The sequence below is a fragment of the Cryptomeria japonica genome, chromosome 2 (assembly GCF_030272615.1).
Source record: "Cryptomeria japonica chromosome 2, Sugi_1.0, whole genome shotgun sequence".
In the NCBI taxonomy this organism is placed as follows: domain Eukaryota; kingdom Viridiplantae; phylum Streptophyta; class Pinopsida; order Cupressales; family Cupressaceae; genus Cryptomeria; species Cryptomeria japonica.
In genome coordinates, this window is record NC_081406.1 from 565,423,295 (window position 1) to 565,711,652 (window position 288,358).

At 38.0% G+C, this 288,358-nt stretch overlaps 3 protein-coding genes across 3 annotated transcripts; 1 reads left to right on the forward strand and 2 right to left on the reverse strand.

Moving 5' to 3' along the window:
* Positions 1-35,240: 35,240 nt before the first annotated feature.
* LOC131041533 (ultraviolet-B receptor UVR8) lies at positions 35,241-227,142 on the forward strand. Its single transcript, XM_057974660.2, has 11 exons — positions 35,241-35,499; positions 35,569-35,725; positions 35,795-35,917; positions 36,020-36,080; positions 36,169-36,287; positions 121,925-122,010; positions 122,210-122,411; positions 177,292-177,345; positions 226,254-226,364; positions 226,563-226,619; positions 226,759-227,142. The coding sequence occupies exons 1-11, from the start codon at positions 35,471-35,473 to the stop codon at positions 226,954-226,956; spliced, it is 1,197 nt and encodes a 398-aa protein (XP_057830643.1). The 5' UTR covers positions 35,241-35,470; the 3' UTR covers positions 226,957-227,142.
* Positions 216,408-217,636, reverse strand: LOC131873662 (uncharacterized). Its single transcript, XM_059216727.1, has 2 exons — positions 216,638-217,636; positions 216,408-216,537 (listed from the first exon to the last, which is right to left on the reverse strand). The coding sequence occupies exon 1, from the start codon at positions 217,619-217,621 to the stop codon at positions 216,986-216,988; it is 636 nt and encodes a 211-aa protein (XP_059072710.1). The 5' UTR covers positions 217,622-217,636; the 3' UTR covers positions 216,408-216,537; positions 216,638-216,985.
* Positions 227,143-246,593: 19,451 nt separating the features above from the next.
* On the reverse strand, positions 246,594-279,114 carry LOC131041537 (sec-independent protein translocase protein TATA, chloroplastic). Its single transcript, XM_057974667.2, has 3 exons — positions 278,868-279,114; positions 278,543-278,784; positions 246,594-246,998 (listed from the first exon to the last, which is right to left on the reverse strand). The coding sequence occupies exons 1-3, from the start codon at positions 278,941-278,943 to the stop codon at positions 246,876-246,878; spliced, it is 441 nt and encodes a 146-aa protein (XP_057830650.1). The 5' UTR covers positions 278,944-279,114; the 3' UTR covers positions 246,594-246,875.
* Positions 279,115-288,358: the final 9,244 nt, after the last annotated feature.

A 288,358-nucleotide genomic window follows, 5' to 3' on the forward strand; every position in this document is an offset into this window, starting at 1 on the left:
ATCTGCAAGTTTCAAATTTTGTCGTTACAAATTTCACTTCTTAGCTTAGGATATGGGGGTAAAAGTACAAAGTTGTGTCACATTTTTATAAAAGAAATGGTCAATACTAATTCAAATTTATAAAGTAAATCAATAGAAACTAAAATATATGTTTTAAATTTTGAAATGATGTAAACTAATAAAATTTATATTCTTTTCTCTATTTTATGTTTGTAATTTTAACAAAATTTTGAAAAATTATTTGAATGTAGTTTTTTATAAAGTAAACACTATAATTTAGTTGTTGATTGTAGTGTCATAAATTGTACACCCTTGATAGGGTGGTATAATTTCACACTTAGGTTAGCAACTTAGGTTAGCACCTGCCTTAGTGTGTCTTACATCTTGCATTTCTAATTTCCCTTTAAGAATTTAATTAATTAAATCTAAGGTCATGTTTCATCACTTTACACATTATTAAGTTGGGCCCTTTACCCTAAGCGTGCCCCTTTTTATCTTATTCCTCCAATGAATCATTTAATCATAAACCCTAATTATGTCTTATTTTGACCGTTTAGGCCCAATTTCACATATCAAAACATCTCGAAATCAGTTGTGACTTTGGGATGCGCTCTAATGTCATCATATCTAACGGCCTTGAAAATTTGTTGAAAAGTTGGTCGGACTATGGCGGAAATGCACATGGTCCTCGACTTTTTCCCGAAAGTTTTGGGAGCATAATCCTATGATATAATAATGCTAAACCTCAAAACATCAACGAGAAATTCAAATCCTAGGTTGGCCTAAACATGAAATTAAGATCTAGGGTTTCATACTTAAGATCTCTCTTTCTTCATTTGAAGGGGTCTTCTTCTAAGAATCTAAGAGCAAGTTTTTGGAGCATTAGAGCCTTCTTTGCAGCAAAAGAGTAGATATTTGAAGTCTTCAACAACATTCGACATTCATCCATCAAAAATTCATTAAGCATCATTTTATCAATTGGGGGCTTTGAAGATATAGAAGAACAATAGGAGATCACCGACTGATGATTGACTTGTACCTCTCCCTTGGGATTGGATTTGGTTTCATGTTGTTTTCATGTCCTTTCATAAGCTTCATTTTGATTCATATTCATGATTTAGATCACTTTGTAGTGTGGATTTAGAGAATTTACTTTGTCAATTATAAGCAATTAGGGTTTACTCTTTAGGATTGCTCTAGATTGTTTGATTTCATTTTAGGATCTTGCACACACACACGAGGTTCTTGCACACACATTTTCAGTACATTATCGACTATTTGTGGAGGTGGAAATCACCAACATGGGTTTTTTACTAAGGCAAAACCCTATATAGCCACCCCAAACCCTATTTTTTAGCTTCAGGTACAGGTTCGAATCTGAGTGTCGTTGGAAGTTTCGAGACTGGAAGAGCACACAAGGACAATTTCGGGTTGCAGATCTCAGCAAAACCCCCAAAAACAAGGGTGTGACACCCTATTCCTATCGAGGATAGTGGCATGGCACCATGGTTCTGCCCTTTGTCAGTAGGATTTGGCAGAACAGTGCCTTGCAAGCTCCATAATCCATCTTGTTAGTTGCAACTCCAGAAGTGCAAAATCGGGACAGTGGCGTGGCACCCTAGTCCCAGACATTTCTGCTTAGATTTCAGACACAGGTGCACCTCTGATTTTGCCTTCTGATCTATACTTTTTAGTAGTATATAAGTTGTCCTTTGATCTACATTCTCAAATTAGGATTTGCTTGCTTACTTGCATTCTAGGTTAGATTGCATTTTTGCATCATTCTTCTCTCTCATTTACAACAAAGGAATATAAAACCTAATAATTAATCCATGACTCTCTCTTCCTTGTAAGAAGTAGTTGAAGTGCATTACCTCCCTAGGCTCTTTCGTATTCCATGAGTGTGTATGAGAGTGGGATTATGGTTTCCATACTTAGTCTCACTTTTTCCCCTACACATCTTTGGTGAACCCGACGTGAATCCAATTTCATTTTCATTGCATTGCATTGTTAGATCTAGGTCTAGTTTATTTTATTTTCTTTCAAAACATTGAAAAAAGAGAGATAGATTTATTTCATTTTCCTTGCATTGTGTGTTTAAGTTTCATGCAATTTTCATTTCAAAATGTCAGATTTTTATTTGCAAGATGTTCATGCTTTTGATGATGTATGCAATTTTGTTAATTATGAGTTTAGTAAGGATGATTTAGATGAAGCTCTAGATGATTTTTTTTACCCTGAGCCTTCTAAACCCTCATTTTTCCCAAAACTAATCAACCTTGTTACTATGCCATTTCATGGTGATGAGAAGGATAAGTTGAATGATTCCTCTCATGGGTACATTCCTATCAACTCCTCCACTAGATCTAGCAACATGGTTGATTCCCATGATTCCCTCGATGATGTTATGTCTCCTTTTGAGTCAAAATATAAGCCTTTCAATCACTATGATCATGTTTTATTGGATGATGCCCTTGATGACTTTATGTATTTGCCTAAACTTTCAAACAAGAATAATGCATCTAAAAGGTTAATCAATATGATCAATGTGAATGAACATAGAAAACCACTTTTTGTTGTCCAAGGTGCTTTTCCTTATCCAACTTCACCTCTTCCTAATCAACCTCTTTTCACGGTTCAAGGTGGATATAGTCATGATTCCTTTATAACTCCAAACAAACCTATCATTACTGTTTAAGGAAGGAATCCCACTAAGAGTCCTTATAGCTATTTTAGACAACTAACTAAGGAGATTTATAATGCAGTTGCCCATACTTATAACATGAGAAACAATAGGCAACCTAACCCTCCTTGGTTGTTCTGACTCCTCTACCTGATCCTCAACCCATTCTTCCTCAAGCACCTCGTATTTCACAAACCCTTGGTAAGGAATATGATCTTGTTGAACAACTTAAAGCTACTTTTGCCAAGATTTCCCTTTGGGGTTTGATTCAAACCTCCTTGACTCATCATGGAATGCTACAAGATGCCTTGAAAATATTGAATGTCCCATCCGCAGTGACATCCAATAATATGGTTTCCTTGATTAACTCTATTACATCACCTAAGGCTCAGATTGTGTTTACACAAGATGAGCTTCCCTCTAGTGAAATTCAACAACAATATGATCCCTTAATGATTGTAGTTATTATAAATGATAGTGCGATAAGATAAAAACTAGTGGAAAATGGTTATGGCATTAATGTTTGTAGCATTAACTTGTTGCATAGGATCACTGTGGATACATCTCTTATTAAGCCTGATTCTCTCATCATCTGTGACTTCGATAATGTTTCTAAAGCTTCATTGGGTATCATCACCTTGCCTGCTAAGGTAGGTCCTGTTACTTTACCCACACCTATCCATGTCATGTTTGGAGAGTTGACATACAACTTGTTGCTAGGGAGACCTTGGATTCATAGCATGCAAGTTGTTCCCTCTACATTGCATAGACAAATTAAGTTTATTTACAAAAATATGACATATACCTTGTTAGGTGACACAATATTCTAAGCTTGTTGACAAACATCAAGTTCTAAATTCTCTTCAACCAATTCTTCCCCAACTATTTTAGATAATTCTTCTAAAGCTTCTACTCCGATTAGTGTGACCACTTCATCAAACCTATCTCTCATATCTGAATTGATTCCCAATACTTCCTCAAGTGGACCTAAGGTTCTTGAGGAAGAGTATTCTCAGTCTAACTCTATGATTGAGAACACTTTCTCTCCTGAAAAGATTCTTGCAAAAGATGATTGGGGATCCCTTGATTTCAATCCTAATTTCGTAGGGGAATACAAAATCCCCCCTAGAGAACCTAAGGTCGAAAAGAAGAAAGAAGAAGAAGAACCTAAAAAATAATCTACTTTGTCTGGGCCATTGAGTAATAACTTTGTGGTGGCTTCTAAGACTTCATGTCCCTTAGTTTCTCATCTAGAGGTTTTTGATTCTTTTCTTTTTGAAAATCCTCCTTCTTCTTCAGAAATGACTAACCTTTATGGTCCTGGTTTTCACATCCTAGCTAAGTGTGGATATAATGGAAATGGATGCGGTGCTCAATAACAAGGGATTAAGGTTCCCTTGGAAAACAACTTTCATGTTATGACATTTGGGCTTGGTTATGATCCTTTCAAACGTACTAAAGCATCTAAGAGACCATCTATTAGTGTTAATGTCATTTCTTCTTCTCTCTCACTAAAATATCCAAATATATTGACTGTGACCCTTCTTGTGTCTTTTCTTTGGATGTTTTTTCTACCGATGATTCGTTAGCTGAATTCTTGGGAGCTTATGACAACCTTCCTCATTATCATCATAACCGTAGTTTTCCCTATTGTCTAAATGTGAAACCTTACTTTGGGAAAGAAAGAAATAACGATGAGATAGTTAAAGAATTTCCTCAATTAAAAGATGCTCCTCAATAAACAAATCTCCTAATAAATGATGCCATTGATATAAAGATGGATCCTTGTTTTGAAGATAAAATCATCAAGATAGGGAGATGTCTTGGTGAAGAAGAGCAAAAACAGTATGTCGAGTTGTTACATGAATTCCCTGAGATCTTTGCTTGGATATATTCTGACATGCCTAGCGTAGATCCTAAGATTGTCACTCATAACATTATCCTAATTCTCGATGCTAAACCTATGAAGAAAAAGATTCCAAAGATTCACCCTAAAGTGGCATTACTTGTTAAAGATGAGATTGAAAAACTGTTGGATGCTGGATTTATTCATCCTATCGATTATTCCCCATGGATTTCAAAAATTGTAGTTGTGGCTAAAGTTGAAAACAAGATTAGGATGTGTGCAGATTTTTTGTGATTTAAACAAGGTCTTTTTAAATGATGACTTTCCTCTCTCGAATGTTGATATGATAGTGGATTCAGTAGCAGGGCATGCTTTATTATCCTTTATGGATGATTTCTTAGGATATAATCAAATCTTCATTAATCCTCAAGATCAAGATAAAACTACTTTTACCACCTCTTGGGGGTGCGTTTTGTTGGATTGCGATATCATTTTGGATTGAAAAATGTAGGCACAACCTATCAGCGTGCTATGACTCTCATCTTCCATGACTATATGCATAAAACCTTAGAAGATTACCTTGATGATATCTTAGCCAAATCCATTCTTCATACAGATCATGTTAAGATCCTTCGTCAAATATTTGAGAGAATTCGTAAGTATAACATACGTTTGAATCCCCAAAAATGTGTTTTTGGTGTGGATAGTGGAAAACTATTAGGATTCATAGTTTCACATTGTGGCGTTGAGGTGGATACAAAGAAGATAGATTCTATTGTTAACATGCCACCTCCTAAGAATGTCTCCCAACTAAAAAGTTTGCAAGGAAAGATCCAAGTTATTCGTAGGTTCATTTCTCAACTTGCAGATTGTACCTTTCCCTTCACATAATTGCTTAAAAATAGTATCACTTTCCAATGGAATGAGGATTGTCATCAAGCATTTGAAGACCTAAAAACCTATTTGGCCAATCCTCCTATTCTTTAACCTGTTGATCCTACTAAGCCTTTCCTTGTACACTGTTGCTGCCCCTCAAACTCTTGCAACCTTATTGGCACAATGTGATAAGGATGGTAGAGAATGTCTGGTTTATTACATAAGCCGCACTCTACTCAATTACGAAGTTCGATATTCTACAATAGAAACACAGTGCCTTGCTTTAGTCTTTGCAACCCAAAAGTTGAGGCATTATCTCTTGAATACTGAGATCCGTGTTATCATTAAATTCGATCCTCTTAAACTTCTTTTCTCCAAAACTGACCTTTTTGGATGCTTAGCTAAGTGGGTTATGATGTTGACCGAGTTTGACCTTAAGTTTGCCTCACAAAAGGCAATAAATGGTCAAGCATTGACTAACCACTTAGCTGATGCTCCTTCACCCTTCTCCCTACCTAATCCAAAGTCTTTTCCTGATGAATAAATTTTTTTCAATGAGGTTGATGAGACTTGGGAATTATACTTTGATGGCTCTAAGTGTCGTACAGGATCGGGGGTAGGGGTGGTTTTAATCTCTCCTAAAAAGAAGCCTATTCCTTTATCATATCGTCTCAATTTCTTATATACCAACAACATTGTTGAATACGAGGCTCTCATAGTTGGAATGAAAGAAGACTTGGCATTGAATGTGAAACATCTACATATTTATGGAGATTCTCAACTAATCATAAGACAAGTGACGGGAGTTTATCAAGCTAAGCAAGATAAATTATCACAATATAGAGATTTAGCTATATCCTTGTTGTGAAAATTTGATTCTTATACCATGGAACCCGTTCCTCAAAAAGATAATCAACATGTTGATGCGATGGTATGTGTTTCCTCTCTTGTGTCTCTAGAGGACCCCTGGGTAGATCTTAAATTTACTATTCACAACCTCACTACCCCGACTATTGTTGATAATCCTAGTGATGTAGCATATTGTTGCATTATAGATTCTAATGAATGGTACTCACATATCATGAGATATTTGAGTGATGGTAGCTTTCCTGACTTTGCGAATAAGAATAGTAGGGCTAGGATTCACAAATTGGTTGCTAGATACATTATCCTTTCTAATGTTCCTTATATGATGGGTTATAATGGTCTTCTCCTTCGATGCCTAAACAAGGCTAAAATCACTATTGCTCTTGAGGAAGCACATTTAGGTGCGTGTGGGGGGAATTTTGGGGGTAGATCTTTAGTTTAGAGATTGCTCTGAATGGGATATTATTGGAAAACCATGAAAAAATATTCCTTTGCGTTTGTTAAAAGATGTTATCAGTGTCAGCAACATAACGATTTGGTCCATGTCCCTACCCAAGAACTTCGATCTCAAGTGGTGTCTTAGCCTTTTTCTACATGGGGTTTTGATCTCATTTGTAAAATATTTCCTCCCTCGTCTCAAGGACATACCTTCATCATAACTGCCACTGATTACTTTACAAAGTGGGTGGAAGTCATTCCACTTCGATCCACTGTTGCTGAAGTAATTTGTCAATTCATTTTGGAAAACATTATTTCTCGATTTGGGATACCTTTCGCCTTAGTTTTAGATAATGGAATGTCATTCAAAATAAGGATGTGAAGAAGTTTCTCAAGAAATATCATATTCAACATAAATTTTCTACACCTTATTATCCTCAATCAAATGCTCACGTTGAGTCTTCTAATAGGATAATTGAACAAATTGTTCGAAATATTATAAACAAGCATGGTAAGGATTGGCATACTCAATTAACCTATGCTCTGGGGGATTATCGCACTAGTGTACATGTTGATATGGGTTGTACTCCTTATAATATTGTTTATGGTGTTGATGCCATTATGCCTTTGGAGTTAGAAATTCCTTCTCTGAGAGTTTCTCTTAGGGGTATAGTGGATGATGATTCCTATACAGAGCAAAGAATTCAACAACTCGAGATGCTCAATGAATGACATATAAATTCCCTTGAACATATTCAATCATATCATAAAACTTTGCAACAAAGCTACAATGATAAAGTTATTCAACGTTCTGTCTCAGTAGGTGATTTAGTCCTTTACGAGAATCAGTGCAACGTGAATGCCTTACTTGAGGAGAAAGGAAAATTCAGCCTTAATTCGCTTGGACCATACATTATTGTCGAAGTCTATGGATCAGGTGCTTGCAGGATATGTGGAAGGCACGCCTCTCAAGGAACCCATAAATGCTATGCACCTTCATAGATACTATGCCTAGTTCTCTCTCTCTCTCTCTCTCTCTCTCTAGTCTACTTGTTGTTCTTGTTGGCATTTTGAGTTTGTTGGCTTTTTGCATAGAGATTGCATTAATGATATGTTGTGATTGATGTCAATTAAACCAGTAATGGTATTCATGTTATTGTTGATATTGTTGTTTTTTATATTGGCTAGTAACCAGTAAAAAGAGCTTTGTGGAAGATGTTGTAAACCAGTATGTAAAGTTTGTGAGTTTAACCGGTGAACCAATGTAAAGGTTTAAAACCTTTCTATGCAATGTAACCGGTAAACCCTGTCAGTTGTTAATCCCTAACTGATCAAGTTTGTTGGTTTATTATCTAATAAGCGGTAATGATGGAGACACGTGTGATCATTGTATGAGGATAAGTTCAAATTGTTTTGGCGCATTTGTTTATTGTCTAGGGAAGGAGCAAAGTGGATTGCATCTAATGCACAACGCGCAATGAGTTACAAAGTCTGATGAAGCGGTTGGAATTTTCTTGGAGAATGTGAAGAGATTGTCATGATTTATAACGGTCAAGATTGTACCGAATTGTTTGTAATCTCAATGATGAGAATTAGGTTTTTGTTGTGTTACCGACCTAATTGATTTGTATTTAAGGTCAATGAAGTTGTTTGTAAAGGTTGTTGGCAAGATTGATAGAAACCTGTTGAGTGTGTAGTTGCCAAACCAGTGAATGGATCTGCACTTTGAGTAAGGCAGATTGCAGCTTAAGAAGGATCTGATCAGGCAAAAATAGTGCTATTCAGACAAATCAAGAAAACCTGTTGTTTTATAATAATTACAGCAGAAGTGAAATCCCTTAACCGGGTAAGCTCTAACAAGCTTGGTTACTCATTAAATCCTCTAACAAGGTGGTCCATTAGCTTGGATTCTTAAATCCTCTAGCGAGGTTACTCCTAACAGGGTATTGTGCTTTTCATCAAGGAATATTTGTAAATCCCTTAACTGGGTGATTCCTAATCGGAATTAGTTCTTAACAAGACTTATTGTAAAGCTTTAGCAGGCTTGGCTCCTAATAGAGCAAACTTCATAAGAGTTCAAATAGCTATCCTTGTGAGTCTCATCTCATCGTGGTTTTTACCTTTTTGGGTTTTCCATGTATAAACATTTGTGTCAAGTGGTGAATGCTTTTGTGGTTATGATCTTATCTGTTGATTTGGTTAACTTATGATAAGGCATGATAAGTAGAAGCATTGAGAGATGAATATGTTGAGTTATGATTAAGCATTGTTGATGTTTACAAGATTGAAGTTGTTTGTTGTTAAGTTGTCATAATAGTTAAACCGGTTGATGTCAAGTATTCTTATGCATATTGATCTTGACTGAGATATGTTTATTTTGTTTGATTGAATATGAGTTTGGGAATTTTGTATCATTTTTTCAATATATTGATTCGCCCCCCCCCTCTTGGTATTCTACCGGATACTTATTCTTTCATCATACCATCAGTTCTCTCTCTATATCTTTTTCTTCAAAATTGGGTAATATGTTAGCATGTCTTCATTAAAGTATGTAGGATTAAATGATGTTATATTGTTTGTTCTACATTACTTCATTCTTGACAAGTGTGTTCTATCACTTTATTGTTTGTCTTGGATTATTTTATGTAAATTGTAATAGATTTACATTTCATATGTGCTAACATGTTATACAATTTCTTATGTATTAAGTAGAATTATATCATGTTGTGTTTAATTAGAGTTAATTAAATCATAGTAGTCATATAGTTCTTAGAATTAATACGTTCTTATTTTACATCATCAAAGTAGCATTCAATTAAATACTTAGTTATTTAATTAAATTACACATGTATCAATTTAATCACAAAGCATTGAGAAATCAATCACATGGAAATTAAAACTAGACATACATGTTCATAACTCAATATGTTACTTCTAATCTAAGAAATGCACATATTTTTTAAGCATTAAAATAACATATCCATGAGTATCATAATATATACATCTATACATCAAGATCATCTCCTATCCCTAGGACTAGTAGCTGGAGGATGGTGGCTAGATGCCCCCTCCTGAACTGGCCATGGGGGTGGCCCCATGGGGGTGTATCACGATATGGACCGTGAGTGACTCTGCGAGGAGCTCTTGGGATCCCTCTTCATCATAATCCCATGGTATATGGCTGCCTCTGTTTGTGACGTAGCTAGGTCACACTATGTCTATCGTAATCTCTCTCGTAGGACCTCCATCTTTGTTTGAATAGGGGAGAAAATATCCTCATGTCATCTTGCACTCCTTTGGGATCTGTGTCATATCTGTGAGGAACTAGGAATGTGCATAGTCATGATGAGGTTTGTCACTGCATTTTGAATAAGAGAACGACACTCCTGGATGATAGCTGGAAGAAAGAGAATTTTTTATCACTAACATTCTATATCATCAAATCTAAAACAAGTAGGATACATAAGTTAATAAAATAGCATGACACCTTACTTGGATCTCCCTCTCACCGGTAGGGATCATGGAAAGCGACCGCTTGAGACTGGGACCCACCAGGCTCTTCGCGCTCGTACTGTCTCTGTACTATGGGTGTGGGTCGATGGGGACTAGGATCTTCACTTATAATGGGAGACTCAGTGGATCTAGGGCTATGGTATCCTCCCTAGAGTGATGAGGAACTGCATCTGAATCTTCCTCCTTCTTCGCGTCCTCCTCGTCGTCCTCCTCATCATCTCCATCCTGATCTCCCTCTCTGGTGTTAGGATCATCTTCGTCTCTACCTGCCTCCTACTCTCCTGTGTCATCAACCTGATCATTTGAGCCCTCCTTGGATGTATCGGATCCCTCTCTGTCGCCTAATTGTCACCATGGTCCAGGGTTCTCGCCAGGGAAGTCTGCTGGTAAGATGGCTCTGGGGTGTGTCCTCCCCTAGCATGTGATGTACCGTTGGTGCACAACCAAATCATCTCTGTAGTCTGTCGCAATGTCCTGATCTGACCTATCCAAATATGTGATGTCGATCTCATCCCTAGTATGCCTAGGAATGGCTCCTATCCTCAATATCATGCGTGAGTGTCAGATGTACATAGGCACATTAGTAGGAACACACTGCTCGAACCTGAACTACAGCTGGACTCAGTCAAAGTAGAAGGGAATGACTATGTGGTTGTACCACCTCTCTAGTAGACAATTCCTCTGCATGTTGAACATCTGCCTGTGTATCCCTGCCCATATGTGCATCGTGAGGTAGGGTCTCCATATGACTCTGCCCGTTGTCAATCTGTCTAAGATCAACCTCCAATGCAAGAGATCATTGAATCACCACTCATAGGTTTTAGGATAAGCAAATACCCTATGTTTTTCTGGGACTAAGTCTATAGGGGCTCCAGTAGGCCTCGTCCAGGTAATATGCTTGAACATCCACACCTGTAGTAGTGTGCATGTCATCAGGTTGCATCCCTATCCAAACATATACTCCCCAAGGTCATGATAGAGATGTGCAAGCATGCTCCAACCCCAAGAGTATACCCTCCTATGTCTCTCCATCACTTGGATACTGTAGATGAGTCCTCCATGCATATGTGTGATGCACCCATTAGGGCACATGAGTAATGCAAGGGTCATAATCATGAGTCACCTCACTAACGGAGCCTCGTCAGTAGGGTTTAGGAGCTAGCTGACCATGATACAACCTCTCGTCTCACCGAGCATCACTCTCCCCACATCATACACTTGCTCTCTCCTATAATCCTCCTTTGTCGGGTCAGACCAATATCTCATGGTCTCCCCCCTAATGGGAAGGTGTAGAATGCGGTATACATCCTCAAGGGTGACCATCATCTCCCCCATAGGTAACAAGAATGTCAAGGTGTCTGCATCCCACCTCTCCATCAATACCATCGACATCGTAGAATGGAATTTGATGGCCGACATAATCATCACATCCCACAAGCCCATTGCATGCAGCAACTCCCTATCCCCCGTTGTCAGCCTTGGGATTTGCTTCCGAAGGCTCCGGAAGGTGAGCCCGACAGTATGCTTGTAGATGTATGGCAGTGTCTGCAAAATGCAAAGCATCCTATCATCAGTAATTGATCATCATTATTATCATCTAATTAATGCAATCATTCTATTTATTCTAACATTCAATCATCTGATCTAGTGTTACCATTGGTCGCCTCGAACATGGACTAGGGCGCCCTATTGGGACTAGGGCACCCAGGTGGGACCAAGGTGCCCTATGACCCCTAGGTGCTTGAAGAGGGGGCCCATACCTAGTCTTATCGATGACATCATCATTCCTAAAACCCCAAAATCATGAAAAAGTCAAATGGAGTTAACAGAAGGTCAACTCACCTCGTCGAGTCGTCGGTCGACAAGTACGGATTGGCGCAAGATCTCCATCCGCGTAGGTTGCTCATGTCGGTGTCAAGGCATGATGGCTAATATGTGGGCTTCTCTATAGCGAATAGGGCCAAAAAGTGAGAAAGTGACAAATTAAGGTGTCACTTTCATATTTATGTGTTATGACCTTTTTCACTTTATGTTTTTAAGTTAAAACCATATTTTTTTGCACTTTTCTTCAGTCTATCATATCTTGAGCTAGGAAGCTATGATTCTTGCACCGTTGGTGGCGATGGAATCACTAGTTTTCCCTCTCGCTCCGCATTAGTTCCATAACGTGCTTGAATGAGTAATCAAGCCTTGTTGTGAAGTTGCTTCGTACAAATCTTTATCAGAATTCATTGTGGTAAACATGATACCCTGTTTCACCTCACTAATAAGCAAGTCAAAACAGAGGGGGGCATATATCTACCCGTGAATTTCATCACCTTACTTACTAAGCATTAGGTGATTTTGTGATATAACATGTGGTTTTGTAGGGTGTGCTTCCTAATTGTGTGCTGCAAATACTGTTGGGGGCTTTGTCCGACAACTTATGGCTTATCCTTTTTCAAAACATGTTTACTTTTTTGAACTTTAGCTTGCATATGCACTTAGTGTCATATGACCGCTAAAGTGGGGGCTAAATTTAGTTTCGTAAATTGTACACCCTTGCTAGCGTGGTACAATTTTACACTTAGGTTAGCACCCGCCTTAGTATGTCTTGCATCTTGCATTTCTAATTCCCCTTATAGCATTTAATTAATTAATTAAATTAAATCTAAGGTCATGTTTCATCACTTTACATATTATAAAGTTGGGTCCTTTACCCTAAGCGCGCCCCTTTTCATCTTATTCCTCCAATGAATCATTTAATCATAAACCCTAATTATGTCTTGTTTTGACCGTTTAGGCCCAATTTTGCATATCAAAACATCTTGAAATTAGTTGTAACTTTGGGATGCACTCTAATATCATCATATCTAACAGCCCCGAAAATTTGGTCGAACCGTGGCGGGAATGCACATGGTCCTCGACTTTTTCCCCAAAATTTTAGGAACATAATCCTATGATATAATAATGCTTAACCCCAAAATATCAGTGGAAAATTCAAATCCTAGGTCATCCTAAATATGAAATCAAGATCTAGGGTTTCATAGTTAAGAGCTCTCTTTCTTCATTTGAAGGGGTCTTCTTCTAAGAATCTAAGAGCACATTTTTGGAGCATTAGAGCCTTCTTTGCAGAGAAAGAGTAGATCTTTGATGTCTTCAACGACATTCGACATTCATCCATCAAACATTCATGAAGCATCATTTTATCAATTGAGGGATTTTGAAGATGTATAAGAACAATGGGAGATCACCGACTGACGATTGGATTGTACCTCTCCCTTAGGGCTGGGTATGGTTTCATGTTATTTTCATGTCCTTGCATAAGCTTCATTTTAATTCATATTTATGCTTTAGATCACTTTGTATTGTGGATTTAGAACATTTACTTTGTCAATTATAAGCAATTAGGGTTTACTCTTTAGGGTTGCTCTAGATTGTTTGCTTTCATTTTAGGATCTTGCACACACATTTTGAGTACATTATCGACTATTTGTGGTGGTGGAAATCATCAACACAGGGTTTTGACTAAGGCAAAACCCTATATAGCCACCCCAAACCTTGTTTTTCCACTTCAGGTACAGGTTCGGATTCGGGTGTCGCTAGAAGTTTCAGGACTGGAAGAGCACACAAGGATAATTCTGGGTTGTAGATCTCAGCAAAAACCCTAAGGATGGGGGCGCGGCACCCTGGTCCTACCCAGGACAGTGGCGTGGTGCCATGGTCCTACCCTCTGCCAGCAGAATTTGGCAGAATAGTGCCTTGCAAGCTCCAGAATTCATCTTGTCAGTTGCAACTCTAGAAGTGCAGAATCAGGACAGTGGCGTGGCACCTTGGCCCAAAAAATTTCTGCTCAGATTTCAGACAGAGGTGCACCTCTAATTTTGCCTTCTGATCTATAGTTTTCAGCAGTATATCATTTGTCTTTTGATTTGAATTCTCAGATTAGGGTTTGCTTGCTTACTTGCATTCTAGATTAGATTGCATTTTTGCATCATTCCTCTCTCTCATTTAGAACAAAGGAATACAAAACCTAATAATTAATCCATGACTCTCTCTTCTTCATAAGAAGTAGCCGAAGTGTGTTACCTCCCTAGGGTCTTTCGTATTCCATGAGTGTGTATGAGAGTGTGATTAGGGTTTTCATACTTGGTCTCCCTTTTGCCCCTACACACTGATAAAATGTTGAAATTGAAGTTACACAAGCCACCACACTCAATTGGTAAATTTAACTTTTTTTTCATCAATTTTTTGTGTATATTGATAATAGGAAACTTTAGTGCATGGATATATTTTTTACTATTTTTTATAAATATATATTTTTCAATAAATTTGAAAAATTGTGTGTGTTGAAATATAACTCTTTCCAATTCCCACCGGATTTTTTCTTAATTATTTATCCAAATTAGAAAATAATTATATCATCTTGATATAGATTCCTTTCTCTACTGTATCATATTTGTTTTAAAAAAAAAATTCAATTTTTTTGTATTTTTCCTTGACAAGATAATCAACCTTATATTTTAGTGTTGATAACCTACTTTCAATAAAAATAAAATATAAAATATAAAACACTAATTAAAATATTAAAAGATATATTTTGGAAAATTTACTTATAGATCTATAAAAGGGTATTTTTTTACATTTAAAAAAAAATTATTTATAAGAGTAGGAGTTGTTGAAAGATCGAGGTTTTTTTTGGCAATTAGACCCAAAGTGGTATAAAATATATATTTAGTAGACACTTCCAATTGGAAAAGTTGTGTTCCATGTATAACTTAGCTATAATGAATCTATATAGACCATATGTTTGACTAAAATTAATTTTTAGTTAGAATTAATTAAATTCATTCGTGCTGATAAGTTAGCTTGAAATGTGACACAGTTTTGTTAGTAAAAAAAAAAGTTCAAATGATCAGTATGTTAGTCTCAACCAAAAACCAAAACAAAAGAACTCAAAACCTTCACATACATATCAAAAGAGATTAAAAACCACACAAATGAAAGAAAAAGAAAAGAAGAAAGAATGGACTCCCTAAGATGCTCCCATTGTGCTCTTGTTGCCTCTCCCTTGTTCTTCTCTTCTCCAAGATCCAAAAAGCTTGTTTGAGTGTAGCCCTTAGTTTTTAGCATGAAGCCATTGATGCCAAACGAAGGATTGAATATGACTGAGAATGAAATCCTATTGCTATGCAAATGCACAGACTAGAATTGCTATGAGAAAGCTAAGTGTGAATTCTCATGTAACTATAGTAACAATGCTCAAAATGCTTCCTCTCCTTTTGCTTGAGGATGAGGGTTATTTTTATAGGTAAAATGGTTGATTGAATGGTCAAGATTGATCTGGTTTAGCAATGGTTAGGATTGTATGATCATCAATCCATGTTTACAACTTCCACCAATGCAATGGTGACAAGTGGCATCATGAGAGGGTTTGAGAGGAGAAGGAAGAAGCATTAAATGCTTGAGAGGACATGGGGGTAACCTCATGTGGTTGGGTTATTGGATAAAGCTACTATCCAATGGGTAAACTCTTGTGCAAGGTTTACCCATGGTTAGGCCTTGACCAAAGGGACAAGACCCATGTGGGTTAGTGTGTTGAAGAAGGGAAGCATTTAAGACTCTGTAAGAGTTTTAAATGAGTGAGATGATGGGTTGGGGGTTAACTTAGGTTTAAGATTATGCAAGTGATTATAAGGGGGTTTAGGCTAATTTAGAAGGGCTTAGAAGAATCTAGAAGAAGGTTAGTGAGCAAGTGGGCTTTGTAGGAGAATGCAAGTGGGTGAGGATTTTAGGATTTTTAAATAAATAATTATTTATTTAAAATAGTTGGTGCAACTTACATTTTTAGGAGAATGCAAGTGGATGAGAGGATTTTTAAATAAATGTAGATTTATTTAAACAAGGATTTGTTTTAGGGATTTTAAATAAATGTTAATTTATTTAAATGAGAGGAAAGGGGAATTAAATTAATTTATTAATTATTTAATATTTAGACTATAGTTAGTAATTTTAATTTAAATCAATTTATGAAATTTATTTAATTAAAATAGAAGAATAGGTTTAAAATGAATTAATTAAATGTAAATTTAATTAATAGAATAATATAAGTGCATTAAATAAATATTAAATATTTATTTAATTTAGTGGACAAATTTATGTCTACAAATATCATTGATAATGTTTTGATGTTAATGTGGATGTGGTACTTTAAGTTTAAAAAAATAATAATCCACCCCCCTCTTAGTGTGTATGTCCAACAATTGGTATCAAACCCAAGTTCCTTGGTGAAGTTTAATAGCTTGAGGTACATCTTTTCTTGCACACATGGTGGGACAAGAATGTCTTTTAGCAACCACTATTTAAGGGATCTAACTATGTCTTCTAGAGTATTAGAATGAAAAATTACTTGATGTAATTGGGATTTTATGTTTGGCAATCTATTGTAGATGGTTACATGATTCATAAAAATCCTCCAATAGATCAAGTTGGAAATGCAACAAGTGAAAACAATGCAAGAGATAAGAATGCTATCTTACGATGCCTATTAAACTCTAAGTTTGTCAAGATAATGCATGCAAGGTCACAAATAAGATTTGGGATAATATTCATAACATCTATGAAGGTTATGGCAAGGTCAAGCAAGAAAAGCTCCAAATCCACAGAGGAAAATTTGAAAATATTACGACGAAGAAAAAAAGAAAAAATCACTGCATACCTTCTTTATGTAGATGGAATTTTTAATACCATTAGAGGACTTGGTGAAGAATTGAAAAAATCAATGATTGTGGAAAAGATACTTAGATCCCTTCGCCTAAGGTTTGATTCAAAATTTTATGCAATTGAAGAAGCTTAAGATCTGAATACTCTTATAATGGATGAATTGCAAGGTATACTTACTGCATATGAGATGAGGAATGTGAATGATAAGACTTCAAAAAGAGAGAGAGAGAGAGAGAGAGAGAGAGAGAGAGAGAGAGAGAGAGAGAGAGAGAGAGAGAGAGAGAGAGAGAGAGAGAGAGAGAGAGAGAGAGAGAGAGAGAGAGAGACATTAAAGAAGGATGAATATTATGATCCTAATAATGAATCAAAAGTTGAAGCTAATATAAAGGCTACAAAAAAGTATGAAGGTAAGTAGCCTCTCAAATATTTTAATTGTGATAAAATAGGTCACTATGCTTTTAAATGTCCTTCCAAAGAAAGTGAAAATAATGATGAAGAAAAAGGGTATTAATCCTCTCAACCTATGAAAAGTTACAAGAGTCAAAACATAAAAAGAAGAAGTATCAAAGTGTAAGAAAAGCCTCTACTCTAATGAGGAAAATAATTCATTTGATGAACGAGATTAATGCATGCCTAAAAGTGAAAGAGAAGAAACTCTATTTATGGCAATGAAGATCCTAGACGATGAAGTAGAAAATGTGAACTCCGAAGAGGAAGAAGGAGTTGATCTAGAAGGTGAACTCATCTCTCCCCAAGATGATTTGAAGATGTTAAGCAAAAAATTGAGAAACAAAAATTGAAGCTTAAAGAATCCGAATAAATGATCTTAGGTTAGAAAGTTCAGATAGAAGAGTCAAAGATAATAGAAGAAGTAGTGTAAACTTAATTGAAATAAAAATAAAAGGATTAGGAAAGTCTTCAGGTTGAAATTTGTATCCTTGAGAAAGGATTTAAAGAAAGTTAATGGGCAACTAGACAAAAACTTGAAGTTTTAAAATAGTACTCAAATTCTAGATGAGATAATAAACAATCAAAGGTCACCCGTCATCAAGGCAGGTCTTTCATTTTAAGGTCATAATACAAAGGCTATTGAGTCTCAAATGTAGACACCTGCAAATAAATTTAATGAGAGTGTCTCTAAAATTTTAAAGATTGATGAACTCAAGATGGTTGAAGAAAACAAGAAGAGGATACCTTCACTCAAGTCAACATGCAAAATGAGATATTTAGGAGAGAAAATGTGACAAGACAAGTGCAATATACTAGGCTCAATAATTTCTCTTCTAGTTATTATTTTTCCTACAATCAATTTGGCCATGAGGTAGTTTAATGTAGAATGATTACTTCAAGGAGTAACTTTGCAAGTAGAATTCCTTTTGTACCTATACTTGATTTCAATGTCATATGCTATAAGTGCAATAATCTTGGACATACAATGAGAATCTGTATAAGTAGTTTTATAAATCCTCCTAAGCAAGACAAAAAAGTAGACATTTATATTGATTAGAAGAAAAAATATAAGAAAATGTGAAAAATGAAATAAAAAAATCAATCATTACACATACTGTTTTTCATGCACAAAGTGAAAGACATTTATGTATCATTAACAATGGATGTTTTAGCCACATGAATAATGACAAGAAAAAGTTTTTCAATATGAAGAAATGGAATGGCAGTTTAGTTAAGCTTGGTGAAAATTTTGTTGCTAAGATATCAAGAAGGGGCACTTAAAGTCTTGATAATGGGAAAACTAAGACACATGATGTTTTGCATGTTGAAGGTCTAAAGCATAACTTACTGAGTGTAAGTCAGACATGTGACAAAGGCTACAACCTCTCATTCAATGTGCAAGGATGTGAAATTAGAGAAGAAAGCATTGAAAAGTTTGTTGTTGAAATAAGTAAGACATAAAGAAATGTGTATAACCTTAGTAAGATCAAAGGAAAGAAAAGTCTCTTGGGACAAAGTGATGAAATTTGATTAGGGCACAAAAGAATAGGTGACAAATTTTAACAATCTTGTGAAGATAAATTCTAAATAAGTAGTGAGGGACATGCCTAAAATTACAAAGAGCTCGAGTAATCTTTGCAAGGAATGTCAGAAAGAAAAAAAACCAAGTTCAAGATTCAAAATAAAGGAGTTTTATATTACAAAGCCCCTAGAGTTGGTTCATAAATACTTACGTGAACCAATGAAAAAAAATATCTTGCAAGGTGAAAAGTTCTTTATGTTACTCATTGATGATTTTTTTAGAAAGACATGCATTACTTTCTTAAGAGATAAATTTGAAGCATTTGAGAAGTTCAAGATATTTAAATATATGGTTGAAAATGAGTCTGGTTTTGAAACTAAATGCCTAAGGTCTAATAGAGACGAGGAGTTTAATTCTAACAAGTTTGAAGAGTTCTATGAGGATCATAGAATTAAGAGTCAGTACTTTACCACAAGGACCCAACAAAATGGAGCGGTTGAAAGAGAAAACATAATAGTTCAAGATATGGTTAGGAAAATGTTGAATCAAGACAAGTTGCTTGATATATTCAAGTGAGAAGTTGTTCATATGGTAATCTACATTTCAAGTAGAGGATAAATAAGAGTGAATAACACCAAGACACCATATGAATTATGGAAAGGTAGACTGAAATTAATCAAATATTATAAAATATTTTGAAGAAAATGCTACATCGAAAGAGATGAAGATAACTTGGGTAAGTTTGACTCAAGATCTGATGAAGGTACATTTCTTGGTTATTCAACAAAATGTAGCGCATATGGATGTTACAACGAAAGATTGAAGAATATTATTCAGGTGCCAAAGTGAAAGTTTATGAGGCACCACATTATGAGCTAACATGAGATGAAGAAGATAGTGATTCAAATGGATCAAATTGCATCAATGAAGAATTTCCTAAAAGTGAACCTGAAAGAACAAATATAAGAACTCTAACAAGGTATGTTCATAGAGATAATTTTGAGAGTTAGATTCTTAGACATAAAGATAGTGGAGTTGTAAATAGAAGAAGGTTATCCATGATGAATGGATAAGTACACTTTGCTTTTAAATCCAGAATTGAGCCTAAAGATTTTGCAAAAGATAACACATATGAAATTATGATAGATGTAATAGAAGAAGAATTGAATCAAACTGAAAATAATGAGACTTGGGAACTTGTTTCGAGACGTAATGAGAAGAATGTAATTGAAAGAAAATAGGTTTTCATAAATGAATTGAATAAAGATGGAAATGTAATTAAAAATAAGGGAAGACTAGTTTGCAAGGGTTATGCTCAGGTGGAATGCATTGATTTTGAAGAAACATTTTCAGTAGTAGCCAAACTAGAAGCAATCAAGATGTTCTTGGGATTTTCAACATTTAATAATTTCAAAGTATATCATATGGATGTCAAGTTGGAATTTATAAATGGTGATGTCAAGTTAGAATTTCTAAATGGTAATTTTGAAGAAGAATTATAAATTGATCAAGGTCCAAAAGTATTTTACTTGTCTAAGAATTAGGATTTTGTCTATAAATTGAAGAAAGCACTATATAAACTCAAGAAGGCCTCGAGGGCTTAGTATTCAATATTTGATAACTATTTGTGCCAATAAGGATTCAAGAAAGGTATTGTTGACAACAATATATATATCAAAACTAAATGTGATCATTAGTTGATTTTTTTTTTGTCTATGTTGATATCATTTTTTGATGAAGTAGTGACAAAATGTGTGAGGAATTTTCTAAAGAGATGCAAAAAAGAGTTTGAGATGTCTATGCTTGGTGATTTATCATTTTTAACTAATTACAAAATTCTTAGCCAGATAAAGCTATAAATTCATATCACAAACCAAGTATGTCAAGGAGATGTTGAAGAAATTCAAGATGGAGGATTGCAAACTGGTTAGTACACCTATGGTTACTGGGTTTAAGTTAAGCAAGGATAATGAATATTTTGAAGTAAATAAAACTTTGTATAGATTAATGATTGGAAGCCTTTTGTATGCGACTACATCTAGACCTAATGTCATGCAAGTGGTTTGTATGGTTGCAAGATTTCAATATATACCTAAGGAAACACATGTAAAACTTTTAATTTTTTCTTTTGACATTTCAATTCTACTATAGACTATGGTCTATGATATCCTAAAAGTAAGAATTTTAATTCGACAACTTTCACAAATGCAAATTGAGTTGGAAGTGTTGATGAAAGAAAGAGTAGTAGTGGTTTTGCCTTCTTTCTTGGAGATAGTCTTGTGCCATGTTTGAGAAAGAAGCAAGACTTTGTGTAATTATCTGTTACAAAAGCATAATACATTACAACAATGTCATGTTACACACAAGTGATTTGGATGAACTAGACCTTGAAAGATATTAAAATTGAATATGATGATATTATTTCAATTCTTTGTGATAATACAAGTGTAATCAATATTTGAAAGAATCTTGTAATGTATTCAAGGACAAAGCATATATCTATCAAGTATCATTTTTTGAGAGAAAAGGTTGCAGGTTAAGAAGTCAAACTAAAGTATGTTGATACAAAAGCGAAGATCGTGGATATCTATACTAAGCCTCTTCTAGAGGAAACATTTGAGTATTACAGGTAGAAGTTGGGAATGATATTCATCTCGTGTTATCTATAAGTTCTAAAGAGGAAGTGGGTGATCCCACAATAACGAGTTACACTTTTTGGCAAAACTTGACATTGAAATCAATATTTTGCACCAGACCTTCACACTAAAAATTTGAAGATGAACCAAAATAGTAATCTATGAGATTTTTCATGTAGGTTATAAAAATATATATAAAAAAGGAATAAATTGTGCACACTGTTGCAAGGTGTGCGCCCTTGGTCTCCTTATGTTGTGCAACACAATACTTGGGTTTGTTACATGGCTTAACCGCCTCCTGTGGATTCTATAAGTCTAGTGGTTGTATCGGGCATTAACAGGTCGATCTTTTGGTGCAACAATAATTGCAGTTGTAACAAGTGGTAACAAAGCTTGGACACGGGTTCAAACCCCTCACTTGCATTGGGGGGGGGGGGGGGGGGGATTGTTGCAAGGTATATGCCCTTGGTCTCCTTGTGTTGTGCAACGTAACGCTCGGGTTTGTGACATGGCTTAACCACCTCATGTGGATTCTATAAGTCTAGTGGTTGTATCGTGCATTAACAGGTCGATCTTTTGGTGCAACGACAACTGCACTTGTAACACATACTTTTAAGTAACTTTTAACATCTAAATTTTTATAGTAATCAACATTTTTCAGAAGTGATATTCATTATGCCATGCATAACATTTTTTATATAAAAGAATAAAATTCTATTTTTTAAAATATAGATTTGTCACACAAATATCTAATGTATAGATATTTTTTCATAATGTTTTGTTGCTTGTATTTGTTTTAGCTAATTTTTTAAGTCAGAGTAAATGTAATTTGGATAGAGGTCTATTATGTCATGCATAATTTTTTTTGCATGCATTTGGATTAACTTCTTCTTTTTGTGTTGAAATGAGGATATCAATACCTAGGAAAAAAATATTTTTAATAAAAAAATTTTCTCTATTTTTCCATGTGTGAAACAAAGACCTTAATATTCAATGAAAAACTTATATTCATAAGAAATAAAAATAGATATGTTAATAAAATTAAATATATTCAAAATTATAATTTTTGGAAACCTTATAGTAAGGACTAGATTATTGAAAACAAAACTTCTAAATGAATTTATTTTACCCCCAAAAAGCTAATGTAAAAGTGGTTTTTTGTCAACATTTTGATAGTGTTAATGTGAAAGTGGTTTTTTGTGAACATTTTGATAGTGCAAAGGAGACTCCATTGCAGGTATGATTTAAGATTGGACAAGTTCTATCCAAGGGGGTTTTATCTAAGAGGATTTTATCTAACCATCTTTAAATACTTGTTTCAAATGGGACCTCTCAAGGCTTAAATCATTATATTTTCCAAAAATTATGCGATTTTAGCAAAATATAGGATGTGCCAAGGTTTGTAATCCACTATTGTAGGATCACCCAAGTATAAGTTTAAGGGGAGCTAGTCAAAGCATTATTCTTGCATCCCTAAAACACTACATATGAAGAAAATGGTAAATTCATCTGAATATTTGGATATGATGTAAAGGAGTATCTTTGACTCCCTGGCATGAACCTAGTCTAAGTCTTGCAGAGAAATGTGGTAAGCTACAATAAGAAGAGTTGTTAAACATAAGTTGTGCATCCCTTTGCTATTGATGTCAAATGGAGAGAAAAATATACAAAGGGGATAGAATATTCCAAATAATGAATTGGGGAGTACTATTTTCTAAAGATATGAAGGTAGGGGGAGAGATAGAGACAAGGGGAGCATTTTCGTTGTCACTCTACAAGGTTGAGGTTGTCAATAATAAAGTTATGTAAGGCAAGGATATATAAGGTTGCCATCAATGAATAAGGGGGAGATTGTTGGAAGTATTATCATTGATGTCAAAGAAGAATTTCAAAGCTATAACTCATTGTAGAGGAAGAATTCAAAGCAATGAGATATCATCATTGATGTCAAAATCATTCAGGAGTTTTTTGATAATATATTAGTCATATATTGGTTTTTTTGATGTCAAGATAGAATGTCACAATTGTAGATGTTGTCACTGTTATGAAAATATTGTCATCCAATATTGCATATGACACACAAATAGAGTTTTAGAAACTAATGCTACATAAGCCATGGAAAAATTATTTTGCTAAGATCTTTTGATTCATTATTCCTACAAGTGCGGAGAGGTTCATTGAACTTAGCTGATTTTGAATGTTCACTAAGATTGTTAAAGCATGGAAGAGTCTACATTAGATTTTTGATGTTTTTTGCTCAGATGCAGTATTAGTATCCTATTGTACTATCATTGTTTTTGATACCACATTCTACTACATATCATTATTTTTTCTTGTGGTTTGGTGGATAAATTAAACTAGTTAGAAAGTATGTTGGTTTCAAGTTCTATAAGATTTGAGTTTCAAGAGAAGCATCTAGAAGCAATAGAGTAAAGACTATGTTTGTTGGATGATTGTGAAATATGTTTGGATGGTTGCAACTGTCAAAGTAAACGTGTGCTATATAGAGTAATAATGTGTAAGTGAATTAGGACTAGTTAATTTTATGATATGAAGCACACATATCATTTCTTCACTTTCATTTTACTGCATTTGATTTGATGTTAGTCAACTACATGTTACATATTATTTTAAATAAAATATCAACCTATGGTTAATAGAATGAGTTGTGAATGGTGCTAAATAGTTCTATGCTGACAGTGGGATGTTTGTAAAATAATAAGATCCTTATATATAGTCAATAATTCATGCAATGTGGTGAGAAGTGTGGAGTATGTGAATGGTTGAACAAAATGTAATATCTAGATTGCATTGTAATATTATGTATATATTTGTCTGTATAAGCATATTGATTCATGTTCTTAGTTGCAGAATAGAAGTATTGAGAAGTGGATTATTCTATGAAGTATCCACTAATTGATTTAGACAAAATTGGATGTATACAAAATGAAATTATGAAATTTCACATGATAAATTCTATATCACTCATTTTGTAAATTGGGATTGGTGCTTCTTAGCACTAGTCGGTGCTTAGTGACCGAGTTGAAGCTTAGTTTGTGGGGAATGGTGTCTCCTATAGGTTGGTGCTTACAAATCAAATTGTAAAGGGGATTGGTGTCTCTTCTGGGTTGGTGCCTACAAATCAAATTATGAGGGGATTGATGTCAACTTTCTAGGTTGTTATTCATGTGGGTTGGTGCCTACAAAATTATTGTAAGTTCAATATTGTTTTTGTGTGGTTGGATTTGGGTAGTAGATCCAAGCAACTATTTTCACTATGTTTTTTCCCTTTCGAATTTCCATGTAAATATGGTGTTCTCTTGTGTGGATTTGTTCATTTCTTGCATAGTAATTTTTGATATCATTGGTAATATTTTGATGTTAATGTGTCAGACGTGTGAATATTGTTTTTGTTGTCATTGATGTCAAACCAGTTATTCGGTTTGGTTTGGTTTGGTATTGTTGGGATATGATGCAAAACGACATAAATGATCTACTGGAGTCATTTCCAGAAGATCCTCACCTCCGAAATCCTAAGTTATGCTTATTTTGGTCCCGGTATCAGTTGTATCTTTCATGTTTTATGGTCTGGTATCTATGGTATGTGTGGTATGTATATTTTGGAGTTCGGAGTTGTTGTGCTTATGAGTTCATATCTATGGGTCCAATTAACCCATGTTCTATTCCGATAATCAAGGAATGTGCATCGGTGAATGAATTGTGTAAAGGAAGCAAGTAAAGATCTTACGAAGGCCGACTTGGTTAACATGTTTGTGATTAAGGCTTTATTGGATAATGTGTTGATTCAAGCAACATATTACTTGTGCTTGGTCAATATATATATCTCGGTGTGTAAAGATTTCCAATATATATAGGTGTGTGGATATGTATGTGAAGCGATGAGTGAGAGGTAACAAATAAGTGTGTAGTGTGTGGAGTGAGAGTTGTGGATAACGAAGTAGTTGGATCAGAGTCAAAGTGCGGACAACATTGTAGTCATCCTTTATCGAATTTGTTGCAGGTCTTTGATTTGATATAGCAGTGTTGTAGTAATCCTTCACCGGATCTATTGCAGGTGTTTGGTTTGGTAGAGCAGTGTTGTAGTAATCCTTCACTGGATTTTCTGCAATGGATAGCGGTACAAAGATCTTTTAACGGATCTGCTATAAGTTTTGTGAGTTGTGATTTGAGCTTAATGTGGAACTGATTTCATGCATTTGAAGATGCAACTTTCCTCAGTTCATTTTTATCAATTGCGGTGAGCTTTCTGGTAGTAAGTCATCTTTGTAATCTGGTAGTGAGCCATTTGACAGTGAGCCACCCATTTTGTAAACACCATATAACTAGTTATATTATCTCGAGATCTAATACTCTATGTGGTTTTTCCCATTTGGGTTTTCCATTGATAAAATTCAGTGTTCCATTTGTGGCTGTGTTTTCATGTTTATTCTGCATTTTCTATTTCATGTTGATGTGCTTAATTGATAAATCTGATATATATGTAAAACGTTAAGAAGTTGTGAGATTTTTAGAATCTCTAGAAATACTGATTCACACCCCCCTCCTCTCAGTATTTCGATCCTTTCAACCAATCCAACATAATGTGGATGCACTAGTTTAAATGAAAAATATTAAATTATTGATTCACCCCCCCTCTTAGTATTTGTGTGCCCAACACTATTCTTTTTGCGGAGGATATAAAAGAGTTTAATTTTTATTCTATATGGACGTCTACACTTAATCAAGTTCCTTTCAAAATCCATTTTGAACACATGTTTTAGTTGGTAGATTTGAGCATGAAAATTCATAGATCTATTAAAGATCAAATGATGAAATTCCTAGGATTTTAAAGGTTAGAGATATCCCCATTCTGGCTAGAGGATTATTTCTCTTGGAGGTCCCATTTAAGTTGAGCTACATTGTTTGTGGATTCAAATGCATTGTATTGGTATTGCTTATTATTATTTTTGGGTATGCCCATGGTAGTTGTTGCTATTATATTGATTGAAGTTATAGTTTATTTTGTATACATTTTTATATTCTACTTTAATAAGGAAAGGATCACGAGTTACACTAATTATTTTTTATTCCTTATAATATGAAGATTTGGAGTTATTTCTAATATTTTGTATTTATAATACAATGACATCATTGATGCACATACACCAATTTTAATTTGAGTTTTCTAAGATCTAAGTGAATGTCAGGACTAACCTTGTTTCTATTTAAATAACAAATGTTTGTGGAAGGTCAATAGTTAAATTTGTATTATTTCTTTGGGTAGGGAAATTACACTTCAAATCCATTCTCTTGAAATTGTTTCTCCTTAACTATCTCCATCCCATCTTGTTAAGACTTATTTTGTACATTGGCCTTTTTCCTTTTATTTTGTAGATTCTTGCTTATGATTGTGTTTTACTTCTTTTTTTTATTTAACAAATTCTTTTGGATATTTCTCATGTTTATTTCAAATTTTCTAGCATTGTATTTGCCTTTGAAGATTTCAGTATTGTTCCATAAGATATCCATATTCATGGTATCTTCAACATTTGAATGAAAGGCTCTCATAGTCCAAAGCTTGGGTGCACTCTACCTTGCATGCTTTCACAATGACATTGTTTAGAAGTAGAATGATGAGATCTAGCTCCACACAATTTTTTTAAAAGACCCTTGCACTAGCACTTGCAACAAAAGGATGCATTGATTATGCTGATAATAAAATATACGTTAAATAATATATTGGAGGGTACACATCGAAGAATGCAAAATTAAATTTAATAGTGATAACAATTGATCATGGTAGTGCCAACTAGGAAACCTTTTGCAAAACTAATTTCTATTAAGACGCGTTATAAAGTACACTTGCTTGTACAAGGGTGAAATTATCAATATTTCTCATAATTGCTTCCCAAAAATCCATTTAATTTAATTTTTTTTGTTATTGATGGATATGAAAAATTGATGTCAATCTTCATTTCACTTGGCTTGGTACGATGCTTTCTAAAGCAACAAATAAATTAGTGTCAAATTTGTATTCATTGGATAGGTGCAAAAACATTTTTTCATATTAATAATCTAGATTTACCTTAATTCATCCACAAATGTCAAAAATCAATTAGCAAATGTCATTCAAGTTATTCTTGACATTTGCTTAAGGGGAATACTCTAGAATACCGGGAATATGACACAATAATTGAAATCATACATTTTTATTCATTAGCTAAATTGATCTTCATAAGCCATTGTATCGATATACTGAACTTAAATTTTTTAAAAAGTCATTATATAAAAAAGTTGTTAGAGAACTTAACAATAGTAGGCTACAATAATGTAAGATTTAGTTAAAAATTATAGAAGATGTCTAGATATTTACAAATTTTGGGATCAACTCTATAAATTGTTTATATTTTACCTTACATATTAAATATTTATATTGTGGTCACATAGATTATTTAGGAATTTTGGGATCAAATGCATGGATTGTTTAGATTTTACCTTACATATTAAATAAACACATAGTTAGTTGCTCAATCAATATAGAAATAACTAAAAATCTAGAAATGATGGGCTAAAAAATTGCTACATTCTCTTTCTAATGTAAACTTCTTAGTAAGAGAATGTCTATATTTTATGTGAAGTGAAAGATGACTATGTAAAAACTAAACAATAAATTGCAAGACTCAAAATAAACCCCCCAAATCATATGACACATGTATCCTATTAGTCTATTAATTGAGCTACAAAGCAAGATGTAATGGAAGCTAACATTATTCTTGTAAATTGAAAAAGTAGAATCATAATAATAGACATATGAAGGGAAAAAGTTAATGCAAGAAAATACTATTCACCAAAACCAAATCCAACTACAAAATAATATAGTTTCAACTAGAGATAAGTTTCATGCAAAATATTGAATAAGAACACAATATTACTCATCATTACATATGTGGGAGAAACTATCCCTGAATAAAAACAACCCTTCTGGTAGTGACTGATCTTTTATCTTTTACTTACAACACATACTTCATATTGGGTTCCCAGCTGTGTTTCTTGCATCACAATGAAATGCTCCAAAAATCCACTCTAGACCAAGAAGTAAAAATTCAAAGTTTCTATCTCTCAAGGAAACATGTAGAGAGCACGATAATAATTGTATTCTAATTATGAAAGTGGGCATAATTTTGTGAATAAAAACAACAACCTTTTCAAACATTTAACCAACTTTACAAAGCATAATCAAAAGACACTATACTTAACTTCAACGATACAAGGAGTAAATTAACTATTTAAACCATAAATTACATCCATATATATAGAATGCAGGGTAAAACAACACATTGTAACTTAGGGAAAGAAAGTCCTACATGTCACTTTCTCGTTAAAATATTATGGCATGCATAAATGTTGGTAGGCACAAAATCTCCTTGTTAGACATTCAAGCTCATCAATACTTCACATATTTGCATGCACCTTAGAATGGATATTAGATGATCTTAAATGACATTCTTATTTATTAAACTACATAAAAATGATGAAATTGTGGCTTTTTGTGAAATGAATATATTGGTAAGTGTTGTATTGACACCTTTCAATTATTAACAACGTAATTTTTTTAGAAGTTTATGACCGCGTGATAGTAGCAACCAACACAAACCCATGCCGTGTAATGAAAAGATCTCCGGCTAAGTAGTCTAGCTATCCATAAAAAAAATCTTAAAACCACACTCTTCTACAATAGTAAACTAATCACACACACATACATATTCACAAGATTAATAGGTTATATGTGAATACAAATATTAAAAAATTCCCACATCATTTATAGGATAAATATACACATTTAAAGAGAATTTCTACACTAGATGAGACTTTAACAAAACTTGTAAGCTTCCATCCCATAATATATAATACACGGATGTTTCTAGCATATATAGTTAGAATGTTGTCTAGAAGAACCTAAAACAAGTTCAAAATATAAAATTACAAAAACATTGGTCTTTCATGTAAGCTTAACATGAAAGAGTACAAAGAGTCCAAAAAAGGACTTTAGAAAATAAATCTAAATCTTCATTTATAAAGTACTTTGCATGAAAAAGTGCAAGATGTATTCAAGATAAGATGATTATTTTCATTATATGCAACACATTCTCTCCAATCATCAACAAGGGCAAGCGCTGACCACGAAAAAATAGATTAACATAAACAAGAAAAAGGTAGAAGACATTTTTAGAAAAATACACTATTGGATTAATGGATACATAATCCCAAGCATTTTATTGAAGAAGAAAGCAAAATTTAAAATTTCCTCAAATCTAAAAAAACTACCTACATTTTATATAAACTTTGCAAAAAATATGATGATTAGTAATGATTTGAAGAGCTAGACAAAATGTTTTAAAATACGTAATAAACTCTTCCCTAATGTTATTAAACCCACTTCCCAAACAAAATCGCACCTAAAGTAAGATGATACCGAGTTTTCATTGACAATGACATTGGTTGTGAGATTCTTTTAACCTTAATATGTGGAAAAATCTCAGATCTCACAAAATTTTAGTTGCATTTTTATGGGGAAAAAAATGGGTACACAAATTTGTTGGTAAATCGTTTACAAAGATCACATAATTCAATCATTACATCCAAAAGAGAAACACAATTGCAAACAAATCCGTGCAGGCACTATGAAAAAACCCTAAAATAGCATTTCGTTACATACATGAAGCAACTACTTTCATTACATCAACAAAGAGAAAGATTATTGGTGCTTACCAATTACTGAAAGAAGCATAAATTTTCTCATACATTCCACTGCAATCGACTAAGGAAAAAGGTAGTCTTCTTTGTCAATCTCATGCTTGTATGAAACCATATAGACAAGTGCAGTCAAATAGCCAAACTATTAACTATTCACCATTCTACAATCGAAATCTTTTAATCTTCTATTTCTTGCCAAAATACTTCTTTTAGTCTTAACTTAATATTTTGAATTCCATAGATGAATTTATATATGAAAATAGTCATAGATAAAACCATGCCATTTACTTAATAGATAACAACAAAATTATTTTAGGATGAAATGAAACATAATTAAAATAATCACACTGCTAACATATTCCTCCCCAAAAATCACGAACGCTACCTAAGCATAAATTTTACAAAGATGAACCAAATAATCTAGCCGCACACAGACTGCGCCCCCCCCCCCCCCCCCCCCCAAAAAAAAAAAAAAAAAAAAAGATCACTAAAATCGTGGCGAGTTACTTACCACAAGATTCAACACAAATAGTCTTATGTTGTCAATGATTTTGTTGAGAAAATTAGGCAGAGTTCACAAAAAAATTAAGAAATCCTACCAAAGTAGTTGCTACTTTAATACATTCAGAAATTGGGGAATTAAAGCTCCTAGATTCTTGAGGTCGAGATACGATTTTTGCAGCCTTTTAAACAAAAATATTAATTGAGAGAATTGTTTAACAACAAAATTGTTTTAGAATGAAATGAAACATAACAAAAAAATGATCTGGCTGCATAATACTTAGTGAAACCAATGCAAGTGACTTACCTCAAGATTCTACATAAATTATGGTATGCTATCAATGATGTCGATGATAAAAAATGGGCACAATTTAAATTTTTTTCTTTTACAAACCATATCCATATACAATTTCTTTTGAATGAAACAAACCAAAACCATCTTCCTACAATTGCTAACGAAAGATTCATTTGAAAATATCAAGATGTTAGCTTATTGAAATCTAATTTGATTTGGAGATTGACAACTAATGGAAACTATAATTTGCACAAAATTGTTTTCAGGCATGAGGAAAGCAATTGCTCAAACTTTTTTAGGTGTGAGAAACTTCAGACATGATAATATTGAATTTCAATGAGTGATGCCCACCATGTATAGCCTATTGACTAAATATAAAGGCCTTGATATATAGATAGCTATATTTGGATATATAGCAATAAGTTTAAAGACATACATGGAGCAAAACTCTTGAGGCAAGGGATACATGTGATCCATACTTGAGTTGTAGTGGGCATTTCCTCAAAGGGTTTGAATCCTATATATTAGTGCTTCATAAAGAGCCCAACATTTTGAAAGAAATAGAGACCTCCCCTAGAGACCATATCTCTATCAAAAACCATTAACAAATATTACAATAAAATAATCTTTGGCACAACTTGCAACTCATAATCTTTAGACATTTCCTAAATCTTGCGAGCCTACACACATAAGGGCTTGAGAGATAACTACATGTCAATGAATCTATAGATCAAAATTCCACCTTGTAGGGTAGAAACATTCCTCTAAAATTCTTGTATGTCAATGTTGATGATTTGAGAATACTCCTTAGCAAGCATGCATTGGTTCCATCAATTTTGTGTTTGTCGTTAGCAACAAGCATACCACTATGCTGGGTAGAAACATTGATCTCTTTTTCACAAATTAAAAATCCTATTTCTATAAGCACATTTCTAAATGATGTGTGGAAATGAGGGGCAAGTAGGACCCCCTATTTAGATCTATAAGAGAAAAATAAAATAAAGATAAAAACATGAACCAAAAGCACTGCAAATAAGAAAATTTAATTTTTTTTTTAACAAAATTCATTTTTAAATTCCCTTCTAAAACATTATCATAAATAAATATTGCACCCATATATAATTTAATTCTTAATTACTTATTTAATTTAAACTATAATTTAAAATCAAATTATTACATGCTATATGATTGTTTATTTTTCCCATAAATACACATTATTGGTTTATCATTTCAAAATAGACATCATATACCCATTTATATATTTTTTAAAAGCGCATTTTTAAAAACTTTGATTTCATTCTATATAATTTAAAAGGATTGTATTTTTTATATTTAAAATAAATATATTTTCTTAGGATTTTGAATTCTATTTATATATTTAAAAATGATTGTATTTTTTATTTTGAATTTGGAGTAATTTTTGGACACTTTAGACAATTTTAACATCTATGAGGCTAAACATAGCTATGGGACAACTTGCCTAATCAACGATTTCTGCAGATCGAACCTTTTCCCATGCAAGTTGATGAGAACATTCCCAACTTCTCAATTTACTCCTCACAAAATAAATTATAGCAGGGGTTAGCTATTAGTATATTAACAAACCTATCTCTACTATCTTTCAAGGCATCACACTTTGAAATTAAATGCTTTTCTGTTTCCATTTTCCCAAAAGTGTAAAAAATATATGCTCTTTCTTCCCAAACTTTTGCCTTTTCCAACGCCCAATTTTATAACAGAGTTGATGAGACTTAGTTCTAAGCTGAGCAATAAGAATACTAGCTCTCAATGAGATATTGACCCTTATGTAAACATTTTTAAGTTGATCACACACAGGATTGAACTTATTGATATAATATTTTTCTTCTTCCTAGTCCTCTACTTCAAATACTCTTATAGGACTTATTCATAATGAAAAACTTTAATCTTATTTGTGGAGCATGTATTTGAATAAATATTCCATTTACTCATCCATTTGATGTTTTGCTGTATCACAAGTCGTCTTTCTTTTGCGCAATGACTTTGAAGACAACCTTAGGCCATCTACCTTTTTCCATTTGCTCAATTTTTTTAAAGTAATTTATAAGACACACCATAGCAATTGCTTTGATAAGAAAAACTCCCATGTGAACATGATATCATAAGAAACCTTACTTTTAATTTTTGAATTTTCTCAATTTACTTCTATTCCGACTAAAGTAATGTTGGTTTATAATGATCAATCCTTTGTTTGCTAAGTTATTTGGCAGCATGATAGAAAATAGAATTAGCAAATGGGCAGAAGAAAATCATAAACGTGCAAAAGGCCGAGCCGGTTTCAGACCTAAACATTCCACAGTTGATCATGGTATTACTTTGAGACACATCATCGAAAAAACCTGGGAGAAAAAGGAAGATGTCTTCTGTTGCTTTGTTGATTTCAAAAAAGCTTTTGACACAGTCCCACGTGACAAACTGTGGCACAAAATGGAAGAGCTTGGTATCCCAGCTCATCTTAGGGCTGTTGTTCATAGGCTTTATGAGGAGGTTAAAGTGAAAATCAGAACTCCTAATGGCATTTCAACTAGTTTTAGGAGTGAAATTGGTGTCAAACAAGGGTGTCCTCTTTCCCCTACCTTGTTTGGCTTATACATTGACAAACTTGAAGAATGGTTAAACATGCAGAATGGTGATGGTATTCAATTGGGTGAATTTGTGATAATGCTGCTCCTTTATGCTGATGACCTCATTTTGCTTGCTAATTCCGCCCTTGGTTTGCAAGAGCACTTATTTGCCCTTGAGCGCTTTTGCAATATTGTGGGAATGCAAGTTAATATCAACAAGACGAAAATCATGGTTTTCTCAAGTAGAAGGAAACAAGAGCAACATAAGTTTTACTTTGAAGGTAGCATTCTTGAAGAAGTTGCAGATTACAAATACCTTGGAATTGATTTCAACAAGAGTCTTAGTTGGGAAGGTTGCAGGAAGAAGAGAACTCTAGGCGGCTGGAAAGCACTCTATGCACTTCAAAATAGAGGCAGAGACGCTGAGCTTTGGGATTGGAAAACCATCCAAACACTTTTTAGGCTTTTGGTGTTGCTGGTTATTCTATATGGTTGTGAAGTTTGGGCCAGCAGTACCTTAGATTCTCAATGGAAGCAAATTGAGAGAATTCAAAAATGTTTGATCACAAGTAAGTTCAAAATTAAAAGCACGGTCCCATATGATATCATGTTAAATGAAACGGGTGCTGCCCCTATTGAGACAGTTGCTATGGTACGTCTCATTAGCTATTTAAAAAGAACCGAGCAAATGGGAGAAGATAGATGGCCTAAGGTTGTTGTCAACGACACTTTGTGCAAAAGGAAGAAGATGTGGATGAAACAAAACATCAAGTGGTTGAAAAAATGGGATATTTATTTGAACTCATGCCCCACAAACAACAAGGAGATAAAGGTCTTCGTTATAGAAAAGTTTTACAAGAAAAATTGGAGTATTGGGTTAGGAAGGAAGAAACAATACTATATTAATGAGTTCAACCCCAATTATGATCATCTTCAAAAAGTCTATATAGGGGCTAATATATCATGGAAGGCTAAAATTCTAATCGCACAGCTTAGAACCAACTCTCACCAACTTCGGTGTGAGACCGGGCGGTGGAAAAGGCTAAAAGAGATTTGGGAAGAAAGAGTTTGCCCGTTTTGCGTCAGCGGGAGTGTGGAAACTGAAAAACATTTTATCTTGGAGTGTGAAGCACTTAAAGTCAGCCGGGAGAAGTTTGCCAATTTCCTAACTGCCAGCACATGGTATAACCTGTTCAGCGAGGAGCATATTGTGAAGATGGGTGCTCTCATCATCAGCCTGAATAAGCAGAGATCAGACCTTAAAAAACTGATTCAGCTTGATCAGATTGTCCCATAGGCTATTCTTAGCTTCGTAGACGTTAAAATTCTTTCTTCTTCTTCTAAAGAACAAGAAAGAACAAGGAATATGCGTGGCTGCCATTTGGTATTATTTCATTTGTAAGTGCGCTTCTTTAGAAGGCCATTAAAATTCTCGGAGTTGGAATATGCGTAGCGATAGAGTGGTTGGCCACCACTGCAGACGCCGGGATAGACAGAAAAGGAAAAGGAAAAGAAAAAAATATTACAAAACAGATCAGAACTGAACGCCGCAATGGATAAAATAACAATCAATTCTTTGATCGAGGGCGTAAAGGTACACATAGTAAGCTACCAATATCAAGTTGGAAGGTGGGGCAGCAGACCCAAAAAGAAAGAAAAAGAACGAGGATTTTGTAAAATATCGAGTGCTCCGCAGAATCCTTCACAAATTTGGAGCATTCAAGCAGGTTTAGCTGACAGAGTGAGCTGGGTAGGCGAAGTAGCGGAGCGACGTGGGCAAGAAGATGGAATCAAATACAATAGTTTTAGCTTGGTAATGTAGTAAGCTTTTCTCCTTAGCAAAAGGTGGGGTGAAGTTTTAATGGTGATGGTGGTGGTGCAGGGGAGCAGGGGAGGACGGGCAGCTGGGAGTGGGGAATACGGAGGACAGGGATACCGTGTGCCGGATTCAAATTCCGGAAGTCGAAGATGTGGGGCAGCGTGTGATCTCCGTGGTGGCGGGCAGCCGGAACTCTCTCGCAATTTCCCAAGAAGGACAGGTGGGTAATGTGCGTAATAAATGTTTGTGAGGATTGATTTATATGATTTTAACGAGATTGTGGTGACAGCTGTTTACGTGGGGATGGAACCAACGGGGCACCCTCGGGACCAAGACCAAGACCGAGACTGACACCGAGAGCACTCCTACTCCCACTCAGGTCAAGGCTCTTGCACATGTCAAAATAGTTCAGGTGAGGAAGCGGATTACACTTAAAGCATGCCGGTTTTGAGTGTTTTAGTGTTTGTTTTTATGATGGGTGGTTAATGTTGAGGATTGATGAAATTGGGCGCAGGCTGCCATAGGGGGTTGGCACTGCCTGGCGGTGGATGACCAAGGGCGTGCCTATGCTTGGGGTATTTGACACCTTTCCGTGTTTTTTTTTCTCTCTCTTTTATTGTTATTATGAATTTATGAGTATAATGATGAGGTCGAGTAGTACAGGTGGAAATGAATACGGGCAGTGCGGAGAGGAAGCAGAGAGAAAGGAGGACAACAGCAAAGTGATAAGACGGGATATATCCATCCCCCAGCGCTGTGCTCCTCAGCTCACTGTCCGTCAGGTACTTTATTTTCCTTGAAATTAACGTTGTGGCTGTACAATTTTTTGTTTTTTTCACGTATTATTGGGATTCAATTTCATAGTTTTAATATTATCATCTACTAGTGTTTCATAAGAACTCATCATGGAGTTTTGAATATTTTTATTGCTTCAGAAGAACTCATCATGTCAGGATTATAAATAGTTTATTTAGCTCTCATTATGCTTAGGTGATGCTCATGTAGATGAATGTATTCTTTAATTTTTCAATTAACACGTGTTTATTTGGTGATTTTTTTCCTGTTGGATGATTTATCAAGACTGAGATGTTTATTTTTTAATCTATCTTTATTGATTCATATTTCACGAGTAGTGGTTCATAAGAACTTATCTTTCATGACCATTGATTCATATTTCACAAGTAGTGGTTCATAAGAACTTATCTTTCATGACCATTGATTCATATTTCACCAGTAGTGGTTCATAAGAACTTATTTTTCATGACCATGAATGACTAACTTAACGCTCATAATATATCTAGGTAATGCTCAGAGGAATGATATATTTTTTTTTATTTTACAATGAGCTTTACATTCATGACATCCTAATTTATAGCAAATTGCTATTCAAGTCCAGAAAGCCATCTGATAATGCAAAATTGTGTTTTTCGGTAACCCACTTATCCGTTTACTGATAAGTCCATTGCTTTAAAGCCCTCCCTTTGATATAAGTCCATTGCTTTAAAGCCCTCCCTTTGATAATTTATTATCTATTTATGGCACATTCGTTGTAAAAATTTTCATTCTTATTTATCAACACATCACTGAATTTGGAGACGAACAAGTTTTTCTTCCTTTTAGTTTAGCCACAGCCTAATGACCATCATCAGCCACATGGTCGTCCAAAAACATGTAATCCAACTTCCACATGGAACTCTAGCCACAGGGTTGTTACCAGATAAACTGTAGGGAGACCCAAAGCGGAGTCATCTAAGTGCTATTTCATTGTGATTAGAAGTTAAATGACACTATGTTAAGAATCAAGATAACTAGTTTGAGGTTGCATGCCCTTGGTAATCTAACAACTTCCTATTTGTTGTAGAGTTATTCCCCTGACATTCCTTTGATATAATTTGTTGCTGTCAAAACATCAAAATGCAAGATTCAAAATAAGTCTCACTTCATAGAACTTGGGGTCCAATTACATTGCTTGCAACCTACAAGTAGCATACAACTGTCAATTGCTTGTATTACCTTCACTAGTGTCCCATTATAATCTTTGATCACTCTCTTCATTGTAGTAGTCACTATTACCTAGAGATCGGATGCTAAACCCATTGAAAAGAGATCGGATACCCTTATTTAACTTTTAAAAGATACCAATCAATTAAGATTGAAAAGCTTATCTGTGTGCCTTGATGAAGAGTCAACTTGATGTAAATCTACAATGAGTGTTAGCACATATGCATAAACAATACAGAGCATATGACAATAAAGAAGTGACTAAAGGTGATTTTATGAAGTAGGAGAACTCCTACCAAACAAGGTAAGTGGGTTGCTTTCTTGTTACATAACGAGGGCAAACCTTTTCAAAATGATACCTGCAGCAACAAGTGGAAATGCCACTTACAGCACGAAGTACTTGACTTCAAAAGCAGAAATGATATAGATATGAATGAATTTATTATTTGAGCAGTGGGAATGAAGGCCTTACTAACACTCACTCACAGTACTGAAATAAAAGGTAAGGACAACATTTGGCCCCTTACTTTACCTAAAGATAAGTTATGGACAACATGTATGGTAGGAGTTGAATGTGTTGGTTGCCACTAAAAGCTAAAGTATTAGATTCAGATGTCATAAAGAAGGTGCATGGTGATGTGTCTATATGAATAATGAAGAATAAGCGTTAATTGGATGGTGGGACTAAGGGAAGTGTAATGCATAGAACAATTTTATTTTCCTCGGAATAAGTTGGCACACCAGAATACAAAGATTTTTCAATTTATCAGAATTAATACGGGAACCCAAAAAACACAGAAAAAAAGAAGAAGATAAATAATTAATGTTATTTATATTTGAAGCTATCCTGATTGCATACAGAGTGAGAGGCCAAAAGAAAACAAGAGTGTATGCCATGAATTTATTTAAAGACCCAGGCCCAGTAAACTTTTGAAATAGACGTAATCACTCCCACAGTACCGTTTTGGGAGGGCAAAAATAAAATGCCAAAGTTCTAAAACATTCGATCTTTATTTCAATCGACTCCCCTTTAAGGTTTTGGAGAATTTTGATATACTGTTCAGGTTTTCAGGTTTTGATGGGACGATAGAAACACTTTTTTTTTCTTGCACTTTGCAATACAAATGCCCTTTAATTGGACCCAACTTCGAGGCATTTCCCTGCGTTTGTAGGCACAATGAAGATGATTTCCACTTTAACTTGGTTTTAAATATTCATTGTTTGCTAAGCTTGGGTTAGGGTTTTTATCGACCTCTTGAGACACGAAAAGGTGCTTTATCTTTTATTTTAACATGCCATGAGCTTTATTTTGTTCACTTTATCTTAACTTTGGGCCTTTTCAGGATTTTGCTCAGTATTTGAAGGCACGAAAAGGCATTGTGAAGGCATTTAATTGTTTAGAACCTACGAACTTCTTTCTTTTTAAAGACCGACTCCTTTTTGGTTATTTTATTAATACCTCAGTGACTTAGGAAGTTTCGGTATTTTATTTGGTACCTTGGGTCCTTATTTTGACGCCTAAACCCATTTCCTGCTTTCACTTGCTAGAGGCTCTTTTTCGGTATATTTTTTTGGGTTTACAAGGCGTTTTGAAAACAATTTTACCTTTTATGCCTAGGTCCATTTTGCGCACATCTTGCCTGGACCTTTAGTTTTGATGCTAAACACCCATAGGCTCAATACTTTTATTGGTGAATGAAGACTTTTATTTCATTTAGACGTTCAAGTTCACCTTATAAATTTTGGCTCATTTTGTCTGGCGAGTTCGATATTTACAGGGCAAAAATAACAAAAGCTCCTCATTTTAAAATGCCACTTGCCTTAGCTTATGCGTTTGGGATTTGCACTATCCCTCTCTTAACATTTAGTTCCTTGCAAGGCTTAGTTCGAGATTTTGCTGGCAATATCCAGACTCTCATGGGACGTGTAAAGGTTCAAACTTGCACTATTTTGCCTTGAATGGCCCAAACTTGCTTCAATGGACCTCTTGTTTCTCTTTAAGCATTTGTCATCCCAGTGCAGTCCTGAACTCTGCAAACCTTTGACATCATACCCTGGAGATCGCTTCTCAAGCCCCATGGGGTGATGGCTTGGTGATCTCTCTGATTTTCTAAAGGCTTCTCTCTCTTTGATGACACTCCAACTCCTAAATTGACTCTATAGGCCTGCTCAAGACTAGCTTCTCATTGCATTTTGGGGACCATCTCTCTCTCTCTCTCTCTTTGCTTCTTACTCTACCAATCCTAACAAAATCCTACTCAAGACGTCGACGAGGCAAAACCAAGAAAGGGGGTCCTTGTCAGCGACAGGGAGTGTGTGCAAGGCACAATAAACTCCACAAACAAACTTGCATTGTTTGTTAAATGATAATCCCATACAGCCATCTTTGGAAGATAATGTGAGTTCTGCTGCACTAAATCACAAGAATCATAGTTGTAGCAACACAAGTATGATCAAATGTAACAATAAATGAAGGTGATGGAATATCAACATGTTAAACACATAGATATACTGAGAATGGGGGTGAATTATTATACGGTAATTCCAAATTAATTCAACACTAATTATCATTAATAACTTCTCCAAGCATCACAACTAACCTCAAACCCAAATCATCATTAGTAGCATTTACTAGTCTTTTCTTAATTATGAAGCAACTTATCAAGTGAAGAACATAAACACACATCCACACAAATGAATACTATATTTACATGGAAATTCGGAAGGGGAAAACCACAGTGAGAATAACTGCTTGGATCTATTGCCCAAATCTAGCCTCACAAAAAATATAATAAAGAAACTACATGTAGGCACCAACCTACAAGAGACACCAATCCCCAATTACATTTGTAGGCACCAACCTATAGGAGACACCAATCCCCAATTACATTTGTAGGCACCAACCTACTAGAGACACCAATCCACTCATCCAAGATCTGAGCACCAACTCAACATGTTAGACACCAATCTCAAATAGAATATAAGAAATATTTAATATGGACCTTCAAGTCTGAATACATGACTCCCTCTTGATTTGATCAACTTTAGAACATTCTCATACTGTGCATAAGATCTTCAAATGAAACCACTCACAATGAGTAGACAGTTTGCACAAGTTGTCACTGTTATCATGCTACTCATTCAACATCATCACCCACATACTCGCACATCAACAACCACACTTTGCACTTCCTCTCATCATCTTGAAAAGAATTTGATCATCAATATATGTGTATTCAAGTTGTGAATATCATTCCAACATATTTAAAGTCTTTTCACAAGTCGGCCACATAAAACCATCAATCAAATGTGTAGTTGGCTAGGTCCTAAAGCCCACACATTACTCAAGGAGCAAGGACACACTATGCATAATCCAACTCATACTCAGTTGGCCCCAATGAACATATACACACTTCATACAATTGGCACGCAATGCAAATCTCTTATGTATGCATCTCGAATATAATTATAGATTGTGAACTGCCACAGAGATCATCCAGTTACTTCTATCTTCTTGTAGGGTGAAGCTTAGCTTGTACAACTTTGGAATCTGACACACCATCCTTAGCTCATTTTTACTTCCAATCCACAAGCCATAAAACATTATTGCGGTAGAATGCGATATAGAACACGTTGTCTGTGTATACATGGTGTTCGAGTAACATACTTTAGTTTTATACCGTAAACACTTTCAGATCACCTTCAATAATTGGAATAGATGTATGATGATATTACAACATTCTGCAAGAGAGCTATCATTGTCCTTTGAGAACTCAAATGCTTAGACATGTCATGTCAGACATAACTAAAATTGTTGTAGTTATCGAACACTTGGAATCAAGTACAATTACATTTAATTCTAACTGCCTCCTTTCACATCAATGACAACACATTGTTCAACACAACACATGTTTTTAGAACATTAGAAGATGAAAGAACTCCAAGATTCAAATGACCATAGTGGATCTCCTCAAATGTGTCCAAATTAGATGCCATAGTGTGTACAGTAGCTGAAGGAACAATAAGTGGGAAATGTGAGAAGGTGCAGACTTGAGAATGGTGATCAACCTCCCCAATTTTAATAATATCTTTGCTATGCAAATCTTGAATGATGACAAAATCTAGTGTGAACTCGACACTCTTTCTTGCTCCACCATGAGTGATTTGATAGATAAAAAGGATATTGGTTGACAATAAGGCACATGAAGAACATCATTGAATACTCTGTCGTCCATGTCGATAGATCCCTTTCCACAAACATGCATATATGTGTTGTTAGCCATTAGGATATGTGGTGATGAACAAGAATCAAATGAAGAGTACATACTTAGTGGTGAGGCCATATGATGCGAGGCTCCAAAATCAAGTATCTATTTATTTGACTTAGAATTTGCAACTGCAACAAGCTCTTGCCCCTCATGTCTCTCTAACTTCGATGAAGAAGGAGATGAACCCACTGACATTGTTGAAGGCAAACTAGTTTGATCTTCTGAAGAAGCTTCAATTCATCAATTTGTTTTGAATAACATTGATTTTCATTATGCCCTGATTTCTTGCAATATGCACACTTAGGCTTTCCTTCTTAGATGATTCCTCATGAGAGAGAGGATCTAGATTCTTTGTGTAGCTTGTTCTTTTTCTTCCTTTTTTTTTTTTGCTCGGTAAATTTATCATTCTATTAATTTCAAAAACAAATTACATACTTCGAGAGAGTTCAAAAGTAGATACGAGAGATGTCCAGACAAAATTAAAGGACCATCTATAGTCATAACACAACTTAATCTACTAGCCACCCCCATAACCAAGTTTACTGAAATTACAAACAAAAAACATGAAACCCAATTCAACTTGCAAGAACAATATCCTTGCCTTTCGTCGAGCCTCCTTGTAGAGTCTTCAATGGGTCTTCGTCCTCAGCCGGGTCGTCATCTTCTTTTGGTGGAAAGCCAATCCAAATAGTTCATTTTGGCTTGCAGCATCTTGACCCTCTTGGTCGACCACGTTTCTTCTTTGCAGAAGATGAGGAGCTGCCCTCCAAAGCTGCCGTCCCAAAGGATCCCCATTTTGCCACTTCTCTGTTCACGTCTTCCCTCTCCCTAGCTTCCAGAAGTCTACAATCGTGCATAGACCCACCTGCGCTGTCGCCTTGTGAACCTCCTTGCTACATGTCGCACTCCACACCAAATAAGGACGGAGGGGAGGACAAAACTCACTAACATGGAGCCAAGCTCCATCCGGGCATACAAAGCCTTCTCCATCCCTCGACATCCGAATGAAACTATCTAAGTTTTCCCTTCATTCTTCCTTCACACAACACTCCACCGCCCACCTCACCCTTTCCTTCTTAAGCAACTCAAAACAACCATGCGGCAAATAAGGAAGCAATGTCCGCATTGGTCCTGTATTTGTATTGAGCATGGAGGTATTCATCTCCTAGGACCAGTTTGACACTGCCAATGAAGTCTGGTTCCTCAAAACAGAAGACATTTGAAAGTCTCTTGTCCCAAACTTTCCCCCAAAATGCAACCATTGCCTTAGACACTTGCAAAGAAAAATTAGGTTCCATCATTGCCAACGCACCTCAACACTGCTATGGCTCCCAAAGAAAAGCACCACCTCGGCAAAGCTTGTATCACAACTTCCAATCTTGCTGAGAAAGTAGTGTAAACTCCACACTACGATCAAAGTAGGCATAAATGGACCCGGCTGAGGCAAGGTTGGCAACATGTGTGGCGAGTATCAACACCATTAATTCTCATACGGCAAACAACTCGCCACCTTGTATTTGCAACGTTCAATACCGCCGCCGCCTCCAACGAAGATGGCACAATCTATCGGTTGGAGAGAATTGACCTACCATATCTTGGAAAGCCTGCCACTCATTAATAGTGAAAAGCTCGATGTCCTCAACCATCAATGCAAATGTCAACCCAAAAAAACCAAGCTTAGTTTGAAAAAACCGATTGAGAATTGACTGTTTGGAGGGAAGCTTCCAAACAAATATCACCAATTTGAAGTGTTAAAGCTTCATTTGCACATCTATTTGCTTCATAATTTCCTTCTTGCAAGATATGTGAAATCTTATAATTCTGGAAGGAAGAAAGAAGACCTTTGATGAGTTGGATTTCCCTATCTAGCCTCCAGTTTTGGGAAACACCTTTAATAATGGCATGAACAATGATCTGAGAGTCTCCTTCGAGGTGAAGATTTGAAATGCCCAACTTCTGCGCTATATGAATTGCTAGAAGTGCCACCTGAGGCTCAACTTCATTATTTGTGCCCGAAACTAAATGTTGCTTGCCTTTAGCAATGATTTTGCCTTCACTGCCCTTAGCAACATAGCCAGCCCTCGAAGGGCCTGGAGTGCCTCGAGCCGCCCCATCGAAATTCACCTTAATCCAACCATGTTCCGGGGGTTGCCAAGCTTTTCGATTCTCCATCTCTAGGGGGGTAAAAGGATCAACCCTGACAAACCCATTAACGGGTTTAAACTTAATGAGTGGCCAATGAGATTGGATATTGCTGTCCAAGCAGCTCTAGGGGACCTACTAATGTTAATAGAACTTGAAGCTGAGCTAACTAACTCCGAAATAGACCTTTCAGTTCTACTCCATAACTGCATCATCCTTTCTTCTTTGCCTTGAAAGATACGTCTATTATGTTCTTTCCAGATCTCCCAGATCAACGCTTATGGAGAGATGATTCAAATACTGGAAAAAACCAATTTTGTTTCTCTTCCACCAACTAAGAAGTCATGATTTTAGATCCGAGTTGAGTGGAGTGGACCATCCCAGTTTACCCAATAGAGTTCCCCAACATTCTTGAGTGATAGAACAATGAAGGAGGAGGTGATCTACCGTTTCTTCTTCCTCTTTGCAAAGAGCACACCTGAAAGGGCCAATGAAACTCAATTTATGTAGCCGATTGCCAGTTAGGATTCTGCCTCTCATAGCTAACCAAGTGAACCAACCTTCTTTTGGGAGACACTTCGAATTCCAACATAGATTTGTTAGCCAATTTTCCTCTGATAAATCTGTGTCAAGAAGGGTATACCCTATCTTCACTGAATAATTCCCACTCTTCGCTCCGCTCCAAATCAGCTCGTCTTCCACATCAGAAACTTTGATTGGTCTAGTATCAAACAGTTCCTTCAAACGATTTTCCTAGTCAGCAGGTAGATCAAGATCCTTCGGATCCCGCCAAGACCAAAGTTCGAAACCATTGGACACCTTCCTCACCACATAGTTGGACACCTTATATCCCCATGTATTTTCCGCCCTCCTTCTAATCTCTTGCCATGAATCGTCATCACCTCGAGCTTTATACCCATCCCAAGAGTCTGACTAGAAATTTGCCTTAGATCCATTGCCAACTTTCCACGTTAAATGATTAGAGATGATTTGCCTGCAGTATAAGAGGAAATTCCAAATTGCCGATCCCCTACATCGATTTCGAATGGTGAGAATTCTGTCCACGTTCTGACAATCCAAGTATTTATGGGATAAGATTTGGACCCATCTTTGATTTGGTTTGCAGTACATCTGCCAAATGAGTTTGGCTCCCATAGCAAGGTTTAAAAGATTCCATTTCCTAATACCAGCTCCACCAGCCAACTTGGATTTGCAAACTTTGTTCCACGCCAATAAAGGAATCTTGTCCTTCTCCTCCGAGCCATTCCAGAAGAATTTCCTCATGCCTTTCTCTAAAATTTTAAGGATCTTGGATGGAATTTTCATACATTGCATTGAGTATAGTGGAATAGCCAAGATAATTGATTTTAACATAATGATTCTCCCGGTTGAGGAAAGCCACTTCCCCTTCCAGCTTTCCATCCCGCTCTTGTATCTCTCCACAAGTTTACTCCAAAATAATGGTTTATTCAGACCTTTAAAAAGGGGAATACCAAGGAATCCGCTAGGAAGTTTGCCTAAACTAATGCCCAAGACTCTAGAAATGTCTCTTTGAGTTTCCTGTGGGGTGTAGAAGCAGTACATCTCAGATTTGGACCAATTAACAACTTGACCTGATAGCCTGCAATACTTATCGAGAACCATTCTGATGGTCTTAGCTTCTCTCGTTGTAGCTTCCCCCATCAATAGAGTATCATCAGCAAACTGGGTATGGGTGACCGCATCAGTACCTCTCGCGATACAAATACCTCTCCAACGACCTTCACCTTTGACTTTATTTGTCATTCTACCCAGAGCCTCTGCCATGATAATGAATAGAAAGGGCGATAGAGGGTCGCCTTGCCTGATACCTCTAGAGGTCAGGAAGAAACCTTGAGGAGAGCCATTAACCAACACAGAACCCCGGGGAGTAGAGATGCAACTTCTTACCCATTCAATCCAATCACCATGAAAACCTTAAGCAGGAAAGATTGATTAACGTGGTCATACGCTTTCTTCACATCAATTTTGATTAGCATTCTATTCGTCTTGGCTTTCCTTACCGAGTGTATCGCCTCATGAGCAATGATAATGCCTTCCACAATGGATCTATTAGGAGTGAATCCACTTTGTTCCTTAGAGATGATCGCTAGGAGGAGTGATTTTAGACTGTTTGCCATGACTTTTGCTATTATTTTGTAAGTAGTATTGCACAGAGATATTGGGTGCAGATCATCAAAGGATTGAACCTTCTCCTTCTTTGGGATGAGAGTGATAAAGGTATTACCAAGGTTTTTAGACATGTACCTTTTCACTCTAGATTCTTTAACCATTGCCACCACATCATCTTTAACTATTTCCCATAATTTTTGGAAAAAATAGAGAGGGAAAGCCGTGTGGACCTGGAGCTTTGTCACCCTCCATTGAGAAAGGAGCCGCCTTGATTTCGTCGGGAGCAATCCTTCGCATCAACCATTCATTATGGGAGTTTGTTATGATCTTCAGAATGAAACCCAATTCTTCCTCAATCTGATCCGTGTAGTTCCTTTCCCCTTCATTAAGCAAGTTTGAGAAATAAGAAACTGTCGCCTTATTAATGTCCTCATTCTCCTCTAAAACAATATCTCGGCTATCCTCGATCTGAGAAATCCGATTAAGTCACCTTCTAACTCTCACAGATCGATGAAAAAAACTGGTATTTCGATCTCCTTCTTTGAGTCAACATTCCTAGTATTTCTGTCTCTAGAATGTTTCTTCTTTGGCCAAAGTCTCAAATAACCTCTGATGAAGGGCTTTCTCTTGGTGATAATCAGAGCATGTCATACCCTTTTCCATCACTAATTTATTGAGACTTTCTAACTCTGATTCAATTTTTAATTTTTCTGCAAAAATATTACCAAAGTGGCATCTATTCCATTCTTTTAGTTTTTCTTTGATGTACTGGAGCTTCCTCACCATTAGGTCTGCCTTTGTAACTCTGGGAAGAGAGATTTTTGACCACCATTGTTCCACGAGATCAAACAGCTTATCCTCACGAAGCCACATTTTCTCGAACTTAAAAGGACATCTCAAAGGAGCCGAGTCTTCTTGCAAATTTAGAGTGATAGGGAAGTGATTTGACCCTGATACTGGGAGGATAGAATCTTCCCAGCAAATCTGTGATCCACTCCAATTATCCGACAAAAGGAAATAATCAAGCTTTTGGGAGATACACCCTTCACCCCTCTATCGGTTAGTCCATGTGAAACAACCATTTTTGAAATTAACATCGATAAAATTGTTATTGTGAAATGAAATTATCAAAGGCCGTCTGGGCTCTATTGAAACCTCCATCACCCCCCATCTTTTCCATAGGGTTTCTAATTGCATGTAAGTCGCCACCAAATACTACAAAATCTGTAGATAAAGAGCTACAAAAGGAGGAAATTTGAGACCATACCTCAATCTTCTCATTCCATTTGGTTGGTCCTGTTGACGTGTATTTTGTACACAATCATACACAGAATAAAATACCCATGGGTACCTTATCCTCTCTTGAATAAAGTCTTTGATTGCTGAAGATGTCGCAAAAAAAGGATCAATCAGGGTGACTCCAATGTTCTTTTATGTAGGGTCTCTACATGTGGATAAGCACCAGTGGTCGTTGTGAATGCTGTTTCATCAAGGGGCCTTACGTCCTCTAAGCTGTAGGAACAAGATTTCTCTAAACTAATAAGTTCTTAAAAAAGATCAAAGGGTAGAGTTTGCAAGGGATAAATTCTAATCTAATCCTATGAATGACCTAATGTAGGCTAGACTTGGCAAGATTCTACCAATTTCAATATTGCCATGAAGTAACAACCCAACTGAAATTGATGCGATCTTCTAAGGTAACAAATGATTTTTTCAATTCATCAAGGATCATGGACACTACCACAAAGACACATATCCAAAGCTCAATGACGATTGAAGGTTTAAACAATTCAAGTCTCTCCAGTTGACCACACAAGGCGTTCCTACAATCAGTAAGAAGCTAGTGGTTTGGAACGTGAATCTCACCAAAATCAAGCCCAACACTTAGTCCTTCAAATTTAAATACTACTTCGACTGAGAATGATCCAAGAAAGAAAACAACCATGAAGATAGCCACAAGAATTGCAATAAAACATCATAACTTCAATATTTTATTGATCTCAAAGCCAAAATAGGCAACAATTGTTTGAAATTCTTTCTTCAAACTCAATCTTGCTACAAAATAACTTTCTTCTCTCCAAAAAGCTCTAATCTTCTAACTATTTCTTATTGCTCTATTTCTAATTACAAATGAAAATGAATGAGGGTATATATAGCATCCTCAAATACAATGAACGGCCCAGATCAAAAGAAGATCAACGGCTGAGATTCTGAGACCTAAACCCTAATTAGGGTTTTATTACAAAAGTTCCCTTTTTACTGCACAATATTAAATGCATAGCCAAATATTTAATTTGGCACAAAAATCAAGGAAACATAGACCAATGATAATTAAGGTGCCATGTCATCTATAACAACCTCTCTTCTAGAATCTTATTCCCTTTCTAATGCTCCTTTTTAGCATATGCAATGAATCTGGACACGATTCCTTCGATCTCAGCAATAGGAATCTCGGGAAGATTCCTCATTCGTTCCTCCAAGTGAATAATCTGATCAAAGGCCTTGAGAAGAGCCGCGTCCCATTCAGGTTCGAGTTCCTTGATTTTCTCAATCAGGAGCACAGTAGCAAACATTTGATCTCTTTGTTCATCTGTAATAACATTCTCATCTTTGCAAAAGATGACTTTGACCCTTTCTTCCAACTCTTGAAGATCCACATCTGTTTCAACCTCGATCCTTCTGCCCAGAATAGTACATAAAACCCCAAACACCTTGTCCTGGATTGGATGGATGACCTCCTCCACTTGATTGCATTTGGTGCTGGTATCCTCAAAAAGAACTTCCTTCATCTGGAGTAAAGTAGACCACTGGAGTAAATTATGAGCTCCTCCATCCATTATCTTTTCTTGTGCTAAAGTCTTCCTTGGTGTTTGCCTAATTACTTGAAGAACAGGAATGATAACATCTTTAGTATGAGCAAAGGCGGCTACTGTTATCATTAGGTTGTGGATGATCTCAAGGACCTGGATAGCCCGATGAATGGTCTGCATCATTCTTGTTGCAAACCCAACGGCAACTGTATGAGATTTGTCAATCTAAGAGCTCATAAGCTGGACCAAGCTCTTAACTCTCTCTGCCTCACCAACTGATTCAAGGGGAAGTGCTTGCACAGGAGATACTGCTGGGTCCTGCCGTCCCAAAGGCTGACTGAGGTGGCTAAAGTAGCCTCTCCAAGCACCGACCTCTCTCTCAAGTTTTCTATTCTTTTCCGTTTCTCCTCTAAGCTTGTCTTTAAGTGCCTCAAATGAATTAGTTGCCTCATCCAAGGCCTGCTCGGTGGTGAGTGGACCAAGCTCAACGGTTTCTACATCATATTCCTCTGCAAGGATTTCACCCTCGTACTTGTCCACTGCTGGTGTAGCTATCTGCAACTTCCTGGACCCTGTCTCATCTTTGATCATCTTGGACATTTTGGTGGCCTTCTTCTTTTCTGTTACTCCCTGAGGATTTCCGACAAGGCTATCTAAATCAATCACATTATCTTCGTCTTCGATCACAATCACCCTTGTTAGTCTCTCCTTCAACCAATTTGGAATGGCGGACCTTGTCTCTCTAACTTGTATTTCTTTAGGTAGTGGTTCTTCTTTCCGGAGAGGAGATGTTGCTTCATCGTCATTCTGGTCTTCATGTAGCTCATTGACCCAGGGAGATTGACTTGATGAACGTTGAGATGCCTGTCCTCCTTCATGTTTATCATTCTGAACCATTGATTCCATAGATTTCTCCACTTCAAGTGTCCTCTTCTCCTGTCGAGAAGATGTGCCGGATGAGCGATCTCGATTGGCTTCCTGTTTCTTCTTGGAAGATTCTCTTTTCTCAGGTCTTTCCTTCCTCTTCGCACCTCTAGGATGGGGATTGCCTTCACTTACGCTTCTGGGGTGAGGATTGCCTTCGCCTGTGCATCTAGGATGAGGATTGCCTTCACTTGCGCTTGCTCCTCCTTCTGTCGTCCTTTCCTCCAAAGTAAAAGTCATAGATATGTTTTGCTCTCTCAACTTTTGATGTTGCACATCAACCCATCTGCGAGTACAGGACAAAACTGGGGCCATCAAAGCCTTTAAGTCCACAATCTCAGGTTCATTCCAATCTATCTTTACTGCCTTGTATCATATGATGCCTGGAGGTGCCTGCCACTGTCCTGAGCTTGATCGGCCACTCTGTAAACTTTGCATTTCCTGATGAAATCCAAAGGCAATTTGGAATGCATCTTTCTTTTCACTTCTAAATCATCTGAGAGATTCATCCAAAAGTCCTCTAGCTGACATTCATGCTTGTATTTTCTACCAACTGTCTCTTCTATATATCCATAAGGATCAAAATTCTCCCTCAATGAAAAGAATGAAAATGAATATAAGGCCAATTCCCTTTCTGCATCATCTAAAGCTGGAACATTAGGACATACCTCAACTGAATTCCCTAGTATGATAGGTACAGGAATCCCATTTCCGTGCCTGTGTCTGAATGCCTTTGCATAAGCTGCCAACTGCCTAGTCACCTCAAGTAGTATTATCCTGTCTGTCGGATATCTTGGCAACATATATGGAGGTGAAGGACACCCATGAACTCTGATATATGTAAACTTCTGGAATTGGATAAACCAAGCACCATACCTCTTTACAAGTTCTTGTGCCTCCTAAGATAGCTGATTATGAATCCCGCCTTGCAGCGTCCTGGTGATGTTCATTGTGAAGGTATCATTGACTAACTTGTAGTTACTTCCCGGTGGATGATGCAAATGAACATAAGAGTCACAAACTCTGACCTCCCCAGGTGCTCTTCCAATCGCTCCTCTGTGAGGTAGTCCTGCATACTCAAAACTCCTGATTAAGGCATATATGATGTATGAGCTCATGTGGAATGACTTGGTAGCCTTCAGTCTTCTCAACTGCATGTCCAAGCAATGGCTAATAATTCTAGCCCAATGAATTGTTCCTTTTCCTTGAACTATCACTTGGATGAAGAAGAACATCCACTTCTCAAAATAGAAAGCTTGAGGAGCCCCTGTAACTCGATTGAGTAAGGTTATCAAATCTCTGTACTCCTCTTGGAAGTCGATCCTATGTGGTGTGTTGGGAATCTTGCTCAGGCGAGGACGACTTTTGAGTAACCAATTCTTGTTGATGATGCTCAAGCAAGTGTCTGGATCATCTTCGTACATGGATCTTGCTCCTTCCAAGCTTTTGTAAATCATGTCTTTATGTTCTGGCAGATGGAGAGCTTCACTGATAGCCTCATCTGAAAGATAAGCCAAAGTATTTCCTTCCTTGGACACGATCGATCTTGACTGTGGGTCGTAATGGCGGGCACACTCGATCATCAGCTCATGGCACTGGATTGCTGGAGGGAAGCCGGCTGCCTTGATAATGCCACTTTCAATTATCCTCCTTGCGACAGGTGACGGCTTTCCAATGTAAGGGACCTCTCGAAACTTCTTCACACTGAAGTTTCCCAAGTTGGTATCTCCAATGTTGCTCCACTTTGACACAATCTTGGTCTCCATTTCTTCATTCCTTTGATCTTCCTTCCTGAGGGCTGGACGACTGGTGGACGCTGCTGCCTTTGGGGTCGCCATCTTGACACCTACACAACATTTCATAATGAGCAATATACCTTGGAACGTAAAAAAATATAGATTGGACTTTAAGTTTTGAATTTAGGAAACTTCATGATAAATCTTTGAATTATCATTTCCTAAATACGAATATGCAATTGGAAATTCAAAATTTCAAAAATTTGAACAAGGGAGATCTTGCCATACCTCTCTTTGAGAACTAACTCTAAAAAGCGATGCAAAAATTAAGAAATTCGCTAGGCAAAATGAAGATCGAAGTCTTCTAGCAAAGGCGCCTCTTTCATCAACTTCACCACCTTGGGTCTTCAACGCCTTGAAGGAAACTCGCTCCACCTCTAACAAAGTTCGCACTCCTTCTTGGATTGAAATTCGCACCTCCCCTTGGATCAAAATTCGCACCTTCTATTGCTTCTCCAAATCGCATGTAAACAATGATTAAATGATGGATTAAAATGCTTCAAAGTACCTCCCATATATAGGCGCTTATGCTTTGCAATTGCCCATAGGCCGACTTAGAAAATAGACGAAAATAAACAAAAAATAAATAAAAAGGAGGCCGACCTTTATAAAATATTTAAAATAAAACCCCAAGCGCTCTCTTTTTTATTTAATTTAATAATTAATTAATTAAATGCCTTTGCAATTAAATTTCGATTTTTTAAAAGGCTAAATTAATTATTAAATGCCTTATGCGAACTCATTAAATGCCCATTTTAATTAAAAATATTTCACGTTTTTAGTAAATTTGGCATTTAATGCAATTCAAAAATGTTGGCGCCTAAACATGGGAGGAATAAGGGACATCTTATCAACATCGCTCTGGTCCCTGGGAGAGGGACAGGAGTGCTCCTTCATTTTAGTCTTCCATCTTTCATTTTTTACATTTGAAACTTCATCCTTGATGTTCGAAATGGCATTTTTGCTTGGAATCTTGGGTTTGATTCATGTGATCTTTGGAAGGGGCGGACCTTGGAACATTTTCGCCCTGGTCCCTTGGAGAGGGACAGGAGCGATTTTCACATTTAGCCTTGGTTCTTGTCTTTTCCAATCGCCAATTCATGTTGGAGGGCAATCGATGATCTTCCTTGTTTGCTTTATGCATGCCAAACTCGTTTCTTCAATACCAAATGAGCTCTTCCAAGGATATTCGCCCTGGTCCTTCAGTGAAGGACAGGAGCGATTTTTGCTTTTGAGCTTAAAATTGTTGACTTTTGACGTCAACTCCTTATTCATCGTCTTCCTAAAGACATTTTGGACCTTGCATGACTTCGCCTTGACGTGGTTTTGGAAGGCAATGATTGATTCTATAGAAATCGCCCTGGTCCTCCAGTGAAGGACAGGAGCGATCTTTAATCCATGGCACAAATCCTTAATAATATAAATATCAAATCATCCTCAAGGCGTAAAATGTTGTTCCTTAATCCATCTCGAGTCCTGCAAACGAAAGTAGCACTCCAAAATGTTAGGCAATAAGGCAAATTTGAAGATTTCGCTTTGGTCCCTGGGTGAGGGACAGGAGCGCCTTAGCCAATTCCATCAAGTTCTCGTGGTCTTTGCAACTTTGTTCCTTTTTGAAGTATTCCCGATATCATCTCCATCATGTGCCTTGGCTTGGATTCGACCAAACTTGGAAGGGAAGTCTTGATAATACTTTTTTCGCCCTGGTCCCTCAGTGAAGGACAGGAGGGCCTTGGCCAAAATAGGCTCCACTTGTGTTTTGCAATCTCCCAAAATTATCTTCAATGGAGCGATTACACCTTCCTTTACTCATCCCAAACATAAAACTTGCTTCACTTTTGCCAAAAACTTGTCTTGAGGGAAAATCGCTCTGGTCCCTGGGTGAGGGACAGGAGCGCCTTGGCCAAAATCGCTCTGGTCCTTGGGTGAGGGACAGGAGCGCCTAGTGCAACTTGGGTTGATTTTTTTCATTGTGGTCCATTCGAGTTATATTCAACGAATAAAACACACTTTCCTTGTCCTTCTCAAATCGCGAAATCATTTAAATCTTGCAAGCATAAGGCAAATTTGGAATTCAAGCTCCGGTTCTTCAGTGAGGGACAGGAGCGATTTTGTCATTTTAGCATATTTCCTTGTTAGTTGGTTGCTCAAATTATATTCAATGGACAAAACATGCCCTCCTTGATCACTTCCAATCAAAAAATTGTCTTGGTCCTGCGAGGACAGTGCAACTTTGAAAAACAAGCTCCGGTCCTTAAGTGAGGGACAGGAGCGAACTTGTCTTGCTAGGCCAGAAGTTCAATCTTTCATTGCCAACGACCAAGTCTGGATACTCCTTTATGCTTGTTTCATCCTTCATTGCGTCCTTATTCTGTCTGTTCGATCAAATGAGGCCCAAAACGATCTAGATGAGCCATTTCGCCTTGGTCCTTCAGTGAGGGACAGGAGCGAACTGGCTTTAAACTTTAAAACTTGTCATTTTGAGTCTTCAAAATCTTCAAAATCTTCAATTCACATTCGATTGTACCCCCTGGCGACCCTGCACAAAACAATTAAAACAAGTCAATAACCAAGATACACAAAATATCAATTTCGCCCTGGTCCCTGGGTGAGGGATAGGAGCGATTTTGCCCTTATAAGCCAAAATATCAAAAATTTAGGTGTTCAGATCACTTCATCATGCAGGGCTAGGTCGTCTCCACAGCCAGGAATCGGTTACCTTGCTTCCAAAATTTGGTCAAAATTCACCCAGACAAAATGCATAATTTAATCATTAAAATGCTAACCCCTAGACCTAACTTGAACTTGCCTTCAAAAACCTGACTGGACTCATCCTGAGACATACTCAACTTCCTGACAAACTCAAGCTATTTCAAAATTGCAATCTCAGCGAGGATGCTTAATAACCTTACAAAATTTGACTGGACTCGGCTCGAAAACATCAAAAGGCAACTCCTAAGGCTTAACCCTAGTCCAGACGACTCATTCACTTACTCAAAATCCTAAAAGCAGAGAGAAGAATAGGAAAAAACAAAAGCAAAAAAAAAGGGGGTCCCCATTTTAATGGGGCGATGTGTGAAATGGTCACAACAGGTCCATACACATTTAGAATAAAGAAGGCCTTTCTTACAAGCGGAGCATCAATTTTAATTGCCATCCAAAACCTGGATTTAGACACAACATCTCCCTTTACTAGAACCGGATTCCATAGAGTGCCTAGACCTCTTGAGGAGCCTTTTGATTCCACAAAGGCACCCTCCCATCTCGGCCATGATTTGATGAACCCTGTAATATCATCTCCTTTCAACTTCGTTTCCTGAAACATAATTATTACCGGTTTAGCCTGATCAACGCTTCTCTTGATGAGGCGTCTCTTGTCGGGGGCATTACATCTCGTGACATTCGAGGATAGGAGCTTCATTGGGCCCTAGGAAGGGTAATGCCCTTCCCGGATTGCAGCTTTTTTTGGCCTTTGGTCCTGCCAGCCAATAACAACAGTTCCCTGTTGGATTTCTTACCCTGTCTTTTCTTCTCACCATTGAGAGGCTTCGAAACCAAGGAATCCGTTTGTTCTATCGTTCTTTTCTCTGAAATATCTACTTCATCCTCCTCATCAAAGGGGTCTTCCTCCTCTTGCTCGAACCTACCTGGGGTATCAAAGGTTAGTTTTCTAGGGGATTTCCCTCTCAACGCCGTTTGGAAGACTTCCTCTCTAGGTGAAACTAGTTTATCATTGCTTGGTGATAAACCAACTTCATTCTTAGAGCAAGCTCTTTTCAAAGGGGAGCGCTTGCGGTACACTTGCAAAGTTTCTTCTCTTTTCTTGTCCTTCCTCATGGCCGCCTTTTCAACAGGATCACCCTGTGTGGCTCCCACGGTTGCGCCATCAATGACTAAGCCCATCTTGTTGGTTTTTTCTAAGCTATTCAATACCTTTTTAGGTACAATGGCCATCCCTTGCTCTTTTTGATTTAGAGATAAGTTTCCCCCACTATTCCCACATCGGGGTGTCTGTCGCTTATCACTTGCCTCACCTTCCTTGTTAATCCTATTATTCTCCCCTTGGGGAGTTAAAATTGCTGCCTCTGGATTCAAGCTGATTTCTTCTTGGACGTGGTTTACCAAGATAGGCTCCTCTTGGCCCTTCTGTCCATGTGCTTTCTCTACGACTAGAATTTCTACGTGTGGCGGTTCAACCTCCTCACCCACCTTCTGCTCACCTTTGCCATTCTTCAAACATTCTGTCTCTGAATGGCCAGATTTTGTGCATACTTTGCAGGTTTCAATCTTATCCCCCACTTCAATTTTCTGGACCCAAATACCTTCATTTGTGATAATTTCCAACTCCCGTGGTGAGGGATAGGGCACCATAAAATACAGATTCTCGTGTATAGACTAGAATCCTTAGCTTCGACCACTTCGTTCGACTTGATATATCTGCCTAGTCTGTTACCAATATGCTGAGAGTTTCTTCTTCCCAATATTCTTGCGGAAGGTTGTACAACCGGATCCAAATAGGTATCTCCTCATTTTTGGCCTGAAGGGGGTTGAAGTTGGGTTCCCAGTTCTTAATATACGCTCCTCTACTACCCATCATGAACGAACCCCCATTCAAAATGCCCTCCTTCTGATTCTCATCTTTGCATAAAACAAGAAAGAAACCATTTGGAAGGGATATAACAATACATTCTGGGCCCCATAGGTCTCCACACCATTTCTTGACCTTTGGAAGAGTCGACTAGTCTCCTACCCATTTAACAAAAAAACCTCTTTCTCTTAAGAACTGCACTGCCCACTTCCACTCCTCATTGCCAATATGTAGAGAAACCCTTTTTCTAGCTATCGTCTAGGCCTTTAACTCGGCCTACTGGGCATTTCTCGGTCTCCAGACTTTCAGTGGACTCCTTTCTTGCATCCCTTTCCCCATGCCTCGCACAAGGGAGCACCATCTACCCGATAATCGTCTGTTTGCTTATGTTTCTGGTCGCCTCCATTTTTTCTCCAATAGACTTGGATGAGGAGGTATATCTTCCCAAACCTGCTTTGGTGGATGTCGTGGCAGGAAGCGGCCTTTCTGCAAACCTTTGCCACGTCTAGGCAAATCTGACCGTTGCATCCTTCGGCTCTCCATGACACCAACCTTCATAATCAGTTCTTTTTCTTCTTTTGCTTCTTATTAGGATTCCTTGTTTCTTAGGCCAAGGTGAACATAGGATTGCATAAGATTATGACATATGTCTTAATCTTATGACTTGAGAGTCTAAGACAACTAACGTGATAAATATTAAATAAAGTAGGAAACAAGAAATAAGTGTGATAAGATAAGATTAGACGGCAACTAAGACTTCTATAAAGATTCCTAGTACCTAGGTGTACTCCAAGTAAACTTAAGTAACGTGTGAATAGGACCTATGCGATGAATATGCTAGGTAAAATACCTCCTTCACACAAATCAATGTAGTTGAGTCTAAGTTACATCCACAAATCACTCAAGTCTCAAGTAGCTAACTAGGCTTGAATCTCAAAGAAGACACCCTAAATAGTTGGGCCTTATTCTCCTTTATAACTATGTCCTCTCCATGCTGATTTCTCAACTATACACATGTTTGTTGTAATTGTTGTGTTATCACTATAACAAAATTGACTAAGAAACTCAAGGTGAAGACTCTAACATATCTCTACTATAATCATCTTTACCTATTGTCCAAGAAAAATATCATTCCAACTCCAATCTTTAGAGCATGGGTGATGAGATGCCATGACATAAGAGTATCACTCAATTGTGTAGAATGATGTTTGGGAAACTATGCCAAAACCATAAAGGAATTCAGTGATTGATTTTAGGTGGTTGTACAATGATTTGTAAACTAGGGAGGATATTTAATATGGTCAAGGTTGAAGGGTCCAATTAAGGAGTATCGAATCTTGTAACAAAATGAAATATTCAAATACGACACACAAGAAAACAACACAATAATTGAACTTTTATTGATTTTAATAGAATAGCTTCAAGAGCTTAGATATACACTAGGTATTAGCCTTTAGATAACAAAGTAGGTCTTTTGGATCCTATGATCATTAATGTCTTTCTCTTTTGAGTACTCTCATTTGTCCTCAAGTCATAATGGGCTTGTCTATGTATAGAAGAGGTCAAAATGATGTGTGTAGGCTAGAAACATGATACATTGTTGTAGGCAAATGTGGTAATGGTCAATGGCTCCAAAATTAAATTAATTGAACTTTAGTCGGCCTTGGGAATTGGCACATCACCCTTCATAGTGTATAGGTTCACCGATAACATGTATAATAACTATTTAGTTTTATGATGTACCTTGAGCTAGGAGTCTTCAATTTCAATGCAGCTCCACACACGATTCCTCTTATGATCATATTTAACTAGTTAACATTAGGAATTGGTGCAAGTTTCAAATAGCCATTGCAATAGCGATTCCTCTTACGGTCATATTTAATAGTTAACATTAGTTATTATTTCCTGTATTTAATTTATCAGTTGTACCAGCAAACACACTTATTTATCCCATTCTATCTCTATTGTGTGATCTTTTGATTATGTTCTATGGTAGTGTTGTGACGTATTCACACATCGCCCCATTGCAAATGGGGACCCCTACTTTTTTTTTGCTTTCTAGGGTTTGCTTTCTAGGTGTTTAGGGTTTGTCTGTTAGCCTTTGCATTTTGAGTGTCGCCAGGGGATCAATAGGATGGTAGGCTTTGCTTGAGCCAGGAGAGTCAGCAGGTGCCCCAGAATTAGGATTTCTTTGAGAGTCTTCTTTAGGGCTTGGTTTTGCTCTTGTTGCTAATTGTGTCTTGCTTTGTGAGTGGGTATCATCCTTGAAGGTCTGAGTTAGGTCGAGTTGGTGAGTGATGAAATTTGGAATGTCATCCTGATCTTCAAATGCCCTGAAATTTGGCTAAGTCTGGAATGCCCTGATCCTGAAATTTGGCTAAGTCTGGAATGTCCTGATCCTGAAATTTGACTAAGTCTGGAATGTCCTGATCCTGAAATTTGACTAAGTCTGGAAAACTGAAGAATCCTCCAAAAACTAGATTTTGCAATATAACTCCTGGAGGTCCGAAACCACTCTCAAACATCCTGAAAGTATATATGGAATATAACTTAAAGTATTACTTATACTTAAATGTTATATTCCATAAAATGATCTTGACGGAGAGTTCAAAAAGTCAAATTTCGCTCCTGACCCTTCCAAAGGGTCCAGAGCGAAATTCTCCATAAGACATTCTACTTTGACCAAAACCTAGAACTAACGCATTCCCTGGCTTGAATGAAGGAAAAAACGCTTGTTTGAATGAAGAAATGTGAAAATGAAGTCAGGATCTTGGCCAAGATTAGGAATTTCGCTCCTGACCCTTCCAAAGGGTCCAGAGCGAAAATCTTCTTAAAGCTCATTTTTTCCTAAGATTGACTAAATTTTGATTTGCAGGGTATCTTGGAAGGAAGGATGGACATTCTTGTTGCCTTTGAAGTGTTTGAAAGCATTGAGAAATGAAGGATTTTGGACCAAAAGGGAAATTTCGCTCCTGACCCTTCCAAAGGGTCCAGAGCGAAATTCCCAAAGGCTCTTATTTTGCATTGAAGAAGGTCAAGTTTTTTGACATGGATGGAAGATGAATAACTTGCTTTTGCCTCTTGAGGTTGTTTTGAACTGAAAAAAAATTAAGGATTTAGCCCAAATGGAGAATTTCGCTCTTGACCCTTCCAAAGGGTCCAGAGCGAAAATCTCTATAAGAGACATTTCTTGCTTGGTTTGGTCAAATTGAGGTGTCCAAGACATGATGAAAGGAAGAATGAACATATTGAAATCCTTGGGCATGTTTAGAAGTTGTGAAAATGAAGGATTCTGGACAGGAAAGGAAATTTCGCTCCTGACCCTTCCAAAGGGTCCAGAGTGAAATTCCTTGTAAACCTATTTTTAGCCTTTCTTGGACATGAAACTTTATTCCTAGCACAATGAAACATGAAATCCTACCTTGCAAAGAAGTTTCAGGTTGAAAAACAATGAAGATTTTTGGTCAAGATTGAGAATTTCGCTCCTGACCCTTCCAAAGGGTCCAGAGCGAATTTTCTCAAAACTTCTTTTTGCTATCAAAGTTTTGCTAAGTCAAGTGTGGGATAAGGTAAAATCAAGAAGGAATTGCCCCTGGGAGTGACTTGAAGTTGCAAGAAATCATGAAAGATGAAGGAATTGAGCCTAGAAGAGATTTTCGCTCCTGACCCTTCCAAAGGGTCTAGAGCGAAAATCCTCAAAGTCATCCTTTCTTCCAAATTCTGGACAAAACTAAACTTAGACAAGGGTGTGAGAAGGCATTTGGTTTTCCTTAGAGTGGATTTTGATTGCTAAGAAGGAAAGTTTTGAAGCCTAATGAAAATTTTGCTCCTGACCCTTCCAAAGGGTCCAGAGCGAAATTTCTAAATTCTCCTTTTTCCTTGCAATTTAAGACAAGATTTTGGTTTTCATGACTTGGAGAGGAGTGAGGCAAGATGTTCTATGCGTTGGAGGTGATTTGAAGATGAAAGGATGGGAAAATTGCCCTAAAACCTGATTTTCGCTCCTGACCCTTCCAAAGGGTTCAGAGCGAAAATCCTAAAACCTATGTATTCCTTTCAAGTTTATGCTACGACAAGACTAGACCAAGGTAGAAATTGCCCTTGAGACCACCTTTGAGTTGATGTTGGCTTCCAAAAGTGATGATTCTAGGTCAGAGGAAGATTTTCGCTCCTGACCCTTCCAAAGGGTCCAGAGTGAAAATCCTAAAATCCCCTATTTTGCCTTGCAAAAACAAATCAAACTTGGATTGGGTGAAAGAAGAGGAATATTTCCTAGCCTTGAGTGGTGGATTCAAGATAAAATGATGGAGGAGTAAGCCCAAGCAAAGAAAAATCGCTCTTGACCCTTCCAAACGGTCCAGGGCGAAATTCACATTTTTCACCTAATTTACTCATGTGAAATGCTAAAATTTGAAATGCAAGACTTTGATTAGGTCAAAACAAACATGAACTCACCTTTCGGAAGATTTTGGAGTCAAGAAAACAAGGTATTCAAGTCCTAATTAGAAAAATCGCTCCTGACCCTTCCAAAGGGGGTCCAGGGCGAAATCCTTGAAAACACCTATTATTCACCTTGTTTAGGCTAAGTTGAAAGGCAAATTGCAAAATTGTGATGGCAAACCTAGGTTGTGAAGATTTTGATTCATGAAGCAAACAAGCCTAGATGAGAGGTTCAAATAAGCCTTGAAATAATTTAAGCCTCCATCACTTTGAATATTTTAATGCCTAAGGAAAATGAAGATTCATCAAGCCTTAATCAAGCTTTAACATTCCGTAAACTAGCCTATAGTCTTTCACTAAATTTGCCTATTACAAGACATTTGGAAGACTAAAACAAACAAGTTCGCATAAATTAAGGCATTCATAATTTGATTAATTAATTTCTAGGCCTTGAAATAAATGAAAAAATCCACCTTTGAGCTTTGGAATTAATTTAAAAAATTAAAAATTATGCTTGAGTGCTCAAAAATCATTATTGTGCCTTTACAAACAAGTCGGCCATCCTTTGAGAGGAGTTCTATTTTATTTTATTCCCTATTTGCCAAGTCGGCCTTGAGGGAAATCAAGGTGAGCGCCCTATTTAAGGGAGGTGTATTTTAACAAATTCAAATCATTCTTTCATTATCTCTCATGCGAACTTGAAGAGCAGATTTGGAGGTGCGAAATTGAGCAAGTTGGAGGATAGTTTCCAGATTTTGGAAGGTGTTTGAAGGCGAATTTCCAGATTTTGAGAAGCTAGTTGAAGGCGAAATTCTTCTTGAAGGCTGATTGAAGCTTAATTCATCCAAAGGAGGACCTGAAATTCAGATCAAACGTCCTTGTCCAGCAAATTCTCATCTCCCTTCATTCATTTTTCAAGGTTGATAGCTAAAAATTCAAGGAAGAGGTATGATGAATCAGATTCTTGAAATTTTTATTCAAAATTTAGTTGGATTTTCCATAGTAATCCTTTGGAAAATGTAAGTCTTGTACAATCTGATTTTAATTTAATTTGAAAATTCATAATTCTTAGATTTATCATCATTTTCAAATTAATATTTAGTTATTTCCTCGAAAGGTCTTGAATCCTATACCTTAAGATATTATGCTCAAACCCTAACTTTAAGCTTTTGTGTAGGTATCAAATGACAACTTCCACAAGACCAGACCAAGACAAGGACGACCTTCTCTAGTCCGGCATCATCAAGGACGGCCTTCTCCAGCCCAGCATCATCAGGGACGACCTCTTCCAGTCCAGCATTCGAAGGAAAGGTACACCATCCATCCTGCACATCGAAGACAAAGGAAGTTAAAGCAAGGGTTCGTCGAAGAAGCAGACAGTTTCAGAAGAGTTAATTAAAGCTAGCTTCTCAGCAACATCAAATTGAGTATCTACCAAGTTACAAGTGTCAAACAAGGTGGCATCCCAGTCATCACTTCTCCAGTCGGATTGGTCCACCTCAGCGTGTCCAGATTCAATGTACTTGACTCATGGGAGATGGCACAAACTTCGATGTACCTACCCCGACTATCCATTGGTCAAATATTCCAGAGAAGACATGTGTCCAAATAATGCAATTATTTCATTGGTCAGAATTAAGTTTGTTGTAACAAACCCTAATTAGGGTTTTCATTGTAAAATCTTGGCCATTGATCTCAAATTGATCAAAGCCATTGAATTGTATTGTGGGCACTATATAAGCCCTGGCTCCTCATTTGTAAAGGCTAATAGTTAGTCAATAATAGCTAATAGTTAATAGTTAGTAATAGAGGCCAGAATAGTAGAATAGCAATTAGAGTAGATTAAGAAGAGAAGGCAAGACATTGTTGCCTTAATTGTAAAGACTTCTTTTCATTGAAGATATGGTGGAATATGTTGTTTCTTTGCAATGTGCATGGTCTCTTGTTGAATCTTCATTTTTGATGATAGATGATTAGATTGAGTGAAGAAAATTGTTGAATGCACCTGTGTGGAATCTGTCTAGTCCATACCACTAGCCTCTTACTGATGGTAAGTGCGCACTGCGTGGTCAACTGACATAAAATGAGCTTAATCTTAAGTCGTTACACGTCTATTGTTCATGCATTATCTTGAATGGTGATCATTGTCAGATGGTGTACGATTTGAATGTATTGGAAGCATCCCTTAGAAGATCGCACTGAGTTGGTGTTGAATTGTTCAACCTGATGGTGAGACCCAACCCTGTAGGACTCCACCTAGTCATTCATCCATCTTCTCGCATTCTAGGTAGTAGAGTAGACTTCCTGAACCTTGCATCTTTTGTCATTTGTTTGTCTTCCAGTTAGTTAATAGGACTTGTGATTCCAGCAAATCAGACGTTTAGGTCATTGAGTGTAAGTCCCCTTGTGATTCCAGCAAATCACATCATACCACAGAGAGCTTATCCACACGTAGAGATCCTACATAACAAAACCTTGGAGTTACTCTGACTAATCCTTTGGCAAGATCTTCAGCAGTCGGGAACTTTGTTCAAGAGAGGATAAGGTACCTTTAGGTATTTTATTCTGTGTTTGGTCGTGTACAAAATACACATCAACAGGTAGTCAACAAAATCAGCAGTAAAAAATACTCGCGATATACCAAGATTTTATGGTAATTCCACCTCATATGCATTTCCTAAATCAAAATTATTAACAATTTTATAAAGACCAAATTTCTTTATCTTTAGCTTATTGCATGCCCCTTAAGGATATCTTTCTTTCCTCAAATAAATCATCACTTCATCTCCTACCTCATATTATTGTGTTCCCTTCTTTGATCACATATTTGTTATACTTTTGACTCATTATCTCCAATTGTTGTCTTATTTTATGATGTTAAGTTTCCATAAATTCTCAATAATCTCTAGCTATAGCATTCTTTCTACATTTTATGGTCAAATCTCTTAATTCTACAACATTCTTAGGATTTTGTCCACATACAGTGTCAAATGATGTTTTATCTATACTTTTGTTCACTAATTATTATTAGCTTGTGGTAAGATTAAATCCCATTTATCTATCTTTGTTTTTAGACTGTGGGAATCGAGTAGCTCCCCTATAAACTGCAGTGCGTTAGGTAAGCTTTTTAACATGACTGGTGCTGCTCGTGCAACATATTATGTAAACACATAATTGGTAAAAAATGATTATTGTATTAACAAATGAGCAAATACGCTCAATATAAAGAATTACACAATGTACATAAAAGCAAGTTTCTAAAAAGAAACTGTGAATAAGATCAGAAAGATCTTATTAGAAATATTTACATAATATTACATAATTGAGCATTAAATAGATAATAAAGTATTATTCTAATACCCTCCCTTAATGCTCAATCTATCAACTACACCAATAGACCCCTTGAATTTTACAAACTTATCTGGACTGAGGGGCTTGGTGAGAATATCTGCTGGCTGCTCTGCTGCAGGAACATACAACAACTGAATGGATCCGTCTTCAACCAACTGTCGAATGTAATTGTTACCTATTTTTCACTTCTAGTTGAAAAATAGGTTAAGTTATGCTTGTTCTTTACAAAATGGAGCAAAGTACATATTACTTCTGCTATTTTGCATTCCAACTGCACTAAGGAAGAATCAACTAAAGATTACATTTTAATTCTTCTAGTTTGTAACAGCAAAAGAGAGAGACATTTCATCAAAAAAGGAAAGTATTTTTATTGATATTCAAACATGCGTCCCACACAAAGAGCCGTGAGACTAGCTACATACATCAGGTGCAGGAAGGAAATACACAAACATGTATACATAAGTACAAAAAACGAAGAGAGCATGTTGAGAATGGAACCAGTCATTACCTGAATGACTGGAACGGTTGGAGTAGACTCGTGTTGCCTTGGTCTTGCTGCTTCGTCCTGGTCTGTATTTGCTTTCTTTCTGGTATCTGCAAAAGAGTTAAAACATGCAATGCGTTAGAACATTTCGTTCTAAGCAATGGTTGACTACATTCCTAACATGTGTACTAATGCATGCATATATATATAGTCCCTACATGCATCGGATGCATGTAGTCAGCATCGCGGAAGATCTCAAAGCAAATATTAGATCGAAGGAAAATCACCATACATATGCATATTACTGCTAACATGTTTGTCTCATGTGTAGCTACAGGTTTGATTATGTTCATTTTCAGCGTGTGGGTTAAAATGGGCTCCCACGAGGGTTGAGCCCAGCATGTTGCGATATTAGGGAAATTATTATGACAAAGGTGATTGCATGATTATCATGAGGAAATAAAGCTTATCATTTAATGTGCCAATATCAGAGAGATGTCATCACAGTGTTCCAGAAGGCTACATTTCTAGAGGTCAAAGCCATAGCATCGATAAGATCTTTGTCAAAAGGTAACAGTCAATTTTTACGGTCAAACAGCAGCAAGATAAAGAGGTTACAATGCAATGCAATAAGTGTAGCATTGAACAGCTCAATGACTCGAAAATTGCAGAAATTCATTTCCAATCAGATGAAATATGGACCATTCCATGCTTCCAAAGCACCAATGCTGGAAAGTTCAAAGCTAGATGGTTTTACAAATCACTTGGAGCAATGGTATGTATTGGTAAGGTCCCACAAATGCTAGCTCTAGGAGGACTTCAGATCCCAATCCAAAGGGTAATATACAACGATGAATGGCAGTGAGCTAGACTTGAGGGGGATGTGCATGCATCTTCATAGAGTAGAAATGAAGTTGAGTAAGGAAATCGAAGGAGATTAGCAGCAGTTTATATCTGTTTTTTAGAATTGAAAAGGTTTTTTGCCATTAAAGGTAGTCATGGGAGTATTTGATAGCAGTCAAAAGGGAGCCATAACAGTGACAACAAACTCAGAAATTGCAAAAAATCACTCATATGCAGTCCAAAACAAAGTTCAATGGAGCGGCAAAGGCAAAGAGCAAGAGTATTGTTTGTATCAAGCATTTTATTTATCATGACCAACGGTTTCTTTTTAGGCAGAGAGAGAGAAAAGAGAAGCATTGAATACGAATTATAATGAGTCCTTCTCTTGTTAAAACTCAGAAAAAGAAATGCACAGCAAGCTGATTCAGGATGGTAATGTAAAATTTTGTCTAAAATGCAGAGCCGTGATGGCTTCTTCAACCAAGAGAGGGAAAGAGGAAAAAAGGCAAACAACAACGATTTGTTATTTTTCTCATTTATCAGTCACTAAACAGAAGAAATCAAGTTGAAGTGTTTAAAATACTGTGCACCTGAAGTAGCCATTAATGGCGAAAAAATCTGCAGAATATGTACGATAATAGGCATACATCTACAAAAATGCAGTATTTCAACCCCAAAAGCAGTAATTTTTTCACGTTTTTTAGACTAGCTGCATGCAAAAGATCGAATTGCTAAAAACAGAGGGAAAATCGCCTGAAGCAGCCATTAATGGCAGAAGATACCTGTAATATTTTCGAAAAACCCCATGGCCGCTAGGGAAAAATCATCGTTTCCAGATTTCCGAAAAAGCCCTCAGAATATGTGAAGAGTATGCAAGAATCAGTCCACGTTCGGCCCAGTATGTGCCCAGAATCGACAGAGGAGAAGAGACTGTCATGGCGGCACCCAACACTCGAAGAATAATGCCCAACTTATTATTTTCGGCAAGGAGTATGCAAGAATCAGTCCACGTTCAGCCCTATACGCCCAGAATCGGCAAAGGTGAAGAAAAGAGACACGCTGACACCCATTAAGGGCGGAAATCTGCAGGAAATCGTCACAAATGGCCTTCATTTCGACCTCCAAACCCTCGTGGCGGCGCTCGGAGCAAAGGAAAGATATCGATAAAGAGAGGAATGAAGACTTTAGGTTTTCATTTTTTTCCTTTATCACCGAATTGCCTTAAGGCATGTTTGCCTTTGTTTCCATTTTATTTTCTCCTCTCTAATACCCCCGTAAAATGCCTAGGGGAGGGACAAGTTTCTTGTTTTATTTATCATTTTATAATTTCACATAAACATCTATTAAGTAATTTTTTAAACTATCACTGAATAAATATTTATTAATGTAATTAAAATAAATATCTATTAAGTGAAAGTTTATCAATTACTTATGATATATGTGAAAATCACAAATTGATAAATAAAATAAAAGATGTAATAGGTAAATATTCATCTAAGTGGAAATATCTTTATCACTTTTTTGAATTACTTATTATATTTCTTGGTTTCTAATGTGTGAAAATGTTTATTAAAATAAAGCAGTTGTCACTTTATTAAAATTTTAAATCAATAATTTGACCTTGTTGTAAAAATGGATGAATAAATATTTAATGAAGTGGTAATAATATTAATAGATCACTTTAGTTGGTATTTATTTACCTTTATTAGGAGGTCAAAGAAGATTTTTTTTGCATTAATGAAGGCTTGCAGGCCTGTCAGGAGATATTTTAGGACCATTTATGATGCATTTAGGGGCTTTTATGGTAGCAACATGGGTTGGCTTGACTCTGGTTCAAGTGTTTTCCCTTTCAGACCTGTTTGAGGGCTTGAAAAGTGGTTTTTTTGGTTCTGCTCGCCCAAGAGGAGGTGGAATTTAATATTCATTATTTGCTTTTTAGAAGGCATATACACTTCCTTCCTTCTTTTTGGTAGGTCTTCTTCTTCATTCATCTTTTTAGCAGACTGTAATTTCTGAGTTCTCTTTGCAAGAAGGAATATTTTTGTAACACATATTCAGGAACAATAAAGCTTGGTGATACCTTTTTGGTAGGGATAATAGCTTGACTTACCTCTCTACTTCTCATTTTTTCTGTTATTGTGTCTTTAGTGTTAGGCAGTCCTTTGTGGTTGGCTTTTGCCCCCCTTAAAATTGCACTCTCTGTTGATGCCTTATACAGAAATACATATGCTCTTGCAGGTCATAAGCTGTGTTTTTCAGTAATTATCAGTCTTAGGTTGTGAAAGGATTTTTTCCTCTTAGGACTATGGTTATCCAGCGTTCTTATGAAGTATTGATGCAGAGATATGGGTTGTTGGTTAGTGTAAAAGAGTTTCATTATAACTGTTATACTGTGTATCTTTTGCTTGTTTGAATTTCAACATATCATCTGGTGCATCACCTTAGGTTTAGATTTTAGTTTCATATGTCTTCCTCCTCACTCTTTTCCCTGAAGAAATTGTTAGTTTAGGTGAAGAAATCGAAAAGAACCAGCTTACTCTGGAGGTCCACTTCAGTCTTCAGGTTACCCACAACCTCGAAGTGTTCCCATGTTTCAATAGGCAGCTGAAGTTCACAGCTTTAGGAGAGGGTGCAAGGCTTTATTGATAACAGTAATGACAATGAAGCTTTACATGTTTGGTTCTTTCATGGAAGACTGGATTCTTGGCAATTTTGAGAACTCCCTGATTGTCAGAGAACAAGGGAGTCAGACCTGCTTGAGATATTTGCATATCCGCAAGCATCCGATGAAGCCAAACTGCCTCACAAGCTGCCTTAATTGCTCCCTGATGCTTCTATGAAGGAGAGAGCCTCTGCCTGCTGCTTCTTACTAGTCCAAGTGACTGCACCGGATCCCAAAATGAACACATATCCAGAGGTTGACTTCTTGTCATCAATCGAACTTGCCCAATCTGAATCTGTGAACCCACTGAGTGTAGGATCATGACTCCTAGTGTACAGAAGTCCATAATTAGAGGCGCCTTTCACATAACGTAGCACACGCTTTGCTGCTACTCAATGATCAACCTTGGGGGCTGTCATGAAGCGTGAAATGTAGCTCACTGCAAAACTGAGATCGGGTCTAGTAGTAGTAAGATAGATGAGACTGACCACTAGTTGCTTGAATTGTGGTTCATCTACAAGAGGAGAATCAGACTTGGCTGACAACTTCAAGCCAGTCTCCATATGTGTGGAAGCAGGTTTGCAATCCTGCATTCGAAACCTGTCAAGCAAGTTCCTGGCATACTTAGACTGAGAAATCAAAATGTTACCATTAGTCTGCCAAACCTCAACACCCAAACAATAATGGAGAAGCCCCAAATCTGTCATATCAAAATCCTGGCACAGATCTTGTTTGATTTCTGCAATCAAATGTGCTGAACTGCTAGTAATGATTAAGTCATCCACATAGACAACAAGAAAGAGAATATCATCACCAGAGTGTTTGATATACAGATTACTGTCAGAAGGGCAATGGTGAAAACCATGAGCAACCAAGTACTGATCAATCTTAATATACCATGCTCGAGGTGCCTGTTTAAGTCCATAGAGTGCTTTAACGAGTCTACATACTTGATGTTCTTTGCCAACAACCTTGAAACCAGGAGGCTTCGTCATGTAGACTTCTTCCTGCAACTCACCATTGAGGAAGGCACTCTTAACATCCATTTGATGGACTTTCCATCCAAACTGAGCTGCAATAGCAAGAAGAAGACGAATGTTACTCATCTTGGTAGTAGGAGCAAATGTGTCCTCATAATCAATGCCCTCCCGCTGTGTGAATCTTCGAGCAACTAATCCCGCCTTGTATTTATCTAAGGTACCATCTGCATGATACTTGACCTTATAGACCCATTTGCAGCTAATGGGTTTCTTCCTTGGAGGAAGATCAGAGAGAACCCAGGTGTTGTTCTTCAGAAGGCTTTGGTATTCTGCATCCATTGCCTATTCCCACTCTGGAATCCCTTTTGCTTTGGTATAAGTCTGAGGCTCATAAATGCTGTGAATGTTGGCCATGAGAGAAAAATTAACTGTATTTTGCTGCTTGCCCTTATTTCTGGAAGATCTACCCTCAATGAGCTCATCAGGACGACGATTACTGATGGTCTTAGCCCACCACTTAGGCTGAAGAGTAGATGTGCCAACATCAGATGGAGGAGGAATAACTGGAACTGGAGGAGGAAGAGGATCGAAAACAGGTGGAAGATTAGCATCATTTGGAGGAAATTCAGGTAGTGCATCACCAAATTCAAATTCTGCATCATCCCTCCCGTCAGGTGAACCGAATGGAAGACGAATACCTAAATCAAAAGCCTTCAAAGGCGGATCCTCAGAATTCTGCTCAGACGAGGAAAGCTGAAATGGTCCTCGATCTTCATCAAAGACAACATCGTGACTGAAGATGAGATGATCAGTGTCTACATCAATCAACCGATAGGCCTTATGGTTGTCACTGTATCATGTAAACATGAGCTTCTGACTCTTGGAATCCAGCTTAGAGCGCTTGGCATCTGGAATCCAAACATATGCAAGAGAGCCAAAAACTTTTAAATGACTGATCTTGGGTTTGCGACCAGTCCAGGCTTACTCAGGAGTCTTCCCTTTAACAACATGAGTGAGAGACCTATTAAGGAGATAGACTGCAGTAAACACTGCTTTTGCCCAATACTTCCTAGGAACATTTCTGTGTTCCAACATATACCTAGCCATTTCTGTAATGGTGCGGTTACAATGTTCTACAACGCCATTCTGCTGAGGGGTGTATGGTGTGGTTAATTGACGTTTAATGCCATGTGTATCACAAAAAGTGGAGAAAGCAGTAGAACAAAACTCCCCCCCATTATCAGACCTAAGAGTAATAATAGAACAATCAGATTCATTTTCTACTAAGGCCTTAAATTTCTGAAATACATGAAACTCATCTGATTTCTTTCTAATAAAGTACACCCACATCTTATGATTGTAATCATCAACAAAAAGTAAGAAATACTTGCACCCAGTAACAAAAGTAATATTCATTGGACCACATACATCAGTGTGGACGAACTGTAGTACCTTAGAGGCTCGCCATGAGTCACCATCCTTGAACGGTGTCTAATGCTGCTTCCCAGCCTGACAAGCTTCACAAACTCGTTGATTCTGAGTTTGAATTTCAAGTAGGCCATGTACTAAATCTTCTCGAACAAGCTGAGCAAGATAATGAATGTTCAGGTGACCATATCGTTGATGCCACAGACGAGAGATAGAGGAGGATTTTGCTATGAAGGCATGCTCAAGAGAATCACCTGTATCCACAAGTCTATAAAGACCATGATCCTCAATACCAACAACAACTGTAGTGCGTGTTGCACGATCAACAATAGAACACTTTTGTGCACTCAAGATGACATCAAGCTGAGGAGAATTTCACATAATCTAACTCACAGAGAGAAGGTTTAGCTCCATGCCAAGAACGTAGTACACATTGAGGAATATGAGATTCCTCCCACCAGATTGCATCTGAACGTTGCCCTTGTCGACAATTGTATACTCCTCACCTCCAAAAATAACTGAATCAGTATAGGGAGAGAATTCTGTAAACCAATCACGCCTGTGAGCGAAATGCCGAGAAGCACCAGAATCAATATACCAAGTAGAAGATTTCACATGGTCTGCAGGTCTTTTAGCCATGAAGGCGTAAAAGGCAGACTCTTTCTGCTTTGTGTGCTCAGCGACATTGGCTTTAGGCTGAGACCCTCCCTGCTTACGTTGTTTGGAAGCTATCCGATTGCGACAATCCTTAATCGGATGGCCATATTTGTGACAATAATTGCATTGAACCTTCTTTTTCAAGCCTTCCTGTGACTGACTAGAGCCCTTCTGTTGAGAGAACTGAGATGACTGAGATTTGCCTTTATCCTTGTGAAAGGATTTGGCTGCAAAGGCTTGCTCAGAGGAGGATGAAGTGGCACCGCTACCAAACTGTTGTTTCTAGCGATCCTGTTGCAAAAGTTTGGTGCATAACTCGGGAAATTTCAGATCAACATTCGTAGACGTAATGTTGAAAGTCTCTATTAAGTGCTCGTAGGATTTTGGTAGACTTTTGAGGGTTATGACTACCATATCTTCTTCCTCCATTTTCCGACCAATAGCATTGAGCTAATCTCGAATGTCCTTAATCTTCGTGAGATGCTCCTGTAAGGACATGCATTCATCCATCATGATGGAGAACAACTGGTTCTTCAAGAAGAACGCTCGACTTTTGTCGGATGTCTCATGCAACTCCTTCAGATGCTTCCAAATTTCTGAGGTTGATCGACCAGAAGGAATCTGAGGTAGCTGGTCATCTGTGACAGAGAGCTTGAGAAGCATGACAACTTCCCTATTGTGGTCATCAAATTTGTCTTGATCGGCTCCGGCTACAGAAGGACGAGATTCTTTTCCCAAGACAAGATCATCTAGGCGGTGATATTCGAAGATTGTCAGCATGCACTGCTTCCAGGTGTTATAATTTTTGCCGTTGAATCGTTGACTACCTTCCAACATCAAGTTGGTCAATGACGCCATCTTGCACGCTTCCCAATGCAAAAACAGAGGCAGATACAGGTACAAACTTCAAAAATCAGATGAAAGATGATTGACACGGATTTTGAGAAAATTTTCCGGCTGACCCTGAAAAATTCAAAGACAACCTAGAATTCTTTGCAAAAAACCCAAAAAGAATGTGAAATCAGAATTGGAATTCACTGGCACAAAATTTGAGGCACGGAAAACGATGCACCCAGAAAAAGCGGTCAGTGACCCAGTTGAGGATTTAAAAAACCCACCAAGAATCTGCAATCAAAATAATTTTTTGACTTGAAACAGGGATATAAATCCTAGCTGAAAACTGCAAAAACCTAGGCCCAGAAAACAGAGGACGAAATCTACAGTCAAAACATGAAATCGCGTCGCGGATTTGACCAAAATCGTCAGAAAAATCTTTGTCGACAGGCGCAAACTAAGAGTCACCACAAAAACACGTCGCAATTTTTTTTTGTGTTGTAGAGAAAAATCGCGAAATAGAGAATTGCGGACAAGAAACGTCGCGAGTGCTGCAGAAGAAAGCTTCGTCGGGCACGAGAAATCGTGCAGGCAGAGAACAATCGTCACGGAAAATTGCCCTCGAGTTGCAGGTCGTCAGAAATTCGTATTTCATAAAACCTTAAAATTTCTTTTTGAAATTTTGCTTAGAAGTTAGGGTTTGTGGCATTCAAATCGAAAACACTTTTTGATTTTTAAAATATCTTGACTTTTTCATTTTCCTTCCATGGGGGGCACCTAGAAGTCTCAAGGATGGTTGGGAGACTCCTGGGAGTCCCCTAGAAGCTTTAAGGACATTCCGAAGTCCCCAAGTTGTTGCCAAACCAAGGGGATGCATCCCCTCCTTGATGATGGTGTCATGAAAATGTCCTTGGGTCTTGAGTGCAATGTCCACTTGTTGAAATAGGATTTACTAATAATTAATAATAATAATAATAATAAATTAAAATATAAAAGAACAAAAATAAAATTTAATATAATTAAAATTTAGTTAAGTTTAATGAATGGTCAAAGACATGAAATGAAAAGTTGTGACTCCCTCAAACATGAGATATAAAAGGGAGAGAAGAGAACTTCATTAGTAAAAAAGGAAGGAGGAAGATCAGATATTAAGCTTAGCCTAGCAATCAAATCCAGCGATCAAATATGTTTAATATTAGTTAAGGAGCAAAAGGAAAATTTATCCACCCTTGAAGAGAAGCTGACTGTCTAAGGAGAAGCAACTCTTCAGCGACAAGAGAAGCATATTTAAGGAGGGACGTGATTGAAGGAAAAGTAGTGGGAAAAGAAAATAGTAATTCGGATCTAAAATAGTAAAAGGCATCCTTGAACATCTTCAGCAAACAATAAAAGAGGACATCAATCCAGACTGGGAAAAAGGTTATATCAAGCAACAAGTGCGAATTAAGATCACACTCATAACAGGGCAGTCCTAGATCTATGATATCGAACTGATAAAAGATTTGTTGATTATTTTTGTGAAGCAATCAGTCTCTGAGAAAAACATCAACAGATTCAAAGATCTGTAGCAGCCAATAAAGGAATACATATTCCAAACTAGCCTAAGATCATCAACTCCAAATAAGTTCAGCAATTAATTAAAGAAGACAACATCAAGATCAGATAAGCAGCAGATACATGATCGAGAATCAGATTCTGATCTGATTCAGATCTGTTATATCCAACATTAGGCAAATTTTAAGTTAAGTCCTACTAGGGGACATTACATTGAGTGATGGTGATGAGACAACAGAGGGTGTCCCTTCCAAGTCCTCACATCCTGAGGACGTCTTTGTCCCAAAAACATAGGGATATTGGGGGGTTACACATCCCTATGGAACACTGATTAAAGAAGACATTATCAATTCCAAAGAAACATTGATAGGAAATTACTAAATTAGTATTGGATTTTGTGTTAGAATTGCCAAGAACTCAAAGAGGTTCTGATTCTTTTTTTGTAGATTATAGATCTCCAAGATGCCTCATTTTTTTGCTTCTAAGAAAAATAATGATTCAATAAACATAGTTGATTCATTTTTCAAAAATACTGTGTGATCACATGGGTTACCCAAAAGTATTGTGCCAAAAAGGGTTATGAAATTTTTTGGTCATTTTTGGAGGACATTATGAAAGCAAATGAATACAAATTGAAATTAGTTCAGCATATCATCTACGAACAAATGGACAAACTGGAGTTGTGAGTAGGAGTTTGGGAAAATTATTTATATGTTTATTGAGAGACAAAATAGATAAATGGGATTGGGGTAGGGGCCTGGCTCAATTGGCGAGAGCTTCTTGTGTCAAGCACGAGGTCACGATGTAATGTCCCGTTAATAGAATAACTTAGAATGTTGGGATAATTACCTTCAATTTTCCTCCTTACTTTAACAGGTACTTACGCTTAGATCCAGTAATGGACGATATGCCAAATATCTATTATTGTTTCAGATTCAATTTAACAATGTGTATATGCAATATGATATAGGTATTAATATGATTAATAGCAATGTCTATTACAGGGGTATGGACTATGTTATGAATATAACATTCCTATCACTTATAGTGATAGTCAGTGATACTATGTCTGATATAAACAATTTAAGTATGCAATCGATATGTATTACTGACAGCAGTGTGTTTGCTATGTCTGATGGGACAATGTGATTATGCAAATACGGAATATCGCTTTGAGCGATATGCTGCTGTCTCAGATCTTGATCTTTAAGCTTGCAACTTCAGATATGGATACTATGTCTGAATGTTCCTTTTAATACATGCAATCACGATATGTGTTGCTCCTTGTTGGCTGCTATGTCTGATTTGCTGATAATATAAGCAGATTGTAATCTTTATATCACTCGCTGGTGATATGTTGTCTTTTCTGATGGTGACTTATATGCTTGCAACTTGAAGGGGCTGTCTGAGATTGGTAATCGATCTTCTTATGCACCCAATATTGTGCCTATGGCATTTTCTCCTAAGAGCAATCCAGACTGGATAAGGATATCAGATATCCACTCCCTATTCCCCAAATGCCTTTGAAGTCTCTTTTATGTGCTATGAGAAGACATGGATATGGAGAGTTGCATCCTTTAACTGTTTAAGGGGCATATCTTTCTTAAACACACCTTTTCATAGTAGATTGATTTGTTTACTTAAATCACACATTTTCATAACTTATTGTTAATTTCCTCCAAATCACTACTGTTTGTTCCTTAATGATAATTGCTTATTTTGGCTATGGAACTTACGATAAATATAATTCCTTTGACCTCTGACTTCTTTATTTGCTGGCGGTAGTAATTGATTCTATAACCAAATCAGGTCTGTACACATATTATGATCACTGTCCAGCTGATTCTCATTTGCTGCCAACAGTATCGATTATCCTTGTGTTGTTACTAACCATCTATTAGTCAAATCGATTAATATGATAACTTCCCTTGCTATCAATTTATGTAACATTATAATCCTCCCATCAATGCTTTGTTTGGTCTTCCTTCCTATTGAAGCTTGAAGATTATGTTTATCTTTTTGTTCAATCTTCCTTCATATCAATTATTGATATTGGTCCTTCCTTCTCACAATTATTTAATCTGACCCTTCTTATTAACATTATCGATATTCTAATCTTTGTTCATCCTTTTTCGTATACAAGTCTTACCAACCCCAATAGGATGATCGAGATGCAATATTTAATAGTTGCTTACAAGTCTCCTCCCTCGGTATATGTGATTGGTCTTCGAATGCATGAGTAGCCAATGCTTATTACCTGACCTCATGTCTATAGCTGATCAGTCCCAACTCCTTTGCAATTGTCATTCTATCTTCCACAGATGATAGTTGGTCCTCATGTTGCCCATCATTACTTTTTGAAAGGTGATCGATATTTGTCTTGTGATTCTTATTGTATTTAGGTCTTGAATAGGGACATTCCACACGAGGACTAGTGTCCCCCCAGCCTAAATGGTACTGGAGGGCATGTTGTATTAGAATAATACTTTATTATCTATTTAATGCTCAATTATGTAAATATTTCAAATAGGCATCTAACTTCTAAGTCTCATTTCAAATCACTCCTAAGTTTTAGGAATAAAAAATAGTAAGGACTTGGCGTTGCAAGAAAAAGTGATGAAATTTTGAAAATGGCATTCATCATGAAGGTTTGTGTGGTTTTGAAGGCCTTAACCCTTGGATCTTGTGAATGGTGTTGCCCCTCAACCTCACCTAGGGCATTGCCCTTAGATCCTGTTGTGACCATTTCACACATCACCCCATCACAAACGGGGGGCCCTCTTTTGCTTTCAGTTTTAGGTTTTAGGATAGCTTAGTGGCAGTCTGATCCCTTGGTTTGAATGAGGTTGAGTTGATTTAGTCCTCAACACCTAGGCAATGAATGATATATGATGACCATTTCATTTGATCATCATCATTAGAGACGAAAACAATGAATGCAAGTTTGAAGATCAGTCTTTAGAGTTGAGATGCTAGATGCAAGATAATCAAGATGAAGGCATTAAGTTAAACACAATGGAGAAAGCTTTGTTGATGATGCAAGACTCTTAAAGTGGGCGAGGGGAATGCCACTACTCACAAAATTGAGCAAATGAGGTCACTATCAGTGACCTCCCAAAACCCCGACCTCCCTCATCCTACTGTCAGTGACCCCTCAAAAGTCCAACCTGTCCATAGGCACTTCCTGTGACCCCCCAAAAACCCAACCAAGGTGTGGAAGTCTTTGCACTTGGTGAAAGGGAAGATTTCTTGGAGTATATGTGTGATGTTTGAGAGATAGTGATGATTGACATGAATGAAATCTTCTGATAATGACTTGGAAAGCTTTAAACAAAGTGATTGAGCGAGCAAGATAAACATCTTTAGTCATTATCGTGAACCCCAAGGTCCACGACTACTGTCAGTACGGGGTGAAAACCCTGACCATTGGCAGTAGACCACCAAATCCACGACCTTATTGCATGACTTCCGGTCCAGGCTCAAACCTGCGACCAGTCAATAAGGGCTTGAATCCACGACCTTCTTGAAGAGATTGTCATTGCCCTTCAAGAAGTCCGACCATTGCTAGTTGGGGTCCAAAAGTCCAACCATGCTGAATGAGCTTCTAGTTAGGCTTGAAAAGCCCAATCTAAAGTGTAAGATAGAGTAATTTTTTGAAATTGATCAAGTGAGAGATGAAAAGGTGACAATTTAAGCATGAAGAAGGCAAAGGGAGGGTGAATTCAATGAATTGAACAAGATAGAAGGAGAAATCAAATGAGTAATTAATGAAATTTGAAGGCATTTGGAAGTCTTTGCTTCCACCTAAAGGCTATACCCATGACGAAGGCATTGTCAAGGCCTACATAAAAGCCTGGCCATCCTAAGTGCCACTGCTAGTACAAGGTGAGAAGCCCGATCATTTCTTAATGACAGCAAGAATCCCCCAAAAAGTCCGAACTTCCTATGCATGTCCAAAAACCTGACCTTTGTCAATGAGGTCTCTAAAATCCGAACTGCCTTCACCTCCCAAAATCAGTGAACTTTCAGTCTAGGGTGAAAATCATGACCTATGAGATACATTTCCGGTTCACCTTATGATTCATGACCAAGGAGGAGATGTATTTGAGCACTAAAGATTGAAAGAGGGGCCTGCCTAAGAAGTGAACTTTTTGATTCAAATTTAAATTAAATGACAAGTTGGCCACCTTATGTCTTGGAAATATTAATTGTAAAAAAATTAAATGAAGAAACAAGTCGGCCTAAGATCAAAAGACATACCCTCTCAACGCCTATAAAGATAAGGTTGATCATTTGATTTGATCAACAATCATTGCAAACAGCGAACTGTCTTCTAAGCAATGATTCTAATTAGACAGGGCAGCGATCTTGTTTTTATTCAGGCATAAGGCTAATTCATCATTGCAATCAAAGCGAATTGATCATCCAAACATCAGCGATCTCCTTCAGCAGCAAGTCTTCTTCTAAGATTGGTGAATTTGTCACCCTTAGGCGACAATCTACATCAAATCATCAGTGATCTCCCATTGCTACAGTGACATATATCCATTGTTGGAGCAGAATTCACAAAATTAAAGGGCAGATTTTTATACAAGCATCATTTAGGCATTCATCAACAGTCATATCAGGTCTGGATTTGACATTTTTTAAAGCATTTTCATCAGGACCAGGTCCGATTCTGTGATATTACAGTAAAAAATCAGGGTTTCAAAGGACTTAAGAGAGCTTAAATTCCTTTCAATATTTGTTTAAAAAACCCTTCATTTGAGGATTCATGTCTTGTAATTGAAATTCATTATAATTTTAATGATCATGTTGAGCAAGGTCTGATTTTTTGTCACAGTCTAAGGTTTATACCTGCGCCTAGGGTTTTAGCAATTCATTGAGATTCTAATGATTTTTTAAGCTTTTAAGGAGGAATTGCTAACTCAAGTGCATCTTTCAATATTGTAAGCATTAGGGTCATATCAAAACCTAACTTAGACAACTCTTTCAGGTAGAGTATGGTAGCCCTAAAGGCAACTGCAGTCACAAGACAATCTCTTATCAAGAAGGATTCAAAGGGAGTGATCTTCGAATTGAAGATCACATCATTATGGAGAAATGTAGGAGACACCAACTTAGGGCAATTCAACATGAAGAAGTTCCAGGGTCCCCTATACACAAGCAGACCTTCCGGATCTTCATAGAAGTCGATTGAGAGTGAGATAATACAAGCAGTAGGATTCCCTCCGGCCATCCAACGCAATGAGTTGATAGTTGAGTGTGCCAAACACTACGATGCTGACACTAGAACGATAGTAGCACCTGATTGTAGAGTACTTGCCTACCTATGCGAGACAGCCATTGGTGAAGCCTTCCACATACAGGATCACAAAGGCATGGTGTACAAGAGCAAAGAAGTAGCACAAGCATTTTATGAAGATGATTTCGAAAAATGGCTTGGCATAATCAGCAAGTATTGGTTGCTGAAGAGTAGACTCGACATATCTAAGATACCCAACAAGCTCCACTAGATTGATTTCAAGGAAGAATTTGGTGATTTAATCACTTTGATCAACTGAGATATGGGAATCTCTCAAGTATCTCAGTTTGAGAAATGGACGTTCTACTTCATGGAAGCAGTGTCTATCGGTAAAGAAAAGATCAGTTGGGCGAGAATCATAAGCAACAACCTTGATCTGCAATTGAAGAGGCTTTGGGCATACTAAGACATTTTACATGAGTTCATACTTCATATATTCAATTGCTAGAGCTCATGAATTGTCATATTCCCTCAATTTTCTGTATATTAATGTATCCTTACAAGAAAATAATAATAAAGTAATATTCACTGGTTATTGAATTACGAATAATAATAGAACACTATTCACTGATTGTATTGGTTATTATTATTATTAATAATACTAGAATAATATTCATTAATTAGTATTTAATTATTAATTTACAAACGATGGTGAAATATTATTAAATTGAATACTCATTGATTAGTATTTAATTATTAATTTACAAACAGTAGTGAAATATTATTTATTAAATTAAAACTGAAGATTATATTTATCGTTTCTGAAATATTATAAGAAAGTAGTGACTTTCTAATAAAGGTGACGGATGATGGAAAGTGGTGACTTTCCTAGGAGTCACCGCCTTCAAATCACCCCAACAATCATGTCTTTCCCTTGAAGGAAGATAAATAGGGGAGTCGGGAGGGGTGAATAACATAGTTCGAAAAGGAAAAGGAAATTACGCCCATCATCACGCCGGGCAAGCAGTCTCTACAGGTACGAACTGTCAGCATGAATATTCTTCTGACTTCTTAATTCTGTGATATTATTTATATAATGGTTTGTCTTTGTAATATTTCTGATATATGTATATGTGTGTGTCCCACGATATGGTGGATGTCAATATGAAATGAATCTGTAATAATTACATTAATTCTGGAAAAAAACAAGTAATCGGTTCTATAATTTTGACCATATGAATAATTCTAGTAATAATACTAAAATCTGTGATTCTGTATACTGGTAAACATAAAATTCTTTAAAATAATAATGAACTGGGTGATAATAATTCTGTATATGTAAGCATGTTTTTCCATCGATGCATATACATGTCACTTCTAAATCTGAAATGACACTCTGTGTAAATACTACAGTAGTCTGGATCATTTTCTCAATCTGCAATAATATTTTGTATAACAATCTGTGAATTTATACAGTAGCATATAGATGTAATATATGATATTCACTGGGGACGATATCTGCTCATTTCTTATATATTGGCATTTGCAATTCAATTTTCCACATATTATTTAATCCTGCACTTATATGTTTAATCTCTGATATTATTAAATATGAATTTATTGAGGGAGAACTGCTGCAAGGCACCCTCATTTACTGAGGGAGAACTGCTGAAAGGCACCCTCATCTACTGAGGGAGAACTGCTGTTTAGGCACCCTCATCAAATGGCTTGTTTAGGGAGAACTGTTACTAAGGCACCCTAATGAGATGAATAGAGATTCTCGTAGTTAACTCGGAACTGACTGATTCTTACATTACAGTAACGTCGTATAATAATCCTAAATCTCATTGTAACATCTCTTAACTTACAGTCTCTTTAATCTACAAATTAATGTTTGTCTCTTGTTCTATCTAAACTTAATTTTATGCTTCATAACTGATCTTTTAGTGATAGTTCATACATATCTTGTAATTAGAATGTTGTTCTCTAACATGTGTTACAGGTTGTTCATATCAAGAAAACCAGAAGATTCTCTTCCTAAAATCTACTTGACAATTGAGGAAGTATAACCTAGGGCAGAATAGAGTAAGATTGGGAAGAGGGACATTACATGAATATGCAGGATTGATGTATAGAGGTCTAGTTGGAACTGGAGCTGGAGAGATGAGAGCATGTGAATCCTACACACAGCTGCATTATCCAGGCAAGACACATTTTAGGAGGGTGAACAATGCTTTCACCATGCTCTTGACAAGAACATTGCAAGGCGGCATTCATCAAAGATTATCCCTGCAGGCGAAGGAGTTAGTAAAGAAGTACGGTGCTTGGTATGTCCAATTCCCCAAGTTCACCTATATTAGAGTTCAAGGATGCTCTTGTCCGCCCTACATGCTACCACGCTATCCTATTGATAAGATGGTATTGCTGGAGTTGGTGAGATAGTTGATCACATATGACAAAGTGCATAAGAATAGACACAAGATAGGAATTGCTTTTCTTATCCTAGTTGGGCAATCAATAGAAGTGTGTCCATCCTTGTAGGTAGCTGAGAAATCAGAGGAAGAATTGAGATCCTATTCCCTTATCGCATATTTCTCTAGAGAAAACTTTGATCCTTATGGCAACATAAGAAGAGCCAATGGGAGAAGGCACAGGCATAAGCTACAATTGGAAGACTATTGGATGAATGCCAAAGATGATTTAGAGATAAGGAGGAAAATGTGTTCAAGGCTACCGATTGACATCGTCAAGATGTGTAAAATTTTCACATTCAAGATCAAGCACAATATAGTGGAAAACGCCTCCAGCCTGTATATGAACGAGAGAAAGACAAGAAGGTAGAGGTCAATTGGATCGATGTGAGATCACTGATTTGAAAGACTTGATGAAACAAGTCTTAGCATAAACACAACAATGGGTAGATATCCAAACTCAGAAGTTGAAAAGCCAGAATGCACTATTGACATTTGATTTGATGGGAGAGTCAAACTCATCCGATGAAGAAACAAAAAGCATGAGCTTGAGTGGAATTTCCACCAATTATGACCTAATCACACATCACTCCATTCCAAATGGGGACCCCCTACTTTTAAGGTCCTCTTGGTCTTTTGGTTTTGGTTCTTTGGGTCTTTTTGCAGCAATTCGTTCGGTCTCCTCGGTATGCAAGTGTTTCTGATGAAATTTGATCAAGTCTGCAAGTCGTTTGAGCGAATTTTGCTAAGTTTGGAACTTGTTTTGCCTATTTTAGGGTTTTGCCCTTCAAACTTGGGTTTGAGGCCTTTTCTTTAGGGTTTTGGAAAATATGAACGTTGCAATGAAATCAAAGCCCTTCAAGGAAGCTACTAGTGAAATTTGAGCTAATTCTGAGCACTTAATATTTTTAGTAAGATTCACTGCATCTCAGATTGTCTTTATTTGGCCAAAAATCAAACTTACTATTTTTAACAATTTCTATTTTTAGTAAGTGTCACCCTATCTCGGTTTGCCCAAATATGATGTTTTGAAGTACTTACTATTTTTGGCAGGTCCATCACTGGCATTGGTCTCGACACTGAAGACAGAACATTTCTGAAAATCTTTGTCTAAATTTGGAAAGTTGAAAAACCGGACAGTTGATTAGAGAAATGGCAAAGTGTGAAATTCTTTCCTGAAGTGGAAAAAGCATCGAAAAATCTTCTAAGGCACGAGAAAATCACGTCAAATTCAAAAATGGCATCCAAATGTGGAAAGATGAATAATGGCCAAGTCAAGGAAGAAAACTCAAAATTCCTCCAGCATGATCGAAATGCACTTCAAGTCAGGCATGGGCGCCAAATGGGGATAGGGAAGGAATTTCCTTCCAAGCATGAAAATCCTCCACATGCCTCAAATTCCACCCAAGGAAGGATAGTTAGCGCCAAAACTAGGTGAAAGAGGAATTTTCCTCTGACAAAATTCCTGCACCATGTGGAATTAGCACTCAAGACTAAGGAGGGGCACTAGAATGGAGTGATGGAGGAATTTCCTTCCAAACTACTTTTCCTCCACAACATGGATTCAACGCCTAGGACTGGATGGTGAGTGCCATAATGGGGTTGTCGAGGAATTTTTCTCCATGACATGAATTCCTCAAGAGCATCAAAATTCCGCCTATGCATGGAAGTTGGGTGCCAAATTAAGGCAGAGAAGGAAAATTTCCTCCAAGGCAAATTTCCTGCAAGGCATGAAATCCACGCCCAAGTTGGAGATAGTGCGCCAGAACAAGATAGTGGAGGAATTTTTCCTCCAAAACAATTTTCCTCCACAAGTCAAAATTTCTCCCCAAGGATAAATTGAAAACAAAATGCAAAGGAGAAATAATTCAAGATTTGCCAAAGATGAAGAAATTCCAAGGCACATGAAAAATTGGCCAAGAGAGAGAATTTTCTCTCTCCTGAATTCCAGAGCTTGAAAATGAAAAAATTCCTAAAAAATAGGAAAAGTGATTGATTGATCAGAAATCTCCCTTTGAACAAGATATAATCAAAACATGAAAAACTTCTTGAATGAAAATTTTTCCCTCCTAGAATTTTCTCTCTCCAAAATTTTAGATGAACAGGATTTCCTTCCAAGAGAAAAAAAAATCGACAAAAAATTCGTTTAGGAAAGGAAAATCTTTCAAAATATCCTTTTGAATCCAGAATGGAAAATTTTTCACAATCAGCGAGTTGGTGACATGCAAAGGGAATATTCCACATTTATGACACAACTTAAGAAATTATGTAAGTTTCCATTTTGAACTTAGCTTTGATTGCGGGAACCATTTGCATGGTGAGTTGTCAAGTGAAACATGACGCATTTTAAATGCAACTACTAAGTTTAACTTCTCGCCAACTTGGCAACTTGGTAAGAAAATTCTATATAAACAAAGGCTTGGAATTCATTTCTCATGCAAGTTTTTAGAGAAATTTGAAGTGAGAGAGAGGTGGAGAAAAAATGAGGCGACAAATTTATTTATTTCTAAGAAGTTCTTGTTTGCGGAGGTTCTACTTTATTCCAAATTGGGAATTTATACATTGGAAATTCCTTCTTCATCGTTTTATTAAATTCCTTATGATGATTTAATGTTAATTTATTTTTGTTTTGTAGGAATGGTGGAATCCAACAAGGCTGCAACTACTTCCTAGCAGGCACAGATTAAGAACGAGATGAAACGATTCCTTCCAATGTCTAAGATTATTTCAAAGTGGAAGGAAATCAACGACACTAACTTAGGAACTCTCTAGGTGGGAGCATTCCAGAATAGGATTTTTGGAACTGCGGGACGCGCTCTGTCAGCCCTTTCCATCAAGTTTGTCAAGAGCGGAATTTTCTTAGTTGCCGGCTTTCCTCTAGCCATTCAATGTCCAAAGCTGATTTTGGAATGCACAAAACATTATAATCCTGAAAGAAGAGCATTTTTGACATCAAACGGCAAGCTTCTGGCTAACTTGACCGTTGAAGCTATTAAAGAGACATTCGGGATTCTAGCATACCAATCTATGACTTACAGAGCGAAAGATTGAGCTGCAATGATATATGATGTTGGCGTGGAAAGATGTGTTGAGATAATCAACAAAGTCTGGATGCAGAAGTCAAGGCCACATATTTCCAAGATGCCCAAACAAATTACCAGTTTTGACTTCAAGCAGGAGTATGCCGACCTCGTGATGATGTTAAGTAGGATTATGGGATATCCACATGCCTTCATATTTGAAACATGGATGTTTTTCTTCAGCAACGAAGTAATGGAAGGCAATGGGATAGTGGATTGGGCAAGATTGATCAGCCACTATTTGCATGTGCAATTGAGAAATTTGGAGAAGCGTACCCAATCTTTTTACATGAGTTCTTATGTTATCTATTCACTGGCAAGAATGGGAAAACTTGACGGTTTGCCATGAAAGGGACCCATGGAATGTGGACTAGGTCAATTGAAGGTTCACGAATGCTATCCACAATTACATATGTACAACACTACATCTTTCAAGTTAGTTAGCGACACTTTCACCATGCATTTAACCAGATTATTACAAGGTGAACCCCATACAAGGTTGTTGCCAACAGTCAGAGCGTTGATATAGAAGTACGAAGCTTTGTATATTCAATTTCCAAAGTTTACTTATATTCGAGTTCAAGGATTCTCTTTTCTACAACATAAGTTACCAAGGTACCCGACGAACAAAATGGTGTTGCTGGAGCTCACCAGACAGTTGATTGCCTACGACAAAATCTTGAAGAAGAAGCTGTCAATTGAATTTCCTATTGTTGTAGGTGACTATATAGAAATGTGTCTAACATTGGCGGCGACTGAGAGTTCTCTGGACGAATTGGCATTTTATCACCTAACATCCCATACGGCTAGATCCTACTTTGATCCGCACAACAAAATAAGGATGGTTGTTGGAGATAAGTTCAAGCACAAATTTCACCTAGAGGACTACTGGGCTAATGTGAGAGACGATCTTCAAATCAAGAAAATAATGTTTTCTAGATTGCCCCTTGACATTATCAGAGTTGGTGAGATTATTCAGGTGCCAGATCAGGTTAAGGTGGATGAAAATGTGGTCCAACCAGAGTATGAAAATTTGAAAAATAGACCTATTTAGGCCCTAGATTGGTTGGAACCAGAAGTTGGTGATTTGGATGTTTTAACCAGACTAGTTCTAAAATTCACTAGACATTGGGTTGATCAACACATTGCAAGGCTGAAGGCAAGAAATGTTCGCCTAAGTTACTAACTGATGGGAAACTTGGATTCCCATAGTGAAGCCATGAAGGGATCATCACAAGCCCAAGCTGAAGAAGGGGAAATTCCGTAGGAAGGAGCCGGGCAAAGCATATAGAAGAATGTTCCTAAGAAGGCTTGAACGAAGAACAAAAAATAAGCCCAACCGAAAGAGCCTCAGTAGAAAAGGCCAAGGGTGGAGGAAGCACAATCGCTAGTTAGTTCCTCCAGTATACAAGAAGTTGAAATGTTTGCACAGGAGGTCCCAAGGAGTCAACCTCAAGACAATGTTCTTGATAATGTGCAAACATAGGTAATGCTTAGCATCAATGCTTCTCACAGACCTGTTCAACAAAAGAATCAAAGGAAGGAATGTCCTCCCAATCTAGAGCAGCAAGAGCAGGATGGTTTCATAGAGACAATTCTGGAAGACTTGGAGGAAGTTTCGTAGGAGCAAGTGCCCATGGAAGGTCAGGGCCAACCAATAGCCGCTCTAGATTGGCTAAGAGAAAGAATGAGAAAAGAGCTAGAAGAAGAAATGGATCCTGCATAGGAATTGGAAAGACTCTTGAGCAAAATGGACAAATCAGGAGAGAAGAAGGCAGTTAGGAAGTTTTCAAAGATCACTCGAGATGAGTCTGGATCCAATACATTACATTTGGCTGAGCCTATAGTGAGATCACGCTTGATGAATATGTGATCAGAGAAGTCAATTTAGGGCGTGCTTCCACAACACAGGTGGTGGAGGATTTTGATGAATCTTCCTTGACAATGAAGAAACAAATGAAAAAGATGAAAGAAAAGATTAAGAGGCTGAAGGGCGAAAATAGGGCTTTATATGAATATGTGCAGAGTTTTAAACATCCACTCAAAGAGGAAGATCCATTCTTTGTACTTCCCTCCCTTCTTCCTAAAGAATCTATTGATGGCGTTGAAGAAGTCAAGAAAAGAGCTCAATATTCTAAGGAATGGGTGGAAGATGCCTTCACCTCAACTCGGAAATTTATCGAAGACTTGGCTCAAATCCAATGGAGGATTTAGGCTATTGAAATATCCCCTGCAGTGGTTAGATTGAAAAAGCAAGGAATATTTGCTGACTGACTGTGTGTTATGCGGTTTAAGATGTTTGCGTGTTATGTGGCTTGCTGTCTCAGAAATTTTCAGATTGGTATGGAGGTTATCCAACATATATTTCTCATGAAAGATCAATTATGAATAACTTCTAACTGATAAGACAATTATCAAAAAAATGCATATGCCACTAAATTATGGAGTTCTATCATCTATGCCAATCTAGACACACAAACACACATCTACAGTTGCTGTCATTACATCAAACAGTTGGCATAAATACTTAAGACAAATATGGAATAGGAATCCAACCTTATTTCTCCCTTTTATTTGAAAAAGATGATCCAATAAGCCTTTACAATGACAATACCATGATCAAACACTAACATCTTAATATTCAGAAATTCTGAAGATTATTGGCAGCAATTGTAGTCTGCATACAACTGAAAATTACCAAAGCAATGATGTCAAAATGAACCCGTTTATAATCGCCCAAGCTTGTGTTTGAAGAAGCAAGCAATAACTGGTTGAAAGAAGCCTTCACACTACCAAATCAAATTGCTCTCAATATCGCCCCTGCTGCAGATTGCTATGACTGATAATAATTGATTGCTAGCAGTATAAACCCTTCTTAGTCGCTGAACATGATCACTGACCTCTCTCTAGCACAGCGCTATCAACAAATGTAAGGTTCAATGCTCAAAAAGGATGACGAGCAAAATCGTGGGAGAGGAAGAAGTGGACCGATGTGCTTCAGACTGTAATAACACCTGCACTTTCCTCATTCGCCTACAATTTGCTGCTAGTAGGAATCGCCCTGGGTCCCTTAATGAAATTGACTGCTGTTCCTGTTCAGGACTGTTCTGGTCAGAATTAATAATCTGCAGCTTTTAAGTTCCCTTCCTTGCATCAAAAACCATTGATGTCACCCTAGGAGTGAAGTGCTCCAATGTGAAAGTGAAGTCGATGCCCTTGTGACCTTCTATGAGCAAAATCGTGTGTTCCTCCTTAGCTGTGGCAGGTCTGAAATGACTGAAATAAACTCCGTGAACTGGAAGGTGTAATCAGCATATATGTAGCACCACCAATGAAGACTTCACACCCAAAATATCTTCCTTGTCTCCTCCAAAATCGTACCCTAGCAAGTTGGCCCTTGGCCTCAATTAAGTACCAATGAAATGATTGAAGTATCACCTCCTCAATGCAAGCCCTCGAGAGGTCTTTCACTACCTCAGTTATGCTATCTATGGGAGTTTTCGTTCCCAAAGACCAAAGTCTGCAGACACCTCTCGGTTCTACAAAATCCAATCAAAATCAACTTCCAAATCCAAGCTGCCTTGAAGCTTCAATTTGATCTCCCTTTATACTTTTTCACCCCAACATCCATAAGCTTCTAGAAATAATATTATTTCACTTAAGTGACTTTATGATATTATATTTAATTAAGTCACTTTGTTAAATTAATTAAATATAAAGTCATCTTTTAATTTTAATTTATTTGATAACTTTATACATAATTAACTTAATATTATTAATTAAAATAATTAATTAAGCTATCCATGAAAAATAATAATTATTTGGACAACTTAACTAATTAAATTAATTAATCAATTCTTCTCCAAAAAATGGGGACATTACAACTATCTCGAACAGGATGGAAACGACATATAGTTCATGTAAATGTATTGTAATTTCCAATTTAATGGACAGGTTATATGCAGGATGGTGTATTTGAATTTTATGTTATGTCAGTGATACTAATATTGTAATCTTTCACTTTTACTGCAGGTAAGGAGAATGAACATTTATCGATTTTCAATGACATCTCCTTTGATTGGAATGTTGTATAAGTAGTAGGGTGGCCACGATCAAGTGGCACCTTGATCGGACATGTCTTTTAGACATGTCCGACCAAGATGTCACTTGGTCGTGACCCCTGCTAACCAATTCATAATTAATCGGTGCTTCAGACATACCCGATAATGAATCGGTATCTTAATAGCGTTTATATCATGCCCGCTAATGAATCGGTGTCATTAATGATAACATCGTTTATACTATGTTGTTTCTCACCCCATCAACTATTATTTTTATTGCTTTTTCATTTCCCTCAATCCATTCTGTTTTGTCAGGTTCATTCTCGGGTTGATCATTTTTAGTTTGAACAAACGAATCCACTTTGTTCTCCTTTAAGATCATTTGAATTCTGAATTTCCAGGCTGAAAAGTCATCGCCACCTCCGAGTTTGTCTTCAAATCTGATAACACTGGCCATTTGAAGAAATGTGATGTAGTATATAACCTTGCTCTTAAATTTGTTTCACGAAATTAAATAGCCTCAAGTTCGATCAACTTGGCTCTGATACCATGTAAATGTATTGTAATTTCCAATTTAACGGACAGGTTATATGCAGGATGGTGTATTTGAATTTTATATTATGTCAATGATACTAATATTGTAATCTTTCACTTTTACTGCAGGTAAGGAGAATGAACATTTATCGATTTTCAATGACATCTCCTTTGATTGGAATGTTGTATAAGTAGTAGGGTGGCCACGATCAAGTGGCACCTTGATCGGACATGTCTTTTAGACATGTGCGACCAAGATGTCACTTGGTCGTGACCCTTGCTAACCAATTCATAATTAATCGGTGCTTCAGACATACCCGATAATGAATCGGTATCTTAACAACGTTTATATCATGCCCGCTAATGAATCGGTGTCATTAATGATAACAATGTTTATACTATGCCCGATAATGAATTGGTATAATTGCTGATGATAATAGTGCTTAATGACAATAGTGTTTTAATCATATCTGATCGATATCATATGTTAATTTTTACAGATAAAACATACCCGATTATGAATCGGTATCAAAGCATATGGATTAATAACATAAACAATAACAAAAGTTGTTAGTATTGTATGCTATCGGGTTAATACCCCGATAGCATATTAATGCCGATATGAATCGACATTAACATGCTATCGGGTTAATAGGCCGATAGCATTATAGATTGACGCTTAACATAGTTAAGCAGGTCGTCAATCTAATCCAATATTAATATCATGATTGTGATCAAAACATAAAGCATGAAATGAGTAAACAGAACATAGGAGATTACTGAGGTAGAAGGGTCTCATCTTGCAGAGGCTACTAATGCTTTAACACTCCCTCTTACCTTTTGGAAGATAAGGTAACCTGCATCACATTTCTTTTTCACAGTGTCGGTCTCCAAGAATATATATCGTCTATACATATGATATGAAATACCATCAGAACATAGGATACAAACATAAAATATTATCCTAAGTATGTGACATAGAGTATCACCAATAATAGATTCATCATTTTATTATGACAAGATATCACCTAAACACGTGATATCAGTATTGCCTAAACACGCAATACTGAGGATAAACATATGAGGATGGTTAAGTTCTCATCTTATCCAGGTTGTGATATGTGCACAAACATTTCATTCAAATGTTTTATCACAACAGCATCATGGCACATCCATGACATACCAGAGATCTAACATGATAACTGGTTTGAGAATCATAAGATCGTCACCTTATGATGTCTGCATACAAGTGTTCATAATCTGAGAGATCGTCACCTCTTAGATATGAGCACAGGTGGTAAAACCTAGAATGTCTCAACATGACAAAAGAAGTTTACATTTTCAACATCTTATTTACAAAGCAGATTACCTTTCTATCATACCTAAACCCTTTCTAAAGTGATCAACCTTCACTCTGGAAAGTGGTTTGGTCAGAATATCTGCAGTCTGATCTCCTGTATTAACATATTCTAACTTGATCACATTTTTGTCTACCATGTCTCGTACATAATGGTATGGGATCTCAATATGTTTGGATCTATCATGGAACACTGGATTCACTGAAAGTTTTATGCAACTTTGATTTTCGCAATGGATGATAGTAGGTTTCATCGGATTGCCAAACAATCCCACAAGCAACTTTCTAAGCCACACTGCTTCTCGGGCAGCCATGGAGGCTGCAATGTATTCGGCCTCGGTGGAACTTTGTGCTACAGAAGACTGCTTTCTGCTGATCCAGGATATCATGGCTGATCCCAAATTGAAGCAGCAACCAGAGGTGCTTTTTCGATCAGCCACACTTCCAGCCCAATCTGAATCTGAGAATCCGTGTAGATTAAGATTAATTTTCTTATACTTGAGACCAAGGTTTAAGGTGCCTTGTAAATATCTCATAATGTGTTTTACTGCTACTAGGTGTATTTCCTTTGGCTCACACATAAACTGACTCAAGGCATTTACTGCATAGCAGATATTTGGTCTTGTATTTACTAGATACATAAGAGACCCAATCATTTGCTTGTATAGAGTAGGGTCAACTGAAGGTGATTCTGCTGCTGCTTCTTTAAGTTTGTGAAGATTGGTTTCCATTGGAGCGGTCACAGGTCTACAGTGGAGTATTCCAAATCTCTTTAGAATATCTAATGTATACTTGCCTTGGTTTAGAACAATATTGTCAGGATTCTGCCATACTTCCAACCCTAGGAAATAATGAAGGAATCCCAAGTCCTTCATATCAAATTCTTTGAATAGCTCTTTCTTGCATTGATTTATAAGATGATCCTCTCCTGTGATTAATAAATCGTCAACATATAAAATCATTATTAGCATATCACCTTTATTCTGTTTGTAGTAGAGATTCGGATCTGCTTCATTTTTAGAGAAGCCTAGTGTTGATAGATATGTGTCAATTCTTTCATACAAGGCCCTGGGAGCCTGTTTGAGCCCATATAGGGCCTTCTTGAGTCTGCACACATGAGATTCTGTATGATGGATCTCAAACCCTTCAGGTTGCTCTAGGTATACTTCTTCAGATATCTCTCCATTAAGAAAAGTTGTCTTTACATCCATTTGATGTACCTTCCATCCCTTTGTTGTTGCAATAGCTAGTATAGCCCTTACTGAGGTATATCTGGCTACAGGAGCAAATGTTTCTTCATAGTCTATCCCTTCCTTTTGAGAAAAACCTCTGGCTACAAATCTTGTCTTATATTTTTCAATGCTGCCATCTGCTGCATGTTTGATCTTGAAAAGCCATTTAGAAGAAACAACAGACTTCTTAGTTGGCCTAGGGACAATTTCCCATACATCATTTTTCATTATGGATTGATACTCTTCAGTCATAGCATCCTTCCATACTTGATGTTTAAGGGCATCTGTTACATTGTCAGGTTCGTTTTTAGATAGGTCATTCATAAGAGCAACATAGCTAGTAAACTTATTAGGTCTTTTGCTTTCTCTGAAGGTTCCAGAAGGAGCAGCAAACCTCTGAGCTTCTTCTACAGTTTTGGCGGCCCATAGTGGTCTTTTCTTGAGATTTCTAGGTGTATTTTCATTTTCATTTTTCAGTTTCATCTAGATTCTCCTTCTGAAACTCAGGGGCAGGATTTTCATCTAAGTTAGAGGTAGGTATGTAGATTTCAGGTTCTATGAAGTTCTGAGCTCTTTTGAAAGCTAGGTCTTCTTCAAATATTACATCCCTACTCAGTTCAATATTTCTTTGACCAGGTACATAGATTCTGTAGGCTTTGGAGGTTTCACTATATCCTACAAGCAATCCTCTTTTTCCAGAAGGTTCTAGTTTTAGTCTCTTTTCTTTAGGTATATGGATATAGACAGGACATCCAAATATCCTAAGGTGACTAATATCAGGCTTGATCTTAGTGAATACTTCCTCAGGAGTTTTATCCTCAAGATGGGAGTGAGGGCACCTGTTCTGTATATACACAGCAGTGCTGGAAGCTTCAGCCCAGAGATTAGTGTTAAGGTTTTGATCTAGTATCATGGCTTTGGCAGCTTCAACTATGGTCCTATTTTTCCTTTCTGCTACCCCATTTAGTTGAGGGTTATAAGGTATAGTAAGCTCCCTCTTAATCCCATTATCTATACAAAATTCTTTAAATGAATCTGATGTGTATTCTCCCTCATTGTCGGTTCTTAGGGTTTTAACTTTGTTTCCTGAGTGGTTTTTAGTTAGTGATTTAAATTCTTTAAACCTAGAGAGGATCTCTTCTGATTCTTTACTTTTCAGAAAGTAGATCCAAGTCTTCCTAGAGTAGTCATCAACAAATATTACATAATACAAGAATCCCCCTAGAGAGGATACGGACATAGGTCCACATACATCAGAATGAACTAACTCTAGAATTTTGATAGTTTTCCTAGTACTATTTTGGAATGCACCTTTGGTATTCTTACCTAGGGCACATCCTTTGCATGCCCCTGAATGATCTTGCTTTAATTTGGGTAGACCTGTGACAAGGTTTCCCATTGAAGATAAAGCCCTAAAATTCAGATGGCCTAATCTTCTATGCCAAACTTCATTTGCATTTGTGGCTTCATGGATTAGAGCTAGATTGGTTTCCGTGCACAACTCATACAAATAACCCTGTCTCTATCCAATGGTCTTTGCCTTCTTGATGGAGGAGTTCCTTGGCCAAACCAATACTTTGTTGTCCATGAACGTCACTCTGTATCCTTTATCTTCCAGTGCTGATATAGAAACTAGGTTTCTTTTGATACCGGAGACATATAGTACTCTTTCAAGCTGTAAGGTTATGCCTGTCTTCAATTTGATGGTGCAGGTTCCTACTCCTCTGACTGGATATGTGGAGTCATCTCTGATGGTTACGTCCTCATCACTCTTCTCTGTCATGGAATCAAGTGCTTCTCTAAACCCAGTGATGTGCCTGGATGAACCACTGTCAATTACCCATGAGTTGATTTTGTTAGAAGCTTGACTTGTGAGTGCTGAATAGAATACGTATTTCTTGGAGTCATCTTCCCCTTTAGTCTTCCCTACTTTGACAAATGTAGCATGTTTCTTGGTTCTTTCTGGGCATTTTGCAATGAAGTGTCTGAACTGATCACATCTGTAACATTGAATATGAGATAAGTCCTTCTTTGGAGTGCTCTTGCCTTGACGACCTTTTCTCTTTCTAAACTGCCTTTTCTTGTTTTGCTTGTTGGAGTTGGTGTTTAGAACCTGCAGGTCTTCATCTATATTCTTGTGTTTCATTCCAAATTTGTTCAATCTTGATTCTTCTTGGAGACAGTCATCCCTTAATCTTTCAAATTTGGGATATTTGGACCTTGCACTGATGCCTTGGACGAATGTGCTCCATCCACTAGGCAACCCATCTAAAGCAATGAGTGTTAGCTCTTTGCCTCGGATCTCGTAGTCCAGAGTTGCAAGTTCATCTTTTAGAACTGATATCCGCATGAAGTAGGCGTTGATTGTCTCCCCTTTGTTCATGGTGATATGATTTATTTCTCGTTTTAGTGCTAGAGTTCGACTTGCATTTGATATCTCAAATGTGCTTTCAAGAGCTTTGAACATTTTATAGGCTGTCTGATGTTTTCTTATGATGGACATTATGTTGTTTCTCACCCCATCAACTATTATTTTTATTGCTTTTTCATTTCCCTCAATCCATTCTGTTTTGTCAGGTTCATTCTCGGGTTGATCATTTTTAGTTTGAACAAACGAATCCACTTTGTTCTCCTTTAAGATCATTTGAATTCTGAATTTCCAGGCTGAAAAGTCATCGCCACCTCCGAGTTTGTCTTCGAATCTGATAACACTGGCCATTTGAAGAAATGTGATGTAGTATATAACCTTGCTCTTAAATTTGTTTCACGAAATTAAATAGCCTCAAGTTCGATCAACTTGGCTCTGATACCATGTAAATGTATTGTAATTTCCAATTTAACGGACAGGTTATATGCAGGATGGTGTATTTGAATTTTATATTATGTCAATGATACTAATATTGTAATCTTTCACTTTTACTGCAGGTAAGGAGAATGAACATTTATCGATTTTCAATGACATCTCCTTTGATTGGAATGTTGTATAAGTAGTAGGGTGGCCACGATCAAGTGGCACCTTGATCGGACATGTCTTTTAGACATGTGCGACCAAGATGTCACTTGGTCGTGACCCCTGCTAACCAATTCATAATTAATTGGTGCTTCAGACATACCCGATAATGAATCGGTATCTTAACAATGTTTATATCATGCCCGCTAATGAATCGGTGTCATTAATGATAACAACGTTTATACTATGCCCGATAATGAATCGGTATAATTACTGATGATAATAGTGCTTAATGACAATAGTGTTTTAATCATATCTGATCGATATCATATGTTAATTGTTACAGATAAAACATACCCGATTATGAATCGGTATCAAAGCATATGGATTAATAACATAAACAATAACAAAAGTTGTTAGTATTGTATGCTATCGGGTTAATACCCCGATAGCATATTAATGCTGATATGAATCGACATTAATATGCTATCGGGTTAATAGGCCGATAGCATTATAGATTGACGCTTAACATAGTTAAGCAGGTCGTCAGTCTAATCCAATATTAATATCATGATTGTGATCAAAACATAAAGCATGAAATGAGTAAACAGAACATAGGAGATTACTGAGTTAGAATGGTCTTATCTTGCAGAGGCTACTAATGTTTTAACAGTTCATGGGAGGATGTGCACATTTACTGAAACTTGACTATTCCATGACTTAGAGCATTAATGAAAATTCCAAGGCAAACGTTGATTGATGGGAAGGTTGTCTAGTAAAGTGAAGTTTATGACTTCCCACAGTGGTTTTATGCCATCTGCACTGGAAAGGAGCCTTTTGAAAGATTCAATTGGGAGTCTACATCTTTGAGGGACCCAGTCGGAAAAACACAAGAAGTCCTCAATGCAGCTGAGGCATTATTTGCTTGAAGATTGACTAAAGATGAATTAATAGTTGACTTTCTGAAGGGCAGATTACATGAATATTTCTTTGTGGAATCATTTTCCAAGGCACATCTGGAAAATGTTTCCTTGTTTTCCAGCACTATGCGGAAAACTTAGGAGGCAGCGACAGATTGGGAGAAGTTTTTCTCCAAGTGCAAAGGAGATATTTCCTTGCTAGAATTTCAGATGGAGAATGTGCCAAGTGTCTTTGTAGGAGAATTGGAGGTTGTCATTTTGAGATTCATTGCATTTGCCATTAATGAGCGAGATAGTGGTCGTCCATTTATGGACGAGAATCTTTTGACCTGTAATGTCCCTAGTAGTTAGAGATCATTAACCTGCAAAACAGATTGTTAGAACACAACAACATATACATATATATATATATATATATATATAAGTAATCTAATTTGCATTTTAACTTTAATACTTAATTAACATAATCATAATTTTAATCTAATAAAAAAGGATACGAATGCCATACGAAAGTATGTCCTTAGGCGGCCGTGAAGCTCGCCTTCTTGGAACCCCTTGGTTCCAAGCCCTCCAGGAAATCGAAGATGAGTTCGAATCCTGTCTTGGGTGTAACCTCTTACACCCAAGCCATCCAAGGAAGACCCTTGTCTATTCCTTGTCTTGGGTGATGCTTCCATCATCCAAGTCCTCAAAGTGGATCGACCAGATCCGTCGAGTCATGTCTTGGGTGTAACCTCTTACACCCAAGCCATCCAAGGAAGACCCTTGTCTATTCCTTGCCTTGGGTGATGCCTCCATCACCCAAGTCCTCAAAAGGGGAGTGGCCAGATCCGTCTCTTCTTAGTTGGGTTTTAATCAACCAAGCCATACATTTGTGTATCAGTTTTCAGTTCATATTTTATCCCTTTGTATTTAGCATGAATTCCTAATGTATTCTTTAACTTATATATCAATGTGCTTTACCATCTTTAACATATGCCTTACATTTCATTAAATACCTTTGTATTAAATAACCTTTCCTAATATGCAAACTTGTGTATACAACCATTAACATGATTATGTCCCTTACCTATATTTAATGACCAGTGAATTAATTAATACATATATATATGCACTAGACCTCAATTAACACCACCTATTAATTAACGTTACACATTACCCATTAACTAAGATTAATGAGTATTATACATTAACTAGTAGTAATGATGTTACATATTAACTACTATCCACACATTAACTAATATGATTATTTAATACCAGAAACTATCTATTACTTACCTTACGTTTGCAATAGAAGACCCTCTTTCGCCGTTCCTCCTTCCCATTCCCTTTTATTATTACCTCTGCTACCTTATATACTCCCGTGAGGGGTTGTGCCCCCCCGACGGGCCCCTTCCGCATGAAGGGGTGCGGGGGCTGCGGTTACCCACGCACCACTTCGTGCGGAAGTAACCCAGCCAATTCTGGGTTTACTTAAGTCACATTTTGTTTGTGATATATATATTAAATATATATTATATATTGTTTCCCTTTTTAATATATCAAATATTAAATACATTTCATTTAATATATAAAATACTATATATTATTTCCTTTTAAATAGATTAATATTAAATAACATTTCATTTTAAATATATTAAATATTATATATCAAAATATATTTAAAATATCTTTCCAATCAAATATATATTAATTATTTAAATAACATTTCCTTTATTAAACAAATTAAATATATTTCCTTTATTTTTCATAGATTTCTTAGATTATTATTTTAATTATTCATTTACAATAACCTTATTTGATTAATCCACGCTAGTGATTTTACATCTCGTGATACCTTAGGGGTTATCACATGACCACATAAGGGAGTGGCACATTTATTGCTGGAATATTTGACTAAATGATGGCTAAGTCAATGCATGACAAGATAATGAAGCATTTATTGCACATGACTGATTTTAGAGATGGTGGAACATTCAAGGCATTATGAGTGACTTATTGCATGATGGAGCATTTATTACACATTGGGCAAATTTGGAAGATAGTGGTGCATTTAATGCACAATGGACGCCATTTTTGGTAGGAATGTAATTAATTGATAATGGGCATAATGGGTCATTAATGTTTATTCCCACCATGTTGCCTCATGTGTGTGGAATCTTTTGGGTCAAACCCTGATTAGGGTTTGCATGTAATCAAGGGTGGAGGCATATATAAGGGGGTGGCCCCTTCATTTGTAAAGGGAGGAGATTGTATGAGATTGTTGCGATAAGCTATTGAAGTAATAAACTATAATACATTGTTCTTTGATGGTCTATACTTGTCTTATTTCATAGCTTGCGTGGTTTCACTTTCCTCACTTAGAGTAGATTTATTTCAAGCACTTAGGCGAACAAAGCTGATTGTAGTGTTCTAAGGAGAAGATCGTACGCTCATACCTTTTGTTGGTAGATGATTTCTATCAACAGTGCAAGGTTGGACTGAGCTATTTTTTTGTGTATTCTTAACCTAAATTGTTGGATGAACATTGTTCTCTGATGGTGTTCATCGGCAGTTTAGAATCTTTTCAACACATCCCCTGAAGATTGCACTTGTTTCATGTAGTTGTCTACTGGTGGTGAAGTGAAGCATGGTTGATCCTATCCTAAACATTGCTATCTATTGAGTTCATAGTTTTAGAGTAGCTTTTTCAAAACCCTCTCATTTAGTTTCGACATTATTCAATCGAAAAGTTCCAAAACAAAATAAAAAAAATAGAATGCCAAATCATTTGAAAATATCCTTGAAGTTTTAAATTTGCAAAATCTTCTTTTAAGTGTGTGTAAGTCACCTTGGATTACTAGCATTTCGCATCGAGTGAACTGAGCTCACTTCCATTGCATAATGACTTAGGTCCTCCCACCACTGAGCAAGCATTGCAAGACCGGAATGACATAGTAAAGACAGTTCATGATATGTTGAAGCTCAAGGTAGAGAAGAACAAGAAGCTCAAAGGAGAAGTGAGTGCGTTGAGGAAATACCTACAACTCAAAGAACTGATAAGACATGATCCCTCAAACACACCTCAACCACTGTTTCTTCTAGATTCAATCGATAATTTAGAAAAGATGATTCTTTTGAAAGCACCGTAGCTGGGATGAATGTCTCATCCCCTCATTGAATGAGTTTATCAAGTGTTTTATGTATTCCTTCAATTGCTAGTTCTCTTCTCTCAACTGATTTTTCTTTTCTTCTTCTTTTCTCAATCTTTTCTTTATGGCCTTGACAGAGTCATCTGTTAGAATCAGAGATCACTGAGAGGAGGGGGGGGGGGGGTGAATCAGTGATCTACCTGAAATCAAATCCACAAACTTATTCTTTATCCACTGGTTAGTAGTGCATAACAGAAAAGAACATTAACAAGCAACAAATAAACCACAGATCAACCATACCGGAATTTTTACGTGGAAACCTGGAAAGGGAAAAACCATGGTGGGGCTGGGACCCACAATATTCATATAGTAAGACCATGAGTACATAAATATTACATAGATGGGGAATGGACATGCATTCAAGCTCACTGCCTAGAGCTCACTGCTCAATTACAATGACCCGGAAGGCTACAACCTTCAGGGAAGTCTCACTGACTTACAATTTGATTACAATGAAATGAACTTTGAAATAGCATTTGATAATGAATGAATGAGTTCTAGTTAAGCACAAGATCTCTGACTGTCCTTGCTCTGCAAATACTCTGTTTCTGTCTTAGTCAGCTACCGGATTATTTGTAAACCAAATGCGCACGTGAAATTGCGCTCAATCGTACCAAAACGGATCACCACAATAGTATTACAACAAAAACCAATCGCCAATGCGATCATATATATTCGGTTATATTTGAAAATAATCTCCTTCAAGTCGGCTTCAAGAAGTGTAACGCATAGCTTCAAGTTGGCTTCAATCACGAACAAAACATAGCACCGGACCAAAAGAGTATAGTCACACGCTTCCTAAGAATCTTTCCATTCACCCAGATCACAAAATCAATCACCAAAAACACGGCAATCATCATAAATCTTTCCGGACCAAAACATTACTTGATATAGCTTTGAATTACCGGTTAACTATCTACTGGTTAATTCCTACTTCCGGATAAGAGGAATCATGATCGCTGGATTGAGTCACCAAGAAGAGTTGCCATCAATGACAACCCTAAACCATAAATCAAGCATCGGAAATCACCGGATGAGCGTCAATTGCCAACAATCTCTCCCTTTGCCATTGATGGCAACACCTTTGAAAAATGACTAAGTGTAGAAACCTGTACACTGGATGAAAAAGAATGAAAGAATTCTAAGGCTCCCCCTTAGATCAATAATTGGATGAGTGTCAATTGCCAACAATCTCTCCCTTTGGCATTGATGGCAACACCTTTGAAAAATGACTAAGTGTAGAAACCTGTACACTGGATGAAAAAGAATGAAATAATTCTAAGGCTCCCCCTTAGATCAATAACCCAAAAATCTGCATCACTGAATTGTACACAATCAGCTTGTACATTTTTCACCTTATCTCTCCCCCTTTGACAACAATGCCAAAGATGAGGTGTGCATCAAAATTGCCTGTACACATATACACAAACATCGGATGATCAAATCTACACATGCTTAAGTACATCTGCATATGCCATCTTAAGGAACCCAAGATAGGTGTTCCATCTTGCCCGCAACTTCTCCAAAATTGAAACAAAACCATTCAAAACATAAACATGAAATTCTATAGCTGCAATCTCAGTTGGAGTCTCCTGAGACATATTTCGAATACAGTCCATTTTATGATACACTAAGGTGTCTAATCGGGGACCAATTAGGTTTCGGAGTTCACCTGACCACCTAACCATTTTCTCCTTCTCAAAATTTCTAATCTGGTCCATAATAGTCAAAATTTGGCCTTCAATACTGCCGGTTAAGTTAGCCGTAGGATCATAAGCCTGAGAAATCTGAGCTAACTGTCCTTTGTATTTATCTATTTGCTTGTCTATATCAGTAGTAAAATTTGTCAAAACTAGACAAGACATATAAATTTTACCGCCTTCTGTTAAGGCCTCATCAATTAGTTTTAATTCCTTTTCAAGCTCGGCCTTATCATTGCTAATCATTTGCAAAAATGTTTGAACCTTGGCATCTTTAAATTTCTCCATAGCTTGTCGGGCTGATGCCTTGGTCAAAGAATCAAATTGAGAGGATATGTGATCTATTAGGTTCTGAAGCTTACCGGATGAGCCGGTATCAGCATTAAGTTGTAGTTTCTGTACCACCTGTTCCAAAATCGAAACTGTTTTCTCAATGATTCTCTTCTCTTCAGATTTTGATTGTGCTAACTCCCGACTAGCTTGTGCTTGGAGAGCAGCATCGACAATCATCCTTTCAACTAGAGACATTTGATTCAAAGGTTTGTCAAAACTGATATTAAATTGTGGAAAGCTCCCTTGGCTTTGTATTTTTGATGTGTCAATTGCCATAAGGATCGGAGTTTCCGTTACCTTCCCTTCCCTTTATTCGGTTCCTCTTGATTTTCTTCTTTCTTTTTCTTAGCCTCAACCTTTCCGGTTTTGTCTCCTTTGGGTGCCTCCTATGCACCGGTGTCACCACTTGGTGCACTAGCTTCTGCCTCAGCTGATTTATCATTCTCCTTAACAGGCTTAACCTCTACAAAATCCAAAATTTGTTGCTTTGCAACATCCTGAGTGTCCTTATTTACATCATTTACCGGAGGATTCTTTGACTAAGTGGCTTCATCTTGTGGAATAGTTTCTACTAGCCAGTTCTCAGTGAGAAACTTCTTCCAGATTGCAATGGCTTCTCTCCTTATTTATTCAACTCTTCCAACCATCAGACTGTTTACCCTATGCTTGCTCCTGAATTCCTTTTTATTTGCTAACAAATTAATCTATCAATTTCTTCAATAGTGATACTGGTGCACTGATTAACCAATTTGCTTTTCTTTATTTCTCTGTCCATCTGACTTGCAGACTTTCTCCTAGCATCAATTATACTGTACAGATCTTTTGGAAGATATTTTTCTAACTCAATCAATGCTTTACTAAATACATCCATGTACAAAACTACAGCTTCCTCAATCTGCCTCTTATCCTTATCATCCTCATTTTCATAATATACAAAAATGTTCTTCAAATTTCCATCTTTAATAATTTCATCTATTAATTCTTGAGTAGACAGAGGAGGAATAATATGATACTTGGTTTGGGAGGTCTCCATCTTACCGGATTCAATTGCCTCATCCAAGTTAGATTTTATCTTCTTTCTTCGCTTAGGCTTGCTTGGCGGTATAGGATCAGACTTTGCCTTCTTCTCCTTCTGCCATTTTTTCTCAACACCGGATTGAGGTTTCCGGATTACTCTTGCAAACTCTCCTTTCTTTGAGGCCTTGGGAATGTCTGCATCCGACTCAATTTCAGACGCCACCGGAGAAACTACTACATACTCCCTTTGAGGTTTCTGCTTCTTCCTCATAACACCTTTACCCTTAGTAGATGAACCAGAGGGTTCTGATTCAGTAGGAGGTGTCTTCACCGGAGCGGGAGAAGACCTTGTCACCTTCACTTTGACTGGAGCAGGTGTAATCTTTTCTTTCTTCACCTTTTCAACTGCATCCCTTGCAACGTTGACTTTTTCTCAAGGGTGACCTTCCTCAACACATATTTCCGCCACTATCTTAGCGACTTTTCTTTTCCTAGCCGGTTTGGTGAACTTGGTGTGCAGTTCCATTGATTTTTCCTTGCAAGTTCCAAACTTTTCTTCCTTGGAGTCTACCAGAGCATTTAGCAGGTGTTGTGCGTAGGCATCTAGAGTTCTTGCATCAACCTCATAGCCCATATGCATTATCCACACCGTCCGGGGCTCAACCGCTTCCATGAGACATTCATCTTTATTTACCATAAAGCAGATTGTCCCTTCACATTTCTTTACAATTTCCTTGGGGATTTTGACCCTTTGCTTTATCTTGTTTTGAAAAGTCTTGAAGAATTCCCATAATGCAGCATTTTGATTGTCTCTGTTGCCAAGTCTGTCAAGACCTTGCTTTATTTGTTGGGCCACTGGTCTGTCAAAAGCCCACTGCACTCTACTGGTTCCGGAGATCTGATTCAAAAAGTAAAGTGCCAAACAGATAACCAAGGAACCAAATTTGAAGACACACTTTTTATCTTGGTTAATTTTCTTCAAATTTATCATCAATTCCTCCAACAGAACACTACACAGATCATAATGAGCATCTTCCTTAACGATCTGGTAGGCTGCATGGATGGCAGTGCCGGATACAGAATTCAGTCGGTTAGATTGATATACCTAGATTGATATACGTTATAACCAATGATCATCGCAGCAAACTTCACATCATCTTCCTTGATTGTGCTGATCTTCATTGAACGCCGATCAAACTCTGCACCGGTTAACTTGTTGACGGTAGGGTTTGTGACTTTGCATAGCCCTGGCTTGTCACCGGTTTGATTCAAAGAATATTGACTCAAGCCATATAAACTCAACATGAGTTCTGCTCAACACATACCTCACCCATTCATTTTCATCGAATGATGGAAAGTTCACGATTTGAGTGAAACCCTTTCTCTACAACTGCACAAATTCCGGCTTGGGGTTGCCAATTTCATCCATGATGCTGACGGTATATAGATCCAAGATATCCTCAATGCCGGTTTCTTCGATCTCACAATGAATACAAGCTCGTACATCATCTACATGCAAAACTCCGTGTGGAATGGAAGAGAAGGCTCCAACAAGGTCGATCTCCATGGATTTGTAGGGGTGCTACTTGAACACAGGATGGGTTCTATCCTTGACCTCAACAACTAGTGGAGTAGTAATGTAAGAAGAAGATGCCATTTGAAATTTTCAGAAAACTGAACTCAGAAATGCTCTTTGAAAAATACCTCAATTGATTGTCGAATGCCCTTGATCACTCGTCGGATCCCTTTTAGCTCTTTGATTGCCTGGAAGCCTTGATCACCTTGTTCTGCAGCTCGAAAACACTATTCACAAAGTGAAGAATAACTCTCGTATTTGCCCTTTTATCTTTGCAAACCCTAATTTCACTTTGAAATAAATGCACCTCAGATATCCAATTGGATGCCCTGCGCAACTACCGTATGCCGAAATTAGCCATCTGAATTCCGGATATCACCTGAAATTCAATTCCTACCATGTGTAATCCATCGACTACAGATCTCATCAAGGGGTACTGCAAGATTTGCATGAGCTTGCCTCCCTCCTAAGGCCAAAAGCCCTAGTTATTGGATGAAGGTTCTGCACCGGATTCAGGTACAAATCCACCATCTGCCTTAGATTCATCCTTCTTTAACTACATCTTCTTATGCTGATCTTTGATTTCATCAACCTTTGCCTTTCCTTTTTCATCTGATTTGTTCTTGTCTATCGAAGCACTATTTTTGCTTTTGCAGTACTTTGCAATGTGACCGGTTTTGTTGCATGCTCTGCAAACAACATTATTCTACATAGGTCTGAAGTTTATTTGATTTGGTCTTGTCCTGCACTGATTAGAGATATGTCCAAACATTCCACAAGCATAGCATCTTTTGTTCTGAAAGTTATTCATTACTGCACTACACATATTTGACTTGTGTCTAAAGTTATTGCATATGAAACATTGACCGGTAAAGGTAGGAACGTTATTCATATTGTTCATCATATTGTTACTATTCATCATTCCATTATTCATCCTACTTCTGCATTGACTCGCTATATGACCAAACTTATTGCAAGTAAAACATCTACCATTGAATTTATGACCATTAGGTTGTCTTATTGGAGAATTCTTGCTCTTCTTCTGATCAGGTTTTGTATTGCCTTGTCCAGATCCAGAGGATTCACCTTTCTCAAATTCTAGGCCTCGCATATCCTTTCCATGTCTTTGACTTTCAAGCATCTCATCAAGCCTTGCTGAACTAGCTTTGAATTTGTCTTTGTATTCATTGGCAGTAGCATGTTAATCCCTCAAAGTAGCAATCTGTCTTTCAAGTTCTTGATCATTATTCCTTGATTGTGTCAACTCAAGCTTCAATTGATCATTCTAATAGGCAAGCCTGAAGCATTCATCAACTCTTTCCTTCAATGATTGTGCCAGATTCTCTTCATTCTTCTTTTGGTCCTCAATTTCCTTAGCCACTCTCATCACAATGGATTACATCTCATTCTTCAAAGTAGCATTCTCTCTCTCAAGCTTTTTAACTTCATCAACTTTATCCTGGTCAACTTGTCCATCAGTTCCTTCCTCTTCTCTCTACAAACACTTGCTTGATTCTTCAGCTCACTAATGAATTCATCAGTAACATTCAGGTTCTTCTTTAAGGTACATCTCATTTCTAGCTGCATCATGATCCTCAAGTGCCACATTGAGTTGTCTCTGAAAACCGGAATCCCATTGAATCAATCTCCCGGATCTTCCTCAAGCGGTTAAGCTTCCTCAAAGGAACTAGGCTCTGATACCAATTGTTAGAATCAAAGATCACTGAGAGGGGGGGGGTGAATAAGTGATATGCCTGAAATCACATCCACAAACTTATTCTTTATCCACTGGTTAGCAATGCATAACAGAAAAGAACATAAACAAGCAACAAATAAACCACAGATCCACAACATCGGAATTTTTACGTGGAAACTCGGAAAGGGAAAAACCACGGTGGGGCTGGGACCCACAATATTCATATACTATGGTCAGGAGTACATAAATATTACATAGATGGGGAATGCACTTGCATTTAGGCTCACTGCCTAGAGCTCACAGCTCAATTACAATGACCTGGAAGGCTACAACCTTCAGGGAAGTCTTACTGACTTACAATTTGATTACAATGAGAAAATACAATGAAATGAACTCTGAAATAGCATATGATAATGCATGAATGAGTTCCAGTTAAGCACAAGATCTCTGACTGTCCTCGCTCTGCAAATACTTTGTTTCTATTTCAGTCACCTACCAGATTATTTGTAAACCAAATGTGCACGTGAAACTGCGCTCAATCGCACCAAAACAGATCACCACAATGGTATTACAACAAAAACCAATCGCCAATGCGATCATATATATCCGGTCATATTCGAAAATAATCTCCTTCAAGTCGGCTTCAAGAAGTGTAACGTGTAACTTCAAGTCAGGTTCAATCATGAACAAAACATAGCACCGGACCAAAAGAGTATACTCACACGCTTCCTAAGAATCTTTCCATTCACCAACATCACAAAATCAATCACCAAAAACACGACAATTATCGACAATCTTTCTGGTTCAAAACATCACTTGATATAGCCTTGAATTACCGGTTAACTATCTACCGGTTAACTCCTGCTTCCGGATAAGAGGAATCATGATTGCTGGATCGAATCACCAAGAAGTGTTGCCATCAATGACAACCCTAAACCATAAATCAAGCATCAGAAATCACCGAATGAGTATCAATTGCCAACATCATCTAGTTCTTGAACCTCTTTTTCTTTCGTTGTAGGTCCCAAATCAACTACCATTACTTCATATTCCTTGGGGGTGATATCCTCTTTAGGTTTGTCAACTTTCGGAATGGCCACATGTATTGTAGGATCCCGAACCATTCACTGTTATCTTTGAGTACTTCTTTGCTTTCTTCTTCTCAACATCTCTATCGATATGCTTAAGGAAATCATCTAGATTGCTAGTTGGTGTCGTGACGTTTCCACACATTGCCCCATTGCAAATGGGGACCCCCACTTTTTTCTGCTTTCTTGGTTAGTTTTAGTGTCTTTAGCTATTAGCCTTTGCTTTGAAGAGGTGTAGTGGGTCAAGAGTTGATCAAGGCAAGTCTCTCTCTTTGAGATGAGATGAGGTTAGTTAGTTTTCAAGGCTTAGGAGGTGAATGATTCACGATAATCATCTTTTGATTGCAAAATCAGAGGTGAAATGCAAATTTTGCCAAGGCAGATTTGTTTTGAAGAGTCAATATTCTATGGAAGAAGGGGCTGAAGTTCAATCTCTCACGAGAAGCTTGGAGCAAATGGATCAAGACAGTGAAAGTTGCCATTTTGAAAGCATTTCCTTTGATTGCCTAGATCAGCGACTTAAGGCATTGACAACGCTTCCTTTGCCCAGCCAAGGCATTGCCACCACTTCCTTTGCTCAACTAAGGATTTTACTTCCTTTGACATTGGAAATGTGCAATCTAACGCATAATCAGTTCCACTTCTCCCAGCATTGCCAGTGGATGCTCAAGTCCGACCACTTCCCTTCCATCTTTTCATCTCATTCCTTCTTCATCTAGAAGCCCTTCCATCTTTTCTTCCTTCCCTTCACAATCGCCCATCCTCCATCTACCCTTCTTTCCACTTCCCTCTTTCTTCCCTTAGCACATGCTTCCATCTCCCCTCATTTCACCCCTTCCATTTCCACTTCCCTCACCTCCTCCCATTCACCTTCGCTTCCTTCCTTACATCCTTACTTCCTACCTTTTCACTTCACCTTTCACTCCCATCTCCTTTCACTACTTTTCTTACCCTTCACCCACCATTACTACCTCACCTACATCTTCTATCTCTTCATCCTCCACTACTTTCCACTCATCCTTCTTCCTCTATCCTCTATCTTACATCCCTTCTCCATCTTCCTTCATCTTTCTTCCTTTACATCTCCCCTCATTTCCATTCACCACTAAAAATACGAACTAAGCATTGAACATTTCCTTCGATCATGCTAGTTCGATTTAAGCCTTGTCACTTCCAATGGTCACCCAAATCAGTGATTTAAGGATATTTCCTTTGACTGTTCAAAAAGTGCGACATAAGAATTTGAGTTATTTCCTTTGCTTACGGAAAATAGCAAATTATGGATTGGTGACTTAGCCTTGGTGGACCTTCCTTTAAAAAGGATATCACATCCCTAGACTAAGGATATCAATGACTTAAGCAATTACATGCATCCCTTGACTAAGAATATTATATCCCTTGGCCAAGGATATTGACGACTTAAGGATTTGAGACCTCCCTGGGTAAAGACAAGGCACGTCTTAGGCAATGCTACCTCCATGCCATGCAATTTGATGAGTACGATTGTGCAAAAGGGAGGTATTTGATATGTGCGCCAGAAAGGATAGGGAAGGCCGACTCATAAGAGGAGGCTTTTCATTTAAAAGACAAGATTATTGGCAATAACATTATTTAAATGCCAAGTCGGCTGAGGCAAGGAAGAGGAGCAATTCATGTTTGGGGAGGCATGTATAAGAGAGGTGCTAAGCTGCATGGAACAGACTGGAATGCGAATTGCAGGGCAGAAATTAAGAGAATTCCAGCTGGTGGGAAAGAAAATCAGACTTAAGAAAAATAAATCAAATCCATAATTGTACATTTTCAAAATGAAATCAGAACTTAAGAACATCTATTTTTCTGGAAAAAGGAGTAAATTTATTTATTTATAATCAATTCACAGTCATGATTAAGATGTTTTCATTGTCTTTTTAGGTCTGATACAAGGAGTCAGCTTGAGGAATAATCAGATCAATGCATTCAAGGAAAGAAAGAGGGATCAAGCATGAGCATCAAATCAAGCATTCAAGGAAGAAATTTTACAAATATCTTGAATTTCCTCTGGAAATCCAAGAATCATTGCTAGTGTAGCCAGACGAAAGCTCCAGGATGTAAGTGATCAAGACAGGAGATAGTTTCAGGAGATAGTTTCAGACAAAAGCTCCAGGAATATATCTCCTACCTTTTGTCTCATTCATTGATTGAGCTTGGAAATGTTGAGTATCAAGAGATATTTGTCATTCATCTACAACTTGTGATGAGTTACAAAGATCAAGCTAGTTTAGGTGGCGCCTAGTCATCACTTATCCAATCACATTATTTCAGGCTAAGGTGTCCAGATTCAATGTACCTAACTCATCCAACAAGAAGATAACTACCACATGGACACAGAGTTTGATGAACCTACTGTTGTCATCTATTGGTCAAAAATAGAGTTCCAAGACTCACCAAGGCTCGGCGAGTCTTGAGCCAAGTGACCTTGGGCGAGTCCTAGGGGCCTGGACTTGGACTCGTCCGAGTCTTGGGCGAGTCCAAGGATTCTCAGATTCAGCTCGGACCCAATGAGTCCTTATGCCTAGACTCGGCCAGACTCAATTTTTTTTTTAATCTAAAAAGTTGACACAAATAGACATTTTTTGATGTTTCTCTCTAAATTTTTTTTTGGGAGGCATAGCCCCTGAACCCCCAATCTTGGCCCGTGGGGAAACACAAGTGCGTTTCCTCGCACCCCTTATATCGTTGGGTTTTTCTCACATCTAACACCTTGTGTGGATCATTGAGGCTATGGATCCTATCTTTAGTGATGAGGACCTTGATTAGATCGACCAAGCAAATAGAGAGGTAGAGGTTGTAGCCATGGCAAAGGAGGAGGTTAGAGTACAAGCAAACACAACCACAACTGATGTTGGTGAAGGTGGCATGGAGTCACAAACAAAGACTATGGCTGTTGAATCATCCAAGACCTACCTTAAATGCCTTCGTAGGAGGGATGCAAGCTCCTTTGATCCATAGACTTGTAGTTATTGTTTTGATATTTGTGTGGAACATTTGATGCCATGGATTTTATATTCCATGAGTTTTGTATACATTTGACAATATTTATATATCTAAGTATGTTATTTCCTTCAACTACAATTTGCCTTTATACTTATGTGATCGATGTATACTCATGTATGTGATCAAATCAACTTCTATTTGATGATGTTATTGTGCCTTTAAGGTTTATTAAATAAAGGGTGCATGAAACAAGTTTTAAATCTTTTAAAATCTCTAAATTTCTTGGTTTTTTCACTTTGCCGAGTCCTATCGAGTCGACACCGAGTTTTTTTCCCGAGTCCTGAGTCGAGTCACCCTTGCCAAGTCCATGCCGAGTTCGAGTCTCATTTCTATGGTCGAAAATTCAAGGACGAACATGTGTCCCATCAAATGTAATTTTATCATTGGTCAAGCAATGAATGCTTTGTAATGGGTGAACAAACCCTAATTAGGGTTTTTATCTTTCAATCTTGGCCATTGATAGTGAATCAATTTGAGCCACTCAATTGTAATGAGAGCACTACGTAAGGCTCCACTCTTTCATTTGTAAGGGTGAAGAGATAGTGAATAGTGAGTAGTTCATAGCAAATAGTTAGAGTAGAGTAGGAAGAGAAAGCAAAGATTGTTGCCAAGACATTGTTGTAAGAAGCATGTAAACTTCATTGAAGATATGGTGAAGTTTATATGTTGATTCAGTAATTTGCATGATCTCTACTTCTCGTTTGATTTTCATGTTGTTTAGATGAATGGAAGAACTTTGTGTATGATCAATGGTGAAACTCATACATCCATACTACTAACACCTTGCTGATTGTAAAGTGCCTTGCATAGTCAATTGGATCCATCTTAGCCAAGCTTAACTTCAATTGTTGCTCCATTGATATGCTTTGCCTTGAGGGTATCTATGCTTGTAGTGGTGATTTGAAAATCATCAAGCTATTCTTAGAAGATTGCCCTAGCCTTGTGGAGATGTTCGTTACATGTCAAAGCAAAGCTTAGTTGAGTTTCATTAAAGATTATCCATTGCTCTTGCATTCCTAGGAGTAGATTAGCTTTCTCAACCCTATCCTTTTTCCCTTTTTTTCAATCAAGTGAAATGCCACGTTCCAACGATATTCAAAGCATTCAAGCATTCAACTTAAGTACACCTTGTGATTCCAGCAATATCACATCAAACATCAGAGTCTATCCAAGAGCACGCCAAGACCTGACATTTGAGAACCTGGAGTCATCCCATTTGGTCACACAGCTTAGTATTTGGGGAATCTTTGTTCAAGAGAGGATAGAATACATAGTATTTTATTTTGTGTTGCATAGTGCATAAAAACACCATCAACAGTTGGCTCTTCTTGTATTACTACAACCTTCCTCTTCATCCGATTCTTTAACCATTCAGGTATTGATGACCTATCAACATCCTCATCCAACTCCTGAGATTCTTGAACCTCTCGCAATGCAGATATCATATCATCATTGATTTTCTCACTTGAAATCTCTACATTTGAACCTTCTACAATCACTTCATTTGGAATTGGCTCCGGCTACATCAGTTGATCGTCAACAAGAACCTCTACATTTGGAGATGGGTTTTCATTTCGGCTCTTCAGTCGAGTGGACTCTAATGATTCATTCAAACATTGTCCTTCCCATATCCTTGAATTCAACTATTTCCCTCCTTTAGGTTCATTGTCTGCAAAAGATGTTCTATTCTTATCCATGGAAGTGTTTACCTCTTGTACCGAAGAAGTGCTTGTAGACGATTGAGTTATGCTTGTTTTTTCTCTTTGATCTTGAAACTTTCAGCTATGTCTTTTCCTTTATAGCGACCTTCCCTTCCTTGTTTGCTTCTTTCTTCTTCAATGCTAGGATCATGTTGACTCTCAGTTGATTCATCATTAGAAGATTGCGAGTCCAAGTCTCCCATTAATTTGGACGTGAAGGAAACATTCTTTTCTTTCAATGTTGTAACTTGCTGATCTACCCACTAAAATTATGTACGCCAAGACTGGTCTATCAAATCATTCAAGTTTGTTACCTCAGGTGCATTCCAATCAATTTCAAGAAAGGGTTTTCCCCTTTTATTGTTCATAGTGGCGTTAAAAACACTTTCCATCATCCTCCACCTAATCCGTCACATGAAATACTTGACAAGCCGTGAGCACTTGAACTGACAATCTTGAATACATTTTCTTTCTTATGTCAAATCATCTCTAGCATTTTCCCAACAATCTTCAAGTTGTATCTTGTGCCTGTATTTCCTTTTGCTAATCCTCTTGATAGCATTGTAAGGATCAAAATTCACTCTTGATGAATAAGTGGTGAGAGACTATAAACGCAATTCCTCTTCTAATTTCTTCACTACTTGGATTGAAGGACATCTCAATTGAACTTCCAATAACCAATGGAAATCTTACTCCAGGCTTGTGCTGGTTATTTTGAATCTTATCATAAGTGGATAGCTGCCTTGCAACCTCTAGAAAAACCATCTCGTCTATCAGGAATCTTGGAAGCATTTAGGGTTTGGATGAAAATCCTTGCATTCGGATGTAGTTGAATGTTGGAAACTGAATATACCATGCACTACATTTCTTTACTACCTCTAGAAAAACCATCTCGTCTATCAGGAATCTTGGAAGTATTTAGGTTTTGGATGAAAATCCTTGCATTCGGATGGAGTTGAATGTTGGAAACTGAATATACCATTCACTACATTTCTTTACCAAGTCCTTAGCTTCTCGTGAAAGTCTTTGGTGAGTGCCCCCTTGCAAGGTTCTAAGTCTTGACAATATGCATGAAGAAAGCATCATTCACCCTTTTACATTGAGAGATGTTGTGAAGATGCAACTCAGGATAACAATCAAACACCTCCGCTTGCCCTTCCTCATTCCTGATTCGCGCAATGCATTTTCATCGCTTGTACATGTAGACCACATATGAACTCATGTAAAAATAGTGAGAACGCTTCAACTTCTTCAATTTCTTATCTATGTTGTCACTGATTATCTTGGCCTAGTTAATCATCTTTGCTCCGGTTGTAATCTCTTGAACGAAATAGAACATCCATGGCTCAAAACCGGCATCCCATGACTCTGTTCAACAGTGTAACAAGATCTCCATACTCCTCTTTGAAGTCCGATCTATGAAGTTTCTTAGGCATTCTTGAATGATGACCTCTTGACTTCTCCAATCAAGTTTTGTTGATGATTTCAAGACATTCCTGAAGTCTATCGTCACACATCTTTGATGCCTCCTCCTTGGTTTGTTAGACCATAGCATTATATACTGGGATATCAAATGCCATTGAAATAGCATCCTTTGTGAGGTAAGCTAACACCTTCTCATCCGGAGCTATTACTTGCCTTTTCTCGGAATTGTAATGCTTAGCACACTCTACTATCTGCTCACTACATTGCATTGCAAGGGGAAAGTTGGCTGCTTGCACCATCCTATTCTGTAACATTGTTTTGGCCACCTTTGAAGAATCAGGTCCGTACAATGGACCCTTGAATTTGTCCATGTCAAAGCATCCAATGTTAGTATCTCCAACTCTACTTCATCGTGAGAGGATCTTCGACTCTGAAAGTATGCCTCTAGAATCTTCCTTGATTTGTGTTTGTCTCAACATTTCTCTGGTCTTGGGGCTGGCATCTACACTTGAGAGAAAACTTGAATTACAATGAAGCATAGATTCATCAAATTTCAAAGTGTAAGGGTGAAGTTCAACAACAGATGCCAACACATGAAAGTTTGAACTTATGCATTTACAATTCAGATTTGGAGTATTATTCAAATTGATGCACAAATCAAAATTCAACTAATATTTCATCAAACAATAGGATTTTTAGCCATTAAAACTTTTATTCTTCTTCTATATTTCTCTTTAAAGTGCTTAAATAATCTCAGATTTTTACCCTTCTCAACTTGCAATAGCTTGAAATTTCTGAAAATTGTCTTTAAAGTCAGAATTTCTGGAAATGTTGTTCTTTTCAGATCTGGAGATATCTGATTTGTTTGTGATCAATGCTTGCAATCTTTATCGCCCTGTATTGTTGATCATCAAAACCCTTGCTCTCATCGATATTCGATTGAATTTATGCCTTGTGGCTGGAAATCACTTCCACAATCACCATTACTATTGCTGATGAAGTTCGATCCTCTCCTAATTCTCAGCTCTGCTCCTTATTTCTGAGTTGAATGCATTTGATTTGAATTGAAAATAATTGATCCCCACCTTGCTTTATATGCATTGAGGTGATGGTTAAAAGGAGGTTGGCCTTGGCAATGTTTTGCAAATTTTAATTAATTTGAAACATTTAAAGTGTTTATCACCTTCCTCAAGGTCGGCCATCAGCAAGTTTCATGCCAAATCAATCCCTACACGCCTTATACCATGAGGTAGCTAACTCACATAAGCAGTCACCCCTTCTTTTTTGGAAATTTTCATGACTTCATGCACAATTTGAGGTTTCATCAGCCCTCGTGTATGATTTCGGACTTCTGATGCCTTCATGTAGGATTTTGGGTTTTTGCCATGCTCATGCAAGAAGTTGGAAATGTGGCATGCTCATGTGGGATCTCGGACTTTTTATAATCATTTCCTCAACTTGCTTTGAAAATTTTGACCCTTAACTCAATGATTTTTGAAAAAATATAAGGCTTTCAATCAAATTTTTTTTTTCTTTTCTCTGTTTTTTTTTTTTTTTTGTGGGGGGGGGGGGTTTAAGTCATTCAAGCATGAAATTGGGTTTGGAGGCATGTTACACAACATTTTGGGATTTCCCTACCTCCATGTAAGATTTAGGGATTTCACCTTGTCATGTAAGATTGAGGGTTTTTGAGCACCTCATGTACAAAATCAGAGTTTCATGCTTGCCTGCATAAAAATGGGTTTTGCAAGCTATCATGTATGAAATCTGATTTTGAAGACTCTTATGCACAATTTCAGAATTAGAAGTTCATCCTTGCACAAAGTCATTGATTCGATTGTGCAAAACTTGCTTCAAGGTTAGCCTTTGAATCATTTTGCAATTTCCCTTGTTTGTCCACTTAAAATTACTTCAAGGTTAACATTGCACGCCATTGATGCCACGTCTCTCACCTTCTCACCTTAGCAACTTCGAAGATAGCACTACCCATGTAATATTTCAGGATTTCTCCCTATTCATGCACAAAATCGGGTCTTAGGAGTTCTCATGAACAAAATCGAGATTATGCAGTGCTCATGTATGGATGGCGGGTTTGTGTTGTGCTTGTAATGTCCCTACTAGTTAGAGATCACTGTCCTGCAAAACAGATTGTTAGAAATACAACAAATATACATATATAACTAATCTAACTTGCAATTTAACCTTAAAATACTTAATTAACACTAATCACAATTCTTATCTAATAAAAAGGATACGAATGCCATACAGAGATATGTCCTTAGGCGGCTGTGAAGCTCGCCTTCTTGGAACCCATCTTGGTTCCAAGCCATCCAGGAAATCGAAGGTGAATTCAATTCCTGTCTTGGATGTAATTTTTTACACCCAAGCCATCCAGGAAATCAAAGGTTAATTCGATTCCTGTCTTGGATGTAACTACTTACACCCAAGCCATCCAAGAAATCGAAGGTTAATTTGATTCCTGTCTTGGGTGTAATTTCTTACACCCAAGCCATCCAAGGAAGACCATATGTCAATTCCTTGCCTTGGATGATGCATCTCATCATCCAAGTCTACCAGAGGGGACCGGCCAAATCCGTCTCTTCTTGGATGAACTTTGTCAACCAAGCCATACATATATGCATATAGATATTCAGTATATACTGCCTACCAGGGATTATCATAATCCCTGAATTAGACTATTGGGATTTCCTCCCAATAGCCTCCATCATATAATCACATTAGTGCCATTTAATGATATACAACATTTCATAACCATTCAAATTCTCAATATCATTTGAATTATAATTCATATTATCCCTATTACTTAAATTATAATCTTGTGACATACAACATTATGCTAAAATTCTGTAACATACAATATTGTAATAATGATGACATAATTCTGTAACATTCATATTATAATAATCATGACATAATTCTATAACCTACACCTTATAATAATAATGACATAACTATCAAAAACTACTAGTATATTTATATGTGTGTGTGTGGCACACATATCCACACACATATACGTACCTGTGGCATCTCTGCTATCTTCTCCCTTTTCTCTTGCCTCTGCCTACGCATCCGTAGTTCCTATCTCCTTTGTATATTTCCCTTCTTGTATCATATTCAGTTCAATTATTGAAAACCATCCATTATATTCATAATAATATGTATATTTATAATTTATGTTTTTATAAATATATTTGATATTATGTCGAGTTTGTATGTATGTATATATATTATTATTTTCTGATTTGAATATAAATAAATTAATAAATTAAATTATATTATCAAATATTTATCTATTACCTATTATATTAATTATTAATACTACCATTGTCTACGCAGTAATTATTAGTCTATCTAGAGGTTGTAAGGCAGACAGATCTGACATGCGTCAGATCTGGTCTGCCACTATATATGATACTAAATATGGCTGTCATGCATATTGCAGTCTATTTAATAGTGTTTATATTAATATTCATATATTGCTATTACTATTAAATTCTGCATAAAAACATTGACCATCTTCATATATTAAGCATACGTAATAAGCACATCCCCATGCATACTACCGAGAACAAGGATGTTACTGCCTGTAACTTACGATGACTGCCAGAGTATATTTATTTCTCTTTTACTTTATATTCTCTCCGAATTTCTCCAAGTTTGTTCAAAACTCAGAAAAATAAACCATTACCTTTCCACCTTCCTTCCCTCCCATTTGGAAAAAATATTAATCCTCTTAAGTACCTTAGGAATTGGAATGGATGCACCCTTCCCTTCTATCCTTAGATCGCATCCCTTTGTTAAGGATTAGTCAAACTTGCTTAATGACATCTTTCCATGAACACTTGTTTATACAAATCATACGTTTTTATTCTTAATCGCTGCTGATTAGCGTTGTCTTTAAAGATCGTATTAATCACCATTCTTTAATCGGCCTTGATCATTATCTTGTTAGCAGTTGTCTAAAGGATTGATCATTTGGTAGCAAATCATTCTTATATACAAATCACACCCTTCTCTAATTGCTGGCACTTAACTATCCTTAATTGTGTCTTTTAGAGTATGTCCATTAGTCGAATACTCTATATCGCACCCCTTTGATATATTCTTGACAGATTTGTTTGAGTATTGGCTAAAGTTGATTGCTGCTTATTGCATTTCCTTTATCAAACATTGGTTACTCATCCCATAACAAATAGCCTTAGTACATTCTTCGTGATTATTACTATTTGTTATCTTTATTTGTGTCTAATTGATGCCTTTGTCATCTTTATCTTCATAGGCGATGAATAGACGATTTTAGTGGACATCGATATTATTATACTTGGTCTTGGTATTTCGCATGCTTGGATGGGAATCGTAGTCTTTGACTTGTCGTTGAGTAATTATTCATTTTTTCATATCACTCTACGTAGCTAATTGTATTTCCGGGTATGAAGATTATGTGTCAATATGATTAATGGTATGAATACCGTATTTGAAGATGACTGACAATGGTTGTGTTAATTGAGATGTATCGATAGTTTTCATCCAACTCTACTTTTACAACCCCGTCTTTTTAAGAGGCTTCTCGGAACCGAAGGATCATGTAATGTCCCTTTTGAAAGATAACCTTTCAAACTATCGTGCCTTATATTGGAAGCATATCGAAATAATAAGCTATATACAAATCGTACCATTCCATTCATTATCACTAATAAATATTAATTAAATAATAATATTTAATAAATAAATTTGAATAATTATTTGTTGATAATTATTTTATTAAATAATAATAATAATTGTTTTACTTAGGATATATATATATATATAACGATCAAGGGAGGGACATGACAGTGCTCACGCACAGTTTCATCATTTCACATGGTTTGACATTCGCAGTTCAAGTTGATTTTCATGCTTTCAAAACCCTCTTCTTCCATCTTATCCTTCTTTTTCCTATGAACTTGATGCAATCCCCTATGATGTATCAACCCTAAATGCATTTTAAAACTTCAGGGTGCCTCATTTAACGACCTTTCAACTTGGATTGACCTCATGCATTGGGTTTGAGTATGCTTAACACAACTCTGGCCCTATTACCAGCCAACCCTTACTTGTCTTACCACAACTTGGAAACTAATTGATTGCTATCGAGCCTGCAAACCTAAACCAATACCTAAGGCAAAAAATCGAGGAAGCAGAAGTGAAGGGGTCCCCATTTGCAATGGGACGATGTGTGAAAACGTCACAACATGAAGAAATTATGATTTCTTTCTAAATAGGTGTTGTTGATAGGGTGAATTCTTTTCACGTGGTCCCTAATTGCCTTGTATCTCTTTGCTCTCATGTGCTTTAGCACCTCTCTCATGTATTGATTGGTATATTGAAAGGATGGATTTCTTTCATTTATTGACGGGTATATCGAGAGGGTGAGCATATTGAGAGGTTTGATCTATTGGTCTCATGTTATATAGAAATGGAAACGTATTGGAGTTATAAGGAACCGATCCATCTCTATTTGACAACAAAAGTCATTTGTGTAATCATATCCACATTATACACAATGGCATGTTATTGTTGCAAATTAATGTCTATAACAAACAGGAAGCAAAGATAATATTAGAATGTTGGAATTAATACACGCCTATGTTTATATAGTTTTGTAATCAATACAAGAGGTTGTGGCATGAAATTAATAGGTTGGAAGATTAATTGCAAGAATATGCATCCAATGCCTTAGCAGAGAAGAAAGATGTTAACAATGATGTTCCTTCTTTAAGCAGTTCAATCTAGAAGGCAGGTAAAGACAAAAAGTCCTTGAAGAAAATTGTTAAGCCCCTTGTTGTGTCATAGAACAATCTTGCAGAAAAGAAGGATTTTGACACATTGTGGACAACAAGTGGTTCACATTTATCTTTATAGAAAGTCAGATCATTCAATGCATGCTGCAATGCACTTTTGGGCTACTCATGAATGCAATTAGCTTGATTTATCTATTTTTTATGTTACATGGTATAGGTCGTACACATTCCAACAAGTCATGGGCACAATCAGTTTGGGTTCTCTAGTTTTCACTCACAAAAAGTCACAGACAAAAGTTGAACAACCTTCTTTTGCAAATTTCATCACAGATAAGTAATGTTAAAAATAGTGGTGAAAAATTTCATAGCAAATGGGTGTGGTATTCTCTCAAAATGGGATATAGCATTCTAGACAGTTGACTCAATTTCAGAAAACAAACTAAGTCTTTACCAGGTCAATATCATGGTTCTTTAATAATTGTAGAAGGGAATAAATTATCACGTAGGCAAAACCTTTGCGGAACATTGGAGCTTCATATCAAGCAAATGAGGCACAATAAACAATTTGCTCAAACACAAACAGTGGTTTTACCACTACACCTATGGATTAAGGGGGGAAATGTAACACAAGTGTACATAATCCTAGGTGTAGTAGGATAATAGCTTATATTGCCTAGATTTACTAGACGATGAACTGAACTGTCATTTGCATATTATTAATTATGTACATTGTATGACATTTTGATCAATGCATGAATGGATGAAAAGTAAACTTTTCATTGAATATTTTTCTGGTCGTCTAATTCTGTCCATTTCATTTGTCAATCTTTTCTGCATTTCATTCTTGGGCCCTGACAAATGAAAAGAAAAGGGGTAGATTAGTTTAGAATAATACATTAGATACTGTATTGGAACCCAAGGCATCATTGGCAGATGCAGGAGACATATAATAGCATCTGGAAGTTTGTATTTTGGAGTGTATACAATAGAGATTAGCTAAATCAATCTCACAAAACTAGCATTTTGCTTGGCTATCACATAGCTATACCAGAATGGCTTATTAAATTGCTGTTAAGGTTACACTTGTATGGCTTATACTTATAGTAGTCATACTTCTAAAATCTTGGAGCTGCATCTGGCTATTGCAGCTCTCTTTCAATCACTCTTCCTCAGCACCATTTGTTTGTTCACTTGTTGGCACTGATTAGGGCTTGTTCAAGGAGCTGGTAGTCATCCTTACATAGGGTTATTGGCATCTTCAAACCTCACATTGTCACACAACCTTCAAACTCTAGGATTTGTGTTAGCTGTTCTTATTATTCATTTGGGACTTTTTAAAGGTTATTGCGATCAAAATTTATCTCTAACTTCCTTTCTTGTTTATTTTTCTAAATTAAAATTTAGAAGTAAAATCATCTGAGAAATCAAGATTGGAATCTTTGGATTTTTTTTTTTGATCGGTAAATGTTACTTCTATTAAGATTTCCAAAAGTTTACAATGTTGTCAAAATATCAACATATGTAGAAGGAAAGGAAAGAGAAGGGAGGGCTCTAAAGGCAGATAATCTATCAACCGAACGGGAGAGGGCCAGATCAATCAGAGGTGGCGCAGATCATTAGATAGGAGCATACAACATGTCGTCAAAATATCAACATATGTATTGTCCATATCCCCATTACGAATACTATAATAATCTACTGCAAAAAAGACCATCCCCCAAGTGTTCAAGCTGATTCCATCACCCATTGCCCAGACCTCCACCCTAGTCTACTGATAAGCATTTACATAGCAATACAATAACCAATTCCAAAGAAGCTTGTAGATTTCGTAACAAAATTAATAACCCAGGCCTGTACTATTCAGCAATGACTATTTCCTTGCCTTTACTGCTCAACGCCATGACATCTCCTGTCGCCTCCTCAGAAACATCTGCAGCATCCTTATGTTTTGTTGGGAAACCCATCCACAGTGTTCACCTCGCCGCCTTCTTCAAACTTCGTGGGCAACCTCTTTTTGGTCTCGATGATGAAGCCAGCACCAATCGTGATGACCTTGATTCACAGGGATCCCATTTCTCCAACTCCCGCCTGACATCATGTCTCTCCTGAGCCTTCAAATACTCCTTAATGCCATGCATCCCAATATGTGCAGAGGCCCGACAAACCTCCATGTTACGGTTTTCACTCCATATAAGATATGGGCGCATAGGAGGGCAAAATTCACTAACATGAAGCCAAGGACTGTAGGGACATACAAACCCCTTCCCATCTCTCGTCATCCTCATGAAACTTTCGAGCCCCCCACACCATTCTTCTCTAACACAGCTACTAACTATCCACCTCACATTCTCTTTATTCTCCAATTCGAGGCACCAAGCCACAAACATGGATGCAACGTCAGCATTGGTGCGATATTTGAAATGAGCCCTCAAGTATTCCTCGCGAAAAATAATCTTGACATGGGTTAAGAAATCCTTGTCATCAAACTTGAACACATTTGTCAACCTATCATCCGATATTTGACCTGGTATCTCTGGATTTTAACTTTTATATAAATCTGAAATTAACATTTTCTCTATAGGTTGCAAGTTCCTTTTTAGATGAGTGTAATTGGAATGCATACTATTTTACCCACTTAGTTAATTACAAGTGGTTTGTCAGCAAAAAGGTGGAGGAATTGGTCTACCGTCTTATGTCCATTTCAGAATGCACCTCTTAGCACGCAATTAACTTGACTAGTAGGAAGGATCAAGATTGTGTGGGGACGTAAGGGTAATCTTGATATGATGCTTTGGTCGGGCAATTTTTACTAGTTGATGTCAATAGACAGGTAAGAGATTTCTGTACATGGTGAAACTAGGTTTAGTGGAAGTGGCATTGTTGCTGTTACTGTTGCATCTAATTCTAATGAACCAAATGTTAATTTTGATGCTCTTGATGAAGATAAATATGATGATTTATTCATTGAGTGTACCTGTGTAATATGTGGTATGGCCACTGACTATTATCTTATTTTGAAGACGTAATAGAAACTATTTAATATATAATTTAGGATCAAGTTAAATTATTAGTAGTGTTCCATATTTAATTTTGTTTATCATATGCATATTATGGTTAATTTTACTTCTCTATATTTTACATATTTATGATATTAGTTTTTATACATTTGGAATGAATCTCTTGTACCTTAACCATATCCTTTTATCTTAGAGATTTAGCAAGAATCATCTAAAATATATAGTGATAGCATATGTTCAAAAAGGTTTAAGAGGGATCTATATATGGAGTGCTCCAGGAATAGATTGGGAAAATAAATTTGTCACATGCTTATTGATAGAATGACCTAGATCCAGATTCAATTGCATGTTATGCCACCCTGGAGCTCATGGAAAACCTAGAAGGAAACCCAAAGCAGAACAAAAGAATTCCCTCCTGACAACCCTAAAAAGTTCGTGCAGAACTCCACAAAAGTTGGAAACCCTAATTCTCCTTTCCAAATAGCCTATGGGTCTCTGGAATAGGCCAATGGACCACTGAATGCATCATCACTGAGAAGGGGACATTACAAGTGAGTAGTCAAGAGCCGTACCATACCCATAACGAGGAACGCTAAGACTTAATTCTAATGGAGTGAACTTTTAATTAATGGTGGTATGGGCAACATGTTTACCAGATATTATATAGGATATAATCGTGAGTTGCAGTTGGAATGTTCCTTTGAAGTAGTTTTTTTATCTAAAGATTTTAGATTTTCAGTTACATATAATATCATGTATCTTGATATTACTGTTTAATGTTTTTATAATATTTTTGAATTTTTTCTCTAAACTTGAGCTGTTGTATTAACTTTAATTCAAGTGTATTGGATGGTGCTGTTTCTAAATACTCCACTTATTTTAGGATATATCTAGGTAGTTTTTTGCTTCAATACATTCTTGTATGGAATTCCAACAATTCATAAGATGTCAATGTTTTTTGGCTATTTAAATAGAAATATGCACAAGAAAGAATAAAGCAGAGAGGGTTCCCATTTTTTACTTCTTTTTTGTCTTTACTTTGGCTATATCCATACTTTTCTTATGCGAGTTATTTCTAGGTGGCTGCTGGAGGTACACACTCTGTAGTGCTTACACATAATGGACATGTCTGGACATGGGGTCAACCATGGCCTCCTGGTGACATGTAAGTTTTTCCCAAAGTCTTTTCTTCCCTGTTCAATATTAATGTGTGTATACTATAGATCAGTGAGCCTTTTATTTAATGTTCAATTTTTATCATGTGTATTTTTAGCTATAGCTTTAACACTTGATATGTCATTGCTTTTTTAATTTGAATCAAGTAGAGTAAGATCCAAATTTACAGCAAACTTTGGTTTGACCAGAAAACAGATTTCCACTCCTGTGCGGGTACAAGGTTTGGAGAATGTGCAGCTGATTGCAGTTGGTGCTTTTCACAATCTTGCACTTCTAGAGGAAGGGGAAGTTTGGGCTTGGGGAAACAATGAATATGGACAACTTGGGACGGGAAATACTCAGCCAAGATCACAGCCTGTTCCTGTTCAAGGACTTTCTGATCTTATAGTGGTTAGCACCACATGAAGAAACCTTTTCTTATTATTTGCTTTTTCAAATGTCTATAAATCTGTTAAATGAATCTGAAATGTATTTAATCAAAGCATATGATTTTTTAATGCAAGGTTTCTGATTTGGAGCTGGTGGAGCTCAGAGCTCAAACAGTAGCTCATGCTAATTTAGAGAGAAATAAAAATATTTCATGATCAAACCATACATGCTACATATAAATGAAGCAGGACTCATAATGGTGAACTTGTTATGATATTATATTATTATGATACATCTAGATCACAAAACATCTCTTTCATCAATTCTCTGATAGAATCAGTAGTTCAACATACATTTTTCCATGGACATGTTGACCTGTTTGTTTTCCCATATTTGTTTTTCTCTATCTCATACATGTGGAATTAAGATCAACCTTTACTTATGATCTGAGAATGAAACAAACTTAGACAAATATCCCCTGACATGTCCCTGATGAACTATTCTTATTTGCTTCTTTACCAAATTTAGATCAGAGTTTCAAATTTGATAACAATTTTGCTTTCGAAGATTTTGTTTTTCCCCTTTAGTTGATTGCTTTCAAATGAATAAAAAATAGGGAGACATATTGTTTTTCTTGTGTGTCCAAAATGCAGATTTGCCCTAGCAAATATATTCAAATCACTATCATGTGAACAGTGGAATGGCTTCTTCCATAAGGGCTATTGGATGGTGTTACCCTAAGCCAAAGATTTATTCTATTTTTGAGTATATTGGATAGTAGAGCATCTTGGCTCACAAACCTCTTGCGTTGTGTAATCTGAGATCTCTTTTATTCTGCATATTATTGTTATAATTTGGAATATATCTGCTAGTATAGATGTTAGAGCTTAACATAATCTTTCCTTGGTTGATGACCTCTAGCATCTGACACCAAATATAGTCATTCTACCAAATGGATCTGTAATACAGTGGAATATTTGGAAGTGGGGATCCCCTGGAACTAAGTCAATTTGATATTTTAGCGTTTAGTGTTCTGGAACACCTTTTTGGATCTTTATTGACATCTTCATATTGCTGTAGTAGTTCCTCGAGTTGCTGTTGTTGTGGCATGGTGCTAGTTCATGCTTATTTTGCTGCTTATGTGTGTCTAGGCAAACCATGCACAACACAAATTTTTGTGTGTGGGACACAAGCTTGCAGCATTGCTTGGTTGATACCAAAATGATTTTGGTTTTGGATGGATTTTGGAATCTTGATAATGCCTTTATTGACCTTGATGGTCCAAATTTGTTGACATCTTTTGTTGGTTCAAAGCTTAATGCAGATTGCACAATTAAGGATTGTCACACACAGTATTTAAAGTTGCTATGGGTAGCACCACCATTTTTATCCTCTTGATTTCTCTTGCCTTTCTTTGATGTTTAATTTTTTAAAGCATAAATAAAAAATTCTCAGAGGACTTGAGAAACTTGTGAGAAACTCACCATGAGCTTGGAGAATTGGAATGTTGAGTCTGTGGTGCAGGGTCGCTAGATGCGGTAGACAATGGATGCACCAAAAGTGTGGAATTTTAGCCTTTAAACCCATTTCCCTAGAAAATTTTTCTCACTACATTTGCAAACTTGTTTGAGCAAATAAACAAGTCGAAGATGATTCAAGGAGCTAAATTTTGCAATTTTTTGAGTTCCAAGTCAGCTTTTTTAAATCAAAATTTAACTAGAATGTTATTTCATTCCTAAATGTCACATTTACATGTTTAAGCATGTTTGGAAATCATTCAATTCAGTTTCTATGCCATTTAACACTAGTTTTATTTTATTTTTTAAACGAAAATATCTTTGTTTTACTAGGTTATGGTATATCAATTTATGCTTAGGTACTGATATTGGTTCTGGATTGGGTTTCGGTTAGCTGGTTTGGTCAATTTTTTGTTGTTGTTTTGTGTTTGTTTTGGGTTCATTCGTGTATATATTTAACTTTTTAAACCTTAAAAGGTCTTTCTTTAATAAATAAATAAATAATTTTACTCGCAAAAGTGTTATAATATTATTAAGTAAAGCTAAAACTAATTTAATTAAAATTGATTGAACTTTTATTATCTGAAAAAAGTACCAAATATAGGTTCGAAACAAAAAGCCAATTTTACTAAAGATTGAACAAAAGAAATTTGAACAGTGAAAAAAGTAGTTTACAAAGATATTTCTAGGCATGTATTAGCCTAGGAAGGATACCTAGAAATGGATTAATGGGAGACTTTAACAATAACAGGAGCCTTAAACCATTGTGAAATAATTTCTACATAATGTAATCCAATGCCATTTAGCTTGATCAATACTATCCTTCATGATTTTGGGAGGGAAGTTGGGCAAAAGTAGTGGTGCAATCTTGAAAGCAAGATAGAATGACTAGGACATCTAGTTTTGCAGCATGGCTATCACACCATAGATAGATCTTTGACAAATTCAAATGGAATAATTAAAAAAAATTCACAGCTTTTGATGGATTCGCATAAAAACAGTCCCTTTCAGAACCCCCAACCAAACTGACTCAGAATCTGAACTTGGTAATGCTGCCCACTGTCCAGTCGTGAAACAAACAGGTAAAAAACAGTTTAGCTTGATCAACACGATCCTTCATGATTTTGGGAGGGAAGTTGAGCAAAAGTAGCGGCACAATCTTGGAAGCAAGATAGAATGACAAGGACATCTAGTTTTGCAGCATGGCTGCCCCGCCATGGATGGATCTTTGACAAACCACATGGAATTAAAAAAAATTCACGGGTTCTTGACAGATTCACACAAAAACGGTCCCTTCTCAGAACCCTCTACCAAACTGACTCAGAATCTGAACTTGGTAATGCTGCCCAGTTGTGGAACAAACAGGGAAAAAAACAGTTTGCAAACATACCAATATTCAATGCTTAAATAGGCAAGTATTTGTGCGGGGTAGTGGGAGTTCTAAGACTCGCGCCAGAGTGGGAGGACCTTATTTGCTACCGTTGTCCTTATTGGATAGCGTTGTGATTGCTGATATATGCATCTAGGAGTTGAGAGTTATAGGTGGGACACATCTGTCTGTGAGCGATTAAAGTGTTTTTTTTAGACCTTAATAATCCCAGTGAAGTAGGCAGCGGCTTTGTATAGGTCAGAAATAATTTTTATTATTTTATCAATATTTGGTGTAGCAGCAACTTCATGCAATTCTGGAAGGTTTGAGGAAGTAATTTTTTCTGATACTGTTCCATATATTCAAGTGTCTAATAAAATCTGTTGGTTTAAAATTTTGTACACCTAGAAAGATGTGCAAAATTGTGGTTTCGGCCACAGTGTGTGAGTATAAAACTCTCCTAATTTAGAGAAGGCTCCCCCTTTGCTTTCAACTTTAACAATTCAAAAATAAATTCTAACTCTAAATTTATTCTAATTTTGGGTGAAACTCTGTCTTGTACTCTTTTCAGAAAAAGACACTTATTCTTTTCTCTTCTTTCAGAAAAGAATCATAGCTGAAAGCACAAATGATTAATTAAGTAAACTAATTAAAGAAGCAAAGTTTCCATAAAGGCACAAAGTCCTCCATTGCTTCTCCGGGATTGGAAAACAGAAAGAAAGCTCAAAGTCTTCAACTATCTACTCTCCTATCAACCTTTTTAGATGATTTTCTGGTAACCAAGCACAGTATGTAGCAGCTCAAAGTCTAACTACATGATGCACCTCTTATGCACAAACATAGAAAATAAAAGCAACACAAAGTTTGTAAGTTACCACCTTTGCTTGAGCGTCCTACAATAGTTTCAAATGTGACAAGCAGCTCAAAGTCTACAATATCAAATCTTAAAACCAATCTAAAACTCCAAACACAATGAGAAGCTCAAAGTCTGCAAGATTGAACTTGAATCCCTATTGTATAACACCTCAAAACTCACAGTCAATCTCCAGAAAATGTCGTCACATAACACCTTGAATCAACACAAAGTTTCAAAGCAATTTGCCTCTTTTAATTGACTGCAATCTGATTTACAACTAAGCTCAAAGTCTTAGAGTATACATACAAACTGGTAGAGTCTTGTTGCATTGCCAAAAGATATCGATTTCAATAAACCCCCTCAAGTATTTATAGGAGAGGAGCCTTGAGAAAAAGGTGGGAGGATCCCAACTAACTTGAGAAATTCTCTCAACCACCATGAACTAATTCCAACTACAGTCCTAATTTAACTCAACTTGTAGCTGCTTTACATGTAATTACATTTTCCAAAAATGCGAGTGAGTGACACTTGCAATTACAAAACTTGTTTTTACATGTAACTTGTCAAAACAAAATTACAAATGCATAATTGAAACTATTCTATGTGTCCAAAGACACAATTCTGTTGGTGGCAATATTGTACACGAATAAAACTAGTTAATTAAGTTGTAATTGTCTTTGTTAGTCGGTAACCGAGGGATGGTAGTTACGGTGCGGCGGTTGGCACTCGCACCCCCTCGGTACCTTTATATACTTCCGAATGTAACTTGTGAGACACGATTATGAATGGAATAACATCTCTTATATTTGACCTAATATCTATGGCATTATTATTCTGCATACGTGCTTTATCTGTGTACTTTAAGTTATTCACCCGAGAGGGCAAACATTTGGCGCCGTTGCCTAGACATACTCGGGAACGGAAGACGCTGATGGGGCACAAACACGATGGGCCTACCCGTTGGTGAGATAAACCCAGAGGTGGACGACGCGCAAACAGAGCTCTACAGCGGAGAAGACACTGCGACGAGGGAATTTTCAATCCTGCTCTAGGTAGCCATCGAGACCTACGTCCGACGAGAGGCCACGGAGGCTGAAATCCTACCAAGTGCCATGTGGACAGCATTGGAGGTTAGCCCAACAGTAAATTGGTTGATGAACCACCCTGCCGGTTGATGAACCACCTTCCCCGGTTGCTTGCACAGGCATCGCTGGCACAACAAGCTCGCCTGGAGGAGATAGCTCGGGAAGAGCGATGCCAACAAATCCTCCAACAATACGAAGAAAGCAGTCGTCGGGAAGCGGAGCGGGATGGCACGAGGCCAGGAAGGAATTGAACACTGAATCCCATAGGGATAAAGGAACATTCTATATTCAAATAAAGGTGTCGTAATATTGACACAAGTTGTATCTGATGAAATGAATTAATAAAGGAGTGTTCTAGTTTTATGTGTTGTTATCTATGGAAATGTACGACAATTAATGCCCAACTTATTAAACAAAGATAGGAATAAGAACGTAGACGGAGGCCGAGGCAACTTGATTTTGGAGCAACAATTAGAACGTAGACGGAGGCCGAGGCAACTTGCTGAAGGACGACTTGTCGAGGGGTTGCCCGAAGGGAACCAAGGAGGTGTCACGGAGGGTGCAGAAGCCGAGGGAAATTTCTACGCGTCGCCAGAACACCAGAGGGTGAGAAGCCACGAAGAGTTTCTAGAAGAAACAAGGTTACGGAGGAATCTAGTCAAAGAGACCCGGGGTCAGTTCAAAAACTTATCCCTTACGCCAGGAAGTGAGGATCACCAAAGTGAGTCAGTAGTGGGCGTGGGTGAGAACGAAGGGGAGGAAGACCGTACGACTGTAGGTGCGACACACGGCAAGCAAAACACAGTACCCCCAGTCACCCACGCCAGACACACCGGTGTCGGAGGGAGCTGCACAGGGGCACAAACACAGCCACAGCCACCTCCGGGGAGACGACCCCCATCAATAGCGAGTAAACAGAAACTGCCGAAGTTCAATAACGATGGGAAGGAAGATCCCATCCGCCATTGCCTCACGTGCGAAACCATATGGTCAGCGAACAGTGTTACCGACCAAGACGAATGGGTAACACAATTCCCAACAATCTTAAGGGGAGTAGCCATAGACTGGTACTCAGATATGGATAAGGCCAAAGTCGGCACATGGCCTGACCTGAAGGAGTTCGGGATAGAGTTCCGCCTCCTGAGAGATGACAACAAAATAGTTGCCAAAATCTATTGCACAAAGCAGAACAAGAACGAGACTGTCCGAGCCTATAGTTGGCGACTGAAGGAACTGTTGGGGAAGATGGAGAGTCAACCAGCGGATGGGTTGAAAAAGAGATGGTTCGTGGAGGGATTGAAACACTCCCTCCGGAAGAAGATGAAAATTGTTCCACCGACATCGTACGAAGACGCATACAATAGAGCGATGGATCTCGAGAGCGAGACCGAGACATTGAAGAAAAAAAGAAGAAGGATAGCTCGTCCGAGGATGATGACTCTTCCGAGGGAAGTAGCAGCGATGGCGAGGCTGGCAAAAAGGTGCAAGCGCTCCAGAAAGACATGGAGCGAATGAGGAGGGAATTCAAAACAATGAGAAGCACTGGTCGGACCAAAGGGGACATATGGTGCACTGAGTGCAAAGAGGAGGGACATACAAAGGGTACCTGCCTGGAGAAGGCATTTTGCGAGATTTGCCAAGTGATGGGACACTCCACCAAGGAGTGCCCATACAACATGAAGACCCGAAGTACGCAAATGAACCAGGTGCTATTCACGGAGCAGGCCACAACATCCGCACTAGCGGGTAGGGGCCAACAAACTAACACAACGACATCATCTGGAGGATACCGGGATAACAGACGTGGCGGCGGAAGGAATAATAACAATAACAGTAACAGAAACCGTATCCAGTATGACGCCAAGGGCCGGCCAATGATCCAGTGTAGGGCCTGTAATCAGTAGGGGCACTTCGCCCGTGATTGCACGAAGGAAGCCACCCCTTAGCACCTCTATCGATGGTGTGGGCTAAGTGACCATGAGGACGCAAATTGCCCAAAGTCAGGGGTTAATCTCCTCAACATTGAGAAGACTCAGAAGACCGGTGAGAAAGAAGTGTAAAGCGGAAAATCGATCGAACCCTAGTCGTTCTCCCCTCCCCAACTCCGAGGAGAGAGAAGGGAGAGTCTCTAGGGTTGATGGTTTTCACTTGGGAGACTTTACATTCAAAAGAGGGGTTGAAACCCACAAGATCCAATCCCACACAATGCAAGATTGGATGCTAAATGAGTTTCAAGGGTTGTGATAGCAAGGATACCCTCTTTTGTAAAGAATGTAGATGGAAAGATTGAACTAGGAATGCATAGAAAGTGAGAAAGATTCGCTTATAAACTGAGTTAGGGATATAGGATGAAGCTGCGGACTTGGAATTAGCAGTAAAATGTCGAGACGGCGCTGTCCTGCAAATTTGAGCAAAAGTTGACGGGACGATGGCGCCTGGCGTGCACACGGTCCTCCGAAAAATCCGCGAAATGAAGGGGGATCTGTTCGTCTCTGCACAAGGATTCCAGATCTTCAATTTCAGCCGCGTACCTGCAACCTACACACAGAAAAGCGAAGACGATTGGGGGGTTAGGGATTAGGGGTTTGCCCTTAGGTCAAACCCCGGTTTTGGAATTAACCAAGAAATGAAAAATGCTGTAAATGTAATGTAAAACAAGTACTAATACCTTGTTGTAAGGATGTTTGTATCCTTATATGCGAAGGTATAGATGTTGTTGTTTGTTGTATGTTGTATGTTGTAGCATGTAATGTGTTGTAAGTGATCTCCTCTTCAATGGTTGAATCCTTGTCTTGAATGCAACACTTAGCCTTGAATGGAGACTTAGAATGATCAATTGCTTGAAGGAATGCTTGAATGTTTGAATATCGTTTTCACCTTTTTTCATCCTCCCCAAAATGAGAGAGGAAAAGTAGTTTATATACTTGCCGATTAGGGTTAAAAGACTGATTTTCCCGACCTTAGGCCGACCAGGAAATGTTATTTTCCAATTTGCAAACAAAAAGGCCCGAAGTCCCATAGGAGACCGGGCCCAAAATAGGGCCAGAGACCAGGGCGCTGGGCGCCCTGGTCCTGAAGGACCAGGGCGCTGGGCGCTCTGGTCCCACCTCCTGGGACAGCAGGGTGCAAGGAGGATCAGGCCAGGGTGCTGGAAAAATGCAGTTTTTGGTGTCATGAACAAGTTTCGGGGTCTCCATTCAGGTTTAGTGTTGCGTCGCCATCGTGAAGACCCAAATGCAGTCGAAATTGCAAGTGTCGCAATTTTAGGACGCTACATTTAGCCCCCACTTTAGCGGGAGTATAAGCGTACGCTCATACTTCCGGTAAAGTACAAGGAAACAACATTGAAAAACTTTCACCACGTCAAGGAGGCAAGATACACCAAGCCCCCAGTGGACTAAGGATCTTACGACTTCGATTGACAAGGTAAAAGGGAAGATCACGAGGGAGAACCATGACTGTCAGTAGCAAGGTTCCCTCACTATGAGTCATGCAAGAAAGATATCAAAAATTTTCAAGGCAAAGCTAAATTTGTCAAGAAATTTTCAAGTATCTTGAAAAGATATGAACGGGATGTATGCCCCCCCTACGTTAAAGCGATCGCACACGCCTCACCGGGGGTGATTGCTTTAAGGTAGTGATACATATAAGAAAAAAAAAAAGGGAAAGGAGCACGTTATCACAAGGATTTAGCCCCCAAGTGTGAGATAAGCCCAAGGATAATAGACACAGAACACAAAGCACAAGGTGACTTCGCTTTCCTCGGGGTCAGTATGCTGTATGATAATTCATGTATATCATATGTATGTATGCATAATTGTTCTTCATTCCCCAATCAAGGAAGGTCACCTAGAAGAAGGGAACACGTGTCTTCTGAGTCAACATGAGAGAGATCGAGAGATCTCAATGCTTTGCATCGTCCTCAAGTAGACAACACTAAGGACAACAAATAGAAGAATGAGAATAACACATAGAAGAAGTAACAAAAGAGAGGGGGAGAGAATCTGCTATGCTAATGAAACTAGTCTAGCACGTCATCTACCCCCCGATCTTGCTGATCAATGTTTCGGGAAGGTAGGGAACACGCTAGAGGAGGAACATCCAACACAGCAGATGGAGCTATCACAAGATCCAAACAAGGGCTATGTTCATATCCCAAGCCACGGTGTTCTTGTCTAGGAGCTAGGATAAGTGCTTTAGAAAATTCGTTAGATAAATGGTTATCAATATCAACGAGTTCATATTCACTATCAGAATGAACAGGAGAAGTAGCATTTGCATCATGAATAACATTTTCATCTATATCATCATCAAGATTTATAAAAATAGGATCTTTAACTCGCACACGATCAAGACCATCATGCATCTTATGTTTAGGAGATTTCGGCTCAATCGTCGGCTGAGGAGAAAATGGAATAATGCTTGTTGAAGGTGTTTTTGGGGATTGCAAAGTTTGAGCTCTAAGACGACGCTTTCGCCGGCGTTCACGTGCAGAACGATTTCTTCTAGTCTTAGTAGGAAGTTGAGAAGATTGAGGAGGAGGAATGTTCTCATCCTTATCACTTGGGTGTTTAGGTTGTGGTCTCTTAGGTTGAATAATAGGAGAAGAGGAAGGTCTCTTCTCTCCATAAGAGGAAGGAGGAGGAACTGCTCCATATAAAGGAGGAATTTTTGGTTTAGGAAGGAGACCAAGTCCATCATGACGAGGAGGTATAGGTCTACTCTTAGGAAGTTTATTAGATATAGGCATAGTCACATCCATAGGAATGGGTTGGGAATCTTCTTGAGGAAAGACATTAGTTTTATCTTTCAAAGGAAGAACTTCCTTCTCAAGAATGATAGGAATGTCAAGTTTGGGTGTTCTAGGTTCACTTAGAGATAGGATTATGTCTTTTTTCCACTTTTGATAAGATTTGAAAAGATGATCACTTCGCGGAGGAAGAGATTGGAATTGTTTAGGCCAAAAATAATCAATAGGAACGCTAGAAGTTCTTTCAGCTGGTTTAAAGAGACTATGATTGACAGTAACAACTTCACCATTATGGGGAAATTTCAGACACTTGTGAATAGGAGAAGCAATAGCTTTCATGGAAGATAGCCAAGGATAGCCTAGCTTCACACGAAATTGTTCGGATGATGGAATAATAGCAAAGTCCACATCAAGGGATTTGTTATGGACCTCAATAGGTAATGTAATAGAACCAATTGCAGGAGAAGAAAATGCATCAAATAGTTTCACAACCACATTTGTTTCATTATAGATCACTTGATTCAATTGCAAAGTAAAAAGAAATTCTTCAGTAATGATATTAACCATGCACGAAGGATCAATAAGCACTCCACGACAAGGTGTGTTCTTGACTTTTGCAACTATATATAAAGGACCATCAGGTGCCCTGATAGTTTCACTAGAATCAAAGGTGATGGAAAGTTCTTTAGGGATTTTCTGCTGCTCTACAAAGTTAATCACATTTGGAGTCATGGACACAAGATCATCAGGTGAGACAGAGGAATCAGTAGTTTCAATCGCACTAGAGGTATGAGAAGGCAATGGATCAGTAAAAATCTGAAGATTTTGGTTAGGAGGAGCTACAGATGTGTTGCCTTTATTATTCACACCAAAAACAGAGATAGTATTATTATCAATCAAATCTTGAATTTTACCCTTTAAAGCAAAACATTTTTCAGTATCATGCCCAGGTTGACGATGAAATTGACAAAAAGATTTGTTATCAAAATAAGGTGAAGTAATCTTTGCAGGATCAATTTGCCTTATAGGAGGAAGAGTAAGCACATTTTGTTCCAATAACTTATTCATAATACTATGCAATGATTCATTCAAAGGAGTAAACTTTCTTTCTTTCTTGAAAAACTTAGAAATAGGAGACACACCTGATGCTGCATTCACATTGTTGTTGATGATGTTTTCATTGAATTTAATGGACTCTCTGTTCGGTTTAAACTTCCCAAATGGTTGTTGACTACTATCACCCTTATCACTCGGAGTCATAGGATGTGATTGTTCCATTTGACTCACAGTCAGTTGATAATTGTGAAGAGTTGCGCACAACTGTTGGAAAGAAGTAAACTCAGAAAACAGGAGTTTTTCTCTAATGTCTTTTTGTAAATTAGAAATAAAGATTCTTTGAATATCATTGTCAGGCACTGGAAAAGAAATTTGAGCATACAAATGCTTATATCTACCAATGAAATCAGTCACTTTTTCTTTAACACCTTGTTTACAATGCATTAAATCAACCAAAGTAACTTTAGGACTTATATTGTTTTGAAATTGTTGAATGAAAGCATTTGCAAGTTGTTCGAAAGAAGTAATAGAATAGGAAGGCAACGAGCAATACCATTGTAGGGCTTTGTCTCTTAATGTTCTAGTAAACAATTTTGCAAGCAACCTTTGGTCATAAGCAAAATCAGTACATATTGTTTGAAAGGTCTTAACATGTGTTAGAGGATCACCCTTACCATTAAAAAGCTCCAAATGCGGAATTTCAACATGTTTAGGGGGAATAGCTCGGACAATGTCAAGAGAAAGTGGGCTCGCAACATCAAATGTGGGCACACTAAACTTAGATTGATTCATAGAGGCAATTTGTTGCTGTAAAGAAGAGACGGTTTGTGCAAGGTTGTTAATGGTCGCTTCAGTCGAAGAATTCATATTAGATGTGTTAGATTGAGATGGAGGTGTTATGTTATTGAAAGAAGGTAAAGAGTAAGGTGGTGGGACACTATGATAGTTAGTCATAGGAGATGATTGGATAGGAGGAACACTACAAGGAGGAATGGAAGGGTTAAATGAATTGCCCCCTTGCGTCATGTTCATTTGTGGAGATATAATAGGCACACTCATTGAAGGAATGAATGAAGAAGTCGGATTGAATGAAGGAAGAGGGTTGATTGAAGAAGAGGGATTGCCCCCATGATTAGTGATCATAGGAGGAATGCCTTGTATTGAAGTAGTCATTATGTTTGATGTAAAAGTAGGTATACTAGCAATAGGAGTCGTCAAAGGAATAGAATGATTGTCTTGAGTAGGAGGTTGTGTATAACCTAAGGTTTCGGCACAACTTTTCATAGGCATCACATTTGAACCCACGATGTGTGCAATACCACGCAAAATATCAATTCCATTCTTATCACTTTGAAGCATACGTTTTAGACCCTCAATTAAAGGAAGAGCTTGACTATCAAGGTATTCTTGAGACATCCACTGTCGAAAATCATCAAATTGGTTATCCAATTTGGAAAGTTGTTCTACAGAAACCTCATGGAGAGCTTCTTCATCGTTAAGAGGATTAGAGGAATTACCCATGTCCTCGTTAAAAAGACCATTCAAATTAGGTTCCATCTCCTCAGTAATTAAACCTTGGAAGGACTTAATTCTAAGGCTTCGTCTAACGGGAATAGTGTAAGTAGGGCTTATTGTTGTAAAACTCATGCACTAAAGAAAGAGAGAAGATTTTGATTTTTAGAGGTAGCAAATTTCAGTAAAACCAGCCAATCTTCTAGATTTAAGCTGTTAAATACAATCAGAACAATCTCCCGAAATTTCGGAAAAAATGTCCGGGACCGTGGCGCTCGGAGTGCACACGGTCCTCGCAACTTTTTTCGAAATTTGCAGGGATGAAAGTTATGATGATTTTGCAGCTAACCTGAAAAAATTGAGTGATTTTACGATCCGTAGATAGGCCAAATTAAAGTTGCAATCTCAAAATTGAACCCTACCAAGATTGTCGAAAAATGCAAAAATTTGAATTTTGAAAAAGAGAGGGAAACTGAAATTTTGAATTTTATGATTTTAGAGGGAATACCAAAAGCAATGCAAGTTTTGAAATTTGAAAGTTGACTCAATTTCACGCAAAATTCAATTTTGAAAGCGGAAACCAAAGTTGTTGTGATTAAGCACTTAATTTCAAAAGTCACAAATTGCAAAAATTTGAATAAATCACTGAAATTTCGAATGAATGCTAACACACTTTTCAGATTTAGGACTGTAAGAAACACAATTTTGACACAAATTTCAATTTCAACAATTTTTGAATGATTAGAAGCCTCAATCCAAGCAATCGCTAGACCAACTTTGACTGTAATTTTGAAGGTGTTAAAATTGATAAAATCAGTCAAAATTCTGGATTTTAGCAGAAAAATACAGTAAGATCTAGCTCTCGAAATTTCGGAAAAAATGTCTGGGACGATGGCGCCCGGAGTGCACACGGTCCTCGCAACTTTTTTCCAAATTTTCAGGGATGAAAGATATTGTGATTTTATTGCGGACTCCAAAGTTACAGTTGATTTGGAGATGTTTTGATCAGTGAAATTGTCGGACAAAGGTTGAATCAAGAGGGTTTCAAAAATTAGGGTTTTGACACTTAACCACTTAATTTTCAAAATTAAAGCACAAATATGAATTGATAATTTGTAATAGAAGGGCAGATCTGAAACAAGCATTAACAATTAAACATTTCACAAGTTTAATTACTTAAAAAGAAAATTTAGGGTTTTTATGCAATTAACCTCTAAAATTTTGCAAAAGATCAAACATGGAAATGTAATCAAGGAATCCAATTTTCAGATCTAACTATGAATAATCAAAAAGGATGTTCACGTCGGGTTCACCAAAATGTAAAGCGGAAAATCGATCGAACCCTAGTCGTTCTCCCCTCCCCAACTCCGAGGAGAGAGAAGGGAGAGTCTCTAGGGTTGGTGGTTTTCACTTGGGAGACTTTACATTCAAAAGAGGGGTTGAAACCCACAAGATCCAATCCCACACAATGCAAGATTGGATGCTAAATGAGTTTCAAGGGTTGTGATAGCAAGGATACCCTCTTTTGTAAAGAATGTAGATGGAAAGATTGAACTAGGAATGCATAGAAAGTGAGAAAGATTCGCTTATAAACTGAGTTAGGGATATAGGATGAAGCTGCGGACCTGGAATTAGCAGTAAAATGTCGAGACGGCGCTGTCCTGCAAATTTGAGCAAAAGTTGACGGGACGATGGCGCCCGGCGTGCACACGATCCTCCGAAAAATCCGCGAAACGAAGGGGGATCTGTTCGTCTCTGCACAAGGATTCCAGATCTTCAATTTCAGCCGCGTACCTGCAACCTACACACAGAAAAGCGAAGACGATTGGGGGGTTAGGGATTAGGGGTTTGCCCTTAGGTCAAACCCCGGTTTTGGAATTAACCAAGAAATGAAAAATGTTGTAAATGTAATGTAAAACAAGTACTAATACCTTGTTGTAAGGATGTTTGTATCCTTATATGCGAAGGTATAGATGTTGTTGTTTGTTGTATGTTGTATGTTGTAGCATGTAATGTGTTGTAAGTGATCTCCTCTTCAATGGTTGAATCCTTGTCTTGAATGCAACACTTAGCCTTGAATGGAGACTTAGAATGATCAATTGCTTGAAGGAATGCTTGAATGCTTGAATGCTTGAATGTTTGAATATCGTTTTCACCTTTTTTCATCCTCCCCAAAATGAGAGAGGAAAAGTAGTTTATATACTTGCCGATTAGGGTTAAAAGACTGATTTTCCCGACCTTAGGCCGACCAGGAAATGTTATTTTCCAATTTGCAAACAAAAAGGCCCGAAGTCCCATAGGAGACCGGGCCCAAAATAGGGCCAGGGACCAGGGCGCTGGGCGCTGGGCACTCTGGTCCCACCTCCCGGGACAGTAGGGTGCAAGGAGGATCAAGCCAGGGTGCTGGAAAAATGCAGTTTTTGGTGTCATGAACAAGTTTCGGGGTCTCCATTCAGGTTTAGTGTTGCGTCGCCATCGTGAAGACCCAAATGCAGTCGAAATTGCAAGTGTCGCAATTTTAGGACGCTACAAGAAGTACTGGTGATCACCCGCGCTCAGACGAAAAAGGCCACTTATCCCGACCCCCGTACGGAGAAGGAGACACTACGGGAGGCAAAAGCCAATATCGAACGTGAGATGACGGCCGAACGACGGAACGAGGGGGTGAGTACATCATCCCGTTCGGAAGCTGAAAATTAGATCATTGGGCAAATACTGCGGATGGAAGTACTTATAAGGGTAAAAGACCTTCTGGAAACAATGCTGCAGTTAAGAACCGCCATTTTTAGTTCCATACAAACCACTGCGCAGACACCTTTGCGTGCCACACGAGCAGAAGTTCCGGTCAGCCCCTCGGCTGACCGAATGTTGTTGGCTTTAAATAGTGGTCGACATCGTGCTGTAGTAGAGATGGGAATTATCGGGGCTATCCTCAAAGACACCATCGTGGAAGAAGGTTCGGGGGTGAATGTACTACTAGAGGATATGTGGAAGAAGCCCGAGAAGCCAACACTATGGCCACCCACGTTCAACTTGGTAGGTGCAAACCAGCACGACATCAAGCCACTCAGCACCCTGATGGCCCAGCTGGTCACCATCGACACGCAACCATTCATACTAGATTTTGTGGTAATCCCACTCAAGAAGGGGTACGAGGCCATCTTAGGCAGAGGGTGGCTGGTCACAACAAAAGTGAACCATGATTGGAAAAAGAACACCCTTTCTATGGAGAAAGGGGGGCAGAAGTATACCATTGATTTGAGGACCCAGGTTGTCGGCGAGGAACTGGTGTCATCTGACTCGGATTCAGAGGATTCAGCCAGATGGGAGTGGGACTCTATGAAGGTAAGGATGAGAAGGAACCAAACGAGGAAGGAGTACTGGAACTTGGCGGATGTTCAAAAGATGACACTTCCTCTTTGAATGGACTCTTCCACTGGCAAATGGAAGACTATGAAGTGTTTCATCCGGCTTGTCACATGCTATAGATTGAGGACGAGCCAGGCGAGGAGGAGTTTTCGCCAGAATACACGGAGTACAAGGAGGGAAACGCCAAAATAAATGATGTCTCGGCATACGAATTTTCGAAAGATAGGCCAATGTGGTATGAAGACCCCACTGTGAAGGAAACAAACCTGGGAGACACTGCCAATCCTCGAAATATCTGGGTAGGCGACGATTGGAGCCCAGTGCTGAAGGCTGCAGCATTCAAAATCTTCCTGGAATACAAGGACGTATTCGCATGGTCCTACAAGGATCTGAAGGGGGTTCTGCCAAAAATGTGTGTCCACAGGACACCATTGGTCCCAGAAGCTCAACCAGTACGGAAGAGGCCATACTGAATGAACAAAAACTATGCTGCCAAGGTGAACGAGGAGATCGAACGGATGCTGGAGGCCAGCATCATATTTCGAGTGGAGACAAGTGAGTGGGTCTCGCCGATTGTGATTTCACTAAAAGAGGCTAACGAGATCCACATTTGCGTGGATTTTCGATGCCTCAACGCAGTCACCATCAAGGACTCGTTTCCCATACCCTTCACAAACAGTATCCTGGAGGAGGTAGCTGGCCATGAAATGTACTCATTTCTCGATGGCTTCTCAGGGTACAACCAGATTTCAATAGTCGAGGAGGACAAGCTGAAGACCACCTTTGTGGTGGAAGATGGAGTCTATGCGTACAACCGGATGCCTTTTGGGTTGTGCAACGCTCCCGCAACCTTCCAGAGGATAGTTCTTCACATCTTTGATAAGATGTCGGTAGGAAATTTTAAAGCCTTTTTGGATGACTGGTCGATTTTCAGTAGTGAAGACACTCACTTGGTGGCATTGAGAGAGTGCATGGAGCGGTGCCGAAGGGCCAGGCTCGCCTTAAATCCACGGAAATGCCGGTTTATGGTACCACAAGGGAAGTTGCTGGGCCATATCATTTGTAAAGCTGGATTGAAAACTGACCCAGATAAGGTACGAGTAATTGTGGAAATGGAGTTGCCCATTGATGTGATAGGAGTCAAGTCCTTTTTGGGACACATTGGATACTACCGGAAGTTCATCAAGAACTTTGCGCAACTTTCATTTCCACTCGACAAACTAACTCGAAAGGGCGAACCATACATATGGGAATCGGCACAAAAGGAAGCATTCCAGGAACTTAAGACGAGACTGGTGGCAGCACCAATTCTGGCCTATCCAAACTGGGACTGAGAATTCCACGTACACATGGATGCCTCGAACTATGCCATTGGTGCTATGCTAGCACAGGAAGGGGCACACGGGTTGGATCACCCCATCTATTTTGCGAGTAGGTTGATGTCGAAAGCCGAGAGGAACTACAGTACCACCGAGAGGGAGGCCCTTGGGATGGTCTATGCCGTACAAAATTTTTGACACTACCTCCTAGCGACACCCTTCACCTTCTATGTGGACCATCAGGCCTTGATGTACCTGGTAAACAAACCCATCATCCAAGGCAGGATAAGCAGATGGCTACTGCTACTTCAGGAGTTTACGTTTACAATAATTGTACGGCCAGGCAAAAGCCATGTCATTGCCGACCAATTGTCCGGATCAGATCTGGAGAGCCGCTAGAAGGGGTAAATGACGATTTTCCAGACGCCCACCTATTCAAGATCGCGGTACTACCACCATGGTATATTGCCATCGAGGAATATCTCTCCACCTCTGTATTCCCCCAAGGCATGCCGTCGGGAGAGCGAAGAAAGCTTGTGTTGAGAAGCCGCACATTCTAGATGATTAATGGTTTATTGTATAAAATGGGGCCTGACGAGGTGGTACGTCGGTGTGTGATGGAGGAAGAGGTGCCAAGCGTCTTGAGGGAAGCACATGAGGGGCCCGCAAGAGACCATATGGGACCGGACACGACGGCAAGGAAGGTGTTGCTAGTAGGCCTCTGGTGGCCCACTTTGCATAATGATGCAGGGGAATGGGTAGTAGGTTGTGATACCTGCCAGAGAGCGGGGAGGCCGCTGAAAAGGGATTTCATGGCCCTCAACCCTTCGCATGCTCAATAATTATTCGAACGCTGGGGGCTAGATTTTATCGACCCACTCAAGGTGAGCTGCGCTAGGAGGTGTCGCTACATTGTGGTAGCCACTGAATATTTAACGAAGTGGGTTGAAGCGTGGGCCCTATCTAATAACTTGGCTGTAAGTACAGCAAGATTCATCTACTAGCATATTATTACACGGTACGGGATCCCTATGCAGTTGACAAGCGACAGGGGTGGACATTTTGTGAATCGGTCGAAATTTTAAAAAAATAAAATAATGTAAAATATTGTAAAACGAGGAAGCCACGGTGGAACCACCGTACGGTGGGACCACCGGCGGTGGCAACACCGACGATGGACACCACCATCCACCACACCCATTCAAAAATAAAATCCCTGCGCAAGCATAAAGGCACAAACACATACGCAGCCGCACAAATACGCAGAAAGGAAAATTTACAAAGCAGAGCCAGCCACCGAAGGAAAATATCCCGGAGGGAGCAAATTGCACCGACACACCCGCACGCCGAGTACACCCACCTGCCATACACCGTACTACCAACCGACAAGAGCAAAGGAAACACTGGCAACTGGAAGCAAAAAAGTTGCAGTAGGCAGTTGGAAGTGGCAGACTGGTTTTAAAGTTATAAAAGTAGATTAAAGAATTAATTTGAGACCAATGGACACGAATAAGAACAAGGCAGATTGGCAAAAACGGTTACAGCCGTTAGAAGACAAGTTGCAGGGAGTGCAAAAAGCTTCAGAAGCGAGTGCAGACACAGGGAAACGAGTTTTGCCATCTGGGGTGCGTATTGCAGGCAACCTTGGGATGAGTAGTAGTCAGAAAAACAAGAAGCATCGTCTGAAACCCTTGGCGACAAAGGACAGGGATGAGGTAACAACAGATAATATTGTGTTCGAAGGTCTGAATGGAATAGACTGTCGGAACTGGTTGGCGAAGACACCTCACGATGATCTGATAAAGAAAAGCTTTCGCCAGGCACAGGAACACTGGACCGTGCAGATGCCAGTTTTCTGTATAAAGGACTTTGAGGTGGTTTTGCATGCCATGATTGGCAGCTATGACAGACATCGCCACTAGTCTGTATTTGATTATCAACACCAGCAGATAACCGTTTCATTCACGGTAGGCAAGTTCACCAGGGTGTTTGGCATACCAGGGTTGAAAGGGAAGAAAATAGGCACTTCACAGAAAATCTCTCCAGAAAACTGTGCCACATTATGCAATTGATGTTGCGCGATAACCTCACCCAGGGAGAAAAAGATAGCCTCAAAAGTGCAGGCAAGAGTTGGGGGGTAAAGAAAACATTTTTTGCCAAGGGAGTATGGCGATGTCTGTTGTCCGTGGTGAAGGTCGCCTCACAGGTGCCAGCCGCACGTCTGACATAGCCATCGCACAGATAGTGTTGATGAATGGGCTACACAATGGGGTGGTATATTATTGGGCGTCACTACTGGCAGATAGAATGGACGAGTTCATGACCCTGCAGTACAAAATTTTTACATGCCCCTTCACGCCATTGGGTTATTTCAGGACGCAGTTCGCACATAGATCACCCCAAGCTCACAGCCATTGGAGCCGCAAGGGCGTGTTGCACTAGACCAATCGCCCATATTCTATTGGTCGCACTTGGACGTCTTGGCACATGGCGCCGAGGCACGTTTGGGCACAAAAAGAAAGGTCGCCATGTCCGATACGAAGTCCAACACAAAAGAGTCCGAGGCGGAGGAGGGTGCAGATAGCAGCAGGGAGGAATCCGCAGACACCTCCCAGTTGAGCGGAGGGAGCTTTCGGTTGGCAGGAAGAAGAGGTGACCAGTTGTTGGAAGAAGAGGTAGTGGAATCGGCCAGTACAAAAGGGTCTGTTTTAGCATCGCAGGTTCAGGTCCACTTTACACCAACACGCTTACCGGAGACTTGTCCGTTGGCGGTGCCGCGGTCATTCGGGACAGTGAGCGTAGTCACCACGGTGCCAGTTCCTAGTTTTGGGCAGCCTCGAGTGACGATAGCGATGACACCACCGCGGGTGGAGACCTTGGCGAGTGCAGAGGCCTCCATGGTGCACGATGTGCTGGATGTGCCAGGGTTGCCAGGCTATATGCACAAGGCAATGACGGAAGCAGGCATTCTCCATGATGATCTCAGTGCCTGGTTGAGCCGTTATCAGCTTACACCTGTGGCACCAGCGGGAGAGGCCGCTCTATCTCCAGGCAGGCCCATGCATTCCTTGGATGTCATTGATCTAGAGGAAGGGAGTTCTCCGAGCAGTAGGGCGCTTCAGAGGGTTGCGTCACCCCCTGTGGTTGTAGTAACCAGTCTGTACATAGAGGAGGGGGTGCCTGTGGGAGTACAGCAGGGTACAGGAGAGTTGGAGCAGTTCATTGGCGAGATGACTTTGAGAGCACAGCGGCTCGTGTCATCTGCCACACTCCAGGCGGATGTCGCCATGGTTGAGCGGATCGAGGGGTTGTTGACCTTTGCTCGCACTGGATGTAGAGAGGAGTTTGAGAGGTGTTTTGAGTGTGCCGGGTGGCCTGAGACAGAGAACCAGGCGATGCCGAAGGCTTGGAGCCTCACTGAGGGGGTTGGCGAGACCCAGATGCAGTCATTAGTGAGAGAGGTGGAGCAGGCCTTCCGCGAAGGTTATCATGAGCTTTAGAGGACACAACAGACAACAACCACAGTTGAGGCCTTGCGGGTAGCAGCAGTGACTGCTTGGGAGGAGTTGACTGCTAGGTTTCAGGAGCTAGAGGCCACTGTAGCACAGACTCAAACAGCAATGGACACTTTAGTAGCAAAGAAGTTTGCCTTGCTGATACAGTTGGAAGAGGAAAGGGCATCCAGAGAGCTGTTGGAGACTCGATTGGTTAGTGCATTGGAGAGTGTGGACAAGAAGGATAAGGAGGTGTTGGAGGCAGCCTATATGGTAAAGACTGCCATGGAGCGGCAGATGGTGGCGAAGCGGGACTTAAAGAGGACGGAGCAAGTGTATGAACTCCGTGGGCTATTGGTGTCCGCTGCTACACCACCACCAACGCCTTCTTCATCAGGGACGCTCTCTGCACCCCCTTAGTTTTTCATTTTGGGTTCTGTAGTCCCCATGTATTCTCCATTTTGTTGTAAGTCGCCTGGAGACGACTTTTCTTTTGGGGGGAATGATGTTGGCGGCAATATTGTACACGACTAAAACTAGTTAATTAAGTTGTAATTGTCTTTGTTAGTCGGTAATCGAGGGATGGTAGTTGCGGTGCGGCGGTTGGCACTCGCACCCCTTCTGTACCTTTATATACTTCCAAATGTAACTTGTGAGACATGATTATGAATGGAATAACATCTCTTATATTTGACCTGATATCTATGGCATTATTATTCTGCATTACGTGCTTTATCTGTGTACTTTAAGTTATTCACCCGAGAGGGCAAACAGATTCTAACTACAAGATCCTTTGTCTGTGATGATCTTCATGCTACTTCAAGATGCTAGAACTTGAAGTATTTAGGATTGGTGAAGACATCTCGAACCGGAACAAGAATTTGCATCCTGAATGATCTTTGTGTTCTTGGCCAACAAATTTCAATCTTATCTTCTTGCTTGGCGTAGTACTGGCTTCTCAGGAGGGAAGTTCTTTGCAAGGCTGAGGTAAGAACCCTATCTTTGTCTTGAAAGCATTCTATGCTCTCAATCATACATATCACTTATCCATCTCCTTGTATGGCTCCGTCATGTTGTTGCTCTTTATTTGTATCATCATCCAATCTTGGAATTTGCTTGCAAAATAAGGCCCATGCCTTAATTTGTTGATTTGGTAGGTCGTGTGTGTTGATTTTAGATCAGACTGATAGCAATTACAAAATTAACACAATGAACACAGGGAACAGAAGAATACACTAGGAAAACCTTCCTCTTGAAGGTGAAAAACCCAACAACTAATCTCAAATGATATTACATAATAATCAGCGTATATCTTTACAGATTTGCTTCAACACTTGAAGCAGTATGAACAACAGTTCATGAATCCAAACTAGGGCATCAAACTGATGTATACAGCAGTGTAATCAACTTATCTGAAATATGCTTGAATGGAGATGATTCACTAATCAGGGAAGACAATTCACTGAACATGAAGACCATTCGCTGATCATTAAAGTGATTTGCTGTCTTAGAGATGGTGCACTGCCCTTGGAACTGGATTTGTTGATCAGATAATAGGTTTGCTGCCTTAGGAACGTATTTGCTGATCAGGAGAAGGAATTCGCTGCTTTGCTGAAGGTGATTGAATGCTAGATGCTTGAGTGAATGATAAATGTAATGAATCCGAATTACATCTCCTTTATATATGTGAGAGGCACCCATTCAAGTTGGGTTGGCCTCTTAGAATAAAAACAATAATTTACAATAATATAATCCTATATAGGGTCAGCCCTATAAGGCAATTACAATTAACATTCTAATTTGCACATTAATGTGACCAAAGCCGATACCAAGGCCGATAGGCCAATTAGTCACCCATAGGCTAGGTCGGCCCTAGAAGGAATCTGACCTAGCTACAAACATCAACACTCCCTCTTAGCTAGGGAGGAGTCCTTCTCGATATCTGAGTCACATAGTGACATCCACCATGGCTACTCCCAGAGGGTGGGTCCATCATGGCTACTCCCATGTATGGAAATACAAGTGAACATAACCACCATGGGTACTCCTAGAGGGTGGGTCCATCATGGCTACTCCTATGAATGGAAATGCAAATGAACACAAGTGCCCATCACAAAATCCTTAACGTGATGTCGTCATCACATCATGACGTTCACCATGGCTACTCCCAGAGGGTGAATATACACAAGTGCTAAGTACTGCCCATAGTATTGTTGGCAGACGTTCCTCCCAATCCTCTCGTTCCACTCCACTCAATTTCTAGATGATAGACACCAACACTTTATTTGTGGCTTTCGCCTGGCCATTAGCTCGGGGGTAGTATGGGCTTGACAGGACCGTCATCGTACGGATCACTTGATCGACAAAATGGACTCCTCGATCACTTGTGATTTGGATAGGTATCCCAAATCTGGTCACGATCTGTTCGTATAGGAACCTCGTCGTACTGGTGGCAGTGTTGTCAGGAAAAGCTCTGGCTTTGACCCACTTGGTCAAGTACTCCGTGGCAACCACTATGTACCGACACCTATGCATGTTACTCACTTTCAAGGGTCCCACGAAGTCCAACCCCCATTGTTCGAACAATTCTTGTGGTTGGGACGGAAATAGGGGCATAAAATCTCGCTTGAGGGATTTTCCTGCACGTTGGCATGTATCACACCCAACAACCCATTCTCGCGCAGCGTTGTGCAGAGTTGGCCACCACAGTCCTGCAAGTAGTATCTTCTGTGTTGCGGCATCAGGTCCCATATGACCTCCAGCAAGCCCATCGTGTGCCTCATTCAACACCCCAGGAATTTCTTCCTCCATGACACGTCGTCGAAGGATTTGGTCAGGCCCCATCTTGTAGAGCAGGTCGTTGATTAATTGGAATGTTTTACGTTTTCAGTGCCAACTTACGTCGTTTCCTCGGTGGCATGTCCAGACGAAATGTAGAGGTGGACAGATACTCGCCAATGCTCTCGTACCAGGGAGGGAGGGCAGCGATTTGAAATAAATGGGCGTCTGGAAAGTCTTCATTTACTCCTTGCACCGATTCTCCGGATTTGATCCTCGACAGTTGGTCGGCAATGACATGACTCTTTCCGGGCCGTACCACAATGGTAAAGGTGAATTCTTGGAGCAGTAACAACCATCGACTTACCCATCCCTAGATTATTGGCTTATTCATCAAATACATAAAAGGTTGATGGTCCACGTAAAAAGTAAAAGGTGTCGCAAGGAGGTAGTGACGAAACTTCTGTACAGAGTAAACCATTCCTAGTGCCTCTCTCTTCGTCGTGCTGTAGTTCCTCTTGGCCTTGGAGAGCAGGTGGCTGGCAAAAAAAATAGGGTGATCCAATCCCTGTATGCCCACTTGTGCCAGGGTGGCACCGATGGTATCATTGGAGGCGTCCACATGAACGTGGAACTCCTTGTCCCAATCAAGGTACGTGAGGATTGGTGCACTCACCGGTCGTGATTTTAACTCCTTGAAGGCTTCTTCCTGCTCTATCCTCGACTTTAATGATTCTCCTTTCCTTGTTAGCTTGTCCAAGGGAAAGGATACTTGCGCAAAGCTCTTGATAAACCTCCTGTAGTAGCCAACATGCTCGAGGAAGGACTTCACCCTCGTGACATCCACTGAACTCTCCATGTTCACAATCACCCCTACCTTGTCGGGGTCCGTCTTCAACCCTTACTTGCACACAATGTGCCCCAATAGCTTACCTTGCGGTACCATGAATTGGCACTTCTTGGGATTCAGGGCCAGTCGGGCCCACCTACATCTTTTCATGCACTCACCGAGTGCGTTCAAATGGGTTTCCTGCTTGTTGTAAATAGACCAATCATCCAAGAATGCCTTGAAGCTTCCAACTGACATCCCATCAAAGATGTGCAATATAATTCGCTGGAAGGTGGTCGGGGCATTACACTGTCTGAGCTATAAATATACTCCATCCTCCACTATAAATGTTGTTTTCAACTTATCTTCTTTGGCAATGTTGATCTAATTATATCTAGAAAACCCGTCCAGGAACGAGTAAATCTCGTGGCCCGCTACCTCCAAAATGCTATCAGTGAACGAAATTGGGAACGGATCCTTGATAGTCACGACATTCAAGCATCGGAAGTCCACACATATCCTAATCTGATTTGCTTCCTTTTTTAGGGAGATGACAATTGGCGATACTCAGTCGCTGGTTTCTACCTTAAAGATGATTCTGGCCTCCAACATTTTTTCAATTTCTTCATTCACCTTTGCTGCATAGTTCTTATTCATTCTGTATGGCTTCCTTCATACGGGTTGGGCACCCGATACGATAGGTATTTTGTGTACGCACAGTTCCGGGGGTATCCCTTTCAGGTCCTTGTACGTCCACGCGAACGCATCCTTGTATTCCAGGAAAATTTTAAATGCTGCCGCTTTTAGCATTGGGTTCCAATCGTCCCTAATCAGGATTACCTTCGGATCGACGTCGTTCCCCAAATTCACTTTCTTCACGTTGGACTCCTCATGATCACTTTGTCCCATTCAAACCGGTGCGCAGGTGTGTCATCAACCCGTGCTACACCCTCACGGTACTCCCTGTACTCTGGGGGAAATGTTGCATCTTACATACTAGCACTTGATTCCCCGATCTCGCAAATCAGCAATATGTGGCAATTGAGGTGAAATACTTCATAGTCTTCCATCTGCCAATGGAAGACCTCGACGAGGGAACTTGTTTCATCCTCTGAGCATCCCTCAAGTTTCAACGCCCCTTCATCATTAGGTTCCATCCTTTTCCTGCCTTTTTGTGAGCCCCATTCCCAGTTATGTGAGTCATTTGAGTCCGAATCGGACGACGCCAATTCCTCACATATGACTTGATTTCTCAAGTCGTTCACGTACTTTTGGCCTTCACTCTCAATGGAGAGTGCGTTTTTCTTCCAGTTGTGGTTCGCCTTCGCCATAATCAGCCAACCCCTTCCTAGAAGGGCATCATAGGCCTTTTTTTCTAATGGTATGACCATAAAGTCAAGGAAGAAGTGCTGGGTACAAACAACAACTTTTTGTGCCATGAGTGTCCCGAGGGGCTTGATTCTATGCTGGTCGGCACTGACCAGGGGGAATGTTGGTGGCCAGAGATTTGGCTTGCCGAAACCCCTCCATGTCTCCTCTGGTAACACGTTCACTCCGGAGCAGCCGTCAACAATTGTGTTCGTCAATTTTTGTCCCATTATCTCCATCTCGACCATGACTGGCTTCTGACCAATGCTTATAGTGAGCTGCATGGGGTCCGAAGTAGACGTACCAGGTTATTCTGTTGCCGCCACTGGGTCTGTGCCAAATGGATTTGTTGCAATTTGAGGGTGTTCCTGGTTGGCAATGTTGTCACCGACTATATTTGTAAGAGCCATCATCAATTGTGGCATTGTTTGCAGAAGGTCAGACATTCGTACGGGTATGGTGGTCTGCAACATATGTTTGATGATAGTTTTCTCGGACTCTGACCGGAGTGGGGTACTGGCAATATTGTGTGAGGTCCGTCGTTCTTCGGCCATTGCCTGTTCCACATCATCCTTAGCTTCCCGGAGTCTCTCCTCCGTACGAGGATTGGGGTACATCACCTTCTTACTCTGCAATCTTTTGATTGCTAGTACCTCTTTGTTTGGCTCTTTCACGTCCAACATATTTACTCCCTTTTGTTTTAGGCAGTCAGTGTCCTCATGGTTTACAGGACCACACCATTTGCACAATAAACCTCAACCATTGTTCTCGCTCTGACATTCTCGAGCAAAGTGACCCCACTCATTACATTTCCGACATTGGATCATGGGCCGCCCTTTTTTATCGTACTGAATTTTGGTCCTTGGCGTGTTATTGTTGGAACGGTTGTTCCCGCGCCAATTATTGCGGTATCCTCCTGGTGAAGCCTCTGAGTTTTCTGATTGTTTAGGTGGTGTGGCTGGTGGAGTAGCTTGCTCGCCTTGAGTGTAGAGCACTTGTGTGGTCCATATTTTTAACTTGTACGGGCATTCCTTAGAGGAATGACCCAGTATCTGATAGATGTCACAAAAGTCTTTCCTCAAACAGGTTCCCTTCATATGCCTTTCTGCCTTGTAGTCAAGTTCCCTTCGTATGCCCTTTTGCCTTGCAGTCGGTGCACCAAAGTTCTTTGTCGCCTCTGCCACTCTCCTTATGAGCCTTCAACTCTTTCATCACTTGCAACATGTCCTTCTGGAGAGCTTGTACGGTTTTGGACTCTCCGACGCTACTTCCATCTGTTTTGTCATCATCACTTGCCCTCCGTTTCCCCTTCGATGTTTTACTCTTGCTTCCAATATCCATGGCTCGGTTATAAGCTTCATCTTATGACGGCGGAGGGACCACCTTCATCTTCCGCCTGAGGGACGGTAGCAGTCCCTCGACAAACCATCTTTTCTTCAGCCCATCTGTCGGCTAGTTCTCCATTTTGTTCAATAGTTCCTTCAACCTTCGGTATTAAGCCCAAACACTTTCACTTTTGCCTTGTTTGCTATTGTAAATCTCCGCCACAATTTCATTGTCATAATGCAGGAGTTTGAATTCCTCTTGGAAGGCCTTCTTCAAATTGTTCCATGATGTTTTATGTTGGGCATCAAGGTCCGTGTACCAGTCAATTGCTATTCCCCGAAGGGTGGCCGAAAATGCCTTCAACCAGTAATCCTGGTCGTCCTGGCCGTTCGCCACCAAAATGGTTACGTATGTCTTATAGTGTCATATGAGGTCCTTCGACCCGTTCCCCATGAACCTTGGAAGCTTCTGTTTCTCTGGGGTACTCCAGTTATTTGCCATTGTGTTTGTCTGGAGGATTTAATGTGCCGCTTGGAAGGTATTATATGCCGCGTGAAACGTATCGTACGAGTTCGACCATATCGGACTGTACTGCTCCATGCACGAGCTTTCTACGCGACCACCCACGTCCGCTGCGCCTTGGTCACCCTCCATCCTGTAATCCCTCCTTCTCGGGGTTTCTGGTTCTGGATTGCTCTTGGATTGAGTTTCGGATTTCTCACTTGATGTCGAGTGAGCGGCCTGGTCAGCGAGATCCTCCTCCGCTATGTCCGATAGTGGCAGGTTCTTGACAACCCCTACCAACTCATTCCACGTACATGCTTTTTGTCTCTCTCGACTACGGCTCTGACTCACACTCCGACTCTTGCTTCGCCTTTCTGGACTCTTTGGGCCTTCAACAATCTCTCGCAGTCGATGTCTCCATTTGTTTTGCTCTCTGATACGTAAGGATCTCCGTACGGACCCCTCACCTACTTCTTCGTTGGTACCAGTACGCTGTCGGTCTTTGTTGGGACGTAGGAGCATTAATTGTGGGGGGTACGACGTCTGCTCGTATCCCTCTCCTCTTCCCTACGGCTTCGTTCTTCGTACCTGTTGTGACCTTTTTTCACACATCGCCCCATTGCAAATGGGGACCCTCTCTTTTCTTGCTTTCTAGGGTTTTGTTAGTGTCCTATGACCTTTTACTACAGTTTCACCAAGCCTTGTCCAGTTTAGAGCATTTCAGGCCCTGACGATTGAAAGTTAGTTTTTGCAAGTTATGTAATTCCGAAGTGTGAACACCACTAGAGTGCTTAGAGAGGCCAAAGGACGAAGATTGCAATTGATTTGGACGAATTTGGACAACTTTCTATTTTTAGAAAGTTTGCTTTTTTTTGCTTTTTCCTATTTTTTAGGAAGTTTCGTTTTTGGTATTTTCAGCCCGATCCCTGGTATGGCTATTTTTAGAAAGTTTTTCCTATTTCTAGGGATGTCTACTTTTTGCTTTTTCGGGATGCAAACCTAGGGTTTACACTTGCACCACTGACCAGCTTCGACTGGAACTTGAAAATTCCAAGTTTTGACCTAAAAAAGCTAAATCCCTAGATTTTAGGCTTTTTGCTTTTTCGGGTTGCAAACCTAGGGTTTACACTTGCACCATTGACAAGCTTCGACCGGAACTCAAAAATTCCAAGTTTTGATCTAAAAAAGCTAAATCCCTAGATTTTAGGCTTTTTGCTTTTTCGGGATGCAAACCTAGGGTTTACACTTGCACCATTGACCAGCTTTGACTGGAACTCGAAAATTCCATGTTTTGACCTAAAAAGCTAAATCCCTAGATTTTAGGCTTTTTGCTTTTTCGGGATGGGAACCTAAGGTTTGCACTGATACCACTGACCAGCTTTGATCGAAACTCAAAAATTCCAAGTTTTGACCTAAAAAGCCAAATCCCTAGATTTTAGGGGGCGTGATGCCTCAAATAATCCACCTAGGCATGGATTTCAAATTTCAAGTTAATCCGGTTAAATTTGATTAAGCTGTTGTGAAATTTTGAATTTTTTCTAAGAAATTTGGCTAAGTTTGGAATATCATCCTGATCCTGAAATTTGACTGGCTGGAAAATTGGAGAATCCTCAAAAAACTAGATTTTGCATTATTAGTCCTAGAGGTCCGAAACCACTCTCAAACATCTTGACAATATATATGAAATATAACTTAAAGTATAAGAAAGAGAATTTCAATATGTCTTTTCTCTTTCTTATACTTAAATGTTATATTTCATATATAGTCCGCCCTCTTGAGATCCTCCAAAAGTCCGCCTTGAAGAGCAAAGGTCTAGAAGTCCGCCCATGAGGAGCAAACTCCAAAGTCTGCCAAGGTTGGGAGGCTAAGGAGGAGGAGTGATAAAAGTCCGCCCAAGGTGGGAGCCGCCACCAAAGTCCGCCCAAGATGGAGGTCATGTAGGAGCCCTCTCCCAAGTCCGCCAAGCTAAGAGAGCTATGTGGGAACACTCTCCAAAGTCCGCCCAAGGTTGGGAGGCCATGTGGGAGCACTCTCCAAAGTCCGCCAAGGTTGGGAGGCCATGAAGACCAACACTCTAAAGTCTGCCCAAGCATGCCAAGTGATGGAGAAGCCAAGTCTAAAGTCCGCCAAACGGTAGAGAGCCATGAGGAGAGATGCTTGAAGTCCGCCCAAGTTCTTAAGTGTTGGGAGCAACCTTCAAAGTCCACCTAGGCCATAAAGGGGAGATGTCTTAGAAGTCCGCCTAGGGGGTGTGTTCCAAAGTCGGCCCTATGCCTTAGCTAAAAATTCGCCTTGATTGAGCTTGGCTCAAAGTTCGCCCTCCATGTTGAAGGGACCCTTCAAAACTCCGCCCAAGGAAGTAGATGCTAAATATGATGTTGAAGAGCCTTCTCAAACTCCGCCATGCCTTGGAGAGGTAAGGAAAGTCCGCCCAAGTTTGAGGAAGATGAAGGTAAGCCTCCAAAAGTCCGCCTACACATAAAAGTCAAACAGAATCAACGAAAATACAAAGTGATGTCATGAAAATCCTTCAAGATTTCGAACTTAAATCCAAAATAGAAAGTTTTCAAAAGGAGAATATTGGAAGATTGATAAGGATTTCGAACTTAAATCCAAAAGAATGAAGTTAAAATTGGAAACATGATTTGGAAGATTTTAAGGGTTTCTGATTGAGGATTTAGCTTTATTTACAAATACTTCGTTGTAAACTTCATTTCTACACCAAGAAGTTCGAAAATATTAAGGAGAGCATAGTAAAATACTTCCAGTTTGGAGTTCATCTGGAGAAAGTTTTGGATATTGCTGGGAGTTGGATAAACTTTTTTGACAAAAGTTTCACAGATTTTTGGAGAAAGACAACTAGTTTAAGGACGAATTATTGAATCTCTCCTGAATTTTTGAGTATTTTTGAAGGTGAAATTAAATTCACGATGCAGATTTATGTATTTTCTGAGTTTTTCCAGAGTTTGAGAAATGATTTTTAGTGAATTTGTTCGAATTTCTAAGAGAATGAAAATCATTTTTTTGGCTAAGTATAAGAAATTTTCGGAGTTATAACACTTGGTGTTGATTTATGATCACAACCACCCTTGAAGACTGAAGGTTTTTGAGGATGAAATTTCAGTTTTTATGGCTAAGTATGAAAATGAAATGAAATCTACAAACACTTAGTTGTTCCCAACCTCGATTTTCTTTAATCCAAGATAGATTTCTAACTTGATTTCCTTTGGTTTTACAGGTCGCAGGAGGAAATAGAAGTGGGATCATCGTAGAGATCGCAGCTGGAGTTTCAAGCCAAACTAAAGATTGAGGACAAGTTCACAAGCAAGGTTCATCCGGGCGTGAAGATAGCCAAAATTTGGCTAAGTATGGGAAATGTTTCACAAAGAAAATTCCAATTTCCTCAATTATGATGAAGGCATGTCAGGGTATCGAGAAGAAGGACATGATCACAATGAATGCCTGAACAGCTTGATCCCATCATTTCATATTTGCAAGAGGTTACCCAGAGCTTTTTAACCCTCCTCCCACGCAACATAAATTGGCAGCTAAAGGCAGGATCGTCACAGAAAACACAAATGGAGTTTCAAGCCAAATTCAGAATTGAAGACGAGACCACGAGCAAGGTTCGTCCGAGCATAGAGAGGGACAAAATTTGGCTAAGTATGAGAAATACTTTGCGAAGAGATTGCTTCTCCAAATTCGAGGCACTTGAAAGAATCTGAAGGTATTAAGAAAGAAAAGTTCTCGGATGTAGTGAAAATATGGAGAAGTTAAATAAATTTCCAACTTCTTGAAGGATTTCATCTCCTGAAGAAATTAAAAAAAGACAAGCTCCCAAGCAGAATCAAATGGTGACAAGAAGGAATCAAATTTCCATACTTAGACAATTTCTTGACACAAATTGGAAAATTCAAGGAAGACATTCAACACGTTGAGGTGGCGCCTCGTCATCTTCCAACCAATCAGATCGCTCCAAGTCAGCATGTCCAGATTCGATGAACCTGACTTATCCAAAAGCTTCTAGAAGGGCACACTTCACAATGCAACAACCTTCTATTTTCATTGATGGTTCATTTTTAGCAAGAACGACAAGTGTCCCAAATGTAATTTTCTCATTGGTCGAGGGTAGTTAGTTTTGGGAAACCCTAATTAGGGTTTATAGCTTTCAATTTGGGCCCTTGATCATTGTTTGATCTCGGCGGTTCATTTATTCTTGAAAACTATATAAGCCTACCTCCTCTCATTTGGAGAGGGTGAGGTTTTTGATGTATTGTTGCTTAAGGTCATTTCCAGATAATATATTGCATGTGCGTTGCTTTGTAATCTCTATTATTTGAATGATTTGCATGGTTTCAATTGCCTTAACACTTAGTTAGAATTAATCTAGATTTGCTTTCATTGTTGTTAATTTGAACGAAGGATTTGATAAGTGTCAATTGATGGTGTATCTCCGCTCATACTTTTGGTAAATGGATGATTTCCATTCTACCGTGCAAAGTTAGTCTGAGCCTATCCCCTGTGCATCCCAACATTTCGATCATAAGCACAACCCATTGAAGATTGCACCGGCCTTGTGTAGTTGTCCCTAGTGTGGCAAAGCAAGGTTTGGTTTCTCTAGAGCACCCAGTCGATACCGTCTCCAAAATTCGTAGGATTAGATTAGCCTTCCTAAACCCTATCTTTTTTCGCCTTTCTTTCGAAGGTCTAAATCCCCAAAAATTCCCAAAAAAAAAAGAAGAGCCTAAAATTGCTAAATCCATCTAAGTCCAGCAGTTCAAGATACTTGTTAAATGTAAGCCCCCCTTGAAATTTCAGCATACACTACCCAAGAAGCTATTCCACTAAAGTCGCTTGTTCGCACATATAGACCTTGGAATCGGTAGTGATTTTTCAAGAGAGGATAGAATGCCTTCGGGTATCTTATCCTAATGTTTGGTAGATGATAAAACAGACACCAACAGTACCGTTGCAGGATTTGCTGCCGATGATGTTCCCGGTTGGTTTCTTCCCTTTGGTCTTGAAGTTCGATTAAGTTCCGTGCCAATAGCCTCAGAAGGCTCCCGAGCAGATCAAAGACAGGTGTATTGACCATGAGTTCACCACGTACCGTGCCCTCAGGAACGACTCTCTCCCGAACCGCCCTTTGCACGTACTGCATGACAGAAACCTCCCACAAGTCCACCAAGTCCTCTGTCAATTGATTCTCCCAGGCTTCCGCCTGGAACATTTCGTGTGTATCAGTGTCAATAACGATCAACTGTTGATCGAATGGTCGGCCCTTTAGTGCCTACCGCCTGCCACCATATTGATCTCCGTGGTTCGATTCGACAACAATGCCAAAATGTTTACTCCTTACAGTGAGTTGTTCAAGTTCACGGAATAAACACTAGATGCATCCAGAACATCTAACCAGTAATTACATTTATATCCTGAGCATTAATTAAAGTAATAGTCACAACAGTATGGCAGAAAAATATATCCTTTATTGCATTCCAAAATGTTCAATACATCAACATCCCTGTCAGGGTTCCCTTGCATGGCAATATATACTATCTAGCGGTTGGTCGAGGTACCAACCATCGTAACTGACACGGGAGCCCACACGGCCGACTTCACACATAACAAAAATAACATAACTATAACTTAAGAGTTTTATTCCTAATTGCCGTCTAACATCAGCCCCCCCAAAAAAGAAGTCGTCTTCTAGACGATGGAACAAAATGGAAGCAAACCAAAACTAATGTGGAGAGGGATGAGAGGGCGTCCCTTGAAGTATAGATGACTGAGAAGTGCCCGCCCGCTGGAGACACTGTGTGGCCGACAATTCTCGCTCTCATGCCAACTTAACCATGTGAGCAGCCTCGACAATCTTATTGCGGGCTTTCTAAAGATCTTGCCCCTGCTCTTGCAACTGCTGCCCCCTCTCGGCGAGTCTAGCCTCCAATCCTGCCACCTTAGCTGCTAGCTCATCCTTCGCCTTGCCGGTCACTTCCAACTCCTGAACATTCTTGGCAACTGTCTCCTCCAATGCGGTAACCCAAGAATGCTCCTGAGCCAACTGTGTCTGACTCTGTTGAATGTGGTGAGCCAATGTTTTCCTGGCACCCTTGGCTTCCCGCACCGCCTGATCTCATTGGGCCTTCATGGCTTCCATGCTCACCACTGTCGTCCTCCGATACTTCAGATTTAGGTCCCGGAAGGCCATCTCCATTCCACGCATAGAACCATAAATCCCAATCTCCTCTATCACTATCACATTCCTCATGCAAGTGTCAGTCGTCTCAGGGGTTTCTAACTTCAGCCATCCCTTGGCCGTGAAACATTGAAAGAATTCCCCCTCATAGTCCTCCTTGACAAAGGACAAAAGGCGCTCAGCGACTTGAGCTACCCTCGAATCTTCTCCAACCTCCACACCCTTCACAATGTGGCCGATGTCACTCAGGAACTTCGCCATTCCCTCCTACTGGAACGCACATCGTTGCATAGTGCCAAATGGGTCTGCGGGGTCGGGCTTCTCCAACCAAAGTACCAGTTCCTCTGTGTGAGGAAAGGAGGATTGCCCCCCTCCTTCCTGAACTCCTTTGTGCAATGTATGCTCCACGATTGTCTCATGAGTTTGGAGATCCCTCCCTCCGTCAGATTCCAAACCACTAATCTGCAGATTGTCAGTATCAATTCCTCCATCCCAGCCAGGTGACAACGACAACTCTGGTAGTTTCTCCACTTGTACCTCGAGGGTCTCCAAGAGTCTATTATTTGCTCTTGGTGGTCAGCACGGGTGGGTCTCAGCCATGTGACCGCCTCCTCCTATCCAAAGGTCACCCTAGGTTGCAGTGGCAGTGATGCCTCCACGTCCACCACATCAATCACCTGGGCTGGTACATCCTTCGTCTGCTCAATCACATGTGGTTTGTCAAGAGGATTCTCGGCCACCATCACTTCCACGACCATGCTACTATCTCCTACCCCTTCTGTCACATCCTCGGCCATTGGCTTATCACCACCCCCTGTTCCAACCTCAGTTGGCAGTCGACTTGTGGCTGGAACCAAGCGAAAAGTGTCATCTTCTCCACTCTCTTCATCTGACGAGGATGCCTCCACGACATCTTCTTCACTATCCCCGCTGCCTGCACTGGGAGATTGCCCCACGTCTTGCCGTCATATCTTCCTCTGTGGTTCCCCGCCCGTTGTCATGATGTCCAGATGCTTCCAATAAAAGATGGGAGATTTATATGGCTCCAGTCTGGCTAGCGGTTGCAAGTCACCCCTCTTCTCTGGTGGCACTCCTATACGGACAACATCTAGAAACTTGGCAATGGCATGGTGTGACATATAAAAAACCTTGTGCTGCAGCCCTAGACATTCGTGGATGCGCTCAGAAAGGAATGACGCCCAATTGAAGACCGTGCCATTCCGTAACCCGTTCATCAAGTACAACATCCACACAGTGATGTTTGACCTCCGACTTGCTCGTGTCAGTTTGCTTTTGATGATGTCCGTGATATATCGCCATTCCACATTCACCAAAAATGTCTGCTTCACACCGTGGCTATTGTTAGATTTCCATATGCTGTCCTGTTCGCCCTGTGTCGGGTCACCTCAGCAAACTAGTCAGACCAACTGCTACTTCTGTTCTAATGTCATCTTCCTCTTGATGACAAGGCTGCCCTGATTCGGAATCCCAAAAATTCTGGCAAACTCAGCAACAAAATAAGAAATGGTGAGGTGGCATCCCCCATACTGTACCATGGACTTGTGTGTATGCCTATCATAACCTGCCACCGTTCCCTTAAGGACAAGCTCAAATTCCTTGATGTTAAAGACGGGCATGGTCAGAATGTGGTCGACCCTTGCTCTCTTCAAATTCATTTTAATAATGTTGGTGTCGTTCGTTTCCTCCCACCATGCCTTGCAATTGCTACCATTCAACCCCTCCCATGTCAAAGACTGCACCTTCTTCCCTTTGCTGCTTCCTGGTGTGGCCATGTTTCCTGCGAAAATGACTGTGCCTTTGTCATTGGGGTTTCCAAAACTCATCCTGGGCATACATGGATCAATTTTTATAAGTTGCAATTCCCTTATCAGTTCTCCCACCGAATCGACAATGTGGCTATCAAAACCGTTACCCCAACTGTTTCCGCAATTAACTGAATTTTGCTAGTTGTCTCCTTGTCTCCTCCGATTGTACCAACCGTACAAAATTTGTGTGTACGGATTTTTCCTCACTTCTCCCTTCCATACAAATCCCCCCAAATTCCTCCTTGTCTCCGCTGTACGGATTTCTTACTCCAGATATAATTCGCAATTGGTTTTACGGTCGGTCACTGAATCATACGGATTCTCTCCCCCATGTGCCTCGGCGGTAGTCGTTTTATTTGTACGGATCCAAAATTGTCAATGCAAGTGTATGGATTGTCGTACGAGCTTGTTGCCCCCACTTCGCCGTACGGATTTTTGTACGAGCTTAATTCTCTATGGATTTGTGCCAATTTCGTATAGATTTCTTCGACTTTTTCCTGCACCCTTTCATGCCTTGTGTGGATTACCTTACGAATTTTGTCAGTCTAAAATTCCCGTACCGTTGTATGGATCTTCCGCCGCCAGCTAACACCCTGCAATCATCATACAACTTTCCTCTGTCCTGTTTTTTCCTCGCTGTTCTTCCCGTCATTGCAAATTTTGTACAGTTGTCGTATGGATTCCTTCCCGTCGTTGCACTTCAAGTACCACCACTGTATGGGATTCCACTTTTCATGTGGCTCTCGTTTGCTATCAATTCCGTACAAACCTCGTACAGTCGTCTTCTTCCCACCCAATTTGCAAAACCCATACGGAAATGGTAGGGATGATCTTCACACCATACGGATGTGTGCACACATCCTTCTGCATCGTTGCCAATATTTTGATCTCCTTCTGCTTCCCCGCGGTGTAATTGGTTGGAAATCGCCACTCGGGGGAATTTATAAAAATCTGGCATTTTTAGGGTAGGGTAAATTGCAATAATTTTTTGTAAAACATTCTTTTTTTCACCACTTTTAATTTTTCCCTTGCTAACCTCATAATATTTACCTTTTGTTTTAATTTTTTAATAACTCCTAACCCCTTTTCTTTAATCATGCTTTTTCAATTTTTAGTACTCTCCTTTCGAAGTACCCTTTTAATTTTCAATCTCGGCAAATATATTTAAATTTTAACCCTCGTACCTTTAAGTGGCCATGGTACTGGACTACTTGCTTCCCCCGGCTGCTTGCTTTTTTGCTTTTCTGTACCTTGGAGGCTCCCATCTCTTTTTTTTGCGGTTTTACTGTCTTCCTTGGCTTGTGCAATTTGGCTTTTTGTGCCGGATGTTTGACTCTTTTCCTTGGTTTTACCCTATTGTCGACTTCTCCTTCTTTCATCTTTTTGCTGAATCCTTTTAGTATCAATTACATCATCAAAATCCCCCAATTTCCCCTTTACCCCCATAGGATCTTCCTGAGGTCTTACTCGGATCTCCAAGTCATGCAACCATGCATATATGTGCGGTAGTCTCCTATAACATTCCTCAAGGCAACACATGCCCACATATTCCCGGTCCCATATTTTGTCCACCAATGGTGCTGACCCTACACCTTTATAACTTCCATCAATGTACCGACCTCCATACTATTGGTACCATGTCACTTTCTCGCCATCCACTTGTGGTGGGCCCGTGGGGTTAGGGATCACCCGGTAGAGTGCATTGGGCCCGACTTCCTGCTCGCCAGGTTGTAGCGCTATCACAAACAAATTTTCGGCTTTTAGTACCATTTTCAGACACGGTCCCAAGGTTGCACCGTACTCCTTCAAGTCTACCTCCTTTAAGTCGACTGGCTCCTCTTCCTTCTTGGCAAGTTCCACCTTTTGTTTAGCCTCTGCTTCTTCATCAATGTCGTATGCAATATAGCCTTTGCGGAGTCCTTCGTATGGGGCTCTCTTCCTCCAGTGCCCTATGATGCTTATCCATACCACCGGATCACCAAAGTAGGCATTTGTAAGGTGCCTGTGAATTTTGGGTACCGCGATGCCTTCAATTTGTTTGGGCATGAGTCTTTCCTCTATGAATGTGAGTAGCTTAACCCAATCTTCATCATGCTTGTAGGGTTCTGCAACCACCACAGGATCTTCCTCTACTTCTTTACTTCTTCCAATGGTCCAGTCTCCCTTTGTGATATATCCCAACATGTTGATTGATAGTACTGGTTTATCACGTTCTGTTGATGGTGTTTTTTGTGCACGACCAAACACAGAATAAAATACCTAAAAGGTACCTTATCCTCTCTTGAGCAAAGTTCCTGATTGCTGAAGATCTCGCCGAAGGATCAGTCGGAGTAACTCCAAGGTTTAGTTATGTAGGATCTCTACGTGTGGATAAGCTCTCTGTGGTATGATGTGATTTTGCTGGAATCACAAGGGGACTTACACTTGACAACCTAAACGTCTGATTTGCTGGAATCACAGGTCCTATTAACTAACTGGAAGACAAACAAATGACAAAAGATGCAGGGTTCAGGAAGTCTACTCTACTATCTACAATGTGAGAAAATGGATGAATGACTAGGTGGAGTCCTACTGGGCTAGGTCTCACCATCAGATTGAACAATTCAACACCAACTCAGTGCGATCTTCTAAGGGTTGCTTCCAATATGTTCAAATCGTACACCATCTGACAATGATCACCATTCAAGATAATGTATGAACAATAGACGTGTAATGACTTAAGATTAAGCTCATTTTATGCCAGTTAACCACGCAGGGCGCACTTACCATCAGTAAGAGGCTAGTGGTATGGACTAGACAGATTCCACACAAGTGCATTCAACAATGTTCTTCACTCAATCTAATCTTCTATCATAAAAAATGAAGATTCAACAAGAGACCATGCACATTGCAAAGAAACAACATATTCCACCATATCTTCAATGAAAAGAAGTCTTTACAATTAAGGCAACAATGTCTTGCCTTCTCTTCTTAATCTACTCTAATTGCTATTCTACTATTCTGGCTTCTATTACTAACTATTAACTAATAGCTATTATTGACTAACTATTATTGACTCCCTATTCACTAACTATTAGCCTTTACAAATGAGGAGCCAGGGCTTATATAGTGCCCACAATACAATTCAATGGCTTAGATCAATTTGAGATCAATGGCCAAGATTCTACAATGAAACCCTAATTAGGGTTTGTTACAACCAACTTAATTCTGACCAATGAAATAATTGCATTATTTGGACACATGTCTTCTCTGGAATATTCGACCAATGGATAGCCGAGGTAGGTACATCGAAGTTTGTGCCACCTTTAATGAGCCAGGTACATTGAATCTAGACATGCTAAGGTGGACCAACCCGAATGGAGGAGTGATGACTAGGATGCCACCTTGTCCAACACTTGGTTGATGCTCAATTTGGTGATGCCTTCCTTCAAATGCTAGACTGGAAGATAGATGGAGAAGGTCGCCCTTAATGATGCTGGGCTGGAGGAGATCGTCCTTGTCCTGACTTGATCTTCTTTGATGAGGGTCTACCAAGTAGTTGATCCTCTGGCTCTGGGGGTCGCCATTTGATGCCTACACAAAAGATTAAAGTTAGTCTTTGAGCATCATACCTTAAAGCATAGAATTTAAGACCTTTCAAGGGAATAATTCAAAACATTAATTTGAAAATGACATGATAAATCAAGAATTCTAAATTTTCAAATTAATTATGAATGGAAATTATATTTTTCAAGACTTAGACTTTAAAAGATTGCTATGGAAATCAAAACAAGTCTTGAATAAGAACTTCAAAATGATTCTTCATACCTCCTCTTGGAATGCTTAACTATGAACCTTAGAAAATGGAAGGAAGAAGATCAGATTTTGCTGGACAAAAATTGAATTTCTGGTCCTCCTTGGATGAACTACACCTCAATTAGCCTTCAAAAGAGCTTCACCTTCACTAGCCTCCAACACTTAGTAAGAAATTCGCCTCCAATCTGCCAGATTTCGCTCCTCCAATCTGCTCTTCTAAATTCACATAAGAAGGAATGAATGAATGATTTGAATTCACCACAACGCATCTCCCTTAAATAGGGCGCTCACCCTAATTAACCATGAGGCCGACCTAGGTTTTTTAGCAATAAAACAAATAAAATTCCCTTTGGAAAGAGGCCGACTTGCTTGTAAAAGCAAAGAAATGAACTTGAGCGCTCACCTTTTATTTTTTAAATTTTAAAATTAATTTCAAGGCCTCCAAGGTGGATTTTTTCAATTATTTCAAGGCCTAGAAATTAATTAATTAAATTGTAAATGTCTTAATTCATGCGAATTTAATTCAACCTCTCAAATGTCTTGAATTTGGCAAATTTGGTGAAAATTTAGGAATATGGAGGTTTGGTTGAGGCTTGATGAAGCTTCCTGATGATTTCGCCATGGATCCTCTAGAAGGGTCAAGAGCGATTTTTTCAATTAGGTCCTGAATCTCTCATTTCTTGACTCCAAAATCTCCTGGAAGGTGAGTTTATGTGTGTCTTGACCTACTCAAGGTCTTGTATTTCGAATTTATATCATTTTTCATGCAGGAAGTAGGTGAAAATGTGAATTTCGCCCTGGACCCTTTGGAAGGGTCAGGAGCGATTTTTTCATTTTAGGCCAAAATTCACCTTAGTTTGATCTTTAAACTCCCCCAAGGCAATCTCCAGGGTTCATTTCCTTCCATCATTGGGTTAGCTCATCAAAATTTTGAAGGAAATATTGTATTTTTGGGAATTTCGTTTTGGACCCTCTGGAAGGGTCAGGAGCGAAATTCTCTCCTGAGCTCAAAATTCTCATGTTTGAAGGTCCAAAACCTTTTCAAGGTATTCCAAATAGGTTCTTTCATTGAATTCCAGGCTTAGTTTCACTCAAATCAGGAGGGAAAAAGGTGATTTTAGGGTTTTTTGCCCTGGACCCTCTGGAAGAGTCAGGAGCGAAAATCATTTTCTAGGCTTGATTGCTTCCTCTTGACCGCCTCAATTATCTTCAAAGGGCAAAACACACTTCCTCACAGCCATTCAAGCCATAGAATCTAGAAAGTTGCCCTGACCTTGCAAGAAATAGGTGTTTTTTAGGAATTTCGCTCTGGACCCTCTGGAAGGGTCAGGAGCGAAATTCATCATTTGGCTCAATTCCTTCACCTTTTGATGATTTCTTCCAATCTCAACTTAATCCCAGGGGCAATTCCTTCTATGTTTCTCCTTGTCTCATACTTGACTTAGCAAAATTTGATAGCAAAAGTGTTTTTTGAGAAAATTTGCTTTGGACCCTTTGGAAGGGTTAGAAGCGATTTTTTCAATCTCGACCAAAATCCTTTATTCCTCACCTTGAAACTTCTTTGCTGAGTGGGATTTCACCTTGCACTGTGCTAGGAATAGGATTTCATGTCCAAGAAAGGCTAACAAATGTGTTTATAAGGAATTTCGCTTTGGACCCTCTGGAAGGGTCAGGAGCGAAATTTCCTTTCCTGGCTAGAATCCTTCTTTTTCAATGCTTCTAAACATCCCCAAAGGCTAGACCATGTTCATACTTCATCTCATCATGCCTTGGACATCAAATTTTGGCCAAATGAGGCAAGGAATGTCTCTTAGAGAGATTTTCGCTCTGGACCCTTTGGAAGGGTCAGGAGCGAAAATCACTTTTGGGCTAAATCCTTCATTTCTCCCTTTTAAAACGACCTCAAGAGGCAAAAGCAAGTTATTTTCTTTCCATCCATGTCATTACAAATCAAAAACTGACTTCCTTTATTGCAAAGTAAGAGCTTTTGGGAATTTTGCTCTGGACCCTTTGGAAGGGTCAGGAGCGAAATTTCCCTTCTTGTCCAAAATTGCTCATTTTCCAAGCTTCAAACCATCTCTCAGGGCAAAGTTAGGCCATTTTCCAAGTTAGGAACAAGGTTTCAAGCTCAAACAAGGTGGCAAATGAAGTTTATGATGAATTTCGCTCTGGACCCTTTGGAAGGGTCAGCAACGAAATTCTCCTTTAGGCTAAAATCTTGTTCTTCAAAATCAATCAAACTTCCTCTCAAGGCAAAAACATACCCATTCATCTCTCATCAAGCCAACGCCTAGCCAAAATAAGGAGGAAAACAAGAGTTTTTACCTTCATTCAAGCTTAGGAATGCATTAGTTCTAAGTTTTGGTCAAAGTGGAATGTCTTATGGAGAATTTCGCTCTGGACCCTTTGAAAGGGTCAAGAGCGAAATTTGCTTTGGACCCTTTGGAAGGGTCAGGAGTGAAATTTGACATTTTGGACTCTCCATGAGGATCATTTTATGGAATATAACATTTAAGTATAAGTGACGGAAATGTCACTTATACTTTAAGTTATATTCCATATATACTTTCAGGATGTTTGAGAGTGGTTTCGGACCTCCAGGAGTTATATTGCAAAATCTAGTTTTTGGAGGATTCTTTAGTTTTCTAGACTTAGCCAAATTTCAGGATCAGGACATTCCAAACTTAGCCAAATTTTAGGATCAGGACATTCCAGACTTAGCCAAATTTCAGGGCATTTGAAGTTCAGGATGACATTTCAGACTTCATCACTCACCAACTCGACCTAGCTCGGACTTTCAAGAATGATACCCACTCACAAAGCAAGACACAATTAGCAATGAGAGCAAAACCAGGCCCTAAGGAAGACTCTCAAAGAAACCCTAATTCTGGGGCCCTGTGGACTCACCTTGGCTCAAGCAAAGCCTGTAATCCAACGATCCCCTCGACAGCACTCATCCTGCAAAGGCTAACAGACAAAACCCTAAAAGACCTAGAAAACAAACCCTAGAAAGCAAAAGCAGGGGTCCCCATTTGCAATGGGGCGATGTGTGAATACGTCACAACATGTTCCCGATATAGTTTCAACTTCGAGCTATTGAAAGGGTCGCAAATTGGATTATCATCCAGGGTAGACATTTTCACTGCTCCATTCTACCCCACTTCCTTGATCTTATAGGGCCCCAACCAACAAACCTTCAACATCCCAGGATGAAGTTTGTTGCAGCTATTATAGTTGAGGACCAATTGTCTGAGAGGGAAGTTTGTCCACTAGAGATGTTTGTCGTGCCAGTACTTCCGCTGACGTTGGGCCACTTCCGTCGCCTATTGTGCCATCATGCGACGTTCATCTAACTTGATAAGGTTCATAAGTTGGGCATTCAGATTCTCCTCATCTCCCAACCGGTTGTCAACAACAATTTGTAGGCTTGGTACGGTATACTACGCCGGTACCACCGCCTCTTGGCCGTACATGAGTTGGAATGGTGTATGGCCCGTGGTCACCTTGTACGTGGTATGGTACGCCCATAGTACTATTGGCAGACATTCCTCCCAATCCTCTCGTTCCACTCCACAGGATTTATAGATGATAGACACTAGCACTTTATTTGTGGCTTCCGCTTGGCCATTAGCTCGGGTGTAGTACGGGCTTGACAGGTTGTGAAAGATTTTGAATTTCATCGTCATCGTACGGATCACTTGATTGACAAAATGGACTCCTTGATCACTCGTGATCTGGATAGGGATCGCAAATCTCATCACGATCTGTTCGTATAGGAACCTCATCGTACTAGTGGCAGTGTTGTCGAGAAGAGCTCTAGCTTCAGCCCACTTGGTCAAGTACTCCGTGGCAACCACTATGTACCGACACCTATGCATGTTACTCACTTTCAAGGGTCTCACGAAGTCCAACCCCATCGTTCGAACAGTTCTTGTGGTTGGGATGGGAACAAGGGTATAAAATCTCGCTTGAGGGGTTTTCCCGCACGTTGGCATGTATCACACCCAACAACCCATTCTCGCGCACCGTTGTGCAGAGTTGGCCACCACAGTCCTGCAAGTAGTATCTTCTGCGTTGTGGCATCAGGTTCCATATGACCTCCAACAAGCCCATCGTGTGTCTCCTTCAACACCCCAGGAATTTCTTCTTCCATGACACATCGCCGAAGGATTTGGTCAGGCCCCACCTTGTAGAGCAAGTCGTTGACCAATTGGAATGTTTTACTTTTCAGTGCCAACATACGTCATTCCCCTGGTGGCATGTCTTGAGGGAATGTAGAGGTGGACAGATACTCGCCAATGCTCTCGTACGAGGGAGGGAGTGTGGTGATTTGTAATAAGTGGGCATCTGGAAAGTCTTCATTTACTCCTTCCGCCGGTTCTCCGTATTTGATCCTCGATAGTTGGTCGGCAATGACATGACTCTTTTCGGGGCATACCAGAATGGTAAAGGTGAATTCTTGGAGCAGTAACAACCATTGACTTACCCTTCCGTGGATTATTGGCTTATTCACCAAATACATCAAAGCTTGATGGTTCATGTAAAAAGTAAAAGGTGTCGCAAGGAGGTAGTGACGAAACTTCTATACAGAGTACACCATTCCCAGTGCCTCCCTCTCCATCGTGTTGTATTTCCTCTCGGCCTTGGAGAGTAGGCGGCTAGCGAAAAAAATAGGGTGATCCAATCCCTGTATGCCCACTTGTGCCAAGGTAGCACCGATGGCACAATTGGAGGCGTCCACATGAACGTGGAACTCCTTGTCCCAATCAAGGTACGCGAGGATTGGTGCACACACCAGTTGTGATTTTAACTCCTTGAAGGCTTCTTCCCGCTCTGTCCACCACTTGAATGGTTCTCCTTTCCTTGTCAGCTTGTCTAATGGACAGGATACTTGCGCAAAGCTCTTGATATACGTCCTGTAGTAGCCAACATGCCCGAGGAAGGACTTTACCCCCATGACATCCACCGGACTCTCCATGTTCACAATCACCCCTACCTTGTCGGGGTCCGTCTTCAACCCTTCCTTGCATACAATGTGCCCCAACAGCTTACCCTACGGTACCATGAATCAACACTTCTTGGGATTTAGGGCCAATTGCGCCCGCCTACATCTATCCATGCACTCCTCGAGTGCGTTCAAATGGATTTCCTACTTGCGGTAAATAGACCAATCATCCAAGAATGCCTTGAAGCTTCCAACCAACATCCCATCAAAGATGTGCAATATAATCCGCTGGAAGGTGGCCGGGGCATTACACAGTCCAAACGACATGTGATTATATGCATATACTCCATCCTTCACTATAAATGTTGTTTTCAGGTTATCTTCTTCATCAGTGCTGATCTGATTATATCCAGAAAACTCGTCCAGGAACGAGTAAATCTCATGGCTCGCTACCTCCTCCAAAATGCAATCAGTGAACGGAATTGGGAATGGATCCTTGACAGTCACGACATTCAAGCATATGAAGTCCACACATATCCTGATCTGATTTGCTTCCTTTTTTAGGGAGGTGACAATTGGCGATACCCAGTCGCTGGTTTCTACCTTAAAGATGATTCCGGCCTCCAACATTTTTTCAATTTCTTCATTCACCTTTGCTACATGGTTCTTATTCATTATGTACAACCTCCTTCGTACGGGTTGGGCACCCGGTACAAGAGGTATTCTGTGTACGCACAGTTCCGAGGGTATCCCTTTCAAGTCCTTGTACGTCCACACGAACACATCCTTGTATTCCAGGAAAATTTTAAATGTCGTTGCTTTTAGCACTAGGTTCCAATCGTCCCCAACCAGGATTACCTTCAGATTGGTGTCGTTCTGCAAATTCACTTTCTTTACGTTGGACTCCTCATACTTGATCACTTTGTCCCGTTTGAACCAATGCGCGGGTGTGTCATCCACCTGTGCTACACCCTCACTATACTCCCCGTACTCTGGAGGAAAAGTTGCATCTTCCATATTGGCAGTTGATTCCCCGATCTCACAAATCAGCAACATGTGGCAATCGGGGTGAAATACTTCACAGTCTTCCATCTGCCAATGGAAGACCCTGACGAGGGAACTTGTTTCATCCTCTGAGCATCCCTCCAGTTCCAACAACCCTTCGTCATTAGGTTCCATCCTTTTCCTGCCATTCTGTGAGCCCCATTCCCAGTTATGTGAGTCATCTGAGTCCAAATCAGACAATGCCAATTTCTCACGGCTTGATTCCTTTTGTCGATCACGCACTTTCGACCTTTACTCTCGATGGAGAGTGTGTTTTTCTTTTAGTTGTGGTTCGCCTTCGCCATAATCAGCCAACCCCTCCCTAGAAGGGCATCATAGGCCTTTTTCTCCAATTGTATGACCACGAAGTCAAGGAAGAAGTGTTGGGTACCGACAACAAATTTTTGTGCCATGAGTGTCCCCAGGGGCTTGATTCCATGTTGGTTGGCACCGACCAGGTGGAATGTTGGTGGCCAGAGAGTTGGCTTGCCCAGACCCCTCCATGTATCCTCCGATAACACATTCACTCTGGAGCCGCTGTCAACAATGGTGTTCGTCAATTTTTGTCCCATTATCTCCATCTCGACCACGACCGGCTTCCGACCAATGCTTATAGTGAGCAGCATGGGGTCAAAAGCAGATGTACGAGGTAATTATGTTGCCGCCATTGGGTCTGTGCGAGATGGTTTTGCTGCCATCAAAGGGTGTTCCTGGTTGGCAATGTTGTCACCGACTATATTTGTAAGAGCCATTTTCAATTGTGGCATTGTTTGTAGAAGGTCAAACACTCGTACGGGTACGGTGATTTGCAACATCTGTTTGATGATAGTTTTCTCGGACTCTGATCAGAGTGGGGTACTGGCAGTATTATGTAAGGCTTGACGTTCTTCTGCCATCGCTCATTCCACAACAGCCTTAGCTTCCCGGAGTCTCTCCTTCTTCGTATGGGGATCGGGGTACATCGCCTTCTTACTCTGCAATCTTGTGATTGCCAGTACCTCCTCGTCTGGCTCCTTCACGTCCAACATATTTACTCCCTGATAGATTAGTCTTGGACTAAGTTCTAGATTTCTCACCTGACGTCGAGTGAGCGGCCTGGTCGGCAAGATCCTCCTCCACTACGTCCAACAGTGGTAGGTTCCTGACAACCCCTACCAACTCGTTCCACGTACACATATTTTGTCTCTCCCGACTACGGCTCCAACTTTTGCTTTGCCTTTTTGGACTCTCCAGGCCTTTAGCAATCTCTCGCTGCCGACATCTGTGTTCGTTTTGCTCTTTGATACGTAGGGATCTGCGTACGGACCCCTCACCTACTTCTCCGTTGGTACCAACATGTCATCTGTCTTTGTTGGGATGTAGGGGCATTAATTGTGGGGGTTACGGCATCTGCTTGTATCCCTCTCCTCTTCCCTACAACTTTGTTCTTCGTACTGCTGCAGGATTTGCTGCCGACAACGTTCCCATTTGGTTTCTTCCTGTCGGTCTTGAAGTTCAATTAAGTTTCGTGCTAACATCCTCAAAAGGCTCCCGAGCAGATCAAAGACAAGTGTATTGACTGTGAGTTCACCATGTACCGTGCCGTCAGGAACGGCTCTCTCACGAGCCTCCCTCCGCACGTACTGCATGACAGAAACCTCCCACAGGTCCAACAAGTCCTCTCTCAATTGATTCTCCCGGCTTTCTGTTAGTAACAATCAACAGTTGATCGTATGGTCGGCCCATTAGTGCCTACCGCCTGCCGCCATATTGATCTCTATATGTCGAATCGACAATGACGCCAAAATGTTTACTCCTTATTGTGAGTTGTTCAAGTTCACGGAATAAACAGTAGATGCATCCAGAACATCTAACCAACAATTACAATTATATCCAAAGCATTAATTAAAGTAACAGTCACAACAGTATAGCAGAAAAATATATCCTTTATTGCATTCCAAAATGTTCAATACATCAACATCCCCGCCAGTCGCCAGGGTTCCCTTACATGGCAATATATACTATCTGGCGGTTGGCCGAGGTACCAACTGTCGTAATTGACACGGGAACCCACACGGCCAACTTCACACATAACAAAAATAACATAACTATAACTTAAGAGTTTTATTCCTAATTGCCATCTAACAGAGTCTCTCAGATGACATACACCGTGGCTACTCCCAGAGGGTGGAACAAAGGCTTTCACCTCAAACTTCTCTCACAAAGAAGAATGCATTACCAAGGGCTTGCATCTCAAACTTCTCTCGTAGAGAAGGATGCATTAACAAGGGCTTGCACCTCAAACTTCTTTCGCAGAGAAGAATGCATTAACAAGGGCTTGCACCTCAAATCTTCATGATGATGTGGTTCCCTCTGAAACTGATATCAACCTTCTGACCTCCTTGTCCAAGGTTGCTTCTGATGAAATGTCAGACTCCCTCTAAAGCTGATATCAACCTTCTGACCTCCTCGTACAAGGTTGCCTTTGATGAAATGTCAGGCTCCCTTTGAATGTTATTTCCTCCTTTCAGAAGAAGAAACCTTCTGAATTGACCTTAGACCTTGGCTCCTCTTGAGGTGTCCCTATGTCAATTTCCACAGAAGAAGCTAGTTGAGTAGACCTAAATTTGCAAACTCGAGCAATGTGGCCATACTTGTCACACCTAGAACATTGAATGTGAGAGAAATCCTTCTTCTTTTTCAGTTTTGAGATCGGATTTGGTTCTCTGTCTCTATCCCTCTTTCTTCTTTTGCCTCTTTCCATAGAAGTATGTGTAGCAAGGACTTGATTTTCCATATCATGATGGTTATGCCCAATTCCTCTTGTTACCAACCTTGACTCTTCTTGAATACAATCAGCTCGAAGGCAATCAAACTTGGGTAACTTAGATCTCCCATTGATTCTTTGAATAAAGGGTTCCCAAGTTTGAGGGAGACCTTTAAGTGCCATCATAACAAGATTTTTGTCAGCAATATTGTCCCCAATAGTGCTCAACTGATTTCTCAAATCAGTAATCTTCATAAAGAACGAGATGATTAAATCATCTTTATCCATTTTTACATGATGAAGTTGTTGCCTCAAGGTGAGGGCTCTGCTGGTGTTGTTGATCTCAAACAATCCTTCCAAGGTTTTGAACATATCGCTGGTTGATAAAATCTTGGAGATGATAGGTACTAAATGATCCATCACGGAATCAATCAAAATCTTCTTAACCTTTATGCCATTTTTCTTCCATAGAAGTTTCTCAGCTTCATCGGCTGGTTTAGACACATCATCCTTCCCTAAGAATTCCTGAAGGTCATTTTCTTCTAGTGCAAGAAGAATTCTAACCTTCCATGAAGTGAAGTTTGACGCACCTTCAAGTCTATCTTCGACCCTGAGACCCTTCACCATTTTTCAAGGTTTGATATTGCTCCTTGAAGGTGAGAGATGAAAGAGAACTTTACTGCTATATGGAAAGCTGATCACGATCCTCTTAGACCTTGCTCTGATACCATGTTGATTTTAGATCAGACTGATAGCAATTAACAAAATTAACACAAAGAACACAAGAATTCCCTGTGAAAACCTTCCTCTTGAAGGTGAAAAACCGAGCAACTAATCTCAGATGATATTAGATAACAATCAATGTATATCTTTTCAGATTTGCTTCAACACTTGAAGCAGTATGAACAGCAGTTCATGAATCCAAACTAGGGCATCAAACTGATGTATACAGCAATGTAATCAACTTATCTGAAATATGCTTGAATGGAGATGATTCGCTAATCAGGGAAGACAATTCACTGAACATGAAGACCATTCGCTGATCATGAAAGTGATTTGCTGTCTTAGAGATGGTGCACTGCTCGTGGAAATGGATTTGCTGATCAGATAATAGGTTCGCTGCCTTAGGAATGTATTCGCTGATCAGGAGAAGAAATTCGCTGCTTTGCTGAAGGTGATTGAATGCTGGATGCTTGAGTGAATGAAAAATGTAATGAATCCCAATTACATCTCCTTTATATATGTCAATGGCACCCATTCAAGTTGGGTCAGCCTCTTAGAATAAAAACAATAATTTACAATAATATAATCCTATATAGGGTCGGCCCTATAAGGCAGTTACAATTAACATTCTAATTTGCACATTAATGTGACTAAGGCCAATAGGCCAATTAGTCACCCATAGGCTAGGTCAGTCCTAGAAGGAATCCGACCTAGCTACAAACATCAACACTCCCTCTTAGCTAGGGAGGAGTCCTTCTCGATATCCGAGTCACATAGTGACATCCACCATGGCTATTCCCAAAGGGTGGATCCATCATGGCTACTCCTATGAATGAACAAGTGCCCATCACCGAATCCTTAATGTAATGTCCTTATCTCATCATGACGTTCACCATGGCTACTCCCAGAGGGTGAATAAACACAAGTACTAAGTCATGGAGTCTCTCACATGACATCCACCATGGCTACTCCCAAAGGGTGGAACAAGGGCTTTCACCTCAAACTTCTCTCACAGAGAAGAATGCATTAACAAGTGTTTGCACCTCAAACTTCTCTCGTAGAGAAGAGTGCATTAACAAGGACTTGCGCCTCAAATCTTCATGATGATGTGGCTCCCTCTGAAATTGATATCAACCTTCTAACCTCCTTGTCCAAGGTTGCTTCTGATGAAATTTCAGACTCCCTCTGAAGCTGATATCAACCTTTTGACCTCCTCGTTCAAGGTTGCCTTTGATGGTTAAATGTCAGGCTCCGTTTGAATGTTATTTCCTCCTTTTAGAAAAAGAAACCTTCTGAATTGACTTTAGACCTTGGCTCCTCCTGAGGTGTCCCTGTGTCAATTTCCACAGAAGAAGCTAGTTGAGTAGACCTGAATTTGCAAACTCGAGCAATGTGGCCATACTTGTCACACCTAGGACATTGAATGTGAGAGAAATCCTTCTTCTTTTTCAGTTTTGAGATCGGATCTGGTTCTCTGTCTCTATCCCTCTTTCTTCTTTTGCCTCTTTCCATAGAAGTATGTGTAGCAAGGACTTGATTTTCCATATCATGATGGCTACGCCCAATTCCTCTTGTTGCCAACCTTGACTCTTCTTGAATACAATCAGCTTGAAGGCGATCAAACTTGGGCAACTTAGATCTCCCATTAAGGGTTCCCAAGTTTGAGGGAGACCATTAAATGCCATCATAACAAGATCTCTATCAGCGATATTGTCCCCAATACTGCTCAACTGATTTCTCAAATCAGTAATCTTCATAAAGAATGAGATGATTAAATCATCTTTATCCATTTTTACATGATGAAGTTGTTGCCTCAAGGCGAGGGCTCTGCTGGTGGTGTTGATCTCAAACAATCCTTCCAAGGTTTTGAACATATCTCTAGCTGATGACATCTTGGAGATGATTGGTACTAAATGATCCATCACAAAATCAATCAAAATCTTCTTAGCCTTTATGCCATTTTTCTTCCATTGAAATTTATTAGCTTCGTCGGCTGGTTTAGACACATCATCCTTCCCTACGAACTCGAGAAGGTCATTTTCTTCTAGTGCAAGAAGAATTTTAACCTTCCATGAACTGAAGTTTGATGCACCTTCAAGTCTATCTTCGACCTTGAAACCATTCACCATTTTCGAGGTTTGATATTGCTCCTTGAAGGTGAGAGATGAAAGAGAACTTTACTGCAATATGCAAATCTGATCACGATCCTCTTAAACCTTGCTCTGATACCATGTTGATTTTAGACCAGACTAATAGCAATTAACAAAATTAACACAATGAACACAAGAATACCCTAGGAAAACTTTCTTCTTGAAGGTGAAAAACCCAACAACTAATCTCAGATGATATTAGATAATAATCAGTGTATATCTTTACAGATTTGCTTCAACACTTGAAGCAGTATGAACAGCAGTTCATGAATCCAAACTAGGGCATCAAACTGATGTATACTGCAGTGTAATCAACTTATCTGAAATATGCTTGAATGGAGATGATTCGCTAATCAGAGAAGACAATTCACTGAACATGAAGACCAGTCGCTGATCATGAAAGTGATTTGCTTTCTTAGAGATGGTGCACTGCCCTTGGAAATGGATTTGCTGATCAGATAATAGGTTCGCTGCCTTAGGAATGTATTCGCTGATTAGCAGAAGGAATTCGCTACTTTGTTGAAGGTGATTGAATGCTACATGCTTGAGTGAATGAAAAATGTAATGAATCCCAATTACATCTCCTTTATATATGTGAGAGGCACCCATTCAAGTTGGGTTGGCCTTTTAAAATAAAAACAATAATTTACAATAATATAATCCTATATACGGTCGGCCCTATAAGGGAATTACAATTAATATTTTAATTTGAAAATTAATGTGACTAAGGCCAATAGGCCAATTAGTTACCCATAGGCCAGGTCGGTCCTAGAAGGAATCCGACCTAGCTACAAACATTAACAGTGTGTGCAAACAGGACTGACCTGGATGAGACAAAGGGGCTGCAAAAGTGAGGCCAAAGCTCAATTTCGGGTTTTTGAAGGCTAACTGCAAGTGTGGAAAAGCTATAAATGCTATTCAATTTTCAATTTAAGATGCAAGTTATATTCAAGGTTATCTTTTCTTTCAAATATGTGTTATTTCTTAATATGATGAATCTGATTATTGTCTGGTATGTTGCAGATGGAGAAAGAACATTTATCAATTTTGATGATCTTCCTTCATTTCACCAATTGATATATATATATATATGCAAACATAGGCGATCAAGCAATACTGATAATCGGTGTGTATGCATTTAATCATTGAACCCGATACTTAATCGGTGGGTAAGTATTTACCGTCAAACCCGATACCAATCGGTGTGTGAACATTTGATATTAAGACCGATACCAATCGGTGTGTTTAGCATTAACAATACGCACGATACCAATCGGTATGTTTAGCATTAACAATACACATGATACCAATCGGTATGTTAGACCCGATAGCAATCGGTGTCCTGGGCACTATGTTTAGTAACCGATGTTTAATCGGTGTTAGTTAAGAAACCCGATTGTTAATGCAAGATTATATATATGAATCGAAGGATACGATTATAGTTAGATCGTGTATCATGTTTATAATATATAATAGCTGAATCATGATCATAATCTAATGTGTATATATAAGATAACTGGAGTCTTATCATAGTCAATCGATGAGATAGATGATTGAATGAGAGACTTCATTTATCTCTCATTCAAACATTTATCTTACTGAGGCTATCATGTATTAACAAAAACAAGAGCATTGACTTGCAATTGTGGAGAACAAAAATGCAACTTCTTATGTGCAATAGGAAAATACAAGTTTGCACTTGTAATTGGATCGTAGAGACTCATTTTCAAGTGTTTTTGAGTGCATTTTGGACCAATTTCGGGTTTTGGAAGGCTGACTGCAAGTGCAATGTAGGGAAAAACTTTTACACTTCCACTTGTAATCGGGTCTTGAAGACTTGATTGCAAGTAAGTATTTTGATTGGGTATAAGCTTGCAATCTTGTGGGGAAAGCCTTCCTAATCTGTCTATGGGAACTTTGTGGAGGTGAGCAATGTTTTAAAACTTTTGAAATCACTTGCAAGTAATGAAAGCCATGGATAATGAACTTGCAATCACCCTTTTGAGACCCAAAATGAAACATGTGGGCATAATAAAGAGGAAACAACAACAGTAGGCATTATTGGTAATTGCTTGTAATGGAGGCAATGTTCTTTTATGTGAAAAGTACTTGCAGCAGCAACATAAAAATCCGACCAACGAGGGAAGGGCATCATCAAACTCAAATCTGCAAAAACATGGCAATGGTAGAGCAAAAATGGGGGATTCAATAAAGTTGCAGACCTTGCCAAGTGTTCTTCATGCCAAAAATCTCTCTAATAGGGGTTTGAATGAGCAAGAGCAAGTAAAAATCAGTTGCAAAACTGATTTCGGGTTTGGAAAGACTCTTTACAAGTTTGAAATAACTTGTAATTCCTCATTGCAAGCATTTCAGGTTTCTCATTACCCATTACAAGTTGACAATGTCTTGTAATCCTTTACTTGAAGCAAATCGGGTTATTTTTGGTTCATTACAAGTTGCTTTTTGAAAATAACTTGTAATGAAAGCTTTTAAAATCACTTTACAAGTTTGAAATACGACTTTAAGGCAAATTCGGGTCGTAAAAGTCACTTTACAAGTTTGAAAAAAATGACTTAAGGCCAATTTTGGGTTTGGAAAGACTCTTTACAAGTTAAAATAACTTGTAATTACAATTACTTGCAATCACCTCAAAAAGACCCCCACTTACACTTAAAGTGAAAAAAGAAACATAAAGTGAAATTTAAAACTTGTAATTGCATTTAAAAGTTCCTACCTGCAGTGACTTTACTTGCAATGACATCAAAAAGACCCTCACTTGCAGTGACTTTACTTAAATGACATCAAAAAGACCCCCACTTGCAGTGACTGCTCCGAAACCCAAAATTGCACAGAAAATGGCCAAAATGAAGGCCAAAAGTAACCAAAATTTTCACATAGATTGAAGATAAACTCATGATTGATTTACCATCAAGAAATGTAGACTTTCCACCTTGAAAAGTGTGCCTTAGAGCCTTAAAATCACAAATTTCAAGCAAAAAGTTCCTACTTGAAGTCACTGCTCTGAAATCCGAAATAGCACAGAAAGCTAGGAAAATGAAGGAAAAAATCAACCAAAACTTGGACAACAATGGTAAACACACCCCTGCATGTTTTAACATTAACAAATATGAGTTTTTGCACCTCGTAAAAAGTGCTCTAGAGACAAAAACGACACATTTTGAGCAGAAATTCATAGGGGTTGTCAAATTTTTGAAAATCCAAAAATTGGGACAACAAAATCATAAGTCTGGTACAATGTATGACAAATGTTTGTAATAATGCTTGAGTTAATTAAAGGAAGCAGCTGCTGTTCTTAACCCTGGCATTCATATCTTTTGACTAATCTAAAGTTCAACAGCCATTTGGAATAACGTTTATGTGCAACCATTGAAATTATAAAATGAATTTACATTGCTAGCTTGGGTAGTAAATTCCATTGGCATGGAATATGCCCTATTTTGAGTAAATAATAAAAACATTGCTTCAATTTTCTTTTTGTGTTTTATGTTTTAAATTTAAATATGCTCTTTACAGCTAGCCATCCCTGGGACAGTCGAGGGACATCTAGGTGTCCTCTGGTTGTCCAAGGATGGCTAGCCGTACCATGCTATTTCTCTGGTGTGCCCAGGATGTTTCAAACTTTTTTTAGAGGGGACTACCCAAGGGCTGTTTGCTACCCGTCCTTGGGTCCCTAAACTGTCCCTGCTCTGGGGATAGATGGAAAATCCTAGGGGACATGTCCCCATGGAACATAGGTATGAAATCATAGGCTGAAAAACCACCTATAAGGGACCCACTTCTGGTGGGATGTACTGTCTATGAGGGTTGTAAACATGCAAAACATACAGCACATCCAACATTATGCTAGTGTAATCAACACGTCTCTATATTTTTAGGTTATATGGGCAAATTTTCAGGGGACATATCACCCTGGAACATAGGGATGAAACCATAAGCTGAAAAACCATATCCAAAATTATGCTGGTGTTGTTGACAAATCTGTACAACCTTTTTGGTTTTTGTGGGGAAAAAATAAATTACTTGTCAAATTTCTCCATGAATTGGTTTTTCACAATGAGGGTGGGGTGACCATAGAAGTCGTCACTGTTTCATGGTTTTATATGTAACTTGTTGTAACAAACTCCAACATGTTTGGTATTTTTGACATATGTTTATTTGTATATATGTATTCCTTCCCAAGAAGGACAAAGTGACAAGTATAATTTGTTTCTTCCTTCTTGCTTTGGCTACAGATTACTGAAATATCTAGAATTCCAAGAAATTAACTTTTTCTTATTTATATATATCTAGACGTTCAAGAAAAATTGTTTTTTGTGAATGCAGGTTGACATAGCTGCAGGAGGATGGCATTCCACAGCATTAACTACTGATGCAGAGGTCTCAAATGCACACCATTCAAAAGTCATTTTCTGTGTTTCTTACATAATTAATTTGATTTAGACAAGGTTTTCTATTGGCTTCTTTTATATATTAAGTATTTCAATGTTATATGATTATATCAATAATGAACATGTAAGATGAAGTTACACAGAGTACATTGTATGCATATCAGCATTTATGTACATTTTATAATTTGGCTCTTTTCACTGCTGCAAAGAAATAACTCCGAGTTAACAAACATGTTAATATGTGATAAAATTATTGTAGCTCATCTGGCTCTCAATCTCTTGCTTCAGCATATGAAAACGAAATTTCATGACTTCTGGCAAGGGAAACAATAGGAGATTTATTGCTAGCAAATATGCACCTTTTCATGACCTGAATGAGTAAATATTTTATGGTTGCCAAGAGTGTTCACTAACTTGTAAATTAGAAATTGAGGAATAACTGTTTTTTAGTTATGATTATGAACATATAGAAAATGATTTTGGCAGGTGATCAACAACAATCAGAGTTGGTTTCCAATTCTGATTTAATAGCAATAATGGAATAAGTTATTTCATGGTATTTGAGAGTTAGTTGGATTGTTATGATGGATCTATTTCACATAGAATAGGAATAGCTATTTTATGTAGTTGTCTAATGAACAAACATGATTGATCCGTTAGTTTTTCTGTAGATGAAGAGTTCACAGATCTCAAGGGTATGCACAGTTGAACAAATATGAATACCAAATCAATCAAGAAGTTGGGAATTGAAAGAATCACTTGAATGCATAGTTGGACAGCTCAGCAATAAACTTTTGCTTTTTAGAAATTCAGTTTATGCCTCACATTTTGGCATGCCTCATGAATATATATGGGGGACAGTAAAATCTCTGGCCAACCCAGGGTTGGTAAGCAATTCTGGTCGTAGTACTAACTCTAGAACAAGCTCAAAGATAAGTGGGCATCATCCTTAGGAAATTTGTTTGGAAGGTTCTAATAATTTGGGTTATTGTATGGAATATTCACCATTGACGCTTCATCCAGAACCACTTTAGAAAGAAATAAAGAAATTATATTAATTGTTTGTGAATAGGAAATTGGAAAAAGAATGAACTTATGCCAATGTTTATGAACAGGTCAATGGGAGTTGAACATACAACGGTTACAATACTGAGAGTACCAGGGCAAAAAAGGCCCTAGACTCAAAGCAAACAAAAATAAAGCAAAGAAAAGCAAGAAAACAATGAAATAGACAAGTGGGGGTAAACCTGACATGGTAACCCTGAAAGAAGTACAACTCACCATATCTGTGTGAGAAGAGGACCCCTCAAGAAGGATGGAGCTGATGAAGATCGAAGCTATCAACCAAGGCTGGAAACAAATACCATGAGGTTTTTTGTACCTTGGTATGCATTGGAAGGGTCAATAATGTTACCATCTAACACCGTGGGAGTACTAATGCAGGATCTAAGGATGCTTGTCAGGAAGAGTCCAAGGCTAAGGTGTCCAAGCTGGAAAATTGTAAGACCCAGTTGATTCACCCTAAGAACCTCTTCTAACATCCAAGGCCGAAGAACCATTAGCGGCAGAGAAGAAACTGGTATTGTGAGTTTGCCCTTGAAATCTATCCTATGAGTGAGGAATGCTAGAGTGACCGTACCATCAACAGGAAGTAGAACCATGACCCTTGAGATGGAATATCAGGTAACCCTATTAGTAGTAGTAGATTGCAAGGATAATATCTCATTGATGTGGACCCCTATGTTTGTGAATCAATAGTATCCAAGGGTGTCTAATGTTGGAAATATTGTCATTGATGTCAAAGGAAAGAATTGATGTTAAGATTGTCATTGATGTGAAGGAAAGATTTTGATGGAAATTGCAATGGCCAAAGGCAACTAATCAATCCTCATATGACAACACTTTCTGGGTAGCTCGTATGATAATACTAGGAATGAAATCACAGGTATATTTGCATCCCATGGTATGTGATGCACATGTTCATAAAATGTTCAAGTAATTATGCAATATTATTGATCCTTTGGAAGTTAAAAATGGTATAACAATGTGGTCGCAGTTATAGCCAACTTTACCTTAATGATGGCAGATTGAAGTAAATATTCCTAGAGGCCGATCTCTTAAAGTTTGAGAGGATTAAAATAAAGTTTAAAGTTAAGTTTTTTGCTGTTAAGAAGGGCGACCCTTATGATATTATTGCCCATGTTTGAAATTATAGATTAAACCATGTTTAACTAAAAGGTGGCTGACTCCTTTGATTTTAAGCACTGAAGGAAGATATTTGTATATAAAAGCGCCTCCTCACTAAAGGCAGCGACTAAATGAAGAGGTGCAACTCTATAGTGGATAAGATATAAATACAGATCATTCAAATGGGGAAATTATGTGCGATGAAAAAGAATATATCAAGGGAAGTAAAGTCGAATATCCATGAAGTAATAAAAGGGATATATTAATGATAGAATGAAACTGGGTATCAAGTGTTAATTAATGTGAGTTACGTGTGTTTACCCTCTTGGGTGAATAACTTAAAGCACACAGATAAAACACATAATGCAGAATAATAATGCCATAGATATCAGATGCAATATATCAGATGTTATTCCATTCATCAGTGTCCTCCACAAGTTACATTCGGAAGTATATAAAGATGCCGAGGGGGTGCAAGCGCCAACCGTCGCACCGCAACTGCCACCCCTCGGTTGCCAACTAACCAACACAATTACAACTTAATTAACTAGTTTTATTTCCGTGTACAATATTGCTGCCAACAACGTGAAGATCAAGTAAGAAGAGGAGGGAAGTTTGTAAACTAAAAGACAACTCAATCATACACCAGCACATGCGTGAAGAATAACAGCAGAAAGAAGTGCAGATTTGATAAGATCTGTAAAGAAGAACAAGGGTGCAAAATACATGATACAAGCTGATTGATGAAGGAGAATAAAATGTAATTTCAGTCCTATGTAACGTTGAATATGTGTTCTATGTAAAAATCCATTATTCAGACACAAGGAAATTGTTGAGGAAAGAGGAACAATTATTCAAGGCAGATTTTGTTAAGGCAGAGTATATGTGTTGAGAAATGTTATGAGCAGATTTAAGGAGATTTATGAAGCATACGTGAGCAGATTTGTGAAAGGTATTTAAGCAGAATTTACGAATTAGATATGAAAAGTGGAGAGTAAGGAATAAGATATATATGGATATCATTCAAGAAAGGTAAATTCAAGAGAAAGAGTGGTATCGAACAAGAGATTTAATTCATCATCATCTGTTGAAGAAGCAACATTCAAGGTGGAACTTTTTTTTTGGAAGTCCGTGCTTTCTAAAGGAGAGATTGGTGTCTCTTGCTAAGTTGGTGCTTAATAGTGGAGGTTGGTTGCCTCCTGTAGATTGGTGCCTACAAACTGTGGGGGTTGGTGCCTATGAATTGTGGGGATTGATATCTCCTATGGGTTGGTGCCTCAAAGTTTGTAAAAGAGTTTTATATAAGCAATATTTTGCCAGGGTTTTCTCCCATAAGGGTTTCCACATAATTCATGTTTTCTTCTTGTTATTGTTAATATGGAATTGATGTTATTGAGATTGTTAAGTTGAATAAATAAAAGATTGTATTATATTGATTCATTGCCCTCTCTTAGTATAACTGTCTGCTCATCACTTAACACCTCCAGCATCTGTGTTTGGCTGAGAAAAGGAAGTTAACACCTCCAGCATCTGTGATTTGGTCTGAGAAAAGGAAGTAGTCAATTTCATAGAGAGAGAAATCAACAAAGGGCATATTGAGGTTGTCATTATAAGTTTTGCACTATTCAAAATAAGGCATATCTATTTTAAAGGTATTGAGTGAACAAATTCTATCAATGTCATATGAAGATTTTTAGGATCCATAGACACAATGCAAGTACATATTCCTCTACAAACAAATTTTCTCACAACTTTGTTTGAGTACACTCTAGTTAGGTGAAATTACAGGAAGCATTATTCAGAACATGGTAAGTTATGTCATATCAAACTAGTTATAAACTTGTTCTGATATCCAGTTCTTAAGTGTAGCTTCCTATTTATTATGTAATGTAGCTGCCTACATTTTTAGCAGGTAAGCTCAGCAAACCATGTATATACTCTACAAATTACAACAGCTTCCCTTGAGCGTTTCAGTTATACTTGCGTATAATTTGAAAAATAATTAGCAAGGAAGTACCATTCTAGGACCCTGTTTAGGAAGTGCTTTCTTGCATGAAGACAAAAATTGATGTCATAGGGATAGCATGCAAGGCAAACCTACTTGAGCAGCTAAGTTACTGGACGTAATGCAAGCCTTATCTATCAATTAATGAACTACTAACTAGATCTAGCATTGAATGTATATAGGGGTGTACTTATTTGCTTGCAGAGAATGATATATAGGTAGTCAAGTTTCACGTAGAGATTATCTTCTAACTGTAAGTTCAAATTAGTACATAGCTCTATTATGACTCCTTTTTTTAATATCATGACCACAACAAGAAGATAATCTACCTTAGTGCATTAGAGCTTGCTAGCAAGAAATTTCAACCCTCTTTAAACTAGATTTTTCATTTTCCATCATAAGAGAAGCTAGGGAAATAGCATAAATATATTTTTTATTGAAACAATTAGCAGGCTTCATAAGTGCATAGGCTAGCTAGAGGTAATTTTTGCCAATAACATATCCAAGAGCCCATGCTTTCAAAATCCTTGGTAATCTTCCAAATAGTTGAATTGTGATTTTCTTTGTTGGATCCATACTTATGGAATGTTTATGAGTTATTTGATTTTACTCACATGTCTACATGTGGATTATGTTGAGATGTTTTTTGAACATGTCCATTTTATCCCTTACCCTTAGTAGTGTCATTCAACATTAAGTTTGATGCCCAAATCAATTTTTTTGTTATTTAAAGGGTCTCGTGTTTTAGGGCATATCATCTTAAAGTTATGTTACTTGGGTCTGCCCTAGATGCCCCCACACCTGTACCAATACTATTTTGTTATATTGCTCTAGGTAACTCTTGTGCATCTCATGGATTCTTCTATTACTCTGGATACCCCACTATCATAAAAAAATGCAATTAAACATCACAAGTCTAGGTAGGATATTTAGAATATAATAAAAAAAGGACAATTTAAAGAAAATGATAAATAAAATAAAAACAACACAACTAAATTGCTGATAGTGCTGCATTTTGTTCTAATGATGTTATTGTTGTGATGTTTTCGCACATTGCTCCATTGCAAATGGGGACTTGTTGGGACGTTTTCGCACATCGCCCCATTGCAAATGGGGACCCCCACTTTTCTTCGCTTTCTAGGTAGGTTGTCTTAGTTTAGTCGTTTAGTGGTTTCTTTAGCTATTAACCTTTTACTTGTAGGACGTGCGATGCCCCAGGTTGTTAGGAAGTAATCAAGTCATGTCTCTCTTGAAGTGGAATTGAGTTAGTTAGCTCTCAAGGCTTAGGAAATGAAGGATGATCATTTCATTTGATCATCATCATGATGTGCTTTCAAAATAAGAGAATGGAATGCTTGAGAAGAGGGTAGTTAGGACATAGGCAACCATAATGAGGTATTGTTGATGATGAAGGGCCCTTAGAACTGATGAAATAAGTGCCACTATCAATAAAATTGAACAAGTGAGGTTAGTGTCAGTGACCCTAAAAATCTCTGACCAGCCTCTACAAGCACTTCCGGTTGATAGGCAAAAATCACGATCAGCTCACATGCATTTCCTATGACTCATCAAAAGTCCAATCAAGGTGAGAAAGCCTTTATGCTTGGCGAAATGAACTTTGATTGAGGTGAACGCTTTAATTTAAGAGATGATCATGATTGAGATTGGTGAAATCTTCTAGCAATGAGTGGAAATGCTTTAAACAAGCTAATCGAGCAAGTAAGGTTGACATTTTGGAGCCACTGTCAGTGAGGGGTCAAATCCATGCCCTGCCACAAGGCATTGTTAGTGCCCCTTGAAACCCCCGACCAGTCTAGTGCACTTCAATTAGACTTAAAAGGTCTGATCTGAGGTAAAGAGAGAGAGCAATTTCGAGGAATGATCAAAGAAGATGAAGGATGTAGATGACAAAGGATGGAAGTTCTCACTTCCACTTGAGGGTTAAAACCACGAACATGGTGCACTTCTAGTGCCCCTTGAAAACCCCGGCCATGCCTAGGTGACTTCCACTTGCTACCAATATCTCCAACCTTCCTTTGACTATTTTCCACTTAGCCTCAAAATGTCCGACCATCTTGCATCAACTTCCACTTAGAGGTGAAAACCACGACCACTTTGTGGTCACAGTCAATGACACCTCAAAAGTCCGAACTTATTGTCAACACTTCTAGTTGGATCTCAAAGTCCGACCTCCCAATTGCTAGTGCAAGTGGCACTTGAAAAGCCCAAACTTCTTGAAGATCACTGCCACTTCATGGGAAAAACTCCGACCTGCTTGTGACGACCGCCGATTGGACATCAAAAGTCTGACCTCCCCTTAGCACTGTCAGTGGCACATCAAAAGTCCGACTAGCTGCTGATGGTGACTTCCACTTAGTACTAAAATCCACGATCAACCCTCTACGACTTCCAGTTGGCATTCAAATCCATGACCTACCCAAAGTTAGTGTCATTGACACCCAAAAAGCCCGATCTGCCCATGAGCACTTCCAGTTGGAAGTGAAATTCATGATCCTCCTAAAGGTGACTTCCAGTAGGGGTCAAAAAGTCCAACTTGCCTAAGTTGGCGTCAATGCCTCTTTAAATCTGCCCAAGAGCAAAATGCAAGTCTCAGGTCTGAAATCAATGAAAATCAGATATGTCTCAGACTTGTAACTCAGAAATTTGACCTACAAGCATCAAAATCAGGCTCAAATTGATGGAAATTAGATCAAAAGAAGTAAAATCAGACATGAAATCTGTAAAATCAGATATGGATAAGGACTGAGAATGTCATTTCCCCAGTAAAATGAGTTATTTCTTGATCTAACTAATGGTTAGAAGGTGAAATTTAGGACAGTAAGAAGTACTTGATTTGTATCCATGCTCTTTTCAGGTTGAAGCTGGCAAAGCATATGAAAAGGAAAGGTGAAGGCTCATCAGCTCACTTACAACATCAAGATCACACTCGGCAATATGGAGGAGGAGATTAGCCTGATTTCATCATTACATCAATGTCATGAAGGATTGCTCAAGCACACCAGGGCAATCAGTCTAACCAAGGAGGAAGGAAGAAACATTCTGATTTCACCAGCATCTTGTCTCATTTCAAGTGAGGGTGAAGTCATGGTCTATTGAAGAATAATGCAAGGTACCATCACTAGAGTGAGGAGCAACATATACCAAGGTTGAATCAACAAGAGCATCAAAGCCCTAGGCATCCAAGGAGACAAATAGGATCATCATCACAGAATGGAGGAACAAACATCAGAGATACAAATGTCCAAGGAGGCCACACCATTCAAGACTTCAGCACATGGAGGAAAGGCCAAGACATTGCAACACTCCAAGATTCATCGACACTACAAAAAGAAGATAGAAGATTCATTATCACAAGATGAAGATCAACATTGTGGAAGAGTAAACTCTTGTGATGAGTTACAAAAAGCAAGTAGCTAAGGTGGTGCCTAGTCATTACCATCTACCCAATCACGTCATTCCAAGTCAGGACGTCTAGATTCAATGCACCTAACTCATCCATCAAGGCAGATAACTACCACATGTGGGCACAAACTTCGATGCACCTACCCTCATCATCTATTGGTCGATAATTCAAGAACTTGTGTCCCATTTTTTTGTAATTTTATCATTGGGCGAGCATTAAATGCTATGTAATGGGTGTAACAAACCCTAATTAGGGTTTTCATTTTTCAATCTTGGCCATTGATTGGAAATCAATATGAGCCACTCATTGTAAAGAGCTATCTATATAGGCTCATTTTTCTCATTTGTAATAGTCAATAGAATAGTTCAATAGCATCTGGCAATTAGAAGTAGAGTAGGAGAAGGCAGAAATTGTTGGCAAGTTTGTAAATAAATATCATTTTCATTGAATTTATGATGGAATGTATTGTTTCTTCTACACAATTGCATGGTTTCTTGTTGGATGAAATATTTTTGTGCATGATTGATGGTGAAACTCCTATGTTCATACTACTAGTATTTTGCTGATTGTGAAGTATCTTGCGTAGTCAACTAAACTCACTTATCCAAGCTTAACTTCAATTGCTACTTCTTCATTGATATGCATCGTCTTGATGGTGTCTATGTATGTGGTAGTGATTTGAATACCGTATGCTTACCGTAGGAGATCGCACTAAACTTTGTGGAGTTGTAGCTTTGCATGGCAAAGAAAAGTCTAGTTGAGTTTCACCAAAGATTGTTCATCGCCCTTGCATTCTTAGAGTTAGAATATCTTTCTAAACCCTATCTCTTTTGCTCATTTTTTAAAATTAAGTAAATTTCCACGTTCCAAGAGCATTCAAGCATTCAAGTTTCAACGTAAGTACCTTTGTGATTCCAGCAATATCACATCAAACACATCGAGTCTATCCAAGAGCACATCAAAGACTCAACATTCGAAACCTTGGAGTCATCCCATTTGATCACGTAGTTTAGCACTTGGGAGGATTTTGTTCAAGAGAGGATAGAATACTTAGCTAAAGTTGCAAATGTTGTCATGTTGTCAAGTTGGTCAACCTTGTTAGAGCGCTTAAATGTTGTTATGAGTGGATTAAAGAGTATGGAGTAGCAAGATGGCTTGTAGTTTCATCAGGAGCTGCAAGCATAGTGCCCTAGTGTCTTGGATTTCAAACCTACACTACGTTGGACCTAGGAGGTAAAATCATGGAAATTTGTCTAAGTTCAACCTCCTCTCGGCATGTATAGATTTGTGCATGGTTTAGGGGGGTAAGTTGTGCATTGTTGCCTACCTCATGTTGTCATGTGAAAATTGACTAAGTGTTAGGTCAAAGGGGTAATTTCATGTATGAATTATTGCAATTGATGGCTAGATTTGTGCGCACGATGATGAAAATTGGATTAAGTGGTAGTTGGGTTGTGTATGGTTATGCAAGACTCCACCCTATATGCGCCCCCTTGAAAATGTTGTGCAGGCTTAGGTGTCATGTGCGCTCTCATCTTCATCATGTTTGTGCATCCATATGGTTTAAGCCCGCCAATGCAAAGCACCCTTTTTTGTGCGCTCAAGGAGGGAAGGGTCTCTTTCATACTTTTTTGCAACTCTAGTCTCAAATCCCACTCAAGGATGAAACTTGTGCGTATGGGCCTGCAAAGTGCCTCCTACCTTCAACTAATGCATCTCCACTCGTGCAGAGTAACCCTTGTTTTTGCGCTCAAGGAGGGAAGGGTCTCTTTCATACTTTTGTGCAACTCTAGTCTCAAATCCCACTCAAGGATGAAACTTGTGCGTATGGGCCTACAAAGTGCCTCCTACCTTCAACTAATGCATCTCCACTCATGCATAGTAATCCCTTGGATGCACTCAACAATCTTTTCTTCATGCAAGCCAAACATCAAGATGCACTCCACTTTTAATGCAAAGCATATTCGTAGGGTATATGAGAAGTTAAGAGAAGAAAGGTTATTGATTAAGCTGAAGAAGTGTAGTTTTGTGAAGGAGTTAGTGTACCTGGGATTTGTTGTCTCAACCAAAGAAGCATTAATCATTTGGGGAATTAATTGGCAAAACAAAAGTATAAGATTTTTTGAAAAAATTAGGAAAAAATCGGATTTACAAAAAAACGTAAAAAATTGCTGAAAAGCAATCAAAAACTACTTTTTTATATATTTAAGGGCATCTCCATAGCATAGAGATATTGTAGGCAAATAAAATAGACACTTCAACACATGAATTGTAAATAGATTTTTTCGTTTTTTATATTCATATCGCTGATTACATTGCACAAAACATAACACAACATAAATAATATCTAGATGGTGATAGATGTCAAAATGTCGATTACAATATAGTTTGTGTCTTTGTACAAAGTCAACCTGTAAACTAAGTACAAAATTTCAAAAAATCAACACAAGCTGCCATAGATCTCTGGAGGATAAACAAAACATTTTTTGCTGTTTTTAGAGGTTGAGGCATATGAACATGTAGTCTTCCAATGTTTCATCTAAAATGAGATCTGTACACCTTTTTATTTGTTCAAGTTGAAGATACTTTAAGCTCTATTTTTACAACTCTATTTGTTTGTTGCATATTTGAATCCCATTGAGCATTTTTGGTTATGTGTGGACATTTATTTCTCTCTTTTTTTTCTTGATTAAGAAAAGATCACTGTGTGTAGTATGAAGAAAGGGGAGGCTTATCTATGATTCTATGTTAACAATTATAATGATGATGGTTTTGCCTATATTCAAGTATTAAGATACAAGAACTTAATTTTTGTTGTCCTCAATAATAAAATGAACAAGGCCTACTAAAAGTTATAACATAATACCAAAAAGATATTGCATGTATAATACATGGAAGGTTCATATAACAACAATCACACTCTTAAGTTTTCAATGTAAGATGAAATTGGAGGTGTCTAATAGGTTTTATGCATACTCCAATCCCTGAAAGAAATAGTGTGCTATTGCTTATTTGTATTGAAATATATATAGGATGAACATTAGATGGATAGGCATAGTTCCTTTTTAATATGATAAGGGTCTCAATGAATGGGTTCCATTTAATAAGCAACGTTATGTATTATTCCTCGTAAGCATTTATTCATAACAACAAATTTTAATACACTAAATTTTGATAGAAAGAAATATAAAAAACCTGAATAATACTTCTACGAAATGTATTTGGTGAAAAAATAAGCAACCAGCCGAATGTCAACACCCCCTGAGTTTTTGTTAGCCAGCCATTAAATTCGGACGAAATTCAACAAAGGGAAAAAGTTTGAAAGAAAATTCGTGATTAAATTCATCTTTATAAATTTGATTTTTTTAAATATGAGTAATAAATCAATTAAAAAAAAACACCGTTATATTAAATTTGAATACATTATAATATAATATATTTAAAAATTTAATTCAATTATTATTAATAGATATATTAAATTTTAAATGTTAAATAATGAATATATTATAATTAAAACCTAATTTAAATATTTGAAAATATTTAATTTTAATACATTATAATAAATTTTTAAAAGTTATAATATAATATATTTAAAAAATTAAATAAATTATTATTAATAGATATATTAAATTTTAAATGTTAAATAATGAATATATTATAATTAAAATCTAATTTAAATATTTTCAAATATTAAATTTTAATACATTATAATAAATTTTTAAAAGTTATAATATAATATATTGAAAAATTTAATTCGATTATTATTAATAGATATATTAAATTTTAAATGTTAAATAATGAATATATCACAATTAAAATCTATTTAAATAAAATATTAAATTTTAATATATTATAATAATTTTTATTAGAAAAAGCAAAAATTTAAACTAAAAATAAAAAATCAAAATATTAAATATTAAAACTATAGCAACATCACAAACAAACCCTAAAATTTAAGATCGAAATATTAAATATTCAACATCGACATTACCCTTCTTTGACTCGAGGCATATCGTGAGTTCGATATTCAGCAGACCAACTCACGATTTCTTCTTGGCTATCGGCTATATGCGTGCGATTTCTTCTCTTCGAACTTGGAAGAAACCAAAAAAAAATCCAATACTTTCCGTCGTTTTCGCTCCGTTTAGGGTTATGTTTTTTCCCACATTTAAATCGGGTTTTTTTGGCGTTTTTCTGGCATTTTTTTTCTTGAAAAATCATTGACCTAGGGTTGACTGATTATATCCGATTTTTGGGGGGAAAAAATCAGCAAGCTCCCCGACTCCCGATTAATCAGGTATAATCGCAATTTTTTGCAGATGTTTGCTTCTATGGTCTCAACAAATAGTCTTAAAATGGACCCAGAGTAAGTAAAGGCTATCCTTGAATGGCCTACCCCAAGGAGTGCTACTGAGGTGAGATCTTTTTTTGGCTTGGCTAGTTTTTACCATAGTTCCACGAAGTTTCCAGACGAAGAGACGAGTTTGGGGGATCGGGGGACTAAGGGCATAAATTTGGGGACAGTGGGGGGATGACACTGGAGCAGTGTGTTGTACGTTGCACACGCTCCCTGTCGCGGACAGGGTCCCCTTTCCTTTTTGGGCCTTTCCGTCTTCGCCCTGTTGAGGTCCGCGCAGAGTGTCTCGTGTCCTTTCGAGCGAGCCCGCGATCAGTCCATGAGATGATGATGTTGAGCGAAGGAGCTTGTGAATCCGTATGGTCAGTTGAGCCCTCAGGCACCAATTCCAAGAGGTTGTTTAATCTTGTAAAATCGCCTTGGATAGGCGTGGGATAATAGAAGCTGGCAAAACCCGCCAAGCAAGGGATAAAGCGTCTGAAGGTCACATGAGGACCCAAAGACGCCAATTTTCGCATAAGAATAATGGGAGAGATTACATGATGTTTTTAGAAGTTTGCATGATTTGTATGAATGTCGATTTTCGCCAAGGGATATAAAGAAGATAAAGAATGAGAAGTGCCAAAGTGGACAAAACTCGCTCAAGTGCCGAAACTTGCACTTTTAAGTAAAAGTTTGCAAAATGCCCAAAAGGGCCGAAATTCGGACCTTTAGGCCAATATGTCAAAAAATGTGAAAGTTTGCAAAATGCCCAAAAGGGCCGAAATTCAGACCTTTAGGCCAATATGTCAGAAAATGTGAAAGTTTGCAAAATGCCCAAAAGGGCCGAAATTCGGACCTTTAGGCCAATATGTCAGAAAAGGTGAAAGTTTGCAAAATGCCCAAGAGGGCCGAAATTCGGATCTTTAGGCCAAAATGTTAGAAAGTAAAGTTTGAAAATTAGCAAATGACCAAAAAGGTCCGAAATTGACAAAAGGTGCGAAAAGGCCGAAGTTTGCAAAAGCACTTAAAGTACCGAAATTTTCAAAAGGCCTCCATATCCCCAAAAATCGCGATTTGGAGGAAAAGCACAAAGAAAGTAAAGTTTGAAAATTAACAAGAGCCCCAAAATCGTCGAAATTGGCAGAACACTAAAAGTCGCCGAAGTTTGCAAAGTTGTCAAAAGGGTCCGAAGATTAGCAAACCACACCCCACTCCCGAAATTCGCGACTTGGAGAAAATCGCGATTTCTTTAGAGGTTGCGAGGGTGACAAAGGACGTCAAAACACCGAACTTCGCGTGACCAAGGCAAATCGCAATTTTCACAAACCGTCGAAGTCAGGGTAAAGTCGCGTGAAAGGGAAATGGCGTAAGATTTGGAGGGTAAACCCAAAGAGCATAGTTTGCATTAAAGGTAAAATCGCAATTTTTACAAACCTTGCAAACTCAGTAGACCCCGTAATGGCTCACCGTAGGGCAATTTCGTGAATCGTCATAATCTGAAACCCTCTCCATTTTGCTAAGGATCGCGTAGGGTAAAATCGTGAAGTTTTATGAGCCTTGAAAAGTAAAACGCCATTAACACCAATCTCAGCGCCATAAAATCACGAGGTTAGAATTCGCCAAAACCACCAAGGTGATAAAATCGCTATGTCTAAGTGTGTAAATCTTCATTTTCCTTCCAAACCATAGGCGCGAAATTTTGATTAGGGAGTTATCCGTTGAAATTTAAATTGCAGACTCTCCAATTCAAAATTTGGAATTCGTTCTTGCAAGGCAAATCATGCAATTTCTCACCATTCATTTTCACCAGGTAAGTGTGCTTTACCTCTCTCAATCGTCTGAAATATTTGCAAATTGGATAGATGTGTGTGCAAAAAAATTGATTAAAATGCTTAAGTCTTCAAAATCGCATCTCTTTCTGTTTGTAAGGCGTCATGCAAAGCAACTGAAATCAGAACTTACTCCTAAGAATCAGCTAAAAAATGCATTTTCAAACTTAGGAAAATTTCTCAAGCTTTGTCCATTTTGAAATTAATGACAGTGTAAATCCGCAATCGAAAAGCTTCATAAATATGCATGTTTAAATCAATCAAGCTTTTAGCCAACAATATCATGCTGTTATTTCAATTTGATTTTTGAATTGATCCTGGTATGCTGGTATATCCTTTATCTAACCCGCTTCACTTCCTTTTTATCGCCTCGTAATCCTCGTCCGACTGTGCAGGATAAATGCCTAAATCGGCGGTAGAATCATCAAAGACGCCTGCTAAGCCGAGACATCACGAGCATCCAAATCAGATATCCCTCACCAAGTCAAAAGGATGAAGTATCAGTATCAAAGAGGGGGACTGAGGGAGTCAAAAGTTCAAAGTGTCTGGGACAATGTCGGCGATACTGACCAGGGCCATATTGATATCCAAGATTTCAGGAACTGAGTCTTCTCCCCTAATGCCTACGGCGGGCCTAGACAGATGATGGAAAGTGGCATCACCCAAGTAGCAGGATTTCCCCCAGCAGTACAAAACTATGAGTTAGTAGTGGAGGCAGCCCGACATTACCAGCCAAGTTCCAGATTGGTGCTCCTCGAGGACATGGTCCTTGTTAACTTCACTCCTGAAGCCATTGGCAACGCATTTGATATTCCTTTCCCAAACAATCCCACAGCCACGACTATAGATGAAGCGCAGGGGGCGTATGATATGAATCCTGTCAGATGCAGAACACTGATCAATGAAGAGTGATATAGGGAGAGAAGACCTCCAAGCGTCAGAATTGGGAAAAAGACACCAAGAAGTGACTTTCACAATGAGCATGGGGACATGGTCACATTGCTTAGCAGGATTATGGGACTTCCCAAATCCAACTACTTTGAAGAGTGGATGTTTTACTTCACAGAGCAAGTCTTCGCTAGGAAATCCAAGTTTGATTAGGCCCAGATCATAAGCGACAATATCCACACTTAGCTGATCGAACTCGAGACAAAGAAGTACTTCACTATGACCTCCTATTTGGTCTACATGTTCGCCAGGAACCAACCACTGCCAGGTTTGATAATGAAAGGTGAAATTGGGAATGGACCTAATCAGGTAAAAGTATACAATTACTACCCACAGCTACACTATCAGGATATAGCTCAAAGAGAAAAGAACAGCTTGGCCTATGCAGTTGGTCAATATGAGCGCGTCAACGATGCCTTCACAATGCGCTTGGTCAGGCTTATGCAGGGAGGATTACACATAAGGCTCTCAGAGCAAGCTACTATTCTAGTACAAAGATACAGAGCCTAGTTCATCCAGTTCCCAAGGTTTTCCTACATCCGGATAGCAGGCTTCGATGGTGCCCCTCTCCGGCTTCCACTGTACCCAACCGACAAGATAGTTCTTATGGAGGTCGCAAGGCAGTCACGTCCACCCGACAACTTACTCAGAGACAACAAGCAGGTTGGATTCGCATTCCCCATGATTATAGCCAACCAGGATGTCCATCTAAAGACCCCATCCCAGGCAGAGGAATCCTTCGCAGAGCTGGCTTCCCATGGCCTACAGGAGCATTTTCCAAGGAAATGCTTCGATCACGGCAATCTGGCAAAGAGAGCCTATGGCAGGCGGTATAGAGCAAAGGAATCAGTTGAAGATTATTGGAAAAACTGCTCTGATGACTATGAGGTCTGAAGGCGTGAATATTCGAGGCTGAGTGTGCAGCAAATGCGACTCTTTGAGTACTGTCGGGTCCCAGATCAACTCACAGATTCAGGGAACTACCTGCAAGTCCGAGAATTTGAGGCAGTAATGCATCTTTTGCCAGGCGTTGATTGGTCGCAGGACCCGGTCACTGATTTTGAGGCAGTCATGGCAGCCCCAGGAAGATATACTGACCAATGGTTGCATCAGCAGATTGAGCGACTAATTCATGAAGGAGTCCAGTTCACCTACCACTTAATGGGTAACCTTGATTCTTAGTCCTCTGGAGATGAGGGAACTTCCAGTGCACCTAGGGAAGAGATTGAAAAGCCTAAGAAAAGGAAGAAGGCTAAGGCCAGCAGAGGAACTCGGACATCCAAAAGAACAAAAAGGGAAAAGATTCCCATTAGGAGACCAGAGATCACTTCATCGTCAAAGGACCCCAGTTCATCTGACGATGTAGTAGAACTAGATTATATACTTGCTCCGCCTTCCTAGAGTGATATTGATGCATTTGGAGTTGATGATCCTCCCGCACCCGACATGCTAGACGTCGAGCTAAGAGCCATTGAATCAGCCGAGTCGGGTAACCAAATTGAGGAAGGAGAGATTCCATCCAATCAAGGGATGGAAGTACATGAACCCACCCAACAGAGCCGCCATGAATTGCTGCTCCATAACACTACCAATGATGACTCTACCGTTGAAGGAGAGCAAAGGACGGAGAAGACCCGCGAGCTCGAAAAGATTGAAGAGCAACCATCACACGAAGGCACCGAGCAATTGTTCAGTGAAGTGGGGCAAAACTCGGCTTCAAGCAAAGAACTTGGCACCTCCTCTACTCCTATGGCGGAACAGCTGCAAATTTGTGATGAGACGGTTGAAAACGTCAAAGAACAGAGTGCAAATTTAACCATAGCATCAACCAAGACTATACCTCAAGAATGGTTAATTGCTCGAGCTCAGCGCAAGGCCGCCACCAAGCCACCAATCAATTTGGAGGACATCTTCTCACGCATAGATCAAGCTAAAGCCAAGGGGAAGAAAAAGCCCAAGGCATATTCCAGAATAACCAAAGATGAGCAAAGGAACCGTACTCTTCACATCGCCACCCCGCTTGTAGACAAGCCGGCAGATCAAATTACGCTAGGAGATTATAGCATCACAACCGTCCCCATCGGACGAGCCACTAAGGAACAGGAAAAGGAAGAATTCAAGGATTCAGTACAGAACATACTCAGGCAACTTGAAGAAATAACAGCTAAAAAGGACATGTATCGAGCTCATGTTGAGCAGGCCGAGGGATACATCGATCAACTCCTGAGACCATTACACAATGCTTCTGAATCCCACATTCCCCCGACGGCATTGGCACAAAGAACCACGACAGAGTTTGAAGGAGTACGGGATACTGCAAGGGCCGTCAGAGAATGGATCCAAGGCATCAGAGGAAGGGGAGAATGAATCCTTAAAGAAGTAAAAGAGATGGCCCACCATCAAGAGACCACCCTGGTCAAGCTGTTAGAGGTAAAAAGGGAATCCCTTAGAATGCATGAAGTGGCTGCCACTACTCTTCCCCTCGTAAGGGCTCTTTTTTGGACCTATGCGCAGATTCCTACACTGTCTGCCATCCTGGATCCCTATAACATCAACATTTTAAAAGAATGGTACTCAACTATCACCATGAAGAATGGCACAAAAGAAATCATTGATAAAGAAAACGATGCATGTGAGGCAATTCTGAGAGGCATTCAAGAACTCGGTAAGACGATCCTCCGATCAATGGTCTCAAGATGGCGAAATGACCTGTCCGATGAAGTGATACAGCCGGACTGGGAAGAAAGACTAGGGACGGATAGGATCACCTATTCCGCTAGGGACCTGAGTTTTGTTGGTCAATTCCATTCAGACATGTGCTTCAAATGGAATCGTTCAAGCTGGCAAGATGGTTTGAAGCACATGGACCAGTACCTTGAGGGCATGCAGTATAAAATTTGCCATCCTTCTATGCCTCCATTCAGTTTGCTTTTCCAATTATGCATCAGGTTCCAGGAGTATGTTCGTAGAGAACATGCGGCAAGTCGGGACCTTTGGCAAGAATATTTGCATGGTGAGGATGAATTCCTGGAAAGGGGATGTGAAGCTGAAAAAGAAAAAGTGCTCTCCTAAAGTGCTTTTTTCCCTTTTAATTTTGAAAATGCACTTTTGGCCAAAGGGTCATATTTGACTTCCAAGTCAAATGAATGTAAACTTTATGTATGTGCACTTTTGGATTATTTTGGATAAGTTTTAATTACCTTTTTGGGTAGTTATTACGCCCTTTGGGGTAGTTGTTGATATTTACCCTCCATTTATGGGTATGGGTACTCTTTTGTAAGGATGAATTTGGGCCTCTTGTTTAGATTAGATCTTGGCCATTCATCCATTTTTGAAGCCTATTTAAGGGACTGGTTTTCCCTCATTTTGTAAGAAGTTCATGGATTGTTGCTGAAGCTCTGGCGAAATTTACAGGATTTAATGCAAAGTTAAGACTGTTTCAAGTTTCCCTGTGAGTGCATTGTCTCCTTCTTCATTAATTTACAATTTTCAGTTTTGTTTCCTTCCTTTATATAGCATTTTCTAAGTGAACATCTGATAGAATCCTTGCTGTTCATACGATTAGGGAATGGCTGATCGTCTTTCTTTCTGCATGGTTAATCTGAACCTTTCATATGGTTAGTTCGGTTATTGAATGCTCACTGAATGAATGTCAAAGTTCTGATGTTGTATTTAATAGCATGAAAACTCAATTTTCCCTTGAAGATCGCACTAGATTGATGCAAGTATTGTGCTTAAATGGCTGGTAATGCTTAATCTAGTTATTTGGAGGTGTCTGTCTGTTTACTGAATCTGCTATCTTAGTTAAATAATTTATATTTTCTGTACCCCTCTCTCTCCCTATCCCTCTTTTTTCCTTTTTTTTACCAAGAGAATCTGCAGTCCTGCTGAAAACAATATCAACCCAACTTAAACCATTTGATAAGCAAAACCATTAAAGTCCTAGGGAACTCATCCAGCAATCGCCTATTTTACTGTAAGTCCCCTTGTGTTTCCAGCAAAAAAATACATCAAACCACTGAGTAATCCCGTAGTCAAGACCTAACAAACGAAACATTGAGGTTGTCCCCTTTGATCAAACGCAAGAAATAGCATTAGGGATTTCATTATCTCAAGAGAGGATAGGATACTCAGCGTGCACATTCTATTCTGTGTTGGCCGTATGGAGTTTGCAGCAATGCGACTTTAGACACATCAACATAGTGGTGTGGAGCGGTGCTGATATAAAACTAGAAGTGAATTGAAATCTTAAAAGAAAAATCTACAATATAACATCCTTGTGAGTGCCCCATGAAAGCCAACTAGTTTTCACGAAGTTGAAGGTTGCAATCAGTATGTAATGGTATGTGCCATATAGCAAGTGACCTAGTGGTGTCCCCGACAAAGGTTGTAGAGGTGGCAGAAGTGATGGTGCTGTGTGGGGACATTTCCCCCAAGTCCCCAAGTCTTGGAAACGTCTCCTTACAGGGGACACTAGTTTTTTTGGGGGGGGGATGTGTCCCCATGGAGCACTAGAACTTTTTACAAAAAGTTTATCAGGGATTTCGATAGTATTTGTGGACCCCTAATTGAAACAATGAGAGGAGATAGAAAAGAGTCTAAGTGGACTACAGGAACATCAAAGAGTTTCGATTTGTTGAAAAGCATAGTTATAGAGCAACCTATTTTGGCACTTCTAGAATTTAACAAGGTATTTCAAGTAGATTGTGATGCTAGTGGCAATTCCATTGGAGTTGTTTTGAGTTATGAAGGTAAACCTATTGCTTATTTCAGTGAAAAGTTGAACATTGCAAAGTGAAAATGTTATGTTTTAGATCAGGAATTTTATGCTATAGTTCAGGCATTGAAGAAGTACAGACATTATCTTTTGCCAAAAGATAATGTTTTATTTAGTGATCATCAAGCTTTATAGTATTTGAATAGCCAAGGAAAGTTGAAACAAAGGCATTTAAAATGGGTTGATTTCTTGTCAGTGTTCCACAGGCGTTGGGGACGGGGGGACGTGTTTCCAGGATGGGGGGACCAAGGGCCTAAGTTTGGGGACGGCGGGGGGGTGGCGGGGTGGTGGTGCTCATATAGTTATACATATACATATAGTACTTGAAAAACTAATTTTGAAAAGATGTATGACAGTATAACAGTATAAGAATTAGATTTCAAATGAAACTATAGAAAATACCAAGATTACTTAGAAGTTAGATTAGTAGTTGCTAAATGCTAAATAAAATTTGACAAATGAAATTATCAAATTGGAGATTTCAGATTTCTATTATATTGAAAAAGGAAAACAAAAATATGAATATCTGATGCCATTGCAAAGTCTATAATAATAAAGATGATTACATGATTCATCATTACAATGAGTAGCCAAATACAAATACGTGTAGCAGTAGCATTACAAAAGAGACTAGAGTCAAAGACAAAATGACAAAGCTCAAAATGTAGCTAATGGAGGCCTCTAATCATCTGCGAACTCCTCCTCACTGGAACTGTTGGACTTCTGAAGATCAAGGTCCCTCAAGCTCACACCAACTAGCCCTGCATCTGAAGTGGTAGGATCATCCTCATCAATCTGTGAAGGCTCCTCTGGCTCTACATCCCATCATGCCGCTGGACTCTCCTTGTACACAAGTGTCTTGCAGTCCATGAGACGCAAAGCACTGTGTATAGCTACAAGCTTCTTTGCTCTCTTAAAGGTAAGTATGTTCCTCTTAAAAGAGTGGATGAAGCTATATGTAGACCAGTTCCTCTCAGTAGCTGAAGAACTGGAAACCTAGGATAGCAGACAGATGGCTAGAGTGGTGGTCAAAGATTTCGGGCCATGACAATTCCACCACAAAAGTGGATCCTTTTGTGCCATAGTGTCTATATCCATCTTTGCCGCATCTGAATAACCTCTAAGAGTGGCAAATCTTCCCCACTCAGCACGCAATGTGTCAGCATCTCTAGAATCTAACATCTTCTCTATGCACCTAAAGAAACCCGCCTTCGCCTCATCATCCTAAATCGGTGTCACTCTACCCAATCTAGCCTTGTACCACTTAGGATTTAAGGCAAAGGCAGCCATATGCAAAGGAGTGTTCAACTTGTCCCATCTATGCTGAATGATAAGCCGGATTTGCTCATTGTAGAATGCTAGAGAGGGGTCCTTCACTCGCACAGCAGCCTGTTGTGACGTTTTCACACATCGCCCCATTGCAAATGGGGACCCTTGCTTTTTTTGTTGTTTAGGGTTTGTTTTTTGGTCTTTTAGGGTTTTGTTAGTTAGCCTTTGCATTTTGAGTGTCGCCCAAGTGATCACATGGATAAGCAAGTCCGGCTTGAGTGATGTCTTGATCCTAAAATTTGGCTAAGTCTGAAAGTCCTGATCCTGAAATTTGGCTAAGTCTGGAATGTCCTGATCCTGAAATTTGACTAAGTCTGGAAACTGAAAAACCTCCAAAAACTAGATTTTGCTATATAACTCCTGGAGGTCTGAAACCACTCTCAAACATCCTGAAAGTATATATGGAATATAACTTAAAGTATAAGAATATTCCATGAAAATTATCCTGATGGAGAGTTCAAAAAGTCAAATTTCGCTCCTGTCCTTCACTGAGGATCCAGAGCGAAAAGCGCTCCTATCCCTCTCCAAGGGTCCAAGGCGAATCGCTCATGTCCCTCACCAAGGGTCCAGAGCGAAAAAGCTTAGTGGAGTCATTCCTGACCTTGTTTGGACAAATTGAGACATCAAAGGCATGAAGGAGGACGTAATCAACCCATTGAAGATAGTTTTGAAAGTTAACAAGGCGTAAATGAGCTCATAAAGGCCAGGGCGCTCCTATCCCTCTCCAAGGGACCAGAGCGATTTTCCCTCAAGACAAGTTTTTGGCAAAAGGAAGGCAAGTTTCGCGTTTGAGGTGGGTGAAGGAAGACGCAATTGATCCGTTGAAGATAATTTTCGAAGCTAGCAAAACACAAGTGAGCTTATAAATGCAAAATCGCTCTTGTCCCTCTCCCAGGGACCAGGGCGAAAAAAACATTAGCTAACCTTCCTCTCCAAATTCGGACGAATCCAAGTCAAGACGCAAGGTCAAAATGATGTTTAAAAGGTTTCACAGAGGAATGAAGTAACAAAGGCCATCAAGTTGATGAAAAATGGCTAGGGCGCTCCTGTCCCTCACCAAGGGACCTGAGCGAAATTTTCAAAATACTTAATTACCTAGCATTGTGAAATACTATTTCTTGCTTCCAGGACTCAAGATGAAGGGGGGAATGATATTCTACGTCTAGAAAGTGATTCAAGGTTGATACGATTAAGAATTTGTGCAATAAACTAAAAGGCGCTCCTGTCCTTCAGTCAAGGACCAAGGCGATATTCATTAAAACAATCATTTCCTTCCAAGACCACGCCAAGGCAAGGTTGTGCAAAGTCAGAAATGCCTTTAAGAAGATGGTGAACAAAGAAATTACCCCAAGAATCAATAATCTTAGGCTCAAATACAAAAATCGCTCCTGTCCTTCACTGGAGGACCAGGGCGAAAATCCTTAGAAGAGCTCATTTTGTCTTGAGAGGGCGAATTGAACATGCATAGGACGAACAATAATGACCATTGCCTACCTCACAACTTGCATTGGCGATTGGAAAAGACAAAAACAAAGGGCAAAAGGCAAAATCGCTCCTGTCCCTCACCAAGGGACCAGGGCGAAAATGGTTCTAAGGAGCATTCGTTCCAAAAATTGAATAGATCAAACTCAAGATTTCAAGTAAAATGCCATTTTGGACGTCCAGGATGAAGTGTTGAACGTGAAAAACAAGAATTGCAAGGCTAAAGTGTAAGGGCGCTCCTGTCCCTCTCCTAGGGACCAGAGCGATCTTGTTGATGTCCATTATCTTGCCATGCCTAGGCGCCAATATCATCTATGACACATTAAATGCCAATTTCGATAAAACCTTGAAATATTTTTGAAATTAAATTGACATTTAATAAGTGCGCAAAACATTTAATAATTAATTTATGCCTTTAAAAAATCGAAATTTTAATTATAAAGGCATTTAAAATTAATTATTATTAATTTAAAAATAAAATTGGGGCGCTTGGGGTATTATTTAATGTTTTTATAAAGTCGGCCTCTTCTTTTATTAAATTTTTATTTATTTTTGGCCTATTTTCCAAGTCGGCCTATGGGAAATTGCAATGGTAAGCGCCTATATAGTGGGGGTATCTTGAGCGATGTTAATCCATCATTCACTCATTCACTCAAGTGTGATTTGGAGAAGAGCAACAAGGTGCGAAATTTGGTCTAGGAAGGAGCGATTTTTGTTGAAGGCTAGAGGTGGAGCGAATTTTCCTCAAGGCGTTGAAGGCTAGAGGTGGTGAAGTTGATAGAAGAAGCACATTTTGAAGACTTCGATCCACATTTTGCCTAGCAAACTTGCTTAATTTTGCATCTTTTCTTAGATTTAGTTCTCAAGTGGAGGTATGGCGAGATTCTCCTAGTCTCAATTTTCAATTTTCAATTTTCAATTTCAAGTGGCTTAGTTAAATTTAGGAAATGATAATTCAAAGATTTATCATGAGGTTTCCTAATTTAAAACTTAAATCCTCTTTCTAGTCTATATTTCCACGTTGCAAAACATGTTACTAATTTTGAAATGTTGTGTAGGTATCCAGATGGCGACTCCCAAACTCGAAGGATCTACAAGTCGGAAGGCTCTCATCAAGGAAAATCAAGCTAGATCAAGGACGGTCTCCTCCAGGAAAATCAAGCAAGGACAAGGGCAACCTCCTCCAGTCTAGCATCGACAAGGACGGCCTTCTTTGGACTAACGTCATCAAGGGCGACTTCTCCAATCCAATATTCCAAGGCAAGGTACATCAATCGTCCTGCACATCAAGGACACAAGAAGTCAAAGCAAAGGGTTCGTTGAAGAAGTAGATAGTTCCAGATGAATTAATTAAAGCTAGCTTCTCAACAACATCAAGTTGAATATTTACCAAGTTACAAGTGTCAGACGAGGTGGCATCCTAGTCATCACTTCTCCAGTCAGATTGATCCACCTCAGCACGTCCAGATTCAATGTACCTAACTCATGGAAGGTGGCACAAACTTCAATGTACCTACCCCGGCTATTCATTGGTGGAATTTTACAGAGAGGACATGTGTCCAAGCAATACAATTTTATCATTGGTCAAGCATTAAATGTTATGTAATGGTTGTAACAAACCCTAATTAGGGTTTTCATTGTTGAATCTTGGCCATTGATCTCAAATTGATCTTAGCCATCGAATTGTATTGTGGGCACCATATAAGCCCTGGCATTTCATTCTGTAAAGGCAATAGTTAGAGAGTTGAAAATAATTAGAAAAAGTTAGAAGATAGTTGGAAGAGTCAGAATATAGTTGATAGAATAGCAATTAGAGTAGAGTAGAGAGAGAAGGCAAAGATTGTTGCCAAGATGTTGTTGTAAAAGACTTGTAACTTCATTGAAGAGATGGTGAAATTTATGGGTCGATTCGACAATTTGCATGGTCTTTATACTTCTCATATTTGATTTCATGTTATTAGATGAGTGGAAGAAATGTGCTTGATTGGTGGTGGAATTCGTATATCCATACTACTAGCAGTTTGTTGATTGCAGACTTGCCTTGCGTAGTCAACTGGAATCATTCAGCTTAAGCTTAACTTCAATTGTCGCTTCTTCATCGATATGCATCAACCTGATGGTGTCTATGCCTGCAGTGATGATTTGAACATCATAAAGCTTTCCTTCGAAGATTGCACTAACCTTGTGGAGATGTTCCTGTGATGTCAAAACAAGACTTAGTTAGAATTTCATCAAAGATCAATCATTGCTCCTACATTCCTTAGTATTAGGATTAGATTCTCTCCTCGCCCTCGTCTTTTTTCCTTTTTTTCAAGTCTAAGCTAGTAAGAGCCTGTGTTCCAGCAATATTCAAAGCAGATCAGACATTCAATCATCAAATGTAAGTCCCCTTGTGATTCCAGCAAATCACATCATACCACAGAGAGCTTATCCACACATAGAGACCCTACATACAAGAACCTTGGAGTCATCCTGATTGATCCTTTTTCGCGATATCTTCAGCAATCAGAGGCTTTATTCAAGAGAGGATAAGGTACCCTTAGGTATTTTATTCTGTGTTTGATAGTGTACAAAATACATGTCAACACAGCCCTCATCTGGTCAAGCATAGAGTCAATGCACTCATACACCTCTCCAAGTTTAGGTGCATCCCCATCCCCATATCTGATCACTTGGAATACTGGAGAAATGATGGAGACAATTTATTTCGCATCAGTCCAAAACACATCACTCTTCACTATCTCCTTCACCCTTCTCCCCTGCTCTATCTTGGCCTCAGCCCACCTATTTCACTCATTAGTCATAACCATGAGTTGCAATGCCTCTTGCAACTCAATCATTCTCTCCAAGAGAATGAAATAGGATGCATATCTAGTCTCAACTAGTTTCAAGAACTCCTTTGCGAAGGTCCTGAAGAGTGCATGTGAAGTGTGGTGGTTGCAGATAAACATCTGCACATCTCTCGCATCGGTGACCACTCCTCTAATCCAGTCAATCTTCCCCATGTCCTTGAGTGCATTGGTCATTGCATGCACACAACATGGGGTCCACCAAATGTGTCTATAGGCTGCCTCAATGAGTCTCCCTGCTACTCTACACACATGGGCTGCATCTGTCACTACTTGGACCACATTTTGTGGCCAAACCTCCTCAATAGCCTCCCTGAGGACCTAAAACTGAAAATCACCATCTTTATGATGCCCTGTACAATCAACTGCTCTAAGGAAGTATGGGTCCTCTACACATGTGACCATGATGTTGATGAGTGGACGATGGCTAATGTCCGTCCACCCATCCATAACTATGCTGCACCCCGATGTCACCTAGCATGCCTCCATCTTCTCCAACAAAATATTGATCTTGGAATAGCATTTATCCAAGATCGAGGTCCTCATTTTCGTCTCCCCTGGTAGCACATAAGATGGTCCTCCCTTGGCCACCATAGCCATCATCTCCCTATAATAAGGAGACCGTGTAACATGAAATTGAATGCCATTGGCAAAGAAGAACTTGCCAATGGATTCATCTATCTCATCTCTTAGCTGCACATTAAACATATCAGCAATGGGGTTGCTTTGTGGTGCTTTGCCAATGGATTCATCTATCTCATCTCTTAGCTGCACATTAAACATATCAGCAATGGGGTTGCTTTGTGGTGTCTGCAACCTACGTTTCCCAGCCCTAGCGGCAGTAGAAGTGGAAGTGGATGGAGATCCAAACATCATTCCTCTCGTCTGCGAAGCATGAGAAGTATGTGGCGGATTCTGGTTGTGCTGAAGGGCTGCCCTAGCAGACAAAGTAGTAGGCATTGAAATATTTGTGTCATCTGGAACCCCCCAAAGCCTGTTAAACTCAATTTTGTACTGTATATTTTTAGCTTCCTCCAAAAACTTACAATGTTTCACGCCTTTTCCTCTCCAAAACAGAAAGTGTGCATTCACCCTACTAATGCTACCGAACCATTCAATGTCACAAATGTTGCACTTCCACTTCCTTGTTCCCTCACTTGAATGTGATGTGCCTTGTACTAATATTCATGAAGCAAACTGTTTTAGAGGAGACTTAGGATCAAAATGACCCCTAGCATATGGTGCCAACAACTCTAAAGGGCAACCTGTACTAGCTGGTGCACTCGCCATAGAACTAGATTGGGCTCCAGGATCAGCCCCATGGTCACCCCCCTCATTTTCAGCTTCATATTCTGAATCATTCTCACTATGAGAATGGATTTCCATGTCATCTTCACTCATGCCTTGGGAGCTCATTGTGAAATTGACACTGCATTTCACAAAATAAAAATAAAAAAATCCAAAAATGACATAGAACAATGAAAATCAGAAAATAAAAGTTAAAACCAAAAAAAAACAAGAAAAAGTTGAAAAATCTCTCCAAAATGTAGAAGAATCTTCTTCTTCCTCTTCTTCTTGCTTCTTCTAGCTCCTATCACGCTTGCAATCACTTTTCTCACCCCTTCAATCAGTCTTCTTCAAGTTTTTCCTCCTCTTCAGCTTGCTGGAAAAAAAATCAGTTTTCCAAAATGAGAGTAAAATCTGAAAACACATGCTTTTGTGTTGTTTTGGGGGAAAGGGTGGGGCCCACGTCCAATTAGGGTTACCCCTTAACCCCCCAAAAAGTCACATTTTTATAAAAAAATGCTTTTTTTTTATTGCTTTTGACGTGGGGTGATGGGAGACGTCGGGGCGTCTCCCCGCCCCTCGAGAGACGTCTGCACGTCTCTCGAGAGACGGGGAGACGCCCAGACGTCTCCCTGGGAGATGTAGAGACTCGGAGATGTCTCGACGGCTATTGGGTGGCGGTGGCGGGACGGCGGAGGACGTCGCGTCCCCGTCCCCCCGTCCCGGAGCACGTCTCTCGAGGGACAGGGAGACGCCCAGACGTCTCCCTGGGAGATGTAGAGACTCGGAGACGTCTCGACGGCGATTGGGTGGCGGTGGCGGGACGGCGGAGGACGTCGCGTCCTCGTCCCCCCGTCCCGGAGACATTTCCTCCGGGGAGACGTGGCCAAAAAGGGGGGGGGACGCGTCCCCATGGAACACTGTTTTTTGTATAATTACACCTTTTTTTGAAGCATGGGAGTGGAAAGTCTAATAGAGTTGTAGATGCCTTAAGTAGAAGGCAAAATTTGTTGACAAAGATGCAGATTGAAGTTTTTGGGTTCCATGGACTCAAGAGTTTGTATCTGGAGGATCATGATTTTGGAGAGGATTGGAGAGCTTGCATGGAGCCTGTTACTTTAGACAGGACTAGATGGTTAGATTTTATAATCCAAGATGCGATGTTATTCAGAGGAAGCTAGTTGTGCATTCCAAAGAGTTCCATGAGGGAGAACCTAATTAAGGATAAGCATAGTGGAGGGTTGGTTGACACTTTGGTCGAGATAAGACAATTGCTCTTGTTAGTGAGCATTACTATTGGCCACAATTGCAACAAGATGTTAAGAAGTCTATGCAGAAGATAGGACTATTTCAGCCATTACATATACCAAAGAGGCCATGGGAGGATATTAGTATGGATTTCATTTTTGGTTTACCAAAGACTCAGAGAGGACATGATTCCATTTTTGTGGTGGTGGATAGATTCTCGAAGATGGCACATTTTATTTCCTGTAAGAAGATTAATGATGATGTTCATGTAACAAAGTTATTTTTCAGAGAGATGGTGATTACATGTTCTACCAAAGAGTATAGTTTCAGATCGAGACACCAATTTTGTTAGGTACTTTTGGAGGACATTGTGGAAAAAGTTGAAGACAGATTTGAAGTTCAGTTCAGCACACCATCCACAGACTAATGGGCAGATCGAAGTGGTGAATAGGAGTTTGGGTAACCTAATGAGATGCTTATTAGGAATGGGATTTGATTTTTACCATAGGCAAAGTTTGCATACGATAATTCTATTGAAAGGAGTACTGGTAAATCACCATTCCAAATTGTATGTGGAAGTAGTTCTAGAAATGCTTTTGAGTTAAGGAAGATGGACAAAGGAGAAAAGAGTAGTGCCGAAGCTGAAGACTTTGCAAAGCACCTAAAGAATTTGCATGAAGAAGTGAGAAAGCATATTAATAAGATGAATATTCAGTACAAGGCTAAGGCAGATTAGAAACAAAGATATAATAACATATTGGAGAAGTCATGGTTCATTTGAGAAAAGAGAGGTTTCCAATAGGAACATATAATAAGTTGAAGATGAAGAAATTTGGGTCATGTAGAATCCTGAACAAGCATGATTTGGGAAATGCTTATGAGGTAGAGCTGCCAAGTGGACTTAGCATTTCACCTATCTTTAATATTTCAAATTTGACAGAGTATCATGAAGGCGGTATTGATTATGAAATAGCAAAAGCACAATGGGATATTCTAGCAACTACTCCAGATAAGGAGGAGATAGAAGACATCTTGGATAGTCGTGTGGGTAGAAGCACAAGAAACATACAGTATACGGAGTATCTGGTCAAGTGGAAAGGAAGGCTTGTTGAAGATTCATCATGTTTGTCTAAGGCTGAGGTTGACCACCTTGGTTTTCCTCCAACACTTGAGATGTGACAAGGTCACTTCTCAAATTACCTTGGGTGTGCGATGTAGGAGCATCCAATGGTGTAAGGGCAATCTTGCATCACCAAAAAAATATTGTATTTTCCTTTTGTTTTGTAGTTTTCTTTAGTTGTTTTGGAGCCCATGATGACACATATGAGGTGTAGGATAATTAGAAACTTGAAACGACCAAAAATATTCACTTGCTATTTTTTAGTAATTTGGCCTATTTGGATTCACATGGACATGAAAACTGACCCCAAGGAGTGAACTTGAAAAATAAAAGGATTGGTGAAAGAATCATCTCAATATTGTGCGCACCATTTGGAAGATATTAAAGTTTTTGTCTCGAGAAATTTCTCCAATGAAGTTAAAAAATAAAATTTGACGATTTTAGAAGCCTCAAAAAAGGTTGAAATCTAGACAAATAGATCTTTAGATTATTTGGCATTGCAAATCTCTCTACAATCTTTCCAATGATATGTTATAATAGCGAATTGGATGCCCAAGTCAAAAGTTATGGTTCCCAGAAGTTGTGCCACCAAAACTCAAGTTTCAATGAAATCCCACCTAGGTAGGAAAAATGAACCGATGGACCATTGGGCGCTAGAAGAAGGAAAGTTACACTTTCTAGAACATTGTAAGGTGGTTATTGTTGCTAAATAAAAGGAATGAACGAGGGTTACAAAAGATAGTTCCAGTAGTACAGATTGTAGCTTTGGCTTGCAGATTTATGTAATAAGAAAGCCCATGTGGCTGAAGCATATTATTTTCTAAACGTTGTAATTCAATTCCTTGAGATAATATAAGGCATGTGTTTCTTTCTTGCATTTTTTGTTAGTTCTCTATTATTGTGTGTTTGGGTTTGTAAGGAGAGTACCCTTCATTATTATTCAACTTTAAGTTTCAACATTTAGTAATAATGTAAAAAGACGAAATTTTTTTTCCATTTTTAAACTTAAATTATGCCCTTAATATAATTTTACTTGTCTACAATGTCGTCCAATTATCTTTGCACGTCATCAGCTAAGAGTTCTCCTTGTGCAAGTCTAAAGGTCTTGATCTTGTGTACTATCTATGTTGTAACATTAGGTGACGTCCACTTTGTCATTGTGTAGAGCCCATTCAGAGCCTCCTCATATGTCTTGAAATTAGGGCAGTATTGGAATCTCGGATTGGGGTAATAAGTGGTTGTGTGTAGGGGCTTGTGAAGTTGAAGGTGCCATTGCCTATCAATGATCTCCCAAATGGGACAATACTTCGCCGCAACTCCCATGTAGATGGCCTCCTTGGTCCTATCCATGTCCTCGTATATGTAGCCCATTGCAAGATTCTCCCATCAACAACTCCTAGGAAAACTACTAAAGGCTCATTGAACTACAATTATTGTGAAACATTAACATAAGTGTGAATAAAAAGAAGCAAATAATAGAAAAATATGAATAAAAACTAAAACATAATGTAGAATTAGATTTTCATTTACCTTTACAATGTCTGCAGCAAGTACCTAAAAGCCTAACTCATCAAGCATCCAATTTGCCACTTCATCCCCTGCAATGGTTAGCATAGGATGAGGAAGTCCACTCCTTACTAATAAACATGTGCCTCAAAGCTCCATTTGACTGAAACAAGGATTGTAATTTGATGAAATTTATTGCAAATCGGGGTATGCCATGACGAGCCAACTCCATCTACCCCATGAATTGCCTTATTAGGTTGAGGACCCATGTGTGATTGTATATGAATTTACAAATGTTTTTGGCCAACTCCACACATGTTTTGATCCATGCAAGTTTGTTAAAATCCTCCAATATGAGGTCAAGGCAATGGGCAGCACATGGAGTTTATAATAATGATGGGTGCCTCTCCATCAATTGTCTACTTGTAGCAACATAATTTGCTGCATTATCTGTCACCGCTTGCAACACATTCTCCTTACCTACCTAAACTAGGACTTCCTCTAAAGCTTCACAAAGGAATGTGGCATTTTTGGCATGTCTTGAAGCATCAATTGATTTGATGAATACGATCCCACCTAAAATGAAACAAAATCAATGATTCAATAAAGCATACATTAATAATATTAATCACTAAATCAATGCATTGTAGGAAGTACAATGACTTGAGGAAGAAACAAGAAAATTCAGCAATGTCCTATTTCTTCTATCAACCGTTTGTCATGATGGTGCAACCCTTCCTCTATATCAACCGTTGCTCCTCTATTGTGGCTTTTACATCAGCCACATTTTGTGTCAAAATTGGGTCCTTTATGTCATCTTCACTATGGGCTTTGAACCCCGCCCTACAAATAGTAACGGCATCAACCATCTTTTGCCAATAAGAACTAACACGTCACAAATATATTAAATAAAATAAGTATTATAAAATGGAGAGTTCAAATTTGAATTCAACATACCTCTAAATATAAAAATTCAAGAGACAAAAATTCAACCTATAAATTTTAAAACAAACAAACAAAAATGAAATATATGGCTGCATGGAATGGAATAGTGCAGTAGGACTAAAAGTCTCCATTTGGACATCTAGCCGCATCATGTAGCCACATCTTGTTCCAACCCATGCTCTCAATCGACGTTTGGGAACTTGGAGTAGTGTGTGGCAAAATATGTGAATCCATCCTAGATTTATGAACTATAGGCTCAATGCTAACACTACCATTGGCATTAGCACTAGCACTTGTTGGAAACTTGTGTTGTGTTGTCATTGATATCAAACTTGTTGTCATTGTTTTCACTATGAAGTTGTAGTTGGTTAGTTGTGTGGATGTTGTAGATGATTCGGAATGAGTGTTCAAATCTTGTTATGTTGTCTGGTAGTTTTATTAAGTATGAGGTGTTTTCGAAAGGCTTTAGTAGTGGAAGTTACAATATGCAAGAAAGAGTATTTAAATGTCTTTATGAAAGATTGCTCCACATTCCTCTGGTTCTTGATGATGTTGGCCCACGGTTATGAATATTATGTCTACGTTCTGTGGATGTTGCACTATCATGTTTTCAGGTTCGCAGTTGCTCAGTCGATGAATTTGGTTGTGGCAATTTGCTGACAGTGAAGTTGTCTATTAGGACTGGTCCGTGCATTGCTCGGCTATGTTGATTTGAGGTTTGCAGCTTGGTGGACATGTTCATATGGCTTGTGCATTGTTCCAGTTCAGATTTCTAGTGTTGGTTTGATCGAAGTGAAGTTATGTTGTTTTGTGTTCGGTGATGTCAGTTGTGTTGGTCTCTGGTTGACTCGATTGGTTTATCTTATTTGGATCATGTTCTTTCGGTTCAGATATGCATTGGAGGTTGAGTTCAAATGTTGATATGGGTCTCACCATGGCGTGGGTAGATCCGCATTGTGTATTTTTGGTCTAAGTGGTCGATTTTATGTAATTCATGTATATTTTTGTTTGTGGCCGACCTAGTTTAGGATTTCAATGTATAACCTTGTATAAATGGAAATGAGGATGTGTGAATTGGATTTGAATGATATGCAAGTAGCAAAAGTGGGAATTTCAGTTTGTGATGAGCTTTGATGATCATATCTTTAGTGTGTTGAGACAATGAATAAGTTAGAGATGTTTGCCATGATATTGTTCGCTTGACATAGTGGTTCAAGGACAGTTTCTTGATCAGGAGATCTTGTTCATTTCAATTCATTACTTCTCTATACCTACCAGAAGACAGTGAGTCCTTTGGCAGCTTGTGCAATTCTTTGTATCTTGTCCTGAGATTGTGCATCTCAGTATTGCAAGTCCCTTGTATCTTGCCCTCAGGTTGTGCGCCTTAGTTTTGCAAGTCCAATCAGGTATAGTGAGCTCCCTAGCCTTTAGCCTAAAACTTGTAATTAGTTATTCATATTGTGATTGTGATTCTCATCGTGGTTTTTCTTTCCTTAGGTTTTCCACATAAATCTAGTGTTCTTGTGTGTGTTGTGCTTTGTGCTTTCTTGTTTCATAATTGCAAAGATAAGTTAGTTGCGGTTTGAAGTTTAAACAATTATAAGTAAGTTGTTTTAAGGTTCAGACTGATTCAACCCCCCTTGCCCCCCTCTCAGTCCTGTGATGTGTTCAACAACACTAGCACCAACACCAACACCGCCACCAACATTAGCACTACAAGGCCTACCACTTGAAGAAGGACAAAATGGATACGTGGAAGAAGACTCTCTACTACCATCTTGTAATGTCCTCTAATTAGTTACACTTTAAATTAACCTAAATCTGCCCAAATCTAAAATAGGTAATTAAGTTTATGGGAGTACCTTTGTATATTGTTTTCCTGCAACACAAAATTAGAGAACACATATGAAGTAATACTTAGAAACTGAAACATATACTAATGAATTAGATTGAATGATACAATTTTTCATTTTTTATTTTTTTAATATATTAATTACCATTAGTATTATATTTGTTAGATAAAATCAGATTGTAGGTTAGTTGCCATTCTTTATTATCCAATTCTTAGTACTAGGGTAGGCTAGCTGGATAGGGTGTCCAAGAGACCCTCCACCCTAGGCCCAAGAGTAGATGCTACATCCCTTTTGGTTCCATATGGTAGGTGTTAAGCATCCATCATGCTTATTTAATTAATTATCTTCAGACCATTTTTGGGTGTATACATTTTGCCTCTCTTTGAAGCAAGGTGTGATGACATGTTGATTCAAAAAATAATCTCATTTTGATGATGATATTGGTTCAATAGGATGCCCCAGACATTGATTGATAAATTGTGGTATGATGATGCCCCCTCGAGAGATCAATTGAGATAATTGATTTTTTGGAGTGTGAATTTTTGCGAAATTGATATTCCGATTAGAAATGATTTGATTTTTGCAACTGGTTGATGAAAATGCGAGTTCTACGATCACGATGATGTGGTTCTTGATTATTGATAAAGCTTGATTGATTAGATTGATAAGAGCGAGATTCAGTCTGGTTTCAAGAATGACACCTCCTGTATAAGACAAAGACGATCAAAGCAACTGGTTTCAGGAACGATATATCCTGTACAAGACATGATCACTTTCAACCAGTGTTGACATAAATTTTGTAACAAATTTTATGATTAAAAATGCTTTAGGTATGGATACTAAGGGCCCATGTTTGGTTTCGTCGTCGTCTTCAACATGCGGTGTAGGTTGCAAATTTTTTACTTGTACTTGTGATGATGTACCTTCTTGATTTTCACCACACTCTTTTCCAAAGCCAAAGTATGAAGACAACGTTCTGCTTTTTGTTGGCCTCTCATGGCCTTCCCCACATTCAGGTTTCCTACCCTTCTTCCTGTTCGATATCTCCAACGAAATAAAGGTTGTCAAAAGAATATCAATTTGTTGAAGAAGCAATAATAGGATATAAAGTAGGGGTTGTCCCCGTACCGCAGCGGTTGTAGGCTGCACACCTCTGGGTGGAGGTCTCGAGGTCAAAACCCCCGAGCCTCACGTCGTGTCATCCAAGCTGGGCGGTGCGGTGAGGTGGAGGTTTATCTCGCCCCTCGCTGACTGTGATTGTCCGTAGGTCCCCCCATCCCGGAAAAACATCTGCTCCGCCCCGCTAGTGCCGACAGACCAATATAGTAGCGCGTATCGCGAGGAAGGCCTAGCACAGATGTAGGGTAAAGTTTGATGTCGGCTCTCACTGTTAGCGGCTCGATCGATGGTTTGTCTCTGTTCGTTGACCAATGGAAATGACGACTGGTGCTCTCAAGTCGTGCAGGTGCTTCAACGAGGATGCCTTGGCTCATGACAAGGAGATGAGGTCCTCGCATGTGATCTCACTGGTTCATAGCTCCAGTCAAAAGCGCTTGCCCTTAAAAAAAATAAAAAATAAAAAATAAAATAATAGGCTATAAAGTATGATATATGTTTCATTGGCCCTACGACCTACAATCTAGATGTTTGAGGTTTGAATGTCCCGGCTAACCACTTGGCATTGACGGGTCGCCACTGAATAAAAATGAACTCAATAGTGCAAACAAATATAGATAAATTCAGAATAACATTATAACACTTCAAAAATATGATTGCTCACCTTTAGGTCACTAGCAGTCGCCAATGCAGTCAACAGCAATGAATTTCCTTAGTCTAAAACTTCGCTATTGATCAAAATTCAGAGCCTAGAACCCACCAGATTGTGTAGAGATAGATCTGATCTTTGCATGTATTTATACCAATCCTTATATGGCTAATTCCACGGGAATTTTATATGGTATACAAATATTTGACGAATCCCGCGTAACTATAACACGACTTATGTAATTTTTGAGGGGATTATGGGTCTTTCAAATAATTGGCAAATACAATATAGTTGGCGAAAGTTGGGGTGAATGAAGACACACGTCGGCAAAATGTCGGGCGAATTGGGTCCTTCTAGCGAACAAATCTTCACATGCCTATAGGCAAATTATAGTCGTCTATTAAGGCAACCTTGGACAGTGTAGGCGAAAAAATTTATCGTGTCCAACCTATATTGTATTGGCGAAATCCTCGCATAAAAACATTTAGTTACATAAAACATATGGCGATCGGGCCATGAATTTGACCCCCAGTCAGTACAAAATATTCGCCATTTCCCAGGTCGCCGACGTGAAAAATTTGCCATTGGCGAATATTCGCCACTAAAGTAATCTCTGCAACCAAGGGTTGAGATATTGTGCATAAGCTTTTCAGTCTCCAGAATAGTGATAGTTTTCATCTGCAGCCTCAACGCGGTGATGGTAGAATGAATAAGAACAAAGAAAAGTGCCATTCTTATCTAAGCACCATAGAGCAACTTTTACACCCGCAAACTTCAAACTCAGAGCAGCAGTGTTTAATAACAAAGCATAAGACTAAAATGCATATAGCCACATAGAGCAGCATAAGGAGCCAAGTGTAATGAAGAAATATAGTGAACACTTAAAGATCTCAGTTATAAGGCAAATTTATAGTCTCTTGGAAAAGCATAGTAACCTTAGAAAGTAGAAGCGAAGCATCAAAAATAAAATCCAGTAAAAGAAGCTTCAGGAACAGAGGAGCAGATGTTTCAGAATAAAGAAACACTAGTGATAGTTATGACACGAATAAGAAAAGTATCATGGAGATGACCATACCTCGCTTTTCCTTTGGTTATTTCCTGCAAATGTACAATAATAACAACTAAAGAGATTGTATTCAAGCCGAAACCCTAGGTTTCATGGCGGCACCCTCCTCAAGCACCAAAAAGGTAAAATGAAATAAAACGAAATGTCTTCATCTTTTCATTCTCTGTGTTAGGTTTTCAAACCCTAAGGAGCTCGATGAAAGTGAAAGGATTTTTGCCTTTATTTAACAAAAGCTTTATTATGTCGTAGGTCTGTGTTACCCTTGTATTTCTTTCAAGTGTTTGATAAACACTTATAGAAATATAGTCAAATAAGCCCTTTTAGGGTTACTTTATTCAACAAACCTTATTTCATGCATTCAAATTGTAAAGCTTTATTAAAGTGATAGCATAAATCATTTTGATAAATGTTATTGATGCAAAATAAGATAAGATGCTACGTTGATCTTAATGTAAGTCTTGAAGCCTTTGCATAAGTCAAGAGAAAGCTTAGTTATCTTTGGAGATGAGTCAACATGTGGAGGTAAAATAAGTGTTTTAGTCACCTAATTGGAAGCTTGACTTCAGTTAGATCCGACCCCTTGAGTTTGTTTTCAATTTGACAACTCTTGAGGCTTCCTTGGAGGGGTTTACTTTCTGTCATCTACTTGATTTGTAGGGGAGGTGAAAATACATCTTTTTGAGAAAAAATTCAAATTTTGAATTTTGGAGGCCTTTTGTATAAGTTTTTCTTCTTCACTTAGTTTTTAAAAAGTTCTGAGTTTGTACATGTAAATGTTATTCAAATCTAAGTTGTAGGAAATTTTGTATTCTTTTACTGTTATTAATTGTTGCTTTTATGTTTCAAATTGTTGTGGACAACATTGATTAATTTCTATATCATCTACAGCACTTCACATGGCATCTACTTATATGTGATGCCCACCGATCAAGGCATGCCTTGATTGAACATGTCTCTTGACCAAAGAAACGGGACTCGGACTCGGCTCGGACTCGGACTCGGAACTCGGCGTCAGACTCGGCTCTAGACTCGGCTAGACTCGGGAAAGTGAAAAACTCAAAAAATTTAGAGATTTTTTAAGATTTAAAACTTGTTTCATGCACCCTTTATTGAATAAGACACAATAACATCATCAAACTTGGCTCATTTCATTACATAATACATACACAAGTATACATCTATAATCTATCACATAAGCATAAACGCAAATTGTAGCTGAAGGAAATAACAAACATAGATATATAAATATTGTCAAATGTATACAATATTACAAAACTCATGGAATAAAAAATCCATGTCATCATATGATCATCATCAAATGTTCCATACAAATAACAAAGGTAAATACATCTACAAGCCTATGGCGCAGGAGTCTGCACCCTCCGGCCCCGACGTCGGCTCCGATGAAGGCCCCGGCCCCCTACGAAGGCGTCTAAGGTAGGTCATAGATGATTGGGCAGCCATAGCCGCTCCTCGTGACACCACGCCATGCTCACCAACATCAGGAACATCTGTGTCACTGTCACCATCTGTATCACTATCACCATCTGCCTTTGAATCTCCTCTCTCTACTCGTGCTCTCTGCTCCTCCTCTGCCATGGCTACAGCCTCAGCCTCTATATCTACCTGGTCGATCCAATCAGTGTCATCATCACTAAAGACAGCCACAGGATCTGTCTCAATGGCCCACTCTGCCTCAGGATCAACCTCATCTAGAATGATAGGAGAGATGTCAGCTAATGCATTCTTTCTCATTCTCAGGCGGAGGTTGTAGTGAACAAAGATAAGATCATTCATCTTCTCCATGGATAATCTATTGCGCCTCTTGGAGTGTATGTGCTCAAACATACTCCAATTGCGCTCACAACCAGATGCACTGCATGGTTGGCTCAAGATGCGAATGGCCAACTTCTGAAGATTTGGTGTCGTTGGGCCAAAAAAGCTCCACCAATTATCTGAGTTTGAAATGAGAAAAATAAATAAAATCAGTCTCTCATAAACTCATTTAACAATATACAATAAAACTAAAATTAAGCCTTACAATTTATTTTTACCTGGCATCATAGTTGTCCTACTTTCTTTGGCGATAGTACGAGAAAAGGTCTCCCCTTGTGCATTTGAGAACAACTGTAGCTCTCGCATAAGATCTGTCTGAGTACAACCAACAGGTGCCATCTTCTCCATGACTGAGTATAGCCCATCAAGGACCTCCGCATCAGCCCTGAAAGTAGGGCTAAAATGGAATGCCGGATTCAAATAATAGGCTGCTGCATGGATGGGCCTATGAAGCTGATGATGCCATCTCTTATCAATGATCTGCCAAATGGGACCATACTTGCTCTCATCTCCTGCATAGATAGATTTGATGCCCTCTTTCGCCCTATCCATGCCCTCATATATGTAGCCCATTGCGGGCTTTTCTCCATCCGCAACTCGCAACAAAACCACCAAGGGCTTAACAAACTGTAAAATTGAAAATATTGTGTAATTTAAAACATGAGCAAATAAGAGAATATGATGAATAAGTTATAAAACAAAAAGTTAAATAAAAATTGTAGAATTTATAAAAAAATTACCTTCACTATCTCATCACAAGGGCTCCAAAAGCCTCGCTCATCAAAAATGCAGTCTGCCATATCTTTCCCTGCTGGGGTGGCAGCATAGGATGAGGAAGACCACTCCTCACCAACAATCATACGTCTCAAGGCCATCTTACAATGAAGCATGGACTGCAATGTGATGAAGTTTGTGGCAAATCTTGTGATTCCTGGACAAGCTAACTCCTTATGGTCTGTGTATTGTCTCATAAGAGCCAACACCCATGAATGATTATATACAAATTTGCACACATTTCTTGCCTTTTCTACACATGTCTTGACCCATGGAAGTTTTCCAATATCCTCTAACATGAGGTCAATGCAATGGGCGGCACATGGAGTCCAAACTATAGATGGGCGCCTCTCCATCAATAGTCTGCCTGCAACAACATAATTTGTTGCATTGTAATTAATGAGGTTACAAAATAGAAATTAATTTGCAAACAAAATTAGTTTGTAATCAAAAGTTTACCTGCAGCAACATAAGTTGGTGCATTGTCAGTCACCACCTGTACCACGTTCTCTTCACCCACCTCATTAATCACCTCCTCTATCTGCTCACATAGGTAGGTGGCATTCTTGCAATGGGCGGAGGCATCAATAGACTTGATGAAAACGGTGCCCCCTGAAATAAAAAAATAAAGCAAGATCAATGATCATTCAATAAATCATTAAATGAAAAATAAAAAATTAATGCCTAAATGAAACTAAAATTAATCAATCACCTGCGGAAGAAACAAGAAAATTAAGGAGAGTTCTATTTCTCCTGTCTGTCCAACCATCAGTCATGATGGTGCAACCTTTAGTGCTCCATATTTGGCGTTGATCACCCAATTCTTTCTTCACATCATTCACCAATTCAGTCAAAATGGGTCCCCTCAAATCAAACTCAGAAGGGGCTTTGAACCCCGCCCCACAAATGGTAAGGGCATCAACCATTTCTTGCCAATAAGGTGACCTGTCACAAATAATTTTAATGAGATAAGTATGTACTATGTATAATGAACTATATACAACAAAAATTAATACGAACAATCAAATTATAAAAATTAAAACAATCAAACATAAAACATTTACCTGGCTGTGAAGAATGGAATACTGCCATAGATCCAAAATCTGCCAACTGCCATTTTAGCAGCATCATGGACCTCCTTGTTCCAACCCATGCTCTCAAGTGACTGTTGGGACCCAGGAGTAGTGCAAGGTGCAAAAAAGGTATCCAACCTAGATTTACGAATCCTAGGTCCAATGCTAACACTCCCACTACCACTGCCAGTGCTAGGAACATGAGAAGGGGCAGAGGCACTGGCACTGGCACTTATAGAAGCAGAACCGGAAGCATGAGTAGTAGCAAAATGAGTGGGACGATATGAAGGTAAGGAAGAAGGCCCTCCAACACAACCTAATTGTGTCCCTGTTCCTAAAGGTGCATGTCTCCCAATGACTGTGAGATCCTCTTTTTCTTTCCTTTTCCTTTCAATTTCTTCAACCATTACATAGCAATCACGTACAGCCTCAGTGACTGCTTTTGTGCATGGGTCGGCATCATGCCCACGCACACCAGCAATATGGTATTTCAATCTATATATGCCTCCATGGAATATTGTTTTGCAAAATATACACTTTGTTTGCCCTTTTCTTTGCCCTGGAAAATCCTCATGATATTTCCAAGCAGGGACCTTTCTAATGGGAGGTCTAGAAGAGGACATTGTATGATTGTTTTGTGAAACTTGAGGCAAATAAGAATGTGAAGGTTGCTGCAATAAAACATTACAAATGCAAAAATAAATTAAGACATTCATTCTGTGTTGTGCATTCATAATTTCATTCTCATTGAACATTTTTTTCAAAAAAGCTAAAGTAGGGTTTGCAATTTTTTTTTTTTTAAATTGTAGGGTTTGTCAAACCCTACTTTAAAAAAAATAAAATTACAAACCCTGGGCCTACATAGTAACATAGAAAAGATTTTGGAATAAAATGTAAAACTTTCAAAAAAAAAGAATAGAAAAATGAATTTTTGCATATAAGAAACAAAAAAATCTCAAAAAAACAATGTTACCTCTTAGAACTCTTGAAGAAAATTGAAGAAATTGAAGAAATCTTCCTTGCTGGTTTTTCTTCAATGCACCCTTGTTATTCTTTTTATCTCACTTTACTCCTATTTTTGCAAATGAATGAAATGAAAGTCACTTTTAGGTATAAAACAAAAATAACACAAAAAAAACAAGTCAAAAAAACCATTTAAAATTGTTTTTTTTTTAACTTTTCATTGACTTCGTCGCCGGCCGAGTCCCAGGCACGGGACTCGCCGAGTTTGGCGAGTTTGGGCCAAACTCGCCAAACTCGGCGAGTCTGGCGAGTCTGGCTCCTGGACTCGGCAAAGTCCGAGTCCGAGTCCCCAGGACTCGGCGAGGGTGACTCGCACTCGGACTCGCCGAGTCCAGGCGAGTCCAGGCGATATTCGTTTCTCTGCTCTTGACACATCTGATCAAGACATGTCTTGATCGGTTCATAGGCATCGCTTCAATAAAGTGTTTTACCAATAACTATTGGGTTTAAAGCAAGTGCTATATAATGTTTAATAACCGATACCAATTCGGTTCACGTTAAGTGCAATTAACAATATCAAATGATAACAAATCAGTTCATGACAAATGTTATTACATTAACAATCCGATAACTAATCGGCTCATGACAAATGCAATTATATTAACAACCGATGGCAAATCGGTATGATGAGATTAATACAATAACTATTTATAGTTATCATATGATAACATCAATCGATGCTATCATATGATAACTATGATAGTTATCATAAATTTGATCTGTTCTATTGCAATCACAGCATATGAAATATGGTCATGGCACGATCGATTAATGATGTTCATATATCGAACTGTGCAATCCGATGTTTGGATTGTGGAATGCATATAATCATGAAGTTTACTAGTAGCTTGTAGTTATATCGATAAGTTAGATGATTGAATGAGAGATAAATGAAGTCTCTCATTCAATCATTTATCTTACCGAAGCTACTTAGTTTCAACACTCCCTCTTAGCTAGGGAAGATAACTGGAGACTTATGTAAACATTGAAATAAGCATCACATTTCTCATAATAGGATGTATTACATGACCTCGTAATACAAAGGATCATATCAAATGTACTTGTGACATGATGTATCACATAATAAGTGACACAGGAATATATCACATCATCTCATGGCATAGATATCACATAACACGTGATATTAGTATCGCATAACATGCGATACCTTGGATATACAATACTGAGAATGTTGAATTCCCTTATATCCAGGTTATGGTATGTGCACTGACATTACGTCACATAATGTCTACCATAACATATCATGTCACATCCATGAGTCAGAATGATATCAACATTACAAGATCGTCACCTTATAATGTTTAATACAAGTGTTCATTGTCTAAAAGATCGTCACCTTTTAGAAATGTACACAGGGGGTGGAGCCCATAAAGTCATAACACGACAAAAGAAGTTTGCATTAAACATCTCATATATTACTATGGATTACAAAGCTAATTATAACTCAATCATACCAAGACCTTTCCTGAAGTGTTCAACTTTCACTCTGGATAGAGGCTTGGTCAGTATGTCTACTGTCTAGTCTCCTGTACTGATATACTGCAACTAAATCACATTCCTATCCACCATATCTCTCACATAGTGATAAGGAATCTCTTTGTGTTTGGATCTATCATGAAATACAGGTTTCACAAAGAGTTTTATACAACTCTGATTATCACAATGAATTATAGTAGGCTTCAGTGGTTCTCCGAATAATCCTACAAGTAGTTTCTGTAGCCATACAGCTTCTCGTGCAGCCATGGAAGCTGCGATATATTCGGCCTCTATAGAACTCTAAGCTACTAAAGACTGTTTCCTGCTAATCCAAGATATCATGGTTGAACCCAAGCTGAAGCAGCACCCTGAGGTGCTTTTCTTGTCAGTCACACTTCCATCCCAATCTGAATCAGTGAACTCGTGAAGATCCAAACCAATATTCTCATACTTGAGTCCATAGTTAAGAGTGCCTTGAACGTATCTCATGATATGTTTTACAGCCATAAGATGAATCTCCTTAGGTTCACACATGAACTGACTCAAGGCATTTACTGGATAACAGATATTAGGTCTAGTATTGACCAGGTACATTAATGATCCAATCATCTGTCTGTAGAGAGTGGGATCTACCAATGGGGAATCTGCTACTGCCTCCTTTAGTTTGTGAAGATTAGTTTCCATAGGAGAAGTCATGGATCTGCAGTTCATCATACCAAATTTCTTCAATATGTCTAAGGTGTATTTTCCTTGATTAAGTATAATACTGTTAGAGTTTTGCCAAACTTCCAATCCAAGAAAGTAATATAGAAGGCCTAAATCCTTCATATCAAACTCTTTTTCAAGGTCTTTCTTACATTGACCAATAAGGTGATCTTGTCCTATAATCAGAAGATCATCAACATATAAGATCAATATCAGCATATCACCTTTGACTTTCTTGAAGTAAAGATTCGGATCTGCATCATTCCTTGAGAATCTGAATCTCAGGAGATAGCTATCAATTCTTTCATACCAGGCCCTGGGAGCCTGTTTTAGACCATATAGAGCTTTCTTTAATCTGCACACATGTGTCTCAGCATTGTGGATCTCAAACCCTTCTGGTTGTTCCAAGTAGACTTCCTCCTCAATTTCACCATTTAAGAAAGCAGTTTTCACATCCATCTGATGGACTTTCCAACCTTTGGCTGCTGCAATGGCCAGTATTGTTCTGACAGAGGTGTATCTAGCAACTGGAGCAAATGTCTCATCATAGTCTATTCCTTTTTTTTGTGAGAACCCCCGGGCAACAAATCTGGCTTTATGTTTCTCTATGCTACCATTTGCTACTTGTTTGATTTTGAATAGCCACTTGGATGAGACAAAGGATTTCCCTTTTGGCCTAGGAACAATTTCCCACACATCATTGTTTAGGATGGATTTATATTCTTCCGACATGGCATCTTTCCAAACTTGATGTTTAAGAGCTTCTGGTACACTAGAGGGTTTCGATTTGGAGAGGTCATTCATTAGGGCTACATAGCTAGTGAATCTTCGTGGCCTCTTACTTTCTCTAAAAGTCCCTGGAGGAGCTACAAAGTCCCTTGCATCTTCCATTGTTTTGTGAACCCATAGAGGTCTTTTCTTAGGGATTTCTTGGGGAGGACTTTGTACTTCATTTTCTTCTGAACACTCCCTCTGAATCTCAGGAGTGGGATCCTCTTCTATGTCTGAAGATGGAGCATAGATTTCTGACTCAATAGAGTATTTAGCCCTTTTGAAGGCTATGTCCTCTTCATATATTACATCTCTACTAAGTTCAATATTGCTATGTCCAGGCACAAATATTCTGTAGGCTTTAGAGGTTTCACTATATCCAACAAAGATTCCTTTTCTTCCAGAGGGTTCTAGTTTTGTTCTTTTCTCTTTAGGTATATGAAAGTAGACAGGGCATCCAAATATCCTAAAGTGAGTGATATCAGGTTTTATCCCTGTAAAAACTTCTTCAAGAGTTTTATCTTCAATGTGGGAGTGAGGACATCTATTTTGTATGTATACAACAGTGTTGGAGGCTTCTACCCAAAGATGAGTTTCTAAGTTTTGATCAAGAAGCATGGCTTTGGCTGTTTCTACAATGGTTCTATTCTTCCTCTCAGCAACCCCATTTTGTTGGGGCTTGTAAGGGACAATGAACTCCCTCTTAATCCCAGCTTCTTTACAAAATTCCCTAAAAATGTCTGAGGTATATTCCCTCCCATTATTAGTCCTCAGGATTTTTATTTTCTTTCTGGAAGAGTTTTCAAAGAGAGATTTGAATTCCTTAAATCTCTTGAGGATCTCTTCAGAATCTTTACTTCAAGAAAGTAGATCCAGGTCTTCCTAGAGAAGTCATCAATGAATATTATATAATAAAGGAACCCTACTAATGATGGTACAGACATTGGCCCACATAGGTCAGAGTGAACTAGTTCTAAAACATTGCTTGTTTTCCTAAAACTATTCTGAAATGAACTCCTAGTATTTTTGCCTAGGGCACACCCCTTACATGTACCAGAATGGTATTGTTTTAACTTAGGCAAACCAATTACTAATTTTTCCATTGAACATAAAGCACGAAAGTTTAAATGACCTAATCTTCTATGCCGAATTTCATTAGAATCTACAATCTCATGAAGTAGGGCTAGGTTAGATTTAGTACATACCTCGTACGAATAGCCTTTTCTATGTCCTAGGGTTATAGCCTTCTTGATGGAAGAATTTTGTGGCCATACTAGAACTTTACCATTCATGAAGGTTATTATGTACCCATCATCTTCGAGTGCAGATATGGAGATTAAGTTCCTCTTGATGCCAAGAACAAATAGGACTCCAGTGAGTTGGAGAGACATGTCTGTCTTCAGCTTAATGGTGCAGGTACCGACACCTTTCATTGGATGTGCAGAGTCATCACCAATGGTTACTTATTCATCAATTTCTTCTAACATGGAATCCAATAATTCTCTATACCTAGTGATGTGTCTTGAAGACCCACTGTCAATGATCCAGGTGTTAGATTTATTGGATACTTGGCTAGAGAGGGCAGAGTAGAATACATGCTTCTCGGAGTCATATTCTTCCCTTTTTACTTTTGCAAATGTAGCTTGTTGTTTGATTCTATCCGGACATCTTGCTGCATAGTGTCGATATTGATCACACCTAAAGCACTGGATGTGAGTGTTGTCTTTCTTAGATGACCTTTTCTCATGTCGGTTCTTTCTCTTCTTGAAATGTTTCTTCTTGCTTTTCTTGTTGGAGTTGGTATTTAGAACATAGAGATCTTCATCTATGTTCTTTTGCTTGATCCCCTTCTTATTTAACCTTGACTCCTCTTGAAGACAATCTGCTCTTAGCCTATCAAATTTCGGATATTTAGCCCTTGCACTAATGCCTTGGACGAATGTTTCCCATGTACTAGGCAACCCATCTAGAGCAATGAGCGTTAGCTCTTTGCTTTGGATCTCATATCCAAGCATTGTCAGTTCATCCCTTAGAGCTGATATCCGCATAAAGTATGCATTGATTGACTCTCCTTTGTTCATACTTATATGATTTATTTCCCTTTTTAGAGCCAAGGTTCTACTTGCGTTGTTTATCTCGAATGCACTTTCGAGTGCTTTGAACATATGGTAGGCAGTCTCATGCTTTGTTATTATTGGCATAATGTTATTTCTCACTCCATCGACTATGATCTTCATGGCTTTTTCATTTCCCTCAATCCATGTCGATTTGTCAGGTTCATTCTCTGGTTCTTTAGATTCAACTCTTACAAATGATTCAACTTTATTTTCTTTTAGAATCATCTTATTTCTGAACTTCCATGCTAAGAAATTGTCGCCTCCTTCAATTTTGTCCTCAAATCTGATAGCATTAGCCATGGAAAATGTGATGTTTATATCTTCGATTTGAACTTCTCAAATTTGAATGCCTTAGGTTCGATCAGCGTGGCTCTGATACCATGTTGAGACATGGACCAGCTAGGACTCGAACCTCGGACCTTCCATACGCTGCTGGAGTGCTCTACCACTGAACTACTAGCCCCTCTTGGACCAGTCCATCGTCGGTCCGTGTGTGGCTTATTTCCAACACCAACACAATCACTACGTTGTTTCTTATATTATTACCACTATATGAATTCACAAACTGAATTTGATTGCCTTATTCATTCTTGGATTCATTAACAGATATATATATATATATATATATATATATATATTGTCTAACAGTAATGTTATGTGTAATCATTTTAATGCTGTTTGAATAATTATATATAATTTGCTTCTTCAGCTTTACATCGTATTAATGCCACCAATTTATTTAAGATCATACACACAGTTTATATTTAATGCTATACATATAGGATTTCAATATATATAATATTGGCTGTTATATTAATATTAAATCAGAAATCCTTCATATACGTACCTGTCACTGAGCTTATTTCTCTTTCCTATCCTTGCTGGCAGTCTTGATAATCTCCTTGCTGGCAGCCTTGAATAATCCTCTCTATTCTTTTCTTATCTTCCTTGTTCGATGCCTTTGGAAAGGATTGGAATTGTCTTCATATACGTTGGGAAAGGTGACTTAAGAGACATGTCTTGTCTCCTAAAATCATTACTCTAATGGTGCCCCTTCATATCAATAAAGCATAACCAATGGTGTTTGATTATTCAATCCATTTCTTTTCATAACAAGGTTAACATTGATAAAGTTGGTTAGTTAAACCATTCCGTTAGTAATTGTTATTATCGCTCAATTTGATTAGTTTCTTCATACTTTGATATTCTTGGAAACAGAGAATATTTGATGACAATAGTGATCTGCCTATTCATACTTTGTAATTAAGGAATATTGTATTAAAGCCATCAATCATGTTTACTAATGAATATGTAATATTAATGAATACGTGATATTGATAAGAATATTAATGAATACGTAAATAAGAATATTAATGAATATTTAATATTAATATGTGATGTGTAACATTTAATGAATATGTAATATGAATGTGTATAATAATCTGTTTATTATTAACATGTTTATGAATTTGACTATTGGGTTAAGGGTGGGGACATGACACTTCCACGCCTACCATCTCCTTTCTTTACCACTTTTTCACTTCTTTTTGTAGCTCAAATGTTTCTAGTTGTACTTACACCTCATGAATAACCTTAGGAGGCACTTGTGAGCATAGCACAGCATCATGGGCTGGTATATGCGCAAGATGGTATTTCAATCTATTAATGCCTCCATAGTAAATTGTTTTGCAATAATAACATTTTACCTCTCCTTTCTTTTGCCCAGGGAAAATTTCAGCATGTTTCCAACATTGGTCCCTTTTAATTGTGGTTTTGGACATTGTGATAAAGGCAATTTGAAAATCTCAAGGCTGCTGCAATAACATGTAAAGACAAAAATATTAACATCTGTGATTTATAATTATTAAACTAATGCAAAAAAATATAGGGTTTGCAACTATAAAATTAGATTTTTTTTACGAAAACACCTAGGGTTTGTTCAAAAAAAAAAGCAATCACACCTAGGGTTCTTTCTTTGATCTACTAAAATAAAATTGAAAGAAGAAATGAAATGTAAAGGAAAATGCAATTTTTGGTTAAAAAACCATAAAAAATACAAACTCACCTTTTAAATCAAGCTTGAAACCAGCAGAGAGCTCCTTCCAACTGTTGGTAGACACTTCTTGATGGACCAAACATATCTACGAAGCTGCCCAAATTCGATTCTACAATGGATTTTTGCTCTACCTCCTTGCTGGTTTGCCTACAATGCACTCTAAATTTTGCTCACAACTCTTTTCTCCTACTTTGGCTTGAAAATGAAATAATGTGCTTTTAGGGTAGAGGAGCAAATATAAGTAAAAAAAAGCAAGTTAAAACATTTTATTTTATGTTTTTTTGACTTTTCTATTGACTGCCACATGGCAGAGTACGGGCATCAAGAGTCAGCGAGTTTGGGAAAGACTTGGCCAAGACCAAGTCTGGGTCCCCTAGACTCGGCGAGTTTGGGAAAGACTTGGCCGACTCCGAGTCCAGGTCCCCTAGACTCGGCAAGCTTGACTCCTCTCAAACTTGCCAAGTTTTGGCGAGTCTTGGTGAGTCTTGTAACACTGGTTGTAAAATACTAAAAATAAATCATTTCCTTAGATTTATACCAGATAATTAGCAGTTGACAGTGCTTTTTTACAACGGTACGACATGTATAAGGGCTTCTATCTTTTTTTCTGTCTTTAATCTGATTACATAGGAAAAATGGTTATGAATATTGCATGTCTATTTGGGTTTCCATTTACAGGCAGAATAAATCAGACTATCTAGATTTTTTTCTATGAGTAGAAATAACTGTGATTGTGTTATGAGAATTAGAGGCTTCTCAGATAAACATATTACATTCAGTTCGGTACATCTGCTTCTATGTTCTTTGATATTCAATGGAAATTCTAGGGAAGCTTACTCTATTTCTTGGAACACAAATAAGATAACTAACAGGCTAAGTAGATAAGTTTCTATCTTGTACACTGCATGACTACTTTGATTCTTTATTTATGCAAAAGGTAAACTTGGATAAAGTTTGGATTGTTAGTTTTATAATATAATATGCACCCTTGATTCTTTCAATTTTATGATAGTCCTGCTGAACATATGCTATCTGGATTTTCATAAAGAATCTTTTGATCTGGATCACATGTATCCTGTTTAATAGGTGTATGCTTGGGGCAGAGGGGAACATGGAAGATTAGGCTTTGGTGATGACAAAAGCAGCAAAATGGTGCCACAGAAGGTGAATCTTCTTGCTGGTGAAAGCATTGCACAGGTACGATATTTCTTTTATTAATGTTGGAATCATAATTAATTGATAAAGGTGATGTTTTGTCACAATATTTTTAAATCTTCATATTTAATAACACTATTTTTCTTCAACAAATGTATACAAAGCAATTTTTCTAGTGTTTTTAAAGAAGTTTGGTAAGAAAAATGTGGCTAAGTGGATAACTTGGACATACATCCGCAGGTTTCTTGTGGGGGAACACATTCAGTTGCACTTACAACTGATGGCAGATTGTTTTCTGTAAGTAGATCTAGTAGCAAGTATATGAATCATTGTATGTTGGTTAAGTGCAAATGTGGAGTTTTTAGGAGTAGTTAGTACTGATGTGTTCAGAAATATCAGAAAGAAACTGATAGATACATTTTATTATTATGAACAGTATGGAAGAGGTGATCATGGCCGTCTTGGATATGGTCGAAAAGTTACAACTGGGCACCCAATGGAAGTACGAATAGACATAGAATCCCCAAAGAATACTTCAGAAAATAATGGCCACTGGGTTGCTAAACTTGTTGCATGTGGAGGTCGACATACACTTGCTATAGCTTCATCGAAATCCAATGAGGAGATTTTTTAATGTATACAAATTATGTGATTTAAATGGCATCAAAATCCAAACTTAAGTAGACTTTAAGAACTCAGGCTATAACAGCATTGTATTCTATAACTAGTACAACTTGTTATCAGTCACTAAGATATGTATTTAGTAATATCTTTCACAAAAGAGAACATTACCCTAAAAAAGAAGCTCACTTTATGTCTACATACATGGCTTAATTTTGTCTCAGAAGTAAATAAAAGAGCTGGATGTATTGTTATAAAATTTAGATTAGCACCTTCCATTGAACACGTTTAGGATAACAAAAGATTTGATTGAAGAGGAGATTGTCTTCTTAACAAGAAACAAACTATTGTAAATGGTTATTGAAGAGCAAGATGTTTACTCTCCTTAGATCCCATCAGTGTGTTGTCCGAGGCATCTCCAGAAATGCAAGGATCAAATATTGTGAGCCAATTTCTGCTTAAGCTCCAAAATTCATAATTTAAATTGTGAGCCACACAGAAAAGACTATTTAGCATTTAGATTATGTTCAAATTCCAAGTTAAAGAACACTCGATGAGAAAAACAGAAAAACATTTATTTGTGAATATTTTGTAGGTTTGGACAATCACATTCATTCTCTCAAAATTTGAGTCATGTTCAATATTGTGGGGGAGCTCTACTTTGATGAGGAGATGAAAGTGAATCCCACATGAGATTGTTGATACCATCAAAAAATAAGTTTTTTGTGATGAAAGATAGTCAAAACAGATCTATACCAGTACTTTTTAATGTATTATCTACAAATATTAGCATCAAGGACTCAAAAAAATTAGGTCCTCAGTTCTAGATTGACCTTCTCCACTACTTTTAGATAGAGATTAAATTTCTAAGTCATGGAATCCCTAAGAACTTCCTACCATTATAAAAATTCAAGCCCAAAGGTGCAATGTTCCTATGAATATGATATTATAATGTATTATGTAGTAATAAGTAAACATTGAGGTGTATATGCTTTGTAAGTCATCCCATTGGTTAATTAGAACAAAAGTATTTAACCCACATGGATGGGATAATGGTAATTGTCTTTAGTAAGATTATATTTGTTGTAAGGGCTTATTGAGTATAAAACGTCAATCTTGAATATTGTAATTTGGGTTTACACTCTATTGGGTGGATTGCCCTGTTCAAGTAGCTAATTGGCAAATAAAAAATTCATGCAGTCATAAAGGAGGCATATCTCCTCATCCCAAGAAGCCAACTTTGCTCCAAGACAAAAGATTACTCTTTTATTTGTGTGCAGCGCCACTTTAGAAGTCATAACTTTTGAAAACAAAAGGAATTTTTTTATAAACATTAAGAATTGTGTAATTTATGCTTAAATATTTTAAGAGGAAAAATCCTCAAGAAGCTAGCAATGATTGAAGGATCATTTCCAAATAAGACCCCTTGCACATTCATTCTTTCACATAGCTGTCTAAGGGAGGGAGGCACCTTTTTTTAAGAAGATCGTATAAGAAGAGGCAGCTTAAATATGATTTCCAAGGATTTATAGCAATATCAAGAAATGGTGAAATAAAACATCAATGGAAAAGAGGTTTCCAACTATCAAACTGTCAAGAGCCTACAAGATTCTATGTTTCGAAGGATTTGTTAGACCTTGTCGAAATAAAGAATTTATTATGAAAATTTCATCAAAATCATCTATTGAGCCACCTTCCAAAAAGGTCTATTTTTAGCTCATGCTAAAAATAGTTCCTCGCCATTTTTGAAAAAATTAGCATATTCTAAGTTTTTGTTTTTAATTGAAGTGTCCTTTATTTTTAGCTCGAAGTGAGTTATTCTTAGATCATCTATCATCATTAAGAGATGTAAGAATTTGAGAGATTGTAATAATTTTAATTGCTAGTTGAAATAATAATCACAACTTAGAATTAGAATTAGTGGACATGAAGTTTGCATTCATGCAAACAAGCTATTCAAGGTAGAAGTAGTAGTTAATATCCTCCATTCATTTGTATGCAATGCTTTGAAAAATAAGTGGTTTTTTTGCAATTAATTAGAAATTGTAATTTGCATGCTTACATATTGTTATAGTTGCTATTCACCAAATATTTAATGCTTTTGTTAAATCTAAAATTCATCATTATTTCACTTCTAAATTATTGTTGATGTGTTTTCATCTTGTGTTATTATGTGTTTTTTAATTTAAAATTTACAAAAGGGAATGCATGGAGAGCCTCTTCTCCTTTAGAGCTTGTTTACAATGATCTAATGGGTCTATTCCCTAAACCTTCCATGAGCAAAGCCAGGTATGTCCTAACATTCATTGATGATTGCACACGATATACATAGGTGTATTTTTTCAAGTTTAAGTCTGAAATGTTTGAGAATCTCAAGATTTTCAAAGCACATTTAGAGAAGCAGTCTAGCAAAATGATCAAGATCCTCCACACAAATAATGGGGGGGGGAGTATGTTAACAATGATGTTCAACATCTGTGTGATGAAGCTGGAATACAATTGCAGAATACAGTTTTGTACACTCTGCAATAGGATGGGGTAGCTGAGAGGAAGAACTAATCTTTAAAAGAAATAGCCAGTTGCATTTTGCATGCTAGGTATCTTCCTTCCAAATTGTGGGCTAAAGCAATCAATTGTGCTCCATAAATACAAAATAGATCTCCTCACAAATCTCTCATTGGAAAAACACCTTTTGAAGCATGGAGAGGTATGCAACTGGAAGTCACACATTTCTGCATTTTTGGATTACAAGCATGTGCTCACATTCCTGGAGACAAGAGGAAGGCTTTGGACCCTCAAAGCAAAGAATGTGTCATTGTTGGATATCCAGATGGTGTAAAGGGATACATATTGCTACATCTTTCAACGTAAACTCTCTTCATTGAGAGGAGTGTCTACTTTGATGATTGTCCCATGCATGCATCTTAGGAGAAACATGCCACCACTTATGTGCTTCCTCCTCTTATAGATATCAAAGATGATGCATCTAGTCATTCTGATCCATTTTTTGATACATTTGAATCTAAATCGGATGAGAAGAGCATGCATGTACAGATCCACATACAATCCTTGATTTAGATTCTAGTGATGAGTTAGTATCCCCTATGAAAAATCAAAGGAGCTTAGTTGATATATATGATGCCCCTCTTGCACTCTCAACTACTAAGCCTGCCATGTCGATGCAGGCCTATATGGTTCTAGCCTCTGACCCTCGGTCTTATACAGAAGTTGCAGGGAATCCTCTTTGGGAAGTAGCTATGGATGAGACATCTAGTCATTCTAGTCATTCTGACCCTCAGTCTTATGCAGATGATGCATCTAGTTATTTTGATCTAATTTTTGATACATCTAAATTTGAATCAGATGACAAGAACATGCATGTGCACATCCACATCCAATCCTTGATTTGGATTCCAGTGATGATTCAGTATCCCCTGAACGAGCTTAGCCGATACATATGATGTCCCTCATGCACTCTGAGCTACCGAGCCCATCATGTCAATGCATGCCTATGTGGTTCTAGACTCTGACCCTCACTCTTATGCAAAAGCTACAAGGAATCCTCTTTGGGAAGCAGGTATGGAATTATGCTATTAGTCTTTTATGCTAGTCAAACCCAAAACAATGCACAATTAAAATTTATTCAACTTGAATATGGAATCTCTAGAAGAAACAATGTAAAGACTATAAATTAAATATACATATTGTTCATAATAGGTTAATTTTTAGTTTACAAGGAGGTTCTCTTTCTAATTTGAAGAGGTGAGAATGAAAATGTTAGCAAATTCTTTTGACTCTCTGCTATGGACAACATACAACTAGTGTTATCCACATCAAGTCATTCCAATGTGGCACAAAGGTTTTAGAGCTCACAAATTTTTTTTCAAGATTTCAAAGAGGAATTATTACAAATCAATTGTTCATCAAGAGGGTAACCACATCAACAATTCTCCAATTCAATTATTGTCATTAGAAAGTTTAGATTGTCTCATTGGTATTAACAGAAAAACATGAGCTTCCTCAAGGATCAATGAAGAATTTTTCAAATTTTTATGGTGATGGCAAGCAATGAGCTTGTTTCAACTTTCACCACATGTTTAACTTTGAATATAACATATGAATATATTGCAGTTTGCTTGTTTGTAAAACCCTTACAATGTGCAATAGTTGATTGGTTTTATCACATTGCTATTGATTCAATCACAAGTTGGGAGTCAATGAGTGAAGTTTTTTTCATAATTCAAGCAAGCAAAAGACACTCAAACCTTATTTTCTCAAGTAAAACCAATTAGGAAGTTTGTTGCATGATTTAATTGTCTAGTTAGCGAGATTATTGACACTCCAAATCTTTCTCCTAAGATTCTTTTTAAGTTGTTTCATAAATGATTTATCTTTAGAAGTGCCTTTCTTTATCAACATAAGTAACATTATTGAATTGAAGGATGCTCAAGAACATGCCATTCAGATGGAGAACAATAATGATTTTTCTTTGGCTGGTTTTGAGGCTTGGTTTTGAATGTTTTTTTATTTAAATGGAGCCTGTGCATTTTGTCGAGTTACCATTGGAGATTTTACTTGGCTTGTTGATAATTTTGGTTAAAGCTTGGAGCTTGGATTTTGACTTGGATTGGTTTTGCGCTTCGTCAAATTTCATTTCCATCACTTCAATTTCAAGGTTGGAGGTCTTACTTTTGTATTTTCTTTCAAAATCTTGTTTGCGTCGTGCAAAAAGATTGTTTTCGAGAGCTTGGGAAATACATTTATTTTATATAGTTTGGGTTTTAATTTATTTTATGTGATTTATAATATATAGTTTAAACTATAGCTTGGGGAAAAATAAACTCTTCCTATTGGTTGTGAGTTGTCGTGAATGGCCAACACTGTGGATTTTAAATTTGGTGTTATTGGATCTTTATTTGTGGTTGTCTCCTTTAAATTTGAGTTTGATTTTGTCTGGAGGTCTTCTATTTGTGTTTATGAAATTCGAGAGTGCTTGTTTCTTTCTTTGTGTATTTCCTTTGTCGAACATTGCTGGAAGTCATCCTTCTATGTTTGTTTGCAATGAGTCTGTGTATGGCTATTGTAGTTGGGGATTTTTATATCCCATAGTCATTTCTGAGTGTGGAATTTGTTTTGGGAGTTTATTGGAAACTTATATTGTTTTCTCAACTCTGCCTGTGCTTTGTCTTGATGGGAGCTGTGAGTGGCATTTTGGGTGAATACTCTTCTTGTAGTTTACAATTTGTGATTATGTTTATCTCTTTTGCTTCCTTGTGTCTGGGCGTTTCTTTTGGGCCCTTATTCGGGCATTTTCGTAGTCTGTTGGATTTTATTTTTGTATCGTAAATTTTCAAATTTTGGGTATTGATTTTCCTAAATGTGCTAAAACCTCATATGTGCTATAACTTTGGTCATATGCGCTACTTTAAATTTCATATGCACTTTTATGTTTATCATATGCGCTATTCTATTCATTGTATATGCTATTTTATGTTTCATATGTGTTGAATGATGTTTCATATGTGTTGTCAGAGGTTGTATATGTGCTACAGAGTTAGTCATATGCGCTAGTCTGTGTAGTTTTGGTGTTTTTCCAAGTTTTGCTTATCTATGATGAATTTTCCAGAGTTATTCCTGTACTAGAGGCTTATGTTGGGGTTTTTCTGATGTTTTCTAGCATTATATTGTATTTGACTTGGTTATTTGTCATGGTTTTATGCCCCGAGAGTTTATATGCCTTGCCATATGGGTTGTATGCTTCTCCAACATATTGATAAGTCGTGTTGTGAGGTTTATTTTATTATTTTTTCTCCAGCGATTTGATAAGCCTTGTTGTTGAGGATCACTTCATGTTTATGGAAGATTTTGATTGCCCATGAGATGGCTTTTGATTCATTATCTTGCATTGAGGCTCTTGATTGATATTGGTGGCTATGTTTTCTTATGTGTTATTATGGATTCTTTTGGATGTTGCTTTTAGCCTCCTTGTTTTAATTGGTGTCTTGGGAACATGTTAAGGGGAGTGGGCTTTCATGTGATGATCGGGGTTGTGAGAGATAGGCTACTAAGAGGTTCCTTGTAAGGATGCTTAGAGTCTAAACCGCCAAGGAACATTGAAAGTTTTCCTTATTGTAAACAAGTGATAACATTAATAATTAATTAGATGGGTTGGGTAATTAGGTTTCATCTGATCAAGATAATTAATAGTTGTGAGCCCTAAGACTTGATCCTAGGGAGGATGTTTTAGGATAAGCTTGGGAAGGCCATTGTGATGGTAAGTCAATCTCCCTTGATTCTCTCATAGGTTGAAATGGCTCTACATGTCTATTGGGATTATGTCTTTCAGGGCAATGCTTTTATGTGTTGGAGGATAGCATGTGATGACACTCCACTCCTACATGTGGCCTTTATTTGATTTGTACTTATCTTGATTGGATGGTATGCCTCTAGGAGTTTATATTTGTGATTGCCTTGTGATTGGCATATGATTATGTATTGTTGTAGTGCTTGAGTCATTGAGTCTCTTTGGTTGTTAGGTGTCAACTTAGGTCTAGAGTGTGTGTTGGGACCTTGTGTCATCTCCTAGCATGGGGGGTGGTTCCTTTGGTTCCACATGGTCGGGTGGTTGATGCCTTCTTCCATTGGGATGTCTTCTTGGATTCTTCATGTGTGGATGTGGATTCTTCTTCATTGCAATTCATGGATGATTATTGTAGTTGATGGATGTATCTGATATCATGGCAAATGTAATGTAATTATCTTGTAAAAGATGTAGATGAGATTATGTATTAAGAGAGATATGATCTTGATGTATAGTTCGTATATTTGTTATAGTGGATGTTGCCTTAGGACTTGGCATATGATTGGAGAGATAAATATTGAGATGTATTATGCATTTATTCTTGTGAAGAAATGGAATCATGTCATTAGATGGTTATGATGGATTTATCTTGAAATGAAGTAGATTAATGTTATTGGATGTTTGTAATGGAATTCTTATTGTGGTTAAATGTAATGGTTAGAAAGGAATCATGTATAGCTTGCATTTAGGTAATCTTAATAAAAGGAAATGTGATTATGATAGTGGAAGAAATTTACAAGGGGATTAGGAACTTTTGGATTTGGTTAATAAAATGAACTTAAGGAATATGGATTGGGTTGCATTAAAAGTATAGTTTATCATGTTGGAATAAAAGATAGAAAGTTGCATATCATGAAAGATAGGAATTAAGTGTATTGCATTGTTAATGAATATATTAAGTATTGTAATGGAAATGAGTAGATTGTTATTGCTTATGTTGGTAGTATAAGTAATGACGTTGAGATACTCTAGGGAGATGATAGAAATGTTATGTTATTTCGATTGCGTAATTATTTTATGTGTTGTGATTCATGTTCGTATCAGTGAGATGATAATGAATGTGATTTATGGATGGTGGTGTGTTGCATTAGATGTTATTTAAAAAAAAAAATCTCCATTAGTATGTTAGTTGCTTTATTTCTCTAGGGTATTTTGGCGAGCATTACAATGGTCATAATAACCTCACCACTTAACCAATACGCTATGGGAAGAACCCAAGTATTAATATAAAGTTACAACACCACCACTTAACCAACAGACTATGAGAAGAACCCAACTATTAATATAAAATCAATACTAGATTAAATCTAATTTTGTTAGTTATATTTGAAAAAGTTACTAAAGAGTGGATATTTTAAATCGAAGTTACTAAATACTATAGATTAGGAATTTAAACATTTGCCATAGCTATTAAATTATTTATAGATATCTACTATCTACTAACAACTGATAGATATGCATTAGTAATTAATAGATATGGAAAGCAATATCGACATTAAATAATATTGATAGTCTTTTTAGAGTTGAGAGCGAAAAATGATAGGGCAAGAATGTTCTCCTTATGACCTATAACCAATATTTTGAGCACTAGTTGTAATGTTTGGAAATACTAGAAATCATGCTTAAACTCATTGAACTTTTTGTTTCTATTTCTATGAAACAAATTTGGATGCAAACTATGTCACAAGGTTCATGTTTATTTTTTAGCTTAACAAGAAATTTTTTTGAACAAGTGACAAATTTTTGGGATTAAATTTGAATAATATAAATCAATTAAGTTTTTATTTTTATTTAAATATCTTTTTTAAAAATAAAAAATTAGTACTAAAATGAGTATAAGAAAAATGACTCGTTGTCGAATTGGAGTAAAAGAGCAAAGTAGTGAGGATAATCGAGGAGAGCATAATTTCATAGAGGATCAAGAGTCTCAATTGGCATAGGGATTGCACTACCTCAATAACAGACCTCTAGATAAGTGTATCTCTTTCTTTTTGGACAATGGACCGTTAAAAATTTAAATTGTAAAATTGAAGGAAGTTTTTTTTATTATATCAAAATGGGCAGGAGAGTAGGCATCAAAGAGTAGAATTTTTCTTAGTGCCACAAACAATGGGGTAAGGAAATCTTGTTAAAATCACTTTTGAGGGGTTTCTAACTTTTTCTTGGTGGAATTTCTTAAAGTAGGGATGAAGGGAGATATTCTAAAGGATGGTTCATATCAAATGGATGGTGCGGGCTTCTTATCAAGGATTGGGAACCAAACTTCAACCCATAAAAAAAGAAACTTGAAGTGGTTCCTCTATGGTTGAGATGATATGATTATCCACAAGAGTATTGGGATCAAAAAAATCCTAGCTGTATTCAAGAATAAAAATCAAATGCTTCATCATGATGGATGAGAAGATTGAAGGAGACTTTGGCATCTATGCAAGAATCTGTGTGGAGATGGATACTAAAAACCCTATCTTGTATGAGATCAAAATCTTATCAAACAGGTGTATGGTGTCAAAGGGTCGAAAAGGACCTTTCATTGTTAATATGCATATCATGCTTGGATCACTTAGTACAGGAATGGATGAAGATAAAGGAAGGCGATGTAGAAGATGGGAAGTCAACTCCCAAAGAGGTTGAAATGCCGAAAAGGCAAGTGGTGGGGGCTAGAATGGGAGGTTCAAGAAAATCTAAAAAGATGGCAGGGGTTGATGCAGACAACATGGGTGATTGCTCTATAAGAGTGAATGTCCATGTAGATCCTGGGAAGACAAGAGAACCCCTTCTGGTGGAAACCAAGTGATTGTGACACCTCTTGGGTTGCAAGTTATTCAATTAAGAAATGGAATTTTTTTCTCTCAAAGCAATTATGTGAAGGAATTTTTGAAGAAGTTTGGTTTTGATGATTGCAAACTGGTTACAACTCCTTTAACTATTGGATGCAAGAAGCAAATATGATGAGTCTCTGCAGGTTGAAAAGAAGTATAGGTCGATGATTAGTGGATTGTTGTATTTTTCTGCATCCAAACTAGATATCATGCAGGTTGTTTGTCTGGTAGCTAGATTTCAGGCAAATCTAAAGGTGACACGTGAGCAAGTTGTAAAGAGAATTTTCAGATATTTGAAAGGTACTATGGATTATGGACTTTGGTACAAAAAAGGTGGAGATTTTATGTTGAAAGCTTATACTGATTCAGATTGGGATGGAAGTGTTGATGACTGGAAGAGTACTAGTGGTGGTGCATTCTTTTTAGGGGACATATTGGTCTCCTGGTTCAGTTAGAAACAAGATTCAGTTTCCCTATCTACTGTTGAAGCTGAATATATTGCGGTGGCATCTTGTTGTAATCAGGTAATGTGGATGAGACAGACTCTTAAGGATATCAAGGTGACATATGACGATGCAATTCCTATTATGTGTGATAATACAAGTGCAATAAACATTTCGAAGAATCCAATTATGCATTCAAGAAAAAAAATATTTCAATCAGATATCACTACTTAAGGGAGAAAGTTGTTGAGAAGGAAGTTAGATTGGAATACATTTCTATGTAAGAGTAGGTTGTAGATATTTTCACAAAGGCATTGGCAAAGGATACATTTGAGTTTCTTCGAGAGAAGCTTGGGGTTACTGCCCCTCCTTCTAGCTAGGTGCGTTATAGGGATGCATCTGTCCAAGGGGAGCTTTCATGACTATTTCATGTCCTACATTGATGTCGCGGTTGCTCTCAAGGGGAGAAGTGGAGTGTGCAGTGTTGTTGTGACATTTGTCCTTGATGGCAAAGTGGGGGAGATTAAGCAAGTGTGATCTTTGGGGGAGAGATTGAGTAAGTTCTAGCAAAGGGGAGAGATTGAGTAATTCTAAGAGAGAGATTGAGCAGAGACTATGTAGTGGATTCTAATATGGGGAGAATTTGTGTAGATTTAGTTTGTGGAGAGATAAGAGCAATATTTGAGTATGGTCAAGTGTTGTCAAGTGTTGTCATCAATGACAAAGGAGGAGATTGTTGGAAGTATGTGTTGATGTGGTTGTCATTAATGTCAAACTTGTTCCAAAATGGCATTGGTCTGGAATGTTTGTGGTGCATAGATATCTTGTGTTGGTATTGTAGGTGTTCATTGTTTGTTCTGAAAGTGTTCAGGTCCAGAAAGTGTTGTTGATGTTGTTTATTATGGTTATCTTTGTTGTATATAGTTTTGGTATGATGGATATAATTGTTTTTTCGTCTAGAAATATCTGTGTTCTCTAGGTGTTGTAGCAATGTTAGTTGTTGGTTGTGATATTCTATGTTTGACCTAGCCTTAGGTCTAGATGTGAGTTGTGGGAGATTGTTTGATGTGTTATGGGTCTGACCATAGCGTGTGGAAATCCGGATTTGAGTTGCTTGCATTGGAGAATATGTTTTGACCGTTAATTTCTTATATGGATGTGTAGCATGTGGATATGTTGTTGGTTATGTTCCAGTGATTGTCGATCAATGAATTGATCTTTGGGAGATGTGTTTTGGTCTTCTCTTTCTCCAGAAGTGGATCAACGTGTGTATTTTTTGTTCAGGAGGTATATTTTGTTTCAGGCCAACTTGAGTCAAGCTTTGATGATCTATCTTGTATACAAGGATGTGTATGATTGAGTTATGTTGATGGTAAAGAAGAAAACTATGATGAGGTGTGGAATGTAGATGCATGATGCGAAGGTAATCGATGAGGTTCAATGAAGTGCAAAGAAGAAGAGTTGTGTTTGAATGATATGCAAGTTGTGTTGAGACTATGACAGAGATATGAGATAGTGTTGAGAGCTGAGGTCTAAGTTGTATGTTATTATGTTGCTCGCTTGATGCAAAGTTCAAGGATAGCTTCATGATCAAGAGATTCTTATTTTTATATCATTTTGTATCTTTCTTTGAGTGTCGTTAGCTTCAGGTTTTGCAAGTCCTCTTTTGTATATTGGGCCATGAGCAATTAGCCTTGTTTTGCAAGTATGGAGCACTTAGCTCTTTTCTTTGGAATCTGATATACATAGTGGATATATATTGTGGGCAGGTGCTCACCGTGGTTTTTTCCCTGTTTGGGTTTTCCATGTAGAAAATATTGGTGTTCATGTGTTTGATGTGTGTTGAAGTTTAATTGTTTCTGTGTTGCATTTAATTTTTGTTTTGGACTGATTCACCTCCTCTCTTAGTCATGCCTTGGGTTCAACACTTTCTTTGTCTTGCATCTTATCAAAGTCTATTGTTTCTAGATTAATAACAACAAATTGGCATCCTTGTCATTTCAATGGTGTTTGCACAAAATTCTTAACAAAACCCTCTCCCTTCCTTCTATGCTATTTTGTATAATAATGATAATTATATCTGTCATCTATGGTGCACACAAAACAATACAAAATCATTGCTATGACTACACAATTATTTTGTTTGTTTCCTTGACCTGACGTCTTAAACACTAAATATTTATTTCCTTGTGACTTTAACATTAACAATTTAATTGTTTAATTATTTTACTAGGTGGTTCATTTTTAATTAAAATATTTTTAATTTTAACATGATTTATTATTAAAGATGAATGGGAGACTTATACTCACACATTTTGGCCTTATTGTGTGATATTTAGATAATTAAAACTTAATAAGAATCCCCTAATATGTGTTGTTTTGGGGTGTACAAAATGACAGGTTTCCTGATCCTATCAACCAAATGGAACCATTTTTAACAAACATTGGTAGATGAGAGGTAAATACAATTTGATTGTACCTTAAACCTAAACATGAACACTTAGAAACAATGTTGGCATAGTTTGACATTAAGACACTCATTGGACATGCATCATCATGATATCACAAGCCAAATTATAATGGCATGGTTAACGTTTCCTAATCCCATCACACTTACTTCAAATTTGTAATTAGGAACTACCTCATTTACATCTTTCCCGGGTTGAATCAACCAATGCATATATCCACATTAGGTGAAAAATAGGTAACATGAGATGTAAACAATATGTAATCGATTTGTACCATATTTACAATTAGGTCTTTGTCCTAAAAGAACATTTGCAAGTAGCATATACCCAATCTAAACAATCTTTAACAACAATTTAAGCATGCATGTTTGACAAAAGTCTTATCAAATAAACAACAACCAAAATTAGATGCACATACTTTTTGATTGTACTAAATTGCTTGTGGACTAAGATGCTTATGCATATCTTTCACTCCACATTATACAACATAGAATAGAAACTTATGATAATTTTGAAATAAGACAATTAAGCTTAGATGTAAAAAGTAAGAACCCATTACCACAACATATAAGACAATACTAAGAACCACCATAAGATATTAAATGCTTAAATGATTGCTTAATTTCATCTTGCTTCAAAATTTAAGTAGCTACAAAATAGAGAACAATTGAGAGCAGTACAATAGAACTAGAGGCTCTATTATCTGCTAAATACATGAAAACATGCCAAATATTACAACTGTTATACTACCATATATAGGTAGGATTAGAATGTTATGTCAAGATGTGTGGATGATCTGTGTATCTTCTTTGCATCATCTTTCAACATAAAATAGAAACTTTTATTATAATTTTAAAATAACACAATTAACCTTAGATGTAAAAGTAAGAGCCTAATACCAAACCAAATAAGACAATGCTAAGAGCCGCCATAAGATATTAAATGTGCCAATGATGCTTAATTATAGGTTGCTTTAAAATTCAAGTAGCTACAATATAGATAACAATTAAAACTAATACTCTAGATTACTAAATTGAGAAAAAAAAAATCCGCTATAGAACTAGAGGCTCTATTATGCATTGAATGTATCAAAAAATGCCACATATTACAATTGTAATACCACGTATAGGTAGCACTAGAATGCTATGTCAAGGTGTGTAGATGATCTATGTATCTTCTCTATTTAGTATACTTAATGCTTGCTCTACAAACAATTTTATTCCTCTCACAATATTAGTTTTAGCTAGTATCAGTTAACTTTTTTTATTCTGGTGTCACAAAATCTCTATCAAATTTTGCCTACTCTTTGTTATTATATTCTTTTAGCATCTTTCTCATTTTGTCTAGTAGCATTCTAAACTTGCTTCACTAGAGCAATAATTTGAAATAAATGGTCTAGGATCATGCATAATATAACATGATGGTCATCAAAAATTTCCATTCAATGGGTGAACACGCATATTTACTTAGATGAAGACTTGACATTTGCCCAACAAGAAGAATGAAAGTAGGAATGGGAGAGTAAAATTAGCAAGAGATGCAATAAAGTGGGCATGGTTGCAAAAGGGAAAGCCCATGTCAACAATTGATTAACACATAATAAATAGGGATTCAATGGGGCCCCACAAGAGTATCTAAATATGGTAAGTTGGAATTGCAAAACTTACTCATGGAGGAGAGGGTCGAGGTTGGAGGCTATAGTAGAGGGGAAAGACGTCATTTTTACAGAAAAACATGAGCATGGTGTATGGAAAGCTCCAAATTTTGAATGAGACAATAAAAATCTCAGTTTGGAATGAAGGGATTGCAACAGGTAAAGGACACGGAGGGATCACAATCCTAATAAGAGAAATGTGGAATTATAAAAGTAGGAAAAGACCCAAATAAACAATTCATATGGCTAAAAATAATAGACAATGAATAAAAAATTAGGCTGATTGCTTGTTACTTTCCTCCAAAAAGCTCAAAGTTCTACAAGAAGAGAAATCTAGATAACGAAGAGTTGTAATTTGCTAGGATTGTGTAGCTTATATGACATGTTTAACTATATTGATGTGAAAACATGGTCAAAATCTAATGGTATCACTTGTAAAACCTACAATGGGCAAAATGTGGTGGACTATGTGATATACTCGAAGAGTCCTATTCTCAAGTTGTTGGAGTTCAATATGGGGGTAGTCCTATGGAGTTGAAATCTGATCATATGTCTCTCACTAAGTTTAACATAAATATAAATGGCCTCCAAGGAGATCCAACCCAACACATACACAAGAAAGTTCACACACAAAGTAAAATTCATATGAATCGATAAAATCAAGAGCTGTTCATTTTTGCACCTGAATAGCACCTTTAGTTGGCAAAAAAAAAAAACATTTCATACAAGGACAATAATGAAGAAAGTGATTATATTTGCAAAAATACATTTATCCCTTCAATCCACGAACCTTTAAAGGTGTGTAAGAAATATTAGCCTATAAAGAGAGTTTCAAATACTTTCTTGAATGAATCGTATTATGGTGAAGAATGCAAGGTTGCTAAAGGTTCCTTTAAAGAAAGTGAATCAAACAAAGAAAACAAGATAAAATATAAAACTTTAATAAAATCTAAAAAAGAAAGATATGGGATTTCAAGAAGACATTAATACCTTTTGGGCATTGCAGCCCCAAAGGATTTTGGAAAGAGCTACAATGAAAGAGGAAACAAATAGAAAATGGTATTACAAATGTCCATTGGTTAGCTTATGTGAAGCTCCTCTATGAACAAGCACAAGAGAAAAGTAACCATCCAATAATTGACACTTGTATCAAGCAAATCTTAGTGGAAGATATCAAACAAGGTATAAAGAATTTAGCAAGTGGAGAGCTCAAGACAACATCAAAAGAATCTTTAACATCACACAAAGCAACTTTTTTATTAAGTGGACTATTAGTTTCGTTCTTCCTCTTTAAAAAAGAGGTGACATCAATAATCCTTCTAGCCATTGTACTATTATGAATAAATTTCTCTTGAATTTTCTTTTGGAAGCATGATAAAATGTAGAATCAACAATTGGGTATCAAAAGAGGAAAAATGAGCAAAAGGGTAGGTTGACTTTAGGCCAAGGCACTCTACCATTGATCACTGTATCACTCTTGAGCACTTCATTAAAAAGATTTGGGACACGCAAGGTAGAGAGAACTTTTGTTGCTTTATTAATTTCAAGAAAGCATGACACTATCCCTGCGGACAAGCTTTGGAGTAGAATGAAAGAACTTGGGATTCAAATGAATATAGTTGTTGTTCATTATCCCTATGAGTAGGTTAGAGCTAAAATCAAAACTAAAGAGGGTATGTTTAAATGCTTTATTAACGATATTGGAGTCAAACAGAGGAGTCCTCTATCCCCCATGTTGTTTAGTTTACATATTGATAAACTTGAAGAATGGTTAAACAATAACAATAGAGAGGGTATGCATGTAGCAAGCTATGTGGTGAAGCTACTTATGAATTTAGATGATCTTACTCTAATTGCAATATATGCCCAAGGTTTGAGAGAACATTTGAAAGCTTTGGTACCCTTTTGCCAAGATATTGGCATGCAAGTGAACACCAACAAGACCAAAGTCATGATCTTTTACTTAAAAAAAAAGGAAGAAACAATAAGTTAACTTTATCTTCAAAGGAAGTTCTTTGGAGAGAGTGGAAAAGTACAAGCACCTAGGAATTGATTTTCACAATAGTCTTAATTGGCAGACATGTAGAACAAAAATTAAAAATGAATAGTTTTTTATCTTCTTCAAAACAAGTCTAGAAAAGTGGAGTTATGAGATTGGAAGACAAAAAAACCTTTTTCAATTTGTTGGTCATGTTGGTTGTCCTTTATGGTTGTGAGGTTTTGGGTAGTAACATGTCAAACCACAAGTAGAGACAATTAAAAAAAAATCAAAAACATCTGATCATTAGTAATGTCAAAGTCAAATCAACAATCCCATGTGAGATCCTTTTAACTAAGGCTAGTATGTTCCTGATGGAGACATCAACAACAATTTGTTTATTAAGCTACTTCAAAAATGGTTGAGAAAATGGATAAGCATTGCTAGCTCTAAGTGGTTATAGTGTAGGAAGAAGACTCAAAGGAAGCATAACAAGAAAAGGATGAAAAAATGGGACATTAATTTGCAAGAATTTTCTAACATTTGAGGAGATAAAAAAGTTAGTGTTAGGAAAAATAAGAACCATCATGTACACGAGAAGATTGGCCGAAAAGGGTGCACTATTTTAAAGAATTCAACCCCACATAGAAGCATCGTGAAAAAGGATATGAGGGTTGCAATTGAGGAAAAGGCTAAAATTTTAAATGCACAATTCTCGACCAGTTCTCATCATCTTAGATATGAAATGGGTAGATAGATAATCCCCAAGGAAGATTGGGAAGAAGGGAACTTGTGTTTCTGCAACAACGGGGTGGTTGAAACTAAATGATATTTCATCAAATTGTAGTGTACAAGGATATGCGTATTCAATTTGAAAACAACATGAAGATAGGCAGTCAATGAGCTATTTGGGGATGCAACGCTTTAGAAAACAGTAAATCTCTTAGTCAAGATTCATGATAAATGGGCTCATATTGAAAAAAAATTGAAAATATATGTTTTGCTTCTTGAACTCTTAGACTGCTTGGTCTCATAAACATTATTAAAATTCCTCCATTCATTCATTCAATGCCTAAAATGCTAAGAGTTATATATGCACTTTGTACTTCCTTAGCTTTAGTTGCAGGTCTCGTACTAATTAACTTTTTATATTCCTTACTGCTAGCTATTAAACCAAGCTTGACAATGATAGGTATAAAGTTTGTCTTAATATCTTTTTTGTACTTCAAAACCTCTTCGGATACTCGATGGGCCCCACCTTGAACTTTTTTTAAACTTTTACTAAGCCTAACAACCATTGGATGAAGCTTAAAGGTGACTATCGCCAAGAATCGCATCTTTTAGGAAGTATTATAGCTTGAGAGCCTCAAAATGTGCGAGATTGTGCCACATAAATTGTTCAACAAACTGTCTTCATCAAAACCTCGGATGAACCATGGTGACTGTAACATGAAAACTGAGATCGGCAAAGATGCAAATGTGAGGAGTTTTAATGATTCCAGCATCTCCAAAGTCCAGGAGCCGTTAAATGAAGCTTTAAATCAAAGGTACTCGGGGGTTTCTAATAAACTGATGAAAAATACAAAAATGACTACGGCAAAAGGCTTAGCAAAGGGTTTCTAATGAATTCATGTTTAACATTTAAAACACTTTTGCATTCAGACATTCTTGTAATGATTTGAATGTTAGGGTAATGAAGACAGCTAATTTAGAAGTTCAACTGAGACTTACATCAAGGAATCATTTTAGTCAAGAATCCATCTCCAACTTCTTGAGCATGCAACTATTGGATATCACATCTTAGAATAGCAACGTTAGCTTGGTGTCCAGTTCCCTAGCTTCATAATTGCTGCATAAATATAGGCTATTCGGGGAAAATATTAAGTGTGCTATTTTGGGAAGATAATTGACAAAATACTTTTACAGCCTAAAGTTGATGGCTGTCGTTTTGGTTATAAAATGCAATCAAAATTTTAAAAAGACTTTAGCACACAAAAGTTAAGATTTAGAGACAGTCAAAGATTATGATGATACATATAATTGGTTTATACAGAATTTTTTTTATGTCATAGTATTTTAAGACCACTGAATAATGATCATAAAAAAGTTGTTTGGCAGGCAGGGTCGACCATCAAATTTAGGTCTTGCATGCCATATATAAGATAAGGTCTTTGAAAGGGAAGAACGTCTCTTTACCATCTATCCCTTTTATTGGATCAAATTATGAATGCTTTCTATTGTATATATGCATTTGATTTGGAAAACGTGTAGTGAAAAATAATTGGTATATTCATCTTACCATTTGGTTTTATTTTCATTAATTTACTCTAGAGCAATTAATTCATATTGGACTAATTCAAATCAATGTAAGAAAGCTTCCCTCAAGAGTGGTGGCAGTTAAGGATATAACCAAGGAAGAGGAGAGGAGATACCAGAAAAAATCAACAATCACAGGCTTTGCACATCAAGACTGTTTAGAATGGTAGGTGTGGACTTCAACACCTATGAAGCCATAGCCTTCCCCTTTAACCATCTTAACTCTGTAGCTAAGTCCTTAACATGAATTCTTCAAATGCTGTCATTTTGTTAAGATAACATTTTTCATGGCATGCGAAAGTTGTTCTTACAGATAGGGAACAATCCCACTAATGTATCTACAACTCTATCATGAAATGTTGTCATACAAATAAGGATGATGAATTGGGACAACTTATCAGTCTACACAGAGTCGACTAAGGATTGAAAGAGTATTGATAACATAGGAAGAATCATTGTAAATTTGTAATAAAAAGGTTGATGAGCACGGAGTGGTGCTAAGCAAGCTCCAGTCATTTCAAGGTTAATCATATACTTCATGACAAATAACAACAAAGAGGTTATGAATAGTTTCTTGAATTCCACAACTAAGCTCAAATTTCTGATGAATTGCATCTCTCTTCTTTTGAGAGGAGATAGCTAATAAGCACAGAACACCATCAAAGGTGGTGACCAAAGCTTGACAAAAACAAAGGCATGGCAACAGTGAACATAAAAAGTGGTTGACTTGAGATCCCTCTATTTGTGTATGACATTTCTGTAGCTTAAGATTATGTTAGTATTTTCGGTGCCAATGCAAATCTGAGAATTATTTCCAGTTATTTTAAATATGAAATTATAAGATGTCCCTTAGGAGACTAGGACAGAGACATATTCTTATTAATTGGGGCATATATTTAGCAATTACAGGATACACGTGCAAGGACTCTCACTACATTTTGCAGATTTACGGCGGACTGAAGGTTGCTCCACAAGCCTGATTTTGTTTAACCATGCGTGTTTGAGGCATCTCATGGGCACGTTCACAAACCCTGATGATAGTATCATACTATTTAGTAAATTTATAGTCTCCGGAGATCTTATTATAGGCCTCTGTTCACTTTACTTGTAAACAATTTCTATATTTTCCTTATATTTGATATAAATTATTCTCTTTCTTATAATGGGAAATATTACTAATTTTAAAATCAGAGGCAGAAGTTTTAAGGATTGCCATTTTTATTTTCAGTAATTTCCAAAGGCAGGTACCAAGCACAGATTACAAATTAAACATTAAAAGATATCATAAGTAGAACGCTGCAGTTGGTGTTTGTTAAAGAAAGTTCGAAGACTCCAAAAGTATGGCAGGGTTTTAATTTGAGTATTTAAAAAGCTAAGATCCTTAAAACAAAAGCAATTAGACATGTCCACTAATTCATGCTTTGAAAAAAAAGACTTAACCAAGGTTAAAATATAAGATGATTGTCCTTTTTACAAAATTTTAGTAAAATAAATTTCAAAATACAGCAGAAAGTAATAAATATCCTGACAATTCTCATGTAGAAATCATTCTGAAAGATTTACCTAAATAAATTTTTGAGAACTTCTTTTTCGCAACTAATAGTCTATGACTCAAATCAATAGCCCATCACAGCGTTTTTTTCTTCAAATTGAACTGAAATTTTGGCTTTTTGGAAGGGAGACAAACCTGAATTCTCAGATCTAAACGTCTGAGCCAAAGACCTGATAGAACTGCTAATCTTACCTTTACATTGTGGCTGAAAAATGGAAAATAAACAAAAACATGCTGATATAGACTGATAGCAAATGCATAATTTCCAATAAAAAATAATTTGAATCTGGTTATATAACTTTCTGGAACATCAACAGAACATAAAAATACTAAAACAAATACTAGATCTTCTTCTCAGCTTCATCAGTTGCTTGAACTTCAGAGGCAGAGCTGGTTGGCTTTGATAACTCGGTTGTTGAAGGTTCACCTTCCTTTTTCACTTCTGTCTCAAACTCTTTAGCTGCCTGTAATCACAGAAACATATAAGAAAAATAATCAAAATGACCCGCTTCATAATTTCTGCATAAGCAGCCCTATTTAGGAAATTTGTTAAAACTTCAACCTTAAAACTCAACAGCTAGAATAAAAATTTGGAACCTCCGAAGGTGCATAGCAGAAAACTATGAGACACTACTGAAATGCTTTATTTTAGGAGTACACTTAAAGCTTGCTGTGATTTTAGCTTCTACTTCTTGACTGTACTAGCTTTTGCCAAATTCTAGGAATATTTCTAATGAAAAGAATATCACACTGATATATGGTAGCGCCAAAAGACACTAAAGAAAAAAATATCACTCTATAGAATGAAATAAATAAAGTGATAAAAAATGATGTATAAGGTAGGAGGCATTGCCTATATTTTAGCACCTCTCAACAAGTTACAAGAGGGTAGGCTGACCCATTTAGGCTTTAACCCCAATACAATAGAAGTGCAGGATTCAAATGCAAGGTATACATTTACATATATAAGTTACAACAACAAGGTGCACAAAACCTAATGGTATACCTGGTATTGCAAGCATTGTGACTCGAAGAGACATAACAAGACTAGGCTTCCATTCGAACATCCCATTAAAAATTAACTTGGAAGGGCCAGAGGAAAGTGGGATTTAAGCCAATTTCTTAAAATTCAAAAGAGAGACCTTAACATACACTCTAATAATAGTTTCCAATAGCCCAAACAACTCCCACAATATACAAAATTGTCCACTCACCAGCACAAATCTGGAATCAAACATTCTCCATGCCTGCTCCCTATCCTCTTTGTTCTTGAATTGTGTATCCAGCCCTCTAGTCTTGAGAGCATAATGTGCCAACTGTATTACACTATAAGTCCTCAATAGTGTATCAACTACCAATCTCCCTTGGCTTCCCTTAGGAATATAGTTGTAATCTAGATCTACTAATTTCCCTTTAGAAGTAGGAATCTCCTGTTTAGGATTCACTTCATGTGTGGGGCCATCCTCATCCTGCACAACAGAGTCAACACCAAAATCTCTCTCCTCTAAGGCCTCTACAATGCAGATTCTACAAAAAAATCCCATCACCCTCTTAAAGATCCTCAGTCAACACACCTAAAAGGCCCTCAAACCATGAATTAGGCATCTCATACTCATTTTCGACCTATTGTGTTGTAGCCATATGAAATTTCTTCATATAGTTATTTTTTATGTCAAAACAACAGTCAATTTTCATCCAGTTTGTCATTATGGAATCCTCTCTCCTATTCCCATGTGTTTTTGAGCCCTAGTTAGTGTCATTGCATACTAATAGGATACACTTTCCAATGCATCAAACAAGAAAGAACTCAAGGCTCAAATGCAAGAGAAAATTCTAAAATTGGCAGAGACAACTAAAGTGTGCATCTTTGTACAATTTGCCCAAAAGTTTAAAAGTGGCGAGAGGCATCTAAAGCACACTCCTTTAATCGATTTGTCCAAAGGTTTAAAAGTGGTGAGAGACATGTAAAGCACACACCTTTGAACAATTTGCCCAAAGGTTCAAAAATGAGAAGACAACTGATGTGCACACCTTTGTAAAATTTGTCCAAAATAGACTAGAGTGACAAAACAGGTCAAAAAGTGCATTTTTTATCTAAACAGTAATAAACGAAGTGTAAAATGAAAAAATTGGTCGAAAAATATGATTTTGGTCTAAAAAGTTGGAAAGTGACATGAACCTCAAAGCTTTGATTTTGGTATGAAATTAAAAAGAAAACGAGGAAAAACACCATAAAAGGAGGGACACTGATGCAGCAGGTAGAAAAGATGTTTTCATCATAAAATAAAATGGCAATTTGAGTTCTTGAGATATGATATGAGTTTTTTTTTATGATTTATGTAGAATCCCTTCAAGTTTTTAGCTTGACCCAATTCATCGATTTGTTTAAAATGTTACAAAGTTTGGTTTCAAATTTTCATAATAAGATGCTGTAATGTCCCCACTTTGAAATAAAATTTAAATATTAAAAATTAAATTAAAATATAAAAGAATATAATTAATTAAAATTTAATTAAGTTAATGAATGGTCAAAAGACATTGAAGGAAAAGTTGCGACTCCCTCAACAATGAGATATAAAAGGGAGAAGAAAACCACATTTGAGAGGGATAATTTGGAACCACATTTGAGAGGGATAATTTGGAAATGAGAAGTGCACATCTGATTTAAATAAGAAGTGCAGACCTGATTATGAAAGGTTATGTCCCTTTCAAAGGGCAGATACAATGAAGAGTTGCACTCTTTCAAAAAGTGCTAATGGTGAAAGGATGGGTCTCTTGCCAAAGGGCATGCATGATGAAGAGGTGTGACCTCTCCCTCACATTGAGAGATATAATGGATAGGAATCAAAGCATCTAGCAACATCACCATGGAGTGGATCGGATCAGAACTGTTATTAAGTTATAGGCAGTAGCATCTTTGTTCTTGGCAGTATGCATGGGGATGTGCTGAATATGTATGCTTAATAAATGAAGCCTGATAATGTTGTTATGCAGAATTTAGTAGTTATATTAATATAGACTGCAATATGTATGACACTCATACTTAATTTCATATATATATTCATGATACATAAGAAATTAGTATACTTATAGTTTAAATCATGTTATTACTGTCAATCTTTAAGAAGATGGGAATGAGAAGTTCCAAAGAGGGGCAGTCTAAATCCAAGCAATAGGTTAAGTCCCACAATAGGGTGGGGATCAGCAACCCATAAGCCTTGAGGGTATAGACCAAAGATAGGTAAGGGCTTGGATCTGTAAACCTTGAGGGAACCTATTGTATTTGGTCTCTAAGCACTTTGGTAATATACATAAACCCTTCTCCCTTAAAACTGAAGTATTAGCAGGGTCTGATATCTATATTAAGAACTATGAATAATGAAATTAATCATCTAATGAGGAAAATAAATAAGCACTTGTTAATGACTAATTGAAGAATATCAATCAATTTTAGTATATTGAAATAGATCAGGGAGGAGACATTACAAATTCCTAGGTATAGGAATCATTTTGCAGAACTAGAATTATCATTGGAGCCAATTGATGCTGCAGAATAGCTATTTTTAGCTATTATTATATTTGGCAAGCCACAATTATACGAAGAAATATACTTTTAGTTTCTTATTTTCAAACAGTTTATTTTAAGCGCTTTGGTCGTTTGCTATTTTGGAGAAAAGCATTAGTTAATTTATTTTTGTATTTATCTTGAATAAATTGCATTGCATGAGCATGCAAAACCTAGTAAAAACTTATAAATAAATGCTTTCTGCACTTAGTTCAAAGCCAATAGTGATTACCTACCCATTGCTGAAATTGTTGCTCAAGCTGCTTTGTATTATCTTGTCTGTGTTCATTTGGTAAATCAAATACTTTTTAGTGAGTATTGCAGGCTTTGTACTCAATCTTAATTGAACTAGTTATTGTAACTTTATATGCAGTTTCCTTTATTTGATTTGCAGGATCCCATCTTTGTTTACAATTTCAAATCTTGTGTCTGCATTCTATATTATGTTTATTTTTAGCACACGTGGTGTTTAGTTATCATAAATTAGATCATTCATGTCAGTTACAATTTTATAAAATCTCTTCTCTGTGCATAGAAGAGCTTCTTTAGCTTTGTGCTCATACCTGAGAACAAAAAGACTGGTGTTTTTCTTAATTTATATTGCATGCTGAAAACCCCAAAGATAACTGTACATATTTTGAAAAGTTTAAGATATTTTTGTAAGTTCTAGGGTTTAGTTTAGTTTTTAATTAAAACATTCCCTTCCTAATTTGAAGAGATTTATCATTACATATTTCAATTTGTGTTGTCTTCAGAGGGGCAAAACAAAATGTTAACAAACTGAACACTATAAGAATAAATGCATTGAAGTGCATCCTCAAATGAAGTCACCTCACCAAAGATGAGATCTCTCCCAATGACAATTTTATCCTTAGCAGGATCAAACAATTGATAGGATTTGAACTCCTTTGAATAGCCCATCTCTATGCACTTATGGCTCTTAGGATTATACTTGTGTCTTTTGTCATCCTAAATGTGCCACCCAAGCAACACTACCAAACAATATTCAGCGAACTATAGTTGGCTTCCTACTACCCCACTTTTAATAGGATGTCATGTCTCATATCACTTTAGTGGGTACTGTTGGTGTACGTTTTATCATATACCAAACAATTAGAATAAAATACCACAAGGATACCATATTCTCTCCTGAACAAAATCACTACTTGTGCCAAGATTGTGAGAAGACCACAAGGCGACTCCAAGGTCTATATGTGCGAACGAGCGACTTTAGTGGGATAGCTGCTTGGGTAGTGTGTGCTGAAAATCTCAAGGGGGAATTACGTGCGAACTCAAATCATTCACAGGTTGAACTTAGGCAGATTTGACGATTTATGCTCTATGTTTTTGGATTCTCTGGTTTAGGACTTCAAAAAGATAAAAAGGATGAAGGTTTAGGGATTCTATTATACTCCTAAGCTATTCCTACGAACTCAAGAGACGGTAATGACTGGGTGAAACCGGTAACGACGCTTTTTTTCGCCACACTCAGACAACTACGCAAAGCGGGTGCAATCTTCTAAGGTTATGTTTAAGATTTTCATACTTAAGAAGAATACCAACAATTGAACAATATCATTCCAAGTAGAAGTTTAACATCCATATTAAAAACAACCCAGACTAACTTAGCACATTGAAAGGAAATCATCCAACCAACAAAAGTATGAGCAATATTTCACCAATCAATACTATCAAATCTATCATTCATCTAATAACTTGAAAACAAATTACTTAAGCAAATCTAATCTAATTGTTGAAGAGAGTATGTAACCATGCAAACCATTTAGCAATAAAAAAATTTCAAAACAATATTGATAATGAATATTTTATTACTCAAATAGCTCTGTGCAACAATCTCATAAAACTCTCCACAACAACAAAATGAGAGAATGAGAGGGGTTTTATATAGAGTTTTGAAAGAAAAATAAATGGCGGAGATCAATTTAAGATCAACAATCAAGATCTAACAACACAACCCTAATTAGGGTTTCCCAAAATAAAATCTATGATTAACTGCACATAAGACAAGTGGCACGAGATGCTATCTTTTAGGATTGCACCTCCTTCTGATATTCGATGAACCTGGACACAATCTGGTCAATCTCATCCATGGAGACATGTGGCAATAGGTTGACCTTGAATTCCAACCCTTCCAAATCATCGGCGCACAAGCAAAGGTGATTTCCCAATCCAATTCCTGTTTGTGGAAGGCATCTTTAATGGACATGGGGCTTGACATCTTAGCCAAACTATCCTTCAAGACTGGTCGTGTGTAGCAACGAAGATGTTCTAAACTCTGACCTCCAAATTCCCCAACTACATATCATTCTCTCGGAGGGTATCCTTCCCAACCATTTATGTCACTACAATGAAGATCTTGTTTTGAATCACCTTTATCTGTTCTTCTATTTTATCAGTATCATCTTTCACCTTCTCCAATACCTCATTCTGTGCAACTAGTGTCCAAAGTGTTAGACTTCGTGAAATGCGAATCCCACAAGCCCAGTTATCTTCTGCAAGAATACCTATCACACAATAAGAGAAAATTGAACAACAAAGAGAATTGAAGAAAATTAACAATAATTGAATGTATTGCTTTGAAATTGCTTATTGCTTAATTACAATGAAGGATATGACATCCTTATAAAGAAATCTAACTCTAAAGATAGAAATCCTAAATGGTGGAGTCTACAAAATAGACTGAGAGTTAAAATAGAATGCATGAATCAGTCATGTATGCACAAAAAGTATAATAGACTAATTAAATGCATGAAACTCTCGAAAATCTAAACATAGTTTGCTTTTTCTAGTTTGCATTATGCATGGAGATAAATATTAATTAATTAATTAACTAACTAATAAATGTCAATAATTAATTACTAACTAAGACATTGATTATTTAGTGAATTAATGCAATTAAGTGAATAATTAATATATGGATTATTTATTCCAACACCCCCCTTGAATGCACAACTGGGAGAGAGGCAAAGATATAGGGAAAAACATGCAAAGATGGATGCATGATGAGTCATGGCCTAAAGCCTGATGAGGTACCCATGAACAAACATGCAAGTTTCTCAGAAATAGAGCAAAGGAGAAAACCCTGAATGGGAACAAAACTCCTCTCCAAAAGATAAACAAAAAGACAAGCATGAAGAAACATTGAAGCATGAAGAAGCTGCAAACACTGTCATAGAATGACTGCTATGATGCTGAAAAAAGAACCTCCGGAAATAGGAATGCTAGAGTGTCGATATGGTAAGTATTCCATATCGCCAACAATGCATGGGTAAATGGACGTGACATCTCATAGTACATAGGAACAAATACGTAAGTGCTCCATCTCACGAACAATGCATGGATAAATGGCCCTGCATCTCTTAGTACATAGGAACAAGTACTGAATACAAAGAACACTCCAACGTGAAACCAAGGAAGCATTAGCAACAATAGTAGAAACCCCCTCATAATGCTGACAAGGGAGAGTAAGACAGGTACACTGAATCTGAATGCTATTCTCCATGATGCTTAAAAAAAAATAGAGATGTGTGCCAAAAAGATGGAGCTCGATCACAGGAGGACAGAATAGGGCCAAGAAGTCACTGATTACTTCGGCAAGAAGAGGTAGTGAGTTGGAAAGCTATCTGCAAAAATGGACCTGAGATCTGGATAGAACGCTGAATTACCTTTCCGACGATATCTCGTTTGCGAAAAACGGAGTCCGGATGCACAAGATATGCCTCTGGGAGTGCAAACTGCAACTTTTGACTTCAACTGGTAAAAAAAACTTGCAAAATGAAAAAATCATAAAAATATACCTCCATCTTTGGATCGGGCTTGGAAAGAGTTTTCCAACGGTATATGGTTTTCCCAATTTCAACTCCATATGACTAAGTTATGGCCAAAACAAAAAAATACCTCTTTTAGGGCACAAAGAGGGTCAAAGAAGGGCCATGCATGCTAACTGTACTGCTGACGCCAACATGATGTCACGCTGATGTCAGCAGCCAAAAATCAAAATCCCTTAAAAAAAAATCTGACGCAGGTATAGGTACAGTCGTATGGATTTTTGTGCCTCAAAAAGCATGTCAATGAAAAATCATGCCCCTGATGTCGAAAATAGGCAAATTATATATCAAAATTCATGGAATCAACCTTCTAAATCCAACCATGAGGTCCTTTTGGGCCCAAAAAGCTCCAAATTTTCAAGTACCCTCGAACTTCGAACCCTTGCAAAATGGACTCTGTATATCGGATTTCAGAGAAACAAAAGGCGATCCTGACTTTCTTGAGCCTTCTAGAACTAATGGTGAGCTCCAAATTAACCCAAGGTGAACAATTTGTTGTGTAAATGCAAATAATCTCCAAAAAAGCGATCAGGAATCTTCTGATCTGGAGCTCTGATACCATGTTAGAATTCGTGGAATGCGAATCCCACAAGCCTAGTTCTCTTCTGCAAAAATCCCTGTCACGCAATAAGATAAAATTGAACAGCAAAGAGAATTGAAGAAAATTAACAATAATTGAATGTATTGCTTTGAAATTGCTTATTGCTTAATTACAATGAAGGATATGACATCCTTATAAAGAAATCTAACTCTAAAGATAGAAATCCTAAATGGTGGAGTCTACAAAATAGACTGAGAGTTAAAATAGAATGCATGAATCAATCATGTATGCACAAAAAGCATAATAGACTAATTAAATGCATGAGACTCTCAAAAATCTAAACATAGTTTGCTTTTCCTAGTTTGCATTATGCATGGAGATAAATATTAATTAATTATTTGTAATTAATTAATTAACTAACTAATAAATGTCAATAATTAATTACTAAGGCATCGATTATTTAGTGAATTAATGCAATTAAGTGAATAATTAATATATGAATTATTTATTCCAACACAAAGTCAACTGTGGAAATCATAAGCAGCCCCTGCTTCAATTATCTCTTGATTGACCAACTCTTGAGATGAGATTCCTCTCAGCTCTCTAAGCGATGGAATGATTCTATCTTGGACATCCTGGAAATCAGCCCATATTTCTGCCATATTCTCAATCCTGGACAGCAAAGAAAAAGTTTGATCATATGCTGATGAGATCCCTTCTTTGACCTTGGCTGCTTCTTCTTTTATACTTTCTATCCAATCTCTACTTTCTCTAGTTGTTATTGCATCTTCCTCAGAACCTTTGACCACCTGTTGTGAATCCAAAAGTAGGAGAGCTTCTGGATTGGCTTGATTAAGTGGCTTAGTAGTTAACTGCCGAATATACTCTTTTAGGCGGTCTACTTCTCTCTTGTATTCTTGCTTCTTCTTTGTTTCTTCATCCAGCTGCGCCTTTATGGATGTGACTGAATTGTCCAGATCTTCCTTTGCTTGGGCCTTTGTAGTTGGTCCCAGGTCAAAGGTGGTAATTTCATACTCGTGTGGACCAATGTCCCCTTTTGCCTTGTCTACTTTAGGCACTACAATCGCTTAGTGTATGTTTTCAGGAGTAAGTTTGTGTATTTCAATTTTCCCAATGTTTCAAGCTATCTTTGGGTGCTTGAGGGCTCTGCTCTGCCTATTTCATCTCTTTGGATAATAGAAAATCTTTTGGTCGGCTTCTTCACAGCAGTTTGTTCTAATCTGGCTAAGAAATCAGCCATGTCATCCTCTTCTGGCTCTTCCACTACTTGTGTGTTCATTTTTAATCTCTCCCTCAACCATGCAAGAACAGTAGGTTGCTCAACGCCTTCCACTTCTTGGTCATCTTTTGTTTCTTGGTCACGTGCAATTTCCCGGAGAGCAAAAATCATTCCTTCTTGAAACTCTCCTTATTCTGCTTCAATATATGTATCATGCTCAGATTCCAGGATTTCTGTGTCCATAGGAGATGGCGGTTGACCATCCTCCTGATGGGTTGGTTTTGTATTTTCTCGATGGACTGGAGAAGGAATTTCTATTTCAACCAATGATTCATCAATATTTAATATGTATTTCTCATTCCTTGATGTGGCGGAATGAGATGGTTCTATCCTCTGCCTATTTTGAACAAGTTCTTCAATCTCAATTGCCTTCCCCTTCCTTTTGGCATTCTCGCTTGGTCTGGCATTCTGTATTGCTTCTTCATTTGAAGAATATCCATTCATTGCTCCCATCAGGTTCTAGGTCAAAGTTACATTTTTCTTATTCAATCTTTGGCATTGCTAACCAACCCACCACCTTGTATATTTCATGACTGGTCTCACTAGGATGGTTAAGTCTACATGATCTAATTCTGACCACTTGATATGAGGAAGGGGTGCACGCTCATCAAAGCCAAGCTGCGTATGATCTTCGTCATCTTCTAACTGATCAGGCACAATGAAAGGTCCGGTCATCCTGATGAAATTTACTGACAGCCTGGAACACATTCTTTTTCTAATTCAAATTCATCTTCCGCATTTGCCCAATAGTCTTCTATATCCACTATATGTCTGAATCTTTCCTCCTTTGTTGATCTGATGTTGTGGTGAGGATCAAAATTAGCTCTAGATTGGTAGAAGGTAAAAGGGTACCACTGCATCTCTAGCCTAGCACTTTCAGTTGCCTGTGTTGAACAAGATTCTTCCATATTTCCAATAGAGAATGGAAATGATACAACTCCCTTCTGCCTTGTTCTTTTGAAGCTCTGATATGTCTCCAATTGTCTAAGAACTTCTAGCAGGACCATCCTGTTGGTTGGGTAGATTGGCAGTCGGTACGGACGGCCAATGAGACCTTGGATTCTAATATAGATGAACTTCGGAAACTGAATAAATCAGGATCCGTACTTGTTGATTAAACTTTTCGATTCATGAGAAAGGCTGTTACGAGTACCTCCTTGCAGCGTTCTGGTGACGTACATCAAGAATCCGTCATGGGCTCGAAAACTCTTATCCTTAAGTTGTAGCTGAGGTTAACAATCATATAACTTGAACTCATTCTCACCATTCCCTACTATGCCCTTACAGATCAGTCTTGAATATCTGTAGGTTGCAGCCAATAGATAGATTATGTATGAATTCATGTGGAATACTTTCGTCCTATCCAAGTTGACCAACTGCTCATGAAGATTGTCACTTATTATACGTGACCAGTTGAACAACTTGGTTCCTGCAGTGATCTCGTCCATGAAATAATACATCCATGTTTGGAACAATTGACCCTTAGAGCTGCCCATTATTTGATTCAGCAATAGGATGAGATCTCCATATTCTTCTTTGAAGAATGAACGCAGCAAATACTTTGGTACTTTTCCTTGAGGCCTCTTCTTCTCTAGGGAAAATTTATTCACATTCGCAACACAAAGTTCGGACTGACTATCATAAACCCTTTGAGCTTGCTCCTTAGTCTTATAGGTGGTTTTACTGTGCTTTGGTATGCCAAAGGTCTCTTGGATTGACAATTCCGAAAGATTAGCTAGGACTCTTCCATCTAGTGCAATAATTTCTCTCGAATGTGCTTTATAGTGCAAAGCACATTCGACTATCAATTCAATACATTCCTTGGCTGGTGGAAACCCAGTTGCCTGGACGATTCCATTCTGCAACTTCTTGCGAGCAATCGGTGTAGGAATGTGTCCATCATATCCATACATCCTTTTCTTGAACTCTTCCACATCAACATGCCCGAGATCTGTGTCGGTGATATTCTTCCATTTGGATTTGATTTTAGATTCCTGTTGCTCTCTCTTGTGTTAGACTTAGTACTTTCAGATTGTATAAACTCAGAAAAAAATCAGAATTAGATTAAACTAGGTTAATTAACTTATAGTTTTCCAGACTTAAGCATGAAATGAAATGAAATGTGTAGACGTATAAAAATGACCATATTCCTAAATGAATATTTTATGTTCATTTCTCTATTTAATTAAATCCAATTTAATTAAATTATCCACATTCTTCTATTTTATTAAGTAAATTACTCAATTTATTTAAATAAAATTCACTATATCCATTTAATGAATAAATCATTTTATTCAAATAAATCCTCCTATCCACTTTTAATTAAATTCAAATTTAATTAAATAGTTATCCTAAATTGAATAAATCTAATTTATTTAATTTCTCCAAATTGCAATCAAATTGAATAAAATCATTTAATTCAATTTAAATCCTATTATCCCCCCATCCACTTGCAAAATCCCGAACCCCTTCCTAATCTCTTCTAGAATCTTCTAATCGCTTCTAATTAGCCTAACCCCTCCTCTAAACTTTGTCACATCCCTAAGAAAAAGGGAAGTCACTTCTCAAACCCTCAAAGTCTTTGATAACCATTAAAGGTTTTCAACCTTCAACCACTAAATCCTCAAAGTCTTTGAAAACCATTGAAGGCTTCCAACCTTCAACCACTTAATCCCCAAAGTCTCCAATAACCATTAATGGTTAACTCAAACCCTCCCACATGGTTAAAACATTTGTTTTGACTCAACCTCTACCCAACCCAAAGGTCTCATCAGGCCTTTAATGCTTTGACCATGATTATCTCTTAATCATTTGCACAAAGGTTTATCCTTGGATTAACTCCTAATCTAGTGGGTAATCCTAACTTAGAATTGACCCTTAGCCTTTAGATAACCATGAGGTCTTCTCAGGCCTTTAATGCCTCCAACCCCTTTTCTCAACCCAACCCTATGTTGACACTTGTCACCATTTCATTGGTGCCAATTGTGCACATGGATCCCCAACTTTCAAACCTGGCCCTTGATTAAACCTTTCAATCTTGACCATCCATTGCCCTGTTTATGCTATAAATAGAGCTCTCATTCCTCCATTCTAAACAATCATCTTTCAAATTTGAAGCATTATACTTATGCTCAAATATATTCAAGCTTTCATTTCATATATGCTCATCATTTAGCCTCTCTTTAAATCAGGAAGTAGATTAAATATGCATGTTTAGATTACTTTCTTTATCATTTTAGCTCAATCATAGACTAAATATAGTATGTTAGGATAGTATTCATACTAATCTTGTCATCTTATCATTTAGTTTATTGCATTTTAAAATCATACATAGCTTAAAATCCATTTCATACTAAAATATATCAAAGCATCCCTCGTTCTTACATTTGCCATCCCTAAACCATTTTGCTCAGTAATCTGAGAGCAAAAACATTGGTTTGAGGGACATTGTGAGATAGAGAACCATGGGACCCTTCTTGGGAAGCTGAGTAACACTACGTTACTCCATAGCTTGCACTAAGAAGTCCTGTGTGTTTGTGTAGACTAGTATTTAACTAAATTTTCACATATTAAGTTTTATTCGCCCACTTTTCCCGCATACAAAATGCACAAAGACAAAACACAGTTACCCTGGGAAAACCTCCTAGGAGGAAAAACCCAGCCAAAGGATCCTCAGATCTGATTATGATTATAAACTGAATATTACACACTTATCTGGAGCATAGAGGTTGCAGTCACAAATAAGAGATGGAAGACTTCATAATTAGGTTGCTGATGAGGTTATGATTTGCAGTCCTTCTCATTGGAATTTCTGAGTGTAACAAGGGTAACAGCACCTTGAGTAGATTACAGTCCTTCAATGAAGTCCTTCAAGGGTTCGCTCACTTCAATTGGAAATCTGCTGCTAAATAGGTTCGCTGTCTTCTATTACAGATCTGCTGCCATCTGGTGAAGTTCGTTGCCTCCTATTTCAAGATCTGCTACCTTCTATTGGAGTTCGTTGTTACCAGTTTTCCCTTCTATTAATTTTGCCTTCACCAAATATGTTTTGCATGTGCATAAAAACTGAATGAATATATTGAGAAGTATACGCCATCTTTATATGAGTCATATTCCTTTTTATTTATGTCGGCCTTCTTTGCATTTAGATCTTTTATTTATTTTAATTTCTTTTTAGGTGAAGTGAGATAGGGTCGGCCCTATCAAGGAGGCGAGTGGGTTTGAGTGAAGCGTGGAACCTTTTGAGTGCACCGAAAGGTATTGGGCCAGGCCCTATATTAAGGAGGCGGATTCCAATGTTGCCCAAGGCAATTGGAATCCGCCAGCCCTAATTACAACCAACACTCCCTCTTAATTAGGGAATAGAATCATAATCATAATCTTCTAGCTTGCACACAAGCATAGACTGGATCCACCTCGTATTGCTCACAGAGCGTGGAGAGGATCCTTTTCTACCATCTTACATTGCCCGCAAAGGATGGTCAAAGGTTACAATACCATCTTACATTGCCCGCAGAGGATGGTTTAACAATTACACTTTTCCCTGAGAAGTTTACAATACCACCTTACATTGCCCGAAAAGGGTGGTTAACAATACCATCTTACATTGCCCGCACAGGATGGTTAAGAATTATACTTCTCCTTGAGAAGTTTACAATACCACCTTACATTGCCCGCAGAGGGTGGTTAACATTTACAATACCATCTTACATTGCCCGCAGAGGATGGTTAAGAATTATACTTCTCCCTGAGAAGTTTTACAATACCACCTTACATTGCCCGCAAAGGGTGGTTTTATACAATACAAAGTATCACTGAAATTGAGACTCCCTCTCAATCGGAGTTTCATTTTCCACAATACCAAGTCTATCCCTGAAGTACACAAACTTCACTTTGGATAGAGGCTTGGTGAGGATATCTGCAACCTGCTCATCAGTGCTGACATACTTTAGCTAAATAGCACCTCTTTGCACCATGTCCCGAACAAAATGATAATGGGTTTCCACATGTTTTGACCTGTCATGAAACATTGGATTGATGGACATTTTAATACAACTCTAATTAATCACAGTGAATAATTGTAGGATCCCATGGCTGACCAAACAGCCCAGCAAGAAGCTTACGAAGCCACACTACTTCTCTGGATGCAACACTTGCTGCAATATACTCAACTTCAGTAGTACTCAATGCCACTGAGGATTGTTTTCTGCAAGCCCAAGAGATCACTGCAGAACCCAAGCTAAAACAAATACCAGAGGTGCTTTTCCTGTCTTTGACGCTTCCAGCCCAGTCTGCATCAGAATAACCTTCCAAGGTTATTGGAGTGTTAAGTGGATACTTCAGCCCAAAACCAACTGTGCCCCGCAAGTATCTTAGGATATGCTTGGCTGCAACAAGGTGAACATGCTTGGGCAAGCTCATGAACTAGCTAAGAGCATTTACAGCAAAACATATGTCTGGTCTAGATACATCAGGGATCCAATCAACTGTTGATACTCGGATGGATCTGCAAATTTAGAGTTAGCTGCAGAAACACTTAACTTCTTTAAGTTAGATTCCATAGGAGTAGACATTGGTTTACAATCCATCATTCTAAATCTTTTCAAAATGTCAATAGTATACTTTCCTTGACTTAGAAAGATTTCGTTAGATCTTTGCCATACTTCTAGACCTAGGAAATAATGCATTAGACCTAAATCTTTCATTTCAAATTCTAAAGCTAGTTCTTTCTTGCATCTAATAATAAGTTCATCTTTACCAGTAAGAAATAAGTCATCCAAATAAAGAACTAGAATTAGCATTTCATCATTGGCTACTTTAAAGTAAATATTAGGGTCAGCATCATTTTTACAAAAACCTAGACTTAGTAAATATTTATCAATTCTTTCATACCAAGCACGAGGAGCTTGTTTAAGACCATACAGAGCTTTCTTTAACCTGCACACATGGGTTAATCTATCCTGAATCTCATATCCCTCAAGTTGCTCAATATAGACTTCTTCCTCAATGACACCATTGAGAAAAGCAGTCTTAACATCCATCTGATGTAGTTTCCAACCCTTAGAGGCAGCAATAGCAATTATTGTTCTAATGGAAGTATATCTAGCAACAGGAGCAAAAGTTTCTTCATAGTCGATGCCTTCCTTTTGGGAAAAGCCACGCGCTACAAATCTAGCCTTATATTTTTCAATACTACCATCAGCATTATGTTTAATTTTAAATAACCATTTAGATGAAACAACAAATTTACCTTTGGGTCTGGGCACAAGGTCCCACACATCATTCTTGATGATTGACTGATATTCTTCATCCATAGCAAGCTTCCAGGCATGATGACTTAAGGCTTCTTCAACATTGCAAGGTTCAGTTTCAATGAGATTACACATTAAAGAAACGTAGTTGGAAAATACCTGAGGTCTATTAGTTTCACGGAAGGTGCCACTTGGAGCAGCAAATCTCTCAGCTTCTTGAATGGTGTTTCTTACCCAGAGTGGCCTCTTTTTGGTAACAACAATGTCACTAGGAATATCAATGGGATTCATGGGTTCTGGAGGATCATCATGATCATCTTGAGGTGGAGGTTCAACTTGCTCCCTCTGAATCTCAGGGTTAGTATCAACGTCTATATTTTGATTATCATTAGATTCATCAATAACACAAGAACCTTTCGATTTCTTAAAAGCAATGTCTTACTTCAAATTTAACATCCCTACTTACCTCAACGTACCTTTGACCTGGGATGTAAATCCTGAATGCGTTGGAGGATTCGCTGTATCCGACTGGCATGCCTTTCTTTCTGGAGGGTTCCAACTTTGATCGTTTTTCCTTGGGCACATGAACATAGACGGGACTTCCAAAGATTCTAAGGTGACTAATGTCTGGTTTGGATCCTGTGAAGGCTTCTTCCGGGGTCATGTTCTTTAGAGCACGATGAGGACATCTGTTCTGGATGTATACTACTGTTCTAGAAGCCTTAGCCCATAGGAAGGTCTGCAAGTCCTGATCGTGGATCATAGCCTTTGCAGCCTCCACAATGGTCCTATTCTTTCTTTCAGCAACACCATTTTGTTGAGGATTGTATGGAACAAAAAACTCCCTCTTAATTCCTGACTCAACACAAAAATCATGAAAGCTACCGGAGGTGTACTCACCTCCATTGTCAGATCTTAAACATTTGATTCTTTTACCAGAGAAGTTTTCAGTTAATGCTTTAAACTCCTTAAATTTACTTAAGACTTCATCAGATTCTTTAGATTTCAAGAAGTAGATCCAAGTTTTCCTAGAGAAATCATCTATGAAGATTACATAATAAAGGAATCCACTAGGAGATGCTATAGACATAGGACCACATAAATCAGAGTGAACAAGTTCTAGTTTGTCTTTAGCTCTATTTTCACTTTTATGAAATGGACTTTTAACATTCTTACCAATAGCACAACCTTTACAAGTGTTATCATGAATTTGACTGAGTTTAGGCATACCTTTAACTAACCTTTGAAGAGATGGAAGGGCTTGATAATGTAGATGTCCAAGTCTTCTATGCCATAACTCACAGGATTCTGGAGCCTCATTAATGAGGGCTTGAATAGGGTTAGTGGAGAGCTTATAAAGACTATCATATCTATGTCCAATTATACGAGCAGATTTAAAACTATCTTTCTTAGACCAAGCAAGGATTTTCCTTCAAAAAATGCAATTTGATAACCTTTATCTTCTAGAGCAAAAATGGAAATTAGGTTTCTTTTAATTCCAGGAATAAACAATATATCACTAAGATGTAAGGAAATACCGGAATCTAATTTTAGAGAAGTAGAGCCAGAACCTCTTACGGTCTTACCGAATAACAAGCGTCATCACCAATTACCACGTGAAGGCTGGTATCCTTTTCTACTAGGCCTGAAAGATGATCACAGTAACCTGTGATGTGTCTGGAGGCACCACTATCAATCAACCATGTATTGCTATCTGAGGGAACACTGCTAGATAGAGCGGAGATAAATAAGAAGTCATCATTTTGTTCTGAGGCTTCATTTAGGTTTGCTTCACTTTGGTTAGGGTTAAACTGACATTCCTTAGCATAGTGACCGAATTTGTCACATCTAAAGCATCGCACACGCGAAGTATCTTTTGGTTTCTTCCAAGGGTGTTGGGAAAAAAAATCTGGATTCCCTATTTCTTTTAGGATAAGGTTGCGGATAAGGTTGCTTCCAATTTCCCCTTTTCTTGCATTGCGCTGCAAGCATGTGATGGTCATCTACATGGGGGCTCTTGGATTGACTCCTTGTGATGAAGCGAGACTCTTCTTGGATGCAATCATTCTTAAGGCGATCAAGTGAAGGTAACTCAGACCGACCACTTATAGTTTGGATAAATGACTCCCATGAGTGAGGTAGACCATTAAGGGCAATCATGACAAGGTCTTTGTCTTCCATGTTATGGCCAATTAAACCTAGCTGATTCTTTAGTTCTGAAATTTTCATGAAGTAGGAAATAATAAAATCTTCTTTAGCCATTTTTATATTAAGTAGTTGTTGTCTTAACGTAATTGCCCTACTAAGATTATTAACTTCATATGTACCTTGTAGATGGCTGAACATTTCCCTCGCAGTGGTTAATGAGGCAATAGAGGTGACGAGGTGGTCTTTGACTGAATCAATGAGAATCTTCCTGGCCTTGATAGCATCCTTTTTGAATTGTTTCAACTCAGCTGCATCCGAAGGCTCAATTAGCTCTTTCGCTTCTATGAATTGGAGAAGATCTTCTTCCTCAAGAGCCAACTTGATTCGAACTTTCCATGCAGTAAAATTTAGATTCCCATCAAGCCTATCTTCAACTTTCAGCCCCATTGACCTGATCTGCAAAAGCTACAGCAATCTGAAAATGGAAGTGTACTGAATTTTAAATCTGAAGATTGATCTAACCAATTAGCTCTGATACCATGTTAGACTTAGTACTTTCAGATTGTATAAACTCAGAAAAAAATCAGAATTAGATTAAACTAGGTTAATTAACTTATAGTTTTCCAGACTTAAGCATGAAATGAAATGAAATGCACAAGGACAAAACACAGTTACCCTGGGAAAACCTCCTAGGAGGAAAAACCCAGCCAAAGGATCCTCAGATCTGATTATGATTATAAACTGAATATTACACACTTATCTGGAGCATAGAGGTTGCAGTCACAAATAAGAGATGGAAGACTTCACAATTAGGTTGCTGATGAGGTTATGATTTGCAGTCCTTCTCATTGGAATTTCTGAGTGTAACAAGGGTAACAGCACCTTGAGTAGATTACAGTCCTTCAATGAAGTCGTTCAAGGGTTCGCTCACTTCAATTGGAAATCTGCTGCTAAATAGGTTCGCTGTCTTCTATTACAGATCTGCTGCCATCTGGTGAAGTTCGCTGCCTCCTATTTCAAGATCTGCTGCCTTCTATTGGAGTTCACTGTTACCAGTTTTCCCTTCTATTAATTTCGCCTTCACCAAATATGTTTTGCATGTGCATAAAAACTGAATGAATATATTGAGAAGTATACGCCATCTTTATATGAGTCATATTCCTTTTTATTTATGTCGGCCTTCTTTGCATTTAGATCTTTTATTTATTTTAATTTCTTTTTAGGTGAAGTGAGATAGGGTCGGCCCTATCAAGGAGGCGAGTGGGTTTGAGTGAAGCGTGGAACCTTTTCAGTGCATCGAAAGGTAATGGGCCAGGCCCTATATTAAGGAGGCGGATTCCAATGTTGCCCAAGGCAATTGGAATCCGCCAGCTCTAATTACAACCAACATCTTGCTAGCGAACTTCATTGCTATTTGCAAAACACATGAAACTTAACATTATTTCCAAAATTTAATTCTGATTTTTAATTCTCCTTCCTAAAATTTTCACTTTCAGCCTGAAAAAGGGTTAAAAAAAAAAATTTAAAAGCAAATTGAAAGTGAAGGATTTGGCCAAGAAATTGAAAAAAATTAAGACAAAAGGGTGTGGAAATTCAGTCAAATTGAGGTTTTGAATCCTCTTTATGACTGAAATTTACCTCTGATTCTGAAAATCTGTCCTAAAATCAGAGAAATTTCTTGATTTCTTGACCTCTAACACTTACAAATTTTTACTTATGGACAATTCTTCAAAACTTTAAGAGAAAACTTCTCTTCAAAGCGCTCCAAAATTCTCAACCTGAATAATGAATTGTGAAAGTGAATTGGTTGAAAATATATAGAATTTAGGGTTCTTAAATTTTTAAAAGTTTTCTTTTGTTTTATTGTTTTTTTTAGCTTTTTAATATTTTTTTATTGTTTTTTGTGTTTTTTTTTTTGTTTTAATCTTTCCAAAATAGAAAGTTTTATTTCCTCTCAAAAATTTGATTTTATCCAGGAATCGTCTAGAACTTTCTAGAAATTTTGAATTTTGAAAATTTCTTTAAGTGTTGAAAATAATAATTTTGAAAATTTTGGAAAATAAAATTATCTTCCAACTTGCTGATCTGATTTCATGTGAATTGCAATCAGAATCTTATCCTCCTGGCATGGCAAATTTGCCCTCAAATTTCAAGTCTCTGGCTAGGTATCTTCACATATTCCATTTATGCCTAGATAATTGGAATAAACTTGCAAGGGTTTGGACAATTTCTTCATGTCTTAGGGTTTGAAAAGTTCGGACAATCTTGTCTCAGTCTTGATGTCTTGGTATGCTTCATGGCAATGGAAAGTTTGGATAGTCACGTGTCTTTGACAAATTTCTTTTTGGATTGTGCTTGAAGATTTTCCTCTTGGCCAAAGCGAAGTTCACTTTTTCCTTGGACAATTTTTTTATTTGTGCTTATTTTAGTTGGACAAGACCTTGGACATGTCTCAATCCTTAGCAAATTTTGGATGACTTTATTCGGGCAGACTTTCCACATCTTTGGACAGATTTCGGTTCATGTTTCATTTCTTGAAAACAAACTTGGAAGGCTTGGAATATGTTCTTCGAATATGCTAAGACATATTGTCTTGAATTGTCTTGGATCTGATTTTGGAAGAACTTTTGGTCAATCATCTTTAGGTGAATCTTCATCCATCATGTCTTGGTGAGCTTGGACAATCATGCATCTTTTTTGTCTTGGATTATTTTCCTGCCTTAGATTTTGCTTTATTATTATTATTTTTTCTTTATTATGGTTTGTGTCTTGGAACAAATTCGAACTTTCCATGGCTTGTTACTTGGTTTGGATCTTAGACTTGGAATATTTTTGAACAATCATACGTCTTCTTCATGAATATGTGCGCTTGGAAGTCTGCTGTTCAAACATCTTGCCTTTTCATTGTCCAACTTTTATAGGACAGATTTCGAACTTTGCCTTGGTTTATTTTTGCTTTGTGCTTTCTTTGTGCTGGGCGGACTTTGAAGAAGTCTTAATTGCAGCTCAAAATTCATCTTCAAGTTGCTAATTTGGTCTTCTGCATAGGGTGGATTTGGAAGAAATTCAACCATGCCATCTTTCTTCATCTTCAGCGAATATGTGCGAGCTTGCATCTGCTTTGTGGCATTCTTGGAAGAAATTCTTTCTTCTTTCAATCTGCTATCTTCGAACTTATTGTTTGTGATGAATCTGGACATTCCTCATGCCAAAAGCAAACTTGCTTCAATGTCTTCATGCTAATTCAATTTCTCTGAATTTGATCTCCAAACCCGTAGATATGCTTGATTTCTCATCCTCATGGCAGATTCTGAAGTTGGATAATCTGATCATGCATTGAAGCTGCTAGCTTTTCTCAACTTTGGCGAATTTTTGATAGAGTTTTGATGCTTCCTTCTTTGCTATACGAACTTCTCCTTGGCAAGCAAAGTATTAATGAATGGGCATCATGTCTTTATAGCTTCTTGGCGATTTCTAGAAGCTTTATTGCTTATTTTAATGTTTTAAATTGCTTTGCTTCTAATTGGGCGAATTCTAGAAGCTTTGTGTTTTATTCTATCTTTAGGAAATTGAAACCCTTTTGCCTTCTTCTAGAAGTTCGAATTTCGTTACATGGCAAATAATGAAGTTTTAAATGAAATAAAATCTTGTTTTATAATTTTCTTGGAGACTTCTAGAAGCTTTATCTTATCCTCTTGCTTGTCACACAAGGAAGTAATTTTAGGAGGTTTTAATGCTTTATTCTTCCTTCTAGAAGTTTGAATTTCTCCTTGGAGGCTTCCATCAAATTTTAGAAAGTTTTATTTGCTTTAAATCTCCTTCTAGAAGTTTGAACTTGACATGTCACATATTTTATTGACTTTGATTGCCAAGTCATCATCTTTGCCATGTCATCTTCAACTTCGCCTAAGTGGACCCTTCATTGCCATTCTTTCTCAAGCTTTGGCGAATTTTGTTCAACTTCCTTGTGCCATGGTCAAATTGCCTAGGCGTACTTTGGATTTTTCTTTCCACACTTCCTAAGGCGGACTTGGATGAATCTAGGACATGTCTTCTTGAGCCAACTATTATTCCTTGCCATAATTTTAAGGTGGACTTTGAAAGTGTTGGACATAATTGCATCTACTTAACCATTTTTACACCTTGGTTTCTTGTTTGCTTAACCTTGAGAAAGAGTTTGTTAACTGTCGCCATGAGTTAGTTGACCTTCGGTAGGAGTTTGCCATCTATCGGACAATTTGAGCTTAGACATGAGGTGCACTTTGAAAATTGTCGAACGTTTTTGTGTCTGAATAAGCTAACCTTAGGCAGGAGTTTAGTAACCCTTGCCATGGGTTAGTTAACCCTCGGTAGGAGTTTAATACTTGTTGGATAATTTTTCTTGGACAACTTTTTAATTGATCCTGCTCAAACTTCTTCCACATTTTAACTAGTCGTTTGCCATTCTACCCTTGAGACTTGTGGAACTTGTCTGAACATCTACCATTTTTACTTCTCCAACTTAGGCGAAATTTTCAATGTGCCATATTCGAACCCTTCAATAGTGTTCATGTCATTTTGATACCTTGCCGGTTCATCCGAACCCTAATCTGGATTTCTATTTTGCTTTTAGCACTTGGAGACCTTATTTTCGAAATCTAAGAGCATGGGTACTGATATTATAGCTGACCTTCTGGAACAAAACCCTAATTAGGGTTTGCATTCTGCTTTTTATCCTTAAAGACATAATTTTCAAAATCTGAGAACATGGGTAGGAATAATTTGGCACGGGGATCAAAATCCTAATCTCGAAAAAAGCAAAAAAATTCAAACCCTTGCTTTTTACATTGAGGCAAGATTTTCAAATTCCAACAAAATGGGTAGTAATAAAATAGCTCAAAGAACAAAACCCAGATGCCAGTTTCAAAAAAGTAGGAAAAAGCAAAAAACTCTAAAAAAAGCAGGTTGTCAGAAATGACCCAAAGCAATTGCGATCTTCATCCTTCGAACCTTCTGAACACTTTGACAACACTTAAATTCAATTCTGAGCATCAATTCTTAGTCTGGCCCGGAATGACCTTAAAACTCTAACTCTTATATCTCTCAAAATGAAGATTTATGAAAATGCAGAGCTAGGACAAAACCCTAAAAAGCAAAAACAGAGGGTCCCCATCTACGATGGGACGATGTGTGAATTAGGTCACAATAGGTACCTTGTTAAGAGTATGTTAAAAAAATAAATGGCTTCACATAAGAAGCAGCATCTCAATCAAAGTCATGTTCTTTTTCATTGTTGTACCATTCTAGTAGGAAGTATAGGCAACAGTATGTTGCCACTCAATACCATGCTTCGAACAATACTCTACAACACATGAAAAACATATTTGCCTGAATAATCTGATCTCAAACATTTTACTAGGTGTTTGAACTGGTTCTCAACTATGGCTCTACATTTGATGCACTTCTCTAAAGTCTCAGACAGATTTCATACAGTAAACCTAAGTATTTTACGTGAAATTATCAATGATAGTCAACATGTACCTCAATCTTGCAAGACAGATGATTCATAGGGCACAAGTCAGAATGTACAAGCCACAAATGCTTGGCACACCATGCCTCCCTTTTTCAAACCTTTCCTAGTGATTTTTGTCAAGAACACATCCTTTGCACATGCCTCTTGATGAAGAGATAGGAGATGACTCATGGAACATAGCCTTTTAGCCCAATAATTGCATGCTGCTGAAAGTTGGGTATTCTAATCTCTCTTGTAACTACGTGTTACATCATCTACCATGGCCACAAGTGCATTTTAAACCTTAATTCATTGGGATATCACTGAAACTTGTGAACTTATAAGCCTGTGTTTGCTTATCAAGTTTGCCACCATTGATCAGCTTTAAATAATTATTACAATTGTCGCAATGAATTTGTCAAGACAAACTCAACCTTACTACCTTGCTCAATTATTTGATGAACAAATACCATATTCACTTATATATGGTGATTATGCACTCATCAAACACAACATTGTCACTAACAACAATAAAAAGAGTCAAAACATCTGATGTCTAAACTTGCTTATCATCTCCTTTGGCAAGCTCTTGCAACAAGCTACCATCCTTTGCCATATGAGTGCAACCATAATTCCTTGTAAAAACACCCTTGAGAGCCTATTCAGGAGAAGTATAAGTCACAAGAACATTTCTTTACCCTTTTCATATAGTGTTCTTTAATTTCCTTCACTTCCTATATTAAGTGATTCATATTCTTGAAACAAGTGTCCTCAATATGTCCAGGCTTGCCACAGTGGGTACACTTCTTGTGCTTCCCTCCCTTGTGACCACCCTTGCAATCTGCATTAGAGCTCTTCTTGTTCCCATCTTCAATGTCACCTTCCCAGATGCACATTTCTATTTCAATTCTCCTTGAAGTTCTTCTTCTCCTTCCCCTCACATGAAATTGTTGCCTCAAACCAAGAACACCCATCAGGCAAGCTTCTCTTGTTCTACAGTCAATAGAGAACTCATGGCATCAAAGGACATATACATGCCATCTTTCTTTGTCATGGTTGTGGCAAAAAAGAAGAGGAAGAGGAATACATCAAATGGAAGCCACAAATTAGCAAGAATGATCTCAATAATATCACAATGCGTGTCCTTGTTACACCCCTGCGGTAGTTTCATAAAGGACAAGTGTTTTTTTCCTAATTCAGGGCCCGACCTGATCAGGTTATGAGCTATATATGTGTGTGTGTATGTGTCTATATGTGTGTGTGGGTGTGTGTGTATAAGGCAAAATCATTGTGTTTTCCTCACATTCATTCATCCTTTTCAGCAACAAATTATACAATGAAGGCAAATATAGCATGAAAACAGCAGAACACAAGAGTAGTAGCAATCTTCAAATGAAAGAATGATGAAAAAGAAGAACCTTCAGCAGTTACAGCAGGATTTTAAAGTGTTTCAGTGCCAGTTAGAGGAAGATTGTGCACTGGCAGCAGGTCCAGAAGCAAAACAAACTGACATAGTGTGATTAAACAGTGATTGAAGAGCACAACTGATGAGAGATCTAGAAATTTAAAGGCAGTCATGCCCCTAGGAGACTTTCACACGGCTCAAGTAAGAAATTCACCAACAATACAAGTCTTTGCCCAAGAAAAACACCTGATTTGCACAACCAGCTTCCTCTAACCCAGCAAAAAGTTCGCACACCCATGATGCTTTTGGCATGATTCTTCATCGGTGACAGTGGGCTATGTTAAAGTGGCAGCTACAATTAAGAAGTTGGCCAGTTTTAAAGAATAGAGTGCAAAAGCACTTAAATTGAGCTCCTTTCCTATGTGTTCAATAACAGTTCAGCATTAAACTCGTTCCAGTTGCTGCTCAGATTGCCCAATTCATATTTGTGCTCAAATTTTTTTCCTTGCAGATTGCAGCAGGTCGGAAGGACTGAATTTAGAGACTTTGCAGGAAAGAAACACAAGTAATTAGTAATGTGTCTTGAACAGTCAGATGCACGCTCAGTAAGTAGGACTGTTTATGACAGCATTTGCAGCCACCTACAAGGCAGGTACTTTAGCAGAGTTTCATCAGTCAGCAGATTTACAGCTTCCTACAAGCAGCAAAAGACATTCCAGTCATGATGACAGTGGTTCTGTCTTGGTACATAATGGTCATTTTCCATACCCCTGGTTTCAAGTGTATATCAGAAATTATGGGTAGTTTGTGACAGCACTTAGGATTAACTGATGCAGGGTTTCAAAATTCCTAAAAAAAACATAAACAGTGAGCTCAAAAAACCTATATCAGCAGCAATTCCTATACAAATGATGGCAAAGTTGCAATTTCTCCAAGAGTTTGTTGTAATGTCCCCAACTCAGGCCATGAAAATTAACTATGAATTTGCTGTCCTTTCCTTGGTTTACACAAGAGGAAGAGGGCTTAGAGCATTATTGGGTAAGTGTGGAGTTTTTGGCTTGTATTTTATTCTATTCTTAAGTTGTGGGCACATCTTTTTATGCAACTTAAGTGACTACTAGCCTAAAGACTTAAGTTATCCCCCTTTTTAAGTTTAATGACTTAAGTGGCATGTACTTTAAGTGATTTAATTAAGCATATGCCAAAAAGGTCAAGGGGATGTGGGATTTCAAGGAGCCTATTGGCTCATTTTTAGGGAGTCTATTTGGAGCATTGGACTGAGTTGGTAATGGATCAAGGGCTGAGGTTAAAGCGTCCCTTTGGGAGTTAATATATAACATTCTAGGGTTCTTTTAGACCTCATTGTGTTATCAGTCTTTTATCTTTTGTTGTTGCAGCCTGCAATCTTTGGCTCAATGTCTGAAACCCTTGCATATCCCTGGTTTCAGAGAGACATATGGAATCCCCCTAGTCAGAAGGGTGTGTTTTGGTGGAAGGGCTTTGGTTTGTAATGCCTTAGCACATCATTATTAGAGCTCAATTCATTATCAGGTTTGGAGGCCAATTTCTGAAGGTGAAATTCAAGCTCAGGTTCAGATTTGGGTTAACTATAGCAAGGTGCCTTCAAATTACTGAGTTTCGTTGAAAATAGCAACAACAAGGTCAAGTGGAAACAAAATTGAATAGACCTACTTATGATTTTCTGGGTGTTTTGGCAAGGACGGCTAGGATTTGAAGACAATGGTATTTGTGTCTAAAACTGCAAAATTTTAATTCACTTCATCTCAGAAAATTAAAAGTCAATGTGAATCATTTCTGGGCAGATTTAGAGTAATTTTCTGTACTTCTTCCTATACTCAGAAATTTAATTTATAAAGCAGAAAATTCAGTTCTATAATCTGAATGTGCATTGACTTAACAGTCATCACTGGCTGAACTACCCCTGCTAACAGAACCGATAATGGAATAGTTGAATAAACAATTTGGGATATATAGTAAAAAAAAATTGGCCCAATGACATAGACATGTATTAGCTACTCAACCAATAATTTTGGGAAATTTCGCAATTTCTGCCAATTTCCATATGGACCCTGTGGCCCTAGTTAGATAATGCCACGTGACATGACATGCCACATCACCTATGGTGATGTCCTTGTTGTCATGTCAGGATGACTTTAGCATCGAACTCATTACCAAACCAGATAAGAATTTAGAGGAGACGTCCACAGGATTTGAATAGCCAACCTATCACCTTGCAGCCACATGCTGTGGTACCCACCACCAAGCTAGCTCTCTACGTGACAATCACACAATATGCCACCTCAACCTCCACATCACTTCTAGCAATATCACTTTTGCATGTCACGTTGACTTTAGCAACTAACTCAATACTGAACAAACAAAAATTTGAAGGGTTTAAATTCCTGACTTGAAACCTGGTAGCCACTTCGCATCACACCTGCTTGGTAGCACATAGTGACTGTTAGCACAATTACCTATGCCACTTGGTAGTTTTAAAAACCACAGACCCAAATTTATCTCTATGCCACTCCACACCCTAGTCCCTAATCAGACGTGACCAACCACTATGTCAATGCATTGGTCACCAATACAAAACCACCTACCAAAAATTTGAGGGCTTTAGTGGCCGAATTTTTTAGTGAACCAAAAATAGAAACCTAACAATTTTTTCATAAGAGATTCAAATATGTAATTCAGATATGAGCCACGGCACAGCTGAAGATGGATCCCTTCAGAAACTTTGTACCTTCTATTTCAGCAAATTTTGCACAAGGAGCAGCCTCACGAATTCAATCCTCTTGCAACAAATTTATCCTGCCATAAAATTCTGCAAGAAATTCAAATTAGAAATCAAAACTTGTCCTTTGCTCGCAAATTTTGCTGGATCTCACTCCTCATGAAATTGACCTTTTACAGAGAACAAAAGTTATAACTCAAAGTATTGATAAGATGTTTTCCCTTTGCTACACATCGTTGCAGAACAAAGGATCAGAACCTAGGGATATTTTATCTCTAAACTTTGATACCATAAACAATTATGCGTAGAGGTCCATAATTGAACATACAACCTTCATGTCAATACCCATCCTCACCCCTTTCCTTAATCACAACCCCAGAAGTCTTACTAAAACTATCATGTATGATTTGGTAAGAGTAAGACCGTTTGAAGCATATGGAATGTGCTCTCTCACTCTTCTCTAATTAGTAGGTTGAGCACATCAATTAATCATCTTGTTGTAACAAAGTATCATCTAATCATGATGAAGCCACCAAATGGTTCTTACAAATTCATCTAAACTGTGGCTGAGGGCAAATATACACAAAGCCCACTTGAAGTTGTGCAAACTCAATTAGAGACCTTTAATGAAAAGGGCATTCGAAAGAAAAATTATATACTATATATAAAAACAGCATATAATAAATATCATATATTAAAATATATAAATATCCATTGCTAGCCGCTTCAACATATATAAAGAATGATGAATAGTACCAGATCAAATCTTGCCATCAAGCATTCCACGACGTATCTTTGCAAGTGAGCCCTTCTCTGATCACTCTATTTCAATATGTATGGAGGTTGAGGTTGTAATAAAATAAATGACATTAGAACATATTAAAGATAATAAATTGAGGGTTATGGAATCTTGTGAAGGAGCCATTAGTGTCAAAGTAGAAGAGCAAGTGAGAGATCCAGACTAAACAAAAATTTGATCATGAAAAATGAAGCTCGAGAATGATTTGTGCAATTGTAGACCCGCACTGGATAAAAAATGTGGTACCAAAAAATACCAAAAAAATCCTAAAAAATGTATTCTTAAAAAATATATTTTGAGATTTTGATAAAAACACAGTGCGCTTCATCCGTAGGAAAATTCGACGGATTTTAACGAATTTTTAATACTGCATCAAGGTCCGCCAAATTTCAAACTTCATGGCTGAAATTCAGAGAACTATATGACTTGTGTGTTAGCCCTAGAGTTTGAGAATTGAAATTGAATTCTAATATTGTACCATGCACTTCTCCAAGTTCCCAAGCATCAGTTGAGAGCATGCGTTGGAATATAGACAAACATTAAGTGACAAAGTGCAATTGGAGACCATTTGGCTCTATTGTTCAATTCCATTTCATGTGGGAGGTAATTAGTTCCTATTTTTAAAAAGTATGTGATTTTTGATCTATTTATATCTTAAATTTTATAAGACACTGCTTTTTCTAAATTTAGGATACTCATTTTTTTGTTTGAGATCTCCTTATTGGAAAAAGAAAAGTGGATGTTATTGTTGTTGTTGGGGCAGGTTTCAAAGCCCCTCATAATGAGATGAATGACGATAAAAGGCCTAATCTTCAATGAGAATGTGGTAGATGCAAGCTTCATTATTGATGAGTTGTGTGAGACATTGCAAAAGAAGCATTACACCATCATGTTTTTGATGTTTCATCAGATAGGAGAGACATGACGTTGAAATTCCCCAATTCCTCTTAGTTCTTACAGCAGAATAGATTTCCTAAATCCATTGAAAATTCAAGGAAAATGAAAGCTAGAAAATTCCTTTAAGAGATCTCAGAGGAAGTTGTGAGGTGGGTGAAGCCAATGTTGTGAAGGTAATTACAAATAATGCAGCAAATTATTTTGTTGAATGTAGACTTCTCATGGAAAGCCCCAACCCCCGACTTCTCATGGAAAGCCCCAACCCCCTCTCCCACCACCACCCCTTCTAGGCTTCTTGTTCTACTCATTGCCTTGACCTTATATTTGAGCATCTTGACCAATTTTTTTGGGTCAAGCCCATTGTAGATTGTGGTTGCAATATTTACAAATGTACAGCCATGCTTGGGTCCTCAACTTAATGAGGAAGCATTCAGAGGAGTAGTTTGCTTGTCTTGATGTAACCCACCTTGCAACCAAATTTATCACATTCCAATTGTTGCTTTAATTAAAGGCTGCTTTGACACATATGATTGTTAAGTGAGGAGTCTTCCCAATCTTTAAACTTGAGAAACAATGTAGAAGTTGATAGTGTGAATTTAGTCTTTGATGAGCAATGCTACTGGCTACGAGTAGAGGAGATTATAAATGATCTTATTTCAATCCTCTTTTGTCCACTTTACTAGATTTATGTTTTTTGCTTATTCTCTTCTTGAACTTTACAACTTATGTTATTTATCAATAGATCATAAAGCCTTAGCTAGCCTCTCTTTTTTCTGTTGACGGGAATAAGTCTCTGATGGGTTGTGCATATAAGCACATGCATAGGACCAAGGAGGTCATTAGAAGTGGCAGGTCATTCCCTAAATCCAACATTCCAATTCTAATTACGTATCCAGTTAGGAAATGACAAGTATTTCTTCTCAAATCATCTCACGTCATTGTTTATCCTCAACTTTCCATTTCATTAGCAAGCTAATGGAAAAGATGCTTCTAAATTTTTTTGAGAAGAAAAGGATAAATGAAATTATATTCAAAACCAATTGTAAAGTCTTGTTGTGATAAACTAGCACCTACATCCCCCCACTTGGTTATCAGTATTGTCTTCAACTTTTGCATTGAATGCATACTAGTGTATTAGGATTCAACTGTCTTGAGGTAAGAACCATGAGTTTTCAATTTTAGAAATGTTATCCCAGACTTCAAAAAATTTATCTTTTTTCTTTTTGGTACAAAATGAGTACAACTGGATGTTCAATCAATGTTAAATACACGTGCACCATCATTTTCTTCAGTAACTGATCTCATGCGTAAGCTCAATTTCAGATCAAATCTATCAACATTATCCATGCTACAGTAACAGAATTGAATCATGATAATCTATTGTTATACTAAAAATGTACGTCACAAAGTCATGTGACAATTGTAGATTATGTTGTTATTAAGTCAACTTTCTTATCCATATTTCACCCCCCAAGTAAATATGCGTGTTGGGAAAAACCAAGATGAAAGAACTTTTATTTATATAAATGAGCTTAACCGTATTGATGTTCTGCATGAAAAATAGAGAGAAAGCCTCCAACATACATAGCAAAAATCTTTCATAAATTAGACAACACCTGATTATCAGCCTCACAAATCTTCACATTTGATCTATCTATACGTTTTAGACCTTGAACCTTCTAACATAAAAGCTGAGGATGCTAAATTATCACCTTCATCTCTATGACCTGCATCAAAGATTTTCATATCCGAGCACAGCAACCAATCCTTTGGAAAATTTAAAACACTTATATTCCTGCCTTTAAAAAATTTGAGAGATCAAAAAATATTCACACTGATTTATGTATATCATTTGTATAGCTAATATACTTATTAACATTGTTATGTTCCTTCTTGTTATTGTTGTTGCTGTCATCATCATCGTTATTGTCCTTGTTGTCGTCCCCAGAGTTGCTGCTGTTGATGTTGTGACTTAAGAGTCTCCACAAATTGCTGATCATCCATTCTCCACTCCGTTGATATTGTTAGTGTGTTGCATGATTTTAATGACTTCCGTAAGGTGCCTCTTCACGTAGCCGTCTTCCCTAGCCAACCCTTTTGCTTCGTTAATACAAATATCATGATTAGTCGCAAGTGAATGTTCTGCCAGTGCTGACATTTCTACTCTATTATGCCTAATATACCAACCATGCTCCTTAACTCTCGTTTGCATGGATCTACCCATTTCTCCAATATGGACTTCCATTAAGTTATAAAATTCGTCACTACAATTAAGAATTGAACAATGGACTGATAAACCATTGCCACCCATATTTCCATGTCAGCTAGTTGTTGTGTGCAAGGGCAAAACTTACAAATAGGCAATGGCAAGGAACTTCGAAAGCTAAGCTAGTTTTCACCCTATAAGTTGAGCATAATTACATGGATTTAATTAAAAAAGGCTATGAAAGCTGCAAAGTAAGAGTTGATATGATAATTGGCAGTAAGTTTGCAAAGAGCTGATTAAATACCCACTCATACTACCTGAACCACACTAATCACAGATTTTCCTGATCAATTTTGATGTCAATTTCATAAGTTATCTAAAGCATGGAAATAAGCCAATGAAGAGAAATCAAACTTCGGGACAAGCTGCTACCAGGGAAGATATTGCAAAAATGGCGTGAAAAAAAAACCAGTTGCCTTTGGGTAGAAATTGGAATGGTTTTGAAAGATAAACTAGAGAACCAAAGAGGCAATAATGCATAGAGATTAGCCATTTTGCGTAGGTGATCCCCTTTTCCTTAGCCTGAATGTTGGCTACAGGTGATAAATTTCCATTAATTTACCCCCTAAACCACAACCCAACTGACTGCGTTATTAATGATGAAAGTGGTACAAAAGATTGAGTTGTGAACATGTCATTTACTTGAATTTACTCCTAATTATCTTGTTGACATTTTTCTAGCAAATGAATCTTGAATTGTTTTCACCCTAAAATCAAAAGTTGGGGAGAGAAGAAGGACCTGTTGAAAGCTCTTTACAGTCTTGCCAAGACTTTTTCCGATTTCAGGCAGCTTTTTGGGGCCAAAAATGAGAGCAGTGACTCCTGCAATCACGACAAGCTCAGGCACGCCCAGTCCAAACAAACCTTGCACTTTGAGACTGTCCTTCCTCCTCCTCCTGCTTGCCAAGCCTCTCATTCTCATACATAATATGCCCTTCTCGCCCCTCATAAAGCTGCATGAGCTCGCTGGACAAACAACGCCTGCAGTGGGTAGAGACTACAGTTTCCATTTTCACTTCCAAGATGAACATTAGGAAAAAGCAAAGAGAGATAAAGGAGTGTACCAGAGGTGGAAGGAAGGTGCCCTGTCCGACCATTAGGCAGGCCTATCACAAGCCTGGTGCTCGCCATCACATACATGTGGATTGATTCGCTGGTTCCCGTTGTCTCACTCACTATCTAGATAAACACGTTAATATATTCATCTATAAATCTACATCCTCTAAATTGATTCTACTTGTAAAGCAAAATCCACCTCTTGGTGTACGATCCCAAGGAGGGAAGTCCATTATAACTTCTCAGCCGTTGTTCTTGACAAATTTTGAAGCCTGTTTTTTTAATTTAGGGGTTCCCTACATTTAAAATTCTTTTATCTTAACAAGTGAAGAATTTTAGATGAAAAATACATAATTGTAATGGTGAAATATGTGTATTTATGTTTTTTTCTATTTAATTTTGTATTTATTTTGATAAGATTTTTTTAAGATATGGATAATTTTTAAAGAGTTATTTGATAAATATATATTTAATAAAGAGTGTAATATTGTACGTTGTCTATTTATCATATACTATTTTTTCATATATCTATCATTTATCTCATTTCTATTGTTTACACATATCTATACATTTGTCTTATTTGCTCATTTGTACTTTTATGCTCATACTTATTCTTATGGGAAGTGGCTAAACTTAGAGAAAACAGCACTCTGTATAGTTTTTAAAATCCACAAAACACAACGGATTTTTGCAAAATTTTCAGGAGTGAAATCTTCATTCTTTGCATCCCTATTGTTGTTAAACCACAAAAAATCTAACGAAAAAAGTTGTGTTTTGCTAATCTAAGAGATTTTTTGGAGTGTCATTTTGTGTGGAGATTAGCCTATACCATTCTCATGCAAACATGGTCTACTACGATCTAGCCCCTATTTTGTTCTAAAGCTAGTTTGTAGTTGATGAGCCCTATTTTATGTCTTTATTCGCAGTTATTTTATCATTCTTGGGACTCTTATATACCTACTATTAGGATATTATATTATGTTTTGACTGACTTTTAAAGCCTATATGATGGTCATGTTGTTTATAGTTTAAAACCTTCATTATGACAAAACAGTGAACCTTATGAATGCAAATATAAGTATTTACTTTATCTTTGTGTGATGATAAGTATGTTGTAATGAATGGTCATGAAATGTGAATAGAAGTACTTGTGCTAACCTTGGTGTTGCAGCTGTGTGGAAGACTTTTTGTGATGAAACGAGGTTTTATTATCAACAGCATGGCAATGTTGACAGGACTGGACAGCAAGGCATGAAAGTGTTAAAGGTTGTTGCAACTCGGGCACTAGTTGTTTGAAGTCATTAAGGAGCCTTCAATAACAATCATGTTTTATTAATGATCTTGTTAAATAACCATGTTGGATGTTAGAGCAAATCTAGGGAAGATTTACAAATGTTCAAGGACGGAATCGAGCCCTGTTTTTCTTAGTTCTCTTAGACTTTATATTCTAAATAAAAGTCTCCACCTAGATATTAGGAGTGGAGCAGCTATTTGTGGAAAATTGTTGTAAGGATGAATGTTATATAAATCCTTCTAAGTTTCCTAGTTTAGTTAGTTTCTATTTTTTATATTGGACTATGTTAAGTTGTCGAATTGATTCTAAATAAAAAGCAGATTTACTATCTTGAATAAGTTTATGGTGTTTTGGTATGGTTATGCGAGCTTCATAGTTAACTTATGTTGTAACTTCTAATTCAAGAGACTCACTCAAAGGGACCCACTTGGTGAGGATTCTATACATTTGTGTTTATGCAAATTATTTTCTGATGTTTTAATTTTGTTATGGTAAGCCATTTGTTGTCTTCTCCTGCAACCACTAGACTGATAATCTATGTCTGTTCTTGCAGCCATGATAGAACATAATAGTTATTTTTACATAGGCTAGAAGAGCTTATATTTTGTTGATAAAAGTTGGCATAGTTTTCCTGAGTTATGATCTTGAAGCAAGTTATTTCCTTATGAAGATTTATTCAGCATTTCCATTTGTTTAGAATAGGATAAACATGTTCCTTAAAACTCATGGTGCATATATTTTGTTGTTCCATTTCAAGTTGTGCTTCCTCAGATTGATAGATAAATGAGCCAAGATAGTGGAGTTTTGGATAGCTGCTCAATTAGGAACTTGTGTCTCTAATCTTGAGTATAGTGTTGTGTTTTAACACCTATTGTTTTGGACCAACAGAAGTCACAAGGCCATTCTTATAATCACATACTCATCCTACCTTAATTTTAGCTTTAAAATCCAAATTTGACCAACTTCCCATGTTTACCCTTCCTATATAGGGCTAACTAAACACAAATTTGCATGATATGTTGTTGTGTCTTTATATTTAAAGGCATTAGTATGTGCTAGTTGTAAATATCCAATAATATTTGCAAATTAAGAAATCAATTTACATTTACGCACTTCAATTAGTGCTCTAAAAGAAACCTAGCATTACATAGTCATTCTATGGGACAATGCATGATTAAAGAGTGTTGTTTTTAATATTGTTCAATTCTAAGGGGTTGATCAAAGCATAGTGACATTGTGGCTCGATCGTATGACAACCTAATAAAAGGTATTTATTAATAATGTTGTCATGTACAAGCATGAAGGAATATAGGAGAAATCAAAATATCTTGGGCAAAATAAAAAAGAATAATTTGTAGATCACAGAGGTCAAGTTTATGGGTGTAAGACAAGTTTACAATCATTCATCTACCCATGATAGTCAAATATGTTGCTTCATAGAGTCACTAAATAAATTCTAATTTTTAGATGATTTAATAATCTAATATTAGCTAGCCCTTATCCAAAGACATTTTAAATTTAGATCTTATTTATTCTTTATGTCTTCTTTGGTGAAATGGATTTTATATTTATTTTTTGTTAACAATTAGTTATTCTAAAAATGTTCAACTCGTTCCACCTTTATTTACCTAGAATGTGGTCAACCCATTTGATGTTGCACTTGTTAAACTTATTCTATGGTTTCTACTCCTTTAATCTAGTATTACTCTAGTTTTTCACATATGTTTAGCCTTACTAAGGGTTTGGTCTTATTTGCTTATATATTTGGATTGGGGTTTGAGTTATACATAAAGGCTTATCTTTTATCCCATCTTAACCACCATAAGATATCCTCTCATTATGGCATTTATTAGGGTTTGTTCCATCAATTATATACATGTGTCCATTTTAGATTATAATATGTTGTCATATATTTGATGCGAGAGCATCTAGGTTCACGAGCAATCTCACATCAATCAAAAATATGTTTTCCTATTTGTTGTTGATTATTTTTATTCATTGTTTTTGTTGCTCAATTTCATTATCCATTTCTAAATAATTCTAGTTGTTTCATGGCCAATTAATGACTTCATCTTGAAGAAGGGTCAAATGGGGTTCACACTTCAAATTTGGCAAAGGTTTGATAAAAAATGAGCAAGTAATGTAATGTGGAACTTTGTCCAATAACTAGATATGTAGGATTTCTTGATGTCTTGGATTCCCTCAATTCCCCACTAAGTCCTTGCGAATTTAAATCCTTTGTTGAAGCCTTTATTCATCCCATACTTGCAAAACTTTCAAATAACACCAAATATATTTCAATACTCCTCAAATTCTTATAATATCCCTACAAAACCTATTTCCTCTCATGATCAATAAAAAATGAAACTTCTTATGCAGTGAGGATACATCCTGAACCTCCTCGACTTCTTACAATATCCAGATGGACCTTTTTTCACATTTTATCAAAAAAGATCAAGATTTTTAGGTGATGATGACTCATCTAGAACCCCCTCAGTGTTTTGCAACATCTAGCAGGTTAGCATTTCTCCACTAAATGACAAAATGGGTATCATAAATGATTATAATGACTTACAAAGTGGATCCTGAGAGCCAATAAATGATTGACATGACATATAACCTATTAGAATGTGGAGTAGTTGTGTCGTCTCCACTACATCATGCTTATCAAATGGATTTCAGCTCATTTGGAGTAATATTCTGTAATTTATAAGTTATTAAAAGTCCCTTGAAGATTAAATTAAGTTAGACATTTTGAAAGAATATGATCTTCATGGGGAAAAGCCACCATAGATCTTCATGGGGAAGGCGTTATTATTGCCCATGAACTTATTGCCCATGAAATTAAGTTAGACATTTTGAAAGCATATGATTAGATTAAGTTAGACATTTTGAAAGCATATGATTTGGTGGATTGACGATTTCTATTAGATACATTAAGAAAGTTCAAATACGATAAAAATTGGATATGTTATATTAAGAGTTGCATCACCACTCTCAAATTATTATTAGTAATAAATGGAGCTTCACAAAGATTATTTTCCTGCACTAGAGTTATGCGGCAAGGCAATCCACTCTTTGCCTTTTTATTTTTTATAATGGTTGAATCTTTAGAGTGGAGCATCTGCAATCTCAAAGAAGGAGGAAAATGGATGGGTATGAAGATGACACAAAGAGTTGAGGTTGTGACTCACCACCAATTTTCTAATGACAACATGTTATTTGATGTGCATGCTAATGGGAGGAAAGGGTTATCCGGTCCCTTTTAGATTCATGTCATAATGCATCTGTTTAGAGAATCAATTGAAGAAAGTTGAGGTGGTTTTTATCAATACCCAACCTAGTCTACAAAGAGTCATTCAAATTGACAAGGTTCTTTTGGAGTGGAACGAAAAATCAACAGAAATTACTTCTCATATATCTTGGGACGAGATTTGTTCTCCAAAGTAGGTTGGGTAGATTGGTATTCGACAATTGGCTACCATGAATCTCATAATGGGGGCAAATCTAGTTTGAAATCTTTATGCCCAAGTGGACCAAAACTTGGTAAAAATTATCAGAAAGAAATAATTGGACTTAAGTATTCCAATGAGGATCCTCACTATCAGAGATCCATTGCATGGATCGACGGTCTAGAGCTTTTATGCTTGAGTGCAAAAACATCATAATAAAGCATGTTACATGGGAAATCAGAGACGGTAGGAGTGCCTCATTTTGGGCAGACTCGTGAGAGAGATATGAGAAGCTTGCAAATAACCCAAACTTGGACACCCTTAGAAATGAAACCATACAGGCTTGGGGGATCGAAGTTAGAGACAATTGGGAGAGTACAAATCAATGGCTACCCCCACCGAAGGTGGCAATAATTATTAACTGTCAATGCCCCCAATGATCAGAAGGAGGAATTGCAGAAGATTCTACGAATCGTATTTCTCATTCCTTCAATAGAGGAGGATAATATTAAGTGGTACAACTCAGAGAAAATGGAGTATATAGTGAAATTGGGGTACATGATTAAAGAAGCAAAAATGAAAAAAGAAAATTGTTTGACCCATCTTTTTTGGAATAAGCACTATCTCTTTAAAGCTGATGTTTTTGCATGGATGGTTGTTCAAAAAAATATTTTGACAAGGAAAGGTTAAAAAATATCAAAATTAAAGGATTTGGAAGATGCATGCTATGCAAGGAAAGTGAAAAAAACGTTGATTGTATACTCATGTCATGCCCTTATTTAGAATATTGCTGGATATATTTCATGACAAAAGTAAATTTTCAGTCCCCGCTCCCTTAGGATATTAGAGAATGGTTTGTAATGTAGCCTATTGTTAAAAGGAAAGATTTGTTTGTAGTCTAATGGAAAATAATCCCATCAACTATTATTTGAGAATTGTGGAAAGAATGCAATCGAAGGATCTTTTAGGACAAAAAAATGAATAAGGAAATTTAGTCAGAAATATTGAAAACTTGATCATTGAGTTGGTGAATAGTGCAATAGGAAACATAAACAAAAATATCTTCACAAATCGAGATGATGAGATGACCAATTCCTTCCCCGAGCTAATGGCACCCCCAACTAATGGGTTGAGAAAGGTTGATCATTCATGCAACCCACAAATCATGTTATATGGAAGGAACCTAAGATTCGATGGGTGGAGGTCAATTTTGATGGGGCTTCTAAGGGCAATATTAGTCCAAGTTGGACTCAATGTGTGGTGCAAGATCAAAATGGTAGAATACTTGAATAGAATATCTTGAAGAAATGACAAATAACATGGTTAAATTCCAAGCTACACTACTAGGCTTAAAATGAAGTCTAAATTTGAAGGTGGAACGCTTGCACCTGGAAGGTAATTCCTTAATCGTAGTTAATGTTATTTGACAAAACTCAATCCCTAATTAGAAGCTTGGTAGATGGTTAAAACCAATTCGAGATCTCATAAACAAATTAACAAAGTTCAAAATAACTCATGTTTATCAGGAAGAAAATATGCTAGTAGATTAAATCGCTAAAAGGGCAGCTAAGTTAGCATTGTATGCAAAGTTAGATAACCTCTCATTGATGGGATCAAGATGCTAAACAACCAAAACTCTATTTCATAACATTTGTAATACCTTGTTTAATTGGAATTGCACTGAAAACTTGGAAGATTTATACAATGGTCTAAACTTTGTGTTAAGGGATATGTGTTAGTTGATACTCTGGGAAATAGATAAAGATATACTAATAAAGACACCTCAAAGGTGTGGTAAATCTTATGAGGATCTCAAATATATTTAACACACCATCTCCAATAGATTCAAGATGACTTGATGTGATGGGGTGGGTCTGGAATTTGATGGCAAGGAAATGAATTATCAAGAGAGAAGTGTGCATAAGAACATTGCTAGATTGGTCTCACTTATTTATCCTCACTGGAAGTTGTTAATGACTTACCCATATTGAAGAGTGAGTGTTGGCAGCATAGTGACAGGTTGGAACACTCCATTATGCCTAGTCTCCAAGAAGAGGCAGATGCCCTTCCTAAGTGAGTTGTTAGAGAAATGTCTAGAGAAGAGATTTATATTAGGCCATATTTTTGTTATTCATGTTGTAGATGCTATTTTGGGTGATGATTTTTTGAGGACAATCCATGGACGTAGGGTTAATACTAATGTGCCTATCATGTTTCTATAAACACTTTTGGAGATGGGGGAGCCTAAGGAAATGGCAAGGTTGTTGTGTCAAAAACTGATAAAAAATCCTTTTCTAGGCTATCTTAAAGATGTCCTCAAGAATTTCAACTTAGAAAAGTAAGTCACTCTCCAAAGACTACTATGTGGTTTAGCGTAAAGGGAAAAGAGGTGGAGAAGCTTCCATTGATCACCTAAACAGAGCCCTCTCTTTTCTCAAAGAGGAATGAAGTTATCTCTCACAACATCATGTTCTTGAAAAAGTTGATGGGATTGGTGCCCAATTAGGTGGAGGAAAGATTTAGAATTGCATGTGGTCTGAAGGCTTCGTGAGCAATAAGGAGGAGGAGGAAGAGTTTGGGGTTGACATCAAGGAGGCATTTGGCAACTCTATAATGGTGATTCTAAATAAGGCAAAAGTCACAAAGCATGCTTACTGCAACCTAGGGTGCCTTGTGAATTCCAAGGAGAGGTCTCATATGTGGGTATAGATGGTTAATTAACTCCATGTGATCAATTCTTGTATGACGTGATGGAATGGTCTCAATTTAATTTTAGTCAATGTAATGTTTTGGGTATAATATGTATGGCTGACTCTCCATTTTGCTATAAGGAGACATTTTGGGAGGTTGTTACATCTATAAATAAGGGTGGTTGTAGATAGCCTTTATGATCGGTATGTGTCAAATATTAGTTTTAGCTAGGTAGTATAATGGATTACTTGTTTCTCATTTAATGCACAAATAATCTAATGCATTTTTATTTTAATACAAGGGTGCATACCCTAGTTGCTATTAGTCGACCTAAACAAAAAGTCCCTTGAAGAAATATTTCAACGTGTAGGTTGAGGAAGTCATTTGGTTCAAATGCATGTATTATGTAAGGCTTTAATGTTAATGCATGTATGAAGGCACACACAAATATGAATTGTAATTAATTATATCATCTTATAATCCCATTGTAGTAAAGTTTTTTGTATGTTAATAAAGGAATATTACTATTTTGTGTTTGGATTTCTATATTGTTGTTTGGTTCAGTAGTTTGTCAAAAACCTTGAGCCTTGATCTACATCAATTTAAAATCATATGGCACATCTATCCTTGATACACTTCTTAAATTTTATGCTACAGGGATGTGTGTTCATTCTATAGAGATGTTATTTGGTTAGGGCTTACCTTGTGTTTTTAGAGATTCTTACTTCATTTATTCTCACACTTCATGATGATTTTATGCCTTGTAACAATGATTATTATATATTAGGTGAGAATATTTCATGCAATTTACCTAAGCATGATATCAGTGCACTTCCGTATTATACATTTCTTACGTGTCATGCTAGTTCTATAGGTTAATGTGATTTACATGAATTTCTCTATCTCACACTTGATGAAGAGCACATTGATGATTTTTTTTTCACATCCCATTGTGAGTCTATGGAGGACTGACCATTAAATTATCCCCCCTCACATAATGATGGCATGTGTTTTTAAGATACTCTATTTTCTTCTCATATAGGTTTTACTGACACTTTAATTCTTTCTACTATATTATATGTCTTAATGATGAAGTTTTACATGATGATTATGATGGAGTTATTGATGCATCCTTACATGTGAAGGTCAATTTTGTTAACTAATTATATACACATAGATGATAAGTTATTTTGGTAAAGGAGATTCAATTGAATTTATGTGGCAGAGATTTATGATGGTTTGATTTCTTTCTTTCGATTCATCCTTTTTTTACTAGTTTCACCAATAATTTTATTGCATACTTTTTTAGGCCTAATTCACATGAGAAAAATATCGACCTCTTGATGAATCCTTATAGTATATCTTTTTATCCTAGTTCATTTATTAATGTGTCTTATGCATCTCTTGTGTCTAATTTTCCATGTCATTAATGATTCACATAATTACTATTGTGTAGGACTTACTCATACAAATTGAGGAAGAGGGTAATCTGCTAATTTACCGCCATCTATCATGCCTTCTAATTCTCTTGATTTGCCCCCTACACCACAAACTCCATCTAAAACAGGGGTACGGTATTATCTAATTAATTCATAATAGTCAAACTAACTTTTTTTTCTGGAACTTAGTGTGTACACCATATTTTTATAGAGATTTTAATACAAATGGCCCTAGAAAAGATACAAATTGAATTAATCCTAATCCATAATTAATTGCATATTTGATTAAAAAAATTGTCCATTAAGATAGTCATAAAATATCTTTTGAGGGTAGAGGGATTCCACCTAAGAAATTACTTAATGGAGCATTATCTTTGTTGCCATGTAGGAATGTGGTGAAGCGAACATTTAACAATTCCTAGTTGATATTTTGGATCTAGTATTAGCATGTGCATAGACGATTGTTTAAAACAAATAAAAGTAGACTAGTCCATCATTTGCTCATATAATATTACTATTAGAGGATTTAATAACATGTTGAGATCTTGTTTGGGTACTATATTGTTTTAACCAAAGTTGGACAACATGCATTAGGCACATTGTTCCCTAAGATGCATAGTAAA

What these genes read in the sequence shown, in the direction of transcription:
- LOC131041533 (XM_057974660.2), top strand. Translation starts at nt 35,471, where the DNA reads ATGGAATCAAATACAATAGTTTTAGCTTG. An exon ending in AATACAATAGTTTTAGCTTG is followed by an intron (nt 35,500 to 35,568) that starts GTAATGTAGTAA and finishes GTGGTGGTGCAG; the next exon opens with GGGAGCAGGGGAGGACGGGC. An exon ending in CTGGTGAAAGCATTGCACAG is followed by an intron (nt 226,365 to 226,562) that starts GTACGATATTTC and finishes ATACATCCGCAG; the next exon opens with GTTTCTTGTGGGGGAACACA.
- LOC131873662 (XM_059216727.1), bottom strand. Translation starts at nt 217,621, where the DNA reads ATGTCCTCTTCTAGACCTCCCATTAGAAAGGTCCCTGCTTGGAAATAT.
- LOC131041537 (XM_057974667.2), bottom strand. Translation starts at nt 278,943, where the DNA reads ATGTATGTGATGGCGAGCACCAGGCTTGTGATAGGCCTGCCTAATGGT. An exon ending in GCACCTTCCTTCCACCTCTG is followed by an intron (nt 278,785 to 278,867) that starts GTACACTCCTTT and finishes TACCCACTGCAG; the next exon opens with GCGTTGTTTGTCCAGCGAGC. An exon ending in CTGTAAAGAGCTTTCAACAG is followed by an intron (nt 246,999 to 278,542) that starts GTCCTTCTTCTC and finishes CTGTGATTACAG; the next exon opens with GCAGCTAAAGAGTTTGAGAC.